At 48.8% G+C, this 237,807-nt stretch overlaps 1 protein-coding gene across 8 annotated transcripts; it reads right to left on the bottom strand.

Moving 5' to 3' along the window:
• Positions 1–19,912: 19,912 nt before the first annotated feature.
• LOC138064197 (zinc finger and BTB domain-containing protein 7C-like) lies at positions 19,913–213,930 on the bottom strand. Of its 8 annotated transcripts, XM_068925802.1 has the most exons (6): positions 213,804–213,930; positions 213,162–213,317; positions 126,818–126,916; positions 106,233–106,293; positions 32,159–33,355; positions 19,913–25,671 (listed from the first exon to the last, which is right to left on the bottom strand). In XM_068925802.1, exons 5-6 carry the CDS (start codon positions 33,337–33,339, stop codon positions 25,035–25,037), a joined length of 1,818 nt encoding a protein of 605 aa, XP_068781903.1. In that variant the 5' UTR covers positions 33,340–33,355; positions 106,233–106,293; positions 126,818–126,916; positions 213,162–213,317; positions 213,804–213,930; the 3' UTR covers positions 19,913–25,034. The 8 variants fall into 8 exon arrangements, 5 of the variants coding, with proteins under 5 accessions (XP_068781903.1, XP_068781906.1, XP_068781904.1 ...); XM_068925805.1 differs by lacking the exons at positions 213,162–213,317; positions 213,804–213,930 and adding an exon at positions 196,340–196,366; XM_068925803.1 differs by lacking the exons at positions 213,162–213,317; positions 213,804–213,930 and adding an exon at positions 147,057–147,235.
• Positions 213,931–237,807: the final 23,877 nt, after the last annotated feature.

A 237,807-nucleotide genomic window follows, 5' to 3' on the forward strand; every position in this document is an offset into this window, starting at 1 on the left:
CCTACAGCCTTTATTTTGGATTACTTGAAGTTGATTAGGAACACATTTATGCTAACCCCAAATAAGCCATCATTAACATGAAATAGTCATGTTTGCACACAGATTTACACCAGTTTATCTTTATTGTCTTAAATAAACAAGTGTAATTTGTGAGTAGGCCTTGGGGACAAGAGCTTTGTTTCTGAATTAGTAGTAGGCCCTGGTCCAGCAAGGATTTGTGTATGTGTTTAAATCTGTGCGATGAATAGGCCAGTTGAAGGCAGTGGGATCACGCACAAAAACAAAATTCAGCATAAATGTAAACCTTGGGATGATTAATTTCTCTATCAGTCATCCTTATTTCCTTTTTCCACTTTCTTTTTCCAAGAGGCTGAAATTAATTCGTCATTACAGTGAAACCTGCACAATAAAAAAATAGTTTGTGCCTCCATAGGAAGGATCAAAATAAACCAATTTATGCTGTGATCAGTTATTGCAATACAGTCTGTTTCTGTTTTACACTGTGTAAGATGCACTATGCTAATTAAGCATATGTTTGTATAGATTAGTCTCAATGAGATTTACCCCAGTTTTCTACACCATCTGTGCAAGATTGATAGCCGAGTTGGAAATGATCTCCGTATATATTTTCTGTATTAGTTTGTGAAGTATTCGGACTCCTTTGAGGTAAAAGTTTTCTGCATGTTATTATTGGTCTTGCAAAGCTTTAGTTACATATCTTGAATATTCTCTTTGTGCTTTCAAAAACTAGTGATTTCTGACAGTATCTTTTAAACAGTTATTGTCATTCTGATGAGCAGCACAGATCAAGCGAGAATTCAGAGAACCAGAAAATAATCTTCCTTGCTTAGTTTTATTTAGAGATATAAAACATATATTACTGTTATACAGGTGAAGACATCACAAACTAAAAATGTTGCCATAATAAAAAATTAAGCTTTAAAAATATACTGGGACTTTATCATCACAAAACTGTCATGTTGTTTATTTCAGATCTTGACACTTATCATGATGAATAACTGATGCGAAAATCTCTTATCCTTCTAACAACGCTTGAAGCTGATAGCTGCTTCTGTGTAATCCGCGGAGAAGTATGTGTTAGAGCCTCCATCTTTGCCAGCCCGCGTTCCCAGGGAGGCAGGCTGATTTCTTCCACTGAGGTGACAGAAAAATGAGCCCTTTGCTCCGGAGAGCCCCAGCACACTGAAATCTGCCCTCTGTAGAAATAATGTTTTGCCCTGTTGTACTTATGAAGAGCCTTTCTGGCAATCTAGACCAGCTTCTTACTAGCACGTGGTGAGGACATCGTCTTGACGCCATGTTCTGGCTGCAGGAATTAAGGAACTGACAGGTAAAAAATTGAAATTTTAGCAGTCTTCGGATTTATAAGTAAGAGGGACCATTATAGTCATCTACTTTGTGTAATATATTTCAAAAGCCAAATAATTTCCCCCCCAGAATCCTTTTGCAAGCCCATAGCCTCTGTGGCTGTGAGCTACTGCCTATCAAAGAAGGAAAAAGCAACTCAAGTCGGCTTGCAGACTTAAAAGTGGAACAGATCCGCCACCCGCCTAGCAGGTTGTTCCCATGAAAATGAATGCTTTTCTTTTATCTGTAAGGAATCTGTTTAGCTTCAACTTCCTGCCATTGGATCTCATTATACCTTCTTTTTTTTTGGTTGTGTTTTGCTAGACTGATGTCTTTAGTCAGACATGTAAGTATTTGGTGAGTGGGAGCAAGTTGCACCTCAGTGTTTTTCTTAGATAAATGAACTAGATTGAGTTTCTTCGGTCTTTCACCATAAGAAGAGTTCCGAAATTTCAACATTAACCCTGAATCCTCTTTAGCTCTGCAACTTCCTTTCTGAAGTATGGGCACTGAAACCACAGACAGCCCTTTAATGTGTTTACAGTGTTATAATACTTCTCTGCCTTTATTCCGTTGTCTTCTGCTTATACATTCAAAGGCCTCATTTCATCTCTTGGCTACTATGTAAAACTGGGAATATATGTTTACAATGTTTTCTACAGTGACTGGTAAATCCTTTTTAGAGTCACTGCTTTCCAAAACGCAGTCCCTGCTCTTAAAGTTGAGATGTGCTTTCTTGATTCCTTGAGGCAGCTGTCTTAAAAACACCAGTCTGAGTTACCACATTTGCTGCACTGTGCAGATCGTGCTATAAAAGTAATTTGTCAATACCTATGAAGCATGGCAGTAAGAAAAGCCTCCCCGCCTTCAGCCACAGGCAAGGACAGCTTCTGATTTGTCAGACCTTACCACTAACAGGTGAAGAAAGTTCAGACAGTACCAAAATCGTAAGTGCTTTAGGATAGTATTGTCACTGAAAGTGTAAACAGAGAGGTATGTCTTCTGATGTACGTGACCAAACCAAATGTGAAACTATGGTCTATACTAGTTAGCTTCTTCCTGCAAGTTTAACAGAACTGCAGGAAAACATATTACAGATCATATAGTTTTAAGCACTAGAGATAGTGAAGACAGAGCACATATACACTGCAAAAGTCAGATTCAGAACTTAATCAGCCTGTTGATATATCCCACAGCAGGGAATGAGGCAAGAAAGAGCTACAAAAAATATGAGAGTCTTAGAAAACACTGAAGATACCTATCATGCACAAATAGGTAGCTGCACCAACTGAAACAGAAACAATGGTCTGCAAAGAAGAGCAAGGAACGAATGAAAGATGCTAATGTGTTGTATACATTTATTTCAAGAGAAGTCACTTTGCAAACCTGCAGTTTGTAATCCACAGCGATTTGTAATCTACAGCAACTGATGACCAACAAGAACATCGCTCAGGAGCAATGTCTTGCTCCCCATCCACTGGCTTGAAGAATAAAGCAAAAGAAGTGGTTTGCACCTCAAACGCTAGCAAGACATGAAAACTGGCTGAACAGCCAAGCTCAGAGGACTGTGGTAAGTGGCACAAAGTCCAGCTGGAGGCCAGTCACTAGTGGTGTCCCCCGGGGTTGATACGGGGGCCAGCACTGTTCAACATTGTCATTAATGACCTGGACGATGGACAGGGTGCACCCTCCGCATGGTTGCAGATGATACAAAACTGCGAGGAGTGGCTGACACACCAGAGGGCTGTGCTGCCATTCAGAGGGACCTGGACAGGCTGGAGAGAAGGGGCAGACAGGGACCTCGTGAAATTCAACAAAGGCAAATGCGGGGTCCTCTACCTGGGGAGCAATACCCCCATGCACCAGGACAGACTGGGGGCTGACCTGCTGGAAGGTAGCTCTGCAGAGAAGGACCTGGGAGTCCTGGTGGACGAATTGACCCTGAGCCAGCAATGTGCCCTTGTGGCCAAGATGGCCAGTGGTCTCCTGGGGTGCGTTAGGCAGAGTGGTGCCAGCAGGTGGAGGGAGGTGATCCTGCCCCTCTACTCAGCCCTGGGGAGGCCACATGTGTGTCCAGTGCTGGGCTCCCCAGCATGAGAAAGACATGGATTTACTGAGGGAGTAAATGAGAGTCTAGGGAAGTGCCACAAAGATGAGTAAGGGAATGGATCATCTCTCACACGAGGAGGGGCTGAGAGAGCTGGGCCTGTTCAGCCTGGAGAAGAGAAGACTGAGAGATCTGATTGATGTGTATAAGTATCTGAAGGGGGAGTGTCAAGAGAACGGGGCCAGACTCTTCTCAGTGGTGCCTGGCAATAGGACGAGAGGCAACGGGCACAAACTGAAACCCAGGAAGTTCTGTCTGAAGATGAGAGAAAAAATTCTTTACTGTGAGGCTGACTGAGCACTGGCACAGGTTGCCCAGAGAGGTTGTGGGGGGGTCTCCTTCCTTGAGATGTTCAGAATGCAACTGGACATGGTCTTGGGCAACCTGCTGTAGCTGACCCTTCTTGAATAGAGGGCTTGGACCAGATGATTCCTGGAGGTACCTTCCAATCTCAGCTAGCCCATAGCTCCCTGACATGGTATTTGAGATGTTACAAGGACATCGTTTCTGCCTTTACATAATGAATACAAGTCTGTTGCAAAAACATAAAAGCTAAATCTGGTGGAAGGGTTTAAGGTAAGCTTTGCCATTTTTTTTGGGAATCAAAAGATGCAGCTGCCCTCTGTGTGTAGTGTTACCCTGTGTCGAATATAACCATAAATTTCTCCTTAGATAACACGGTTGATAGGTGCTTGTGCCCTTGCAGCACAGAGATTCACACAATTCTGCCTGTGTGAATCCTCAAGTGGTCCTGGTGCATGATATTATCATAATACAAAGCCTTGAAGGACCTTGATTTGGGTGCAATAATTAGTGTTAAATTTTGCCTATGAAGCTCAACTTGCCTCTGACACACAAGAGAAAAAAGCCCCGTTGGAGTTAAAGAAAACAGAAAAATTGTCTGGAAGGTTCTTTCCAGCATATGTCTATAATTTCAATCAGAAGTGCAAACCTCCTGGTTTGAACTCAATAGCCCAGGTTTTGCGAGTGCTGTAACCAGAGTAGCCGCTTACCCAGGTCCCGGGTGGATTTTGCAATCCACCAAACTTGACGTTACAGGTGACTCCCCTGTCTGGGAGTGAGAGAGGCAGGGAACATCAGTCTGAACTCTGTCCACCCTCGAGAAACACAGTGGGCACCTGCCTTGAGCAGGCTTGAGTCCAGGCATCATTCTGCCCAAGAAAATTGTCCACCACAAATCCTAGTCACTGCACTGATAGGACCTGGCAGTTACAATGTTCTAGTTGTAAAACTGCCTTTTCCTGGTAAGGCTCAGAGCAGTGACAACCCGTGTGCTAGCGCTGCTTATCTCTGATTATCAGGTCCTGGCTGCTATCTTCTCATCCTTCAGCTGATGTTCCTGCTATTTCTCTTCCAGTTGATCCAGAGGAAAAAAAAATGTAGTTTCTCACCTACTGTGCATCAGTGTGAGACAGTTGATTGTCAGCCTACCCATGAAACTGTCTAGACGCTGTGATGTGCTGTCAAATGCACAAATTTAACAAAATGATAGGGGAGAATGTTTTCCCTATGAATCCTCTTTCAATCATCATTCTCAGAGGTTATTTGTGTCTGTGGCAGGTACAACATTTTCAGATGAAGACATGATTTGATTAATCAACTCTGCCTCTTTAAGATGTTCTAGGTTTTTTCCGAAGACCACCCATGACATAAGCTGAGGCTTACATAAATTCTCCAAGCCCTACATGCTGTAGTTACAGGTAGTTTGCAGTTATTTAAGTGGTAATGTCAGTAGATAATGGTCTCCTGCTGCTAGATAAAGCCAGAAGAAAAGCCAAGACATTTTACGCCTGGCTTAATTTAAAAGTGAAGGCTAGTTGCTTGGAAAAACAGCTGTTTTGAAAGACACCATCAGTTTTTCTTCTTAGGTTGTTTCTCCCAGCAAAATGGTGAGGAACGAAAAGGAGAAAGAGAACCATCAGAAACGGTCCTAGGATCATTTACAATTCCAAAAAGACAAGATTGTCGGCGTGAAGGAATCTTGCCCTTTCCTTCTCGCCCTCCTGATATTCTGCTCTTTTAGGAGCATGATGACGTAACAGCAGCTGATGTGACTGAAGTCCCTGACATGGCCCAATTAGAGTCTCAGCTGGAAATGTTGGCGAGGGCATCAGGCTGTGCGGGAGAGGCATTTCCTGGAAGCTCTCTGTCCTTGGAGAGATGGGAACTGTGTCGCAGGGCCATCAGCTGGGGCAGAAGAGCTGGGGCATCAGCCTAGAGCAGGGAGAGCAGAGAAACGGGACCAACCTCTCTGGCCATGCCATTGTACTTACAGCCCCAGAAAAGAATATTTGGAACATATTTTTGCTCTGCAAGGTGTCCACATAAAGGCATTTGCATGGTTTGATGGGCTAGATCTCCAGTGTCTTTTGAGGGAGTGCCTTGAGGCTGCCTCCAACACCAGCCCCTTATCCCTGCAGACTGTGGTGGTAGGGTGCACTTCACCAAATATTAGATTTCTGAAAGTTAGATGTCCAAGCGTAAGTTAGTCATCCGAAACTTTCCCTTCAGTCAACAGGGAAAAACAGGCATCTCCAGAGGACGGTATATCTGGCCTATTTTAGAGCTCACTTTAGGACGAGATGAATAACCCTCTGGAGTTCCTATTTCTCTGCATTGACCATACCACTGTTGTTTTCTTCTTCATGCAGTGCCGCGGGCAGATCCCGTAGGTGATTGCATGCCAGCCTCCCAGCGCTCTCACTGCAGCCATACCTGTGCAGAGCAGTGCATGGTATACGCACCACGCCAGCTGGCCGCAGCTGGGGACGCTGGCCAGCTTGGAATGGGCAACGCCCAGAGTACTAGACTTTCAGCTTTCAAAACAGGGCGGGCACATGAAAAATGTTGTTGCAAATGGTCCCTGGCTTGACCTAAATCCCAAACCATGCCCAAGACCTGTCTGGGAGAGTGCAGCTGGTCCTGGGCCAAGCCGTTGATAGGGAGCGTTCCGGCTGAAGAGCACGGACAAGGGAGCTGCGGCGCGTTGGACTGTTCCCTGGGACTTCCTATTGGCGTCTATAGGTACTCTAGGATCAGACTAAGCAGTCCTACAGGCTTTGGCATCCTGTCTTTCTGCTTGCCTTCTGCAAATCCAAGCAAATCTGACATCCTTCTTAGAGCAATTTGAAGTTATCCTTCATCCAACCAAAATGTACGGAAGAGGAGTAGCTTAATGGGCTGGGGCACAAACTGGGAGAGCTAGGGATTTTTGTAGTTATATCTGTGGTGGGCTGTCCACGCCAGGTTTTTTTACAAACTGGGAAGAGAGCTTGCTATTCCAACCATGTTTGGCAAAATCACAAAGTCAAACCTCAGTTCTCCTAAGGCAGACAGGCACTGCATAGTAGACTGAAGAATTAAAATACAGATCTATTGACTACTGGGATGTCGATCTAGCATGTAAACCTCTGGTGTAACAGTGTAGCGCCAAAATGAGCTCGTAAAACTGTATGACGTGCTCAAGGACAGAGTTTGGTGCAGGAGCCGTGGAATTCCCTTCCCCGTTGCTCTTGCACCTCACTGCTTGCCAGTTGTCTGACTTTGCCTCCCATTCTTCATCCAACAAGTTCCAGCTTTTTAAACTATTGTACATTCTCATGACAGGCTGTTCAGGAAAAGAGAGGACTAAGAAACACTGGGGAAATTTCTTCACTTTTTGCTATTTATATTTACCCAGCTTAATATCTGCATGTCAGGTATGCCCCTGTAGGACTGCATAGGGGTCCTGTGAGAGGACTTCTGATTCCTTTCTTCTTATATTCTGCTTCACCTCGTGCAAGACGGAGGAGCCGAACTGAGGTTGCAGCTTGTGTATGCCCCCCTTCACAAAGAGCCAGTAATTGTTAAATAAATTATATGCTCTTGTGTCCGCATGCTAATAACTCTAATCCTACCTCCAACTACCAGGTTTAGAAATGTGATTAGGGAGGATTATGCCTCACCTAATGCCTAGTCGCTTATCTGTTCTTAACTGGCCTTTTATTTCCACACACACAGCATAAAGAATTTAACCAAACATCTTGCACACAGAGAAAATGCCAAGTGAGTTAAAAATCAGTTGAGGGAGAGTAGGTAACAGCTAGAAACCAGACGTGACTGAGCACTGAAACATTAACCAGTGCGGTTATGACTCCTAGCAGCACCCAACCACTCCCTCTGCACCCTGACCACTTAAACAGCTAGAAAGCCAAAAGGGCTGGAGTTGGATCTCCCACTGGACTTTTTTATTTTTATTTTTTGCAAGTGAAGCATATTTTTTCATACAATTCTTGCTTTTATTTTGTGTGGATGCCTTCTCCAGCAATGCTAATGGGCAGGTTGGTAATGGCCACAGTTTAGGAGCTGCCTAAACACCGTCCCCCACAGCCTGGTCTCTGCAGGCAGTGTGTTAACTCCTCGCTCCCTGTCTCAAGGTGATATCCTAGTGCCAGCACGTGGAAATTACTGTGAAGTGAAACCTCACTATCCCAAAATATTTTACAGGTTTAACATGAGCAAGCAGAATCAGGTGATATGACATTTTTCCCTGGATTGTATAAATTGTACTGAACTCACCGGCGACTCCACCTTCTCCAGCGTCCACTTCACATGGCCACCCGGAGATGTAACACCTCTTCCCCTAATGATGGCAAAGAGAGACAGGCAGCCCTTTGGGGAGTTTGCCAAGTACCAAAATGACAAAAATATGTTAGTATGACAATTAGTAGAAACAGGGTCTGGAGACCGTCTTCCAACAGATGAAAGACCATGTCCTTTCCGACTCTAAGTTGGCACAAGTCTACTGGCAGAGCTGCTCCAGTTGACTGGCTGTGGCTTAGCCTGTATTTCTTGGAGCGCCAGGTACACCTGTTCCCTCCTTTCTTTTCCACTTCCATCACACCCAGCAACAGTTCTTGGCCAGGCAGGGCCAAAGGGACGGAGCAATAGGGCACAGGGGTTATATTTCAGTTCCAGTAGCAGCAATCCAAACAAGGAGGTTTGTCAAGTCTGTGTAAAGGTTTCAGTTTAAAAAAAAAGGCACTTTTTCAAATGGTTGTTGTTTTTTATTACAATAACACTAAATCTTTATCATTTGCTTCAGAGCTGGCAGTTACAGCACTGTGTGGGAGTACGATTCCCACGTGACTGGGGAATCTGAGAGGATATGTTGCTGTTGGTTTTTCTACAAAGGTTGCTAGCAGGCAAACAGGTGACCATATTTAGGAGAGAAGGAAGGAAAATACTTTTGCCAGAGAACTGAGATTATGTTCTGCACATGGGCATAGATGCAAATCAAAGCACGATAAGGGAGAAATACCCAAGGGTTTATCAATTCTGGATTAGAAAGAGGATTTCGGTCATGTACTTCAAATCTCTAATCTTGAGTGAGCAAGTAATCTAAATCCACCTAATAATGGTGAATGAAATTATAGTTTAGCTAAGTAATTACTGCCTTTTTTCCTTTATATCATTCAGGATAGGTTTATCTTTTAACGACTTTCATTGGAACATTATTTTAAATTGCAATGCTTTTAGCTGTCTCTTCTCTTGGTTGATCAAAATCACAATTGGCCTCTACTTTTAGTTTTCAGTGCTGAAAAACTCACTGTGCAGCGGGGTGACCCAAATCACTTTCATGCTAGACCTCAATTTGTGAATTTAGCATCTTGGCCACCTCAGAGGGTTTCAGGCGAATGCTAAATATTGAAGCAGCTGGCTCAGATGAACACAGGTTGATTGTGGTAGGGACAGTGGCCAGCTACCTTTGTTATGAGCACCCCTAGACAAGTCTGTTCTAATAACATTTAGTCCAGAGAAATTTTTAAAGCAGTTTTTGTGAGGTAGCGCATAGGAAATCCAGCTATGGACAAATGCAACATAGAGTAAAAGCTAGAAGATGCTACTCTATTGGTTAAGCATAGGGCTAAGCTCAGGCTTTCTCATGCTTAGGCACAAACCTAGACCCAAATTCTGGAGCAACCAGGAGGGAAATCAGAGCATGTCTTAGGAGAGGCCCAAAATTCATATGACCTGGCTGGATTTGGTGAGGATGAGCCTGGCAGCAGATATCCTCAGTTCAGCTTTTTCTAACGACAGCATGGACAAGTTGCCAACATCCATAATGTCAAATAGAACAGGGCCAGGGACCATCTTCTGGCCCTGAGTTCAAGTCGGACAAAACTTGAACTGGCTGGACCAGTTTGGCTGGACCAAAATTATGCTCTTGGCACTGAGTCAACATGAAGCTCTTGTTGCTATAAAACATAATATTTGTGGGGAGTTTCTCAGTGCCTGCAATAACACTGGGGTTTTGTTGCAACCTACCAGACTGAGACTACATGCTGGGGTGAGTTAGGAGGGCAGACAGGAAGCCTCTGAGGGTGCAAAGCATGGTAGGAAAGCACTGGAAGTCTGTAAATAGCAGCAGGACCCAAATTTGGTGCAGCATCATCCATGCCTTTTAGGAATCACCTCTGGAGTGTGCTGTCCCTGAAGCCATGCCTGAATATTGTCTTGGAGGTGCCACAGTCCCCAACTGTGCCAACAGTCCGGCAGTGAGGACAATCATAGGTCCAGTGCTTGGCCTTGCTTCTTGGCCCTCTAGCCAGCAGTGTGGACACGGTTTTTGAGCCTAAGCTACTGCCGAGCCAGCAGCATGGACAGCTTCCAGGTGGGACGCAGAGCGCACCGCATCCCAGCCTCACAGTGTAGGTGCAATGTGCATGCGGCCACCTCATTGGTCATCGGTGGCAGGGACTGCAACCCTCTCTTCGCTCATGCAACACAGATGGGTTTAGTCCTCTCAACCCCTCGCATAACCTGCATTAGCACAAAGGGCCTTGGATGGACATGGGTAAGTGGAAGCATTAGTAGACCTATCCCATGGCTGAGAAGTAGACAAAGGGGAGAAACAGGCCTAGGCTTTGCCAGGGAACACATGAGCCTGAGTCAGCGTATAGCAGAATGAGGCTTGTAAATGATTTTTCAGGCTGGGGGATAATTAAAAAAAAAAATCATAACCCCGAGAAGTGATGACTCAAAGGGTGTGCTGGGGCACGATGCCTCCTATGGCCAATGCCTGCAAGGGAATGTCCTCCCTACACCAAAATCTAACCCCGTGCTCGGTGAGCATACTCGCCTTCCTGCTAGGCTCTGTGTAATCCACAATCTACAGAGACAAGGAGCACTGGAGATTTTTTTCCCTTCTGCCTACATTGATCCATGCCTCTGCGTGCCTTCCTGAACCCTTCCCAGCTCCGGGCAGGATGCAAATGCTGGTGCTCAGCTCCAGCACTAGCCTGAGGCATGCGAGAGCACAGTTGGGTCAGTATACGACCCAGACCATCCTCCAGTTTCCACATCTGCCATCTGGCTCTCGGAAAGTTATGACCTATCATTTTCTAACCAACATAACCCTGTCTTGGCTGCGCTTGTAGCCAGGGAAAGGGTAATTATTGGGCAGGAAGGGTAAAGTAAGAGGGAGTTAGAAATGCTGAAGGAAAACAGGCTGAGAAGAAGAAGAAGAATGGCATGCATGAGGTTAGGAGATTTGAGAGATGCACAGTTAAGAGTTTGCTGTTCAGGTCCTGACACATGTTAAACTCTTGCTTCACAGAGCTGCTTTAACAGGACAGCAAAATATTCTCCTGGTAGAAGCAATGCCCTGATTTTGAAGTCTTCCTATCTACAAAAGATGAAAAAGATGAGTTTCATGGACATGTCAGGAATACAAGAGAAGCCCAGCACTAACACTTCAGCAGCTGACAAATTACCTCTTCTGTCCCAGGAAGTATCCAGGACGAGCTGGGGACCATCTCACCCCCCACTTAGCAGGCTGTCTGATGGCTCTCAGCACAGAGCAAGGTAAAATGATGTCTACTATTTGGCAACTTCTGCCAGTGAAAATTACTTACCCAGCAGCCTCCATCTCTGGGTGTCTGGTCATAAATGAACTGCAGGTCGCTTTTTAGTTATCAGACTTTTTTCCTCCTCTCTGCCTCTGTGACACCTGAAAATTCAACTGCTGGGTGAACACTGACCTGCAAATTGGAGGCAGGGGATGACAAGGGGAGAACAGGCTTGTGCCTTCCTTGCTCCTCCAAGGAAGGAAAGAAAGATCTAAGGATTTTGTACTTAAAAAAAAAAAAATTAAACAGTGAAGAGATTCTTTTTGGCTCCATTCTTTGTGCAGGCTGTATCTTGGATGTGAAGATGGGTTTTGCCTGGTTTTGGTGGGCAATTGGCTGGATGCCTCTGAAATGAGGCACATTAGCTCTCTCAAGTCCCTGTGAGGGTGGGAGGTGGTTCCCACAAGCCTCCTGATGCTGTAGCCTTCCCAGCACAAGGCTCTGTGGGACAGGCATGGAGGGTTGCTGCCAGCTGGTACAGCAGGCCACCCACCTCTGCAGCTGAGATGGCGGGGTTATAGGGAAGGGCCCACAGGCAAGGTCTAATCCACAGTTGGTCTGGAGCAGCACTGGTGGTGGCCAGCCTGCTTTTCACCAGCGGGAAGATTGCTTTGCCCAGGTGAAGCTCACATCCTCTAAGTAGAAGAAGGTGAACCTGCAAAAACATTTTGAAATGGCTACTGCTGAATTTACACCTGGCCTTGCATTGAAAATGCTCCACTCTTGCTTTCTCCATACAAGTGTTTCTTGTGCAGGTCTGGCTGAGGGGTTTTGCACCTCCAGAGGTGGCTGCAACAGAGCTGACAGGCAGAGGCTGCAGGGCCAGAAACCTTTCCCAGAGTGTTTAATGAAAGAGCTCTTAATAGATAACCAAGGGAGTATGGGAGTGCAAAGTTGTCCCCGTCTTGCTGAGCCTGGTTTTGCTGCTGCAGTAACTAGATGATATTGTGCCAGTACTCCAGATGCCTGGGGATTTCCCAGGCCTGACCAAGCAGATTCACTAAGGGCTCAGGAAAAGTTTCTAGCTTTTGAAATAACGTCACGGCAAGGCAGAACGCCTTGCCAAATCACTGCCAAATCAGGCAGCTGAATCCCACTTTAGGTGCCTACATCCAAAATCCAGCCCCTGAAAATCCATGTTCAGCCACAGCTAAACTGGAGGTCATGACATCTGCAAGGCCCTCGCTCTGCGTAAGCGGAGCTCTCGCAAGAGCCAGGTAGCTGTTACTGCTAAGACCCACCTTAATCATGCATGTGGTTGGCAGCTAGCGTCTTCTTCGTGCCCAAGTCCTGCTGGATTTGCTGAACAGAGAGGGCCTTTACCAGTGCTGCTCCTGCAGCCAGGCCCTCTGCATGGTCTAGGAGAGCATGTGCTGGAGTCTGTCTGAACCGCCCAAATCACTGCAGTGGCATCATGTTTTCCCTACCGCCACCACTTGGCATTTGTCAAGCCTGAGTTTCATCTGCCATCCTGTGGCCTGCTCACTCCATGCCGTGAGCCCTCTGCTGCTTTTTGCATTCAGCTATCCTGAAAAATATGTTTCATCTGCAAATGCCTGTCCCCCTATTTTTCCCTTTCTGAAGTGATTTCTGCATACGTTTAATAGCGCAGGATCCCACTGAGATCTGCTAGGAGACTCTGCTGGTCATCTCCTTTGAGACTGGCAGACCTGGGCCATTGCTCTGTGGCTAGGATTTTCAAGGGCACCTTGGGCTTCTGAGAAGGCAGAATTTGGTCACACATTTTTTCATAGTCTGCCTTTTTAACCTCAGTTTGCTACCGTAGTTCTGTCATCTGTAAAATGGAGGTAGTAATGCTGGTGTTACGTGTAAAGGATCTATCCAGCATTGCTCTGTCAGTGTCTCTCCAAGGCAGAAGGATTTATAGACCTATTTCCTCAGTCAAACAAAATAAATGGATTTCTTTTTCTCCCAAGACATAATAGTTTCCACTGAGAATGCCAGTGTCCCCCACAACTGCCCTTCCTTTGATTAGAAGAGCGCTATGATAGAACATTTCTGTTCAGCCTGACCATGTGTTTTACCTTCTCACTAATCGAAAACACTCCTGTTATTCCTCTCTCACGCTGGCACAGTCTCCCATCCCAGCTTTCCTTTGAAGTCACAGTTTCTGACTTTCACTATCTGCTTTTCCCTCTTTGTGAAAGAAGAGATCATCCAAGGGACACGAATATATGCACACTGAAAAGAACTCCAGCTCTGCTCCAGAGCATAAGCAGGCAAGACTGATAAACCAGTATCTGCCCTTCATTTTGGAGGCACAGCCTTACACAACGATCTGCTCACACACGCTTTTCATCACTGCCAGCCTGGGCAGGAGAGTGAGTGCCATGTGTAAAGCAGTTCAGGCTTTCAGGGGCTGAATAGGTCTCTAACAACAGATCCATCCTCTCTTTGTAAAATATTGCAGATATTGGGGATTTCTTGGGACCCAAAACCTTGGGTCTCATCTGAGCACAGGACTAGACGCTGAGTGCTGGAAAGCTAATCTTCATTGGGAGCTACGGCCTGGGGAGAAGTCGCTTTGGGAAAGAAACTGCCATTTTCTCATAATATTTAGGAGGGTTTTAGTCCATATTGTTCAGGGTATCCTTCTAAAACATCTCCTCCAGCTCAACTAGAAGTTATGGGTTTGATGCATGAACCCATCTGGCAGAGCAGAAATTAGCCAGCCGAACCGGTTGCCAAAGCTACCTCCACAGTGAGTGGAAAGGGGCACTTCCAGGGTATGTTTTATTCTGCCTTAGACATTTGCCAAAGGATGTATGAGGAATAGCCGAGGAATAACAATAGGAGTTTTTCCTTGGATGACCTCTCTCAACACTGCATACAGACAGAGCGTACATGCCAAACCTATAGGTGGCTCATGCCAGGTGAATTGCCTCCTCCCAAGGGAAATCCTGTGTTTTATGGTGTGCAAGAGCTGAGTAAAGGATCACAGTGACATGAAAGTCATGAACGCCAGCTACATGCAAGGGTTAATTTCGCTCCCTGGACAGAGAAGGAAGCAAAATCAGTCCTTCAAATTTCAAGGTTCTGGTGAATTTATGATATAAATTATTCATTGCCCTAAACAAAGACATTCCCTTATCTACCTCATCTCTGCTTTCCTGAGCAATAAATATGGCTGCAATTATTTCTGGTGCAGAAGAGCCAATAAAATGAATTATCTCCCATAAACCTTTCCTCCTGTATCCTATTTTAAGGGCAGCAACAAAAACACATTGCCGGAAGCTTGTTTCAGACATTCCCCAATGAATGAAGACGACGCTGGAGGACAATGTGCATACACAGATCCTCTTAAGCTTTGGTCCTGCACCAGCAAAGACAACCACAGATCCGTCTGGCTGTACCGGCTGAATTGAAGGCTTGCACAATTGAATTTTGTCTCTCACACAGGCAGGATGAGCGCTCATGTATTTGCAGTGCTGCAAAAGGGACTTGGCCCCACCCTGTGCCTGCATGTGCAAGGCATAACTGCCCGGATGGGTCCTGTGTCTACAGATCCACCACAGCACGAGGAAGAGGCGACGGCCCGGAGGTGAAGTCAGAGAGGTCCTCTGCTGACGCAGAAGACGGGCGAGGTTGGACAAAGGGACTTTTACTAAGCAGTACTCATTTTGCCACGGCATCAAGATGTGCTGCCTGAAATCTGGGTTAGTTTTGGTTTCTACACAGCACGTAGAATTCATTTCCCTTTACTTTAAACATCTCGGTAATGAGATGCAACACACTTGGGCACATACAGTGAAGTAAGGTGAATTTATGGGTTGGTCTGCACTAACAGTTACGTGTGAGGTCAAACCCATTTCCACGACCGAAACACATCCTTGTCTGCACGTCAGACCCTCTGCCCACACTCGGCAGGGAGACGCCAAAAGGGAGTCTGGGCAGCGTAGCTCATGCTTTCCCGGTAGGTCAGTGATACACGAATCCCTGGCCCATCCACTGCAGATATCCTGCGACTGGCCCTCCCTATGCGCCGTGCGGACGTGCTGGGACCAGTATACAGCCAGTTAACTGTAGCGATGTAGAGGGAGAGCTGGTGGCCGCAGGAGCTCATGCTCGCTCTCCAAGCCCACAGTGCGAGGAATTGGACAGCAAGGGGGACAATTTTCTCTCCATACCACTTCCCTTCTGTCCCCTTATCCCCCAGTATTTTCTCCTTTCCAGGCTCCCACAGCTCCTGCTGTCCCACCTGCCCCCCTTTCAGGTGTTATTACCACCTTACTCACCTCCCTAAATCACAGCATGTGTTCAGACTACAGGTCCTCACTATCAGCTGAGGTACAGGTTTTATACAAATTAACCATTCACACCTGGTTCTCATTTCTTCTTAATTGCCTTTTCCTACAGCTTCTTTGTCTCCTCCTTGTTTCAGCTTTTGCACCTTTCATGCTTTTCGATGCTTGGAGCCATTTCCCATGTCTCATCAGTTCAATATCCTCACTCCCTTTCAAATCTGTTCTCTAAAACCCTTCTTTCCTGCATCCTTTCAGGCTCATCTCCACCTTTATAAAATAAGAGCTTACACAGTAGAGCAACTACAGGGATTAAATGTCCCCAGGACGTTACAGTCTGTTCTTAGGACCACAGTGCTTTTCCCTTTGGAAGCCATTCCTGAATGGCTGAATTTGAAGTCCATTGACCTTAGCCTCCCATCCTGCCATGCTCTGGACACATTAATTACACCATAACTGTATAACGGAAAATTTTTACCTGCCGGAAATGTTCCCCGGGCAGCCAGCATCCTTCAGGGCTAACAGTGGACGTGCACCTGAGAGCGCCGGTGGATCCCCACCGGCTAAGGCATGGCAAGACTTGCCTCACCCACGTGGAGCTGGGCTTCGCAGTGACATTAGCTCCCCCATCCCTCCCTCCCTGTCCCCGTTCACAAATCTCACCGCGTCCTTGGAGCAATTACGGCGCTAGCGGGGAAGCGTCATCCTGATCAATAGGGCTAATACGGGCTCTCACGCCGGGCTCCCTCAGCGGCGCGCAGCGGAGTCTCAGATTAAGCAGTAATCCTCGCCACAGCCCGCAAAGATGGATAAAGTCATCATTTCCATTTTACAAATAGAGCAGCTAAGGCAGAAAGATTAACTGCCATCCCTCAAGGCTGCAAGGAGTTTGAGCCTTATTCCAGAGCTCAGATGTAACGAGTTTCGCCCTGAGCAGGAAGAGGGGGCAGGTTACAGATATGGGTTGGGGTAGGCTCATGGGAGAAGAGACAAGACAATTTATTAAAATATAATCGCAGGCTGCTAAATCTGGCTTAGGTCTCTGCATCATGTGAGGTCAAGACTCTGGTTTATGCATGTAGATTGACAGATTTCTCATGCCGAAAGGGGACTTTGTGGGCATCTTTTGCATGATGCAGGCTGGCATCCTCTGTCACTGGGATCTGGCTGAGCTACCGAGTCTGCAGGGGAATCAGTGTCCACCCCGTGTTAAAGGCTGACAGAGGTGGAGAATTTGCCCCTTCTTGGGCCAAATAATCACAAGTCCTTCTCGAATGGGGAAACTACTGCTGAGTCCCTACTTGGGGACCACCGTATGAATCCAACCCCATCCAATGAAAACTGAAAATTGTGCGACCAAGCAGAGAGTGCCTGGCAGTCAAGGGCTGGTAACCGAAGGGACAACACGTGAGAGGAGACAGTCCACTATACGCTCCTTTCCTAGCCACTGCAAAGAAACAGGCACTTTACAATTGCAATGTATTTGACCTGCTTCAGATGTTCATCTTGGAAGGAATCACATCTATTGGTGTCCCCGTGACCATAAGAGGAGTCGAGATGGCGAGCTCCAGTGTTGGTGTCTCCACTGGTGGCGTCTAACCCCAGGTGAGAAGAGTCCCCCCGCTTTGTGTCTCACCCTTCACTGCCATGCTGACAGGACACACTCCCAAAGCACCAGAGCTTCCAGCATGGCCACTCCAATTTCCTCCATGATGTTTTTCCAAAGCCTGTTGGAAATCCCCTTCCATAAGACAGTTTGCATGTGCAGCTTCCTGCCTCATTGGGTAGGAGAAACGCATTGCAAAGGGTCAGCGTTCCCTTCCATGTTCGCACCAGCTCCCCTTTCGGCTGCCCAACACAATCGGGCCCCGTGCGGAGCCTCCTGCTTCTGCATGGCCGAGGCTTGCCCCTCCTGCTCTGCCTGCCGTGATGACTTTGCCGGGCTCTCGCACCTGCTAAACTCCCTTCCCCGGACCGGCAATGTGTCACACACCTCTCCAGACCCCCACGTCTAAAACTTACCCAATCCCAAGGGCTCAGCTGTTGGTTTTCCTTCCCTTAATGCTGATACGAATGCTCTCTGCGTGACTCCACCAGGGTTTCTGGGCGAGCATATGGCTCGGCATATGGGGAGTTAATACAGCAGCTGGCACGTAGCCTCGTGGGCAAATACACGAGTCTGCTCCAAACGAGAAACTCATGTGCAGGACGTGCATGCGTCCCTCGCTTCAAACATGCCTTCCCAATTAGGTGGGTCACTTCTGCCCCCGGCTGCTGCAGGTTGACTCTGCTGCTGCTCATCGGGACACACGGGCGAAAGGGGTTTTGCTCCTCGTTAGCACTGGGAGTCATCCCCAAGTATTTTCTCCCTTTCTTTCAGTTGCTTGTTTTAACCTCTCCGCCAAGAGATGATCATCTTCAGAGCATCTCGGGGGGAGCTGAACATTGCACCTCTGCTGTTGCTCAGTCTGTTGTTTTGGGAGGGTCGGTCGGGACGTGACACAAAGGAGGCCGGGGCAGGCGCTCCCCTGAGTGTCCTGCAAGCCTTCCTCGAGTGTAGATGACTGGATAAACCTGCCTACTTTCTTGTCCAACTTGCTCCTGTTGGGCCAGGGATGAACTGGGCTCCAGGACCTCTGTCCTCTGAGTCCTCTGGCTTTCTCCTGAAGTCAGCCTGGATGTATTCATGAACCCATTTGTTCTTGTGACAGTGTTGGTCTTTAGCTTACAGAGCCTTTTTATTTTTGTGGGTTTTCCCCCAGTATATTTCTGAAGCACAATCACATCTTCTCTCTGCTCATGGCCTAAATAAGACAAGCTTTTTTCCCCAGGAAAGGCTTCCCCTTCCCTTTCTCTTGCTATTAACCCTGACATGCCCCTGTGCAAGGACCAGGTGGAAAAGGGCAGGCTGGCACGTTTGGGTACGTGCAGTTTATGCGTGAATAAGTCACTGTGCTGCTCTGTGCCTCGGTTTCCCCATCTGTAAAAAGAGGGAAGAATCATGTTGTCTTCTGCTACAAAATATCTGCGCTGTAGCGAGGATAACAGCTAAACCCATATTGTGTGTACACAGCTCTGCACATATATATTTACACATACATTAGGGTTATTGAATCTATTAAAATAGATATGTGCGCTACACAGCTTGGATATTTCTGCTCCAAAGGAAAAAAGATCCATAATGCTTGGAGCCGTTGCCATCATCTGAGCTGATCAAATGCAACAGAGCAGGACACCGGCCAGCTGGGAGTGGAGCACGTCCGCGTGGGGGCTGCCGCGTGGCACGTGCCCATTGCCCTCGGCTCTCCCATCTCCCTGCAGAAAATCATCTCCCGCGTGTCCCACTCTTTTTTTTTTTCCTTTCCCGGATCCTCTCTTCAGATCCCCATGCCCGTTAGCCCCTGCTTTGCTGGAGCTCGCAGCCCTGTCCCGGCAGCGCGTGGTCGGTGTGAATCACGGCTCACGCTCGCTTCACATCTAGCGACCACAAATGAAGCAGGAGCGGGTGTAAAAAACTGGTTACGAAGCACCTTGGGAGATCTTTGTGTTTCCCGCTGCTTTTTCAGTGATTATCAGTCCCCCTTTTGAACCAGTCTGCAATACCAAGGGCTGGAAACATTTCATCAACATTGGTTAAATGAAACCTGAGGTTCTGGAGAACGAAGATGCCTTCAAGGGCTAAGGCTTAAATATTTCACACTATAAAACTCCGGATAAAATTGCAGAAGTCGGCCCCACCGAGAAAGTCCTGCCATCATTTAAACAACATCGTGCATGGCTCGCTTTGCCTGCCAATTGGCTGCCTGAATTTGAGATGACCCCGAAGCACCTCATGACTGTCCCTGGCACCGCTTTGGGGACAGAGCTGCCACTGGGCCACCACAGGAGGGCAGTGCGAGTTTGAGCGAGCCGGGAACCCGGTGGAGAACGGATGAGCTGAAACAGGGCGGGGGGAAAGCCCCAAATCGAGCTTGCGGCGCCTCGTTTTTTTCTGCAGACGGGTCTCGCATGGGGGTGTCCACCATCCATGTCATCCGCTCGCCTAAGAAAACCAAATGTATTTACAGGGGCACAGCAAGCTTTACAAAACTGTACTTGCTCTGCACACTGGGAAATTTTAGCCATTTCTGCATGATTTTCTTTCAATGAAACCAGCCCAAAGGCACCTGCAATCAGCAGCAGATCCCAGGAAAGCCGGTGCTGGGGGGGCTGGAGGGACCATCTCGCCCTGCGGCACCGTTAAGGACGTACGAACCACTCGCTGCTTCGGGTAATAGTTTATTTTCTCCAGGGGTGGCAAATGTGCAACAGGTACGTTTATAGGACTGCCATTTCGTTAGCCAAGGGGAGTCGCGACCCAACAACAGACCGAAACAAAGAAATCGAATAGTCTACCGCCCTACAGCAATTAGTGCAAGTCAGGGAAAACATCAGTTCGACACAGGAAAACAATGAAAAAGGTGTTTCCAAGCCACAGGTATTTTCTGCGGGGCCACGAGGTGGTTACGCCGCTCGGGGAAGCGAGGGGGACCTGCTGGTGACCGAGGGACGGCGAAATGGCAAAAGCTATTCCTTTCCTTTTTCAGTATTTCGTTTCTCCCGAGCCACTGCAAGAAGATGCTGGTGCACAGATCTCTGAAGGGTGGTGAGCGACGACGGGCAGGGAGTCGCCTTTGCAGCTGAACGCCCGGCCCGCTGTGTGCAGCAGATATCCCTTTTTGCAGCACCACCCGGTGAAAGCAAACACGGCCCGAGCAGCGTTTCCCCCGCACCGTTTTCCCCACCGTGGTCTGGATTATGCAGCAGATAAGAGCAGCTGGTTAGGAGGGAGAGTGTAGCCATATGTTGCTGCTAACAAGCATTTACTGAAGCTGGTTTCTTTCTGCGATTCCCATGTGCCTGATTAGCGCACAGCTCCTCTGAGCAATTTTCAGATTTCACCCCCACCTCGGATCTTTTTTTTTTTTTTTCTTTTTTGGTATTAAAAAAATTAGAGCAGCCAGCATGCGAGCATAAGACTGGGTTAAAAACCACAAGATTAAAAAAAAACACTTCAGAAACATATTAAATTTAAATGGCTAAAATGTTAAGTCACTTCACTTTTTTCCTGCGATTTTTTTTTTTTGCTCAAAAAATACCCTGCTTGTTTGGAACATGCTAGTGAGAAGCTAGCAAGGCTCGCAAAGCCCGGGCTGCAGACGCCCTCCCACCGCTGTGCTTTCCCGGCCAGGGGCTCCCAGCCACTCTCGGGGGGCCACTGCCTCCTCCAGCCATGGGATGATTTTACATATGTGGTTTTTTACAATTTCTGTTTTTGTGGAGGTGGTTTTTTTTTGTTTTTTGGTTTTTTTGGGGGGTGAGAAACACCCTGCCTCTGCAGGGCTGTGCCTGCCCAAAAGCCCCTCGCCATGGGCTGGCCGAGGCTGAGCAGGTCCCCACCGGGGGGATGTGGGGCCCTGGAGAGCGCCGACTCGGTGCCCACTGCGTGGCACATCCAGGCTCTCAGTGCCGCTCGGGGACGGAGAGGGCAGGGAAACGAGCAGCAGCCCGGGGTGCTGTGCTGGGGCTGCGGTGGGGCGTGCGAGCTGCGGGCTGTGCCCAGGCTCGGGAGGGCAGACTGGCCCTTCGCGTCCCGTGCTGTGCCCAGAGGGGCTGATGTTAGCGCATGGGATATTTAACGTCCTAGGCGTTGCCATGCCGCACCATGGGAACTGTTGGTGTGCATTATGCAGAGCTGGGAACTACTGGTAGATAATGGTCAACATCTACCCTACCAAAGCCCCTGTCTGCCCAGAAGAGGGTAGCTGCATCCAAATGACCTGTTGGGAATGGTCCTGGGGCTGTGCTAATGTCTCATCCAGGCCTGGGAAGGGTTTGGGATGGGGCTAGTTGACCCCATTCCTGCTAGGGTCTGCCCTGATGGCTGCAGCCTATCCGGGACCACAAGCGCAAGTGCCACCACGTCCGCGTATGTGTCTGCTGTTGAGCCACCTCCTCCTGGAGCCCGATATTAACGACTGCCATAACTGAATTTCCTGTGTATTTCCAGAGACGGCTGAAGGATCCCATGGCCAACTGTGGCACTTGGTTTTCATGAAGTAAGTGCGATAGGGCAGGTCTGCCTTAGGTGGTCTGGTGAACATCTGGCTTCTCAAACATCAGTAAAGACAGTAGATGGGGGGGGGAAGGGGGGAGATACACCTTACTTTGCTATAGCTAAAGGAAAGCAAAGCAGTTACTCCAAGCTAGTTTTTCCAAACCACACTAGTAAATAGTGGATAGGCAGGTGCAGTCGAATTCGGGTGATTCATCCCATGCTTGGGAGGTCCAACGTAGGTGGGATGAATCACCTTCCAGCAGTACCTGCCTCCCTCCAGAGCAATGGCAAGTTTAGATGAAGGCTGGAATTCAGCTTGCGGATTAGGACACCCAGACTTCAAGTGTCAACATGTAGATGTCTCAATGTGCACAAGGTGTCTGTTACTTAACTTAGAAACGGCTGAACGAAGTGGGAAGAGGCCCACCATTCATACCTGGCGCATATTTTCCAGGGCTTTGCACCGCTTTCGAAAAGAAGCATTAAAATATCAAGGAAATTCTGCAGCTCCTTAGCTGCAAGAATAATTACAGGCCTTGTGTCAGGGATAGCTGTGTGGCCAAGTACCTGCTGCACCCAGGCCACGGTGAGAAGACGAGCAAGAAGCCACCGTGCCAAGGCTTGGTGCTCCTCACACCTGTGTCAACTGGAGAAATGTCGCTGCAGTAGAGAACTTGCCTGGCGTGGGGAAGGAAGGAGAGCAGAACCTCCAGGGAACGCTCTCCAAACTTGGCTATGCACCCACATTGATACCTGTGGCCTGGAGACACCCACACAACACTGAAACGGGAAGAAATAGGTTTTGCTATAGTCATCCCTCCCTGTCCCCAGCGTGCGCTCAACCAGCTACGTACAACCCAAACCAGCGCAATCCGGGAAAATCAACCTTAACTTATTCATGGTCATCGGAGTCGCCACGCAACTGGCTCCCTTGAGCCAGAAACGATCCTGGCCAGATGCTTAGATAACCTGTCATTGGTTTCTTTTTCAAAAATTACCTTTGGAAATTGCCAAATTTGGATGGTGGGCAAACCTGAGTAAGTAGCCAGGCCACCTCCAAAACGTGCCGCCCCACTCAGCTTCTCGAGCAGCTTGGCCTTCCCAGGTTTGCAAAAGAACCACGTCTTGCTAAGAATTTAAGAGCATCAATTAACACAGTTTAATAAATACCTAAAAGGATCTAGTCTTTCTTTTTTTTCTTTCGGTTTCTACCTTCAATAAAAGTTAAGGATGATTGTCCCGTGAGTAACTAAGGCAAATTTGCTTGCATGTGTTGTCGCTCTCTCTCCTTTTTTGTTTGTTTTTTTTTTCATTGTTTTGTACATAAAGCAATCACATAAAAATAGTTATAAATAGAAAAATTGCAAAGGTTTTCCCCCAATAGACAAATAGGAAAAAAACCAAACCCAAAAACAAACCAACAAACAAATTGAGACAAAAAAACCACCTTGCTTCAAGTTCTTGTAGATTATACAGTACTCAGCATCTTTGGATACTTTACAATGACTCCAAATTGTAGACAAAAAACACCTGAAGTAACCAGTCATCTGCAAAATGTAGTTTGTATAAGAAGTCGATTCAGAATAAAAAAAAAAAAAAGTTTGATGCAGTTTTAAAAAGTTTTCTTTTTTCTTTTTTTTTTTTTCTCTCCACTGATTTGTTGCACACGGAGTCTTTGCAGATGTATTTTTGGGAGGAGAAAGCTAGCATCAGGCAGTTTATTAGGATCATTCATTGATGCATGTTCTCTGAACAGAAAGGACTCGCTCCTGCCCTGGCGGGAGGAAGCAGGGGGAGGCGCGACTTCGAAGCCTGCACTCGTTGCATCCGCCGACACCAAAAAAACGCTCCAGCAGCGAGACCCTCGTTCAGCCGTGGCTTCAGAGCAGCACCAGCAATGGATAAAACCAAAAGTCAGACCAAAAAAAAAAAAAAACCCTACAGTCCTCTTGTTCCCTTTGATTCTGCTGATGTGGAAAGATAACAGTAAATAGAGCAAACAAAAAAAAGCCCTAATTTTTAACATTTACATTTTTTGAGTTCCTGTTTTATGTAAAAGCAGCCAAGCCGTACTCTCTTAACTCACTTTTCTTAAGGTCAAGACGCTCACCCTGTGGCTGCTGGGCTGAGCGAGGCTCGCAGGGCTCTTCCAGCCGCTTCTGGGCCTCGAGGGAAATGGGGGAGAACTATCAGCTCGAGGATGCCCTAGCACTTGGTGACAATGTCGCTTGTGGGGGGGGCACTTTAGGGGAAGCCTTTTTGACAAAGGTCCCCCGAGGCATGAAAATACACACGCAAAGCTTTTTTTCTATTCAGAATTGCAGATTTGGTGACACCCAAGTGTGTTGCAAATTTCTATCACCAAAATACATATAGAATTTTTTTTTTTTTGAGGGAGGGGAAGGAATGAAGGAGAAATATCCAGACTTTTCAAAATGGTCAGCGGGCATGAATCCAAGTGAGCTGTTCTGCCTCTTTGGTTTGAACTGACTTTTTCAGTTCAAAACCCCCACGTGCTTTATTTTTGCAACGCGAGGGTTAAAAAAAAAAAAAAAAAGCTCAGAATCAAAACATTTCCCCTCCTTCCAAAAAAACAAAAAAAACCTTCACATTTGTAAGCGACCGAAGTTAAGACGCTCAGAACGGCATTTGGTTCTCCTTTGGAAATTCTGAAACGGCACCAAAATAACCCAAACTTCCCCCAGCTTCGCTCCTGGATGATATTCAACCTCTTTTGCTTTTAGGGTCCCAACTCGTCCTGGACAGCGGGGCTTTCGCCAACCCCAAAATCCCTCGGAGGTGTGTGACGTGCAGTGGTCGGGACCCTTGCCCTTCCCCACCGGTGTGCCCTGGTGGGTCCCCCTCGCCTTCGCCACGGTCCCTTGTAGAATAAATTTTGTTGCCGGACATGGGAATTAATAAAAGGAAAAAAAAAAAACCCAAAAAGTCCTTTTGACCAAAAGGGCCGAGGAATGTAACGTATCAAAAGACAGTCTGGACGGCTCGTCCGTGCCCAGCTGGCGGGTGGAAAATGGCCACGGTCTCCCCAGAAGAGCTGTCCCGCGGAGATGGCCGTGTCCCCCGGGGCTAAGGCAAGCGACGTTTTTAGGGGTGTCGAAGAGAGCGGCAGCCCCGGCGGGGCCGGGATGGCACCCGGGGGCAGCCCCGTGCCGCGCGCCCGGCGGCGGCTCGACGCGGCGCGGACCCGGCTCGCTTCTCTGGAGCAGGACGCCGCCGGACAGTTGAACCCGAGGGCAGCCCCGGGGCAGGGAGCGGTCCCCCTCGCCCGTTTAGTTGCCCGCCTCGGAGATGGGGGCCACGTGCGCGAGCCCCGCCAGGCCGCTGAAGCCCGTGCTCCAGGGGTCGGGCAGGGGGAAGAAAGGCTGGGCCGAGAGGTTGTCGTTGTGGCCCAGGGCGAAGGCGAAAATGCCCGCGTTCCTCTCCATGTCCAGCTGGGCTCGCCTCAACAGCTTCATCTGGGTTTCTTCGAAGCGGCTCTCCAGCTCTTGCAGGCTAAAAGCGTCCTTGGCCCCGCTCAGGAAGTGCTCGGGGCTGGGGCCGGGAAGGCACATGGGCCCACCGCCCAGGTGGCCGCCCATCTCCTGTAGGCCGGGCGGCACGGCGAAGCCCTTCTCGCCCGGCGGGCCGCCCGGGGCGAAGAGCAGGCTGGCGGCCCGCCACGCCGCCGGCTTGCGGCCGCGCCGGGGACGGGCTATGCGGCAGCTCTGGCGCTTGATGTGGCGGTGGAGGTGGTCGGAGCGCGTGAAGCTCTTGTAGCAGAACTCGCACTGGTAGGGCCGCACGCCCGTGTGGATGCGCATGTGGTTCTTCAGGTCGTAGTTGTGCACGAACTTGGCGTTGCAGTGGATGCAGAGGTAGGGCCGCTCGCCCGTGTGCTTCCGCATGTGGATCTTGAGCTTGTCCTGCCTGCAAAACAAGAGGCCGGTCAGCGAGGTTGCAAGGGGCAAGTATGGTTGACTCCCCCCCCACCACCTCCTTCCACCCAAATCAGGAGAAAGAAAATGGGTTTAAAAAGCTCAAGAAGACAAGAGGCGGTTGCAGGGGGCTGAACCACCCAGAGACACGGTGCGGGGTTGGTCCCCAGCCCTCGGACCAGCTCTTCCATCCCTCAAGGAGGACTCTGGCCCCATGGTGGCGGGGTTTTGGCGTATCGAGCTTCAGGGCTCCTGCAGGGCATGCAAAAAAAGGTCGAGTTTAGGTCGGCTCGTTGGGCTTTTTGACCTTGCTCAGGTTCGCAGCGGGTGGAGGAAAGGCTGGCCTGCCCCCTCGCTGCCCACGCTCTCGTCGCCCCCTGCGAGGGACAGCCCCTGCCCTTTAGGAGTTTGCATCCCATCCCGACGAGCTCGAAACGGCTTAATTGGAAAAGATAAAAAGAAAAAAAGAGAGAGAATAAAGCCTATACGTGGGAATATCCAAAGAAGTGATATATTCCTATATAGATATATTTATGCATGCAAAGGAGGGCATAAGGTGATGTGAGAAAGCCTGGCGTTTTGGGCCGGCACTGCTTAGCCAAGTCTCTCTCCGTGCTGATTTTCCTCTTATGCTTTCACTGACCGCTGGGTGTCTCAGGAGCTTTCCTCTGGAGCCGGGGCCGCTGCCCAGGCGAGAGCGGCGGGCGCGCGGGCACGGGTGGGCGCTTTCCACGGGGTGTTGTTTGGAGGGATGGTCTCCAAGGTCGGCACACACAAAACACTTGCACGTCCAGCCTCCAAGATGCAGGGATAGCGCCCACCCCGACGGCGTTTCTTCACAAAGACAAGCTTTTCGGGGGGGGGGGGGGGAACACCTAAAAGCAGCAAGAACATTTTCCCAGGCTGGCCGTCCCAGTCACTATTTTTTCCAATAAATAAATATTTCCTTCTGCAGTCTACAGAATCACAGCTAAGGCGTACGATTATAAAAAGCAAAGCTGACTGAGCCGAGCCAAGCACGCTGTCTAGATTACACAAGTGGAGTTCAACGCGGAAAGTAAGTAAAGAGCAAAGTGAGAGAATTTACACTGGTTTCTGAAATGCTTTTGGTTTGATCTCCGCGACACGTTAGCCTCTCTCTCCGAGGCTAAGAATATGGGGAATATATAGAGTCGTGCTATTAATACACATAAAATACGTGAGCATGCAAGAAAGCAAAAATATATTTATGCTGGCAGGTCGAGCAAGGTGTTGCTTGTGCACTGATTTCTGCCACCTTGCCCGCGCACAACTTGAAATACTTTTCGGTGCCGTGATCAAATCCTGCTGCTTTACACGAGCCCTGAGGTCGTTCAGCGCCCAGAACGGAGTTCACCCAGTACGCGGGACAGCCACGGGCAGGACTCCCACTGGGTCCGCGCAGCGCCAGACGACTGTTTGCTGCCAGTGTCGCTGTTCTGAAAGCCTCCGGCAAGAAGTAAGGAATCCAAGAAGGAAGCAGAGAAGCGTCCCGAGCACGAGGGGCACTTCTTCACCGGATGATCCTTTTTTTCCCCGGGGGGAAAACCTGCCCCAGCCCAACCCAGCATCTGCAGGATAGCGTAGCTGCCGCGCAGGCGACGGAGATGCTCCCTGCCCGTACGGCAGCTCGAACGAGCTCGCGCCGCCTTTGGTTTTCCACGGCTCGTAACTTGTACCGATTTTTAGGGAGGCAGAGAAAAGCATCCCCTGGGCTCCGCGCCAACGCCAGTGCCAGATCCCAAGTTCCCACTCCAAAGAGCCCGACCCGAACTTCGCAAAGACGCCGCTAGCCCACGATTTTAGCACGGGCACGTTTCCCCTTAGCCTCGCTCTCGGAAAGCGCTGAAATCGGTTCTCGGGAACGGACAAAGCAGCACGGAAAAGTTCAGCCCGAACGCATAACGCTCAGCGAAGATAGAAGCAGGCGAAAACAGCGTCTCGTAACGCGAAGCGTTGGGAAACGTTAATAAAAAGCAGAGCTACCAGCCCCACCTATAATATAATTTAAACCTATATATGTAATGTTTAACCTAGCAGGATCACTTTTCCTAATAAACACGCAGCGTGCCAGGACTGTACAATGTAAATACAGGCAGAGCTTTTCCAGGCTATTACCAGTCGCTGTCAGCAGACCGGGAGAAACTCGATGCTTCGGTGCACACCTCGACCACAGCGGCAGCCCACGGGCTATAGAGTAAGAGAGGTTTTATGGGCTTTATTCTTTTTCTTCCAAAACCACTAACTTTCAGGTCATCCAGAGAGGCACAGGGAGAAGCTCCCAGGTAAGGGGCAGCCCCGGGGCCAGACGCTGGGTACGTGCCGTCGCTCCCGCTGCCACCCTCGCCGGGAGGCTGTGCGGTTTGAGCTCGCTGCCAGGCCCGCGCCGCCTCTGACGGCTGTGGCTTTCTGCCGTGACCCGTCCGCGGGCACGCCGCGGCACCTAAAATCGCGCTGCGTGCGTGTGAATGCCCTTAATGCAATTGCGTCGGGAGAGCGAGTAGGGCTCTGCGAGCTGCCGCAGCACAAATAATATGAACAAATAATGTTAACCTTTTCGGGCTGGAGCAGTTTCTCCTTGAACACTCTGGGGATGCCTCGGTGCAAAAGCGGAAACATGTGCAGTTTTCTTTAGACCTTTAGCAGTGCAAAACAGCAGACCAGAACCTGAGCAGCCTTTGCTTAAGAAAAAATTGATGAGCTCTTAAACAAAGTCCCACTTCCTGCAATTAGATGTCCATCACAGCCAAGACTGATGCAGGGTCCTTGCTGCAGGACGTAGGGAACCCTCTATACTTCTTCCAGTAAATTCGCTCCTATGCAGCGCCAGGAGTGCAGGAATAACGCATGGGAAGGATTAATCCATGAATCGTGGGGGGAGCCTGGGCCCCCTGGCACCCTGCTCCCCTGTGCTCAGGTTTGCACCTCCCTGGGGAGCCGCCGCTCGCTGCAGTGGGTGACAGCCCGACGCTTTCAGGAAGCGGGAGACTCCCCGTGGAGAGGGAAACACGTTAACGCAAGTGGCCGCGCTCAGGAAATCCCGGCAAAAATCTGTTTCGACATCCCAACCGCTCCACTTCGTTTCGATATACTATACCCGCACATTATAGTACTACTGAACAACAAACTAAACCCAAACAGATGTGTGCCGTTCAAAGTGTTTCTAAATGCATTAAAAAAAAAAAAAAAGCAATGTTTTGAAACTTCCACTTGGTTCAGTACGTTAAAGGAGGAGAAAACCCTCCAGCCTTCAGTTCTGCATGGGGTGGTGGGAGCCTTCGCTTGGACCCTGCAAACACGCTGCGTGGGAACGACTTCCTTCCAGCAAGGGGATGGGACGCCCCCCGGGGACTGTGCCTTTCGGACAAGTCCTAATTTCCTTTGTGATCATTTGCTTGGCTTAAAGTCCTCCTACCCTTATGCTTTGTATTTAGAAGCTGCTGAGGATAAGGAAGGCATAAAGGAGTTGTGAAGTTTAAACATAAATTAGGTAATGGCCCATGCTAGACCAAAATGGGGTGTGATGCTGCGCAAGCAAACACCCTTTGCAATGGCATGCGTTTCCCCATTCGAGACCAGGTTTCCTTGCCTGTTTTTCCCAGACCAGGAACAGTAATAGAGAACGCAGCTGTGGTTATGGGACCAGTCATCGGCCCTTTTAAGCTCAGCACCCTGTGGCGCTGGGGCTTGAGTCAAACCATGGGTGGCATCAACCATCTCTAACAGTGCCAGGTGCTGATTCCCACTTTGGGATGTGGCATGAAGAAGTCCAAGGCGCAGGGCTCAGGGGGTCCAGCAAGCTGCAGGAGCAGACCCTCGCTGGCCAAAATGAAATGAGAACTGCCTCGGCAGTTCAAAAACAACTTGAAAACCGCCCTCCGAGGAGGAGCAGCTCAACATGCCGTGGTTTTGTGAGATCCCCCTCAACCGCTGCGAAGACAAACGCATGCAAACGCAAGCTTGGCAGGGGCTGCCACGGCCTCTTGAGCTGCTGCTGTTAGAGATACTTTGAGAGCTGGTTGCAGGTAGCCAGAGACTTGGCAAGGTGGAGGCAGCCTTGGTAGCATCGCTGTACAGAGCTTCCCACCCCCCAGATGCTGGTTTAACCTGACTGTGGTTTATCAAAGCCTGGAGTAAGAGTCAGGATACCCAAATTCTCACTCAAAACCCTCCTACTAGCTTTTGCAGTGACTGTGAGTCAATACTAACATCTCTCCATGCCTCACTTTCCCCTAATAAAGCTAACAACACTGACCTCACTTGTAAAAGACTTTGGGTGCCCTCTGGAAGGACTAAGCTCTACCATTCCCATTAAGGGAAAGGTGTCGCTGACCTGCCAAGTCACACCACTCCCTGCTCTGCAATTATCACTGGCAGCATCGCATCCAGGATCAGCAATGGGGGCTCAGGGGAGACCTGGCCAAGCCCCAGCCATGGCCTGGCCTCCAGTCCAGGATGGAGATATATCCAAAAGGGTGAACCCACACTGCTCCTCCTGTTGCATGTCCCAAAGGAGGAGCACGTGTGTCTGGAGGTGATGACTGCACACTGACACCGGTATGGGACACCGAGAGCCAGAACCAAATACCTACAGTCAGGAGTTAGCACTGGGCACTGGCCTTTGGCCTGCAAATACCAGGGTGAGCCAGATCACTTTGAGTACACCTGGCCAAGGCACGATGCTCCACGCATTATAATATGGTGTCTGCTGCGCTAATGGAGCGGAGCACGGAAATTTATTTTCAGGTCAAATCCTCATCATCTGCATAAATCCCACTTGAATATTATCGCAGGGATGGGAGAAGAAAAGACAGGCTGAATACAGGAGCACCCCAGGTGTCTGGCCATTGCTGGGAGCTCGGCGTTGCCTACTGCGCACATTATTTTCTTCTGGTTCGCTCGCCCCAGCCTAATAGGGCTCTCCGTCGCATATGCAGCCAGAAGCTAAAATACCATGCTCTTGTCAGAAAGCTTTATTATTGTGGTAAAGATTATACTCATTAGATATTAATTATACCCAGCAAGAGCAAGTCCAGGAATCTATTTGTCTCTGCGCACTGATTAAACTTGCCCAGCTTTCTAGGGAAGGGTTGCACGCCTTATGTCTGTGTAGCCCTCTGAGAGCCTACTCCCATTTATTAGCATGGAGGGCTCTGCTGGGCTGCAGAGAGGTGGTGAGACTGGGAATTGGCACAGAAGGTGGATTTGAGCTTGCTGTCTCTGGTCAGGCCTGTCTTGGAGCAACCTACCTGGCTTAAGACTGGTTTGACCTCACTTGAAATACCTAAAAATAAGTTGCTTAATCTAAGTCACACAGGCTGTCTTTGCAGTCAGTGATGGACAGGCACCCCTTATTCATCTACCTTAGTGTTGGCCAAATGCCTCCGAAGGTGCCTTTCTCTTCCCACCGACTACAGAGGGAGCCTGGGTGCCAGACTCTCGGACGGCTGACGTTAGGGGAGCTGAATCCCACCCTTGCAGACAAATGCGTAGCAGTTAGGACCACTCTGGCCTCAGAAAGCACAAATGCTGTCATGCTTAAACATATGTAACTTGGTTGCGGTCTATACTGATGCCAAAACGATGTGCAAAACCAAATTACATCCCACAGCTAAATGTCCCTCCTAACTCAGAGCATCTCCCAGCACAGTAGAGACGAAGCTTCTTTGGCTCTTTCACCAAAAACAGCCATCTGTTTTCCACTGGTCCTAGGCACAAACAGGTCTTTCTGCTCCACCTGTGGTAAACTACAGCGAGGCTGAAAATATTCTATTATTTATTTTAGCTTTTGTCCAGTGAGTGGCTATGAGGCATCATGCACAACCCACCCAAATACATGGGCTTGTTCTCTTTCTTTTTTCTCTCTCTCTTTTCTCTCTTTCTCCTTCCCTCCCTCCTTTTTTTCAAACAGCTAGACCGTGTTCTTTTTGCTACTCTCTTTAGGGCAAAAGAGATATAGTTTAGGTGCCTGTGTCTCCATAGCCCTGCTTTACTGTTGGTATGGAAGTAACTGTGCTAGAACACAGCCAGAGAAAACCCTCGAGAAGTGGACAGTGATTGCAAATGACCCTTGCAGACCCAGCGGAGAAGTCACCGCAACTTCTGATGGGGGTCACTGCTCCCTCATCCAGAAAGAAGTGCCCCTACAATGGAAATTACTGCCTCTGCAGGTGGAAACCTCTGCCCTTCACTGACAATTAACCCTCCAGCTGCAGTTGCCACGTCCGTCAAAGGAGAACAAAAGCGATGCCTTGGGACCACCTGATGCCACCGTAAAGATTTTCTCCTCTGCTACCTGCCATGTGCCCCAGGGGCAGGCTGCTGTCTCCCTTCGTGGCACCCTAGCCAGCCACCTGGTACAGCTACAGGAATCAGCCATGGGTGTGAGACTCTGACCCCTCCAGCCACCCCCGTCATCCCCTGCCACCCCACCAAGCATGGCAGAGATAACCAACACCCACCTGGTAAAGCGGACTTCACAAATATTGCACATATACGGCTTCTCTCCTGTGTGGGTCCTCATGTGCCGGGGTAGCTTTCCGGCCCCCATGATGACTTTGTTACAGATGGGACACTGCTGAGATGCCTTGGGCTTTATCTTCCTCTCTTCCTCCAAGGGCCATGGAGGAAAAACTCCTCCAAACTGGGTTGCACTTAGGAAATTGAGATAAGCACTATAGTCAGTCTCTGCTTTAATATGCCCTAAGGGAGGTGCTGGGGTGTTAGTAAATATGTCCTTGAAGAAGTCATTAGGGAAAGGAGGTGGAGGCAAGTCTTCCTTCTCCTCCTCTTCCTTGATCTTCCTCTTTTTGATCACCAGATCCAAAGGGCCATTGTCCACTTGTGGCTCGTCGAGCTGGGAAAAGGAACTAAAATCACCGTTCCACAGGTGGGGAAAGAAGCTAGGGGTGAAAGGAGAGAGAGCTGGCCTCCTTTCTGGGATGTTTGCCTTAGGGTACAAGTTCTCCCTCAGCAAGGACTCAATGGAGAAGTCTCGTATCACACCCAAGTGTCCAGAGGAGTTATTGGCTGGATAGTGATTTGGAAAGTCTTTAGGTGCTTCTGTGTATGCTTCTTCGGTAAGATCAGACTTAGAAGGGCTTTGGTGACAGCTTACTTCTTGGACATCAGTTAGATTCTCCTGACTGACAAAATCCTCCACTTCTTCCTCCTCCTCCTCCTCCTCCTCATCTTCATCTTCATCTTCATCATCATCTTCATCCTCTTTGTCATCTTCCTCTTCTGCCTCTCTGTCAGGCTCCATGATTTCAAGGCATACGTTGATAATGCACTGAATCTCCAGCATCTTGGCAGCGCTGAGGATGTGCTTGACATTTGAGGTGGTAATGGTGAGGGTTGAGGTGTAGGCAAACTCGAGGATGGCAGAAAGTGCTTCAGGCTTGACAAAGTCAATCTCGTAAACATAGGGCTGGTCTGTTAAAGTGCCGGTAGTGAAGAGTTTTTTGAAGTACTTGCTGCAGGCAGCAAGAACGGACCGATGAGTCCGGTACTCCTGGTCCTGTACAATGAGGATGACATCGCAGAGGAGACCGTCATGTCGCTGCTCATTTAAACCACATAAGACTTCACTGCTGTGGTTCGGGAATGGGATCCCAATAAGATCTTCAATGCCATTGGCCATATTCTCATTTAGTGTCCTAGGACAAAACAGACAGTAGGGCATTAGCAGGGGGGTTCCCGATCGGTAACATCAAAATGACCCTGCCTTCTCCCACAGTATTCTTCTCTCCACTGCACCACTTCCATCTCCATAATCGCTCTCTGTTTCCACTGCCCTAACGCGTTATATCTCCGTGTCACCTTTACCTCCCTTCTGCGTCCTCCGCGATTTAACCTCTGCTTTCCTCTATGACCCTTCAAGTCTCCTTCTTTGTCTCCGCCCTTCTCTCCTCTGTTCTCAGCCTGTCCCTTGTCAGTACCACCAGATACTCCCTCTTCTCTTTCACATCTCACCCCCAGGAATCTTGTGCTACGATCTCCTCCTCATGATGCCTCTTCCACATCCTCCTAGAGCCAACACCATGTAGGTGCATGTAGAACTTGCCATGTTGGGAGCAATCTGGGGAAAGGGTGATGTTGCATTGCTTCACATTGCTTAGTTCCAGCACTTACACCACTTAAGCAAGACTAGCCAGGGAGTGTCCTTTGAGCTACGCAATTGTTTTCATGACTGATACAACTGGACTTCCCAAGCTAGGAGGGACATAGCTATTTGCTGCAGCAGGAGCGTGGCCCTTATGGGCCAGCAGGTGCAGTTCTGCATCCCCTGCTCTACTCATGCCTGGCAGCTACCCCATGTGGACACCCATACAACGACGTCTTGCTGAGGGGTCTGGGAACAGGGGAGGCAAACTGGGCAGACAAAGAGAGAAAGACAACCAAGCACCCAACCGCCGAGCAAGGGCCTGGCCAGAGGCAGATAGGTACATGTCAACTCCACCCATGAGCTGAGCTTGCTCTGGTCCCGATTCTGTTCAGGCATGTTAGCATGTTATCAAATGCCCCATGTGCCTGGTAGAAACCTTCCCAGAGCAGCTCCAGCTTCAAAGCAGAATTCGGAAGCAAAAAGCCCACACCCAAAAGGAAAACCTAATTTTTGCCGTTTTTTAATCTGTAAGATTTTTCCGCTTTCAAACGGCTCCAACAGCCCTTCCAACATGAGAAATCCCAGGAAAGGAGAGTGACTTCCTTCAGCAGGCTAGGAATACATGAATCCTGTCACATGCAGACTATATCAAACAGCTCGAATAACTTTGACTGCACGAACCCTTTGGAAGCCCCCAGGACACAGAGGATGCACTAATGCCGTTTCACCTCCAAGAGCCCCGGCTGCAGCGCTGCTGCAGGTAGCAGCTCAGTTCACAGCTGAGTGGTAATTCTCCAAAAAAGCCAGGCTATGCCTAGGTAAAATTTCAGCCCTGCTCTTAGCCCTTTCTCAGGGCTGAATGCCGTCATGCACCAATGTGCAGCTTGCCATCCCACCCTATATCTGCATCTCTCCTGGGATCCATCCCCCCAGCTGGGGAGCTGCTGGGCACTGGGATCTCCAGCAAGCGTTCCCGTGAGAAGGGGAATGCAATTGCCTTCTCCTGCCTCCACAGGGTCAATAAGCAGCCGATACCTTGCTGGTATCTCCCCCGCACCTAATCACTGCTGCTGAGCGGTTACTGCGTGGGAGCAGGCGGGCGAAGGCCTTGGGAAAACGGCGTGACGGGAGCAGAGCACAGAGCAGCTGCCCGAGGGGCACCTCCAGGCCTGGGAGGCTGCTCGGTGCCAAAGCCCAAATTGCAACGAACAAATCCTCCGGGCTCGCTCAGAGAGTAAGGACAAGGTCCGGTGGGATGAGTACTGGCCAGGTGAGTGCAACGCTGCGGCTAGAGGGCTGAGCGCTCCTCGCTGCTGTCCTTCTCCTAGGGAGACCTCGCTGCCATCAGGGCACTGCAGGAAGCCCCATCTCAGCCTGCGATGCTTTGGGCCAGCCGCAGCCCAAAGAATTGAGGATTTATGGCATGTGACAGGACTAAGCATGGCTCCCATCACACCTGCTCCACACCTGGAGAAGCTAAGGGGAGACAAGGGGAAGGATCCTACAGCGTATTTTCACAGGACAAAACCCAGGCGAGGTATCTTCTGCTTTCCGGAGCTGCTGCAGCTAATCCCAGAGGGGAGAACCCAAGCTGACCTCCTACATCCCACCAGCTCATGCACTGCTGCACAGCTTCTCCCCGAGATACCAGAAAGCTTTAGACAGGGCTTGGCCAACCTCCAGCTGAAGACCACAGTGTGGGTTGATGTGCAGAGACAGAGCGGGACCATTTGTACCGCTGGGTGTGTGCACTTGTGATACTGTTCCCGACTACCTAGCCCAAAAGAGAAAATGCTGCTAACACCCCTCCGAGTCCCTCTTTTAGCTCTCGTCACTGATGCCTGTGTTTTCAGCTCAGGAACAAAGATCCCAGCCCTGCATCCCCTGGTGTGCACATTATCTGCAAAGTAATTACGCCTGTTGTCTGAAACAAATTGATTCATTACAGTGTGCTGTGCTTAACCATGTTAACTAGCTGTGCTTTTCTAACAACCCAACTGGCTCCATAAAAAATCTTCCTTTAATATCACTGATAAATGACAGTAAATCCAATGCATTATCCAAGTAGAGTGGAAGATAATAAACCAGTCCCCAAGCAGGGGAGGAAGAGACAACTTCATTTTTTGGGCTTTGTATCCTAATAATAAGTATATGCAATTAAATTTCCATTGCTGCATTTATTTTTTGCTCTTTTATAATTTTTGTTTTGAAAGAACATTAATGTTCAAGAAACGCTATATTCATAGGAATTTCAACCTGTTTTTGCTGGATCAGCATAAGTGCAAAAGATCAGAAAAGCAGAATATCAGATCGCTCTGAATTCCTCAGGTCTCGTTACAGAGTGTTTCATTATTTCTCCTGGACACTCAGCTCAGGTCTCCCTGATTTGTGGACCGTTCATACAGCAGCCGCAAGAGAGAAAGAAAAATGGAATTAGGAGAGAGGGGGGTATGTGATTATAAACCCCCCAATTTAGCGGGAAACGGAAAGGACAGCTGTTGTGCCTAAAATGATATACAGCTCCCTTCTGTGGAAATGGACTCATTTTCTTTTATCTTCCCATTCTGGTTCTCCTGAGATGTGCTTCTGTTAACCGAAGCACTTAGGGAAGCTGATAACTTTGCAGGATGGTGGCAAAACTGAAGGTGATTCATGTAATTTAAATGTGGTGGGGGGAAAAAAAAAAAAACACAAGAGAGAAACAACCGAGGCAATCCATTTGCATAGGTTTGCAGAAAGGGCATTTTTTACTCGCAGGGCGGTTTGACAGCTCCGACGCTCTGTGCTGCCACATAGGGCACCAAGCCTGAGAAATGACCTTACGATTCCCATGCCCCGGGGAGCCTGGGGAGGGATGGCCACGGGCTGGAAGTGTGCTGAGGCTGACGTTTTCCTTCCTCCACCTCCCCTCCTCTCCCTCCTCCCGCGCTGTCTCCCCCCACCTGCCCCCGCCAACCCCAGGGTGGGGTTCACAAGAATAACCGGCACAAAAAATAGCATCCGCAACCTCAGTCCTTCTGCCAGATGACGAATGTCACCCCCGTGAAGAAAGCAGAGCACGCACGCGCGCAGATGCGAGCACGGTACAACTGCCTGCATGCAGTTAAACAGAAATCCCCCCTTTATAATAGGAAATGACAGCACTATTAAAATAAACAGGCGGGGGGGGGGGAAGGCGGAGGGCACCTAAAATAACCACATTCTGACTCGGCTGCAAATGGCATCTCGAAAGACAGCATTTAGGAAAGTGCTTAATACCCGTCCATTACTTTCTTGCATCAGAAGACCCGCTTCGAAAAGCGGGGCTCCCTCCACAAGAAGAAGGTGCCAAGGCCAAGGAGCACGCAGCATCGCTGCCCGCAGGCCCCGCGGGCCGAGGAGCTGCACGGGGGCATCTCTGAGCTTGGATTTCAGAGGAAGCCCAAGCAGGGGCCAGCTGAGCCACCGCCAAAATTGCTGCCCCGCTACCCCCAAATTGCCTCCTATCGCTTCGAGCCCCAAATTTATTAACTTGCAGTGCCCACAGCCTGGACGATGCAAAGCACATCCCAGAGGCAGCCAGCTCCTGCGCCCTGGTAGCGCCGATGCACAACCCCGGCAGCAAGTCCCCCAGCCCATGCCAGCACGCCAGGGCTGGTGGCAAGGCCAGCTCGTCTCTGAGCTTTCCGCCTGCAGCACCCGAGCCAAGCCTGGCCTGGGAACCCGTCCCACCCACCGCCGAGCAACGACTGTCCAACCGCGGCCAAAGCCAGCCCTCGACTCCAGCAATCCCAGCAGGGCACTCTGCAGCTCTAAAGCTGCTTCTATTTTTAATTCGCTGGCTGCTTTATCCCCACTTCTCCTTTTAACTTCACGTCCTCTTCAGTAAGGCCTCTGAAAACCGATAATGATACCAGCATAAAACAGAAAAAACCAAAGAGAGGGAGAAAAGACATGCTCATTTAGCATTCTGATAAGTAAAAAAATAGAAGTATACAAACTACAACGGATTAAAATACATACAGTCAGCTAATATTGCGTATATCTATATATCACGAGGGGAACCAGAAGATTGCCATAGCTCTAATATTCACCAGCTCCTTTGGCTCTCAGAGGAGCCTGGGAAAGATGTGCCAGTCCCAAAGGTGAGCCAGGGCCCTGCACGTTTCCACCCAGATGGCACCAAATATGGGATCAGCAGACCTGTGACCCGTCTTCTTCCAGGACAGACATCTCCAGCTGAAGGACGCAGGTCCGTTATGGAAGAATAAATCCCCCACTGTTGAACCAGGCTGCTGGGCGCTGCTGCTCTTCGCTACAGAGGGGAGATGACACGTGTGCCCACCCTCACCTTTAAGCTGAAGGAGAAGGGTCCAGACGGTACCTGCTGGCGGGAGGAGAGATGCGGCCACTCCAGCAGCAAGGATGCTGTGACCTGGAGCACCGCTTGCATTTCCCAGCACGGGTCACCTATCCCTAATGCTGTTCCTGTAAATCTGCGGTGCTTAAAACCGCTCACACCCTGACTCTTAGCTGGGAGCTGGCAATTCTGGGCTTTAATTGCATGCTGGCACGCAGTATCCTCATTATAACAGCCAACGTTTTATTTGCATGGGGATTCTCTCAGCATTTCCTCTTCAACGTACGTTGCTTGGCCTCTTTCCTGTAATTTTCCCCTGGGCTGCAAAGGTGCTTGCTTCTAACCTCACTTCTTCTCGAGGGCACTGTCCGTGTGTCCGGCGCGCCTCGGGATCGCCTCCTCCCGCAGAGAGCCGGGCTGCGGCGGCGAAAGAAGGAGCTGGGGAGGGACAAGGCAGCGATGGGCAGGGAGAGCCCGGCTCATTCTGCACGCGGCGCGGCGGGGAAAAAAGAGCCTAAGGCTGCGGCTGATCGCTGTCTGCTGCCGAGTGTCAAAATGACATTTCCAGGCAAAGCAAACGGCGCCTGGGGTTCCTCCCTTCCCCCAGCCACCTCCTTCAGGTGCATCGAAACCCTTCCCAGGCGCAAGGGCTGGTCCCTTCTCCAAGGCGTTAGGCTGGCCCAGGTTTCTCCTAGACCTCTATCCCTCCATGAGACCCGGTTCGGCTGTCCGGAGCTGGGTGAGGGAGTTCACAGGAGGTCTCAACAGCTTTGCCCATCGCAATTGGTTTTATGCTGCCAACTCTTGCCCTGCCCAGGGCATCTGCCACCCGCAGGGACAGGCGCTGGCTCTGCTGTGCTGCTGGCCTGCTCCTCTCTCCCAATCTCCGGCAGGGAGGCAGCAGCCCAGGTGGGGTCCCCCCTCGCCCTCGGCACGTATACAGGCCTTGCGCCAGCGCATATAGCTGCCTGCTACTCCAGTCAGCCTGTAAATGTACTTTTTTTTTCTTTTCCCCAGGTTTATTTGTGCCTCATAGTAATGAGGCAATTAAGATGTGCATGTGAGATTACCCTAATCTGTCAAAGTGTAACAGCTCCTTTCCACGGGATACACTGACCAGTGATTCATAACTCCTGCTCCCGCCGCGTATTACTAGCCGTGCCCCAGACTGCTTGTTATTCCGCGGGAACCAGGATGCTGTGGCTCGGTTCCCGCCTCCGCCGCCGGCTGCTCTGGGACCGCGCGAGAGCCTCGAACCTCCTCCTTGCCGTCTGAAAAACAGGGCTTGCACCATGCCCCTCAAGATATATGTTGCTTATGGGGCTAACGAGAACAAAGCTCGTTCTCCTCCTCCTTGGAGGTGCAAGCGTGACGAAGGCCCGCGTCGTGTTTGCCTGAGGAGGGGCAGGCTGACGGATGCACGTGGCCCTGCGTGGAGCCGCCCACGTTTGCACCTCAGCTGATGCCGGTCCAGAGCTAAAATGACCCAGCTACCTTGCCCCATCGCTTGACTCTGATTTTGAAGAGGCCTCCGGGCTGGCAAAAGGATCCGGGGATCCACAAAAGCCCACTCGGAAAGGTAGGCGGAGGGATTATTTTTCCTTTTTATTAAAAAAAAAAAAAAGCCGCAGAATTAAAAAGCAAAAAGGCAAACATTTCCTTAAGCGCACCTCCCCTCAGAACATCTTGTCTCCAAAAGAACGTGTTATTAAACCACCCACCCTCGTACCTAGCGTTTCTCCCCTCCGGCGGGAAGGTGGGGTGGCGAGCGCTCCTTGCCTTTCAATCACTTCCCTGAGCTGCGACCAAACCGATGAGGAAAACGCCGTGACACAAACCCCTGCCTCCCTCGCAAGGAAATAATCAGATTTTTTTTTTTTTTTTTTCAAAGGAGCTGATCGACCGCAGGCCCAAGGATGCAGTGGGAGGGGACCGACCTGCTAGCAAGAGCACCAGAGTTTTATTAATGGGCTGGGCACCCTCTGGAGGCTCTAATAACCGAGACCAGCCTTCCACTTGGGACTGGTCGTGCTTAGGGAGCCGGAGATTGCGGTGTGAAAGGTGGGGAGGGGGTGTTTATTTGCTAAGTGGCATGTAACAAGCTCATCCACCCAACGACCGCGGCCAACAACAACAACAAAAAATATAAATATATAAAAAAAGAATTCCTGGATTTTGCTCAGATCCGGACAAGGTAGGGAAGGGGAGCGGTTTTCAAAGCGATGCCTGGGTGAGGAAGGATGCCAAGAGAGTCACATTAACCACATCTATCATCCGACTGGCAAGTCGAGCCTATGTGAACGATATATATTTACATAAATTAGACAAAACTGTCTTTTTTGGTTTGGCACTATTATTTTCCAATAGGCAGGCTACCAGAAGGACATGTTCACCTCAAGTCTCACCACTGAATCCAAAAATCAAAGCTGGGGAGCCACCTCCGGAGCAGGATGGACAACTGCTCCACCTTGTCCGATAATCCTCGGTGTCCGGTGGGACGGGAAATTCCCTTCTTCATTTGGAAAGGTGACACAGAGAGGCAGACTCTGGTCGTCCAGCCCGCAAGTCGAGCTGGGCACCAGCACAGAGCCTCTCTCCTTCAGTGCCAGCTCACCCTACGTGCATGTGGTGGGGCTACGCTTTGCATCTCTCACCCACGCAATGACAAAATCACTTTTTCCTCTTAGTGATGGTGATTCCTTCCAGTTTCCAAAATTCATACAAAAATTTTGCCTGCCAAGCGGACCTGAGGCACGTCAGCATCGGAGCTCTGCTATGTATTTTGCTAGCGTGGCATCACCTTGTAGTATCACGAGGACTATTTGTTTAAGAAGACAAACAGCGCTTACGCATGCCACTCATTCACTCGGCGAGGAGTGGAAACGTAAGCGTCTGTGGGGCCCTTTGTGAATTAGTCTCCTGGCATTTTTAAAGGCTAGTTATGAAGTGCAGCAAATATTATGCATCTCTGAACAAACCTATCCCTGCAGGTTAGCTCAGGCTACAGAGAGCCTGCACCAGACACCTTGCTCTAAATAATCTTGTTTTTGTACAGATACAATCTGGAGAAACTGCAAATTAGGAACCAAATCCTCCCACTGAGAGGACCTGGTCTGGCTTGCAGGGCACTGAACGTTCTCAGATCCTGCAGGCTGGAACGGGAATTTGCTGCTGCTCTGGGACTGCTGGGACCCAGGCCCTAGCCCGTGGCGTAATTAAGTAAAGGCCACGCGCTTCTAACAAGCTAGCAGATTTCTTTTTATTTTTATTGGCATCGATCCTTCTACTGGCTCTTTGCTCAAGTCAGCCCCTCCATTGCTACACGATGATTAACAGGTTGAGCTCCCAAAAGGCTTTCGTGTCTCCTCTCCCATCATGCTGGCAGGCAACAGGTACCTGAAGAGCCTCAGCAACCCTGTTGATCTCCACTAAGGTCTCACACCCCGGCGCAGCCCTAACGGGGGTTTATAATGTGGTTCCACACCGCGGTATGAAGTCTGGCAGAAGGACACCCAGGCTCTGGGCAAGCCCTGCAGAAACCCGCCACCCAGCAGCTCTACGTGCTGCGGGATTAACGTAAAGATGCTGTCACACCACCGGCACCAAGCCCCGTGGCTCTCTTAGTCCCTTGAACCCATCTCTCGGGCTTCAGATAACTGCAAACAGGAGCTCTGGCAAGGTCAAAGCCAAGCCCAAAGTCTCCTGTAATTGAAAGGCCATGTTTTCACTTTGGTTCCTTCCTTCTGCCCTCTTTAAACTACCCAGCACGCTTCCTAATTTCAGAGTTTATACAACTCTCCCAAGTCGGTAGCTCTGGGTCACTTCTGGGCGGCAGCCTGGCGAAGTCCAAAGGCCGCGTTACGAGGCACATCCAATGCGCTGAGCAGGTTTTGGCAGGCGGGGACCCCAGTGATAAATGGTCCCGAGCAGGCAAATAACTATAAACAACTAGCGGAGCTACATCGAAGGCACAGCCTGACTCCAGATGGTGTTTCCAGGGCTGCGTTTCCTCGCAAGGCCGGGACAAATTAACTAACCGCGGGCAGGTACTGTAGGCAGGGGCTTGGGGAGGGGGGTCACGTTCAATCCCGGCTTTTCATTATGGCCCTGCAGTCGGTCCCTTAGCCTTGTCCCCGCCACGCACGAACCGAGCAGCTCGCTGGAGGTGATGAGTTTGGGGCTTGACTCACGTGGGGATAAAGAAAGCAAAAGGACAAGAGGGTACTTGTGGGATCAGTCCTGAACGGTGCTGCGGAGTCACTGCTCTGCAGGACCGCTGCCCTCTTGGGTCAAGGCAGTAGGTCCAAAGCACTTCTCCAGCACAAATGCTCAACGGTACCTTTCTACAAGAGGTTTTGTGCTAGCCCTGATGCTCTCCTGGCCTGAATCCAGTGTTTTGGGCACTTTAAAATGTTAGTGACGTGGGAAGTTACCCTGGCGTCTGAGTATTTCCACTTTGTATGCTGACTGTGTGCATATCTACATCTACATATATATATATGTGTGTGTGCGTGTGTGTGTGTAGATATATAAATAAAATACACATACACATTATATGCCTGTGTTTGTGTGTGTATATAAATCCTGAGGGAGGGGGAGCATGGCAAACGCAACGCGACCGAGTTTCCATTCATCCTTTACAACCACTCCATTTTCATGGAAACTCGCTCATACTTCAAGTGACGCACACTCCCTCCCACGCGGCGTTCTGCAAAGAGAAAAAAAAAAAAGAAAAGAAAGGGAAAAAAGGAAGAAAGAAAAAAAAAAAGAGAGCAAGAGGAAAATCCCAAGGCATTTCACCAGAGACACACTCGCATCGGAGCTGACCTCCTTGAGGATCAGCCCTGCCACTGCCGCAGCTGTTTCCTCGAGATCCTCCAGCATCTCCAGCAAGGCCTGGGGGAGGGTTCCCAAGGTATATGGTGCGGTGGGAGGCATTTCTGCATGTGTGTTTGCTCCACACTCGCTCCCAGTCCTTCCACCCAAGAGCCCATGGCCCCCCGGTCCTTGCCATGAAGCTGCTCCCGTTTCTGATGGTGCCACCAGCATCCGGACCACTGAACCCCACCATACGTGGTGGCTGCCGGTGCCGCAGCCGTGCCGAGGAAGGTGGCTGCCAATCCTTGCTAGGGCTTAGCTTCAGTGCCATGGCTGCAGCGAGGACACGGCCCCGCTGACTGTGCTGGGGACTGCTGTCCCCGAATGCCACCTTCACCCTGGCCACTGGCTGTCCAGCTTCTACCACCTCTTTGATTACCCCACAGATGGCTCACCGGGCTGCGTTTGCAGCCCTCGGAGCCCTTCGGTGATGGGTATCCCCTTCCAGCATGGCCTTAAAAACTGCGAAAAGCCGTTTTTTTCACATTTGGAGCTGGCCTGGGCTGTCCAGAGCGCCGGGGGGGGCTCCTGCAAGAAGAGGAAGGCACCTTTGCTCCCTCTCGCTCCACTTCTCCTCGGAGCCAGAAAGAGGAAAAGAAATTAAAAAAAAAAAGGGCTCCTATTGAGCAGCGCGTGCACTGGGTGGGTTTGCTTCCTGACCAAAAAAAAAAAAAAACCACACACAAAAAACAAAAAACGATGGAAAATGTGCCCAGTTTAACCATGGAAAACTGGTTTGGCTCACGTCCCTCCCGAGTGGACAGGATTGTGAGCGACTTGGACGCGGAGCCGGGCAAGCCTGGCACCAGCCGCCGCGAAAACACGGCACCCAAAGACACCGGGTGCCGCGGAAAAGCGGGGACAGGGAGGCGCCGACCCCGACCCTCCCCTCTCGTCTGTGCCCCTCCCCACACCCCCATCTTCCTCCCCTGGAGGGAGAGGGACGCTGAAGGAAGGTCTCTGGGAGCACAAATAAAAGGGTCAGAGCGCTAGCGTGTTAAATGAGCTCCAGATGTGCGTGCGCCGCGGTGCCTGCTCGCGGCCGGCAGCCTGAGTCACTGCGGGCAGGGTGGGGAAAGGGGGGGGTTATCTCTATTTTGGTGCTGGGCGTGGGGCCCGGCAAACAATGCGAGGAGAAGGCGGCGCAGTGTTTGAGCAGGCTTAATATCGGCTCCCGAGCAGGTACAGACAGGCTCCGCAAAAACCCGAGCGTGAGGCTGAGCTCCCGAGCGTGGCGATGTGCAGAGGCCGCGCTCCACCCCCTGTCCGGGCAGGGTTAATCCCGGCAGAGCTTCCTTGCGGCTCTGCATGCGGCATCGCCGCGAGCCCCCACCCCGTCCCCGGCCGCCCTCGGCAGGGCGGTCGGACAGACCTGGCTGCGTTTGGGAAGTGTTTGCTCTTTGCCTCTCCTTCTGCCTCCTTTTCTCCCAGCAATATCCTTCCTAGACATCCATCCAGGAGGAGACCCGATTCCCAGTGCACGCCCTGAGACTTGTCTGCTGCAGCCTCCTCACGTCCCCCGTATTTTATATTTATGCATGTACTCCCGCACCGACTTTCCCAGAATAATAGGAGCCTCGTTCTGTCTCAGGGACTAGTGCGAAAGTGTTGGATTTCAGTCCTAGTGCCCCCGTCTACAAAATCTGGACTGCTTTGGGCCAAGCTCCATAATGCAAGATCAGCATCAGTGTTCATCTCCCACCCTGCCCCGCGTGGCTTATGTAATGCTGTCTTTAGGCTCATGGTCCGATGGATATTTATGTGAGTGGGAGCTCAGCATAACCTCGGGTCAGAGTATTTTCCTCCAGTGTCACCAGAAACCTTGTATGGTTTGGCTCCCTTAAGATCCTCTGCAGCCTCATTTGTTTTTAATTGCCATTTAAGTCCTTGAGCTCTAAGCACCCAAGCTCTCCTGCTACAGCTAGACTAGAATAGCTCCAATGTGGACGTAGTGTTCTCACAAGGTGCTTCTTCAGACCAGCTTATTCTCTGACAGCTATGCGCGGCAAGGCCCCGCCGGCATCACCAGCTGGCTGTCTGCACTGAGCCGTGTTCAGAAGTTCTAGTCCTAGTTGATACCTGAAACACTGCATCTAACATAAGCATTAAGCATGATTTTTTTTTTCCTTGATGTGGTCTTGACTTTTTTGATTTCTATAGGAGCTGTTGAAGGGTGGATGAACAGCCTGGACAAGAACAGAAGCTCTCTCCCCCATCCTGATCTGCCATGGAAAAGACAAAAAGGTGTAGCACCAATGATGTCCATCCCAAATGCTGCAGATGGACCAGAGACCCAAGCTTAGCACCCTGATCTGAATATCCCCAAACCCTGGGAACATTTTATTATAGCACCGGGGTTAGCTAGAGGACTCGTGAGCTGACCTGACAGACTGAGTTACACGTAGGATCCTACCCCTTCCAAGCACTGAGATGTACAAAAACAGGACTTCCCATCACATTTCTTTCTAACCAGTTCAGGCTCCTGAACCCACTGATTAAACTGTGCTATCTCGTTTAATCAACTTTCCAGAAGGAGCTCTGAAGCCAATGAAAAAGCCCAAGGCAGAGAGGAAAGAACAACTATTGGACCAAATCCGGATGGTTTTGACCCATGTGTCTCCTCTCAGTCACATACAGTCCAACTTCATTGCAGTTAGGCATTAATCAGAATGGGCAAATGGCACGTGTCCCCATCCTTCTCCAACCTGAGGAGAAGTAACATTTTTCTGCAAAGCAACACTTCTCTGAATCACATATCCTGACTATGCTAAAACTCCACTGAGGCAAATCATTTTTCTAACCCCTGAACTGGACGTTTCTAGAGGAAATACTGACAGACTTCTGCAGAGGACAGTTGGGGAAAAGGCATGACACTTTCATCTAGACTTTTTGCATGTAAACCAACTGCCTAATGAGCTCTCTGAAGACCACTAGTAATATATGAGCATAACCTGACAGTGTGGCCGAAGCACTGAATATCCAGCGGCAACTCCCTCTCTTCAAGGGATGATTTAATCCACCTCTCAAGGTTACAGAGCAATTTAACCACAGATCACGGGTTAGATTCAGATCTCATTTGTATCTCGACTCCTTCTGTGAGTGGGGCCACTAGTTTCTCTACCAACCTGCTAGAAAGCAGCTAAATGGTCAGATCAGCACCTGCTCTTGCAAAGCTTTACATGCCTTAGCAGTTTGTGACATTCGGTGGGGCCTACCCATGCACAGCTTGGTAAAAAGAGCCAAAGCTGTTGAAGGCGACAGAAAAAACATCTGAACTCTCCCCAAGAATTAACCTGGAAAAAGGAGAAGAAAAATACCTACAGCTCAGATCTTTCAGCCCAAATACATGGAACAAATTGACATTCGATAGCATTAACTTTTCAACTAATGCCCCTGCAAGCAAGTAGGGGGTTTGCAGGACTAGGCCCCAAGGAAGGCAAATCCTACGTCCCAGCTGACTCCGAGTATACACCAACTTACAGTCTGATACGATTTAAAACAGCTGACTTGTAAATGAGGCTTATAATGGAATTGGCAAATGACCCTTAAATATAGCATAGCAAACCAAGAGCATACAAAAACAATCAGGGCTCAAGTCAGGATTCAGGTCTCAGCCACAAGGGAGAGCAGGATCAGAGGTGTTTCACACCGCTGGGTAAGAAGGCAGCATAAGCAAGCCTGGGAGAAAACCTCAGCCTCTCTCCTCTTGGGGCTTTCAAAGGGGGGACCCTTCAAAAAGAAAAAAGTAGAGAAAAAAAGGAGAAAAAGTGGCCTTGCCATGTTAAGAGAGAGAGCCTTGCGTGTTTGTTTTGGCCGATCCTGAACTCCAGGCAGTTTCCAACTGGAACCCAGAAATGCTTATGGTGTTTGGATTCTGTCTAGATCCCTCCCATGACGTGAAGAGCCATTCGGGATGATGGGCTGGGATTTTTTTTTCCCCTAACGACTATATTTACTGCTACATTCTGAACTCACCATGCTGTCATTACAATGTCAGATTAAATTACATGTGTGATAACCATAACATAAATACGTGCGCTAGTTCACAAAGGCTTTACAAGGAAACATTTTCAAAGGAAGTTGGAATTGCTCAAATGTCCAGGTTCAAAGGGGGTGTCCAAAGGAGGCTTTGAATTAAAGGGCACCGACTGTAGCCAGAATCTGGCCTGCTGGAGCTGAACAGACGGAATTTATGCTTTTGTCTGGCTTTACTGGGCAAAGCGTTTTCTTATTTGTCCTGGTGTAACTACAGTGATTTAACCGATGCTACCCTGGATTTACACCAGTGCAGCCGAGGACAAGGAAGTTACAATGGTCTGCAAGGCAGTTCTGCATATTAATCCAAATCCTCTACCTGGCCAGAGGTAACTGGCTCAGCCTTTGAGGCTGTTCTGCTGAATATTCCTGTAACTGCTGGGAAAAAATAGCAGCCAGCTTTCTTCCAACCACTGTGGGCAGCTGGGTAAGCAAACTTGGCTGCTCTGCCTCGAAGGCTGTTCCAGGACACACTTACAGAGGTAGCGACCTCCAGGAGAGAGGTGGGATGGCATCGTCTTCCACTGGCACAGCTGGACGCGTAAGTCAACATCTGTGCAGGCTCTAATTGCATCTACCCACAGGGACAGGTACACCTATAACTAAGCCCGTTTAGTTAAGGTGCTACATCTTCCAGGCAAACCTATTAGATGTTACAGATCAGTCTTGTGGAGCAGTGTGACATATCAATATCTAAACATGCTTTGGCACTCAGCTCCCAAATAGAGGGTGTCTTGCTGAGCAGCTGCTTCACTCTTGCTGTCTTACACAAAAAGAAATGCAGGTGCATAACACAACCCCAGGTATCTGTGTGCGGGAGAAGGATATCACATGTGCATGGAAAGTACATGGCATCCATGGTACTATTTTAAGACATAGTCTTTGCCCTGGGCATGAAAGCCTCAGCATTTTACTCCCTTGTCCCCATCATTTCACTGTCTGTATTTTGTATTTAGCATAGAGATGTCAGTGTCTGCGTTAAATGTATTACGATGAATTCTCTCTAGCCGAGGAAAATTTCTTAGATAAAGGGCTACAATAAAATAAGACATTTGGAAGATCTATCTCTCCGTCCACCCATCTAGCCTCCCATCTCTGGCATTTCTAACACACATTATGCTGCTTTATTTATGCATCACATTAGCAAAATAACCTTTAAAACATTTTAATTTATTCTCCTTGTTTGTTGGGGAAAACACTCACCAAAATCAGCTTAAATGCTGCATCTTGCATTTTATGTGTTTAGACACATATATCCCTTCATTCAATCCTAGGAACAGACAGGAACCCAGCAGCTTGCCAATGCTGCACTTCAAAGCAGTACGCCGGTGCTCGCCACGACCACGGGCTAGGATGAAACGGCAGCACCGCAGCAAGCCGGGACTTTCCTTTTCCATGTCGGCACTTCAAAATGTTTGGAAATACACTTAAGCCCCATTCTGACCACTGCCTCTGTTTGCAAACCCTGCCCTGAGATTCATGTCAGGTCAGCAGGAGTCGCGCTCGCATTGTTCGCATACCTGAGGATAAGGCAGCGGGACTCACTCACTGCACACAGAACAAAGACCTGAGTTATTGCAGTGCTTTGCCCGGTGCCGAGCGCAATTACGGTTAGAGAAAACCCTTGTTTATTGCAGAATCCTTCTAGTCGGGGAAAAAGTGACTTAATTATAAGCTCATTGTGCTCTAGGCGTGTACAGTATGTTTGTGAGTGGTGCGTGTATGTGTGTGTGTGAGGCTAAGAACAGGGCTGTGCTCCTTGCTCAGGTGGACAGACATCTCTGGTGACTCACTGATGAGCTGCAGTTGACGGTAGGGGCAGACAGACCAGCTGCTACAGATGGGGAAATGGGAGATCTGAAGTCTCCTTCCATGACTGTTGAGGACCTGTTGAAGGCCCCAGAGATAGGCTTGCTCAGGTAGGTCATGACCTAGGTTTGGTTTCTACTTCCTCCTCCAGAGGTCCTGCAGGATTGGAGCTCAGTATAGAGTTGCTAGCATTTTACCCGTAGATGCTATAGCCCTTTATACGCCCAAGCGCTCCACTAGGCCATATAACAGCACCTTATATAGGAAAAGGTCCACATACAGTTAACCATGCAGAGATCCTCAGTGCTGTATATGCCAAGGTACATGCTCCTTTACGGCATGCACACGAAGCGTATGCATCAGAGAATACTTTCACAGCACTGTCTTTTCTTCCATTTATTTTAAGGAACAGAATGTGGTTTCCTCTACTGCATTTCTCATATGATGCTTAAAAATAAAATTTGAACCTACATCAAACCAAATAGCTTCTTGCCCAAGGTGGTAAAGAAACTATGGTGAACCCATCAGGAAGGGGAACGTAGCTCCTCTGTGGCTCTGTTCACCGAGCACCATTCAGCCCCTAAGAGCCAGTGCAAAATTTGCAGTGTATCCTTCCTGCTGTCGCATATGAGTTCTCGGAAATGTGTAACACATCGAATAGAGCACAGTCTGATTTACACTTACAGCAGGGCAACTTTAACGGCAGCAGGAGCGCACGTGTAAATCTCTAGGCACAGTAAAAAACCATATAGTCCTGGTCCTTTGAATTTGTTCTGCTCTGAATGCCATTGAATAAAAATGAGGTTCTTCAGTAAAAAAAAGAGGGACATGTCCTTTCTGCAGGAGAGGAGGGATTTCTAAGGGCACAGCACTATAAATAATCATTCAAGCCATTTCCATGTGCCTCAACAACAATCTGTGACAAGCCACAAAATAGACAGTAAAGCGTGTGGGTGTCCTCACAGTCCTAGCGCCATCCAGTTTATTAATTTCTAAGACTCGTTATTGCCAACCACTGCTGTTCAGAGAGCGTCTGTCCTGTCCTCAGAGTAGAAACCCACCGCCAGGATCCCTGCTAAAGTCCTAAATGACCTTGACTTCTCTTCAGCCTTCATCTAGGGCAGGTTAAGCTTCTGCTCTTACGGTGTATTTGAGTTTGAAGGCATTGGACAAGGCCCTGTGAGAGAATAAAGATGAGGCTGCTTGTGAAAATGCAAGCTGAAATGAGAAAATGAAATGAATGGCCACCCCTAAAAGAAAAAACTCCTGCCATAAAGCAGATCTTGAGAAAAAAAAGAAATGGTCGTGCACTGCCCTGCTTTGCTAAACAGGCAGATGGGACCTGTATTTCTCTTCTGAAACTTTAATGGGAAGAATATGATTCTGCTGCAAGCGTATTTTATATGCTTGGCGATTAAAGGGGAAGGGAAGGGTATAATTTATAGAATTGTGAAACACACAGGATAGCTTTCTAGCTACAATGTTTCTTTATTTTCTTGTTATTTCTTTTTTTCTTCCTTTTGCTTCTAGGGCTTGTGAAAGGTGATGGATGGGCAGCAGTGGAGACAGAAATCTTCCTTTTATATTTCTGGGGCAGGTACCTCATCAGCAACAGCAGCGGCTACACGAGCTGCACCTTCTCTGAACACGAACAATCCTGAGAGGAAAAAAAGCTGCTTCAGTGTACCCTCAGGCTTTCTACACTACTTGGCTCCTACAGCCATCTCACCTATCAGTCATTAATGGACTTCATGCTTTCAAAAGGTAAGGTTGAGTCAAGTCTTGCTGTAGCCAGCAGCACGCAACATGTCCAAGCTCATATCCATCTGAGTCTCCAGACCCTGTACCTCCAGGCACAGTCTACCCCTCACCTTGAGTTGTACCAAGATAACTCAGCTACGCTGGCACTTCCCGTCCTTGTCACCTCTGTATGAAGCAAGCAAGCTTCACCTCCTTTTGGCTAGAAAGCAGCCTTGTAGAGAAGGATCTGGGAGTCCTGGCGGACCACAAGGTGCACAGGAGTCAGCAGTGTGCCCCTGCAGTGACAAAGGCCAGACACACACTGAGTTGCTCTGGCAAAAGTGTTGCCAGGAGGTCAAGGGAAGTGATTCTTCCTCTCTCTGTTCAGTGCTTGTGAGATGAGATCTGGAGGACTGTGTCCAATTGGGGCTCTCCAGTACAGGACAAACATTATCATCCTGGAGGTACAGCAAGACGGTTAGGAGGCTGGAGCACACAACGTAAGAGGAGAGGTTTGTTTAGACCACAAAAGAGAAGGTGAACGGGGAAACCTAATTGTTTTATTCAACTAACTACTTAATAAGTAGCTATAGAGAAGATGGAGTTCTCAGAGGACAAGATGCTATGGACACAAGTTACAGCAGAGGTCCTTTTGATCATATGTAAGAAAAACAATTTTTACTATAAGGCTGGTCAAACATTGGACTATGGACCCAGAGAGGCTTTTTCCATCCGTGGAGATACTCAAAACTCACTGATACAAAGGCATGAGCCAGACCTAGCGCTAGCCCTGCTTTGCGTGGAAGATTGAACAAGAGGCCTCCAAAAGTCCTCACCATCCAAAACCAGTCTCTGACTCCATGCTCTGGTTTTGTAGATAGGGGAGCAAGGCACCAAGGAGATGAAATGATACAGCCACAGGCTCACAGTGGGTCTGCACCTGAGGCTACATCTTCTGAGGGTGCTCTAGAGCCCCCTAGGCTCTAGGAAGCTACTGTAGAATCGCTGCTGTAGAATTGACTGCTTCTGGGTATATCAGACGTGGCACCATGGCTGTACAAGTGCTGGCCTTTCCAGGGTCATCTGCTCTTCTTTCTTCCCTGGTAGAAGGAAGCTCTTCTCCAGCTGAAAAAAATTCTTCTTTTTTTTTTTTTTGGGGGGGGGAGGGTTGTTGTTGTTGGTTTTTTTCATCCTCAGGGCCAATTCAACAACTCATCTTTCTGCTAAGACTGTCAGCAAAAGTGTCAATTGTACTGCTGGTTTCTGTGATGTGGAATCATGCCCACCAAGACTTGGACCAAGACTGTGCAGCCCATTTCACATAAGCCACCAATCAGCCCACACTTGGCAAAAAACTGAAGACTGTATCAACCATGCCTGCATGACTTATGGCTCTGGGCCATTTTTCTCCAGCCCTCTGAGCAGCCACAATATAAATCTTGCCCTTCCTTCACTAGTCTTTGCCATGACAACACAATCACTTGGCTCCCCATGCCACATGGTCGTTGGGTGTTTGTCAGAGATGTGTCAGTGGAAAAACAAACTCTATACCCTGGCGAGATCAGCTGAAAGGAGAGCAGTTCTTCATAAAACCAATCACTGCTGCCCTTTTTCAACTCACTTGTTGGCTGCAGGAGGAATTCAAGCCCTTGTCAAATCACTATGGACATTTACCTGCACTGGGAGCAAATCCATATTCCTCCCTCCTGTGGGAATGAACAAGCAGAATTTTCCTTGGCCAGAAAAATACAGAGCCAGAGTTGTGCTTTCCCTCCAGTGCCAGCACTTCTCGTGCCTAAGTACCTTCATGAAATGGCGTGGCGTGCATGTGCATGTTTACACATCCTTTGTTCAGACCTAAATTTACCCCCCCTACAGAAGCCTACTTGTCCCCTTGAAGTCAGTTCAGTCCTTCCACCTACCTCAGTGAGGCTACGATTCCTGATAAACTGCACAGTGGTTATTGGTATAGTCACAGAGAAAGCCATTTCCTTGACCGGTAAAACTGAAGCTCTGCAGCAATTTTATATACTATCCAAACGACCCTTCTCCCTGGCTTAAAGCCCTTTACTGAAATATCCCTGGCTCTGATTGTTACTGTACTGCTGGAGCCTGCTGATGGGGTGCTGGGACCCTACCGCGGGCTAGACGGTATTTACAAATATGCACACACAGTGACCACCCCTGCGGAGAGCAGCGATGGAGATGACAGTGGGGTTTGATAGCAAAGGGCAAAGCAGTCTCAAACCACTCTTGAGCCCTAGCATTATATTCAGTTCAGGAAGGTCACACAGTTATTAATTATTAAGTATTAGTACTGGAGGGGTGGAGTCTTACTTCTGGGGAGTAGACTGGGGAGGGAAGATACCCATTCCCTGCTGAAAGCTGTGGGTGAACGTACTGCATGTGGCCAGTGAGAGGATTAAGGCACATTCCCTAATTTAAGATTTCCCAATATGAGGAAGGGCAAAAAGTTACAGGGGAACGGCCCAGGAGAAATGACAGCTGGTGAGAGCAAGGTAGGTAAGGGTTGTAGCAGAGAGGAGCGCGGAGGAAGGATTGCAGGGGGAGGCAGCTGCCTGCCGCATGAGCCACCGAGCGCTTCAAACACGGGGCGCAGATAAATGGAGTCACGGAGCAGGGTGGGAGGAGATGAAGGAAGCAGGCAGGAGAGAAGATTACAGGAGTGTAAGGAACAACAAAGAGGAGGAGAGAGGAGAGGAAAAATTATGCAGGGCCTCGAAGGTCAAAAGAGTCAACTTCAAAAGGATTCCTTAAAAGACATAAAGCCAATGCCTTCATATTCAATTATTTAGTTTTCACACAAATCTAAGTAATATATGGTTTTTTTGCACCTCCCAACACTCAATTTGGCACAAAGCGAAGACGAAGTGGAGAAACGACGAGAGAAGTCTGAGACTCTTTACTTCCTTAATGCACTTAGATGGGGCTGGATTCTGCGCTACCAGCTTGCAGAGAGAGCTGAGCAGAGAGGAGGCTTTTCTGCTTCATGTGACCGGGAGGGTGTAAGTGGGACCAAAATCAGGGTTTCTTGTTTGTGGACTGCAAAATGGTGAAAAATAACTTCAAGTTAGATTAAATGACTTGCTTGCCCCGAAATTAAATGTTTTGTATAAATTCTGGGCATCTGTCATAGCTCGTATTTAATTAAAAACAAAGGCAATGTTGAAGCAAACAAATCACACTGCATATGAAACTCAGACTTTCACTCCGAGAACGTTGAAATGAAATGTTGTCCTTCTCCACAATTTTTGTATTAGTACGACAAAACTGACCCAAATTCATGGAAGTGTTTATGTCGTCAAATCTTCACTTTCTACTAAAACATATTTGGCTGAATTATCTCTCCCAACTGTACTTACCGAAGCTAAAGCTAAGTATAAAGCTAAAAGAGTCTGCTCCTGTATCCCGGGGCGTTCAACCCATCAGCACTGTTAAAATCACTGACAAGCTATGGCAAGTTAATGTCAGTAAAATGGTACCCAACAGGAGGTTTGAAGCCTGAATAGTGAGCTCTACAATAAGTTCCAGTCCATTAAACACCAGGCTTAAGTAAAATATTACAGTGGGTCACATTTTAAAGCGGGCAGAATTGGTTAGGGAATCACTGAGGACCCAAGAGGATGTTTCCGGAGGAGAATGGAAATTCTGCCATTCCCTTTTTCTAAAAGAGCCACCTTGCTTTAAATTTCAGCTACCTCCTCCCTGCTCAGATTTTCCTCCCGACTGCAAGGGCTTCTTTCCATACAATCCAAACTTTTCCCCTTGCCTTTAATGGAAGGACTGGCAGATCCTCAGTCACGCTGAGAAGTATTTGGGTTTCTCAGACTACATGGGTAAGAGTAGAAGCACATTCAGAAACAGAAAAAGGTAAAAATGGTTAAACGTTATTTGTTGTTTAACGTTTACAAGAGAAAAGGTCCACCTGAAAATACAAGGGTGAAGACGGCTTGCCTCCTCCCCTTTTCCGGCTAAAGTTAGCATCTCCTTGAGTCTATTTTAATCCCTTGAATTGCAATGGTTACACACTGCTCGCTATCAGCGCGGCAAAGCCTGTAATAATTCACCCGGAACAAGACTATTCCTGGGATCGCTTTGTACATGGAGCAAAATGAGACATCCGCGCTAGACCCTCCCGGGGGCGCGAGCTGGCCAAGGCGGATGTGCACCCGGAGCGCCCCGCGGCTCTTGTTTCGGCTGATGCAATCCCCGGCTCCCACCCAGGTGCAGCTTTGAAACCCTTCGCCCAGAACGGCCGCCTGCCCAGGACACCGTGCCCGGGACGTCTCACTCCAGCGCGAAATCGCAGCAATGATTAACATCGGAGAGGCGAGCGTGCTGCCCCATTGTGTTAACCATGGCGCATCTACAGAACTGGCCCCGGGGTGTTTATAACCCAGTGCGGAAAGAAAGCAGAAACAAAGTGACTTGGCTAAGGCCATCTAACAGGTCAGTAGCAGAGCAAAGAGAGAAACCATGTCCTCTGTCCCCTCCGACAGCTCACCTGGGTCCCAAGCATTTAGTACTTTACTCTGTTCAGCTTTGACCTTACGAGTTCTCTTCACCTTCTCCTGGCAGCTTCCTAATGGGCAAATAAATCTCAGGAGAGTATCTTAAATTCTTTTTTATCACAGACTGTATCAGTGCGATAATAAGATCAGCCTTCAGACTCCCCATTAAGTCACAGAAGGTGTGGTCATCCGTCATGCTTTTCTCAGCCTTAATTGCCAGACAGACACTTTAAGTGGAAAGTCCACCTAATGAGACCAATCATTAAAACATCCCTGGTTCCCATTTGAGATAGAAAATTATATTACTCTAATAAGGGGGTTGCATCTTTGCCCCCCTATTCAATCATGTGGCACAGGGAAGGTGAGGCTTCTCTGCGAGTTTGCCTTGGATGTGTTTCCTTTAAATATAGCCCCCTACTTCAGGCAAGAAAAAGCAATAAAATGCTCGGCAGAGTGAGAACCTGGTGGTCAGAGAAGGGATTTCTGGCCTCAAGGTGATGGAAGAGGGGTGCTGGCACTGTGGACATGCCTGTGCCTGTTGGCTGGATGGAGGTGGTGGAAGAGCCACCACGGTCTTGTCATGGTGAAAAAGATGTGAAATCTGGTGTACTTATGGAAAAGGCCAAATGGGACATGTAAGTGGGCTCTTTGGGTGCCGTTTGCACATTACTTACCCTGCCTCGGTTTCCCAGCTCTCTGCAAAACGAGGCTCGTAATAACTACCCAATGGCTTCTTCATGAGCCTGCACCACATGGAAGAAGCCATTGGGTAGTTATTGCCAGCCTCGTTTTGCAGAGAGCTGGGAAACCGAAGCAGGGTAGGTAATGTGCAGAAGAGTACCTAAATCGGGTGGCAAAGCTACAGCAACCTGGCCGAGTGCAAAAAGCCAGCCAAAAGCCCTCACACAGGGCAGGTCCAGCTGAAGTTCATAAATGGCTCACCCTACAAGTGCTCGGCAAAAGGGCGATCTTTCTTCTCCGGTCACGTTTAGTCACGTTACGTGCTGCCTCCCAATAGAAACACTCACTCTAGCAAGACGTGAGGATGATCTGCAAAGCCAGGTTTCCCCCCGCCGGGTGCTTTCCATCTCTCCATCTCACACCACTACTCATCACCGAAATATCTGAGCTCCTTCCACATAAAATGAGCAGAAGTCCCTGGTGGTCTCCAAATGTGCCATATGCCTTTGGCAAAGTGCCAAAGCACCCTCACTCCTCCCTTGGAGGAGGCTCTCACACTGATTTGATCCCATCACAAAGTATTAGCAGCCAGCTGCTCCAGAAGGATTTCCACACAGAAAGCCGAGATAGGCCGGAGTTATTAGCTCCAGCGGCAGATTTGCCAGGTGCTCAGAGGGCTGGTGCAGAGCGATCCCTAATAAAAACAATGAAGCACGGAAGGGTGTGTTGCTTTTGGGTAATAATACATCTTAAAACTGCACGGTGAGGCAAAGACGATGCCGCACCCTAAGCCAGCCGAAGGGTGTGGGCATTATACAATGATTCGCCCACACCCAGAATCTCCACTGACAATTAACATCCAGCCCCGTGTAAGAATCGGTAAATACCGTCTATGAAACCAGGAAACGCTGACATTTTCCATGCATTAGAAAAAGCCCCGAAGATGTGTCTTGACATGAACGCTGCTTTGGGCAGATCTATGCCATCACAGTCAACAGTGGTTACTTTCTGCCTCTGAAAGAATCCATGGTGCAGCCAAGAGTAGTGATTTTTTGTTAAGGTGCAAAGGGGTGCTCCAGCATGGATTTCTGAGTTTTCATCACTTCCCTCTTAAAAAAAGCAAAAAGAGAAGATGGAAAAATCTAAATTATTAATTACATTTTTATAACTATTAAGTCATGCAAGATTCTTTATCGGTATTAAAATGACAAGACCTCATCACGCCCAAGTTTATTTTGATAGCCGTAAACCTACTGCTGTTAAAGTCAACTGGAAAAGATTTTACTATTGAGTAATAACGGAAACAAAATGCCACTTATTACGAGGAAATAGGAACAAGAACTCACTTGATGTTGAAAGGCAACAGAGCAAATCTGTTTGTTATTAAGAGATAGCAAAAGAAGTCTTTATTGCTGTTCTGAGATACCGGCAGCAAGATCCATTGGCTGTGAACAAAGATCCCAGGCTTTCCCTAAACCACAGTGCAATTGCAGTGATGCTCATGAAAACTGTAATTAAAGATGCAGCTCCAGGGTTGAACCTCCAGCCATCAGCATATCTTAGAAGGAGAAGAAAAGAATGAACCCAAACATGAGACTATTTCCAGATCTATTCTTAAGCATTTCTGGGGTCAGGAAAGTCAAGCTGCTTTCCCAACATAAACTCACCTGTTCATTAAAAAATGGCAAGGAGCGATGAAGATTATGGCAAATCTGCCTTGAGGTATCCCCTAGAAAAAGGCAGAGCTGATACTCTTTGGGTCTGTGTAAAGGAAGGGGTTAGCAGAGTTGCATATGGGCAATGTAGGCATATGGGCAATACCGCAGAGGGCTGCTGAACTGCAGTCAAATGTGCTCAAGGCCGACAGTACTGAAATGGGAGGCCTGCTGGACTCGGGGAACAACTTCTGGCCAGGAACACGGAGACTCAAAGGCTTCCAGAAGGACAGGCAGCGTTCCTGCGGAGGATTGCTTGCTGCAATATTAGCAAGGGAGGAGATGGGACCTACAAGGAGAAATGAAATACATCTTTCTGGCTGACACAGCAGGGACGTTGTGGATAGTTCAGAACAACGGGGTTATGCACGGGAGCTGCGGACGTTGCTATCTGCCTTCAGGGCAGTCAACGTGAGCAGATCGGGAAATATATGTACAGACAAGAAAGTCCAGCTCGAATCTCAGAATCCTGCTTGCAGGAGAAGGATCTGAATTCTCCAGCTATAGATCAGAATAGAAGGAGCAAGACATAGCCATAACAACGTAAAGGTAGCATAATAAAAATATCCACTGCTACCGCTGTTTGGACTATGATTTTTTTTTGAAGCATCTTCAGATGAGATTAGGTTTTTACTGTGCAAGGTGCAGGGTTTATTATTATTTTTATTGTTATTACTACTACTAACTGCAATAACCATTTATACTGCATCAGTGTCTAAGAGCTACAAGCAGGATGCTCACCCTGTAAAGGCACTGCATAAACAAGGCAGGAGAAGGAGCAATCAGTCCCTAAAAGCTCAGGCTCAAAATAAACAGTGGGAGAAAAAAAGAGATTACCTCGTTTGTACAGATGAAGAACAGAGATACTTGGTGATTTGCTTAAAGCCACGTAGGAAGCCCACAGCAGAGCCAAAATTTCAAGTTAGATCTTCCAAAACGCAATTCGCCACCTTATCTAGATGATCAGCCCGAGCTGGCTCTCTGCCTAGGACTAAGTTTTATCCTACAAATAGAGGCACCATGAAACTTGCAGGGGCCCAGGCAGGGGCCAACACGTTGGGTCCCACTTGCGGGCACCACCACGTGCCCAGCCTCGTGGCCCTTGCCCGTAGGTCCGACGCCTGGGTGGCTCATCCCTAAACCCAGCTTGGCTGAGGAGCAATAGGAGGCTGCTCAAAGAGCGCTGGCCCAATTCGTAGAGCGTGTTGCTACCAAGTTTTGGTACCCAGTCTGATGTTTGTTACCAAAACCAGGAGAGAATAAACAGCCCAAAGGAGCAGGGATGGCAGGACTCGGCCCCACGACAGCCTCGGGGGTTTTGCTCCCACTTCCCACCTCGTGGCAGGCTCAGAACTTTTCCCTGAACGAAAGAAAAAAGGTTTTTTTGGCACCAAGGGAAAGTGGATTTCCCAGGCTTGCGGAGGCCTAGCCAAGATAGAGAGAGCTCCCAAGGAAAAACAGAAACAGGGAAAGTCAGCAAAGCCAGGAACTGCAGCTCCTTGCCTCGGGCACCCAACCTGCTGGGGCGGCGGGGAGCGGGACGGGAAGGCTCTGCGGGCGCAGAGGAACGCTCACCACGATGGTAACGCCAGCAACAAACTGGGGCATTTCAAAACATAAACAGTTTGGGAAGAAGGGAGATGGTGAGTGAGCTAAAAATAAGCAGCAGCCAGTGAAAAGGATTAAAGGACCCCAAAAGAAATAGTGAGCAGCAAATTGCAGGGAATTGTTCAGCAAACAATAAAGGCTCCTTGCCATCTCCCTGCAACAGGCGGGTGGCACGGAGAGAAAGCAGCACACTGCAAATGATAGCTGCGGAGGGGAGACGGTGAAATTCAGACACAGCAGATTTGTTAAGTGGTTATTTTCCTCCTGTCTTTGCAGAAGACAAAGAGAAGGTAAAGCTCCCAGAGACAGGGATTGTATTTCACTCCACTGGCGAGAAGGCTTTCGAGCATCTGCAGATAGCTACAAGAAATGGCCCTAAAAAGATTAGGGCTCTTAAGGTAGGGCAAAACACTATATCCAGACAACATACTCGAGTTTTAATGACAGTGGGGATGGAATTGAGTGAAGCATTGTCTGCTGCCTTTAGGAAACCGAAAACTTAATTTGAAACAGCACAGACTAGATCTAGGCTCTTTGCACAAGCGAGGCTTTATTCCTGTCCTTTAAGTATCACTTTTTATCCTTGACATATATTTTCCATTCACCGCTTTTCCACAACACCATCCATCACAATGAAAGGTGAGAAAGCCAGCGGCTGAAGCTCACCATGCACTGGTCCAGCACTGCTTTCCCATATGAAACCACACCCTGGATTTGCCCTGCCGCTTCTTGGAGGAGGCCCCGCTTTGACCAAACGCTCGTGCACATGCTTAGCTTTAAGCCTGTGAAGAGGCGTGCTGGAGCGCACTAAAGCAAGGACTCAGCAGAGCTCCTCATGGATTTAAAATTAAGTGCCTGCCTACAAGTAATTTGTTGTAGTCATTCAGTTCAACAGCCCTTGGAAAGGGGGAAAAAACCCATCCAAGGCCCGCATTTTCTCAGCCTGCTGATTTTATCCACACCTCTTTAACTTGAGGCCAATAAACCAGTACAGAAAATTAAACCAAACACGCTTGCATCGGGAAGGAAAGGGGAATTCTACACTCTGAGTGTTGCAAGGGTGGGGGTGGGGGGGCAGAAATAGCATTTTGAGCTGCAACTGGCCTTTAAAAGAGAGATGAGCCCATGATCAGTGTTGCTCCAGTCTTAAATTCACCGGGGGTCTTGGCTGGATTGGGGATTTCCTGGCCTGATCAGTGAGTCTGATCGCCTGCGAACGCTGCAACAGTCGCTGTGGCCCACGGGAGTCACTAGGACCTCCCAGCACCATTTGGCACTTGGGACAATAAAATGGGGCACCACTTTGCTTTGGATTATGTGCAAGTTGATGGGATAAAAGGCATCGTCTCAGGATTTGGTCCCCTCAGCTAAGCAACTGTCACCACTGAAAAAAAAAAAAGAGAGAAGAGGAGGCTGATTTTAAAGAAAGCGATGGAGGTAGAGCCTAGTCCAGACAAACTGGTGGGAGATGGAGGGTGACGCTGGAGGCACAGCGCTGCACAGTGTTGGCGCTAGGGCTGTGCTGCCCAAAAACACGCTTGGGGGGGTCCAGCAAGCTCCTCCTGCTCATGAGCTCTTTGTGCATCACCAGCGAGATGCAGACACTTGGTCCAAGGTGAAATCCAGATTGATGCATTTGGAGGAAAAACCACATTTCCTTTGGAATAAAACACAGCCTTCTCCTGTGTGTGGGCAGGGCAGAGGGCACCTTTGCCCTCGCGCTCCCTCGGTTAGTGCTGGGAGGCTCTGCGTCATTTCCACCCACAGCTAGAGTGAAACAGCCTCGGCATCTCATATAAAAACTACTTGTTCAGGAGACATGTAAGTCCAGGCTGCGTTACCCCCCTGAGTGCAAGGAGCTTTCCAATAAAACCATGATGGGGCCAAAATCAATCTAGGTGCAAGCAGGCCCAACTGCAGAACCTCTATTTTCAGCCACGGCTGAATAAAACCTATCTGTTTTCCCTTCTCGAAGTTTTGAATGAGACATAAGTCAGTCAAGCGAGCTTCCCTCCGCCAGGCATGTCTGTCCAAAACATGAGGGCAGGAGGGATTTGAAGCAAACAGCAGTCTGTTAAAAAGACGCTAAGCCAAAGATCAAACAAATCACACAGGCTGCCTCAGAGAAAGTCATATAGATGCTGACTCTGTACAGGCATCTTGACTTCTCCAAGTTGAGAGGTAGGGTCAGCTCCGGATGAAAGGGTCTCCAGAGGTCCAAGATCCAGAAGTTTTGCTCCTGTTCATGTCCAGCTTGGGTGAGGCCCAGGATGGAGGGTCAGTGGGGTCCTTTGAGGGGGCTGTGCACAGGCAGAAGAGAGCAGTTTAAAGGTGTCCAACCAGTCTGTTGGATCTACGTCTCTCCCGGTCTTTGCTCTCCCAATCAGGCAGGTAGGAGAAGAGAGCCCTTAGCTGCCTTGAGGAGGACTTGGTGCAATGTGCTGGCTGGCGGGTTGATGTGTGCAGTGCGTGGAGATGCCACGTTCTCCCTCTGGCCACCCCTTGACTACAGAGAGGTCTAGGGCTGGGTAGCATGAGACAAGCATTAGCTAGGGGAAAGCAGGGATTGGAAACCGGGTATCCAGGAAAACGGAGCCAATGCTAAGCCATTACTCATGCAGTAAATCCGTCATCAGCCTGGGCGAATCTCTCACATTTTGCCCATGCTGGGTCCTCTGGCCCATGCCGTTTCAATGCGCGTAGAGGCAGCTGCTGGCATCGCAACTCCTCCATCTCACAGGCCTGGGACTTTTGGCCGAAGGGTAGCCCCTGACCTTGCCTTGTGCTCTATCGCTAAGAATAAAACTCATGTGGCTCTGCCACAACTGCGTGTGCGGTGAGATAATTGCAGGGAAACGGCGGCTGTAGCCCAGCGACCACTGTAATTGCTTGTGCGCCATCTTGTAGCCAGGTTCCCCGTGCTATTATCCCCTTATTAATAGAAACCGAATCCACCTTTGCAGAGACGGCGCTGCGAGCCTTGAAATTATGCGGTCTCCCGGAGGCTCACCTCAGCCAAGAAGCCACAATTTTGCATCGTGGGGCTCGGGGAAAACATCTGCACTGTATTTGCAAAAAGCCTCGGCTCGTCGCCACCCGAGGGCCGGATTCTGGCCGGGACCGCAGGATGCTCCCACCCAAGTTGCAGCGAAACCTCTGCAGCCTCAGTAGGAAGCAGGATCGAGTCTGAGGGGTGTTTGGGCCCTGCCACGGTGTATTTTGCAAGGCTGAGCTTTCCAGAGGCGACAAAGGGAAATAGCCTGACACCCGCTGTGATCCCCTGGGCGTCTTTAAGGCTCCTTTCAAAATCCCACCATGATCCAAAATCCACTGCGGTCAGTGAAAAGGCCACAGATTGCGTCCTTCACTCCCGTAGAGCGAAAAGTTCCCTCTCCCCACCTGCTGTTCTGCCATGAGGGAGAGAAGGGCACGGAAATATTTTTATTTTGCAGGATGTAGCTTAAAAGGTTGGATAAGCAATCCCAGCCTCAGGCCCACATCCCTCTCCTCCACCCAGGAGCACAGAATAAGGGACCCAGGGCTCACGCAAGTGGCCAGATCCTCTATTTACATCAGTGCACACAGGGAGCATAAATCTTGGCTTTGCACCGCTTTCAAACCTGTGTAAATGAGATTAGACTCAGCCACGCTGCAATTTCCCTCACTGAGGCAGGCAAGTGAGATTTGGTCTATTAACTAATTCATCCTAGCAGTGTCACTGCAAGGTATGGCAGGAAGTATTAACTTCATCTCAGAAGGGGGAAAATTGAAGGTCAAAAGGCCTGATCCTCCCCGCACTTGCGTGGCTGGGGTCCAGCGGGGTCCAGCCATGGGAGCAGGGACCAGGAGCCGAGCAGCTGCGGGCTAAGGACTAGGAAATGTGCGGACGCTCCCGCTAGCACCCTGCCAGATGTTAAATACAAAAGATGAAGGCAAAAGTGGCAGTGTGGCAGGGGGGAACATTTTGGAAAGACCCAGCCTACAACCCTGGGGCTCTCCTTGCTGGAAGGGGTGACGGGAATGCCGACACCAGACAGATGCAAGGAAAGAAAGAAACGCGCCACAGGTTGAGGGACCCACAAACTTCCCTGCTGACAGACTGCGTTCCCACTTAAACCTTCTCCACCGCCGTGTGTGAGACTCAATATTGAACCACAACCATGACAACTACATCCGGTTAGGGTAATCAATGTGGGATGACGTGGGGCGCGTGGAGAAGCCCATGGCATCTGGCTCAGACCAGGCTTTGGCCTTAAATGTGCTACGTGGTCCATATAACGCCATCTAGGCCATTAGGATGACTCAGGACTGGCAGCACAGGACCCAGCAGAGGGTCCAGGACTGTTGGTTCAGCCTCTAAAAACCATCTTATTAGCAGAACTGGACTTCCAAGCCAAAACGGTTATGTGGCTTTCCATGATCAGCACTAGTTCAGTACTTCTTCCTGTCTCTGTCTTGTTCCAGGCTGACTTCCCCTCTGAAGCTTAGATGCGAAAAAAATACTGGATAAAAAGTGTCGCTGGCCAGGACTTTTTCATTGGATAAGCAAAGATGCATGCACAAGGCATGAGGCAACATTAAAGCTGGAAGGTAAATTACGTTCCTCCAACTGAGATGCAGTTACTAATACAAAGAATGAAATATGTTTCGGTACATTTATTTTTTAATGCATGTAACATTCAGGTTTATGAAGGTCTTCAGGATCATCTGAATCTTGTATAAAATTTGGAATTTCATAAAAATGGATGTTCCTTTGAGGTGAGTTGTAGAGGCAGGGGAGCAGCAACAGCATGCCGGCACTAGAGATGTGGAAAGTTCAGTTCTTCAAAGGCAGAGTGGATGGGAAGGTTATCTGAAACTTCTCGCTGTCCCTGTGGAGGTCAGAGTTTGCTCTGAGTTGTGCTGACAAAACTGTTCTGCCCCAGAGTCTCCTTTTTCTGCGAGGGAGTTCTTGGGAGTTGGATGGCACTGGGAGAAATTTCAAAGCGCAGGTTACAGCAGAGCTTGCCCACTGTCTGGGTGTCAGGTAAGAGATGAGGTCCCCTTGGCTGCCAATTAACATCGATTTGCTAATCATGAATTCCTGCGCAAAATGCTGTGGAAAAGGATGAATGGACCATTTCCATCTGCAGTCCACAGCAGCTCTGGCCCCTGTACCTGCCGTAGTAGTTCCCAGGATCTGAAAAGGCTGTTACAAATCAGGAGTAGAATCAAGATCTCACAAGGCAGCAGCCACTCGCCCCTGCGCCACCCTCTCCTTCACTCTCTTCTCTTCACAATCCTGTCCTTGCTCTGAAATCTCCCCAGCAGTATTGGCCTCCATTTCACCTCCCGATTCATGGTAAGCAAAACCGAGGAACTGGCTTCCTGTAGTGACCATTTTAACTGTTATAACTGTTAATACTCTCAAAGCACACCTGAGTGAGGGAAAGAATTACCAGTCTGTGATATTTCCAAGCTTCCTTTTTTCTTCACCTCTTCTTCCCCCTGCTGTTACACTTCCCATTTCGATGGCGAATATTACCAGCATTTCGGAGGATGAACCCTAGAGGCTTGCAATCAAGCCCTTGCAGAGCCAAGTCAGCCAGCACAGATGTGCTGGAGAACAAGGCAGATGGTTCTCCTTCCCCTGAAACTCAAGACTTAGCTTCTGCTTGACACTGCAGTGTTCTGCAAGCTAGGGATGTCAGGAGTACATCCCTCCCCGTATGGCAAGTGAGAAGCCATCCTGGGAAGACTAAAGCAGATGGAGAAGACCCTGCGTGATCCTTTCGCCATCACTTCATGAAAACCTGGCACTGTTAAGCAACCATGCAAGAGATGAAAAGCAGCAGGAAAACAAATAATACATAAATGCCAAAATATGTTGCCAAGGCCACCTCCAGGATGGACCTCTACCCTCATATACTCTCCTCCAAGTGGCCGCCTGCTCTCCTGCCCCAGCATGAATGTCACTTTGAGTGAAATGGAGATCCTGGACAACATGTTGTTTCAGAGTGATGCATCAGAGAGCCTTGCAGGTGACAGAAACTGTAATTGCCGTGATTAAACTTCACTGGCCCATTTCACCCCCATGAAACCCTTGCCTGTTTCACTGCTGATTCCAGCAGAGGCAGGATCGATGCTCATAACAGGGAACAGATTGGGAGTGCCAGGGAGACCACCCAAAGCATGAGTAAAACCCCACTGATTGAGCAGAAGACGCCGATACAAGACATGGTGCTGCTAAAAAAGCATGAGGCTGACCAAAGCTGGCTCTAGCTCGCTGCAGGAGGAAGTGGTGATGGGATAGCAGCGTATTAATAAGGTGAAGTCATCGGGGCAGGAAAATAGAGGGTGTGAGAAGAAAAGATTGCCAGAGTTGCACTCTGGGTCATCAGGTATAAGCCATAGCATTGTGGGCATCTGATGATCCAAAACACCCCCACCCACCTCTGCAGAAGTCACAGAGCAGAACCCTTCCTGATCAAAAAATACTTTCCCTGATGGATGCAGAGCCCCTAGGCACGCGTGGTCAGGGGAAGCCACCTTTGGAGCACCTCCGGAAAATCAACCAAATTCAGAGAGTGAAGACCTTTGGCACCTCAGCCTCAGCACAGTGCCCCTGGGGCCTTGTGGATGCTCTGGCTCCTGCTAGGACCCCAGAAGGTCCCCAGCTGCCCCAGCCCTCAGGAGCAGAGGTGGAAACGAGCTGACCCAGCTCCACTGTGCAATGTTCCCCGTTGTCCTAAAAAACTGTTCAAACCAGGCACAAAGAGCCAGCAGCCTGACAAAAAGGGATCTCTGACCCAGTGCATTTTGGTTATTTCAATACATGGTAAGAGTGTAAAACAAAAGGAGTCTAGGGGTATGGATGCAGCCACAACCACGATGGGAGCTGCCTGGTCTTCTCTGCGGCTTGCGGCAGGAAAAGCAGCCTCAAGGACATGGGGAATCCTGGGATGTAGGGAGGTGACAGGCAGGAGCGTGGTCCACGGGACAGAGCGCTCACCCAGCTCTCCGCTGGCTGCTTTCTAGCCCTGACGCACAAGTCACCCTCCCAGCCTCATTGCCCTTGTCTGGAAAATGGCTAAAACAGTGCTTACGCCTCGGCAAAGCACTTTGCGACCCTCTAACCCCCTCTTCCTCGCCGGCGCCTGCCGTGGATCGGGGAGGCTGGAAAGGCTCAGGAGACGCAGCAGAGGGCCGTGCACGCGGGGACGGTGCCCTGACTCACCTCCACGCGTATGTGCCAGCTGGCCGACTCCTAAAATGAGATGCACCCAGCTAGCCTAACGCCTCAGCGGGAGCCCCTGAGTCTGTTTCAATCTGAACTGGCTACGCAGGTCGATGCTGCTGCTTGAGAAACATCCCTTGTATCCGTGCATATGCATCTGAATTACTGGTTTTATCTAGTGGGAAATTATAAAGTGGCTGGGAAAAGAGAGGGAAAATGCACTCCTTGTTTGGCACAAAAATATAGGTAACAATTATTAAGCAATAATTGATTCATCTGATACTTTATTAACTGGAGTTGGGTTTGAAAGTGACAGGCTCCGTAGCAAGCCTTTCATGTGACATGTTATTAAAGGCTCTTTTTCTGGCTCTGAAAGGCAGTGGCTGGCAGATCAAAGGTCAGACATTTCAAGGAGTAAATTGGTTTAATGCGGCTGCAGATAGCCTCACAAAACCTAATAAATATGCAGCGAAATGTAAGGAGAGAAAATTGTGGACAAGAGAGACAATTACTTTGAAACCAGGATAAGAGCAGCACGGGCTCAAATTAATCAGCAGAAGGGCTCCTTCCCTCACTCTCGTCCACAGCGGGTTTAGCATTCAGAGCGGGGTCCCGGCTGCTGGCCTGCTGGGTGGGACGCACTGGGGGCTGCCGGGAAAGCCAACATTTCCTTCCTCTGCGGTGAAGGGGGAAGGCCTGGCCTGACGGTGCAAACCACCACGGCTTTCCGGTTCCACGGGGCAGCCGTTCCCGAGCTGCAGCGCAGCAGGTTCACGAGCAACGGGGGATTTTGCGGTGGCAGGCAAAGAGATTATTGCTTCTCGGCTTAATCCGATGGGGAGCCCTTAACTACTGACAGAGCCAGCTCGCGCTGCAACTGCCATGGCTGGGAGACGATTACCTGCTGCCTAAAGCTCAGTCTTCAGGTTCCCTCCGCACAGCAGGGAAACAGACCTTGCGCCCGTCTTCCCATGCTCAAAAATCAAAAGCCTTCCTGGAAGGCTTTATAGGCAACAGGAGAGCCAGCAGGATTTGCATCTCGCTGGAGTTAAGCAACTGAAACCCCCACAGCCATGACCAGAAGTGATTCCTATCTAAACTGGTTTAAAGTCAGTCTTGCCAGCTCTCACAGTGTTCAGAGATCCTGGTGGCCCTAGCTATTTCTATCTAAGCTCCAGCTGCTGGATTCACACTATTTGCTGAGAATTTCTGGTCTTATTACAAAATAATGCCATTGGCTTCCACATACGAACGCAAAATACACCAGCACTTCAAAGCAAATAAAAAAGAAGAATGCAAAATAGTTGAATTGTAAGAATGGATGTTTTTTAACTCCTTTCATTGTTTTTAACCTAATCTTGTGACATTTTAGAAGCATACCTCCCTATTTTTAAACTCCAACTGGGCAGCACAGTCGAAATACAAAATGCAAGCAAATTGCTTGCATCTTGTTGAAAGGCATTAACTCAAATGACCGCCAAATGGTTGGAAGGAAGGATCTCTTTGCTAAAAAGTCACAGCTTTGCTCCTCTTAATTAAAGGTGAGAAAACACCCACTCCAGTTCTCTAATCTTGCAAGAGACTTCCTGCCTGAATGGAGAAAACAATGCTTGATATTCCTTGTACGTCTGGAAAACGGAGCGGAGGAAACAAATCTTTGAAATAAAACTCTCGGTCCCCCCTCAAAGAAGCAGATAAGGGCACAAACTCTTTGTATTCCCGTTGTGGGTCACCTTTAACAGATGAGTCACAGTACTCGGGCGCTCCTTATCACAGACCCACCAGAGAGCCCGATAAGCACGAAGCACAGCACTATCTGCGAGCCAGCTAAGCCCTGCGCAAAACCTTGCCGGTGGCTCCTCACGGAGCCCATCTTCAGGCAGGGAAACGCTGGTTCCCGAGGACTCTATTGAACCAAGGAAATTTACTTCGAATAAAAGGAAAGGGAAGATTTGGAAAGAATGACGGTGTATCGCCCCATCCCGCTCCAGCCCTTTTGCTTTGAGAGAGAAGCCATGGGGAGGCACTTCTATAGCAGAACTTCCCGGCCACGGCCTGAGGGTGGCCCGTTGCCTGCAGTGTCCATGCACCCGGGCAGAGATCTGCACCAGAGGCAGCACCTTCACCTCCCTGGGGAACCCGTGCTCAGGGGAAACCTTGCAAAAAGCCTCGAGAGCAAAGGAGAGGGGAAAATGCCACACCGTCCGTGCTCCGCTTGCTGTAGGATGGTTCACAACGTAGGCGAGACGTTCTCCATCCTTACAGAATCGCCCATGAGGAGAAGCAATGGGGCACGGACGTTTGCACCTGTAACCCATGCCGGCAGCCAGTGAGCTCTTGCCCTGAGTTATTTGTGTGTATATGGCTCTCCCATAAATCAGGAGCCCTGACAGTGTAATTTGTATCTGGGGAACCTGGAGCAATTACAAAATCAACCCAAACACTATTTGTTTCACAAGATTTCGCCCTTAGTTAGCACTGTCGTTCAGCTTTAATTACACTATAATTAATTGCAACAAAATTGTTTGGAAAGTGCGTGTGCACAGTGGAAAGGCTCAAATATTGCAACCCTCCTGCTCCTCTGCAACCGCAACTATAAAACAACAGTCTGTAGGAAATTTATAACCCCATTTTGATATAACACTTGGCATTCACTTTATCACCTTCCACCCACAGGATCTCCAAGTCCCTTCAAAAACAGACCGAGACCCATGAGACATGACTACTGAGGTCAGGGAAATTAAGGTACAGAAGATCTAATCTCTTTAATTTATCTCCAGACAGAAGTTGCCAAGATCCCCCTTTTCTACCAGTGAGGGGAAGCAACCAGCTGATCTCTCCTGGTTCTCATGCTTTTCTTGGCAGTGATGGACACACGGGCCAAGGCAGCTGCTCTCGCAGGCTCAGTGGGGCACTGGCAAGGCATTTGGGCAGCCCTGGGAAGCCTCTCTGGAGGACTCCCGAAATGACTTCACTCAGTAAGGTAAATCACAACCTTTCTCTCCAACCTGTGATGTTCAGACTTCCCACACCTGTTCCCTTGCAACCTTCAAAGCCCTGTTGTGTCTTAAGGGGCCATGAGCTTTTTTCACTCAATAGCTGAGTCCATGGATAAGGTTTTCTCATTTTAGTTCACACCAGTAAAAGAGACATTAAGCACCATCTCTCTAAAGAGAGAATGCAGCCCAGGCTTGTTCATCGCATGGGAGAACTGATGATAAAGGAAAGCAAAGCCAACCTATTTCTTTTGTAATCTGTCCCTTTCTAATATTTCTCACATCTAACTATGGCAGTAAGGTATTAATCCTTGTGGAGGTGGACTTTCAGAATTCCCTTTTTGCTGCTGTTCTTCAGTCTTTCCGCGGCAGGCTATACAAACAGCCACAATAATTGTTGGGCAGTCACTAGGAAACGAGAAGCGCCAAATTCATCTGAGGCTGCCTCAAGTTTCATCACCTGGCCTGGCTCCGGTTTGAAGGCAGAAATGTATCCAGTCCCACCCCCTGCCTTGGCTTTCACATACACCGATTATTTCTGTGCACAAAATGCAGCTGCACCGGGAATCTACCGCTGCGCCCTGCAAGGCTGGGGAGAAAGTCTGGAAGGGCCGAGGCAGTCAGGAGACGGGGATTAACAGAGGTGACTCATCTGCCTCTCGCACGCCATGAATGAGGCCGAGGGAATGGCTGAGGGTAACAAGTTGCCAGTAGGGTAGGAGGGGAAATTTCCCATTTAGAAATTGCTCAACAACAACAATAGAATGATCCTTTCCCCCCTTCCCCGCCCAGCTAAATACCTCTTAGAAAAAATACTCTTCTCTTCTCTTCTCTTCTCTTCTCTTCTCTTCTCTTCTCTTCTCTTCTCTTCTCTTCTCTTCTCTTCTCTTCTCTTCTCTTCTCTTCTCTTCTCTTCTCTTCTCTTCTCTTCTCTTCTCTTCTCTTCTCTTCTCTCCTCTCCTCTCCTCTCCTCTCCTCTTCTCTCTTCTCTTCTCTTCTCTTCTCTCTTCTCTTCTCTTCTCTTCTCTCTCCTCTCTCCTCTCCTCTCCTCTCCTCTCCTCTCCTCTCCTCTCCTCTCCTCTCCTCTCCTCTCCTCTCCTCTCCTCTCCTCTCCTCTCCTCTCCTCTCCTCTCCTCTCCTCTCCTCTCCTCTCCTCTCCTCTCTCCTCTTCTCTTCTCTCTTCCTTCATTAACAATGCACACAGAGAGGAAAAACGCAACCAAACTCAGGGGTGAGAAGCAACCGGGAACAAATGCAGACAGAGAAACTGTCTGGCTTTGGCAACAACTCATCCACAAGCCCCAATGCAGCTCCCATGGGCCCCTGCTGACCACCTATCTGAGCACCATGCACTCCTCATCCAGCATTTCCCAACCTCCCCCAGCAGGCTGGTGAGGAAGAGAGGCCGAGTGAGGATGCGAGACGGGGCTCTCGGCACCTGGGCTGGCCCCGGCCCCAGGATACGTCAGCACGGAGCAGTGCAGCCACATGTAAGGCCACCGCAGCCAGCTCTGCTGGGGCAGTGATGCATCTTGGCCCCTTTGGTTACCCTCTGTGAGCTTTGAGAAAGATGTCTCAGGGCATACGTCCCAAAGGGACTTGCCAGGTCCATGCTGGTGACTCTCCAGGCCAGAAACACCTCTCCCACCTTCACTGTTGAAGGCTCCAGCCAGTGGACAACATCCTTACCCAAACTTGCTTGGTGGCACAGATGGAAGCTGTTAACACATGCGATAGACCATGAGCTATCTCAGGGGCTTGGACCCCTGGACGAGTGAGCACAAACCTCAGACGTTCCTGGAGGTGCTGCTCTGCTGCCTGACCGGTCCTCAGCCCGTCAGACAAGTGCCACAAGGACGAAGGGGAGAAGCACCCAAATTTTGCACTCATGGCTGTGAGGCTGGCTTCCTGCTACTAAACAGCACATACATGGCGCCTGTCTGGCACCTCCAACACCGCACGCGCAGGATGCAGGGAATACCCTAAACCCTCAGGAGAGGCAAGACATCATTTATTATTATCTGTACCAGGAGAGCCAGGAGCAACCCTGAAAGCTGCAGTGGGTGAGGACTGGTAGCAACCGCAAACAAGAGGATGTGCCTGTTTGGAGGAGTTCATGAGCTAAGTGCCAAACAAGAGACAACAGGGGGATTTGGAGGCAGGGAGCCCAAAGCGAGCAGCAAAACAATTAGGATTATCATATTAAGCAGCCATGAACATCCATGAACAGCTTGGGAACATCCAGCCAATCTAAAGGACCTCCCAGACACATCCCTGGAGAACCCAGGGGTTGGCAGAGGATCTGCTCCATCAGCTTCAGCTCACCTTGGCAAAGGGTGCCCAGATACCATGGCGACGGGCTCAGCAGGGATAAACACCGAGCCTGGGTGTGGGCTGTTTGCATAGTTAGGAAGCTGGCTACTCTCCATCCCTCCACCCTGCCTCCTCCCACTAGTGCCAGGATCTCTCTCTCAAGTGGTCTCCTACCTCCTCCCGGTAGGAGAGGTAGGAGACGCTTCATGGTGTGAGATGTCCCATCCTAGTCCTTGGCAGCTGCTGAACGTGCTGAGCCCCAGAACAGCCCATAACCTGCGGGCCTGACCCTGCCTCCATGCGGCGCCCAGGGGCTGGAAGTGAACGTGGTGGTGGCCCTTGAGAAATGTGAATGGGTGCCCTGCACTTATTTCTTAAGCGCGGGAAGCATCTTTTTGAGCAATGAGGAACAAAACAATCAAACAACAAGAAAAGTACACACTTATATTTATATATTAAGGAAAGCTGCTCACTTGAGTGATACCTGAAGATCACGCAGACATGTAAGCAACATTGGTATCAGGCCACTGTTCCTCTCAGGCACACACTTCCGGTAAGGAATAAAAAGCTCTGACTAATAAAAAGATGCCTCCAAATCATTCTTGGCAGAACTATCCCAGGCCCAGCTCCCCTCCCTCTATTCATTTCCAAAGCGCTCAGCCAAAAGAAAGAAAAGAAACCATGCAGCGATCTCACTGACCCAACCTGTAGCGTGGCGTAGCTGGGTGAGAGCTATTCTTTAACAAAAAATACGAATAAAAAGGATTTTCAACCAAAAAAAAATCAATCAAACCCCAAAACAGGGCTGGGACTGGTGAAACTGTAATGGAGGAGACTTCAGGGCACAAATCTTTGCCCTGTTTGCTGGGATACACCGTATACACTCTGAGTAACACTAAGCTTTGGTCTGGTTTGAGATCCTTTGCCTTTCTAGGTACTTCCAAGTTTGGAAAACCATCCCATCGGTGAAATTTAATGGGAATACGACAAGCGGAAAGAGATGTCAGTGCTCCAAAAATATTTTAATAGCTCGCTATTTAATTAAAAGCAATAGCTCTGAAATTATGTCAGTGAAACTTGCCACATATATTAATTAGAGGAAGAATTTCAAAGGAGGCTGAGGGAGCTCGGCGCTGGACAGCCCCAGGCTGGCTGGAAAATCCCAGGTTCATAGGGCTAACGCTTGTTCAGTGCACAAACATGCAACGTCTGATCCTTCACTGCCTGGCACCCGAAGCAAACAGCACGGAAAGTGGGTGTCCAACGCTGCCTAATCAGGAAGGTAGCTTTTAAACGTCCTTTAGCAGCGGTATAAATGATTAAACACAGCGTCAGAAGTTGAGAGAAAAAGGACACCGAGCAAGAGGCAAGAGATGGAGCCGGGAAACGCAGCCCCTGCCGCAAAAGAGGAAATGCATCTTAATGAAATGGTCGGCAGATCTGCAGATGACTCACGCGAGGAAGCCTGCTCAGAGTCAGGCCTTGAGCATCGGAGGTTAGTGCACCGCGAAAGGCGCCGGTGCCAGCGGGCAGCATGTAAGGAGATCGTCTGTTTTTAATGAAGCCAACAGCACCCGCTTTGGGTGTCAGGGTGCAGCTGAGGTCTAGACCGCCATGCCTTACTGGCCTGTCCAGTTTGCGCGGCTTGATCAAATGTGCAAATACGCTCTTGTGCCCCTGCATCGACCTGCAGAGACGAGACCAGCTGCTCTGCAGCCCCCGGGAAAAAGCCTTGCACCGTCTCTGGGTATGCCCAGCACAGGCTTACAGCAAATCACTGCAGCGCTGGTGCGGGTCCTCCGGGCCAAACTTGAGTTTTTCCAAACCTTGCCAGCCTGCGGTGTCTCATCGACCTTTCCCAGTGCAGATGGGAGGTATTTGCTCGGGCCATCGTGGGGCAGCACGAGAGGCCAGCAGATGCCTTGCTCTGCGCAGCTGGCAACTCTGAACCAGCAAAGCCTCCCCTCCCAGCACCAAACCTGTGCGGCTGGCCATGCTCACGGCCCCCACATCTCTGGTGGCCCACCGTCCCTTGGCGCTGCCAGCCTCCCAAAGCCACCAGCAGCCACCCCAAGAGGAGAAAGCCCAGCCCCAGCTGTCTGGGGCAGCATTTCTGTAACCCCCAATCACATTTTCATCCTTTCGCTACCCAACTGAAAAGTCACCTTGCCTTGCACGCCCCTCAGATACCGTAAGCAGACGGGCTGCGACATCGCTGCCCCGTCCCTTTGCAAGAGCACAACCAGGCACAGCCCCGCGGCTACCGCCGCTGCCGCCGGACGCAGCACACACCAAGGAAAGCAATGCCGAGACCTCCTGGTTCCTCCTCCAGCGAGCACATTCCTCCCCTAATGTCTTTATTCAGCCAAACCTCAAACAAAACTACGGCTCTACGCTGTTTTGATCTGCAGCACCGCACTGGGAATTACCTCCACGGGGTTGGCTCCACGGGGTTAGCTATTCCAGCTACCAGCATCCGGGAGGAATTTTGCACTGTTGAAACAGCACTTGGAGTTACTCTCACGAAGAAGCTGTTAAAAATATTAAAACCTAACTAGGTGACGCACTGCATCCCGGAGCGTCGCCTTCACTAGAAAAGAAGCAAAAACTTGCAGAGAGAGAGAGAGAGGCAGAGATTTCAACCTGAACTCCAGATAGGGATGGCTGGACCTTTCCAGATAAAGTACTTCTTGTTTCCTCCGCACAATTACTGCTTTCTGCCCAGGCAACGGAGAGCCGATCACTTTGAATTGCACTAAAAAAGGACGAACCAGTGGTATCAGCAGAATTACACTTCTAAGTGAGCGTTTCATCGCAATTATTCTACATGCATTAAATCTACTAAGACTTTTTTTTAACTATTCAGGAGGATTTTTTTTTCTCTCTCCACTGGAAGTTTTCTATAAAGAAACACTGAAACAAAAATCACTTTAAAGAAAAATATTAAGCATCTGCCTTCCTCAGAGCCCTCCTGCCTACCCAGCAGGAGATATTAGCGGATGTGTTTTCACACTGATATTTCCTATCTAAAACAAACAAACAAACAAATAACTGAGCCGGACTTGCAAAAAAAAAAAAAAACCCACAGACTGAGACGCTGCATTGTATAGAGGTTGATACACAGCCAAAAGCTCTGGGCTTGGTAAAGATTCAAGATACCAAACAAGTAAATCAGAAAGAGAATCACAGGTTGGAGTTTAAACAGCAATTAAAAATTCATGTAAACGGCGATAGATTATTACGGAGGAGAGCTCCAAAGCGCCAAACACGCCGGGGAGATTTTCAAAATGAGCAAGATTAGCGTCCGAGCATGAAATTCAGGCTGCTTCCCCCTCACTTAAATAAACCGCAGAAGCCCAGAAAGGGAAAAAAAAAAAATCTTTTGGAAAGCAGGCACAATGTGGAAAAGTACAGCATCCGACCCACCTTTCTGCTCCGCGGATCGACCCCTTTTTTTTTCCCCCCTCGCCGTGCCGTGTCTATCATAAAACTTGCTGCTTTGTTTTACTAGTGATCTGGCAGCGCTGCTCCTCGGGTGTCTGCAGCGGAGTGGAGATTGTCATTGATTTGTGTGAGCAAAGTTAAGCCTTTCTAGGAGCGGTTATGAGAATTCACTCCCACCACTCCCTCTAAACCAAAAGTATTTGGCACCGAGCCCTTCTCGTCCACCTGTACTATTAAGGTCTGAACAGCACATGGGACAGAGACCAATTTTACTGGGATCTTTTCATGTTTCCTTTTTAAACAAGCACAGAAAGTTCTTCAGAAAGAATTTTTTTTTCTTTTAAATACCGTTTTTTCTCCAAGCAGATTTATCACATCCTTTGTGTTCTACGCTCGGTGCACCAGGCCCTTCCCTGGTGTAAAGGGGTTTTGGGGCAACCCCTAGCAATATGCTGATTTACCCCAGCAAAGGATCTGGCTCTGTGGCTAAAGTCATGGAAGATTTTTCCACCCTTCTATCCTTCTTCCTCTATAAACCGTATTCCCGTTTGTGTGAAATGAGGTGAACCTGGCGAGACGAAATCCTTTTGTTTTGTTTAAAAGGCCGGGATATCATTTAACTAAAACTCACGGCTTGTGCACGAATGTGCTAAGCGAGAAAGAAAATGAAGGCAGGGTACACTCAAAGGCAGGTTTGCTTGCACAAGTCCCCCATCGCGGGGCTGCCTGGGCGACCAGAGCACAAACTGGGCATTTGGTGCAAGGAAGCGAGCGACTTTGAAAACTGAGAAACACAAAACCTCTTTCCCAAGTACATGGCGTGGAGCTTCTCCATTTCTATGGGGAGAGAAAAGAGTGCGTGTGTGTACGTGTGTGCATGTGCGCGTGTGTGCATGCATGCGGTGCGGTTGCAAAAAGCCATGGCCGCACTGATGGGCCATGAGAAAGCCCTCCTGGTGCCCCAGGCTGCAAAGCCACCCCCTGACCACCTGAGCTCAGCTGAGGGCTGGCAACAAGTCAGCAAATACTTCTTCCCACTTCTATATCCCAGCACTGGGTCCCCTCTGCTGTCTACCTGAAAGCTGGTCAGAGAGGAGTCATCCCCATGGGTCCTGCTCAGCAGAGCGCGCCACCTCTGACCACCGCCACGCTGGCTGGCTCACTGGAACAAAGGTTTTGCAGAGCTTCCCCTCCTCCTCATGGTTGTCGCACCTTTGGGTTCCCAGCAGGAGTTCGTAGAGGGAGACCTAAGGAGTGGGCCATCAAGTTCAGAGATAAACACCAGGATTTGGTTCAGATGCCTCCTCTTCTCCTTAGGCTCTAGGGCTGCGTGTTGGGTGGGGAGCTGCTAACCAGAGCTGAGACTCACGCCAAGTCCTCCAGGCCAGCATCCTACAGGCGTGACCTGACAGCGAGGACTGGGAAGCACCCAGAGGTGGGACAAGCTGCTTCAAAACCCAGCTGGACTGATCTCCCAGGCACTCACCCACTCACGTGGTCTGGTGAGCTTGGAAGAAACGGTGCAGCCGCTGGTGCCCCAGTGATCGGCTCGTTCGAGAGATCCTGCCCCAAATGCAAAGGCCCTGTCTAGCACGTGGGAGCCGCCGTCTCAGAGCCGCACCAAGTTAAACACTACATTTAACAAAATACTAGTTCCTTCCTGGCAAAGCTGTTGTGACGAGAGGGAAACGCACATTTTTGTTAATACAACAAATCTGAAGAGTGCAGCTGGACACCAAGATATACATTATATGCCTCTCTGCTGGTTTTACTTTACAGAAGTGCATTAAAAAACCCAAATCGCAACCCAAGTCGAATCAAAATTGTTTATACAAAGGCAATCTTTCTAGAGCACAAGGCAAATCCAAGTGTGAGATAGCCCTGGACAGCCCAGCACTCCCAGCCTGGCTTGGAAGAGGTCCGCGCTCACAGCACGGTTACTTCTGAAACTCCTATTACACGCTCTCTCGGGTTTGGAGGAAAAAAAAATATGCTGCTTCCATCCCCACACCCAAACCACTATCTGCAACTCCTCTGACTACTGGGTTTCTAAGGAGTGTCTGGGTAAATCAGTAAATGAGGTCGGTGCAAACAATATGTCTGGCCCCAGATAAGGGCAAAGCAAAACTTGGGCAACGTCCAGCGAACGCCAAAGCCAATGCGGCACTGCGGAGAGCAACACAAATTGCCACCCACTGCTTTTCCTGCTACTCCCGCGGCCCAGCAGCCTCCATGCCCGGCTATTTCGAGCGGGGCTGCGGGTAGCGCAGAGGGCAGGGTCACCGCAGCCGGCCAAGCATCTGCTGGCCCAGCTCCAGCCGAGCTCCCCAACGCAGCCTGAACGGCCTTTGCAAGAACGATGAGCTTGGCCAAGCGGCAAAAAACAGCACAGAGAAGTGGCTCATTCTCCGCTGTCCCTTGGGGGGCTTGAGGAGATGTGGGGTTGAGAGGGTGTTTGCTGCAAGAAATCAAGTGGCAGCCACGTCAGAGAGGAGCCTCGGTGAAGGAAACCTCCCTAGGCCACAGCAGGGATGCTCTGAATTAGAGCCAAGCAACCCTTCTTTTCCCACATAACCTGCTTTTTTTCTATCAAAATGGCTTGCCCCATCACTCCACAGCAGCCGATCTGTTGAAGAAACAATTGCTTCCAGCCCAGGCTACTGGAGTGCATTGTTTGCTGTGAAACTTTCCAGGATGGTTTTTTAATGAGAGCGTGCATGGAAATGTCCCCAACTCATTTATTACAAACGTCCCCAAATTTCTGTGAGCCAAAACCAACATTTTCATACCAAAAAGTACTTGGAGGGACAGTGACAAATGCAAAATCTCTGAACAGACCGAGAGTACAAAAACGCTGCAGACCACTCTGTGGAAAATGGGTCCCTACTGAACCCGGGAAATAATCTGACCATTTTCCATGTGAAATTGCTTCCCAGTTTTTGATCACCACTAACAGAGGGGTGAACAACTCGCTCCTAGTCCATAAAGGAGGAGAGAATAAAATACTTCTAACAGGGTGTGAAATAAGAATTGCAGAAGAAAGAAGAGAAGAAAAAGGTTGTGCCAGATCCCACCTCGGCTAGGCAGCTCGCAAGCATAACGCAAAACACCTAGTAAAAAAAATAATAGAAAAGGTTGTAAAGATTGCTTATCCCAGTACGGTCCTAAAGGCACAGAGTAAAAAAGCTTTAATTCTACGTATATTAAATTGAAAGATTTCCAGGAGAAGGAATATTTAAAGGACTTTTATCTGACCAGAAAAACAAGGTATTATCAAATTTAAACTAGACTAAATTAGTTTCGACACCGTTTTGCTTTCCTACAGCTTTCTTTTTTTCTTTAAGTGAACCTGCACAAATGTTTTCTGAGTTTTTGTCATTTTTTTCCTTTGCAAACTGTGAATTTTTCAGACTGGTTTTAAAGTTTTGCTAGTTGGAACCCAATAATCAGTTTTATTCTGAAAGCCAGTAGGCTATTTTCTGCAACAAAATTTTTTTTCCCCCTCCAACATCTTTATTTTATGGCCAAAACATGTGGGTAAAAAAGATGCTTTCTTTTTACAGGTTATTTTTGCTAAGAAGTAAAAAACAGCAACATATTTTCCCTCCAAATCTTGGAGAAACTGTTTGCAAAATGGAAACTTTGCAAAGCCCGGTGAGGTTTCTCTCCAAGGTGTCTATCCCACACATTCGCACATGTTTCCGTTTGCTGCGGTGTGTATCCCCATTAACTTCGACACAGCTATCCAGGCAATAAAGTTAAGCCCTGCATAAGTGCTTCCAAATGTCAGCCTTATTTTAAGGGTGATAAACCAAGTGGAGGGAAGAGATCTGAGCCCCCAGACTCACATCTCTTGACATAACTCTCTGACTGCCGAGCTACTGCCAGGCCAGGAGAAACGGGAGGAAGGCTACGGGGAGAGGAGGGACAAGACGACCCATCTGGTCCAAGACAGTCTGTGCACTCATGACGCAGTTAAAAGCTGCTGGGCTTCATCCTTAAAATACATGTATAATTGTGGACACTGGGGAAAGGATGAATCATAAAACGGATTTCCTTGCTAATAGCCATAAGCTCTGTAGAAATAGGAGCTGTTTGCAGCAAGAGGCAGAATTACATGTTACTCCATGGATCAGACAGATTCGCTGGTTGGAGCTATATTTACGCACAAAGTCTGATCAAAACAACTCTTACCTGCTGTCAAAATATTCCCAGCTGAAAAAATAAGCTCTAAAACAAATCGGTGAAAATCAACGTCAATTAAGTGCTTAGCTAAAATAACCTAGCTGGAGTCCCGGTGATTTTACAGTGTGCCTTATTTGAAATCGTAATGGTCATAATCCAGATTGCTCCTAAGGGACCTCTAGTGCTTTACCTAACGCCAGACAATGTAACTCAATGAGGCTCCAGTGTCTTCAACAGAAATAGGTTCATTTATGCTACCCACCAGTTTCCTTGTGAAATGAATACACCGTTTGATATTTATACAGGCAACAGGGCTGGATGTAGCCACAATGGCACTGGAAGGGGAGTGTGTAGGGCACTACACCCTGTACATGTAGCTCCACAATGAGATTTTGCTACATCACACGGCTTCATTGAGAAGGTCTGAGTGGAAGAGTCACCTCCCGACCACCCCGCTTCCCTCAGTGCATCTGCTCCAGGGGGGACCTGCACCATCTCTGTGAATGCAGCCACCTCGGGGTGAAGCCCAGGGCTGTGCGCAGCACTACGCGTAAAGCAGCATGCTGGCCACGTAGGATGGCGCAGCGAAGAACCAACCAAACCCAACCAAATCTGAGTGGGGCATGTGGTGGAGCTCAGTGCCGGCATATGCGCTGGGATCCCAGGGTTAACGCTGTGGAGGGTTTAGGGGTTATTCAGCCATGGCAAGCACAGTTAGGAGTATACAAACGACTACAAGATGTTGCCCATACTAAGCTGGCCCCAAATCTTCCTGGGGGGATCTTCCCCTGTTCCCCTGCTGCGTCATGATGCCCAATAATGAGAATGTGGCAAAACTTCTGCAGAAACTCTGAATTAAACCCACGTTTTGCTTGGAAAACATTCACCTTTCCCCGTTGGGTCTTACTCTCATCTAATGGAAGAAGATGAAGCATGACACAGCCATTGCCTGGGCAATCTCTTGCTCGGCAGGAGAGCAAGAACAGCTCTGTGGACAACAGCCCACAGTTCCCTCTCTGCAGCACCGAGCCAATTGCTCTTCTCTCCTTCAGGGAGGTGCTGGAAGGCTAAACACATTAAATCGTTCTCCATGCTCGGAAACAAGCACGTACCCAGCAGATCTGAGATAATGGCCATTCCCCACTTTGAAGATCCCAGGCCGTGTCACTCTAGTCATAGCAGCATCTGGCCCTAAACGGTGCACGAGCCACGCGCGAGGAGGGAATGATATCAGCTCCCGCTCCCTGAGGCGCCTGCTGTAAATCAAACGCGCACGCATCTACCTCCTTGAACAAATGCCTATATAAATACTTGATGCATTGCTCGACTACTTGGTTAGATGATACATGCCTTGAAGGCAGTAGCCAGGTCACTTTACTTGGTTTTCATGCTTCAAGCCTCTCTTGCTCTTTACGGGGAAAGATTTTCAAGTCCACTTGAGTCTGTGTTTGTGCAGTGCTGGGACTAGATGGGGGCTACTAAAAAAAAAAAGATCATCGGAGGAATCCTAAACACAAGCGAGTGTTAGTAGCATTATCCAGAATCCTCTTGGTTTGCACAGTGGTGTGCACACACAGACGATAAAAGGCGCTGCGTGGCCTGAAGAGCCGTCATATAGAGAGGGGGCTTGACAGAGGGGCAGAGAGTTCAAGTGTTACGCCCAGGGTCAGGCAGGAAGTCTGTGGCAATGCAGGGAACTGCACTCCAAGTGCTAGTGCTGGCTGTGGATTTGTTAAAAAATTTCTCCAAAAAAATCCGTCCAGCCCACCCCTGTGCACAATTTGAGACCCCACTAAAATGTGATGGGCCGCTTTCAAAATGTCTTCCCTGCATCACAATTTCCCTACTAGCAGAAAATTGTCATTTTTCCCTTGTTCTCACACAAAATCAGTCACGAGTCCTTGCTGGGTCCTGTTCCCACCCCATCCATGCAAGCTCTGAGGACAATCAAGCACTGAGTGATGCCAGTCTCAGGACTCAAATCGCCACGCGGCTCTCCTGGGCGTCTCTCCTCTCTCCCAGGCCACTAGCTTTTTTGTTTTGAAATCCAGAAATTCATCTGTATCCAGGAATGAGACCCTTAGCAGAAGCTCCCTGGTGTAGATGGAAACAATCTTATTTGCTTTCAAAAGCTGTGGATCAGGCCACAGATCCTTGCAGGATATTGCATTAATAGTCAGAGGCAAATGAACCATTTTACTTCTCCTGGCTGAAAAAAATGTGCCTGACCTGATTTACCTTCCTGATAACATATTTAAAAAGTGCTCCCAGGCTGAGGACTTCACCAGCTGAGATTTCATATGAAATGAAACTGTTTATGTCCTGACCGCAGCCTTCTGAAAAATGCCCCTTTATATGGAAAAGCTCACAAGAATCTTAGGTATAATGATCTCAGCTATATCAATAACCACATTTCGGCAGATTCATTATCTGCTTGCTGGCCTGCCTAGCTGCACAGCAAACTGCTGCAGCGGGATGGAGTGAGAAAGGAAAACACCAAATTCATCCATTCTTTCCGCAGAAAATTGACATTGCGGGTCATTCTTTTTCTTAGAAAAAAATCCACGCTTTTATTTCCTCTCCTTTCACACCACACTATGGATGGAAGGAAGACCTGAACTATACACAATATTGAACATAACTGATCGATCTCCCTTTAGTGGGCGCAAGAGTGTTCTTCTTCACAACTTTTACCTCTTTGCTCCCGAAGCACTCTATTCCTGCATTTTCAAATTTTATATGAGAACATTGTTCCTCCTTTGTCTGTTCCTCTTAATATCACTCCTTGGTACTCAGGATTTTAACGTGAGCGCTAACTCTATGCGGGGATCTAAGATCACAGTTCACAGGAAATCCACGCTACAAACCAAAAGGTGTATTTTATACAGATATTTTCAGGCAAAAGGGACTGTTGTGATCCTGTAGGATGCCCTCTAGCATCACACAGGACAAAATACTTCACCCCGTAATTTCTGCACCAAGGCCCTCACTCCTGCCTGCCCTCCAGAACCCATGTTTAGAAGCAAAGGCAACATTGATGGAAAGATTTCAAACGGGAGCAGGCTTTGTCCTGATTATAAGCAAGTGGTTCTAGCAGTTTATCACCTCCAATATAAAAGATTTGCATTTTTTTTCTTTTTGCCTGAACATGTCTAGCTTCAGTTTGTGACCATCTGATCTCACCATGCCTTTTTCCATCAGACTTAAAAAAACCCAGTTCTGCTTTCAGAAGTCTCTTCCCAATGTGGGGACTTGAAGGCTGTAAGTCACCTCTCAACCTCCGTTTCGACAACACAAATAGAGATGTTTCAGCTTCCCCCTGTTCACCCACCTCTTCAGACCTGCACGTCAGCGTAGCATGTTATGGAGAGTGTCTAGGAGTCACTGTGGCTCTTCGCCTTCCCCCCAGTGTGGCTCGACAAGGATGGACAGAGGCAGAGGTTGCTCAGGAAAAAAGCCATGGATAGGGCGCATCGAGGCTTGCACACAAAAAAAGCTCCACCCTGCTCTCTCCACACGCTGCTGGGTCCCCTCGGCCCCGAGCCTCCACTCTCCCCACTGCAGGGAAGGTCTACGGGGAAAGAGCAGCCAGGAGACCTGCTGGGAAAGCGGCGAGCAGTGCCAAGGAGGAAGCTGGCACAGCCCCGTCTTAGCCTCAGGCCTTGCTGCTAATCTGCGTGAGGAGGAGAAGCAGAGCAGGGATCCCTGCTGCCAAGAGGCCGAGCAGGAACTCAACGGATCGTGGGAAGAGCCTGTCTTCGCCTGCCAGAGATGGGCTGAAACCCACCACGAGGATGGCGTGGGGGAACAAAACATGGCTGCGCTCCTTATGGACCCACCAGTACACCCAGACCACACTGCCAGGCCATGCCTTCCTGCATTCAGCCAAGAAAAAAGCAAAATACTCCAAACCTGGGGGGGGGGGGGGAAGGGGGGGAAGGCAAATAAAACAAGACTGTCCTATCTACTAGCTCAAAGCCAGGATGTATAAGTGGCTTCCCCTTTCATGAGCATGACAGGTTTGACTCATAGTAGAAGAAAAGGTATTTATACGATAACTTCTTCATTATGAATTAAGTGTGTCGCACGCACTAAGCTAGAATTTAGGGCAGCGGTACGAACAGGAACAGGGCAAGAGGAAAATCCTACCAGCCAAAAATATTCAGAAACCCAAGACAAGTGTTCCTGCTCCGTGGATGGGCAGTCACATCAGACAGACGTTCTCCAGCTCTGCCCCCAGAGCACACGCATGGCGCGGAGTGAAAGTAATTGCAGGTTACAGCCCCCTTGTTGCCTCCTACCTTGCTGAATCAGCAGCAGTTAAGGACATAAGAGCAGTGCTGAGGAAAAACCATGATTTCTTTGCCTCAGTCTCCAACACTGAGAACGTGAGGGAGATCTTAAGCCCGAGCTATCCTTCCTCAGTACCTGTGATGAGAGACAGAGCTGACAACGAACTGACGCTCAAACAAATTGATATTTAAAAGGGCAAAAGTCCCAATGGAGTTCAAGTCCGAAGCAGCTGAGCTGCTAACAAGGATGGATAACCTCCAGTTATAATTAGCCAGGAAGACTAAAAAGCAGAGTTTGTGCCCCCATATTTAAAACAAGATTCCTCAGGTGATCCAGGGAATTACAGACCTGGAACCTCACACCCCCACCTGGCAGACAGGTTGAACCAATAAATACACAGAGAATGGCAAAATCTCTAAAGATCACAGTCAGGAAGGGCTCAGCCAGCAGAATTTGTGCTCGGGAAAATCACGTCATCCTAATCTCTCAGAGATGCTCGAAGATGCGAGGAAAGTAGCAAAAGGAGGAGAATCAGCTACCAGCAGTTGCTATAAAAGGAAGAAATTAGGAAGTCAGAGGGTGAGCAACAAAGAATTGCCCCAAATCGCTGATGGATTCCAGTGCGATGCTTGACAGTAAAAGATCACGGTGGGGACCCACCTCGCTTGTGGATGGCATCACGTTTAATGTGTTCACCGCTCTCCTGGGGCAGGGTGGCTAGGGAAATATGCAAATAATGCAGATGCCCCTCTCCTAAATTAGCATGCTGTCATGGGGAGGGGGCGGTTAGAAGATAAGCTAAGACGTAGAATTTAATGACTTAAAAAAAAGTCTGAAGCTAGTGTGGGCAGATCTCATCCTCTGTGTGAGGGAAGGGGGTCTCATGGTTTTGGAGCTCCGGGAGCTAGCCAAACTGCTAGCAATGCCTGAGCAACAGCACAGCAAATGAAAAATGCCTTGTTAATAAATGCAAAGCAATGCATGACAGAGAAAGAAATCTCTGCTCCTTGGGTACCTTACAGGGTCCTAAATCGACTGTGTTAAAGCAAGGAAGGGACCTCATAGCAATGGAGACAGCACAACGAAGACCTCTGCTCTGGGCACAGCTGCAGCCAGATGCATATGGAAGGGGATGGAGAATAATCCTGGAAATACTATAATGCCTTTGTATAAATCAGTAGCGCAGCCTCAGATGGGGAGAAAAGTAATGATGCAGAAAAGGCAGAAGTGTTCAATCAATATTTCTGCTCTGCGTTTGGAAAGAAGCAGGATGATATGCTTGTATCACATGAGGAGGATGAAGTACTTTCCAGTCCATTAGTAACCAAGGAGGTTGTTAAACAGCATCTACTAGCGATAAACAATTTTAAATCAGCAGGCCTGGATAACTTGCTCCCAAGAGCCCTCCAACAGCTGGCTGAGAAGCTCTCTGGCCTGCTGATGTTAATTTTTAATAAATCTTGGAATACTGGGGAAGATTGAGACAGCTGGAAGAATGCAAATGTTGCACTGATCTCCAAAATGGGCAGGCAGGATGGCCTGACTAACAGGTTGGTTTGTCAGACATCAATCATGGGGTAAAATAATGGGAACACTCCTGAGAGAGTCAACCAGAAGCAGGATGAAAGGATGGGAATATAGTTAATGCTAGTCAGAGATGTTCTGCAGAAAATACATCACGTCAAGCAAAGCTGATTTTATTCTTTGAGGAGATTACAAGTTTGGTTAATAAAGATAATTGCCTAGAGATAATACACACAGGGTTTTGTAAGGCACTTGATTTACTATGACATGGCATGCTGATTAAAAAGTGAGCACTACATTGTAACAATAAAGTACATGTGCACAGCATTCAGAACCGGTGGATCTTCACAAACAGGCGTCACACTGAAATCGGATTGTTTCCAGAGGATTTCACAAGGATCCGTACCAGCCCCAATATTCAGCGTTTTCTGATCTGAAAGCAAACATAACATTGCTGCTGATAAATCAGCTATGTGCTACACAAACAGCAGAGGCCAAGTGGATAATGATGAGACCAAGGCAATCCGAACAGAGCGGAACTCATGGCAGCCAAGCAACCGCCCGGAGTCATCACTCCTGTGCTTCGTGATCCTTGGACACGCAAACAGGCTTTTGCGAGAAACGACGTGCTTTTTACCTCTGTGAACAGCGCTGGGTAGTCCACTCCCGGGAAACTGCACTCAGCATCAGGGCTGAAATCTTATAATGGCTTTCCAAAAATTGAATGGGATGCAGAAAAGAGCTAAGAAAGACCTCTCGGGGTAGGGCTGCTAATCTCAGCTAATCAGAAGGAGGTCAAGAGGTTATGCTGATGACAGAACAGAAGTAACTTTAAAAGAAGAAAATGATAGATATGAAGGGACTCTTTAATCTAGCTAAGCTAGGCACAATAATGACCATGGGCAGGAGGCTGAAGCCAGGGACTTAGAATACAGTGCACAAATTTTAGTGAAAGTGATTAAATCACTGTGTAAAAACATGGATGATTACCCAACTGTTTGGGTCTTCAAAACAAAGGTCAGGTCCTTCCTGGAAACTGAGCTTTGGGTCAGAGATGTTACTGGGCCCACTATGGGTGTGGAAGTAATGGCTGGTGTGTGCAGGTCAACGGAGAAGATCTTTGCAGCACGTCTGTCCCACCTCCTGGCATTTGCGATCGCTGCCCAGCCAGATCGGATGCCACTGAGCTGGAGGAATTCATGGATGAGCCAAGGGACTGACATCAGAGGCTTCAAAATGCATGTTAAAAGAGAAATGGAGAAGAATGAAGCTCTTTGCCTGGGAAAGGAGATAAATCAGAGGGGTACATGAGGCAAGGACACGAATAATGAATGGCATAGAAAGGTAAGTGGTGAGCACCTGTTCTCCATCTCAGAGCACCAGGACGAGGGGAAGGCAGTGAGAAACAGCAGTGGGACATTCAGAACGGTGCAGAAGGGGTGACACTCGCAGCAGGCAGTGGTGGGGAACATGTCACCACAGTCACTGGAGGGCTGAGGGCCAACTTGACATGCACCCCAGCACCTGGAGTTTTCATCATCAGGAAAAATCCTTTGGTTGGATATGAGGTCGACATATCAAGAGGTAAATTAGCTTCTGTCAGAGCCAGAGATTAGAGGCATTGCAATGATGGATTATTCCATACACTTGCTGCACAATTTTGTAGCACCTGGTTTTTGCCATTGTCTAGGACTGGAAATTAGTCTACATGTGTGATCCACACCAGCACTCCTATGCTCCTAGTGGGGCTTAATTCTGGCTCTGACCTTTGGGATCTTGAAGAAATCAACTAAAGCTTGATCCAGCTTCTTTTTTTTTTTTTCTAATAGGAATACTTCAAACTGGCCTTTCATCCCTCTGAGCCTTAGGTGCCCACTGGGAAAACATAACACTTTTAATACTGGGGTAAACACCTTAATGACACATAGAAAGCAAGGGCACTGATTCCAGGCATGGAACTGAGCATCCCTGTGGGCAACACTGCAGATCCTTGACTTTGAAATCTAGTCCTTGTCCATTGCTCCAAAACTAGAAATACAGTGGGTGAAAAAGAGGGTTTCTTTTAGAAACCTCTGAGCAAGAGAAAATAGAAATGCTTAAGCTACCCTACATGAAGCAGCTTCTCCGCATTCCAGTTACATGAATAGCGCTTATACTATCCCTAGCATCCTATTAGCATCATCATTTCTTTTTAACCTGAACAGGTAGTTTCTTTTTTCTCAGGCACCATCCAGCTCCCCCTGAAGTCAGCACTGCAGCACCAGGTCTTTCATTTTATTGAGTTTTTTTTTAACTCTCCTATTCTAGAAAAACGAGGTATTTCAGCCCTATTAGACAAGCAGAAAAGACTAAAGGCAGAGCTGCCCAAAAACCAGGCAGCCAATGTGATGCTGAGAAGGAAAGTTGAGTGACTGGCAGCTGGCGCACAGTTGCCCGTGCCAAGCGCACGGCAGGGCAATGCAAGTCAGAGCCCCAGTGAGCACAGGAGGAGCTAGGAGGAATCACACCGGAGAGGTGTCAGGCCACCATCTGCTCGCACTGGGACAACCCGCAGGGACGCACATAGCGAGCCGGCAGCAGGATCCCTGCAAAGGGCAGCAGGCCCATGGCGTGTCTGTCGCAGGAAGACCTGCTCCTATGGCCAGAGAGTGGCCATGCCATGCTTGGGCCTGTGGAGGATTGCTCCGGGAGATGAGAGATGGGGCTCAGCTAATTCATGGGAGACTGCTTTTCTCCACATTCGGAGCTGAAGAGAGTCCATGCTTATTAGAAACCACGTCAAGCCCTGCAGGGGAGGGAAGGGCCCATGTCCAATGGCCAGTGTGCGGCCCCTCACTCTCAAATCCCACAGGTAGGGCCATGTCTCTGGTTTTTGAGGGTCCAGCACAGGCCAGGAACGGACCCCTAGGGAATTCAGATGCACTGAGCTGAGTCATAGCAACAGGGTCCTTCCTGCCCTACCTTCATTTGTGTCCCCTCTAGGGTCTGGGAGGGCACTTTAGCATCTGCCCCTCTTCCTGGTCCTTCTTCCATGGTAGCCTTAGAAGGAACCAGGCCTGCTCAGCCAAGTGATAGCTAAGGAAATCTCTCTATCTCAAGAGGTAGGTACCACCAGAGGCTTCCTTGGCAACCTCATGGGACCTCGTGGAGATCCCCTCCCCCCGCTCTCTCAGGTGGGGAGCCTGGGAAGAGGGGGACATCTGTGTGCGTCCAAGGGAGCTGCCTAGCTTCCAGCCCTGTTCCCGCTGCCTTAATTGTAGGAGGAGAGTGCAGGCCCCTGGGGGCAGCAAGAGAAGTGGAGGAGGATACAGTGGTCTTATGCAGGACTGGTTTTGTGGCATCTCCTGGGGAGGATTCCTGTCTGATCCCTGGGCAGTGACCTGGGAGGTTTGTTCCACAACCCTGCCCCAAGCCAAACCCTGCAGGGTTACTCAGCTCCAGCTGCGCCAACCTAGTCGAGGTAAATAATGGTCCCTGGAGAAAGTCTTACAGAAAAGCATGCATTATTTTTTTCCCATGTCTTTTTGTCCTCCTGAAACTGATTCAGGGAAGAATTTAGCCTCCAACATATTTTTCCATCTGTCAGTATCTGCAGAGGGCTGTTTACCACTGCACGTGTCCTAAACCTTTATAGTTCACCCAGGCTTTCTGCAACTTTCTGATGCTCTGGAGATGAACTCTGGCTAATAGCATCACACTCCCTGTCCTCACATTTACATTCGACTTTGCCACTAAATAGTGACGGAGAACTCTCACTTCACAATGTTTCTCAAGGGCTCCTTTGACTGTTCTTGCTTCAGGGACAAAAAGGGGTCAACAATTCAAATCCCAGATGTTTAACCCAAACAGGCCCCATCCATCAACACCTGAGCAGAGGATTAGAATACATTGTTATTGCTGAAGGTGAATCCAAGAGATAAGGCATTAAATCAAAGTCTTAACTAATGGTAGACATAAAATGTTTCCAACATGGACAAAAAAGGCCAGCTTGGCTTAAAATTACTGAGTCCCACCACACACGATTTTGGTCAGCCAATCCATACTGACGGTGGAGCCTTCTTCATGGAAGTCTTAGCCATCTTATTGGGCTGTCCAGAAGGAAGGTAAAAATTTGGTGGTGCTCATCCAAAAAAGACAACTCAAGGTCTCAGCTGCTGGCACTACCGGGAAGATACTGTGGCTACGAATCACACAGTCCGTAAACCTTGGATCATCTTCCTTGCACTGCCACTGCCCTTTGCTGTGAGCAGCTCTCAGAAGACCAAGTTTTCAACAAGAGCTGCCAATATTGGTTGCCTCTGCTGTTTTGCCTCCTCCTACCTTGAATGCCTCTTATCAAAAGGGATGCACCAAAACCAGCAGCACCCAACTAAATGTCTTGAAAATTTTGTTCCCATGCCCTGCTCCCTTTACCTCACCCCTAAAAACAAGGCGATAACCCCTCAGAGCATGCTGGCTCTGCCCAACCTCACCCACCCCTCACCTACCCACAAGTTGCCTCATGGATGCCAGCCCCAGAAGTTACAAAGGCTGGTGAGTTCGAAGTGACGAAGGCTGGATTGGTTGAGCCTCTTGGGCGGGAACCAATCTCCCCATTTTGAGAAACACTTTGCTCTCCCTGCACCAAGCTGACAAAGAAATTAATTTAAAAATCCAGCTTACTGAATGCTATTCACGATTCCCAGCCTGGAACAGGAAAACAACCTGGAAGCTGCTTTCCGTGGGGTGTACTTTCAGAGGCGCCTTTGAACTGTGCTCCGGGCGCTGGAGCTTGCTTTTGCCAAGCGCGGACGCCCGGCCGAAGCCAGCCTGAGAGCGTCCCTTTAAATATCCGTGCTTTGCACAAAGTCCTTGGCGGGCGCCCCGTGCCAGGGCTCCCGGGCGAAGCCATGCCAGGGAACGCCTCTCGCTGCCAGCCGGCTCGGGCTGCCTCACCCCACCTCCTCTTCCTCTACCAGCCCCCGGAGCCGAAGTCAGGAGGAGACAGAATTAGGAAAGTAATGTAACCACAAACACTCTGTCTCTCCAAAAAAGATATTACCTCAACTCCCGTCTTCCTCCCAGCCCTCCGCCCCCACCCCGAGTGCCCTGCTCGGCCGGTGTGTTTTTCTTAGCCTCTCCTACACATTTTCACACAGCGAACGCCTCGGCCTCCTCACCCACCCAGGTTACGGGGAGCGACTTTCCTCGGCTGTGATTAACGCTTGAAGAGCCAGAACATCCCCCTGCTCCAGACAAGCCTTAGGCTGCCCGGCCAGAGCAAATTATTTCTTAAGAGCAAAAAAATAACCACAGCGGACAAAGGCTTCTTGTCTTGAAGTCCTTACTCAGGCAAAACTCCCCATAGCTGGAGAACTGGGCGCAGAGAGCGCTGGTTTATGCTGCAATCAGGTGCCGCTGCGTAAGCGTGCGGTTTGTCAGGCTTGGTTTGAAATGATCATTCAACCTTTTGGCTGACCCTCTGCAGAGCCCTCTTAAATTCGTTAATGTGAATACCTACATATTTACCTCTGTGCCCAATTTTAAGCACAGGAGTGGGGGGCAGAGATTTCCCATGGAAATCTAGGGACCTTTGTAAGAACCTTGCTCCCCTGCAGAGTAAGTTCATCTGCCCTGGAGTTGGGTTTCGCCCACTGCCAGGAGAGGCAGAATTTGGCCTTCCAAGGTTACAGCTCACTACGGTTGCGTCCCAGATTCAAAGTCCAAATCTCAGGGGTAGCACAGCAGCACTTCCATATGGCCATGCTAGAGCGCTGTCTCAGGAGCCGCGGCCAATCGGAGAGGGCCAGCAAGACTGCACCTCCGTAGAGCTTCAAGCTGCCCGGCTTTCTAGTCCGCCCGAGATGCTCCCTGAAGATTTTACCCTGATTGCTCCAGCAGGACCTGATTTTTCAACAGGCTGAAAAGCACCAAGGCAGTAATTGCTTATTTTTTCCCCCCACATTAAAAAAAAAAGGAAGGAGAAAGAGAAGTAAGATGGGCTCATTTATCATGTGCAGCCAAACTCTAGCCTGGGCTCAGTGAAATGAAAATGAGTCAGAGATACTTCGCATAATGGCATTCCAGTGTGTTCTCTTAAATAATTTGTATTTTAATGAGTTCATTTTACTCCAGCACTAGTTTGTAGCCCCAACACTTTCTCAAGTCCTCCTCTGCTTTAATTTGATTTTTAAAAGTTCTCAGTGTTGCCTTTTTGTTAAAAGAAAAAGAAAAAGAAAAAGAAAAAGAAAAAGAAAAAGAAAAAGAAAAAGAAAAAGAAAAAGAAAAAGAAAAAGAAAAAGAAAAAGAAAAAGAAAAAGAAAAAGAAAAAGAAAAAGAAAAAGAAAAAGAAAAGCAAGCTCACTTCTCTTCTGGCTTAGATGGGAGCAGGTAATGAATTTCTGTGTACAGGAGATGATTCTTATCATCATGGCCTTGCTGTTCCAAACCAACTTATTTAAAACCTCCCCCATCATGAGATAATGGGAACAGTGAAATTCAGCAAAGAAACAAAAGGACCATCAGGAGCTTTACAGAAGCAGGTGAGCACCATGATTTCCATCTGATTTTCCCCTGCTGGGACCGGTCTTCAGGTCAAGATACTGCAAATGTAAAGAAGTCGCTTTCAGGAGTGTAATCACAAGAGACATATTTTACATTTAGAAACTACTTTTCAGCACCTGGACCTGATAAGGGCTTCTTCACATTTGGCCATGATTTCACGCCTAGCTTGCCACGGGAGAGACTGCAGCACAGCCTTTGCAACTGCTGCATTAGCAGTGTTGTCCTCTGATAATCCAGCTGATTTCCAGGGGATTAATTCTTCCATGCTTTGAGGCTCATGAGAGTCGCACAAACCTTCTCGGAGATGCAGGGAGGTTTTGTAGTTAAGGTGAGCAGGAAATGAGGACATGCAGGTGGTACCACACAAATCCTGCTAGAAAGCTTTAGATAAATCATGTAAGTCAGCACACCTCAGTTATCCTGCTCAAGTGGGAAAATACCTATCTCCCATGTGTTGATGACACAGAATGGTCTAGCAGTTACTGCAGGACCCTACTGAACCCTGTTGCTCTTGTGTGTTACCTGACTGTATTCCCATCTCTGCGTCTCAGTGGACCAGCAGTGAGTGTGGGACTTCAGAAACCCAATTTACCTCCTTGCTTCCTCCTTGCTCCTCTTTTTTGAGCTTGGGTAGTTCATTGGTTAATGCTGCTCAGTTGGGTTAGCTCGCATTTATACCTTGCACCAAAATGTCAGCACTCTGCTACACACTAATGTGGATGTCCTCCCTAAGGTGGCACCTTGGAAGCGCAGCAGAGCTCTGATCCTGCAACTGAGCTGTTCACACCATATGGATGTGAAGTCCAGGACTGTGACGCACTAGCTACAACTGTAGCTGGGTGTGTGGGTGCTTCTGATCCGTTTCAACACAAAGTCAAACCTATTCAAACTCCTTCCAAAGGTTGCTTGAGCTAGAAAGTCTGTGTGTGTGGTGAAAACCAGCAAGAAAGCTCGGCAGAGAAGTGAGAACTGAACGCTGAAGCAGTATTTTAGCTTGCCTCCCTCCCAACACTGGCAGGTAGCAATGCAAGTGTATATTCGAGGGCCACAGAAGAGAGCACACACTCCTCTGCGCAGTGTGGCCAGCACTGCGGCCAGTTGGGTGGCATTGCTGATGCTCTTCTACTTCAAGGCTGGAGCCATCAACGTCTTCAACCAATTCCTCAGGGCCCAAAGCCCGGGGGCTCCACTGAGCTGCGTGGTTACAAAGTGGCACACAAAGCTGGGTGCCGATGTGATCGTTATTAATATTCAGCACATCATATGGCTTCAGGGAGCTGGGCAGAAAAAGTCACCCAGCAGAGAGGATGGTCTGATGGCACTGCATCTCCCTATGTCAGTTCCTCATTCAGCCTGTGGGACCAGACCTTGCCCCATTTAAGGAAGGAACGATAATGGCTGAAAGAGTCTGGATGAGGGAAGGAGAGAAGTCACAAAAAGAAGCAAGATACTGAGGAAAGGGGAAGAACAGGAGGGGCTTTCACTGCAGCCTCCAAAGACTGGAAGGGTGAAATCAGCATTGGGCAAATATCAAACAAGGAAGCAGAAACATTGCTTCATTTGAAGGCTCGTGTCTTGTCACCCGCTGTAACTGAGTAGCAAGCCAGCACAGCCTGTTTTAGACCTCCACAACAACCAGATTATTCTGCCCCACTAGCAAACCAAGGCAATCCAAACCCACAGCTGCCACGGAAGTCGATGGCTCTCTCCCTCTACGCGCTGCGCTACGCATCAGCATTGTCATTTTTGTGCAGACAGTGGGTGACGGCTGTTTCCAAAGGATGAGGAGGTGCCAGCTCCTCATCAGGGTGTCAGTCTGCCTGCTGTGTGCTTCCCAAGGTTTTAGACCTAGGGTCACAAGGAGCCTAACGCTTCCCGGGGACTGCGCATATTCAGCGTGCAGGCTTTGGATCGAGATGACACCGGCTGGTTAAACCACAGTTATTGGAAGCCAGCACGCTGGTTCTCCCCACATGTTCACTCCCCCGCATTAGCCTAAGGAGCCTCATTAACAGGAATAACTTTATTCTGCCAGCACTCCGTAACCTCTACAGCTGCACAATGGATGCAGGTCGGGGGAGAGGATTCCTAACCCCTGTCAGGAAAAGAAGAGCTTGTGAAGCGCCCAGGGAGGAGGACAGGCTCTTTGGAGCACTTGTAGCCTAATCCAGACCAGGGATAGGGTGACATTTATGAACTGGAGATAGCTGGGAGAAAATGATCCCATCAGGCCATCTCTGCTCTGCTATCTAATCCTTTCAGACACACTCTACCTCCCCAGCACTCCAGGACTATGGGAGAAAAGAGGCACCAAGGGACTAAATGAGCAGTCAGAAAAGCAGATCCTACTCCAGTATCTCCGGTTTAAGGCCACCTTTCATTTCAGTGGGAGACATTATAAAAAAGTAGAGTTTAAAAGCAGTGGTATTCAAAGAGAAGGCTGTCCTCAGGCTTAAAAAAATGCAAAAACTCAGCAAACTGTGCTAACATCAGCCTAAACAGGCGCAAAAGCAGACCTCACCTTCAGACTGGGGAAAAAATTGTCATAGGTTTATACTCCAATTTATTTCTATACATTTAACAAATCAACATTTCCCTCCCATCTTTCTTCCCTGAAGTAGCAGTCACTTTGGCTCGGTTAGCTTTATTCCCAGCTCCCAAAGCCTTGGAGTTATGCTTGACCTTCACCATTGTACTATTTTAGTTTCCAACATCCCTTTGCTTATCCTCCCCCATGGAGCTCTGCCAGATTTTCTCCCTCCCTTGAGACCATCCTTGCTGCTACTTTACTTGAGTTTTAATCACCTTCTACTCTGATTATTGCACTTCCCTCTCTTACAGCCTCCCTCTGCGCTGTTTCGTCTCACCAGCCTTTTTGGGAGTACCAAGTGGTCCAGCCAGATTACTCTCACGCTGTAGGAAATATCTGCTCTCTTTTCTTGGTTTCTTCCCTAGCCTGGAAACGACTTCAAAGCCGCTCTCCCTGCTGGCAGAATTCCCTGGAGCAAAGCTCCTTGGACAAGGCGAGCACTCTGAAGAGCACAAGGAACCTGGCATTACAGCTGAAGGTCAGATCCAGGGTCCACCATTTGCCTTAAACAGCCCAACACCACAAGCCGACGCACGAAACTCCAGCTGTGCCTCCAGGAAGATGCTTTCCCAATCTCAACTAGTTCAAGATTGTTTTAAACCCTGAAGAAGGAGGTTGAATTCCCCTTCCAAATCGCTGTCTTTCTGCTAATTTATAGTTCCTGCTTTCTTTGCCACTCATATAAAATATCCAAGCCTTATTTGGTCCTTACTAGGCTGCTGGCTTTGAAGGCATCATGCAGCAGTGAGTTCCACAGACTCACCGCCTGGAAGAGCATATTCACAAACTTGGCTCTTTCCTTAGAAGGACCCTGTTCAGGAGAGCCTGAGGTACTTTCTCTGGCTGCTCATTAGATTAGAGATGTTATTGTCCCCTTTTCTCTGCCTCTTCTTGGCTTCACGCCCTCCCCCAGCTTTTTTCAGCCTCTCTCTCCTTCTCTGCTCTTTTTTCCTCTGGCTGGTAATTGTTCTCATTGCCCTTCGCTCACAGATGGTCCTTGGAGAGCCGACTGTTGACATGGTGCCAGCTCTCCCCATTCCCAGCTGCTAAACTACATTAGGAGACAGCTAAAATACATTAGATGCCGCTTCTCCATGCAGGCGAGGCCGGGACCAGGCTGCGGGCATTACATGACCATGTGTGGGAAGGGAAGGGCCCCCACGACATCCTGCCCACTGGCACACGGGTCCTTGCTGGAGAAGGGTTTGCTAACAGAGCCCTTCCCAGCTAGCCGGCTCCCTCCAGCCACCCTTCGTCTGGTTTTACCCCACTCCGCCCTCCTGCCGAGCTACTGAGTCACTTCCCCCTCTCTAAACCTCTTCTTAAAACCTTCCTGTTCGCCTCAGCTTGTATGAGCCCTTCTCAGGAACGCTGGGTGATATTCCCCATCAAGTGGGGTGCTTCACTCCCCGGGGCAACCCAGCGGGGATGGGGTCCAGCCCTTCTGGCCTCCGAGGGGGCAAACTGAATTGCACAGGATTCATGTGAAAGAAAAAGTAGTGGTGGGGGAAAAGCAAGGCACACCAGACAGGAGGCAACTGCAGCTCTTATTTTTTCACTGGACCAAGTTGTTTTTGGAGGTGCAGACACTGGGTTCATTCATGAAGCAGCTAAGTGCTGGGTTTTTGACGGAAACAATGAATGCGCGAGGATGGGCATCGGCAGGATAAATGAGCCTTTTCCTGCTTCCCAAAGCGTCTTGCTTCTTTCCTAACCTGGCGGCCAAGCAGTCTCCAAGCTCAGCCCTAGCTCACGGCACGGCCATCGAGGGATGTGGCCCTGCTTGCAATCCCTGGGGAGCCTCCGGTAACCCCAACGGCATGCTTGGGAAAGCGCTTCTCCCTGGAAAAGGCTCCCTGCTAAAGCCAAGGTGCCCGGACTCAAACCAAACCCTGTCTCCTTGGATGGGATGGTCCAGTGCCTCAGCATGAACCCATCTTCCTTCTCCCTTGGCGAGCACTGCTGTGCGGGGGCTCTCACAGCAACGCAACAGGCCAATCTCCGTCACCAACACACCGGCACCCAGTATCGCATGGCCGCAGTTTTTTGACAGCCCAAAAATTTCAGCTCCCAGAGCCATGGACCCAGTGCCTTTTGCAAGCATGCAATTTGCTTCGGAGAGATACAAAGAAAGCAGTTTGACTTTCGAGTTCTGCTATCTTAAAATCTATCAGAGGGATATGCTACCTTACACTACCATAATGGATTAAAGCAGAAGATAAAATGCCATTCCATTATCTATTTATTAAAAGCACCACTTGAACTGCTTTTATTCAGCATACATCTCATACCAAAGAGGCACTCCTTGACTGTGTAAATCAGCGAGCAATTGTATTTTAACAGCCTTTAGAATGGCATTTCCTCACAGTTTTAGATGGACTATCAGACAGAAAACCTCTTCCAAAACTCACTTATCATAACAGGCACTAGCACTGAGCTCTTTACTGCTCCTGTACCACCAAGACAAACACAAAATGGGCTTGTAAAACTCACAAAGCATACATCATTCCCACCTTTCACCCTGATGCACGGCTATCTTTAATGACAGGTCAAAATAAATAATTTTGTTAGCAGAGGGGATCTATTCTGCTCACAGTGAGAGGCAGGACTTCTGGTATGCAGCGAAATGCACACTGTGGCCCCCAACCAGCTGAGTCTACCTATTCTGCAATAAGCAACTCTCACAAAACCGGAAAGGGTGAAGCCACTTAAATGTACCCGGTACTTAGGTGAACATTTTTACCTAAGTGGAAGAAATGATGCCAAATTTTCAATAACGGACTTCAGGTGTGAATAACAACACCTGTGAATGACAAAATGAAAGCTGTTGTATTGCCTCTGCTTTACCAGAACTGGAAAATACAGAAATAAATAGGATGTTTGTTTCTTTGTGTGTTTGTTTGTTTGTTTTTTCCACCTCAAGAAACATTCCCCCCCTTTTTTGCCAGGCTCCGCTGCTTTTGGTAGAAAGCTATTCTTTTTTTTTTAAATGTTTTGATGAAGAAACTTGGAGCAACATTACTGATGAGCTGGTTACGATTTAACTAAAACACTGCTGGGAGACATGCACTGCAAGCTTGATCCTGCACTGTGGAAGTCAATGGAGGCTTTGCCATTTCCATGAGCAAAGCTCACATCTGTTGACAACAGGCGAGAGAGATGTACCTACATGCATGTGGAAGACTACCTCGTGCCCCAGCTATTGACTGGAAACCATCTGGGATAGAGAGAGAAAGAGATAGGAAGGAAGGAACGCACGAATGAAGGAACAAACAAAGGAAAGAAGGACAGATGGACAGAAAAGGGAGAGGATGGAGCTGCGATGCTCTAATGTGCTGACACCACTGGGAAAGCAGACACCACAGTCACAGCTGAGGTCCTGCCCAGCTCACAAGGCAGCCCACCAAAGAAGGCCCCCCATTTCCAAGCAGTAGCAGATTCTCCTTTTGCTAAGAAACATGGGGGTCCTTGCCCCGTCCCTCTGCCATAGCCACAGTGATCTGGGCACACGCAGTGACAACTGGAGCAAACTCGACCTGGGGCTCCCTTCTTTCCCTGTGGCCTCCCACTGAGACCTTGCTGGGCTTGGGCGGCAGGTTGCTGCCTCGTGCTCCTCCAGCATCATTTGCAGTGCAGCAGCACAGACCCTTTTGCACCCCCAGGAGACACTTGCTGGCTGCAGATGAACTGCAGCACTGCCGTGCTGCACAGGGGCTGTGGTCTACTGTCACTACCTTGTCTGCAAGGATACCCAACCAGCTGCGTCACACAACCCAACATGCCCAGGGCTCCTGGCTCCCCTTACGGGATTAGACACCAGGAGACGCAGGCGGTGGGATCCCAATAAGCGGAGAAGCTAGACACAAGGGTCACTGCAAGACTAATCAAACTTATCTTCGTCTTTCTGGAGACAAACTGAGGGGGGAAACAGACTGCAGTGCTCTTTGCGTCCCCACTTCCACATTCAAGACAAGCCAAAGCGGTTCCCGGACCTGTAACTACATGGACCTCCTGCATCAGGTCTAATCCGGTGACTACTGCTTTCTTGGCCTTGATACTGACTAGAATGGCTTTTGGTAGAGTTAAACTCTATCAGGGTTGGATCATTTCAAACCGCAATTGCTTCAAATCTCAGCCTCCTCCAGCCTATGACCTTCTCGGCGGGATCTCCCTTCAGAGCGGCAGCCCCAAACAGGAGCTGACAGTGTTTAGAAACCTTTTGAACTACCACTGAGCTCCCATGGGTACTTCAGGGAGGATTTCTCTTAATGGCATGCAAAGTCCCCGGCTCTGACAGCCATGCTGTTGGCCTGCCTTGGAGGGAAATGGTGCCCCATCCCCTCCTATCGGCGGTGTGAAAGGTCACCAGGGAAGGTGCACTTGTCACCAGGAATAAACTGCTACATGTGTCACATCTTCTTTCTCTGGGATGGGGCCAGAGCCAGCTGAAGTCTGTGAAAAAGCTCTCCCGATGCTGGTGGAGTTTGCATCTGTCTCTAAACACTAGGGAGAAATGCAGCGTAGAAAGTACTCCTAAATAACAAGGCTTGTATCTCTGGGTGCCTCTGGAGACACTCAAGGTACATGCCCATTTACATGGACATGCAAATCAGTCCTCTCCAAATGTTTCATTAACATCAGTCACCCTACAACCATACAGTTTGGAAAACGTCAGATTCCCAGTCAAGCTGCCTAAATAACTCCCTTTCCTTTATTTGCTTTTACAGAACATCTTATTTTAGAGCTACTCTGAAACAAGAAGCATCAGCAACCCTGTGGGGATTTGGCTTTAGGGTTGTAGCTCAGTAGAGGGTGGACAATTCCCTGACTGCTTTCGGGATGTTGAATTTTCCAAGAGGAACATCATAGGTTTTCCCTATTTTACTGTTTTTGCATAATAGGGTGGCAGTAGAGGAGATCTGGCCTCTCTCCACAACAGATAGCTAAGCAGGAACAGATAGCTACAGCAAAGGTGACATGCCCAAAGAGCAGCCAGCGTTGTCTGCTCTTCTGGGATGAAGAAATTCGAGTCAGCCAGTGGTAATCCCTACTTGCTTACGTGGGTTAGTGATGTCCTAGGCACCCAGGCATGGACCAGGGATCCCCCTGCAAGCCCAGCTCTCAGCACCTGGCAGCCGGCAGATGAAAGCAGCCAGCGCCAAAGCTGACGTGGGCAGAGGCAGCCCTGTACAATGAGCCGGAGAGCCCGTGTCCGGTTCCTCTCTGCCTCTCTCTCTGAAATGTAGGTCAAGTCACAAAGTGACAGTTAGCGCTAGCAGAGCTGCTTCTGTTCACCAAGGTGCTTCCAGCACTGTATCAAAAATTAAAGTGAAGCAATAAAAATTAAAAGAGAAGTAATATGGAACATAAAACCCAAGCACGAGACTAAAAAGCCCCCGGATGCCGCAGTATCGTTAAGGCAGGGCATGAACCTCCCCTTGCAGCGCTACCAAATCCCTTTTCCACAGGAAATTATCCTCATTTCTGATTGCCATCATCAAGTGGTGCCAAAGACGGGCCAGGCATTCGTAGCCCGGCTCATCAGCAGGTAGCAGAGGAGGGCAAACATCATTTCCTTACAAGCTCGCCTGCCCCAGCCTTGCAGCATCTGATGAGTTCATAACTCCATGGCATCTGCCCCATCCCAAATCTCTGCCATCCTCCCACCCCAGCTCCCACGGCCGCCTCCACGGCCAGCAGGCCCTACAGAAACAGCAGCCCCAGCGCTAGCATTTGAATGGGACACAGGGGCGGAAAGCCGGTTCCGATTCATTCAGACGCAAAGCCGAACTCGCTGAGATTTTAATCCCCCCCGGGGCTGGCGTGAGGCCCGGAGGTCCAATCCCTCACCAAGTGTCACTGCCCACCTGCGCCAGCCGCTCGGCCGCTGGCTCGACCCAAGCGGCCCATTAACATTCCCTTCGTCTTGTAAATATTGCCTGAGCGGCTCTGCCAGCCTCCTGGCCTCAATTAATTGTGGCCTGGGGGAGAAGCAGATAAGAGAGCACTAAAATTTAACGACGTCTCCACAGATGGTAAAAATAAAGTTTGATGTGACAAGCAAGGGCAGCAGGGCCTGGCGCAGGCGCTCGCGGCGAGGAGGAGCGGGGGCAAGGAGGCAGGTGAGCCGGCCCTCCCGCAGCTTCCTCTGCATCTCCAGCTCAGGCCACCGAGTTTTGCTGGAGCCTGTTTGGCTGATGGTGAGATAATTATCTCTGCAGCCCTGCCTGGTGTCTCAGCTTCTCTTTCCTTCACACCCTTCACAATTCATTCCCCGAACGGCGACCCGAATCCCCACCACCACCACCCGGCCCCTCTCCCACGCTGGATCAGTGCTGAGGCTTGCGCTTTCCATCCAAACATCCTCGTGGAAAGCTCGGCCTGCGGGAGGGGAGACTCAATTGCCCTCACCTCCCGTCGCTTGAGGGGATTTGCAGAAATCTGGCATTTCACAGGATTTGACTCTTTGGGGAACAGCCTGCTCTGGAACAGGTTATGTTGATGAGCAGAAGCTCCCCTCTTCCTCCTCTCTCAGCCCTCCTTTCTACAGTATCGCTGCCCAAAGTCCCGGAGACATCCCAGCCTGGGCTCTTCAGGTCAGTTCAGTCCCATTGGTCTCAATGGGATGGACCTCCCCTCAGTCAGACTAAGACCAGGCTCTACGTCTCTTGACACAAGATGAAATTTGGGCTTACACACACTCTGCATCCCTCAAGCCCCACTGAAGCTTTACTGGTTGTACAGACCACTGCATGAGACACCACTACACTTCCAGGCATGACCCCTTCTCTAATAAACCAAGTGATTGCAGGAAGAGTTTCATGCTCCAAACAGCATCTTCAGCATCAGCGGTGACACCGGAGATGTAACTGGTGCCTTCAGCATTGTGCCAGACTCCCGACTCCTGCCGCAAAGAGCAGTGGGTTATCAGCAGTGTGGTCCGGGGTCTGTGCAAAAGAAACAACAGCGATTTTGCTGGAACAAAAGCAACAGCCACACGGATATATGTATTTTTTTCCTGAGATACGACTAAATTCCACGAGCATGTAGTGCCTCAGCCCCTTGTCCTGACAGATGCCTCAGCATCCCACGAACAAACTATTACAGTGCATCGCCAGCGATGCTTTGAACATGGAGGAACAAAAGGCTGCGGTGGGGAGGGGAATGGTGGGAAACCTTACGGGCTCTCGAGCTTCATTTGAGACCTGGTGTTTGCAGCACGCTCTGCATTTCATCTTTTCATAAGTAACTCTTACCAGGAAACATGACAAAAAGGGGGCATTTCAAGGCAGAAAAGTTGGTCTCCAAATGCAATTTTTTTTTTTTTTAAATCTTTTGTTAGCAGCTCTTCTGGGGAGCGAATCCAGCAGAGGCAATACAGTGCAATGTGCACTCCTAAATTAGTTTCCAGGCACTTGGGATGCTTTATTATTCATTTCCTCCAAATATTAGGCAATGCCTTTCGCCCCTTTCAAAGTCTATACGAGGGGTCTTTGATGCATTGTGCTACTTGAAAGTTGCAGGCCTAAAGAAGCGTTTCTTTTAAGTCCTCTCTTTTATCAAGCATATTCTGTTCTGTTCACTATAATGCACACAATGGCATAAGAGTCTTGACCTGCTTCATGTCTGATGGACTGAAATCTCAGATGCATAGGATAAAACAGCCATTCCCAGCGATACAGCTTAAACACTTATGGCTCTATTCAGGCAAATATTACCCAGGGGTCTGCCACGCCACTGAAAGCTGCTGAAATTGGCTCCATAGACGGCTGACCAATTCAGCAGTGAGAAACGACCCCGCTACATTAGCTCCCCTTTTCATTTCACCCCGGGCAAGCGGGGGTCCCGAGGTAAGCGCAGCAGGAGGCGAGAGCCAGCTGAAGCCAGATTCGTTTGGTTTTTAAAAAGAATTTTGCGTGTGTGACCATGAATGTCATTATGTGGATCTGCAAAATAGGCAAGGTACTGACGTTAAGGCACAACTGCAGAAATCAGTCTTTCGTCTTATCATGGGAGCTGTCTCGCATCCTCCCTCTCTCAGGAGCCCCAGCTAAACTTCTAGTGTCTAAGACACTGCACACGGCTCAGATAAGCTGATAAGCCTCTGCTACAGGTTTACAACTACGGCCTTTGGTAAGTCACTTCATGCCTTCTTGCAGCAGTTTTCCCCATGCATGAACTGGAAGCAGTATTTCTTGTTCTACAGTATTGCTCCTTTTTTTCTGTTTACACTATGAATTTACTAGTTTAGAGCTTGCCTCTGTCCAACAATGTGCAGGACCCGGGACAAGGATGCTAAGTGCAATTCAACAGCACATACTTTTCAGTACAAAATTAAATAGTTTTTTTTTTTCCTTTTAGGCAATTGCACTGACATGTTTTTGCAGAAGTACCTGGCTGATGTTTTCAGGTATTAGTCTGCTTCTATCTGTGCAAATATCATCTTGCCAGATTAGGACTAGAAGTGATGTTTTAGAAGGCAATCTTGAAACACAGGGGCAAAATTCAACACAAGGCCTGCAGGGCTCCTAAATGGGATCGCAGCCTTGTGCGTTCTTGGCTGCTTGAATTTGCCTTACATGTCTTATGCCCCAGAAGCAAAAGATTTCTCTAGGAGGACTGAGAAAAGGAACGTGCAGACTACACAGGGAGATGTTCACAACAGAGATAGGTCCTTCTTTATTATACCTTTCACCCTGGTACCCCTGGTATCTCCCTGCCTGCAATCTCATCCGCTCAGCCTAAAACAAACACGAGACTCTTGATAACAGTTCCCACTACGGCATTACCCCAAGAAGACCATTTCTCAGTGCGTGTGTAAAAGGGAAGCAGCTGGTTTTGCACGAGCCCTTCCTTGACACCTATGTTCACACACCCCTCTCACAGGACAATGGCAAAACATATAGTAAGAGGTCCTGACCCCGCCAGAGCAGGACCCGTGTGCCTGCAGCCCCTGGCTCTACTGTACGTGACCTCAGCAGGACCAGCCCTGAGAGAGCAAATCTGATGGAAAGGGACATGGTCTCCAGCCCTGCCTGGCTCTTCCAGGATGCTGCACTACTAGGGAGGCAAGCGGAGCCTGGTTTCCCAAGGGGCTGAGCATCTCTCGACCTCCGCTCGTTGCTGATACGGTGGTGGGGCCTCAGTATGGCTGGGAGCCAGACTGCAGGCACAAAGGTCCAAATTGGCCTGCTCAAAAAGAGAAGGCAGTCTGGAAAACTTTGACAAAAGACCTTTACAGGATCACACCCTGAGGTCAGCCAGACCTGAGCTTCAGTCACCTGCAGCAAATGGGAAAAATAAAGAAGATTGTCCTGCAGAAACTCCGGCCAGCTGATTACTTTCCAGTTAGCAGCTCCTCGACCTGCAAGATACACAGCTGCTTCAAACTGCAGAAGGGTTCAGCCTCGACTGCAAATGCTGTAGCCTAAAGGAACTGAAAATAACAAGGGGTTATGAGAAAGTCTCAGCTCTCACATTACCCATCTGGTTAGGAGGCTTTTCAGAAGCCATCTTAAGTATCCTTATTAAAATACAATCAAGACAGCCCGGGGTTTTGTCCTACGTGTGACTGGTGCCGTGCTACGGAGCTGGCCGGCTGGAGGCAAGTTGACAGGTCATTATTTTGTGTCCTACAAATTCTATGAGCTGATAAGGAAACTCCAACAATTTGATGGTTTATCAGTTTGTAGGTTGGAAAAGGAAATTATTTCAATTGAGATAACGATTCTATTCCTTGCTGGCAAATTAGAATTTTTGTTTCTCACGGGGGCTCTGGCAGAAGCAGTTCTGGGACAGGGATGGGGCCAATCGCACTCTAGTCAGCAGAAAGATGTTGTCACAGCCAGCTCGAACGTCTGCACAAATTGTGGGGAGACCAAAACTTCTCCTTTGAGAGCGAGAAAGAAAAGAGAACAAGATTGCAGGAGAAACAAAATCTATTTGTAAACCCCAGGCAAAGTCAACACAAGGAAGCCCGAGCAGGAGTGCAGAGATGATAATAGAGCCTGATGGATAGTTCACAGAATTATCAGATATCATCCAAGTCAAATATGCCGAGGAGCCAATTATTTAATGCTAAGTGCAGTGCAAACGGATGTTTAATAAGCTGAATCACTTCAGGATTTTAAAAGCTCTGCATCTTCCAGCAAAAGGGACAAAACCCCAGCTGATGTAAATGAGGAAAGTCACCTCCCTTGCCAGCATTATCAAATATCCTTAAAATTATGTACCAGACCCTCGGATACTCGCTGGCCGCACATCCCCTGAGTCACTGGCAGGCATGACCGTCTTTGCCAGACAGCAGGGGCTGAGGTGCACGGAGATGAAATGCAGCCACCTTTTGGGAGCTGCTGAGCTCCTTGGGAGACACAGTTCAACACCTCCCGGCTCGCCGCCGCGCACAGCGCTGGGGAAGCTGAGCCGCGCGGCTGTGCCACCACGCACCGGCACTGCGGATGGCCTTCCAGGTTGCTTTGTTTACAGACGAGTAAGTTTTTGGTCTCGGGAAGGAGTGCTGAGTTATTTTCTAGCTGATTGCAGAGAGGCAACAAGGAGAGAGTGGGAGGTATGGGAGCAGCAGAGGAGTTTGGGCTCTGCCTCAGCCCCTGATTACAGTCTGTTTTGGAGTCAGCGTTGCTCCCTGGGAACGAAGCATTGCTTCTCAGGCGTTTCTGCAGGGAGGGCTGCCAGGAAGACCCGGGGCTCTCCCCACGGCGGCTTTGCAGCGCTGGCCGTACCGGGGGACGTAGCCGTTGCCCACCCTCCCCGTCCACCTGTGCCGGGATGTGACCCCACAGGCACTCAGTCCTCTCCCCAAATGCAACCAACGACAGCTGAGATGCTGAAGCCCAGTGTTATCTGCACTCCTCATACAGCCAGAGGAGAAAAACGGGCTTCTACCTCATCCCAGGGTTGATGTCTAAACTAGATCAGATGTAACATGAGTTGTTACCTCCACTCACTATAAAGCACATCTAAGGTAGTCATCTACATTGTTAAACATTAAACATCTAAAAAAAGAGTCCTTTCTGCAGCCCTTTCTCATCTCTGCCTGTGACACCTCTTCCTCCTGTAAGCTCACACCTGTACACCACGTAGCTGATGTAAGTCTTAAAATCCACATCTCCTCATATTCTGCTCACCACTGCCAATGCTCCTGCACATTCGCATAGTCCAGGATATCGTATTGCCGAAAGAATAACGCAGAGCTAAGGTGCCCCACAGCATCTGTAACGTGCACATGTGGAAGACACGAGAAGTTGGTCCATGAAGGGGAACTGCAGGTACTCGAAGCACAGGTCTGCTATGGACTTGACCAGCGCAAACAAGGCAGTCACCCACTTGAGGTTTGTGTAAAAGTCTCCCATCTAGTGCGAAACAAGATAACTCGGTGCAGCACAACCGACTCAGGACCTGGCTCTGGCATGTTTGAACCAGCTTACCAGATAAAAAAGGAGGCGCCTTTCTTCCTATTCAAGACCACTAGGCAGACACCCAAGCCACAGCCTCCTGTGTGACAGCTGTAGAAAACAGGTCTGGAGAGGACCTTGAAATGTCACCCAGATCACATCCCCAGGAGTGAATCTGCACCGGGGCCAAGCACAACAAAAGCCAAAAGCACTCAAAGCATTAACAAATACTGCTGCTCATCATACTCCTGTGCAGCTGCTAAAATATCTGCTGCCTTCTCTTTCCAGTACTGCAGCATAAAGAATACACAAATTTCTATCTCCTACAGGTTTACAAAAGGAACAATTAGCAGTTCTGTCATTCATAACAGAAGAGAATCATATTTTTGTTAAATCCGATCAGCACTGCAAACTGCCCAGATCTCAGCTCCTGCAGAAGTCCCCAGTGCCTGAAGAACAGACTGCAAGATGTCAGAAAGGCGTCACGACAGCAATTCCTCAGCATGTCCTGCCTCCTGAGAGCAACCAACTCTCCCCACAAAGCCACGAGCCCCGCACGCAGGAACACACACTCACCGTTACCCTTGTCTTCGTTTCAAATCTCAGGTGATGCTCCCTTGGCGCCTTTGACCATTTCCTGAGAAACAACAGAGAGAAAAAAGTTTCATGAGATCCAGAACTGAGCTGCTTCATCTGTCTCGAGGGCCTGCTCTGGAGAAGCCTTCTGTCGTCTTCCGCACTAGTTAACCCATGAGAAACCACAGAAGTAGCCCTGCTCCTGCTCTTCCACCAGGTCCACCACGGCCACTGCCTTTGGCTGCTGCGGAGGTCCTTGCTCCAGTCATGCCTGTGCAGCAACCCATATCAGTGTGGGCCAGAGCTCTCTGGGCCATAGTGGAGTTACTCCTCATTTACACTGCTGCATGAACCAAGGCCAGGCCCTGAAACTCTCCTGCTCTTCATCCCAACCTCACATCCCTGCTCCAAAGGGCACCAGCCTGCTTCACACCAGATTCCCACAGGCAGTTCAGTGGATTCTCGGCTCCCCCATGTCCCACACCTAAACCGGCAGGCCTGTATCACAAAACCCCTTAGCAACATCGTATCATGGATGTAGTGGTGCAAACCCAACCTGCCCTTACACTGTAACACATCTTCTCCTACAGCAGCTGGGAGATGAACAGTCTGGAAACAGATCCTCTCCAAGCAGTGCTGGCAGGTTCACCCATCCCACCCCCCCGTCAGCTAAACGTTACCGCGTTGTCCCTGTGGGATTATCAAGTTTCCGTGCTTTCCTAAACGCACAGTGCAGTTCTCCAGTGGTGTCAGCAACAAACCCACCTTCTGCATACATCAGACCCAGAGGAGGAAGGTGTATGGGAGGCCCCACCCCAATTCCTGCCTTCATCTGTCTTAACCTAGGCCTTTTATTTGGAAAAACTAAAAACCCAGGTTAGGCAAATATGACTATAACCAACGTCTACTAGATTAGGTAACGAAATATGGCCAATAACACAGACTACGGGGTGATTCAGGAGGGCTAAAGTGGACAGTAGGTGGTCTGGAAGAGGGCAGGCATCAGGTGGCAGATGAAGGAGTAGCATAGCAGTGGCTTAGGGGTCTCAACTCCATTTAATCACAATGTTGGGGTGTGAGATTGCTGCCAACAGGCAGCTGTCATATTCACCCGGCCGAGAACCCCCTTAGGTACACCTGCCTGTTGGTAACCCCCAATGTCCTAGATAAGGGGAGAGAGAACTGGTGTGGCAGCCACAAACGTGGACTGGCTTGTGCCGTGGCTAGAGGGTCGCGTGTAGCCAGTCACACATGGCAAATGGTACATAATTGGAAATTGCTGCTATAATTCAACTGTCAGATGTTATCTGCATGCAATAGAAGCGATGAGCTCACTACCTATTGCATTGTCCCCAAACTGGCACCATCAGCTCACACCTACGACTGTTTCCTGCTCACACCTGCTCTTAAACCTGGATTTGAACCTGAATTCGTGCTGGGATCAATGAGTTCTTAACAATTAATGAAACCTACAAGAAAAAAAAAAAGGGATTTCTCTGCCAAGACTTCATGGAGTGCAGTCAACTGGGAGTCATTCAATGAGCGAAAGCAGTCATTTATTGTGTGCAGTCTCCGAATTTGCCATGTTTGACACAGGCAGAGCAAATGTAGTTCATTCCCATTTGGTAAATTTTACATGAGAAGATTGAAACAAATGCTAGGAGACACGTGTTATCGTAGGCCAGCTGGAGCTGGAGAGGCAGGCTCCTCTTTCCAAGGTCTCCGAGCGCTTTGTGATTGACTCACTCACCCAAGCAGTTCATCATTTCCTTCTCCACACAGCCCTTGGCATGGCTTTCCGAGGGGAGGCTCCATAAGCATGAACCCCCACTGCCGTGCGTGTGACATGGGCAAGCGGTTGGGAACCTTCTCCCACCACTCCTTCATTTTAGACTCAGGCTGTACCCACCTCGATCTTGGGTCAACCTTTAGGGGACTCTCTCTCATAGGAAGGTGCAAACAACGTTTTTCAAGTCAGGTCTATACCTGGATTATTGGGCCAGAGCAGAGCGACCAATGGGCCCTGACCTTTTCAACCATTTTATTAAACTGGTCAGATAATTGTGGTGTGCGCACACTCAAGGAGTGGAGAAAAAACACAGCCAGTAATCTTTGTGACGGCCTATAGTTTCCCTTTTCATGCAGCTAAGACCATCAATACAAGGATATTTAGGCAGCAAACACGGCACAGAGTACAGGTGACTTTTATAGCACACACTACCTTGCACAGCAGCCTGGTGACGACGGAAACCCAGGCTGGCCAGGCTGCCGGGGCTGTAATCGGCCCCGAGAATGGGACTTCTCTGTGGTTAATGAGTCCACCTGCGTTCGAGGGCATCCAGCTGCTCTGACCTTGTGCACTTAAGCCTGACCTCCTTCCTTAGCCCCATCCCCAGTTCACATCATTAGCTGATGAGTAACCACCGCTGCGGAGGACTAATGGCTCGTTTGCTGCTAAACAGCCAAAAGTGATCAGCTAGGGTACAAAGAGCTTAATGCAGGCCACTGTCAACATGCCCACGTGGGTGAGCACCGTTCTCATTATTTTGGGCAAAATTCTCAGTGAAGGCTGCAAATACCTGCAAAGCCCTGGCTTCACGCCTGAGATCAGCGAAGGCTTGGCCCTGTGGAGGTCAGTGCAAAACCTCCTCCTGGTGTCAGGGCAGGATCTGGCACCACACTTTTCTCTAGCGATGCTGGGCTTCAACTTTAACTTCTACTGAAAGTAGCTGGCTCTTCTCTCAAGAGACAGACGCCTGCATTGCAGCTTTTAACTGCGGTAAGGAGAACTCAGGGACACGACAGCTTGCAACATGACATCTAAAATCACTGTTTGAGGCTCAGGAGAATCTTCATGGGAGGAGGCTACAAATGGGAGTTACTGGGATAAACAAAGGCCGGGACTGAATTACAGTTGCATTAACTAATTGCCATGAAGAGGTGCCTCAAGAACAGAGCCTGAGAATAACTGCACTCATGACACAGCAAAGATAGAGATGGAGAAAATGCCTTGATAGCGTTTTCCAAATAGGATGGTGCATCGCAGTGAGCGGCCCAGGCCTTGTTCTTGCATTCCCAGAACGCGTACGAGATGAAAAGTTACAAAACAAACAGGCTTGCATGTGGCTTTTCTCTCAGCCACAAGCTCCCTTTTAGTTTCTTGGGTCGGTTTCTAGAGGAATCCAACACACCCTGCTGGATACGACCTAAGGTTTCTAATTACCCTCCTTGAATGCATCACTAAGATGCCACATCAGCTCACTCATGAGTCTGCTCATTGCCTTGCCCTCAGCAGCCAGGCTATAGGTGCACACCCCGTGGGGGACAGCCTGATAAATCTGCACCAGTCCCTGACACAGAGGGTGGGATTCAGCTCTCACACACAAGAGATGTGGGTGCCCACATGTAAGCACTGGATTTAGTTGCCTAAAAACGCGTTCCCATCGCCATGTTAGACTCCCTAGGCGATTCAAGGCCCCCGCATGGGACTGCCAGATCCGATGCTGGACCTGCACCCTGCTAGATTGACAGCTGGAGCCGCGTAGGATGCCTTAGGGTAAAACTAGACACTTACACCTAGCAACTGAATAATGAGCTGCATGTCTACATGTGTGCTGGCTAGGTGGCTGTCTAAGCTCTTACTGTAGACAATGCAGTCAGCGGTGCCTGCAGAGCCATTCAGTTACTCAAATACCACTATCTGCTTCAGGGTGAAACACCCTCCAGACTCCACTGACTGTGCTGGGCAAACATCCACTGACTATAGCAGGAGATCAGCATCTAGTTCACACCTTAATCCTCTACTGCAGTCCACCTTGAGCTCCTGGTCTGAGCTTCAACAGCTCCAGAATTAAATTAATTTGTATTAGAAGAGGATGCCCTTCAGCTCTGCATTCTCAGGACCGTGCTACAACATAGTGGAGTGCCATTCGGCCAGGCACATAAACACTTGCAGAATGTTTACAGTGTTGTGTATCTCTCATACAGTATCATTAAAAAGAAGAAATTTGACAAAGAAAGGAGAAGGAACAACTGATACCCAAACCTATGAATCATTCATCAAATGGAATTTGCTGTCTAGTTTTTAAATAAACTTATAAGTTGTTTCCAAAATGCTGTTTGCAAACACCCTCTGTTAATCTGGAAAGCAGAGGCTGCTAAAGGCTTTATTACAGCATCTTCATTAAATCTCCATCAGATATTACTTTAAACCACCCAGGACTTTTGCGATCAATTTTCTCATCTTCTTGACATCACCTGAAAGCTAAACATTGTGAAACGCCTTTCCTGCAATTCAGCTTTAACTAATAAGCTAGATCTGGGGATCAGAGTTCATCTCAGAGCCCCCCTCCTGCCTAGGGGACCCCAGGCTCTTTCCAGAGGACTCTGCCCATTTTCTTGATATTCTCTCAAGAGTCTTTGACCTTACCTTCACATCCACGTGCGCTCAGGAGAGCCTACCCTAGAGCATTAGTAAGGTGCCACAGCTATTTTCTAGCAGGCTTTATAACTGTGAGTGAGGTTGGGAGCTACAGGCAAACCTTGCCATGCTGTCAGACAGAAATGAGGGTGAACCCCGGCTTCAGCGAAGGCACAGAGAAAACTGCCATTTTTGGAATAATCCCCTTTCCAGCCATTCGGCTTATGTCAAGATATTGAAATGCTTGGTGGAAAGGAGACACCTGGGGTCATACTCTCCTCCCCTAGCATTAGCTATCTGCAGAAAAATGCCCACATCCAGGCTACTTAGCTGGACTCCCTTCATAGGCAAAGGAGAGGAGCTACAGCAAGATCCAGCTGACCTGTGCTAGCCATCTATCTAAGGAAAAGAGGAAATTCCCCATTTGAAACTGCACTCACTTCTCTCCATCAACTCTCAAGGGAATCTGGACCACTAGTGCAGAGGTGGCCACAATCCAGACATCTAAATGTGGACAGACAAATTCTATCCAGCCAGAAAAATTTCTGCTCAGCTGAAAACCCAATTTCTCTCGACTAACAGAGCAATGCCAGAGCCTGAGCCTCACTAAAAGTCTGTGTCGCCCCTAATGACAGCGTCCTCGAGAAGTCCACTGGCATCAAGGTAACCAACTCACCAAAGCACCTTCAGAAAATCCCACCTGCCAAGCCTATTTTGCAAAGTGCATTTCTGTCATGCACTGCCACACGTGAATGTTTCATTGCCTAGGGGAGGAAACTCCTTTTTGTACATGGTTTATGAGCTCGGGATGGTAGCCATGGGGGTGGGGGTGGGGGGACAGGGTCCACAGCAGCTGCAGGGGCACCACGCAGGCACAGTGCTCTCCCTTGCAGGATCGGGAGCAGGACTTGCAGGAGATGGCTCAGCTCTCCCAAACCAGGAAGAGGTGAGTGACTGAATGCAATCGGAGATACTGAGGAGGAGGAGTGTCCCGGATGTGTCTTTGGGCTCACATCCTTTCCCATTTCTAGCCCGCAACTTTCCCCTCCCTGCGTAAAAACGGAAATAATGATCTCAGCTGCTTTTGGAAAGTGCTTTGAATCTACTGATGAAAAGTGCTAGATAAGATCTCATTGCATTGTTATAATAATGGAGGGAGAGGGAAAGCCACTAGGAGAAGCTGAAGGGGGAAAAACCCCATGTAATAAATAATAGTCTATAAATTATATATATCGAATGCATTAAAAAACCAATCCTCTGAGCAGCAGCTGCTTCATTCTTTATTGTTGATAGCATCAATATAACAGGGGAAATTACCACCTTGTGTTCTGCAACACATCACACTGACTTTCCTTTAAAAACTCTAATGTACCCTGATTGCAAAGTCAATTTAAAATTTACCATAAAACACAGAATCTCGTAAACTTTACAACCCCAATCACACTCAGTGCTTTTGCTCAGCTCAAATGCACAGGCACCTGCTTCGCTCTCCAAAGCAGATATACAGTGACATGCTGCAGACAGCAGATGGGCGAGCAGACCAGGCCATTACAACGGAGATCTGCCTGCTGCCAATTCCAGCCACTCCAGTGGAAAAAACAGAAAATCAGTTTGGAAAACGAGCTGGCAAATGGGGATGCTGGAAGTACCCTTAGAGCTCCAGGAGACAGCTCATCCCACATATCAGCTCTCATTTCAAGCACAACGAAAAGTAGCTGAGGCAGAACCAAATTTGATGAGACCTTGCGTGCAGTTGGGGAATTCTGGTGCCTTGAAAGCGCTGCACCGTGGCAGGACAAGGACCCCGCGATGCTGAGCCAACCTCTCTTCCTGCATTAGGATATGCCATTTGAGTCCCTTTGCAGGCTCTAATGAAAAACTCTTAAGTCACCTCCTTGGGCCCAGGTTTGCTCTAGAAATTTAAGCCCATGCAGGCCCCAACGTGAACCTGGCGTGAAGGCAGGGAGCACGCAGCTATGGCAGCGCCGAGACGCCTTCGTTTGCTCTTGCAGACATGGGTTCCGCTCATGTGGCTGATGAGGGAAAATTAACTAGGCTTCTAATTCGGCTTCCTATACAAAACCAACTCCTTTTGCTTCTGATTAAAGTGTTGTCACTGACACAAAGCCCATCTCTGTGAAGGGGAACAAAGGATTTCGGCTGAAGCAACGGAAGAAGCTGCACGTTTCAGGAGGCACCTCCCCAGCAGCCTTAAAATGCTGCTCCCTGCATGCCTGTGTTATGCTTGCATTCCCTACGTTCCGGCCTAAAGTTCTCCCCAGATTTGCTTTCAGCTCAAAAGTGCTGTATACATTTAGGGAGGAGCTACGGAAACCTGCTACATGTCATTTTTGCAATCAGCCCCTTGTATTTGTGCCTGATGAAATTATAAGGAGCCAGATGCTTGAAGAAGGAGCTTGAGGTGCAAGGGTTAAACCCAGACGAGGAGAGGAAAGACTCAGGGATGAAGCAGTTGATCAAAGGGTAGCTTAAAAGTTATTTAAAAATAAACCAGAAAGTAAAACTTCCAGGCGGTTGCCGCCGTAATTACAATGCAGACAACAGAGCCATGGTGCTGTTAAGGTTACTGAATTTTCCTAGCAGCTGTGTTTAATTTACTTAAAACATGAAAAGCCATCAGGTCACATCCCATTAGCAGAATCACTCTGGAGGAGCACAAGAGCCCAGCCAGCCCAGCGCTGCAGAAAGGCAGAGGGTACAACGCAAATGTAAAATGCCTCTGAACAAGTAAGAGAGATTCCTGTCATGGCCAACAAGAACATACATCTCCTTCGGCCTCAGCCTGCAGCGGACATGGCTGGTCACTTGGGCTTGCTGTTCGGCTGGCCCCATCCCCCTCACCCACACAGAGCTCATCTACTGATGTGGACTCCTAATGTCAGAGCAGGAAAGCTGACGCTAAGACAACCACAGCCAGAAATCAATGCAGATGTCTCTACTGGCTGCAGCGGAGAAGGTGCTTCAGAAACCTGGAATCAGGCATTTAGGAAAGTCCTTGGATTGTGCTTGTCCTGCAGCCTGGGGCAGCGGGTTTTCTATATGTGCTACAACCTCCTTATGACCATACGCAACGTCTCCTCTGGACCCCTCTACTCCCAAAGCATCCTCCTGACTTTCATGCTGCATTAGAGAGGAAACCCTCTTGTCCCAAACCATGCTCAAAATCTTCCTTGCACATGGGAGTTTTGCGGTTTTGTGGGGTCAGGCTTTCAGCTCTGGAGCGTTGTTCACACGTACCGAATTGAGGTCACGTTTCATAAGGAGCCTTTTCAAAACACAGGACTGAAAACTAAAACTTCCTTGTCAGAAAAAACATTCTAGAGATCTTTTTCTCTTTGGGATTTCTTTCTTTCTTTTCTTTTTTTTTTCATTCATTTAACAGTGGCTCAACGCTCTTTCCACTGAAAGGAATAGTAAGGTTTCATTCTCTGTTCATGGTTCCTACCAGTTTGCTTCTATTTCTAAAACTGGCAACCTGAGTTACTTAATTGCTAGGACAAAAGGTGTTAGATCATGTTGCAGTCCCCGCACACCATTGTACATGTTTCTGCAGCCACCTACAACCATCTCAGTCAAGCAGGGACTGAAACACAGATGCAGCCTGTTTCACCGAGCCCTAAACAGCAGACTGAAACTGTGCAGCTTTAACCAGCGCTGATACAAAAAGCAGCAGACCTGAAGACATGGATAGAGCAATATATGCAGTGGGCTCCCTACTGCACGCAACCCAAAGGCAGAGTTATTCCAATAGAGAATGAGGCAAATAATAAAATGAAATGAAATGAAATGAAATGAAATGAAATGAAATGAAATGAAATAAATAAAGTTGAGATGCCATAGGAAAGAAGCCACAGCTTCCTGACCCCAAAAGCCAGCACTGGGTGGACTGGATTTGTTTACAGGAACTCTGAAAACCTCAAGCCAAATTGCTTTACACTTGTTGACGATCACTGGTGCTTCTACATTACCAGGAGCCCTTCTGAAATCAGCCGCTGATATTGCGTGTAGAGAACCCCGACCTGACCCTGGAGATGCTAGAGCTTAGGATCGCTCTTTCAAAATGGACTCACCCTTCATGGCTTCGAAAGGTGTGAGACCTGTTCACATAATAAATGACAGGGCAAAGATACAGATTTCTGACAGATTTCCCCCCCCCCTCGCCTTCTGTTTGAAAGAAATCTATTTATTCTGAGTGAATTGGCTCTTCTCCAGATAAATGTTGTTTGTAGCCAGTTTAGCTCTGCGAGATACGCATTCTTTTGCATGCCCGTAATGAATTTTCACAGCCAGAGTCCTAATCCAGTCTAGTCATGGAGGGTTTATCAGGACCTCTTATTTTATTTCTACCGGTAAATGGGAATTGCTTTCCTTATCGTTATCTAGAAGCACCTGAGTGATTTTTGCTTCATATTTCCTATCCTACTGGAATTCAGGATGTGCTGTTATCTGATACCGTGCAATTGTCACTCATGTCAGTTGTCTTTTTATTTTAATTTGTTGGATTTGTTGCTTGTTTTTTTAGTTAAGAGATTTCGCTTTACCATTTGAGCCCCTCCTTGCCCACTGCCATTCTGATCGCGTTTTTGCAGTGGATTTTCTGGAAGATTGGGTCAAGGCTTGTCTCGCCTTCATCTACCTGATGCATCTGTATTTTGGATCTGGGACTAGTCTCTCTGAAGCAGTGATGTGCTTTTGCCCATTCCTTTCCAGTCAGCCCAGAGCAGTTCTACCAGGACAGAACTGGGAAGCCTTAAAGACAAAAAAGCCAACAAAAAAACCACAACAAACCATGCAGCTCCAGCCAGGAGCTTTATACCCTGAACGGGCCATAGTGCCATGCCCTTGGCCGTTTCTAAAGCCCAGAACAAGACACCCCTCCACAGCCTTTCCTTGCAACAGGGGTCTAAATCCTGGGCTTGACCCAAACAAGGTTTCACGTATACCCCAGAGGTCTGGCTATCGCCTGTCCTTTTACATGGAAAACTCTAGGACTGTTTGTAGCTGCCTCCTTGGGCGCTGGTATCAAAAATCAGCAAAAGCCCAGGTTTCCCATATATCCACAGTCCGGAGAGAAGTGAGAAGGAGCGTGTTGAGGTGCTGCTATGGGGACCAGCTACAGAGGCACTTCGGTGGCTCACTCAGTTACCACTTCCTGGGCAGTACACAGTCCCCTGAGGAAGTACAAAAGTGCAAAACAAGGGGCTATTACTCCTAACGCTTGGCTTTAAAAGCAAATAAAACTAAGAGAGCAGGGGACTCGCTGACAGTGACCGCTGTGGTTGCCTTAACCAGAGAGCAGGTACATAGATCTTAGCTCCGGAAAAGTGAAACCACTGTTGCTGGAAAGGCACAAGATGACATATAAATCCTATAGATAACACAGCGATGGATCAGTAGTGGCAAGGCATTAACCTTCACTCTTGAGGAGACACCCAAATGATAACACCTGTAGCCATGCCACTCCAGAGTTATCTGTCTTGTCACTTGTGAAGATAAATCTATCTGACCTAAACCATCGTTCTGCGCCCCTTCCAGCTTGCTCGCTCCAAATCCTGACAGATACAGCCGGAGATTGGGAAAATCGTACTTAATAATCAATTGAGTGTGTGTACTAAGGCTCACATGGAAACCATTTCCTTACAGTATGTTAAAATAATTCCGGAGAGCAGGGAAAAACACAGTAGGCTTCAAGTCCAGTCTGCAGGGAAAGTGCTGCATGTCAGTGACAACTGTGGAAGGACAGAAAACAGCTACCAAAACCTTAAGGAGCTGTCACGCACAGGAAAATCTAAGTTAATTAAAGTCACTTAAACAAATACATCTGGGATAGGGAGGTGGGACGCAGGGAGAGGGAATGAAGTGATACTAAAAGCTCTGACACTTGGAGAATCCCAGTTAGGAGGCAATGAAACTCATCCTGCAAAATCCTGAGCCTAGAGCAGTGACAGCGAGGGCAGCGAGAGCCTCTGCCACCCCAGGGCTGTGCCTCACTTGGGGGCACCAATCCCCCTACCATGACCGAGGGGAAGCCCAGTCCCAGCAGGCCAGCTCCTCAGCTGGAAAACATCTGCAGGGCTGCACCGACGCTCTTGTAGACCGAGCTGTGCTAGCTTGGGATTATAAATCCATCTCTTGCTTTCCTAAACACATCTTCCCTCCTGTGCCTATCACACCATTCTGCTGAATATGTCCCTGAACTGCCCCATCCATAGTCAAGCTTTTGCTGGTTGCTTTCAGCAATGCTTTGGAGTTTCTGGAATACTTTACAAATGCCCCTAGCAAAGTGAACAATTAGGATGCACTTCAGTTCCCTAAATATCCAGTGTTACTTGAGATGTCCCAAGGTGCCCTAGAGCTCTGCACAGGCCTGGCAAATAAGACACAGAACCAGCACCTCCACTGTTGCTGCTCCCTTTCACATGGACTGACTGAAGCTCTGGTTACCCGGGGGTCTCCTGGTGGTGGGACGGGAAGCCCAGTTCCTCCTGTGGACTGTAGTGGGAGGTGGGGGACACAGAAGTAGTGTCAAGGATGCAGCCAGACTGCTTCACAAGAGGCAAGAGCAAAGCATCCATCTGGCTACGAGCGTAAGGGACAAAAATGCATTTCAAACAAACACTGCCAGGACCAATATCCCCTTCAACTTCAGCTCTAGTCCTCCTCCAAGTGCAGTCCCTAGGCTTCCTGCAGCAGCACAGGAACCTCTCTCCCACCCTGAGCTGCCAGAGCAGGCTTGTCTGCTGCTGTGCTCAAACGATGAGTACAGGCTACTCACACTAGCCATTCCTGATATAAAGGCAAAAGGAGAGAGATTTAGATAGGCCCTGCCTGATACATGCACAGTAGCTTTGGATTTAGATGCATGAAGCTCACCAAGGTAGTCTGAAAGTCAATTTCAGTTGTTTGAGGCATAACCCAGCTACTGCGCTTTAACCTTATGGCTTCATCACGTGTGAGTTTATTTTTGTTAAAAGCAGCTCCTAAACAAACTTAAAATGTTGGCCCCTTCTATTTTCCTTTGAGTATCAATTCACAAGTGGTATCAGAATACCCACACAAGCTTTAAGGTTGTGGAGAACCTGCATTTGCTACTGCTGCCACTCCAATCAGCAGTATAAGACACCTCTGTTTGGAAACACTCCCAGCCAGCCTAAATGCAAGGCAGACAGGAAGGGAAACAGCAAAGTTGTCTGCACACCATCAAAACCCTGCCGCGAGATGACAGCACCCGAGACAGCACTGCCTCTGAGAGGAAGCCCTGCCATGACATCAGCCCCAACCCAGTTTGAAGACAGGCGGCACGGAAACAAGGAGCTCTAGCAACAAGGAAAATTCAGCCTTCAAAGATGTCTCAGTCAGGTTCTCATTCTCCCTCTCTCTGCAGGGAAGCTGGGGACACAGGGAGCCCAATGCCAACCCAACAGTGCTGTCCTCTAGCGAGACCGGGAGGTTACTGAAATGTGGTGGTTATCTTGGTTATCAGGGAGCTGTCTATAATGAAGGAGTCCGATCACAAGGGAAAACATCAGCAGTCTCTTTTCTCACCCTGGAGCTCATTTGCAGCCTAATCTTTGAGTAGGTCAAGGGACCCTCTTTGTCCTCCACCTCTCAAATCTTTACAAGAGATATGGCGGCCCAGCCATGGCCATACCAGGATGGAGGGGACCCCGTGTAAAGGCTGCAACAGGGAAATGAAAAATCAAGCTTTGCCGCAGATCTTAATCAGGCGTCTTATTCCAACCCCTTGGAGGGATTAACTCATCCTACGTGTCTATACAGGGTCTATAGAGAACATTTTAGCCTGGACTCCAAATATAGACCCATATGGCATCTTCCCCTCTGTGCAGCACCAGCCCTGCGGGCAAGCAGCCAAGGCAACCCCACCCATGCCCCCAACCCCTTCCCTTCCAAGGGCTACTTCCTTACTAAAGTCCAGCTGGCCACCCCCACCCACCAGGACTGACAGATTTGTGCAGTCCCTGTAGGGTGGGGTAGGAACATTTATTTCCTCTTTTCCAAAAGAAAAGGAAAAAAAAAAAAAGGCAATTAACCTTCTCCTCCCCTTGCAAGGGGCAAGAAACATCCTGGCCACAGAAGTAGCTCCAGGACTAAGACTAAGAGATCCTCTCACACAGCCGTGCCAATGCTCTTCTGGCTTAACCACCTAGCATCATGTGTGGGCCTTCAAGAAACCATCACTGGAGACCACATGATCAGAGGGACCAGATTGTGACCTGACAGGCTGAAGGTCTATTCCCAGCTACAGCAAGAGATTCTCATGTGAGTCAATATATGCTTCGCCACCTCCGTTTCCCCAAAGATAAAAGAAGGGCAGGGAAACTAAGCCCTTCCAGAGCGGAGAACTAGGACCAGATATTGATATTGCTGCTCTTCTGGGAGGCTAAGGCGGTTCAGTTGCTTGTGTTTTGGAGGACAGAGCATGGAGTGGCCTTCCCAGTCCTTCGGGCTGAACTGTCCAGCCCTCTAAGAGACGCAAAGAGGAGCAGATCCACAGGTGAATCTAGCAACTTCTGTGAACTTACACGAGAGAAAGAATAATCCCATCTCTCCATCTCACGGTCTATCCTGAGGTGCCTCAGGCCCCTCTGTCCTTTCTAGAACAACTCCTATTTACCCTATCTATTCACAGAGACTTCCTGTTTACCCTATCTATTCACAGAGACCTGGTAATTCATAGCTTCAGCATGCCCAGCCCACCATGCTCACCATACTGGGAGCATTGCTGAACAGATGCTCAGCAAGCAGATGCTCAGCTACGGACATGGAAGCATCAGGACGAGGGAGGAATTATAGCCAGGTCTTGTGTGACCACCTCTGGTGCCTGTCCAAATGCAAGCTAGAGATCTAATGGTATTTAAAAAAGAAAAGTACAGGATAACCCCAGCATCCTGGCCAACATCCCCTCTCTCACGCAATGAAACAGGTTCTCCTCTGTAGGCCTGTGAGAGAGCTATTGTTAAGCACATAATGACTGCTCCATTTGGCTACACAGTCAGCATTCAGCTCATTACTTTGCAAAGCGCTTTGAAATGCACTGAATATGAAAGGTGCTCTATCAGACCAAATTCGGCTCCATTTGATATTACAATACAGTGTATTTTGTCATGCATCTTTTGTCTGTGTCTTTTGATGGCATCTGATTGTTCCCATAATTCAGTATTTCGGAGTCATTAGTTTGAATTAGTAAAGTCCTGCTGCCGGACTTTTTAAAGGCTCTGTTCTAAGGCTACAAAGAGTCGATCCAAGTTGTCCTGCTTTCACTGAGCTAAAACCACTGCAGAGAGCATTTCGGGGGGGGGGGGGGGGGGGGTGCAGGCAGTCTGCTCGAACTCTACTCTCCTGCTGCAGGCACTGGGAAATGCACGTACCGCCAAACTGCGGTGTGTGGTCTCAGGGGACTCCTACTTTATGGCCAGAAGAGAACCTATATGTCCTTTCATCTGATACCTCAGATGGGACCAGATGAAGGGCTTCTTCCAGTCACTTCTGTATTTATACAGCACATCCCACCCACAGAGTTCAAGTTTGACTTCCAGAAATGCCCCACTCGTGGCCTCAAAACACCAAGTGCTGAAGAATTATTCACCTTTTCCTGGGTTACGGGGCCCTTCACTTGGCCAATTCTGTGGTAAAAATGGCTGAATGCACCTGGCTTTATCCTCCAACCTTGTGTTCTTGTTACGCCTCTCCAACTACATCAAAGAAGCTCTTAGTATCAGGTCTCTCTTGCCCTGGAAGTATTTCCACATTGAAATCAAGCGTGCTGATTCCTCGCTGCCCTATATCCTCCTGGACCTCTGCTGAGATGCTCACTCGGACTGTCCCTCACCCCGAAGGGGAATTTGGTGGAAGGACACTTTCACTGGAGGATCTTAGGCCTTCCAAACTTGTGTTCCTGCCTTGACCGGACATGCTGGAGGGTGCCGACTCACAAGGGGGCAAGGCTCACTGACTTTCCCAGGCTTCCCCTCGGAGGGTGGTTTGTGAGCTTGCGGCCAGGTGACGCTTGCATGGGGAGAAGCTACCAACCCCAAACTACCAACTAGCCACCTGGTACAGGTTTCCAATAAGAAACGTGTTGCCTGAGCCCCAGGGAGGAAGGCGCACGCGCTTGTGAGCCACGAGTAAACAAAGAATTAACGGCCACAGCAGGCAGTTAGGCAGTAGGGCCAGGCTAAACAAAAGCCCACTCTCTGCTGATGTACAAATTCCCCTGGTGTCCCTCTCACAGACTTCCAGGCCTGCAGCCATGCCGGAAATGAGCCCTCGTTTCAAAACCTCTTCTGCTCTTAGGAGCTTCTCAGACAAACGCGCTGGCAAGAACAACTGCTTGCGCTCCATGACCTCTCTCCTAACCCGCTTTCTCCTTGCTTCCCCCCGCCGCCCCCCCCCGAATTGCAGGCTAAAGCAGATCCCACCAATGGCCCTGCCTCCCATTTGGAGCCCAAGTCCGGATTTGGTCTTCAATATTCAATTCAATGTTTCACTGTACCCTTGACAAGTCCCCTAGGTATTTGTCAACATGTGGCTAGGGCTGATGCCCAGAGACCTCCTAGATGAGGGCTGTCCCCTACAGCAATTCCCTGCTCATGGTAAGCCCACACTATAATATCAGGGAATATCATGCTCTGTGATAACCAGCTGGCCTGGTTTGGAGATGTCTGATCTACAGGTATTTGTGTGCTTTTAGCACAAGAAGCCAACAAAAGTGAGACCGCACCACCATAAATCATGTTTAACACCAGAGCAGCTGCACTGTGTCAGTCCAAAGGGCCCTCCAGCCCAAAATCCCATCTCTGAGAGTGGCTACAGGGCATGCGGACCGGGGCAGCACAGCCTACTTCGCCGGGTGTATCCTCCTGACTGCTGACAATACGCATCTAATATACTTCCAGCGTCAGTGGTTGTATCTGCAGCCCTGCACTTAATAGCCCTTGATGGACCTTTTGTCCACAAATTTCTCTAATTGTTTTTTGCAACCATTTATATCTTTGGCATCCGCAACATCCTGTGGCAACAAGTTCCACAGTTTAATTACATGTTTCATAAAAAAGTACTTCCTTTTGTTTAAGGCCTCTGCCCAATTGCTTCATATGATTCTTCTCTAGCTCTCGTGTGGCGAGACACAACAAGGAACTGTTCCCTATCCACCTCCATGCCACACAGGGTTTTTATAACTCTTTTAACCTCCTCAGCTCCTTCTCCTCCACACTCAAGGGCCTAGTCTATTTGGCCTCTCTTCATATAGAAGCTGTCCCATGATGCTCTTCCTCCTCGTTGTCTTCTCTGTGCTGTCTCTCATTCTGCAGAGTATCCACCCCAGTAATGCCGCGCGCCCTCATACACCAAACGCAACACACTCTTTCGGCTTCTTCTTTCTCACCAGGACCCACCAACCCATTTGCTGTGCTGTGACAAATCCTTGGCAACCTGCTGCCATGAGGAAGAGCTCCCAGCACCTGCCCATCAAAAGAAGCAAATCCCCAGCTGTGGCCTCTCCCTGATACACGAAACAAGGTGCCCCAGCCATGTCCCCATCCTGTAATACAACACTCACTGCTTCAGCAGCAGAAGCCAAGGATATCTGGGAGAATTGATCTCCGAGAGGAACCAGTCGTCAGTGAAGAAAATAAATAGCGTCCTTTCCAAAATAGCCCTCCACTGTATTCCATCTTCTGTATGTCTACCTTCTGGTATTCAGGGTTCTGACGTAACAGAAACACTTAAACACGTTCTTAACTGTGCACAAGGGAGCAGTCCTGCCAAAATCAATGAGTGATGCGTCTGCTCACTGAATTATGAGATCAATACCATGTTGCCTCTGCTCCAAAGACTGGTTCTTATTGATGAGACCTGGCCACACGGATCAGCCACTATCACACACCAGCAGAGGGCCCTTTGCAAGCTCCAACAGCCTGGCGCACACATGCAGTTGTGAAGCTAGCACCCAAAGGTGTCGATAGCCGTGACCAGGAACAGCTGGTCTCTGGAAGTGGTTGGTAGAGATCTGGATTTCATGCAACAAGAGCAAGACTATGCTTTAACCCAGGAGCTGGCAGGCAACAATTTTAGTCTCTGCGCTATGCCATGTGGCAACATTTTCAAGGAAGCTCAGTCACAGTTCCCAGCATCCCTCCCTGCCTCTCCTCCCCACCTAGCAGTAGCAATGCAGAATATAACCAGACCACTCCCCAGAATATAAATAGCAAGGAGTACACATGATGTACCGGCACTGGGAGCACTGACACTCTGAAAAGATCTTGAGATGCTTTCTGCCTTACAGCCTCAAAGGCCTGCACCTTTTTCTGGTGTGCTCTGCAGCACAGATCCACTCAGAGTCAAACTCATAGCGTTTCTCCTTTCATTTTAAGAGATTTACTTCCCCCCCTAAATTAAGAGCTCCTCCAGCATGAGCTAGGACAGCAGGTGGTCTTGGAAAACTTCTTCCCACCTATCTGCACAACCGGACAATCGGCCTAATTGGCACGGGTGTAAATCAAAGGCAGCCATCCCACCACAGGTCTCTCTCTAGACTGGATGCAGTGTGGACATTTTGGCACCACAGCCATGAAATAAAACAAGGAGCAAACCAACCTTATAGGCCATCCGCATCCACGGGGAACATGAGGAAGAACCCAGCACTGAACCCAGTGTCTCTAGTAGGTTGTCATTTTTCATGCCCACATGTACAGTCTCTTCCATTCCCTGAGGATTTCCCTGAAAATTATCTCATAGCTCATTCCACCAAATATTAGCAAAAATAGCAGCTTCTATTGCAGCACAACCAAATGCAGACAATTTACACCTCTCGTAATGCATTTTCTTAAGTAACACTGTACAATAAAACAGTCTGCCCAGATTCCAGTGTAATCTAAAAACAACTTTATGGCTTCTAATTTTAGCACTAATCTTCCTTTGCTATGGTTGTGTGATTTCTAATTATTTTATCCCCAAGCCTTGCTTTGATGGATAGTTGTACCTTTTCCAATACAGAGTGACTTGTAAAGTGCCTTTAAAAAATAAGCTGATCATCTCATGTTAATTTCCAGTTCCTACACAAATAATATTCTCATATATGGTTTCACTGGGGAAATATTATTACTATTAAAATAATAATAATAATAATAATAATAATAATAATAATAATAATAATAGCAATAAAACGTTTTAAGACGATCCCACTCTGATCCTGCAAACCCTATATTTTTCTTAAAAGATGTTAAAGGGCATAAATCCGTTATCCAGATACAGATCTCTTAATAATATAGTGCCTTTGGCTTGGCATTGTTCCCAGAACATTTTGCCTTTATCTGTCTTTATTTTCAGGTTACAACAAATTGAAGAATAATCAGCTATGTTGAAATCTTGGAGAGACTTTGTGAGGAACTGTGAGAAGCGGTGCTGGAGACGCAGCTGCCTTGATGCTCTCTGTGAGCGCGTGTGGGTGGGTGTGCGTGTGTATTTGCGGGGACGAGGACAGGAGAGGCTGGAACAACATTTTCTACTCAGTTTTGACTCATCCAGCATTTCTGAATGGATTTTTGCCTCTCCTTATTGCCTGCCTGATTAAAAGCCCTGGAGGTGTACGAATCAGGGGGCAGCCCGGACCCCCAGGAGGCTGTAGAAAATGTAAGCGCTTTGATATTGCCACACTTTTGCTTTTGCAAATAAATCAGGACAGGTTCGGCTTGGCATATGTGTAATTGCCAGGGGGAGGGCACTATTCACACCGATGAATGCAGCACCCAAGACCTACATAGGTACCTAGATTCAAAAGATCATAGCACAGCGCTGGCCCAGGGCTGCCAGACCTGTGCTCCTTGCACAGCCACCAGAGAGAAGCGGTGGTGTATTCTCATTCTGAACCGAACCCTGATCTTGAATCTGATACCGTCAAATTTGCGCAGAAATTTGGTGAGGAGAGGATGCTGCTTGCAGGAAGTTTCCGGATGCTGAGGCAGTTAAGCCAGCCTCCAAGACGCACATCGGTCAAGCCTTAGAGCAGCCTCCGCTGCCAACGCGCGGACCTGCGAGGCTGCCAGCGGGACCTGCAGTCAACTGGCAACGTGGGGATGTAGAGGAAGGGATGGTGGATGTTTGGATTTACACTGCACTCCTAATAGACCAGGCGATTGGAAAACATCCATTTGACCCGTGACATTTTTGTTTTAGTTACTCTCAAAGCTTTGACAGCAGCAGTTTAAACACAGAGCATGTGAGCGCAGGCACTGAAAAAATGTTCTGTCCCCACAGATCCGAAGAGGATGTGAAAAAATATCATGCCGCAGCCTTGACGGCGAACACATTTCTCCTTTTGCGTTCTTTGTTTTCCTGTCTTTCACTTTCTGAGTCTGTTTCAACCTTCATGTCGTCTCCCTCCCCATAGGAAACTTGAACTTAGCTCCCCACCACCCACTATAATTTTCAAGAGAGAAGGATACGGGTTGGTTTTTTTTGTTCTCTGCACAATGCTGTGTATAGATTATTTGAAATGGAGACTGTCAAAACAGGAAACAACCCAGTCAAAGTCCTCAGGCCTGGGTCCTGAAAATGTCACTGTACAGAGCTACAACTGCATGAGAATAGGCCTCTGTTGCAGTAAGGACGGAGGGCGTCCTGGCAGGGCAAAGCCAATGAAATGAGATCTACTATCACGCCACTGTAATACTGTTCTTCCTTCCTCCTGAAATAAAAGCTGATCTCGAGAGCTGGGGTTTAACCTCTGCTGAAATCAGTGGGAGGCTGCTTTTTATTAACCATCTTTTTTTTGGAAAAATCTTATAGATGGTTAAAAAATACAACCTTCTACTGGCTGATACTTTCACCAGCATACGGAATTTAATAAAGAATATACTCTTGCTCAGAAATCCAACCTGACAAGAAAATCATTCATTCTTGGTGTTTCAGAGTAACATCCGTAACGCTGGGCTGGCTTCATTCTTACTCAGTTCTCTTAAAACTCATTCATAAGCTCCATCCATGGACCACGGATCCATGCTTTTCAAGCTCAGGCCCTGAATACCAGCTGACATTGTTGGGCTGGAAGAACAAATCTTGGACCAAACCCTGCCCATGCCCCCCTGCACTGACACCAATGGAGCTCCATGAGGATGCAGAGCAGGGCACAACTGGGTTTCCAAATAGACTCTTGGGTTTCCATCTATCCACCTTGGAGCAAATATTTAGAAATCCTGAGGAAGATTGTCAAATGGATAACACTGAGGCCAGATTTGGAAGAGAGAATGCAGCTACTGTGTACACAGGTAAATAAAGATAAGACTTTCACCATCTATTTTTTCTGCAGAAAACAGCTGCTAGATTTATTTTGAAAAGCAGGCTCACGCCGTCGTACGTTTTGAACACTTCTTAAAACTCTAGTCTGAACAAGGGTCCTCCTCTCCAAGAAGCATTTGATATTTTGAGCCTTTGATTAATTTTGATGGGAGTAAAAACTTTTTTATTTTTAGTGGTTTTACAGCTTTTTCCAAGTTAAGTTCAGGAGAGCTTCCCAAACAGAACAGATGTTAACCACTGCCAGAATGGTGATCAAGAAATTCCCTCTCTGGAAGTAAAGGAGATGATTGTTTTATTTCGGGGGGAGGTGGTGTGGTCGTGATTTCTTTGGAACATGGGTTATTATTGTAGTGTCAAGCCACTGATCTACAGAGTGACAACATTCAGGAAAAAATAAAAAAGAAAGTCATTTAGCCAGGAAAGTTCTGTTTGTCTGCTGCATCTGGCTTTCAGCAACAGCCTCTGCTCCACCAATTTCCAGGCGAATTAGCCTGGAGGATATGTTGTGGTAGGCGCACAAATCCAACAGGAACCTGGTGCTTTTGTCCAGCCCTTGGAGTCTACCAATTCTCATGTGGCACCGCAGCCATCTTAAGAGCCCTGGAAAAATGAAATTCTGGTGCACTTGGGTCAATATGTCCAAAGGAATTGAATTCAGTGCTGACTGAGGCATTCATTTGTCACAGAGCTACACACAGCTACAGAACCCAAATAGAACAGCTTAATAGGTTTGTAGACTGGACAACTAGGAATATCAATACAGACTTTCTGCATAATGCAGAACATCAAATCTCACCCATAATCCGTGCAGACACTTAGAATAAATTACCTAGGACTGTATCCTGAAGGGTGCTGAACGCAGTCAAGTGGTCTCAGTTCCCATGGAGTTGGGTATCTCAGGGGGTCTCAACAGGATCAGCCTTTAAGCCTAGGCAAAACAAGATAGAGCGGTATTAGCACAGTCTTTTATAAAAAGCCCATACAACCAATAATAACAAAATCCCATGCCAGCTCCACGTGCCAGCTCTGTATTCCTACAAGGAGAGTGAGCATGAGACCTTGGCGATGGTCGGTGCTCCCCAGTCTAGAGGTGCTAGAGAGCCCAGGGATGGATGCCTGTGGCACACGGGAGAGAAACTGCACCAGGATGGATGTGCCCACAGAGCTTCAGTTCATGACCAGAACCATCCAAATTATGTTTTTCAGGAGCACTGCATCACACATACCATCACACGTGAATACACACACTGCAAACACAGGCCCTGAGCAAATACACCTCCCTAACAGAACTGAAACTCCACGGCTGTCTTGCCAAGACTACTGGCACTGATAAACTGGTGATAAGCAGAACGGGTTTCCAGAAAGGAAGTGTAGAAACACCTCGCTGCATTCCCAGCAGGCTGGCAGCGATGCAAATCGGCCCTGAGCGGTCACTGCCACGCCAAACACAGATTAAATGGAGGGAAGAGTATGACAGGGACGGGATGAAGGCACTTCTGTCTGTATGGCTCTTTGTTTTTGCAGGCCCCGAGATGCCTGGCTCAGGGTGGCCAAGTCCTCCTCCTTCTTTCCCTATAAGGGGAACGGATGAGGGGAGGAAAACAATGCTCTCTCCTCGCTGCCCTAATAGAAGAACAACAGCGCAGTGATCCCATCCAAAAACGTCTTTTGAGGAACAGATGATTGAGCCCAAAGGCCCAGTATTTCTATTTATTTATTTCTGGATGAATTCCAGCCTGGCAGTGTCTCTCTGTTCTTCCTCTAGGCTCTCAGAGGACTCGTTCAAAACAGCAGGGATCATGCAACGTTGCTACATGGACCTTGGACGGACACCACACCTCACCCAGGAAATAACGGGCGACTGCAGAGGTACCCATCAACAGACAGTGAGCCAGAGGGCTCAGCGTCCCACTGCTCCCTCCCGCGCCCGGGCGTGAAGAAACCAGCTCACCCGCTCATGACATCGGGTGTCTGTCGGAGGTGACGAAACCTGAGGGGAGGTTTCCCCACCGCCCCCTGCACCACCACACACCTTGCCCTGCAGCGAGGTTCCACTGCAAGCTGGGACAGGCGCCGAGGGCACCCACGGCCCCAGCGGCGAGCGTGCCCGCTGCCAGGGCTCCTGGCATCACTGCCTGCACCCTCGCTGTCAAGCCCCAGCCTGCCGCACCAAAGCGAAGGTGGAGATGGCTGGGGCCAGGGCGGATTTCCCCAGGGGAAGCAGGAAACACAGAGCCCTTTTCATCGCCTCCTCGACAGCACAGCAAGCACTGCCTGAGCCTTTTCACAGAAGGGTGGAGGCAGGAAGGCAGCGACGCTGCCAACACTGAGAGAGGAGGAGGGGGGTGAGGTACCGGGGCAGGGGGTGGGGAGCCGGGCAGCCCCCAGGGAAGGTGGCAGGTGGGATGTCGTTCAGTGGCTTGGAAAGGACCAGGGGACACAGGGTAGGGTGGTGAGTTAGTCGCAGTGGGCAACCCAGCGCCCAGGCTGCCAGGGCTGGTAGGGGTGAAGGCAAGAGCCGGGAAAGGGCAACCCAGCGCAGGAGACTTACCGTGGGGCAGGGACGTGCGTGAGAGCACCCAGGATCACACGGACGCTGTGATTCACAGCCCTGGTCTGGCAGGGCGCGTTTGGCAGGAAGGTCCCCAAGGTACTGAAAGGTCCTCGGAGATGATGGCAGTGCCTGAGCCCGCGGCAGGGCACAGTGGTCCCCGCTCTCATGCCCCTGCCCGACAGCACGGACCCCCCAAAAGCCATCTCCCCAAGCGGGTATCATTACCACCAGGGTTTTCCAGGCCAAAGCCTGTCCCCAGCCCCCTTTCCAGCTTGGTTCACTGGGATGAAACTCACTGAAGCCAAAACCAGGATCAGACCTCTTCCTTTTCAGTGGTGGTGGCTGCTACACAGCAAAAGGGGATTTCTGCCTTGCTGATTGCTCATGGAAAGTCCCTGACCGGCCCACAGCCACAGAAAAATGGAAAATATAACTTTAATACCAACTTGGTGGCATGCTCTCTATTTTTCTCTCCTGTGACTAGTTACCATGGATAGATTTCTGAGGTCGACAGTGCAATTGTTCACTGCACTGCTCCTATTAAACAGAAGATGAGCAAATCATCCCGCTCGCACTGTACTTTAATTTCCAGAAATTCTTTGTTCGTTTGTTTGCTTAAATTATTTCTCTAATTTAAAGAAACAATGCTGTCTTACAAAGTGATGGCCCAAATCTCTCGAGTAACCCTGCTGTGGTTCATTATTTTTACGCTAGTTAACAAGGAAGGTAATTTCCCTAAGGTTTAATAGAAAATCTTCTTTCCATAACACAGAGAGGCAGGACATTTTAACAAACTCACTACTTAGTGCATTCCAATTATGTCGCCGGTGAGGGATATCCTAGGCAAGGCACAAGTCCTCCTCTGGGGTCCAGTACAAAATCAGGTACCCTAAATTGAGTTTCTTCACTCAAAGTGGAGATTCAGTTCAGCTGAGATCTCTCAGCTGGAATAGGGGATCTGAACACCCCAAAATGTGGTGACAAACGCAAAAATCAGGTACTCGAGTTGACGCTTGCTCATCAGCCACCCCTGTCTTCCGCTGAGCATGGCCTCTCTCACAACAGCTTCAGCTCCCCTTGGGAACGAGCTTCTGAAGCATCTGTTCTCATCCCAAAATGTGGAATGGCTTATCCCAGTACCCTGGGACAAAACCTGTGATACTGGAGGGGCACATCCACACACAGAGCAGATGTCTCGCTGCAGTGGGTGTGCTGAAAGAGACAGGCGTTATGGCTGTGACCGCCAAGACCTCCAGCCCTCACACTGGGTCTGCCACCAGTGTCTCTCAAGAGCTCTGTCTCCACGTCCAGGACGGCAGCTATACCTCGACAGAGCTCTACGCCCTCCGGCTGCAGAGAGGCATCCTTCAGCAGGAGCTCGGTAATGGCACTGCAGTGAATTAGTGCCACGTTATGGACCATCCTTGCACTTCTGTTTTGCTAAGAAGGACATGGATCGCAAAGCAAGCAGGACACATGCTCATTGCCTGACCAGAAAGTGCCTTTCTCAACAGCTTTGCAAATCTCTTTGCATGACAAAACAGAACATGTCATAAAGAAGTCTTAATCTGATGGTGATGACCTCTACTGTCACGTGGGTCTCGTGAACATCTCACAGGAAGGATGATCACGAGTGTGAGGAGGCAGACCCTGCTCTTTGCACAGCATAAACAGGTGCAATCTGGCCAGCAGTATCCAAGTGGTTAATCAAACACAGATCAAAGATAAAACAGATCAGAAACACACTGAAAAACAAGCAAACACCTCAAACGTGCAAGAGCCCAGCAAACCTCTGTTGAGACACACATGCAGGTGAACTGCGTCAAGGAGTTCATGAACCATTGCCGCAATTCCTCTTACCGTGCAACAGCCTCAAACTCCAGTCACGCCATAGCACCACTTTAGCAAGTAGCTCTTGGGACATCATACCAATGCCTTGGCACATAATTTTTTTTCCCTCCATGCCTGTGCTGGGTGAGAAGCACTGCTGGCTAAACTGCCTTTACTTATAAGGGCATTTGCCCTACAAGTGCTTCTGCAGCCCTGCTGAACAGCTCCTTTTAATATTATTTATACAATAGGATTTGTCAAGCAACCGCTACAGCTGTTTGCACACCGAGTCTTCTCCCTTATCCAGACGGGGAACCGCGATAATACTGAGTGCCTCGGACAGCCAAACAAATCACGCCGTATAAATAATAAATAACAGCCTGGTTAATCACAAACAGTCGGTGAACAATCTAGAGATTCCCACAGACTCCCTGCTGCAAGAAAGGAAATAAGAAAATGTCCTGACCTAAGCAGAGGTGAGTCCCATATACACACACACACACAGATCACAGGGAGATCACAGGAGCTGTTTGCAGATCACTTACTGAACATGAATAATTCAAGCCGAAGCAGCTTGAAGTATGCGAACAGATAGTAGATGCAAGCTTGCCACTGGTGCTTTTGCAGGTTTTATTAAGCAGGCCAAAGAAACCACAAACCAAAAGAAAAGTTCTCAGCCTAGTGCTGCCGGTCTCTTGACTTAACTGCAAATCTCATGCTATACAGGGTTTTACCTGATCCACAGCTGCCAGCTTATTATAAGCATCCTTTCCCTTTCTTTTCAAGGCAGTTTTGTGATTTGAGGTGGGGAGAGGGGAGAACGCATATTTTTCAGACCTTCAGGAGCTACCAACAGAGGTAACATTGCCTAATTCCAAGAAGCAACAGGTCATACCTCCGGAAAAAAAAGGAGTTTCCTTCAAGCGATCACAGCAGCTATCAACTTCCAGGCCTCCTCCCACTCCCACCGACTTCTCTGGGAACACAAACAGCACTAAAAAGGAGAAATGAAAAAATCCTAGAGTTTCTTCATTTTTCCTAAGCAGGAAATAAAGCAGGTACTGAAACAGGCAAAGAGCAACCCTGATGGGCTTGTGGATGCTGGATGCCTGCCATCCAGGGGAGCGAATGTCTCGGTGGGAGGGCACGGACAGAGAGGCCTCTTGATTCCTTGGGGCACGGGTAATTAGAGATTGGAAAGTCTTTCCTCTCTTTTATCCCCTCGTTTCAGCTGTTAGAAAACACCAGTCTCCCTCGCGGGATTTACTCTGCCAGGGAATGGCAGCGAGTGCCAGTGCCACACATCCTGAAACGCTGCCACCGCCAGCTGTGTCTCCAATTTACAGTGGCGTGACAGGAGTTAGCAATAACCATGCTGGGACCTGAAGAGCCCTGAGGGTCAGAGCGGGAGCCGGGGACTCTCGGAGACCAGTTTAAAGCCTTCAGACCCTTCTGTCCCAGAAGAGTTAATGCTTTAGTGGGGTTCAGCTCTGCAGGAGAACAGATGGGGAAAAAAGATGCCAGGGAGGAGGATGGAAAAGAGAAAAAAACAAACAAATAAAAAAACCCAAAAAAACAACAAAAAAAAGGAAGGTAGAAGGGATGTTTTCTCCTCCTTATTCTGCAAGAACAAGAGAGCTCAGGTCAGAAGCAATGAGAGCCCCATCAGTTTAATGAGGCTTCTGGACACGTCTGGGCCAAGCACGAGGGTCCTCTGGACGAGCGCACTAGCCAACACATCCAAGTGTTGTCACCACCTGTGTTGTTGCATTGCCCAGATTCTTGGTCACCAGCTCCGCTGTGCTAGGTACTGTACAAAACAGTCTTACCCAGGAAAGCTTTCTACTCCCACAAAAATGAGAGGAAGCAAATGATGCATAAAGATAGATGGCAACGGGTGAAGAAACAAGTCACTGCTGAGCACCTGGACAGGCTCTGAGCTTAGCACAGCAGCCACACGGTCATCAGGTTCCTCACAGGCATCAAGGTGAAGGATCTAATCACAGTAATCCCACCAGCCGTTTACTCTGAAGGGATGGTTACTTCCCACACGTTATCTCCTGATGCCTAGAAATCTCTGCTACTGCCAAAGCAAAGCTGTGTGGCCTGGCCACACCGCTGAGATGACATCCTTCTCCTCCAGAGTTTAGGTCAATGTATTCCCCATTTAGAGGGAATGTCTTCCTTCTAAACTGTTTTCTTTCTTCCTGTTTGTCTTTGGTTGACTGGAGCCATTCTCCACTCTAGCCATCCCGTGAATAAGACTCAAGTGTCAGTCTGACAGTGCTATCACAGGAGATAACCCTATCACAGAAACCCTATTAAGAAGGTGGGATCAGGGAGCACTACAATCATTGTGAAGAAGCCAGGACCACAGGACCATCTACAACGGAACAAGAAAAATTCCATGTTTTCAGCATGAAATTTGCTTGTTTTCAGCATGGAACATGCTGAAAATTACCCAGCAGCTCTGGCTCCCTCCATGACCTGCTCTTCACCAGTCACACGAGTGTCCTGGGTCACTGAGATGCAGTTTTCATTTCATATGTGCCTCACTACTGAAAAACTGAAGGGAGCCAGCGCAACTCCCCAGTACGGAGGCAGAAAATGAGGACCTAGCCCAGGACACACATCTCGGCTGTGGGAATGGATCCACGCAGTAGGGGTCTCTTGGCAATGAGCCCCAAGGATATGGCCTGGTGACTGCCAAGGGAGCCTAGCGATTCCTCATCCCAAGGGAAGTTGAGGTGTCATGGCTGGATTTGACAGCCTCAGCAGAGTTTTCAAAGCTCCCTGAGGGAGACATGCTCCAACTCTGCTGTCATTCTCTGGGATTTGGGAACCCCTTGGATTATTCAGCCTGACATCCACATGTAAAGTGTCCTGCTTCAATTCACTCTGATATAGTCAGATGTGCACTCACGCCAGGCCTGGATTTGGCCCAAAAAGTGCACACTAAGCTCTTCTCCAGATGAATCTGAAGAAAACTGCTGTGCATATCGAAAACACACCTGCTCGTATTCCCCTCACATTAAACATACATGCACGTGTTTCTCCCATATTGTGGAAATGTATCCAACTCAAAAATTACAGTGATAGTAAAAGATGTTCATCCAAGATTGCAACAAAAAGTCCCAATAAACTTGGTTCTTAGAGTAAAATATTTAGAAGAGAACCATTCAGCCATGCTGCCCAAGCTAACTGCAGTCTCGTTGGAAGCTACACCACCAAACAAGTCTATGCTTTCAAATTGTCCTGGAACATAAAACTATGGACTGTATCCACACTTTCTCCCAGTCTTATTAAGCTACTGCTTAATCTTCTGAATTAAGAACTATCCTTCAGCATGATTGCCTATAGCATCCTTGATCTAGAAAGCTCAGGGTCTGGAAGTGATTTCTCGCCAGCGTCTATGACAAAGGCTCTATCACCCACATTAAGAAAACCTCACTTCCATGTTTAGCATAAGCTGTATATCACCGGTAGGAAACTTGTTTCTTACTGAGAGTCAGGGAGGCCTTTACAGACCTAATGCAGGCCACAAATTATGCATCGTCGCGTTACCCCAAAATAATTATTTGGCCATGCACCACCTCTGATCCTCAGGGCTGTGGGTTCCCCACCCTTGTTTTTTCATTCCGCGCAGAGAAATTAGCTAACTAATAGATAGATGTCTGACAGATGTTCTTTGAAAGAGATATCAAGCCTTCACAACATAAGATGATGAAAGAAGTAATCGAGTAGATTAGACTGACCAGAAAAGCAAGGATTGTAGCACGGCAGTGGAAAGCTCAGCTTTAAATCCTTCTCTGATATTTATGATGCTTTTATTTGCTTATCAAACTACTTGCCAATTAACTGTATATAAATCCTTGATGAAATTATACAGTGGAGCTCTCCAAAGTTAAGAAATGCCAGGGCTGGGCTACATAATTACCCTTAACTCTGTCCCTCCAGGTATTCCCATTCTAGATCATCCTGAATGATCATATACGATTTCTCAACAATACAACAGAACAATGTGCATCTTTTGCAATCTCAAAGACATATATGCAACATTTCCATATCCTATAAGCTATCCTATGTGTGCTGGGACCTCTGCTTCTACTGTGGCCAATTTGGTATCATTATTTTTTCATTCTCCTCCAGCTAGTTACCTCTGAATGCTGCCTCTTGTCTCAGACGGCAATCTCTTTAGTGCAGAATTTGACTCTGCGGGGATCCTGCTTGAAGTGTGGGCCCTCTAAGTGACTCAAGAATGCAAACAATAATAAAGACACATGCTCACATTTTGCATGTCAAGAGAAGTGTTGGGAAGCATCACTTTGGCATTGCAACAGTATGCCATCTGCCTGAAGTGTGCACAGGAACATGTATGCACATGTATTCAAACTGCTTCACTCGGTGAGGTCTTTGTGGTATGCTGGATACCTACAAAAGACAGAGCGCAGAGCCAGAGCCTATGGCCTCATCTACACTCAGACCCAGCACTGCTTAAAGTCAGCAGGGAAAAGTGGTCCAGCCGCCCTGCCCTGTGCAGGCTGGAAAAGCTCCTGGGGAAAACTGGTCCCAGAGGGGCAGGCTGATGCTCACCATGGCTTTACCCAGACGAGGAGCACTGATGTAAAATAAATCCCCTCTGTGGTTGCAACTTGGCTAAATCCTTGTCTAAATAAAATAGGCAACTGTGGGACCCCAGTCCACCTTCACGTCTAGCTTCAGTAGTTCCGCCTTCTTTCAGTACTTGGAATTGAAAAGGGGGCTTCGTTTAGCTTGTTATGTTTAGCCATTGCTGCCAACTGGCCAGTCGAATGGGTTCGGGTCCATTGTGCACTGGGCTGCTGCTCAACAGGCTTTGCAAAGCCTGTTATGTCCCACTTCCTTCCTTGGCCTCCTTTGCCAATCTGACTCTTTTACTCTTGGATAGTCATATTACGTCCCACGGCATTTTATGTGTACAGATCACTGGTTGGGAGCTAGTTCCCAAAACCAACACCTCTGCTCCCTCCCAGTTCCCCTCTACTGGGATGCCTGGAAGAGTCTGGTTCTCACAGCCTGACAATGAAAGAACTGGGCAAAGAGTAACAGTGCTGTCTTACGGCTATCACCAGTCTCCCTTCATCCACCTAGGGCCATCGAATCAAGTCAGCAGGAGGTTCAAAACAAGTGCAAGGAGGTGGTTTTTCTTGCAGCAGCCAGTGGATCTGCAGAACCCCTTGCCAAAGGAATCGCGGGAGCAAGCGTGCACAGGCTTAAGAAGACACCGGGAGAAAGGTCCCCTGGGGTTAACAAGCAGAAAAACCACTACAGGATCAGGAAATCCCCTTTGCTGAAAACAGGCATTCCTATGATCAGTTAGACCAAGGGAAAGAGTCTCATACCATGGATTTCTTGCCACTCCCGCACTGAGCATTTGGTTTGCAGGTGACTTATGGCTCCAAGCAAGGGCAGTGTCACTGCACATTAGGCACTGAACAGAGACACAGCAAAAGAGTCCGCATCTCTAATGGGTTATACAGAGACATCACGGGAGGCATTTTACCTGTGGGGAAGTGTCACCCAGACACTGTGTGAGACATGTGAACAGTTGCACAGAAAAGCAGTGAGCAAGGTGGGAATTAAACCCAGATCTCCTGAGTCCCCTTCCTGTTTTTAATGACAACCTTGTCCTTTGTCATCGCCAGACTTTGGTCCTGACTGCCTCCACTATCACCCATGTATCGATGTATCTCAAGGAACATCTCTCTTCACATGGAAATCTTGGCCAGGCAGAAAGTAAAAACTTTGGACATCAAAGGAAGAGCAGTAGCTCTCTGTGGGATATCCAGAAATGCCAGGTGTGTTCAACTCCACCCCATGAGTACAGTGAATTTGATGTGGGGGCAGGTATCAGTCATATCATAACAGCGCAAACCGTCAGCACACTCAAATAACGAACAAGATGGGTTTCGTTCATCTCCTTACGCTCTGTCTAGCCAGTTCTTACAGGCTCCCAATTGCACTTCCCAGGCAACCCAGGCCAGTCTTTCTCCATTCTCATGATTCGACTGCGTTCTGTAGTCACTGATCTGACTTTTCTGTGCTGAGATTAAATCCCACGATTTCTTGTGAAGGACACAGAGAGCACAGTCCTTCCTTCCTCCTCACAGCAGTATCTTACGAATTTGAAGATAGTTATCCCTCAGTTCTCTTTGCAACACTAGCAATCCTCATCCTCTGCTCCTTCCCTAACAGTCATGTTACAGTCAAGTTGCGGATGCGCAACTGCTCATGTGTGTCTGCTCTGTTCTCCTCCACTTGCCCAGCATCTTTCTTAAAATGTGACACCCCAAAAATGAGTTGGTTCTCTGGGTAAGGCTTTGCCAGTACTGAGTAAAGAGGGGAAGCAACAGTCCTGCTTATACACCCCCAAAACTATTTGCTTTCTTCATAGTCTCATGGTATCACTGACTCACCTTTGGTTTGGGATCCATATTAACCGCTCAGAGCTTTCTCTGCAGAACTGCTCACCAGTTATTTTATGCACATCTTTTCCCAGAAAAATCCCAGAGGAAAAAAAGACATCCCTAAAGAAGAAGGTAACTTTAATACAAACAGTATTAAGTAATAAGCAGTAATATCATGAGGAATGGTAAATGTGCCCACAGATGCCCCTGTGCCTACATCTTTGCCCATGCATATGTGGAGGGGAGCAAGTTTGACTAATTCAAGCGATTAGGCACATTTTCAGGCATATAATATTAATATGAGCACAAATCAAAGGGAGCTTGGCTGACTGGGCTCCCGCTTTGAATTCATTATATAGATATAAAAAAAAGGAAGAAAAAAAGGGTTTTATCCTTTCAAGTATATATGAAAAGGTATAAATTCCTGCCTGACTGCAGCACTTGGCCTTAGTGAGCTTGTAATTGGAACCAGCGTGCTCGGCTTTGCAGGCGTCCCATTCACAAGCACGACAAGGAAGCGTTCAATTTTTCAAAAGGAAATTTCATCGCTGGAAAACAATCCACCTTCCTTGCCTCCAAAGAAAAGCCAGAGCGTGAGTTCGCTCCTCGCACCAGTTTCAGCTTACTGCCAGTCCCGGTCAGAGCTGCCAGAGGGGCAGGAGGAAGGGCTGCAGCACTGGCTCCTCGAACCGTCCCAAACCCATGAGATCACCCCAAACATCGCAAGGCTGGCGTCTTTTTTGTAAACACATTGGGTTCTTTCCTCTTTACTTGGAAACAGTCAGAGGGCTAGTCTGCAACTTTTGTTTCCATAACCACATGGATAAAACAAGCTCACATTTTTTCGTGATAATTTTCTCAACTTTCTACCCAATTCCAGGACTTGGGACTTCATGGAAAAACAGCTAGGCGTAGTAACAGGTCCGATCACGCTCACATGCAAAGGGATGTTTTGCACAGGGATCTCCCCAGAGACCAAGAACCCTTTGAGCAGAGTTTCCATGAGCTTGGGACATTCCTAGCCCTATGGGACAGAGTCGCAGCTTCTCTGTCAGCTGGTGCCATCCCAGCCTATGCCACGTGGGCATCGGAGCTCAAGGCAACTAGCTGCACGTCTTGTGAAATCACAAAGACACCACAACGGTCACAGCACTGCACTACACACATGTGAGACATATGTCCAGTTGTGCGGAGAGCACGAACAGGGAGCGGGTGCCAGTCTCACACATGGCACCTTTTGTCTAACAGACGCAGGCTTGATGTCACCTGCTCCAACATTTTGAGCAAGGACTCATTGAGTACTGAGAGGTAATGGGACACTCAGAAAAGCCTCCTTACACCAACAGCTCTTTTTTTTAATAGCATTTTCTTTTAACATCCTTGTTCTTTCCTAAAGCAAAGTTGATGCCTAGCAGAGAGTTTAATAAGGCTTCAAGGCTGCAAAAACCCACGAGAAACTCCAGCAGCACTCAAGAAAGCAAAGCAAGTGGGCAACGCGATGGCAGATGAAACACAGCACTGCGCAACGGAAAACAACTCCCAGTGGGAGTTCAGTAACTCGAACTCCTACAAACTACTGGCTTCAGGTATCAGCTACTCAGAAGAAAGAGGTGGCTTTTCAGCATAAGCAATTTGCAGAAATATCGCAATACACATATCTTTGTAGAAATAGCGCTGGAGCAATGTGGGCTTCAGTAATGCCTGGAACAGGGCACCCACTTCCAGCCATCCTTTCCCAGAAACAAATGCCAGATTTCAGAGAATAGACTCTGAACTTGGGGCTTTCTCTCCCATGGCCTATTTCACCATCAGGGAACCCACAAATTCTCATGGGACCATGTCAGCAAGAACATTTCTTCATCAACTCATAAATTCAATGCCTCTCGGCATGCTGCTCGGATTAAAGAATAAAGGTAACATCTAGCACAACCAAATGGTAGCATATTTAAATCTGGTACAGGGACATTTTCTTCTTCAAAAATTACAGTGAGTAATTAATTTTATCACTTGAAGATTGCATAATTAACCAGCGTCATTCAGAGGCATCAGATATTGAAGCTAAGCGCTTAATAGGATTCAGAAAAGGGAAGGGTATACCTGTTGAATGAAAGGACTCCTTGTGGTATGAGACACGAAAAGTATAAGGCTTGCAGACTTCGAACATAACCAACCAGTAAAGGAAACAACTTCTGTCTGTTACTAGATTTCTTACACGTTTCTTTGAAGTTTTTGATACCAGTTGCTGTAAGGATCAAGCTTCAGGATTAAACAGACTCACAGTCTGATCTACAGTGACCAGTCCTGTGCTTCCACATGAACAGTGCAAATTCAAAATCAAAATTATTTCTATTTTTAAAATGTATTTAACAAGTTATTTTCCTCCTTGCTATTTATGTTTGAGCATTAACCAGCAGCTCCCATGGGAATGGCTCATTTCTTTATGTGTTTATAACAAACCTTCATTCTGTAGCCTCTTTGCAATAATACTGCCATTATCCATGGTTTTCTGCAAAGCGCAATAGGCTCTGTGGAGACAGCTGGTTTTTTTGCTTAGAACTGAAACAGTGCTAGACATGAAGCAAAGTGCACAAGGACTCATTTGCTCACAAAACTGAAGGAGAAGAAGGAATCGCTCCCACTGGTGCAGCTTTCTAGTTCCTACCCATGAGGCCACACGCACCAGTTGTTGCCTCTGCGCGACAGCCACTGCGTCCCCCACATGCCTCCCTCATCCCAGATGGGGTTTGGCCACAAGGGCCACCTCAGCTGCTCCTCAACTGACCATGCCTCTCAATAACCCTCATACGCTTGGGCTGACCTCCCAGGACAGCTTCTTCTCCTGCTTCCTGAGCCACCCTAGGGACAGTGCTGGGGTAGGAAGGACTCTCTCCTTCACGCAGTCTTGGTCTCTTGTTGCCTTCCTCTATCACATTGGATCTGGGACAGAGGGCTGAAATGGAGGCCAGCCTCCTGCTATCACAGGCAATTGCGTGGAGGTGTTCTTCAGAAGCACATCAAACTCCATCTCGATAGCAGTAACATCGTTTTCCTCTAGTACCTCTAGAAAAGGGTTGTTCCAGAGCCTTGCTTAACTGACAGAAACTGTCTTCTAATATCCAATGCAGCATCATTGGGTAGCGCAGCCTGCTTCCAGCTACCCTCAGCTGACTGGCAAAGGAAATTTTCCAAGTAGATTGGTGTAGTAGATTGGTGGGAGAGCAGACCTGAGACATGTGACTGATGGCACGAGGTCTGTCCCACACAGCCTCAGCCATGTTTCCTGCACGGTCAGGGGATGGGAAGACAGGCGAAGCAGAAGGCAGGGCTGGAGCAGAACAAGGAAAGGTCAGTGATTTCTCAGTGGAGACGAGGTATAGAGGGTGACACTACATTTGGGTCCTGGGCATTGGGTATTTCAGGCAACAGGGGCACTTGCTGTTCCTCCACTCCAGTAGAAGACAGTGGTACTCTTGAGAAACAGGGCAGAGTTAGACACCAGCTGCCTCACACAGCCACAAAGACAGACATAAAAACTACAGCATCGTAGTTCTGAAGGAATTCGCAAGAAGTCTTCTGGTTCACCCCTGGCCCATGGATTCACGAGAGATGCCTGCCTACTCAGACTGCCAGGGATGGAGCATCTGTGGCCCCATAGGTTCCTGGTGTTTCACCAGCCTCTTCCTTAAAAGTACTTTACTGTCCCAAGATTTGCTCTCACTTGGAAGACCTGTCCTTGGACCCTACTCCCTAACTCCTCATCAAACCAAGAATGTCAGGCCACATCTTCTCTATGTGGGCCTTCGCCCTGGCCTTGATATGCAGACCTACGATCCCTCCTGTTGGACTCAGACTCCAAACCCTAATCTAGACCTGAACACCAGAGCTTATTGTTCTCCTGAGAGCACCATGGATCACACCAAACTCCAGCAGATTTTGGAGCAAAAAACGCTCAGACGTCTACTTTTGCCAGCCAGGATCACCTTTGTTGTGCTGTCACTGCTGAGCGGCCACCAAAGCTTTTCCTAGAACTCATTAACTGTGATGGTCAAAACACGATTCTACCTCATTCTTTTTCTGCCACTTCAAGGCCAGGATGGGAGCACTTGAGCCTGCAGCAGTGCTGATTGTCCTATTGTTCTACAAAGTGGCTGCTCTACAGCAAATTGAACAGTGAGAGCTGTCAAGAGAGCTCCGTACAATGGAACCAGTGCATGTTTCTAGGATTATTAGAGGGAAACAGAAAGAAGCCTCTTGAAGAGTCTTCACGGCACTTAACATGACAGCTAAAAATAACGGACAGGACAAAACACAGCAAAGATTATTTAAATTATGCAACTCCCTGAAAGTGGTGTTCACTTAAGGCTCCAAAGGAAGAACTGCCATTTCTTAGAAATGCTAACACTCACGTCCGTGTGCATTCCCCCTCCCCAGCACACACATGTGCGTACAAATACACACACACACACACACACACACACACACACACACACACACAACCCTTTTAGAGCATTTGTTCAATTTCCAGGGAACACTGCGTCCTTCTCCCTGAGCGATTGAAAAGGTGTAAATTAGCAACATCAGCTGCAGCTAATCAGTCCTTAAGCAAAAACATCCTTAAATCTGTATCTGCTGCCAAAAGTTCAGGGACATGTTGGTAAAGATTTATATATACGTGTTTCAGCATCAGTTAGACAGTTCCTCCAAAGTCATCTAGAGAAGAGGTGCCTCACTCCTACCCACAGAAGAGAAAATGGGTTCGACCCTGACAGAACGACAAAGAGAGGTCAATGCCATCTCCTGTTAGTCACAGTCATTTGGGTTCAATGGGGGGCTCATTTTCAGTAACAGGCATCTCCCATCTACACACCTCACCTTTCTGCTGCCCTGGGCAACCCACCTCCTGTGCTCAGCAGGACCCTTCGGGGTTCTTTCCTCTTTCAGTGCTGTATCTTCTGCCAGTGCTGGACTGAAGTGAAGTCAGTTTAAGCTCTTGGACAGCAGGAGTCAGAGGAGCCCCTGGCATCCCCTGTGGGCTGCCTATGCACACAAACTTCCCAGCCCAAGCAAGACTTCCCAGTGGCCCTGGCCATTGGAGGTGGCAGGCTGGAATCTCTCCTCCATGCTCTCATTTCTGGGAAAACTAGCTACCCTGAGCAACACCATTGCCAAACCAAAGCGTGGCCATGAGAGCACCTTCCCTTTGCTGTGGCTGCCCTACCAAAGCAGCTCATAAGTAGCCTTAGTGGTGGGTCCTGTATGTTTGCTGCCGTCTCCTTAGTTACTGAATAAAGCATCGCTGTTTGCTGCTCAGAAACAGAGCCAGGACCCCCAAAAATGTGCACTGACCACAGTGGCTTACTGTGCTTCAGTGCAGCGTGAATGGTCTGTTTTGAGGAGATGCTGCCAGGTACCAGCAGCAGCTGCAAACACGCTGATGTTCCCTCCTCTGCTGCCTGTGTGCCAGGAACCTGGGGTCTGGGACCTGAACCAGTCTGTCTCTCTTCCTCTTCCTTTCTGTCCTCCCTGCCTTTGTTCTCCACCTCATACATGCTGTCTGATGGGACTGCTGTGCCCACCATATCTCTGCAGCTTGGCTTTCGCTCTCTTCAGCCTGCCTGATGAGCCTGCCAGGAGGACAGCACCCATTTTTATCACCCATCTGCAAAGCTGAATAGTGAGGACCCAGGAACGGAGCTCCTGTGGTGAGGGAGAAAAATGTGGGGAGTGGCGCGGACCAAGCATTGAATGTGGGACCCTGTCTCTGGCTCCTAACCAAGCTTTCAGACGTCAGACCGGGCCTTGCAGAGGGGTACGTGACAGGGAATGTAACTGCTAAAGTTGGAAGGCATAAAGATGGGGAATTAACAAACCAGAAATGCAGGACGGAGCACAGTAAGAAATGTGTAAAATAGAGGTTTAGTGCTAAAAAGTCTAAGCCAGAGGCATCTGAAACTGCTCCCAAGGGCCGTTTTGGATGCCCCTCCTGAAGGAAGAATCTCCATTTGACAACATGACAACACTGAGGCACTTGCTGGGCCCCCTTCCCTACGTGTCTGCATGTCCCACAGGATGTTTAAATCCACATTACACTGGATAGGCAGCTCTTGGGCTCCAGGCGCTGTGCCACGGTGCTGAGCACCCCAGAGAATGAAACAAACCTATCTTCCAGAGTCTTAAAGCTAAAGCCTTAATCATCGACCCAGACTATTTCCAGGAGTCCTTCATAAGCACTGGGACACACAAAGGAGCTGTCACTGTCATGCTAGTCTTTCTTGCATTACTTGAAAGAAAACAGGAACTGGGAGCCTGACGGGGAACTCTCCTGGAGTGCTGTGTGATTGCTGCTGCTCTGTTTGGTTTCCTAGCAAGGCAATTTCTTTCTGCTTCTCCTTGAGAAGGCAGCAGTGCCCATGCCGTTCTCAGCCGGGCAGGAGTGGGATGGAGAGAGGTGAAGTGGCAAGCCATCTATTTTAGATAGATTTGCGCACAATGTGGTGGCAATCTGTCTTTCAAGTCAAAGTGCTTTGGTTTTACGACCTGAAACAGCATGCAAAGCAGCTACCACGCATCTGAGGATGCAGCCAAGCCGATCCTGCACGCGTTACTGTGGTGTATAAAAGCCTGTTTAAAATGGCTCCCCTCACAAGGAGCACTCAGCAAGCACCTCAGGAGAGAGAGGTGCTCTGTACCTTCCTTGCACCCTTGAGTGCATATCCCAGCAGATACAAGGGCTACCATCCTGCTTGGCCCCCAAAAGCCCCAAGACACCATAGCAGTAGTGATGAGTAGGACTCATCCTGGCAATAAATACTTGAAAGAGGAAGGCAGAGTGACCTTGGCAACAACTCTGCTGCACCCAGGAGTCCGCTCCGCAGACAGGATTCCTCATGACAGACCTGCCAACTTCAGGGCAGCTTTGCAGACTGTGTAAGAGACATCACCAAAAAAAAAAAAAAAATGCAGCCACAGCTCCTCAGCCCCAACCCTCCTGCTTGCAAATGAGACCCCATGGTGTCTCCTGTCCTCACGCTGGAGGCTGTTTGCAGTAGGACAGGCAGACAGCTCTGGCGTTGGACAACGCTCTAACGCGGCCCTGAACGCAGTGGCTGTGGTATTCAGAGCAGGGAGAGTTATCCTGGATTTGTACAGCAACTGGACACTGGTATCTGACCTAGCTGTCCCCTGCGTCCTGCTGCAGTACAAATGTGCAGTAAAGGCTGTGATGGAGGTGAACAAATGAAACGGAGGGGGCTGTTAAAGCACTTATCACCTGAGTGGTCCCCAGGACCCCTGTGAAGTGCAGTGCTCACGGCTGTACCCGTGATTTTTAAACCATTTCTATAAGCCCCTGAAGAATTAAAGCTGTAAGAAGCCTGCTAAACTGCAGGAGGCAGAGAGATACGCAGAGGCCACAGCGGCAGCTCCAAAGCACAGCTTCAATCACTGCAATTTGGGGCTTAGGGGTAATATATGAAGACCATGGCCAGGAACCCTCTGAGTGCATGAGTTTCAAGTCGGAAAGGGCCATGTGAAATAATGCCTTATCAGTGAGGTCCAGCAATCAAAGGAAAACAGGAGAAGGAGAAGAAGGAAACCTCTGAATTCAGCATTAATACATTTAATAAAAGCAGAGCAATATCTGGATCCATTCAGAACGGGTCAAGGCCACAGTGCTATTTTCCCTCCAGTCAGGAGAGCAGCACAGACAACAGCCGAACAGGAGGTCAGCAGGGACAAGGCCAGGGAGAGGCGAAGAATCAGCCTGCTACGGGGCAGAGGTGCTGGAGAAATGCCAAGCAGACACCCCACCACAGCAACGTGCTGGAGAGGGTGAAAGGCAACGCCCTGGCTTAGCAAGCAGGTTGGCTTAGCAAGCAAACCTGCCTCCCCAGCGTGCTGCATGCCTGTCGCCATGGATGTGCCTTTCTCTTTCTTTCCCTCCTTCAATCCTGCTTGTGAAAAAGGTGGCTCAGAGGAAAGCTGGAATGGAAACTACGGGCGGTGTGAAAGTGGAACAAGGCGACATCTGTTCTGGAGCCTCATCGCCAGTAGGCTCCCAACCTCCCCTGGCTACGGCTGCAAGCGACACCCTCTTCTTTCATCCAGAGAGCGCCTATGCGACAGGAGAAAGCTGCCTGCTGGGCTTGCTCCCCTCGGATTCATGGCGCACGTGCACACAGACACACGCTATAGCCAAGCTGGCTGTAGTTAGAGGTGCAGCGGCCTTTTCAGCATGCATTTGCCCCACCAGCATGAATTGGTAATGGGCTCCACGCTGAAGGACTGTGACTCTGTTACATTAAAGCGGCAACCAGAGATTTTGGCCGAGGTAACTGTTCTCCTGAAGCACAGGGTCAGGAGAGTGTTTGCACCAAACAGCTTACAGTCTGACCAGGCGAGACAGTGGAGAAATGGGGGAAAGTAGAGCAACCGAGAGGGGATGTGCCATGCTCCCGGCCACCCCAAGGCCAGGCCAGGAGCCAGCTCTCCTGATCCTCCAGCCAGCGCCCAAGCTGCTGAGACCGTGCCACTCATTGGGGCTCTAGCTCACAGGTCAGCTGAGTAGCTGCTGCAGGTGCAAATTCAATACATGCCTCCATGAGCCTAAAGCTACCTATATGAATAATGTCCTTAACCGATGGTTTTTCTGAAGAGGGTTCCTGAGACCTCTATGTAGATGTTCCCTCATGATGTTCCTCTGCTCCTTAATCAAAGTGCATACAGAAAACTGCTATTTGAACTGCTCAATACAGAGCAGCTTGAAAAGCAGTTCACAGTGTCAACACAATAAACCTGCCTTGCCACTATAAATAAGTGTGTGCATCTGCGTGTACGAGAGAGGAAGGAATACACACAGGTGTATTTTGGGTTCTTCCTGAAGCATGAAAGGAGATGGAGCGCAAATTACTACTTTCTATTACAGCTGACAAAAGAGTTTGTAAAGTATCAGATGCTGAATATACTCATAATATTGTAGGTGGGGAAATTCTTACAAGTAATCTAATCTAATCAGATCTTAACATATTTACAGTACCCACTTTCCTCATCAATGTTTCAGAGTGGCATTTCTGAGCTGACGCTCATGAGGCTAACATTAAAAAGTGAGTAAATCCTCAGTTTAACCTGCTCGTCATCGGACAGATAGAAAGACAGGGAAAAAAAAAGACAGGAAAAAGACAGAAAGAAAGAAAGAAAAAAGGAAAAGACACAATAGCAAAAAGAAGAAGAAACAAAAAAGAAAGAAAAGGGAGAGAGAGACAGAAAAAGAAAGAATAAAAGAGAAAGAATAAGCAAGAAAGAGAAAAAGAAAGCAAGAGAAAGCACAAAAAAAAAGCAAGAAACTAACCACGCAAGTAAGCAAACAAGAAAGAAAATCTAGGGAATTAATAGTTTCTAGATATCTGAGGAACAAACTCAAGTCGTTTTTTAAAAAGTCTAAGTCCTTCCTAATAAGATGCCTAACAGTGTGTGAATTATTCAGCCATAAAACTTACACTTACATGTGACATTTGCTGGTAGGAATAAATCAGATCTCAGAAAAGAGGAGACACTTCGGATTTCAATGGATATTATCATAACTTTAAATGTATTAGTGGTGATGTGAAAGTAGGACATTGTTATACAGACAGACGCATTATGTTCTTAACCAATGGTAATTTGTAGAACGCATAATTTGCTACTACCAAAATAGCACAGCATGTGGTTTTTTTGCCCTTTTTTGTATATAGTCTTGTAGTTTCTTTTGGCTTGTTGAAAGAAATCTACTCTGCACAAACAGACCTTCAGCAGCTTATAAAAAACAGGTGGACATGCATCAGAAAAATTCAGTTTTTAAAAAAATCTAATAAAATAAACAGATGATTATGGAAAATGAAGATGAAACCACCTTCTCTTTCAAAAACAAAGTTTGAGACTAAACTAAGATCTGATTGACTAAACCACTCAGCATGCTGATTGAAAATACAACCTGATACCACCTCTTTGAGCTCTACCAACACACAAGTCCTCACTTAAAACATCTTTAGGAAGAAAAGAACCATTCGCTCAGACCTGTTCATCCACAAGCTCATGGGTGGCTAAAAAGATGAGCTGTTTGTGCCTTTACCTGCTGTTGGCACAAAAATAACCAGGCTGGGGTCTCATAAAAGAGAGCTTACGATAGCAACTTACTCTCCTAAGCCCTTCACCATGATCCCTCCTATCATCTCCCCATCAGAGAAGAGCCCATGGTTACTTACAGGAAAGGTGAAATTTGGATCCTGTTAGGTAACTTTCCATGGGGAAAAATGACATGTTAATAGGTATCTCTCCTTCATGCTCCAAGGCCGCTCTGTTAAACCTTTGGTTATTTCATGGCTGAGATTCAACAAAAAAGCAGAAGAGAAAAAAAAGAAGACAAAACCCACCCGAGAAAATAAATGCCTGTATCCCTACCAGAGCGGCAGGGTGGAGCCAGTACACCCTTATATTTAGCTGCAGACAAATCCTTAAAGTTGTAGCACATTTATTTTCAATGAATCATGTCAAAGCTACAAGATCAAAAAAAAAACAAAAATCAAAAAAAACTAACTCTTGCTACTTGCCCAGTTCTGTCTTTCAGTGGGAGCACAGGGATTGCTGTTATCACTATTTTATTTTTACCCACAGACCTCAGAAGGTTTGAGAGAGGTCAAGAGATTCCAACAAGCTCAACTGAGGTTACCTCAAAGTTAAAATAAATACAGTCTTCCCCAGCTCTGAGTTCCCAATTTCAAGGATCTGGTTGTTTTTTAAAGGGGAAAAAATAGTCATCGCATTTAAATCAGGCCTCATAACGCTTAGAAAACGCTTAAGGACTGACTGCCATTCTCGAAGCCTCTAAATTCCTCCTATGGATGCCTGCCCCTGCAGAGCAAGCCTGGGCAGCAGCCGAGACCGGAGCCCAGCTGCACGGGGCACAACCTGCCGGGATCTCCAGTCCAAACAGACACGGAGCAGCAGGGAAAGCAGGAGCTATAGAGAGGCCACGCAACCTGCCTCAAGCCACCGTGGCCTCCTGAGCCCTCATCCAGTCCTAAGTGCAAGGCCCCCGTCCTGGCCGCGCAGCTCACTCTTGCTTTAATACAACGCCAAATGCCCGGATGCTGCGGCAGCTGCAGCGCGTTGAATATGCAGCGTGTTTTGCCAAAGTGCAGGGGCAGCAGAAGGCTGGGCCAGCCCATAAAAATTAGCATCTGCACTCTGCCACTCGCACAGCTGCCCGGTGACAGCAGGGTTTGAAGTCGGGGTTATGCGAGTATCTCTCGGGATATCTTGGGGAAAAGGGCTTAATGCCACAGTAGAAGTAGCCACCAAACTACCAGAGATGCTGTTTGCACGTGAACTCATACAAGCTTTGTGGAAAAATCTTATAGGATTCAATGGGAAATTACAACTTTCCCAGTCTTTTTCCTTTACTCTTCCAGTTAAATTTAATGCAAAAGACAGTGTCTGAAACCCAGAAAAGAGTGGAAATCAATAACTTGTCTATTCTTTTAGCATTTAGAGCAGTACCTGCAGAACCTCATGGTTTTGTTATTCACCCATTCATTTTCTCTTTATTAAATTAAAACAGTCATTCCCTCAGCAGTAAAAATACCTGAGAGGGGCAGCATCCAACTACTCAGTGTGAGTTTCATACCAAAACCTTCCTTTTGGCAAAGAGGAGCAAGGCACACTCTGGAAAAGCTGAGCCTGGGAGTGGGAAGTGAGAGGGGACCCAGGTGTCCCAGAGTTCCCAGGGGAATAAAACCAGCCTCAGCACCCTGGCTGATCACCCAGAATCCCAGCACAAGCGTTACCTGGCCCATGCGGCAATCACTGCCGGCTCTAACATCACAGCTTGCACAACCCTGCCTTAGAAAATGAAAAATGAAACCATTAGTAGCATCAAACAAGCCTCCTACTCTCTCGTGAAAGCCAATCTCTGCTTCTTGCAGAGAGGTCCACTCTCTTGCACTGACGCTTCAATGAACACTGAGCCCCAAAGTCTAATGTTTTGGATGCGCTTCAAGAAACACGGAAAATATTTCTTCTTCCTGTCATCCCCTAACGACTGCCTTTCCGGGGAAGTCAACTGCAGCTCTGCGACTACCACCTTTCACCAGGTGATGGGATGGTCCCTCGCTGAAAGGCAAAATGCTGCTGTGGCTTCCCCTGCTGACTGCGTCAGCATCCTTTTCTGCATCGAGTCGGTATATATGAGTGAAAAGCAATTTTCCCTCTCCACCCTGCAATTTCAATCTAAGCTCTGAGAGGTGATGTGGGATCTCCTCTTCTTCTGGACAAGGCCCTATAATAGACAGTCTAGCGCTCTCAACATTCACCCAAAGGTAAAGAAGGAGCACCGTCATGGGGCTCACCAGCCGTCAGGAGCACTGTGCTTTGCCTCCACATCGGTGCCTGGTCATTCTTAAATTGCCCACCCAGCTCCAGGAAGAGCCAAGCTCTAGGAGCCTCAGCCCAGAGAACACCAGGGAGGTCTAGCACCCATGCCCTTCCCCTCCAAAGTGCTCCAGAGCTGTTTGCGAGAGGTTCTTAGCACAAGGCTGGAGGATGAGCAAGTTTGGCTTTAGAGCAAGTTAGACCATGCTGCAGGGACAGTGAAGACGTGGTATGTTAGATAGCTACACAGGACCTAATTAGAAGTTAGAGATCAACGGCAGAGCAACAGCAAAGTGGCTCATCTTGTTACACAGGCCAACCCTGGAGGGATATCATGAGAAAAAAAAACGTATTGTGTCAATGTACAGGCATTTGGAGACGACCCAGAAGCAGATCTTTTGACTGAAAGAGATATTCTGTTTGTTTGTTTTGAACTGTTGCTTGCCAGTGCAGGACCTCACTTTGGGCATTTGTCCTAGCATACAATTTGCATGCCAGATGCTCTGTCTTACTGCTAATTGTTGAAACAAAGTAGATACTGAACGAGGTCCATTGAGGCTGGCAGGAGCTTCAAATACGGCCAGCGTTGAGCTAATTCTGCTTCCAGTGAACGGAATGGTAAATTCACATTGGCATAATGCTACTTGCTGCTTTTTTTTGTTTGTTTGTTTATAACACAAAAATGAAAGCATTAGAACAATGGCCAATACCCTCAGAAATACCTTCCTCTGTTAAGGCCAAACCCCTTGCTGGCCTCCAGCTTGCAGAAAGACAAGGCCATTTAGCACTGAGTACCAGAGACCAGCAAATAGGATTGCAGCACAAAGTGGTGTTTTTATTCACGGCTCAGACGGCCACATGTTGGCCAGTCCTTCCTTCTCCTAGTGCACGTGTGCTACGCTTTTCAGCAGAAGAAATAAGAGGAGCTGAGTAGCAAAGCTCTTACCAATGGGTAGGTCAAAAAGCTGGACAGAAGACTGGAAATAGCTATACGTGATGTAAGCACGGCTCAGAGCTGGCCTCCTAAGCCTCTGAAGGAATCCACAAGTCTGGCTTGGGGAGCAGTGTACTGCCATATGCAGAGTTCAGTATCTGCTTTTGATTTCAAATTCCCACCTGGCGAGATGAATTACAAGGGAGGCATCCTCCAGGGCTACTGACTACAGGCCGCAGAGCACAGCCTTAGCAATAACTGCAAAGGTTACAGAAACATGGGACTGCAAGGGACCACCTGAAGGAACGAGCCCAACTGCAGGAAATCGTGTCAAAGATGGGCAATCCAGGTGGGACTATAAGATTTAGCTTAGGTCTGCGCCATGAGAAGATACACATACAAAAAGGGACCATCTAGCTCCACATCTTGTTTTTAACAGCGGCTGAGATTAGACATGCAGGAGAAGCGTATAGAAAGGCACAAGCGTACAGAGATGCTCCCCTCCCATTTAACCTCCCAGCTTCTGACAATCTGCATGTGAGAGATTCCCAAACCAGCAGTTCTCTGTGAGCCTTGAATTTGTCTAATTGCTTTTTGAACCCTTTTATAGCTTTGGCCTCCAAAACATTCTGTGCCAATGAGTGCCCCAATTTAATTATGCACTATGCGAAAAACTATTTCCTTTTGTTTGCTTTAAACCTGCTGCCAAATAATTTCATTTCATGGCCATTCATTTTTGTGTTATAAAAGAGACAGTGAATAACCATTCCCTATTCTCCTTCGCCACACCATTCATGATTTTATATTTCTGTCTACACAAACGCTTTTCAGACAAGCTTTTTCCAGCCCTGAGGGGCCTCATCCGTTTAACCTCTCTCCCTACAGAAGTTGTTCCATTCTCCTCTCTACCTCTGTCACGCCTTCTGAGTTTGGGTGCATGCTGCTCCAGATGTTGCTGCACCAGGAAGCTTGACAATGTGTCTAATGTTCTTTCTTTTCTTCTCAGCCTTTTTCCTAAGAATTCTTAACTTTCCATTCGCCTTCCCGACAGCGGCTGAGATTTGTTCCTACGTTTCAAAGAGCTATCTGTAGTGATTCTGCGATTTCATTGCCAAGCGGTACCAGCTAGTTGCAAGCCTGTCACAGTGCGTGAGCCGTCAGGGATTATCTCCTCAAGTACATTGCTTTGTTGTAATCAACAGACTTGAACTTCACGTACCATTTCGTCACTCAGTCATGCAGTATCACGAGATCTTTCTGTACCTCTTTGTAGTTCTGACTATCCGAAATAATTCTGTAAAGTCAGCAAATGTTGCCACCTCCCCGTTCACCAGTTTCTAGATCATTTAGGAAGTTGTCGAATAGCTCGGGCACTAGCAAGCATCCCTGTGGGATGCCATGGGAAGCCATGGTGAAAAATGAACGTTTCTTGCTTCCCTTTGTTTTCTATCTTTTAAGATATTATTAGTCCACAAGAAAATCTTAGTCTATGGCAGTTTAACTCCTTCAAGAATCTTTGGCAAGGGACACTACGAAAATTTTTTGGATATTTACGGACACTATATTGACCAGGTCATGTTTATCCATATTCCTGTCTTCTTTAAAGAAATCTAATACATTAATAAAGAATGACTTCACTCTGGGAAGTCAACCCAGGTTGACTCTTCCTCAGTATATCATATTTATTCATCTGTCCATGAATTCTAACTCTTGGGTTTCAACAAAGTTTTCTGGTATAAAAGTAAAATTAACACCTCCAGATCCCACTAACAGTCCTTTCTAAAAATCAGGATCACATTTGCCACTTTTCACTCCTGTTCCCGTGCCTGTTTATGTAGCAAAGTAGTCGCTGGAAAAATTTACATTTGCATTTCTTTAAAGCTCTGTATAAATTCTGTCTCATCCTTGTTGTCTGTTACTCTTCCTTACACTGATTCATTTTAGGACATCGTCTGCTAAAATTTATATTTAAGATACTTTGTTTTGCTTGCTCTCCACAAAGGCAGGCCCAGGTGGTAGACGTTTCCGAAGCTACAGTGCAATGAAATGTCGGAAATAATACACTTCTGCAAAAGCCTTGTCTTTCTTCAGTACTCCTTTTCCACCTGCCATCTACAGATTTCGTGGCAGGCTTCCTGCTTCTGATATGTTTGAAAACATTTTCTTAGTGGCTTTTACACCTTTAGCAAACCATCCCTCAAAATTTTTTGGTGATATTAAGGTTTTACATTTAACTTGCCATTTTTATATATCATGGTTGTATTTTTCCTGTTTTTCCTCAATTGGATAGCACTTCCATTGTGGAAGGATGCCTTTTACTGCTGATTATTTCCTTTGATTTACTGTTTAATTATGTCAGCTTTTTGGGAGGAAAATGAGATTTTAGATGTAGAATATGCTTATCTGGAGCTTTTAATAGCAAGCCTTTAAACAGCCTCCACTTCACTTGCATTTTACCCTTCTGGTTGCTCCTTTTAATTTTGTTTTAAGAAGCTTCCTTCATTTTATAGTCTGCCTCACAGATGTTGCACATGATGATAGCAGATTTTTTTGCAGGGGGGTTGCTCCTATAGGGTTTATGAAGGTGAACACCTGATGGCCAAAGCAACTGAATACAAGTTGAATATGGAAGCAAAGCCACCACAATCTAGCTCTAGGAAATCCTAGCTTAGTATTTCTACTTGGCTCCAGTTAGCAGCTAAGAGCTGGAGCGGCGCCGTGCGTTCAGCCACTGGTACACGGGCTACTGCTTTGCCAGAAGACTCAACGGAGACCAGATGAAAGATTTCAGATGGACCTTTCTGGATCTTCCACTAACAATAAAGTTTGAAGAGTCAGTGAATAAACATGGACAGGGAATAACAGTGCCCAGATTTCCCCTGCAACAAAAAGACTCTGAGAACTTGGACGAGTTGGGATTCAAAGCGCATTGAGAAGAGGGATTCAGCTACGCAAATCTCAACAGCTTCTCCTCCTACAGGGTCTTTGCTCAGCCTGGCTTCTGCCCACACAGCCTAGCGCATACTGGTGCATATCGCCTTCTTCCCAAGCCTAACTCTGAGCCTTGAATTTGATGGAAGCCAAAAACTCAAAGCAAAGCTCAAGCCAGAACACTTAATTCCCCCTGGGATGGTATCTAAGCTCTACATTTACAAGGAAATCCTAACACAGGCCCAGACTGGGACGGCATCTCTCACCACTTGGATCAGGATCACACATCATTCAACACAAATGGTCCAAATGCAAAGACAGCCCCAGGCAGTCAGCGTGCTCCTCAGACATTGTGCACATTTCCAGTTCTGAGCCTCGGCTTCCTGGGAGGGGAGCTCCCAGGACTCATTGTTTCCCTGAATCAGAAATTCAAGGCAGAAACCCAAACCCTTGATCCAAACATCCCTAAGCTTTGGGGCTCTGGACATCTGGCTCTGAATTTTGCGGCTTACACCCATGATCTCTCACATGCTCGAGTGAAAAAATAGTCTGCCTTCTCCAAGCCCAAGCCACAGCAAAGCCATAGTACCACTGCATTTGCAGCAGCTCCCAAAATAGAGCAGGCTCTGGGTTTGGTCATGTGGGTGGGAGAAAAAGACACGGAGGGATAAACAGCTGCCTTGGGCGTCGGAGGAAGCAAAGGGACAGTGCTCCAGGCAGCATGAGGACTAGGAGGGAGCCAAGAAGAGGGAACAGCAAGAACAGCCAGATGAGAGCCTGAAATAGGCCAAAAGGTAGGCAAAAGGCAGTTCAGGAGATGAGCAGGCAGAGAAATTAGGGTTTCAGACCATGGAAGGCATGTGCCCTGATGCCAAGAAGCAGAACACACCACCAGCACAACTGTGCGAGGCAAAGCAAATGCACCGTGGCAGAGCAGCTGCCCCCTTTTCACCACATGGATTTCCCCTGATCCCCACTGTGCATCCCCTTTGGGTGACTGAGGGTGGTCCCAAGTTTCACTGAAGCGATGTGAAAGTGCATCCCTTCCCTCTCCCGGGTGCCAACTGACCTTTCTGAGGGTGACCGCCCTCTTGCCAGACAACGGACAGATTTCGCTGCAATGAGGGTGTGCGCGCACGCACGCAGACGTTTGCTCTCCTAACTAGGCCACTGCAATCTTAAATTGCAATGCTTGGCATGGCACAGGGCAGGGCAATGTCTCCAGCTTTCTCTTTTTTTTAAATGTTACACTCATCCAGATTCGTCTTTGCTGACTGTGCTGGCTTGCCCTCCCTCTGCCCTCTCTAGAATTTCATTAATGCTGCTTTGCTGATTAGGGGACAAAACAGTCTTTTATTTTTATTTTATTCCTCCCTTCTCCCCCTCAGCTTTAAAAACACTTTGAAGGATCCCTGCTTGTTATTTATATGTCACTTCCTCCAGCATGATCAAGAGTGATACAACACTCTGGGGTTAAATTCTGCTGCTAGCAAATCTTAAGCTCTGATATCCAAACAGTAGTGTCACAGCACCCCGAACCATGAGGGACCTGTTTGCTGAAGAGCATGAAGCCCCAGAGCCAGCTGCCTCCTGCCCCCCAGTTACCTCTGTGATTAGTATGATTAGTCTGAAAGCCAGGAGTTTTCAAAACGGGTCTCAGAAAGAATAACACACCCAGCTCTCCTTTACCTGGGTGGGAGTTACGCACTTCAGACCATTAGACCTCTTAGAAATTCCAGCTTTGCTGCTGCAGTGAAAAGGAAATATTTTGCTACTCAGGGGTTATAGGATGTTGCTGCGGCAGCATGCGTGGGTGTGCAGCTAGATATTATCTAAAGGCCCAAATCTGCAAAGCTGCACATAAATCACTTACTCCCATGAAAACAGCAAGAACAGTCATAGAAATGCTCTGAGCGCCCAGATCAGACCTCTCCAGAAAACAGTGATGTGTACTTTAGGTGTAAAAGACGGAGAAAGGAAGAGAGATGATGCATAAAATTTGTATTTCATCTCACGGTCAGTTTGCTTCTGCATCCAGTACATCTTTCTGTGTCAATATAGCACTTATTAAACTCAATACTTAACTCCTTGCTTGCGATATGGAAAGTATTACACAGACTCTAACTCAGGATTTTCACTCTCTTTCCCTCGCCATTCCCTCTTATCTTGATAAATAAGCAGGGATCTGCGTAGTCACACTGGAAATCACTGCCCATTTCTGATCTTTTTCCCTTCTCTGTCTCTTTCCCAAGTAGGTAAGAAAACAGTGAAGCAGATAAACATCATCCGCTGATGTGATCTGGGCTACCGGCCTAAACACCTAAATGAGGCCAGTTGCAGTGACCAGGGGTTAAAAGAGAGGAAGGCAGGGAGGTAAAATGTGCACGATCGCTGTGTTACCATGCAACCAGATCAAGTGGTTATGGAGGAGGATGCGGAAAGGAGGCAACACCCTTTCTGAGGCTTTGTTGTGCGACCGGCAGGCTGCCCACCCTCGAATCCCACCCTAGGTTTGGCCCTGAGCACAACCCCGACGTGCTGTGAACGCGGAAGAGAGAAAGTGGGCGCAGCCCTTGGGCAAACAGCAAGTGCAGCATGAAAATGGCGCTGCCCCTAATGTTTATTTTGCTTGGCATCACTTGAGAAGGTGATGAGAAATCATTTCTGGGAAGGGGTCATGCAGGCCAAACGTGGAGGCGCTCTGCAATACTGCCTGACTTGCGCTTTAGCACCTGGAGACATCCAGCTTGGCCGGTACTCACATCAGCACAACTGAATGGATTTGCAGTTGGTTTCGGAGCCCCAGCGCAGAGACGCGTGGATGCTACTTGCGCCCGCTCCATTTTTAGATGCGTCTCCTGCCAGCTGTGGGAGGACAGATGAGCCCTGACTGGCATGGAGTGAGAGTACTGTGAACTGACAGTATCTCATCTGGCTTAAAACCTACTAATATAAAGTAAAGCTATAAAAAAATCTTGGAATACATTTGAATCCAAAGCAGGGGCTCTACCAGGTCAGCCCTCCGCTGTGGCTGTTCTGGTATTGAGAGCCCTAACGTGAGACCGGGCATATCCTCAAAGCCAAAGCTTGTGAGTTTTATTTTTATCCCCTTCTCTCTTGGGCAAAGTGACACTGGCCTATCTAGTCCCTTAAACCCTATAAGCACACAAGTAACACCTCACACACATCACCTCTGATTACCTCCACAGCCCCTCCGTGTGCTCGTTATGCAGGAACAAGTATGCTTTACTCAACTTTTCCATTAACCCAAACAGCCCTTAATCATGTCTAATGAACTAACAACTTTGTTTTATCTGATCCAAGACTCACGTCTGCCTGGATCAGACGCAGGCAAAAGGTTGAATCCCTTATTGCCTTGCAATGAAACATCAGACCGGCTGCTTTGTGTCCCCGCTCTGCAGAATCTGAATGACTGTATGAGATGCCAGACAGCTCTGAATTAGGCCCAGGATTTATCCCAGAAGTGTCTGGCTGTACAGACACCGCAGGCACCCCGTAGGACTAATTTGTTAAAAATATCCACCCATCGAAGGAGCCTCTGCAGGCGGGCAGCAGCCAAGGGGCAAGCTTTCAGCGTGCTGAACACCTACAGCTCTCTGCACTGTCTCCACCAGCTCCAAGCGGTGTCTCCATTGCTGAACTGGGAGCACTGCACGCTTTTTGCTGTCCCATAAGGCTCACACTCTGGCGAATGGTTCTCCCACATGCTAGGGCTCATCTAATGGCTCGCCGCTATGTAGATTCACGGGTGTCTAATAACACTGCAGGTGTTTCCTTGGTGAAGTCATTAATAGGATCTCTCTACCAAGACACTTATTTTCAAGAAACGTAGGAACTTCAGATCCTTGAGACTGCTACTCCTCTGCCAGGTTTGACTCTTGGCGGCTGCACTGTTCAAGAATTAATTGCTAGAGAGAGAGAATACGGACAGTGGAAAACACAACTATCAGACTTGTTTCCTTGGAAGCCAGGCTAAAAATGGTACGATCCAATGCAAACAGGGAAATGCATGATACTGACAGGCTTTTGGAGACTTAACTTCCAACCCACTCCAGCTGCCATGCCAGTCACTAAAACAATCAACAGCAAAAAGAAAAAAAAAAATTAGTCTTGGCAACCAAGGGAAATTCACAGAGCTGAACTCCCCTAGAAGTTCGCTAAACGGCAGGAGAGTTCCCACTTTCTTTTACTATCTCAGGCTGCCTGCAGACTCAGGAGGATGCTGCTACGCTCAGATCCGTAAGGATAATTTTGCGGTCCCAGTCGTTAGGGACTTATTTTGAGTTTGACTTCCTAAGGAAACAAGGTTTACAAAATACACCTAAGTCTGCGCATCTGTATCTTTCAGTATGTCACCTGCCCGGGCCATCATTTCCGCTCTAGTTTCAAGGGCAGGTGTGGTGATAGCAAGTTATGAGGTTGTAAAGTCCTCATGAAAACGGGCGGTCTCATTGACAAGAGAGAGCCAGTAAGTGAAACCACTGAAAGGAAGGCTGCAACGTGAGCCTGACACCAAACTATTCCCAGCAGAGATTTCGCCTACGTGCTGCTACAGTCCCTGAGCCAGCGATACACCAACACGCTACTGGTAAGCCCTGCACGGTATGAGCTACAGCGGGCAGACCAGATTTTCAAAGGATTTGCTCCTTTGAGCTTTGAACCTGAGGCCGGTGATGCTGCTTCGCAGCACTGCGTAGCAGGCACTGGAGATCACCTGAAGCAGGATCACTCGGCGAGCAGAATCCAGCCCTTCACTACAGATTTGGGTCTATACAGGAAACGAGGCGGCATAAAATGGACAAACGCAAGAGGAGACGACCAACAAAGCGCTAGCGGTTGACGCACCGCACAGCCCGACCGATCTCGGCATCCCGAGAGAACAGTCTGAAATTCAGCTCGCGTTTTCACTTCCTCCATTTTGCCCCTTCCCTCTGCCTTACTCTGTCTCTCTCCAGGCGACAGCGTACGAGGACTGTAATTACGGTCTGCCTTGCTGTCGCGTAGCCACAGTACCTCCAGGTACTTAAGTCCTTTTAATCTTGCTTCATGTTTCAGTCCCTGCAGCCCGCTCATAACGTCTCTTACTCTTCTTCCATCACCCTGAAATTCATCAATAGCCATGCCAGGCTTTGACCTCAAATCTTCTAACTGCTCGACTAAAGCACTCTGCCACTGGCCCCGTTCCTGCCTTTGTTAAAAGTGAGGGGGGAGCCTCATTTGCTTTCTTATTTGATCATCACTTCACTTCTGCGGTAAGCGCACTGCTTCACTGTCTCGGAAACCCAACCAGAAGCCACCCAGGTTAGCAACTGGCGCTGGGGCTGTGGTCTGCACTACTGTTACTTTTAACGAGAGGAAATTATCGTTAATGCTTTATTTTATTTCCCCCCCTCCTTTAATTTATTTTTTCTAATGGCTTTCCCAGAAAAAGCAGCACCAGCCTCTGGCTTATGCAGGGCGCTGCCACCTGAATGCTAATGAGTGCCAAACGGAGCCAGCGTGTCACTCCGCTCCTGGGAGAGCCACGCTGCCTCCCTGTCAGACATCAAATTGATTTTCAAATTGCTTTGATGACATAAGGTGGTGCACAGTTTGGACCCGTGCGATTACCTGAGTGTTTATCTCTGTAGGCTCTTCCACTCGCCTGCTTTAAAATAACCGGCGCCGCCAGATCGGTCCATCCAAATGGAGGTTGTGCTCCTCTGGGTTCCTGCCAGCCCACGGAGGCCCGTTATGAATTTGGATATCGCTCCTGGCTGAGCACCAGCAAAACGGAGCGCAGAGGCCAATTTACAGCTGAACCTGAACTCCGTCTTTATGCCTTCCCTTTCAGAGCCCTTTCTGCCCTGCCTTTTACAGGGAGGCTCAGAGGAGCACGGGAAAAAACACGGAAGGCTTGGTGCTAAGGATCTTGTTTGTCTGTTTGTTTGACTGCTAAAGAAACTGCAAAATAAATTCCTCTTGGGGAAATTAAGCTGCTGCGTATGGGCCAAGGCAGCATCCGACCCACCGGCTCACGTTCTCTCCTTGGCCAAAAGCTTCCTGTGCGAGGATGAGGAGGGAAGGGCAAGCAGCGAGCTGGTGGCTGTGCGGCGCTGCGGAGTCCTGAGGTCCCCATGGAGAAATATCACTGCTCAGGCACACTCGGCCCGCCTTGCAAAACACTCATCTTATCCGGATGCTGGATGGAAAGGAGGTGCCACTGACAGAAAAGAAACACAATTTAGTGACTGAGAACTCTCCTCTATGAGAAAAAACCTGAGCCAGCCTGCTCGGAGCAGGGCAGGGAGGGGAATTTAGCCCGCTGTTACTACCAAAGGGAAACCGGAGCATCACATCTGGCCAGATGCTGTTTTATAGACGCTTGCTCTGCTTATAGGAAAGGACCGTGAGACTGTGGCAGGACAAAGGATGGCAGAAAACATGACCCAGCTCCGCAGCTCTGCCCTGGCCAGAGGGATATGAGTGAGATGGCCTCCGTATCAGCCAGCTCATTGAGGACTGGCTGAGACCAAGAAAAATAAAGGCATAAGCTGCTGTAGGCTGGACTCGACCTCCAGATCAATGCAAATCAGAGACTAGTTAAAGGGGGAGTGAAGGGAAATATGAAACACTCACGTTAACCTGTGGGTAACATAAGCATTGGCCCCAAAGATAGTATTTCTTCTATTCCCACACGCCACCGTATCTTGGTACGCTCAACAGCTGGAATGTGAAAGGCTGAAGTGCAATTTATGGAGTGCTTTGTGACCTGCAGGGATGAATGGAACTGCAAGATAGTATTTATTGTTACTATTTTACATTAAAAGGAGTATGGCTCATCAGCGGTTTACATTTCTGGAGCACCTTTCATCTCAAAAGATAACAAAAGCCTGCCACAAACAAAGGGTGTGAGCCAAAGCCTTACCCCTGGCTCTACCCAAGGTTTTATCAGGGCCTGTTTACGTTAGGGCACCAGAGAAATTCAAAGCACCTGCTTTGACTGCAGACATTTACAGTAACCGAAAGCATAGCTCGCCACAGACCTCTGAAAACCCTGCCATGCCCACATGAAGAAAGAGTCAACCCTTGGTAGCGTTTCCCTTTCCGCGTTGTACGGTAACACAGGCACTCACCATTTGCACTATATAAAGAAAAATCACAGGCACCCTAAATAGACATTGGCTTGAGTTTTTTTCAGCCAGACAAGCTAGCACTCCTTCAGCGCAAACACTGTACCGCTATGTTTGGAAAGCATAAATAAGACCCAGGTCGCAAGACCTATAGAGCCTTCTGAATATTGTGGGGAAAGCTCTAACCTCTCCTTAGGCACGGATTCAGCAGAGGGCTTTGCATATGTCCAGGCCTATAGGTATGAGCCATGCCCCACTGTGGAGTGCAGCACGTGCGTGAGTGCTCTGCGTGACAACAAGGTCCTGCCCACGGGGGCACTGGAGGAGGTTGTGTGCGACCAGGCTCCATCAGATGGTACTTGAGAGTGTCACATCTCCACCTGCAACCACAAACTCTGAGCTAGCACGCATTTGAGCACATACTGGGGCACAGCGCAAAAAAGCCCAGTCAACCTCAAAGTGACAGTTCAGCGCGTTTGCAGGATTAGGGCCCTGCCAACTAAAGCGAAAGAAGAACTTCTGCGAAGAGCGGGCATATTTTGACCATCAGCTTCCTGGATCACTTCTAGGCTGCATTCAAAGTTTGCTAATGCAAGTGAAAGACTTTTCACTGCCTAGAACGGATTTTGCGTTGGGTCCTGCAGCATGGAGAGCTCCAAGTCGCCTTTTTCAGACAGCTGTCTACTGTAAACCTCTTTTTGAGGATAAGTAACAGAAAGCACGTTTCCCCACATATGGGCAACCATCTGAAAACCCTGCTATGCCAACGTGTAGCCAAACAAACGTTTGGTGATGTTTCCCTACCTCAGCCTCGCTGTTAAATGAGCTTGAAAAAAATCTGCGGTTTGTGCTAGCTGAAAAGACAAACTCAAGCGTCCTGGCTTCACATTTAGATTTGGGTTTGGCCCCATTTGCTTATTTAAGTAGGGGACAGCACGGACGTCCCACTGTGGCTGAGATCACGCAGAGAAGTGCAGGCAGTACCTTTCCAGCACCTGCTCAAAGCCTTGTGGCAAGTGACAAGTTACACTTTCATAACGCTCAGCAGATGGGATGTTCAGAAGCACCCGACAAACGTCTGTCTCTGCTCCCCTGGACGCTGACGCTAAAGCTCTCCTCCCGTTCAGACGGACAGATGAGACAGCAGAGGTAAAGGAGACTAATGCTGTGACCCCAAAGCACAATCCTTGCAGAGCTGTCCCTTAGGTAGCACAGCCCTGTTCTCCCCCGGCTCCCAACCACCGCAGGGCTGTGTCACAAGCAGCAATGTCCAGCTGTTAGCAATTAGAGAAACAAAAGCCATGGGGATGTTGCCATCACCAGGCACACGGCTATTCCCAAGCCTCCGCTTTGGATGACAGCTGCAGACCCACGCTGTGCAAAACGCTCATCTGGAGGTTTCCGACCTCCATCTCGCATGCCGCAGCGTTGACAGCTCCGAGTTGCCGGTGGGCACTGCGATTCTCCAGGGATTCGCTGGGGCTAGCTCACCTCCTGAGATGCCAACCTCCTCTGACTTGCTTTTGGGACACGTTTTGAAGCTTTGTCCGCTAATTAAGGTAAAGGAAGTGAACGTGTCTACCCTTGTGCTCTGATGTCCTCCGCCCCTCCATTTGCTAATGCCCAAGCTGCTGCTAGCCCTGGCAAAAAGCCCTCTAGTATTTCAGCGAGCACAATCTCCTCTCTGCCTTGCAGGAGCGACTGATAACAGGATGGAGAATTGCATCCCTGCCACGGGATGCCAAAGGATGGTTTAAAGAGGGGGAAAAAAAAAAAAAAAAAGAGCGCAAAGGATTTCATGCTCTGGTTTTGAAATTCAGCAGGGTTTTCAGAGTCATTCCTGTACAACTCTCTTAAGATTTTTTTTGGATCTCATCTCTTTCCTTCCTATTGAATATTACACAGTCTCCCAGAGGGGCACCATGGTTTCCAAGAGAATCCAAAATCAAATTAGTAGGGGCTCACTCAGGTGAGAAACTTGTTTTTTTTTTTTTTACTGATTCCTCTAACTGAGGGGAAGAAACCAAAGTTCGGCCAAATAGCAAAGATGAAACGAGAAAACTTTCTAGTCCCTAGTTCACAGGGGAAGGCAAGCCAAGAGAAGCTAGGCCCAACCCATCACTTAGCTGAGGCGTGTGAGACGATGCTGGACAAAAGTGCCAGGAATCGAACTGACGGGAACGAGCTGGGGGCTGATCTTCAAGATCAATTAAGCCTCGCGCCTCTCTTACTTTTACGGTGCCGCTCTCAGGGCTCTCGCAGGCGGCGTGATGAATCCTTTACCCAAAAAACCACTAAGGAACGAGCAAGCATTTTTGCCTGCAAAGAGAGCGCTCGAAAGCGGATGGCTCGACGCCATTCTCAGCGCGAGCAGGGCTGAAGCAAAACGGACTCGCCCCGGTGCCGAAGGGACGCACGCAGCTCTCCCTCTGCGGCGCGGCACGTGCGAAGCGCGAGCAGCAATCGCACCGGAGGGTCAGGGAAGTGAGGCGCCGGGCAGCGGCTTCCGTATTCAGCCGCCGTCTGTCTGTCTGACGCCACGTCCCTTCCAGCCCCTTCCCCTCCACAGCGGGCTGGGAGGAGGAGACGGGAGGGAGGGAAGAGGCATCTCCGCCACCGTTTGGGCTTCAGTGCAGCTCTTGGTATGCGCGAGAGGATCAGCTACATGTTTCATACCTGACCTTGCCCCGCTACTAAGTGGGAGTAGCACATCTCATTAATGTGGGAGCAGGCTTCCCGCGCTGCTCGTCGTTTTTCACCTTGCACTTATTACTCACACGGTCGAGTCTATCATCTGTAACTCACAGAGGTGCCACTCCACGTGCTGGTAGCCCCAATGCCCTGGCACGAAATCGTACTTTTGGGACCTTCGCGTGTTAAAGGGCTGTTCTATATGTTCCCTCTTGGGTTGTAAATCAGCGGTTTTCAGCATTTCCAAACTAGGGTCCCCTAGGAACTGGAATGGGGTGAAGAGTGAGTTTTTTAATTCAGTGGAATTTTTTTATTTGTGCTAAAAAGTAGGAGAAAAATGGCTTGGGTCAATTAGGAACAGATTTGGGGGAAGGGAAAGGGGTCCAGCTAGATGCAAAAATGAAAATTTGCCTTCCCTCAACGTTTTGTTTAAATTAAAATGAAATGTCTTCTTTCAAGTCATTTAATCATCTTGTTTAACCTTTCTTCCTTCTAACTGAAAATGGCCATTTCAAAACAAAAAGTTGAAAAGCTTCATTGAGAAGATGTCAAAAAGAAATGTTTTGGCATTTCCAAAATGACACATTTCATTTTGACATTTCAAATGAAATGCCTGGACATTAAAAATAAATTAATTCCCCCTGGGGGTTTTCAACGTATTTAGTTGCCAAATTCAACTTAAGTTTATGAATAGTCTGGTCTTTCCAAAATTCAACTTCTGAGCGAATCTACCACTCACTGACAAACTTCAGTTCGGCTTCAGTCCCGACTCTGACGTTGAGACCCCACCGCTTCAGTCTTCTCTGCCTTTGTACGTGTTTTGTTTCAGCATTCTTTAAACTTGATCTCCAGCCAACATCTCAAGCCTAGAAATATTTACACCTTGTGAAAATATTATACATGAAGAGAATGGCTTAGCCTATGACCTGACAACAGCCTCTCAAATTATTTTAACATGTGCTTTGCTTTTAATATACTGCTGTCATTCACAGGGATTAATGGCCATTATTAATCACCTGATTTGAAGGCACAGGAGAAAAGCATCTCCCCATGCACAAGACGGAGGGAACATTATTTATTTGCTAGCACTAACATATAATAAAAACAATTTCCCAGTAGATCTCTCCTCGCATACACAGACGACCATGTCAAGCCATGACTGATTTGCAAGGCTTTGGAGGCATGACAAAACCAGCCCAGCAATGACAACCAAGGGTATTGTCTAGCAACCCCTCTTCAGATGAGTAATACTCATGCTGGTAGGCACACGCATCAGCCAAAAGCCTTGGTGAAGGACTTTGAGGACATGACAGTGGTCACACGCAAGCTCGCTTTCCCCTAGCGAGCAGGGGAACTCCATGTGCAACCTAGCAGGGCTCTCGGGGCCAGCTGCAACGCTCACCAAAAACTTGGGCTGTCCAAAGGGGTGGAGCTCCCTGCTACCATGTTTCTAGAAGATCTCACACTCGCTGTCTTCAAGCCAGCTTGGATAGGCAGTAGCTAGAGGGAAAATTGCAGCATCAGGCTTTAAACTGTCACCATTCTGGTGTGACTTCAGTGGGGTGACTGATGGAGTAAAGTTCTTTTGAGTAAGTCAGGTAAGGACAACAGAACGCGTTCCCAAAGAGCCATCAACAAGATATCAAGTCTTTCCAGTGGCAGGAAATCTAAACGCATGGTCCCCTATCACTAGCGATATATTACCCTCGTTTTCCTGTGCCTGCTCTGAGGGTTTGTTTTTCCCTCAGTTTCCCTCAGTTAAAAAGTTTTACTTTTTAACATTGAAATTTGCTCAGACTGAAGGCACTTAGCACCGACAACAAAGCTGGGAAAAACGCACACGACAGACAACAAGCTTCCACTCTCCTGGACTTCTAATGAAGGGTCTAAGACAAAACCAGAATATTCTTGCCTCCTACATCAAGATCCTGAACAGGACTACAGGAGGTCTGAAATACTGACTCTCCTCCAGAGAGGTTTGCATTGAACTGAACACTAAAGAATAACTTACATGTTTATAAGCCTGCTTTCACAGCAAGGCGCTTGTAGGCTGGAGGCTCAGTTCCCTCTTTTGATTCACTCCTTGAGTGAGTCAAACTATTTATTTAACTTGAATCCACATGAAGCACAGAACAGCTCAGCTTTCGGCTCAATGCCAGCTGCACTCCCATTGTCCACCATTTAAAAAAAAAAAAAAAAAAAAAAGGGTACCCCGGCATGGACACAGGAGGTATAAAATACAGAACAAGACTAAGCACCAGGGCTTTTATGACACAGCTGCAGAAAAGAATTAATGCAATAAAAAACGTAGATCTGTATTTCCTTTCCCTCTCCTGTCGTCCTTTCTCTGGATCCCTCTCCCTCTTCGCTTTTTGAGGTTGAGGACAGGAGAAGAACAAGTCTCTGCATTCAGTCTTTTCTCCACTCTCTGTATATTGCTGTGTTTAGTCCATGCCCTTCTGTAGATTTTTAACTTCCAATTTCTGAAGCTCAGCCAACATCCCTTATTAAACGAAAGCTCCGTAGGTAAGCTGACTGCTCACCTGCTGAACTATGAACAGCCGAAAGTAAAAAGCAACCTCAGGGGAAATACACAGTGACTGGGAGCAGAGCCTCATGGCCTTTGACAGTCCTGAGGAAGCTGCTCCTTTTCTCTGGACTCCTAAACTGGGAATGCACCAGTATAAAGTCAAGTCTGGGCTTTTCTTCAACAAGACTCTTCCAACTGAAAACCCAAGGCAGTACAAGAAATGCTGCTCTTGAGCACGCCCGTGTTAGTTAGTACTGAACCAATGCACTAATGCAGTGTCTGCAGGATTTGGTGTGCATGCAGTCCTTTAGGCAAGATGCAAAGAGGAGGTCCCACCCACTCAGGCTACTCAAAGGCTCCCTGGCTCTTTTCTGCAAGAACGAGTACCAGCCGTGTTGATTGGCGCAGCTAGTAATTTTAGTAACTATTTTGCCCACGTAGAAGTGCTTTGTCATTTCAGGTGATTAGACTATTCTCCTCAGCATCCTACAGCGCACAGCGTTTTCTCGCGTAAATACTACGTTGTTTTCGGAAAGATCACACGCGTGAACAGCGACTACCTGCAGAAGTAACTGCCCAAGGAGTCTCCTCCTCAGCCGCTCTGGCACCGTCCCCCGTTGTGACATACGTTTCAAGGCTTTGGGAAGGGGCTCCTGCATACATATACCGCGAGCCGTTTTGAGATTTAAGGTACTACAGAAATGTTTCCTTTTGTAAGCAGAATCTGATGAGATCTGTTAAGGTTTCATCCAAAGAACAACAGTCCACAGAGCATAATGGAGTACAAATGGGCTCTAATAGGGCATTTGGCTGTTGCATTAGTATTAACCCACTCAGCGGCTAAATTGTGGTATTGATGTGAGGCTCGTGAAAACTCTCTCTTTTCCCCAATGTATCAGTGAAAGGTCTGCAGTAATTTGCATCCAAACAAATGCGTTTTTTGAATAATGGGACCTTGCACAGGAGTATAATTTTATTACCTCATTCAGGCAATTTTAGCCAAATTGTGCTTCCTCTCTGAAGAGCTGCCATCAGCAAGGAGAGACTGTTCAGAACTGCACACGCAACAAAAATTTCAACTTCTTTGACCTGGGGTTTTTGTCATTAATTTCCAAAATATCTGCCATCTGTCAGAACAATACTTCTCCTCTGTCAAAGTCCATCACTGTCCCTCAAAATATCCAGTTTATGTCTTACTGGAAAAAAGTTACCAAGCTGTAGATTCTCAGGCATAAATGAGTGCAGACACTTGGTCATGAGTGATTCTGAGTGTATTCAGCTCTGGCATAATGAGGAACATTCCCAAAGCACATGGTATCTCACTGGGGTTCAATGAAAAATGAGGGAAAATACTTACAGGGTAGATATCTGAAGCTTTCCTTTTGAGGAATGGGGGTGGATTAACTGAAAGAAAAACAAATAAGCTCTAAGGTCCCAGCTCACTGCTGGTACGAGTGGGTGCGAATCCCAACACGGACCCCAGATTACATTCCCGTGATCTCTCTGAAGCATTGCTGCTGTGGGAAATACTAAGTGCACAATAGGATGTAGGGAAGAGTATTTCAATCAGCTCACATGACAATGGCCTTTTAAATGGGTAAAATAGTTGCTTAAATTAAGCTGGGACAGTCCACGGGCAGATAGTTTGGTGAACAGGAAAACTAAGAAAGAGACATCCTGGATCCATTGTTCTTTCCCCCTTTCTTCTCTATCTGCATCTTTCTGCCTGCCTCATCTCATGAAGGTGAACTCTTCAGACAGTGATTGCATTTTGCACTTTGTACAGCACCTAACACACTGAATCTGCTTTGGAGTCCCAGTCACTGCCAGAACATAGCTAGCAAAAAAAAAACACAGTTGAAGTCGCTTATGCCATCAAAGAGCTTAGTCTCCTATCTTCTATCTCCCTCCCATCCCAATATTTAATACCAGCTTTTCTCTGCTTCAAGCCGAGCTCCGTATCTAAGTTGTTCAATGCAATGCAATTCCGTTGTCATCACAAGCACTGGCACTACCAAAGTATAAAAAATAAAGAAAGAGACAGAGACAGAGACAGAGAGAGAGAGAGAGAGAGAGAGAGAGAAATCCCCCTCCAGCATCTATCTGAGCAAGCATCGTTTGTACACATCTAGAGCAGCAGTAATGAATGTCAGTTCAAGGCTGGACATACTGAATGGCAGCATGCTGGATTTCAAGGGCAAGAGCTGGGAGGGGAAAAAGACATGGCCATGATACAAGCAACTACTTTGCAACCTATTTAAGCTGGATTAAGGCACAGAGGCAGCTTCTCAGCTGGCCTGTGCCAGCAGTAGCCCAGTAACAGACCTTTAATGAGACATCAGATGCAACTGAGGTTTGACACAGCTTTGAGACTACTGAGACTTCAGCGCAACGTCCCCTGAATGCTCCTGTCCACTCCACCCTGGGACACCTGCTCTTCCCTTTCTGCTGCAGCTTCTCACCTTACCTCTGCCAACGCACCTGACTGCAGGGCTGTTTTGTGAGCTGGATCACATAAGGGATCTGGATTTAAACTAGTCCGTTTTTATCAAACGCTTAAGGCATCCCTGAATGGTGTCAAACTCCAGCCTTAGCGCTCACTTGTCAGTGGCTCTTGTGGCGTTGCCCAACTACAGGCCAAGCCTGAGGTCCTACTGCATTGTTTTGGATGTGATTTTCTTCTTCATCATCTCTCTTTGACTCCAATTCATCCAGGTACTGATGCTCAGGCTTAACTTCAACTTGGGACTGGAGAAGCAGGTGCTGAAGTCAGCAGAAGTCCAAGACACATGCGAGCACATAAGTGCCAGTGCAGATGTGTTGACTTGTGCTCTATTTTGGACAGAGGGATATCTTGTTCCACTCAGCCCTTGGCACATGCCTCATCTTAGTTCCCTGGGAGCTCTGCTGCCACCTGGCTGGATTAGCACTCTGGGAGGCGAGCGTGGACTGACCCACTGGTTAGAAAGGCATTCGCTTCAGCCATCACAGAGCACGCTCCAGCATAGTTTTCCTCCTTCTCTCATTTGGATCAAAGATGAGCCCAGTCCTGCCCCACTGCACGGATGAGCTGGCAGCATGATTTAGAGAAGCTGAGTTTCACCCCCTAATAATGCTTGCCATTCCAGGCACAGTGTAATACAGTCACAGACACCCTTTGGGTCTCTCAGTTACTAAATTTACTAGAAAGACTGAGCAAAGCTGCACTTCCTAGCAATAAAACCCTCCTCCAGTGCCATCGCTGGAGACCCCACTCCCGCATTAATTCATAGGCTGCCCATTACCTATTAATTAGAGGACACTGTTATGCAAATAATGAAAATTAATTAAGCCCTCCCTTATTAATCTAAAAGTCTCTTCCTTGCTGTTCTCAAATACACCCCAGGCAAGCGGCTATAATTTTTTTAATCATAAAAGTGACAACCCATGAGCTGCCAGTTCTTTAAAGGATGTCTTTAATATCAAAATAAAATAAAACAAAACAGCCTTGTCTCCCAAGTGGGCCAACAGTAACGATATGTTAACTCAGTCTCCTCCAGCCTTCTCAGTTTGGCAGGAAGAAGAGATTTGTACAGAAATGATTTCAAGTCGTTCTGGTCTGATATGAGCCTGCGAGCCTCGGGCCCTACTTGTGTCATTCAGACCGGGAACAGCAGTGGGCTGATCCACAGCGCCCCAGGGAAAAGCGCTGCTGCCCTCATTTCACAGGGAGGGCGAGGGACAAGGCTATGTTCAGACTGCCTGCTCCCACTTCGGGAAGGGAGGAGCATCTATGGCCCAAGCCCACTTCCCTGCTGGGAGAAACCTCATCCTTCTCCTCGGAGGCTACTTGGCCGCTGCAGTGGGCGACTTATCAAGGCCCAGAGGGACCACAGTAACACCACCACAAATCCACAGCAACACTGCCCTGCTCAAGAAGTGGAGACCGGGGTGAATCCTGACATGCTGTGGGGTATCAGGATGCACAGAGTCACTTACCCTCGCACGTTCACCAAGCTGAGCCTGTGAGGGATTGACGTATCCCGGCTCTGGAATCAACTCACAGGGGCATTCCTGCCACCAGGAACGACGCCCAGGAGCAGAACCAGGAGTATTTGGGGGCTCGGCTTCATTTCACTGCATGCATTTTTGCTTGTTTGTTTTCCTTTTTAAACCCATTACAACCTCGCAAGTGAACTTGGTTTCAAAATGTTCTGACAGTTTCTCCATTAAAGCTGATTGCTGTTAATCATCACCGCCACCAAGTGCTTCAGCATATTGCTAAGGCTCTTTCCGCCCAGGACTCGCACCTCGTCTAAGCTCCTATCACGCTGGCTGAGCACTAGGGCACTGAAAGTCCAGGCAGACAGTTTGCTGCTTTCAGGCTGCGATGGTGCAACCTGGGTAGGTTTAGGGACCATTTTTTAGCCGACTTCGGACGTGGCAACGTCAGGGAGCTGTCACTTGCATTTGCTGGATGAAAAGATGTAGCTTCCCCTGAGCACGTCACACCCGGCAATCATCTCTTCCAGCCAACAGCTTGAGCACAGCAGACATCCTGATCTGCTGCTCCATCTACCACCCTCCTCTCTTCCCCACTGGCTTAGGCCCGTAAACACAAGATCTCTTTGCAAAGAGGAGATCCTGACAAGGATCTAGTAACGAGTCAGTGACAGGCCTGATAATTAACAGAGGCACTTGCCAGTGAACATGAGAAATACACCTCAGCCAGGGGATGAGAATGGCAGGTCCCCCTTAGCCAGGGCTGAGAGCGTAGCCAGATAGAAAGTTATGTTTCCACATCAAAGGAGCACCTGCCAGGGCCAAATCACCAGGAAGCGAAAAGTCAGAAGGAAAGGAGGGCTTTGAGCACATGCAGGAGCAAAGGCCATGGCAAATACAATAACATTTTTCAAAAAAGTGATCATATTTTAAACTTAAGTCCCTCTTTGCATGCAAGTTCTCTATCCCATTTTTGCTCCAGTCACTCCAAATTTAATGTCAAAATAATAAGTATGCAGTTCAGCGAGGTAAGGCCACCTCAGGATGTTGTGTAATGAGAGGACTTCACAAGAGCTTTCAGATGTCTGAGCTCGTCCCAGACGATTCAGTCTCCAGGCCAGTGTCTAGGGCAAAGCTCAGAGGGAGCCACTGGAAGCCCAGTCTGCCCAGCTTCCAGAAGACAGGCAGAATGGCTCCAGCCCCTGGAGGGGTTTTGGAAGGAGGACACAGGGTCAGTGATCCAGGGAGAGCCAGGATGTCTCAGCTCTGCCAGGGCAGTGAGCCCTCAGGCAAAAGGGCATCTCTCAGCTGACTGGCTGATGAGCTAGTTGAAGGTGCACAGGTTGATTCAGCAAAGTCTGAGGACTGGCATGTCCCACAAGGAAGACAAAGTGGACACTAGAGGGGAAACCAAAAGACCTGCTGTTATAGGGTTCACATCTATCACCCCACTCCCGCATGGTAAAACTTTCCCAAAAGTACCATTGTGTCTGACGATAGCACCCAAAAGCGGGAAGGAAAAAGTCAAGGTGACATCAGTCATTTGCTCATCATGACCTACGTGCCTTGTTGCAATGACAGCACTAGACCACATTAAACTCACTACAGAAAAGCTGAGCAGAAATTTAATATTCTCTTTACTCTCCCCAGCCGAAAAACTAAGATACCGTGTTTCCCATCATACTGGGAATCATCTCCATCTCCATATATTACTTGCACAAATGAATTGTTCTGCATATCGCTAAGAACGGTCTCAGGGTTGGATCAGGTGTCTTATACAGCAGTGAGCTGAGGAAGGCATCGAACCACCATTTGGAAACGTATTAAATATTCCACATTAACCCATCCTGGGGACAGCCCTAGAGCAGTATGCCTGTGACACAGTCTGCTCCAGTCTGTAATCCCACGTTATCTTGGAAGCTATTGCATTTTTACTTCAGACTAGAAGCATCCACAAGGGAAATTAGTGGGCAGTAGCTCACCCAGTGATTAATCCCTGTAGACCAACTTCAGATGAACGTGTGATTCACCACGCCAGATCTCAATCACAGGGACATGCTCTGAACCCGGACCCTTCCCTCCCACCTGCTGAGCAAGTTAAAGGCACCGAATACAGAGTCCCCCTTATCCTCCCCAATGCACAATTCCAGCCAGAAGCAAGGAGAACCTTGATTTTAGTGGCTGACCCCCAAATCATTGAGGTGTCAGTTTAAGGACTGTACCCTTTCCTCTTTCTTCTGGTTTCACTCTTTTCCCAATTGCACAGGTAAAACTTTCAGCAGTCACAGCACACCACAGCACCAAGCCCAAACTACATGGTTCGATATCCTCAGAAGCTACGTACACTCCCGCAGTGCCCCCAGGCCCACACGGGATCAGCCCCAGACCGTGCAGAGAAGGCAAGCTTCAGAGATTGTACAGTTGAGCAACCCTTTCTTCCTCTGTGCACTGATCAGCTTGTGTAGGTGACCGGGTGTGTGGCAGAGACAGCATAATTGCTTCCCTCTTCTTTCTTCTCTGACAGTCATATATCTGCACTTACTGTCCTTAAACAACAACGTGTCTTTACAGGGAGCATACAGTGCCTCCTAAACCACAGCCTACAAGGCAATCTCCCCAGACACAGCATTTCCTCTGACTGGTGGGTTGCTTTCCTTGCTTGTGTGTGTTTTACATTGTGCTGCAGACCTGCAACACAACTCTGAGGCAAGTGGAAGTGACACCTGATGTACATACCGAGACAAATTTTACAGCCACACTTACTGTCACTGCTGCAAATCAGCCTTTGGCTGAGCAAGGTGCACTTTCAGCTCCTGCTTTCTCTTGCATTTCTTTTGCCTACCAGACACTGTACTGTGCACCTCATTTTTCTCAGGCCGTGTGTGCAAAGCCAGGACATGGTACACAGGGCTGGGTGAGGCACGGCAGGGATCGCTCTACATCACCGCTTACCGCCGCAGCGATGTCATCGGCCGCCAATGTGAAGGACGGATGCTAGACGCCTTGTTTTGCAGTTCCTGACGTGACTCAGAATGGTCTGGGAATTACACTCGGAATAAGTGATTAAAAACACTGACTACTCCTCCATTACCGTGCATGGGTGATGCTCCCAGCAATGCTGATCACAGCTGCGCCCTTGTAAATGAGAGCAAAATTAGGACTGCTGCCTGGTGAGGACGGCTTGCACCATGTGAACTGCCAGCAGTACTAAAAGCCACGACTCCACAGACTGCTCCCCTCCGAAGCTGGGACAAACCCTGGGTGCTTGGAGATGGGACTGAGGGCTTGGGGAACCCACTGGTGGGAGGAAAACCACCAAGCCTGCATTTAAAGGATGCTCTGACCTCCAATGCACAGTCGCTTCCTGCTCATAGCTGCGAAAAATCCTCCTCTGAGACATCAACCTCCTCCGGGCAGATATTTGCAGGCAATAGCTGTTTCGAGAAACGTTCACAGGCATTGCAGGCATTTCAAAACGGAGGTGCCTGGACCCTTGCTAATGTTTATTTCTATTGCAAGCATTAAAATATGCAGCTTGGATTTCCTTGACAGGGAGTGAATTCTGGTGGGAAGAAGGAAACAGGATCTTGGTGGAAGAAATGGACAGCAGAGGAAGGAGGTGAAGGGGAAGGGAGGAGGGCTTTCGGATAAAAGCAAAAATAAAAACAAACTTGCTCAGAAGAGCCTGCAATGCCCTCCTGGGGATCCAGCAAGAGCACGGTCCCCTTGAACCCCGACACTCACCGTAAATCAGGTTCAGAGCCCAGAAAGGCCAACAGGCACCCGCGGTGTTGCCTTACCAGAACGGTGGAAAAAGCAGGAATGACTGGAGCACTTACAGGCCATGCTGTCTGCAACAGAAAACCTATCCTGATCTGAGCTGAAATATATGTAAGTGGCTATATGCTATGGTGGTGCAGGAACAAACATGCTTCCCACTCAGCTGCCCCTGCTGTGGAGCAGCTGCCTCTATCTGTAGAGGAGCAAACAGCTGTCAACAGACGGACTTGCACGATACAGCCTTGGAGGTCTGTGATTACCAGTATATGGACATCGGTCATCTACAAATCCCCTCCTCGACTTCCTACGCTCTCTGCATATTTGTTCACGAGACCTGAAGAAAAATCCCACACTGCAGTCACTTTAGGACAGGTCCTGAGCTTCTTTACTGGGTGGATGCTTGTCATTATAGAGGCTGCGAGAGCCAAAATTCACTGTGGAGCAGGTAAATATCTTGTAACTGATTAATGAGCAAAGACACTATCTACAAGGGGTGGATGGCAAATTCCCCTATATTTTTTTCTGAGAGGTCCCAAGCCATCAGAGCAACTCTTACAGGTGCCTCAAACTTCTCCGAGCTTGGGAGAAGAGTATTATTTCCACTTACTCAGTTGGGAAAAAAAGAATATAGGACTTCAATTAGTAGATAAACATGCTTAACCCTAAGCACACGAGCGGTCCAACATGGGACTAACTCATGAGTTTCAGATCTGACAACAAGATCCACAACACTTCCAGCTCTCGCTTAGATACCTATAAAAATCAGGTTGGAAGCTTTGCATATCTTGGTCTAAGTGACTCAGCCAAGGTCCCGTACTGAGTCTGAGCTGAACACACAGCTTGTAAGACTGATGTGGTTGTCCCCTTGGTCACCAAGAAGTGAACCGTGAAGTTCCCCATGAGATTTTAAAAGGGAGAATAAAACCTCTCTCAGAGCTGAATCACTTTGCATTAACCCAAACCCATTTTGCCTAAAACATCAATCCATCTATCAAGCAGCTGGATCTCAATCCTTGCTTTTTTTCCTCATTAACAACAACATAAAATTCAGCTCAAGCCTCATGGTAGACGTGGCTGTGCTGCGTGCTCCTCCCTCACACTGCCCAGTCCATATACTGTGTCCTCACTTTCTGGAGCCGTTCCCGTCTACCACCGGCTGGATGGATCAAACACAATGAATCACCAGGACTTATGTTAGCATATTCTCAAGGAATGGACACTCTTTGGCTATAGTTTGGGTTAACTATTACCAGCAGTCTAAAGCTCCCCACGTCTTTTTCATTGCCAACAAACTCTTTCATTGACCTCTTTCCTTCCAGTTGATTTATCCCACCCAAGAAAATTCGTCACTGCCTTATGTAAATTTTGCAAAGGTCAAAATAACAAACTTCAGGGTCTCTTGTATTCTAGAAGAAAGAGAAATTCTAGGCCATCTGTTATTTTGAACTTTGCATATATTTTGTGCAAGTTTTATAAGGCAACAATATAAGAGTTTGCACAATGCAAATCATGGTCATTTCCCAGCAGACCTTCTAATGTTTCCCTCCTTTAAGAGGTAGAAGTTCTTAAGAGCCACAACATCTTGCATCCTATCAGCTTTGGGCATTGGCTGAACTTCGCCACTGTTACTACAATTCACTCTTCATACTACAGAGAGGTCCAGACACCAGCTTGTGCTAGGCAAGCTATGAACACATTACTTGCAACCTAAAAGACAGTCCCTGCCCCGGAAAAGCAGAGACGATCTGCAAAGCGGAGGAAATACAAAACCTGCAGTGATCTGCTGTGGTCAGGGAAACACCCAGGTGTACCCCATCACCTGGGACAACTTCCAGTCCTGAACGCCAGCTCTTTGCTACCCTGCCTTACCTTTCCTTCACTCCCCAAGCTGACATCTCCATATATACCTGTTCTGTAGCAAGCACCAACTAAACGCGCAGGAATCGGCACGCCAACCAGGACCTCCAGCCACAGACAAAAGCCAACCCTGCTGCCGGGATGAAGGGGTGGGATGACTCCCCAGAGCAGCAGCTTCCCTCTGATGGGGTTTGACCAAGCCCTGCAGAGCTGATGGGGCAGCAAAGGCCAAGGCCAATACCCGCCTGCTCATAAATGGCAAGCGCTCTGCCTGTCCCTGCCTGCTCTGGTTGCCAGCCAGCTGCCATCCCACACACTGCACTCCCCTCACCACCACTTCCTTCTGCCTTCCCTGCTTCCCCTTTTCTTTGCTACTGAAATTCCTCACCCCTGCATTTCTGCCTCCTCCGCAGTTACCCTGGTTTCACCCCCAGACAGAGGTCTAGCTTCAAGTCATCCCTGCAAAGAATTTCTTCATATTTAGGCACCCCGCCTCCCTTCTGCGCTTCTCCCTACATCCCTCGCCATCACTAATTTTCTTGCACATCTGTCCAGCAGCTGGAGGTAGAAGACTAACCTATTTATATTTATAGATATTTCAACTGTCGCCCTTTATGTCCTTACCATCTCTCTGGGTTTCTAAACTCCCTCCCCTCTGGCCAGCTGTGCTGGAGGCAGCTAGTTCAAGATTTATAAACCATCCCCAGCATGCTCTGCTCCCAGCCACACTCGTCCCCTCCCCAGGGCTGGGCTTGGCAGGCAGGTCCTCCTCCCAGCACGCCAGCTCCAGCGCGGGAGTGCCTCCTGGGATGAGCCACCACCACCCAGGAAACTCTCCAAAAATACTGCAACAGGCTACTCAACACAGCATACCACAGCCGCCGGGGACTTTGGTCAAAGCACCTTTAGAGATAGGATTATCCTGCCCTCCCCTCCGGCCTTGTAAACCGGGAGGGAAAAGGGGGCTTCGGAACAGGCTGTAGTGCTTTCTTCAAACCTCCTTAGCTTGTATGCATCCTTAAAAGCCACTCCTTTGCCAGGAGAAAATTTGCAGTCTGCCAAAATCCGCAGGGACTGGGTTGGTTTGGAAGCACGGCTTGTCGGTCGCTCCTGCGCGGAGCCCGCAGGCTCCAGCCAGCTGCCCTCAGCCAGGACAACCTCAACTCCTTCCCAGTGAGGCTGTGGCAAACACGGAGGAGGAGCAGCGGCACACGGCAGCTGCTGCATGCTTATTCACAGGATGAGCCTTGTGCTTTGACCCAGAGCTGGGTCCCCTGGCTGCTTTTCAAAGCAACCATTGCTCAGACAGAGTAGAGTAGAGGAGCGCTCACGAGGGTTAATCATCATCAGGCACCACAGATAGAAATGCAAACAAGCACAGAGCTGCACGACACCCTGTGCAAACCAATCGATGTAAATACTGAGCGTGGAGCAACAGGAATCCTGCTGCCAAGTACAGCTGGTGTTCCTGCGCTGGGGACAGGGCAGGGACAGAGCATCAAAGCGGAGCCCAGCGCCGCTCCGAGCCCACCAGCACCAGCCCCTCTCAAACAGAGAGGGCCCATCCTTGGGCTTGTCCCACAGGAGGGAGCAGGCGGGTAGCCGTAAAGAGGAGATTGCACCAAACTTTTTGTCGCCATTCCCTCACACCCCGAGCTGGTATCAGCAGGCTCCGACACTTGGCAGAGGGCTGCATAACGCCTCTGTTCAGGGGCATTTCTCAGGCCAGCATAGAGTAAAGAACGTGTGTGCGTTCACATGGGAGAGGAGGGAGCTGGGAAGGCAGCTAGCTGTCCTGCTGCAGTTATCTGCACTGTCTGGAGCAGCCTTGTGTCAGATGTCACTGTTTAATCCAGTCTCCAAAGAGCTGCACTGACATTGCTTTGTCTGGACACAGTAGCAGCATCTCCACAGGTTAACACTGACATCACATTATTTCTTCCCCACACTGCAGCAGTCTCTCAGCGGACCTGAACTAACACCATTTTCTTCTCTGTTGTCATGTTGTGGAGCTGTCTCCTCGCAGACTTGCACTGGCATCATCTTGTCTCATACAACATTAAGAAGTAATCTCTGCAGTCCAGCTCGGGTATAAATCCAAGCCAACGCTAACATCTTCATAGGCTCATTCTGTCAGGACCCCACTTGGGCACTACAAAATGGGCAGTATCTTTGAAATTATTACTACAATTACATGGGTCTTAAATGTAACCGAGAAAAACAGTCCTCCTCTTAAGGAGATTACATTCCCAGTCAGACATAATACAACAAATGACCAAAGGGAGGTCTGTTTAGCGGTAACTGTATGTTTTAATGTGCCTGTGACAGAGCTTTTAAGTGCTTGCTGTCCAGTGCCAAAATAGTGCTTCTCTCCAAGCTTGCACTGATATCCAGGCACACACCCTCATCCACTGTACACCAGGAGTCCTGCTCCTATGCATATTTCTGGTTCTCCACTAAAAGGGGGCTATGATTCTTTTTCTCTTCTATTTCTTAAAAAAAATAAATAAGTAAAAAGCAGATAGGCAGCTAGGAATTTCTGAGGTTTGACAGCCCATAGTCAGAGACGAACTCGGCTGAAATAGAAGTCATCTTCGCAGGAGACAAATCCCTCTACTGTTCTCCACTCATTTTTAGCAAGCACACCAAGCGAGCACAGACAAACGCTAGCTACCCTCCTAGTCATGGGAAACAGCACTGGAACGCACACACCTTGCCCAAAGCTTCGGTGAATTTGGAAAAAAAAAAAAAAAAAAAAAAGAAATTCAAGTGATTCAAAGCAAGTCTTGGGGCATGCAAATTCTCTGTGAAATCTGGGCTATGGATAACCAGGAGCTCCAGGGCTGAGGTTAGACTACTGCCAAGCACCTATACTGAGTAACACATAATTGACCGAATTCTGCTCACGGCACCAAAGCCCCACAGACGTCTCCGGTTGCACAGCCTGGCCCAGTAACTGGCAATTTCTCCATAATCAGAACCAACAGGGTGAGAGCTTTAGTGGCCATGCATAACATAGGTCTTCTGGCAATCTTCTGCTCCCCCACTATACACCCAGCTCTCTTCTACTTCCCTCAGACAGCAGCAACGCACGGCTGCTTTCAGAGCTGCCTGTACCAAACGGTTGGCTGGTACCTACGTGCTGGGGAGCCAGCCAACTGCTGCCCTGCAGGATGGACAAGGGCTGAGCTTCCTGCTTTTGCCTTTAAAGGTAATGCTTCGGAAATCGCTACATATCTTCATATCACTCAAATGTCAGCTTTAAGGGAGAGAAAAGCTGGATGCCACTAATGCACTAGAAGATAACGCTGCTTTTCTTAATGAAAAGTAATACATTGGCTGAGACCAACATCAAAGACAGCAGGAGCTGTCTCTGACTGGCTGTTACAGGGCTGGCCCTCCACGGGCACGATCACACCTTCAACCATCTCCTCCATCCTTCCACTTGCACAGGAGTCACGGGCCAAAGGGAAGCACATATGGGGGATCCCTACTCCTTTTCCTGCATTTTACATCAAACAGACGCAAGGCTGGCACCAGAATCAGTTCTCTGAGCTAGGACCAGACTCCTCCCCACCCTCCTGGGTGCACTACCCACCAGGCCACAGGGTCACACTTTGTTCTTGCGCTAAAGCAAAAGCTGCTGCTTCAAAAGTTCCACGTTGTTTAAAATCAAATGTATTTGTTGTAACAGCTGCGACGCAAGAGGCAGCAGTGGAAGCCATCTGCAGGAAAAGGGCAGGGAAGAAGCTAATAAAATTTCCCAGAAATGGGGGCTAGATCCTGCTGCCACCAAATTGTTTGGATTTCCACAGGAGGAGGGACAACTCCTGATGGCTTCCAAAAGCAGTATCCACTCAGCATGGGGAGGGGGCACAGTCACATAAATATCAACCCTAATTGAACTGCACAGGGCATGACATTTACCAACAGGATGTAACCTTTTAATACATCTCCTGCAAGTCATTAGCGCTGAGCACACTCTGTGCCATTTAGCCATCACCACTGAATGATGATCAGATTAAGTCATGACAGAGCTAACGAAAAACGTGTGAACGCAGTGTGTGGAGAGCACCAGACGGTGCTCCCCAGCCCAACTGCAAGTCAAGGGGAGCAGCATGGAGACAAGCAGCCGCAGAAGCAAGGAGAGTATCAGGATCCGAGTTTGCTTAAGCAGAGTGGCCACAGACCACGCGACCAACAGGGAGCGGCTACAGCAAACCCTGTAAAGAAAGGATTCATTCTGCTCTGCAGAACAACCTCCTCCTCTTGTAAGCCTCAACACATCAGGAGGAAGTCCAACTCCATTTTACAGTTGTGGACAGCGAGTCAAAAAGACAAGCACACTCAGCTGGCATGTGTCAACTCTAGGACAAACTCAGATCGATCGGGAAATCTCCGTAAGAACTGGTTTCCTGCAGAAAACTGGATCTCTGACAACAGTCCTCTCTGCACAGAAAACTTGCACCAACCACTGCTTTGAAGAGGAGACTTCTGTTTTCTAAACTCTGTCTAAAAAAGGAGGCTTTCCATTGGAACAAGCAGAGAAGGAGAATAGTGTTTCTCAACCCATGCTAAGAATATATCCAGCTGCTGAAAGGGTGGGAGACCATATCTTTCCCAGGCCACAGAATTAGCAGCACTCTGATTTTCCACTTCTCCGTTCTTAGCCTGTGAAAGAAACCTCAGACATCTCCTCTTCTGCATATCCCAAACCAACTGACACAAGCTGCCATACATGGAGAGCCCTACATATTGACTGAGATGCATAGCACTGGGGTGATCTTCATCAAACCATGGGCGATTTCTTGCGTGGTTTGCGTAAGCGATTGTCATGGGCCCAGTCTGGAGAAGGGGATTTCAGAGATAAAAAGCCAGAGATCAGCCCTCGGCTAGAATAATCTTCATTGGACTGTCCCTGCCACCAGCCAAGGACCTGCCCTGAATCCTTCTCCTAAGCTACAGGGCTATCGCTAGCTCTTCCTTACACACGTGATTTTCACGACACACATTTCTCCAGCTCCTCAGTGAAGATGCAAGCTTTGGGAAGCGCGCTGAACAGCCATGTGTCCAGGACATCCTGGGAATATGCATGTCCTTCCGGTGATTTCATGTGCCAGGGTACTTGAGACCAAATGACTTGTTCCTGGAAAACACTCATCTGGCCACAAGCTCTGATTCCAGCACCCTACTTCTCTTGATAGGGAAACAGACCGGACCAGCTTCCTACAAGCAGAGCCTGCTCAGCTGGCATCCAACGCATGCATAAAATACAGCCAGAAGTCTAGAAATCATACCATTACCTAAATCTTCCACCCATCCCACGTACAAGGGCTCAGCAGACTTTCACAGGCTCCTCTCCAGGGCATTTGTCTCAACATGTTCAGTACCACAATCACACAGGGTTAAATTTTATTGCCTCAAAAATAACATTTAAACGCCCAAGAGGGGGTAGGGGAGAGGGATACAGTGCCTCCCCCAAAGCCACATGCTCCTATATTTGGGGAATCTCATCTTAATTATTGTTTAAAAAAAAAAAAAGTCCCCCCACACACCAAGCCAATTAAAATAAAAAACTACCTCCTGCAATTTGATGATCTTTAGGTTGGACACTGTAAGTCAGTAGTTTCTGTGGAGGGCATGTCAAAGTCAGCAAATGACGACTGACTGACTGTAGCAAAACTATCGTGCCTCAACCTTCTGCTTGCAAATGCTTCAGCTTTTTTTTTTTTTTCCCCCTATAGCTGTTTTACTCAGAGGTCTGGCCAGATTCACAGCTCTCAAACTCATTTAATAAATCATCCCCCTCACCACGCCCAGAAGCAAGAGGAAAATCTGTGTCTCCCAGGCACCTGCTGATTGGATTAACGTGCCTCTTGCTAATTACCCAGTGAGGAAGAGCGTGGCTGGAGCAACGCATTTATGAAGATAAATATTTTAACTTCACAGTTAGCACCGTAAACTCGTCCCAGCCTGAGAGACTCTTCAGTTGATTCAAGGGGAGAATGCCTTAATAATTTTGCCTTTTTTTTTTTTTTTTTTTTAAAGGCCATGAAATATTCATTTCAGTGAAATACGTAGTGTGTATTTCAGGTGCAATTAGTACTTGTTGGTTGGGAAAAAGCTCCTTGCTGAAGCAAAGCAAAGTGATCTGCGTGTTTTCTTCCCTCGGCAGAGAGAAAGCAGAACTCTGCCCTATCTAATCTCACTATAGCAACAGGAAGACCTTGGCAACCCCGATCTTTGCGGTTATTAAGATGGGAGTAGAAAGAGTCAGGAGCACAGTGCCAAGAGATGCACAGTCAAGAACCTGACCTGGTTCCTACTGAGCAAATAAAGTGCCCTGTCTCGCTCAGGAGTAACGACGAGTTTTGGCTTCGCTGCAATTAACCCAGCCTCTTAGGTGGGTGTCAGCCCAAGGCTGGCTCCTCATAACTTCCTCGCTCAGGGGAGCGGGTGCTTTTGGGGACAGAAATGCCAAAGAGGAACGATGTGCCTCAGCTCACTGCAAAATATTAAACCTTGGTGACAGCCCAGCCCTGGGCAACTTCAGTCCTGGGCTCCTAAATGGGGGGCAGGACAGTCCCAGAGGTAACGTCGCTGCCATCAATTCCTGGCCGTTGCTGAGCCTCAGCTGGACAGGTGAGTCGTAGCTATAAGCCTTCTTCCTCATTAAAGAGGGAGTTTATTAACAGCCCTCTTAACAGCACTGCATCACCCTCCACAAGGGGACTCTTTCAGCAACCAAATAAACCAGCTTTTCATCTGCTTCAGGCTGCCACGTTCTCCTGAACTAGGCCCTGCAGCTTACAAGGCAGCACTCAACATCCCCCAGCCGCTCTGCTCCTCCATCCTTTCACCGTGACGGCTGCCCATCAAAATAAGCTACTGACTCAGAGAGGACTGGCTGGGGAACTTGGCCAGGCTAAATTACTGTTACTATTACTATTCAGACTGCTAATAGAATAATAATCCATACTAAACTACCAAGACAGCATGAGTCAGTTGTTTTGATGGCAAAAGATCTGTTTGCCTTCTTGGGACCCATGTTCCTCCTACTGTTCATTCCACTATCACATTTCCACCCAAATGCAGCTGGTTTTTGTTTTTTTTTTTTCCTCCATTCTAGCCATCTGGATTAGCCCAAACAAGTTCCTCCACCAGCTTCTGCAACACTGTCCCGCAGCCCTACACCTACGGCAGGCACACTTCACCTGGTTACAGCTGCCAGGACAGCCCCTGCTGCTCCCCGCTACCCTCGGCTTCTACTGCGGCCATCTCCATCACACAGGTCCTCAGCTGACTCCAGCCACCCTCCTCAAGATCCTAGCTTCAACTCCTCCAGGGTCTTACAGGCATTACATGGCTTTACAGTGTAAAGTAGGCAATTTGGCCAGTTCTAGATAGGATTACGACTGTGTTGATGCAAACGTGTTGCCAGTCGTTTCTTTCTCCATGAGGCAAAGAGGAGAGGAAGCCCCTGCCACTTCAAATAGCGTTCCCAGGTGGATTTTGCCCACTCAAGAGGCCCTGACGCTAGACACTAAGGCAGCCTAGTAGGAACGTAGCTCTGTACTCAGAGCTCTCTCTCATTCTTGCAGTCCTTAGAGACAATTAAAGGATAGCACTGGAAATGTAAATCCTCCAACAGCTGGGAAGAAAACTGCCAAGAAGGGTTTTGGACTGGTAGTTTTGGACCATAGAAAGCACAGGGGCATGCACTGTTTAAATATCATTGTGAATGGAGAAGCAACAAGAGACGAGAATAGATCAGATAAAACAATAGTGATTCTCCTCTGGAAGGGAAATGGTGCAGAAAACCTAAATATATGATTCCCATCCCTGAGCCAGCTATTCAAATGGTGTGTATTGGCCTAACTCCACCGAGTTACACTGATATCCACCAGCTGAGGATGGGATCCAAATTGCTAAGACTCTTCAGAGCGTTTGTTAGCATTTTCACTTGTTTGTATTTTTTTTTACTTTTGACTGATCTGGAAAGTACCTCAATCAAAATGCACCGTGCCCTTCAGTGCACATTAAAAATGAGTGCTATCAGGAACGAATGTCAGAATTTTAATAAGGGGCGAGATCCTCCTCTGGTAGGAAACAGAGCCCTTCCACCACCCCCAGCAACCCTCCATCACTGCCATTGCAGCCGTCCGTATGAGGCTCACATTTGCTGGCAGTCCACCAGCCCCCATGCTGGCTGGCTCAGCGGTGCACGCAGGAACAGCACATGGGGAATTTGGGGCAGCTGTAGGATAAGTGTTTCCCACAAACCCATTTCAGAACTGCATTGAGCACACAAGACTGCAGCAGTAAGCAAATCAAAATAAAACAAGACAAGTGTGTCATCCTTACAGCCCCTTTTAGCCTCCAAAGCCTGCCAGTATTAGATACCAAGAGGCTCTTTATCTTGTCACTGGTGACTAAGAACATCCATGTTATGATGGTACCATGAAAATACAGGTGATGGAAAGTGGCCCTTTTCCAAAGAGGATGGGTCTTTTAATATAGAAGATAAACAAAACATAATAATAAAGAGAATGCCATGAAGCATCCTTTTAGGTTTCTCTCATTCCACTTACATTTTATCTCTGGGGCTGAAGCTTTCCAGGAATTAAATAGCTGCAAGACACAACGTGGGTGAAACGAAATCAAACAGAGTCTGCAACATGAAAGACAAACTAAAAGGATGACAGCACTAGTTATACTGAGGGAGAAATAAGGAGGAAAGTAAATTAAAAGCAATTAAAAGGAATTAATTAAAAGGTATGCTGGAGCTATGAAAGAGGAAAAACAGCTATGCAGAGTTCACTAAACATCCCAAACTTTTAATTGTTGCACTTAGAACTACAAGCCCTAGGGGTTCAAAAACCCTGTGGCAGTTTCATAAAAAGTTCCCGTGACTTAAATTACTTCTTTGCCTCTAAGCCTCGATGGTGGAGAAGTTTCCGACCTTCTCCTCATAACCACAAAAGTAAAAGTGCATCCTGCTCTCCCCTCCTCTCTCCAATTGCAAAAGCTGAGAATCCACACAGCCATCTGACGCCAGGAGCAGGGGCTTTAAATAAAACGTTGCTGCTTTTGTTGTCCCCAGGGTCCGGCTGAATTATTCACACTGTCAAGATAGAGCACTCCCGGTCGGTTTTTGAAGGTCCCTCAGGGTGGTGGGGCCCCAGTCTGCACTGAAAGTCATCAGGCGCTCGAGGATTAGACGAGCACCCAGATTAGTCACAAGGGAGACAGCTCAGCCTGCCATCAGCTGAAGCGTTTTGCCTTTCGTGAAAAAGTCCTGCCTACATTTCCCACAATCTCTACAATCTAACAGTCGTTTTCAGCACGCGATCCCCGGTTAAGAGGGTTTAATGAGGACCTAAATCAAAACGTTACCCTGAAAAGGGCTGTGGATAGCAGGAACCCCTGGTCACTACTCAATGCCCATTCCAGATTTTCACTTTGCCAACTGTGATGGCTTTAACTAGGAAAAGTAAGGAAGTCCCCTACAGATAGCAAAAATGTACTTTATTAAGGGAATAGTGCTGATAGCTGAGAGTAACTATGAGAGGTCATAAAAAAGCAGGCAAAACACTGTTTGTGTTGGCCTATTGGATGCATATTATTTTCCTGGGATGCAAGCTGTGCCCCGACACCCAAGGCAAGAACACATGAAAAGGAGACAGGATGGCATTGCCAACGCAGGGTTTGTTGCGGAAGAAACTCCTCATCCCGCCTTTCTGCGTCCCACCAGGTGCTGAAAGGACGCAGTGCGGCAGTGCCCTCCAAAGGAGCGAAGCCCTCCGCTCGCACGCACCCGAAACTGCTCCCACAACCTCCGCTGCTGCCGTTCGACAGCCCGAGGTGCCAGCATGTTGCTTAGGCAGGAACGGCCAAATCCTGCCCCGGTGTCATTCCAACAACTTCGGCGGCACTACAGCAGCAATGATTTTGGCCCAACAACTCTGCTCCGTGCCACTGCCGAACAAGGACCTGACACAATGCAGCTCCACGGCGGCGAAAGCCATGTAGAGTGAAACCAGAAACAGACCATTTCGTTTTTGATAATCTCAACTCTCTTGATTGCTCATTCCTAATGTTGCCCTAACTTAGCTCTGTGTGTATATGGGGTCTGCACAACCTAAAAATCTGCTTAGGGTGACAGGCAAGGTCTAGAGCTCACTCTCCTTTTTTCACGCTCTCCACACCATATTTATATACTGTGCTCATCTCCACTGTCTACAAGACACGTCAAGTATAGAAAGAAATAGGGACTGCGCAAAAAAACCCTATGTATTCCTACCTGACACCGCACAGTGCCCCAGCAGCGCCCCTACTGCCCTGTCGGCTAAGTTCATCACTTTATTCTGCTTTCTTTACAAATTTAACAAAGGGTCTGATTATGTATTTAACTAAGTGACAGTGGCAGATACCTCATGCTGATTTACACAACAATAACTCTGTTTCCAAACACATTCACTTCAAGCAGTTCACCCCAGTGAAAGAACCACAGTCGCAGTCCCGATGACAGTGAAAACATCGCTAGAAGTTACCTATTACAATTTAGAATTTAGAAAATTATTTTTTTTTTAAGGCACAGCTAATGTGACATGAAAAAACACTCTCTTTTTGACCCAAGCCTAGGGAGGAAAGAATTTTTGCTTGAAAGAAACAAACTCTTTTCATGCCTTGAAGTTAATTATAACTATTTTGCTTTATACATCACTTGCTCAGGAAGTTATGAGCCTTCCAGATCTCACTAGTTTATTTGGTATGGAGAAAGAGGGAGGTCTTAAAGTCACAGCTGTCACAGGCCCAGCTTCCATTAGGAAGATTAATCTTCTTTGAGATGCATCCATGGGAAGGTTTGAATCACGGGGCTGGATCCTGCTGTCGGTTACACAGTGTCAACAGCCTCGCTGGCAGGCAAGGGAAAGCAGAGCTGGACCGGCTGTTTTCAGTAAGCAGAAGAGCAACAGGCCTCTCAGCCAGCGCATGGAAGTAGAGAGGAGCCAAGTGGGGAGAGCGGTCTCTGAAAAGCATCCGAGATGAACTCTCCAAAATTCCCGTTGCCCTGCTTTTCTGGAGAGCAACAGCCCTCGCCCAGCCTGGACCAGAGAGAGCCATCTAGAATACACGGATCATTTTCCCAGCTGGACATTTTGACCGTGTCATCATCCAAATTCCCCTTCCCTATCACAGCAAGTGGCTCCTTTTTATCCTTCCCACTGTCACCCTCCTTTACATCCCTCTAAAATTCTGCTTTGTCGTCATCCCAACAAAAGCCCCAGATGGCCGATGACCACCCGTTACGCTAACCGCTCGCTCTGCTCCCTCCTGTCCCCCCTCCGCCCGCGTCCAGCTGCGTTACAGTTAGACAGCTGGCTCCTTGGGACATTTAGCAGCGTATTTATGCAACACCTAGCAAAGCAGGGCCCGGTGCCAGGGTGGGTCTCCCAGGCACTGTGGCCAGTTAATAACCGACTGCTAATAACGAACGCACTGCGATAGGAAGAGTCACAGAAGCACTCAACATTGGCTGCGTCTACAGGGTAGGATGCAGAAAGCTCCTGCCGGCCGCCCACCCGTGGGGACACAGCTGAGGGTGCAAGGCACTTCGTGCTCTGCTCGTCAAGGAGAAAGAAACCCAAGCCTATGGGCCCAGGAAGAACGCGATCCGCTCCAGAAGACCCACGGACCCATACCGCCGAGGGAGCAGGGCCACAGCACGTGCCACAGCCCTCTCTCACTAAATTAGGGGGAACCTTCCGATTTCTCGGTGCAAAACAAAACTCAGCTAACGAATCCGTGAGGAAACCCAGCCCATCTCAAGGGAAACAGCGCCGACACTGCAGCTGGCAGGGAGGAACTGCCGGGATGAGCGACTTGTGAACAAATCTCTCCGGAGGCTGACAGCAAGACCCTGCAAACAATCTTCAACTCCATTGCCCCCATCCACCCCTCGGAGCAGGAGGAGCAAAATTATTTAGCTTTGCACTGTAATTAGAGAGCAGCGTCTAACACGTACCCACTTTAGAAGTGGGGTCACATCACCCTGCCCAAACACCACGTTTGAGAACATGGACAGCACCTACACTGGCAGCGGCAGGAGAAATATGCTTAAACTGCCACATCATAGACCAAAGCAAAGCAAAGCCTGAAGTGTCACCACATAGTTCTTACATACTCCTACACACAGATACCAAAAGGACAGAAGAAACTGCTTAGCAGGGTAGAAACTGAAACTGCTCTAAATGAATGAGGGACTCCACTCAGTGCCGAGTTCATACCAATAGACGTCAGCGTGCAAAAACTTCTGCCTGACATTCAAAGGCCAAGTTACGTTTGCCTGCAAATTGCAGGCAAACGTAACTGAGAGTAGACTTCCGGAGCAGTTTTTGTGCAGGCGCTGCGCCTGCCACGGGGTTTTCTAGGTGCAAATATACATCACCTCCTGAAGAGAGAGGACTTTCAGTGACAGCCAAGCTGAAAACGGGGACCAAAACACTTATGGTACAACTCTGCTCTAGGCTAATCCAAGAGGAGCGTTGCCACTGCACATACCTCACCAGGGCCTTATCTTGAACCATGCGTAGAAAGAGCTGGAGTTCCTCAGCTAGCTGCAAGCTGTTGCAACAACACCTTGGGGGACATACCTCCTGTTTTGTTTTGCTTTTTCTGCATGCCAAGTTATGCTACTTTGTGAGTTAAGCTGTTTCGCTACAGCGTCCTGAGGTAGGAGTCTGAGAGCAGGGGGGACTCGAGCCAGGTGCAACACTGGCGTCACAACGTGGCAAACTCTGTGGCCAAGTCTGCTGCCTTCAGAAGACACAGAGTGATTCTGGGCTTTAATGTGGGGGACCCACAGCTGATTAATTTCACCCGTTCCTTAGAAAAAGGGCAGAACTCAGCTTGCCTAGCTACAAATTAAAAGGCAGCAGCTGATAAGTGATTAGCATACACTTTCCACTGCATGAGACCATCACTGACAAAATAACTATAAACCTTTTTTAAAGCATCGACTCTGAAGAATTATTCTGCCTCTGGGCTCCACTGAGTTTGCAGTGCCCTGTATTTGTTTCCCAGCTGAGACAATTGCAAGTTAAGTGTTCGCTGTTGTTGCTGCTACAGGGATTGCGCAGCTAAATAATTCAGTAACCAATTACTGTTTAACAATATCACTCCCTACCATTTGAGTGGCGATCCAGAGTTCAGGCGAAGAGATTGCAGCAAAAGGGAGTTTGCAATAAGCCTTCATTTGATGTGAAGACACCAATTTGTGCATTTCTTCTGTGCACAACTTACTGAACGACTGAAAGACAAAGAAGTCGTAACAGCAGTGCTGTATTGACCAGGGAGGACTCAAACAGGTGCCGGGATATGCCGCGTTTTATCACATGCCAAATAAGGACTTCAGTGAATTGCTGCTTGCCTCTAGGTCACCAGCTCAATCACCACCTAACAAAAGCAGTGATGGCAAAAGGTTCTGCCTGCGGGACGGTTCCTCGGTGAAATGAGCTGCTGATCAGTTCAGGTCCCACATCCAAGAAAAAACAGAGAGCAGAACAGCATAACACTGGAGGCAAGGACTCGGGCTCTGTGCCTATATCAGGAAATCTGGATTTCTCCCTCACCCCTGCCAGGGGGTGTGTATGAGAGAGACACTACCATATTTGATGCTTTCATTATCAGCATCAGGAGATAGGCCACAGCACGAAGAGCTAGCTCCTCCAAAAGGGTAGTCAACGCTCTCACGTTCAGATTCATCTCACTTAACCTGAGGCGCTGCACTAGGACCCAGTCCTAGTGCTATAGCCAGCAGAAAGGCAGAGCAGTATGTCAGACAACTGAACCTGGATCAAGACCCACGGTTTAGAAATACAACTGATCTCATTTGTAAAGACTCATTGATACCCTTGATTCATGGCATCCATGATGAGCTGCCCCTTGGCAAGGAAACAGGAGCTTATTTAAGGGCTGCAGCTCCCTCACACTTCAGCTTTGAACCCGCTCTTCTGCGTGCGGGGCATCTCGAGAGCTCACCTGGCTACCCCACGCTGAGCCCCATCCCCAACACAGCAGCTCAGCAGAGAATCAAGCTCACATTTTAAAGATATCCGTCTCGCCTTTGCAGTTCCTGGTTTTTGTGGCTTTAAAGCTTTCTTCTGCACAGCTATAAAAGGGTGTGAGAAAACTTGGAAAGGAAGCCCTGGGTGGTACAGACAACTGGAACAAGGAGCAATCTGTGCCCGGGGCGTGGGGCAGAGGAGGGGGCGGCAGAGCCCACGGTGCCACACTGAATGGCTGCCGGAAAGGAAATGACATACTGCACTATCCTGCTTTTGTTGAGGGGTGAGACCAAAGCGATCCAGAAAAACAAAAACGGATTATTCTGGCTTGTGCCGCTCCCCCCACCCCCATGCAGGCTACAGGCTACTGCCTCCGGTGTCCTCCCTTCTGCAGATCATGGGGTATCTCAGAATAAGCAGCATCTGGTTCATTTGAGTGCTAGGATCTGGGCCCGTATTTTTATGCTCCCTGGGCTTCCGCCTGCTTGCTGCCTTTTAACAAGAAATCACAGCCATGAAGTTGCTGTCACTAGGTTTTTCTGGCTGGCAAAGCAGAGGCACGTTCACCAAGAGGGAACACCTCGCTCCTCTGCTCCTTGCTGTTCCCAGAGCCGGGGAGCTCGAGCAATGACAAAAAATGATGCAGCCGCCATGGGTACACTCGCTCCAAAGCGAATGGGCCGGTAGCGGTACGCTTGCTAGGTAGTGCGATTCTCACTCTCTGATGCAGCCCCACAGGGGGAAAAGGCAAGCAGGCGGCCTCACCCAGCCCTCTTCACGCTGCTCTAGCGCAAGTTGGTGCTTTAGCACATTGGCATCAGTGTCCTTCCTGATGGCTTTCCCCAACCCCCCTGAAACTTCTGAAATGCTGTCATTATGGGAGAACCCCAGCTGTGCTGTCAAAAAGTTTAAAAAGCATTTGACTGTTGTAATTCCAAAGAAGAGGTCAAAAACGTGATTTCTCAAACACACTAGCAAAACGCAGCAGGAGGCACGGAAGCAGCTCCAACCTGGGCTTCCGGATCAGCAGCAAGATTTGCAAGGAGGTCTGAGCAAGGGCCTCAGCACCTCATACACCCCCGGTCACTGCCCAGCTGCCTATGGGTGGTCACTTCTCCTGCCCTTGCGGGCCTGCCAGCCCAGCAATGCAACGCAGCTCCTTGGGGCACACAGAGGCTTCGTGCTTTCAGATTACGTCCCCTCAGCGAGGCCACACCACCACATCCTGCCCCAGAGAAGCCCTCGCCCACCTTGTTCAGGAACAGGGCTGCATGAGATCATCTTTCCTGCTGAGCCTGCCTCTCCCTCCAAACTCCCGGCTCCAAGTGCACCCTCTGCGACTCTGAGATTTCCTCGCTGTCCACGTGCGGCTGCTTGGGCTGAACTCCTTGTGCTTTGCACCTCCCCCTTCATCTTTCAGCTGGTATCTGTCTCTGCTCTACCCACTTTGCCTGTCTTCTCAAGCCTTGCAAGTGCAAACGTCCCTTTGTCCCTCTCCCTCATCTTCCCTTGCCCCCAGGCATTTCAAAACCTACTTGTCTGAACTCTGGTTCCTCTCTTGCTTCTGCTACCAAAATCGTTTTCACCCGCCCCTGGGGCAGGGGGCTCTCCTTGGTGCCTTTGCCTTGAGTGCAGCTGGCCACAAAGTCTGTCACTTCCCTCTCTCTTGCTCCCACACTCCACAGAGGCACATCCTCTCCCGATTCCCACCCCATCTCGGTGACCTCTCCATTGCCTTATCATCCCCATGCTGCTGGGCTTCTCCAGCACCTGTCAGCACGGATGGTTCACTACCTCACCATCTGCCCACAAGTTCACCCACTTCCTCGCTACAGCTAATGGTCTTCCTCCAGCCATGCCTAGGTCAGGTATTTCCCCTGCAGGTGTTGTTCATGTACTCCCAAGTGCTCAACCATTCTTTCAAACTCCTCCCTCAGTACCACACATTCTTTCCATATCTCTTTCCTATTGTTTCTGAATCTCACCCATCACTTCCTCCTCAAAAAAAAAAAAAAAAAAAATCACTCCTTATTCCACAGCTAAAGCTCTCTCCATGTTTGGGCCACCTCTCACTCTCCTCTCTGTAGTCTCCTCCCTTCAGGCGTTATGAAAACAATCTCATAAAGAGAAGCAAAGCACAAATGTCATTTTCTTATAAATTAAGGTAAGAAGCCCACCCTGAAATGAACTGCAACCTCTGTTTCTGCAGGATGGTATGTGTTATTAAAAACAAAAGCCCACAGGAACACAAACTAAACAAGTGTTCATAGACACAAATTCTGAGCATCTTCTGCTGCATCACTAGGGCAATTCAAACAGGCTCAAATAAGATTAAACAAAGATGGATGTGGGATTGCAGAAAGCAGAGCATGGAATATTGTGGGCCAGATCCATTCCAACTTTAAGATGACTTACATAGAAAGGAAACCGTCTCCTCTAGCTGCATTTTTAAGACAGGTATCTTTTGAAAGATCAATATGGAAACTACCACTTGCTCCCCTTAGAAGGTGGGCGTTATGGGCACCGACAGTAGTGCTGATGCACGCGTACAGGACTTTGCTACCAGCATCGCACGGTGGTTCCCCCTGCTTTGGGGGGTTTCCTCCCATTTATATTAAGCAAGAAAGCTGCCTTTTCTGTTTGAGTCAGCATGCTGAAGTTTCAGAAAGTCTAACAAACAAAAAGCTTATCGTCACTGACAATTTAAAGTCAACTTGCTAGCAAATTTTAATACAGCCATATTAGACAGGGAAGCAATCTCAACTAACGTTCTTCAGTACTAACAGACGATTTGGAGGGATAACGAAGATGATTAGCCTGAACAGTGTGAGGAGGTTTTGGCTAAACAAGAGAGCACTCTCGGGTTCTCTACTCATCACACTGGGATTCAAAGTCTCCTGTTTAAATTTAGCTGCCAACACATTCAAGGCTTGGTCCAGCCCCCATCTAGGTACTCCAAGCATATGGTGGAAAAAAGGTGCCAGGCTGCAAAGGGAGCTGCCTGCAAACATCGAGTTTTGCCTGGAGACACAGGGCACATTCAGGATATTTTTGTTGCTACTCCCACAAGTGGGACCTCCTGGAACTGAGCAAAGCTGCCCAGACCTAATATTACTGGAGGACAGCACTGATCTCCATTTCCCTACTTTGCACAAGACTATGCTTTCTTAGATCTCTTTTTCTCATTGGAAACTACACCCTGCACAGGGAAGGGTTAGCACTGGCCTTCATCAAAGCTTCCCTATTACCCAATTCATTACGGCCACAGAAATAAAAACACCTGATCAAGAGGTCCAGGCCTCTGCAGCAATGCAACTTCACTCTGCAGAGATTTCCCTTTAACAGCTTTCCTTGCCCAGAGCTCCCGAGCTGCAGCAGGTGCATCACTAGTTAGACACAGCACCCAGACCTGCAGCGGAAAGCTTTCTAGAGAGCAAACTTTTGAAAACACAAGACCCACTGTGCCTATCTGGTGCACTTCTGAACTCAAATCTGAGATGGCTTTATCAGACCCTTGCTGTGTGAGAATTGCTGTGAGGCACGCTCCTCGGTTCCTACCTGACGGGCGAGGCCAGGGCACTGCTGAGCTCCGGATAGGGAAGCCACTGCATCCCATCCTTAGCTGGCTTCAAACAGTATATGGTGTGCTCTCCCTCTGCCTCTGAGTGGACACTGCTGGCTCCCACCTGCTCAAATAAAGCCCACTTTCAAAGAAGTACAGCCTCTCCCCATTCCTGACCTGGCTGAGGCTCTCAAAGCTAGAAGCTGCAAACAAAATCAAGACATTATCAACCGCAGCTGACACTTCTAAGTAACACTTTTCCTACTTTAGCACATCAGAGCTTTCCCCTCTTTAAGGCATTTATTTCTCAGCACCCTGTGAGGCAGCACAGGACCAATGCACCTCTTCGGTTCTGCTGACTGGCATCACATTCCCACCTTTGGGCAGCGGATCCCCAGGTTTACAACGCACTGATGCTCCCGTTCGTACACCAAAGCTGCCAGGGAACGCACCAGCTCACATCCTGGGAGAAATGCGTTCTGCAGTCCTCTGGAGCTAGGCACCAGCTCGCAAACCCATCCAGGAAACCGGGTAAACGCACGGCTACGCGTGGCTGGCTCACACAGCGGTGGCTCCCTGTTAACAGGGCTCCAGCTAATTTGGCTACATCTGCATGAGCTGTGATAACTACAGTAAAGCTATGCCTGAGTGAGCTGCCCCAGTCATGCAGGAAGCCTGCGGGAGAGCAAGTAACTGAGCCCAGGCTTCTCCAGGCACCTGCTAACACCCCAAGCTCCAACCTTTACCTTTCCAAACAGTAGTTCTTAATTTTCATTATCAAGATGGTGAAAAATAAAGTTACATCTCTACCTGCATTCCGAGTTTAATACCGGCAGCATAAACTGAAAGACTATGGGCTTTGTGCAGAGGTTGGGCCGTGAATTGGACGAGAGAAATGGTGTGTTTTTTTTTTTTTCTTTTGATTGCACCTGTTTTCACAGGGATAATTTGCAATTGCGTCAATGCCCCAATCACCACCAGCTGGAACTGGAACCAGAAGCAAAGGCACTGGGGGACCTAGCAGCACCACCAATTCGGAGGTGGTTCCCCCTCCGTGGGGCCCAATCGTGCCCTTAGCCCGTCCAGCCACCCTCCCTGGCAGCACCCCTCCCTGCTGCTCACCCTCACCATCACCATCGCCATGAGCCTGAACCACACAGCAAAGCCACCTACCATAACCGAGCCACTGGGATCCAAATCCACCCGAGCAAAGCTGCTTCATGCAGATACGCCACTTCCTTTATGTTACTAATGAATTCTTACTGATAACCTATACGTGTAGCTGGCCAGCCAACCCACCGTGCCTGGGGCAGGCAGCAGAGACTCCTACTGCTCAGCCGTTTCTCATGACATAGCAAGGAGGAAGATTTAGCCCTCTGGGTCATCTTAGTCAGCTGGGTCTCCTTAGACATCTGAGTCACCAGACACACATTAATCACCCCGGCCACCCTAGGCACCTCGGTCCCTGGGGGCCTGCACCTCACTCAAGAAGAAAGCGCAGGGAGAACCCTGGGGAAGTATCAAATGGCTGCGTGGAGAGAGCTGCTTCAGAGCGCGTGAAATTTTGCATATTTGGAAACACATAAAACAAGCCTCTCGTGCTAATAAAAATAGCTATCAATGCCTAAAAGCAAAAGATAAAGAGAAGTAAAGCTGACTGCAAATATTTTGGGGGTGCGCACCACACATTTTGCTTTATACCCACCACGGTGGTTGCTGAACGACTACGGAGCATAAAGATGTCTCTGCTCCCAGGAGCTTACGATGGAGCATAAGATAAGGCGTGACACGCAGTGAAAAGAAAAAGGGCCAGCCCGTCAGGCAGCAGCTCTGGTTTCCTCCAAGGCGTTGTGCTACCTGTCGATAAATATGTTCTCCATATGCAGCAGTTGTGTCCAGCAGCGGTCTCCAGTGTATAAGAAAAATCAGTGATTTTGTGCATTTTTCACATCCCACAGACACATCACCTGCACTTTGTCCACCAATTTGTTTCCCTCCAGAGTTATCCAAACACTCACAACTCAGTGAGACACTTCAAAACAATTAGCAGCTTTGTTAAGGAAAATAATAGACCACTAGGGAAGATAAGTCCTTCATCTCTCAAATATGCAATTTGGTCTTGCAAAACTATAGAAGTCTGAAATACAAGAGAGGCAATATTAAGCTTTACGTGACTTATACTTTTAAAGCACAAATTATGGCAACATATGAAGGTAACACGGGTGATTTGTAGCTATGGAAAACTTGGATCACCTCTTATCTAATGGTCTATCTATTTGTGCAGGAATACCAGGCTTCAACAGAGATAACTCTAAAAAATCACACCCACAACTGTAATACATAAAACCCTCCTGCTATTTTTAAAGGAGGTGAAAATGAATCACTTCCCCATTACTTCTGAGGCCCCCATAGATGCACTCTAAAAATACTACTGAGGAACCTGGATTTCCAAGTGGAAGGTAAACCTGTAATATATGTAAAAACAATCTTAAAACACTTCTAAAACAAACTGTAACATATTCCTAATATATGGTGGTGTGATGCAGCTAAAGCTATTTGTTTGAGATGATTACCTACAGAAGACCACACTGATGTTACCAACTGCACAGTACCACGGGCATGCTAGTCAAATGCACGTCAAAACATCTTTGTTGCATACCATCAATACACATATATTCAGTAGACAGATGCAGACAGAGATTAGGAAACATTTTTCAAGATCATTAGGACAGCCCTGCCGCTTGTAAAGGCAAAAGCTTCAGGATGCAATGAACTGAAAGTCAAAACAGAGAATTAAGATTTACATCTGAGATCAAGCTCTGGAGCGTGAAGCAATAACGGTATTCTGGATAGCACAAGAAGCAAGTTGCATACAATGCTACTTCTTCAGACAGGCAAAGCAGGCTAGAATGAAGTAGGCAGAGATCTATGTAGATTCCAGCTCATGACACACTCACCAGAGATTAAAAAGTCTAAGTACTTTCTAAACAACAAAAAAAGCCCCTTTAGTCATTAGTCCACCCTTCATTTTTTGATATAAAGTAGAAAATAAGCAGCACTTCCTAAACAACGAGGAGCAATATGAACAGTTTCAAAGATACCTCTCATGAATATTTGTTCTCCCTCCCAAATCATCAACCATTTAAGCAGTTTTCCAGGGGAAGGAAAGCAGATAGCTGTGAAGATAGTGCAAAAAATGGATCCACTTTCATGGTTGTGCATGTCACACCCTTGACCTTTACTGCCTCTGGGACCACCAGCACGTCCCTACTCATGATATGAAATAGCCTGAGCATTCTGCAGGAAACGCTGTGCATAAGTGCCTGCGTGAAATGAATGTAAAATGATGTACCTAATTTACATGTATAATTACCATGAATTAGTATGCAATTGGACAAGTAGACTCATTTTTTGCAGGCATGCAGTTTCTAAATTCAAGCCTCATCATGGAGCGATCTCATGGTTTGATAAATGGTTCAACTGAAGAACCGCTTCCAAGTTCTGCTGCTAACCTCAGCTCACTCTCCAACTCCTCCATGGACAAATTTCAATCAGTAATAAGGGCTAAAAACATTTGCCGATCCCAGAGAGCTTTTAATAAATTCACAGGATTTTATCTATTAAAGGACCTCCAAGATGATCGAATCTTACCTCAACCCAAAGAAGAGCAGAATACCATTGGCTCCACTAAGCCCACGCGTTTGCAACGGAGCTAAAGAACGTTTCTCAGGAAGACATCCAATCCTGAATTAAACGTGACGGAAATTCATCATGTCCCTAGGTAAGTATTTCAGCAGGCTGGCTAGAGGAAGTTTGGAGTAGTCAGCTGAAAGACACAGTAGAAATGCCTTTATTACTTGATAGCACGCATGCTTTGAGCGCCGAGACAGCCGGCGAAAAGACGAGCCATCCCCTTTGACTCAGAGGCAGCACGCTCTTTCGAGCAGCGTTTTCGCCTCCCGACAGAAAGCAAACTCCACACAGGGAAGAGAGAACAAAGAAAGCCTCCCAAGCATCCTCCTTTGAAGCCCCAGCCGTAGGACCAGGCGTGCTTCAGGGACTCAGGGCGTCAGACCGCGGCGCGCCGTTGGCCGGGGCGAAACTGCCGCGCGGCCTGCGGGCGTGAGGAGCGCGAGCTGCGGTGGGAGCCAGGAGGCGAGGTTCGACTCCACCGTATGCCTTCCCCTTCCCGGGCCCCTTCGCAGGGCCGCGGGACCCAAGGGCAAGAAGCCACTATTCTTCAGAGTTACGCTACTCCCCTGGAAAGCCGCCTGCGAGCCAGCGCTGTGATCCCTGTCCCAGCAGAGCCTATATTTGCTGCAGAGCTCTGGAGTTTATCACGGAGAAAGAAGCCCGGGGAGGCGCTAGCAGCCGGCTCGCCCCGGGAGCGCGGCCCGCTCTCGGGACACCCGCGGGCTGCGAGATGCCGCCGGCTCCCAGAGGGGAAACGCGGCCCGGCCATACCGCGCGGGCGGGCCGCGGCGGCCGAGGGCCGGCGGAGCAGCGGGGCCGGGCAGGGCTGGGGCTGCACCGCGTGGGAGCGGGAGCCTGGCGAGGGCCATTTCTCCTTCTCTGAGGAAGAGCGCGGGGAGGAGGGGGAGGAAGAGTAACGGGGAATGACTAAGTCCCATTAACAGCCCGGGGGTTGCCAAGCAACGGGGAGGCAAAGGCGAGAGACAATAGGGACCGGGGCCAAAATAACAGAGGCGCCAGAGACCCCGCGCGAGGTGGGTGAGAGGAGGCTCGTATCTGGACGGCGATTAACCCCCGCGCGCCCGGGGCCCGCGGCTGGGGAGCCGCGGCCCGCTCCTCCGCCCCAAACGGGCCCGCGGAGGCGACGGAGGGAGGCGGTAACGCCGAGCCGCGCGCCGCCCGGGCCGGCGACGACCTGCGAAGGCGAACGCGCCGCCTCCCCGGCTGCTCGGGGCGCTCGAAGAGGCGGGATGAGCACGAGGACTTCCCCCGGGCTCGGGCCGGCGGGCAGCGCAGGGTTAACGGGAGCGTTAGGTCCCCAAGGGGCCGTCGTCGCCGCCGCGCTCCCCCACCCTGCCGCCCGCACCTCGTCCCCTTTTATCTGGCACCCCCGGGCAGCGCAACGGGCAGCCGCAATGGAAAGTTACAGCCGATTTCCCCTCGAAGGCTGCGCCAAGTCTTGCCAAAAAACGTAAGAGAGGAAACTAGCTCTAGACTGGAAGGTTGTTTTAATTTCCTCCTCTGCCCTTCTTTCTTCCCCCCCCCCCCCCCCCAGCTGATTTATATATTTTTTTAGCCTCTTCTTCTGCCCTTGAGCTCCGACTCCGAGAAGCGGCCCCCGGCGCCCAGCTCCCCGGTGAAGCCCCCAAACCAGCCCACAGTTTGGCTCCGCTCGGCCGCGGCTGCCCATCAGGCAGCGCTCGGGAAGGAAGGCAGGATTAACAGCTGTCACGGTGCCGTCCTCCACGGGGGCCCCCTCGCTACCGTTTTCAAAATCAAAAGTGCCCTCCTTCCTTTCTTCCTCCCCGCAGCCGAGCGATCCCGCGGTTCAGCTCGGACGCAGGAGGAGGGACACAAGTACAAATATTGCATCAGGTTTTTCCTAGCTCTGCAGCAAACACCCAGTGGAAGCAGGCGGGATTAGATAAGTAATGTTATGTTGAGTGCCGGTGGTGCGGCTGGAGGAGCCCAACACCACCAGCTCCGAGATAACACCACCCGCTTCCTCCAAGCGTTGTCCGCAGCCAGGGGTGGCAGCGCTTTGGCCTGGGGCTTTTTAATTCCGTTACTAGCAAAACGTCACACGTATTTTTGTAAAGAAGCAACTGGTTGATGCTGATTCAGTGGATGCCTCCGCCCTGCACCTGCGACACAATTTTTCAGAGCTCAGCTTTCAAATGGACTCAACTTTCAGAGTATGGATTGAGAAAAGAGACTGGTGGCTTTGAGACTCTCCCTGGGTAAAGCGGCTGCAAAAGCTTCAGAAGTTACTGCTCCCAGCCGCCCCCCACCTCTGCGTCGCCGCCACTTCTCTCCTCAAACCTAAAACATCTCCTTGCTAAAATACAAGGCCAGGAGCAGGCACGGCTGCCGGCCAGGCACGCTCTCCTCTGCCGACTCTTTCAGAGACCCCAGGATGGGCCGTAGGCAGGGATAACATGCAGGAGCACCACTGCTGTTTGCCCAGTGAGCACGAGCCAAAGCCCTTAGGTGCACAGCCCATCTGAGACCACAGAGGGGCTGGAGAGCAGCACATACCCTCAGAAGAGCTGCCTCTGAAAGCAAGAGCTGAACACACGTAAATCCAGACCTAAGGCAGGTTGCAGAAAGATTCTCAGCTCCGCAAAGAGACTGCAAGCCTATCTTTGATCCGATGTGCTCCTGGGTCTGCAATTAACTGTTGGTGCAAAGAAGACTACCTATAAACCTAGATCCGTAGCTTCTGTAAATATGCAGGTATTACTGAAGTCACAGGAGCTGCATCTATTTATACCGTTTCGCCCTCTACTTTTGCAGACCTGATTTTACCCCCCATCCTCCGGTAAATGCTGGGTCACAGCACGAGGAAGTAACACGGAGGTCAGTGCAGCGCTCTCTGGGACACAGGGCTCTGCCCACACAGCGCAGACTGCAGAACCAGGCACTTGCAATCGTGCGGTTCCTAATAAAAGAGCCAGAGAAATGAAAAGAGGAAAAAAAAAAAAAAGGAAAGAAAAACAGAGCAGCTGATTCTGCATTCCTTGTTTAAACTCCTACTTCGCTCCCTGCGATTTCTGCCGGCACAGGAACCGCAGCTCCAGACGGAGCACAAGGGTGGCCTGAACCTTCCTTTCAGGTTTCAAAGTTGAGCTCTTCTCCAAGTTAGAAAAAGCTAAACATACCATTCTCCTAGCCTCTGTTTCTCCCAAATTGAATACACATTTAAATATGTTGCAGAGACGTGTGGCTATAGTTTTTCTACCTCTTGCTTTCAGCCAGGATTGTAGGCTCAAGAATTGTCGAGCTAAAAGAACAGGTATTTCACAAGGACCGCTAGGCTTGTCTTTACGAGTCAAGGCCCACTAAAGACAATAGGCTCAAAATAACCCCACAAACACAGCTCTGAAGAAGCTCTAGTCCTGAAATCAATGGACTAGCCAGGCGAATAAAATCACTCACACGCACACTCTAAGCGTTGCAAGCTTAATCCATAATAAAAGACAAAGAACAGGAGAAACTAACTGAAGGCCAGAATGTAATAGAACTACAGAGGGAACGCAATTTCTAAGCGTGTGTAAATGCTAACTTGAGTAAACACAGATTTTCTTCTCTTTTGGAAATCTTATTGTATGCAAAAATCGAGTGAATGCAATCATAAATAGAGAAGAATGGGTATAGATACAGACATTTTGGATTATTCACAGGCAGAAAGGCATAAACCGAGTATACACGCGGTACTGCAGGAATATCTCCATATACATACACACAAAACTGCTTAAAGGAAATCCTCAAGTTGCACAGTTAACGCCACAAAAAACAAAGTTAACATTTGCTTTTCGATATTTTGAAGATGAATCATAAGATACATTATTTGTAAACTGACACTAAATTAGTTCACAAACTCACGTTATTTGGGGGATCCTGTCATTATGATTGGTCACTTTAAATTTACAGCCTGAACCCTGTTTATTCCTGCATCATAATAATGTACATTATCAAAGGATTCATTTATAGTCTTAGAATTTGGAACGGTGATAGTTAATTAACCACTGTTTCTTTCCTGCTTTCAGTTTCACATCTCATCTCTGTACTTTTCAATAGACTGACTAAGAAGTGTTTGTCTTCTTGGGGGGAAAAAAGAAAAGGTCATTAAAAATATCAAAAATGAATTTAAGCAAAAGAAATCTAGGACACCGGCCAAATACCAGGTTATCAGCAAGGCCAGCTCTACTCTAACACCTAGTGTCTTTAGCTTGCAAGAGGAGTCATGATCTCTGCCCCGCTTATCTCGAGTGGCAAAAGCCTCAACTGTCGGCACACTCACCCGGGCCGACGGGTGCTCCGGCTGCCACCGGCGTGTTAGGGTGGGAGAGACAAGTGGCCTGGGAGAAAGCTCTGCTTTGGAGGGACGCCTGCAAGCACGCAGGAGTCTGGCAGAGCCCCAGCAAGGCCGGAGCACCTCGATGAAGAACCTGAGCAAGGAGCCATGGTCCAAGGCTCCCTCCACAGTCAGCGGAGGCAGGTTAACAGAGATTCATACCCGAGATACCTGAGGCACCAGCCCTCCGGGTGAATTGCCCCCTGGAAGCGCCCCAGCTCTGTTAATGATGGCGAGGTCTGCGGCAGCCACGCTCTTCGCTTGGTTTCCACATCCTGGTTTGATGAATCCCGGCCCTGGCACGGCTAACTGGTGCGTTTGTCCCTGCAAAGCTCTCCTTGTGCGGCCCTGACGGAGGTCCATGGCTCGTTCTCACGGGAAAGGTGAGCAGGGTTATCACTCCGGTATTTTTGCCCCTACAACTTCGCAAAAGCAATTGCTTGTTTGGAGGGGCGTCTTTAAACAAAAAAAAAAAAAATCAAAGAGAAGACTGAGGTCTCTAGTACCAAATCCCATCCCAAAAAGAAATTCTGCCATCAAGCTGCAAACATCTGAAAACGGCGATTTATAAAGGAAAGGCTGACAAGTGTAGCACTGCTGGCAGACAGCAATGCAATAATAATGCTGGCTACAAATCCCTGCTGAGCAACTTAAGTGACTATCATCAGTCATGTTTCTCTTCTCCTCTATTTAATTGACCATCAGAATGCTTAAAAGCGACAATGAATACCCAGAATGTTTTCTCTCACATCCTTCTCAGTGTCACAGTGATTGACTTCTGGAAGCCAAGAGAGGAAACTTAATCCTTACACTGCAAATAGCGGCAGACTTTTGTGAATCAGGTACTTCTGGACTTTAACCTCAAGCTCATTCATGATCTATTTGAGGTCATGGTGTTCCTGCCTACCTTTTTTATATTTACTTTGAGTTTTTCATCTTAATCTTGTGTTGATCACAGAGCAAGGCAGTGTAGAAAAAGAAAAATGAAAAGAAAATCCCAAGCATCAAACATCCACATGCCTAACATTTGCTCAGGTTGCCTAACTTGCCTTCTGCCAGCTTACAACAGGCCAGTAACATCTTGGACCCACACTGCGGTTTTCCTTTCCAGTGGGGCAACAAAGCATGCCGTGCATCGTTCATGGACCACGCGATCCCCCAGCATCACTGCAACCATTTCAGGACTGGAACACACTGCCTGGGTTTGACACCACCACCCACCAGGTGTTGCTCGAGTACAGTCACGCAGTTTTCTAAAAGCAGTGAAGATCCAGCCATACAAAGAACCAAAAAATCAAGCAAAGGGGTGAGTATGCAATCCGAGTGTTCTGTGACAGGGATATGGGACAAAGCACATGTCTAGCCCTCCCGCAAAGGGATTTATATTTAACAGTTGCAAATGGCCTCTTGGTTGTGTCCCTGTTGCAAGGAACTCCATGTTCTACAGAAGGGCTTGTCTTTGCTGCACTCAACTGCCAATTAGCTTGAGGTCCATAGATTTGTTAATGATGATTTGGATATTCCCTCAGATTTGATCAAGTATGCAAATGTCAGTGTCTTACCCTAGGCAAAGCCTGGGAAAGGGAGAAGGCCAAAGCCAATAAATAAGTAAGTAAATAAGAAGATCATTTTGGCTTGAACTGAAAAAAATGGAACATCAAACAAATTTTTCTCCTCCTTCCCTCATTCCTCCCGCACTGCATATTCTCAAACCTGATGCAATGGGAAATTTCAAATAGCACTGGAAATGCTCCTTTCATCAGGAACAGAGACCAAGAGGTCCTATAGGACTACGGTAAATATTGCAGACTAAATGCAGGTAAATCTATTCCCCACTGGACCCAAAATCTGCAAGAAGTAGAAAGAGCAGTTTGGGAGACATCACTCTTCTCTGTAAATCAGTACCCAGCAAGGTTACGTAAGCCTTTCTAGTGCCCCATTCACCTCATCACCCAAAACGCCCAGCGTCCCTCTTGGGGGTGCCTGGATGGCCAAGGTAATAGCCTCCAGATAAGCCATAAAACTGCTAGGTTTTGCCCACTGGAAGACAATAAAATCGCCACGCCATGCTCAGAGGGGGTGGATTTTCACAATGGTGTCCTAGCCAGTTTCCAGTAGGAAAATCTGTTGAACTAAACTTTCCCTGCACTTTCAAATGGAAGCAGTTATTCCTTATTCCAGGTCCTGCACTGTTGTGTAGTTTTGTTATCGAACAGTTGCTGCTGCCTTTAAGCCTAAGGAGAGCTACATTTCAGTGCTGGGAGCAGCATTTTATGTGCACATGAAAGTTTATATAACATTTGGGTATCATTTCTGATGAATGGCCCTGCATAAACGTAAGCTCTTCAACCCATTGCTGTAGCAACTACTATTTTTTTTCTTATTTGTGCGTATTGAAGTTATTCATTCAGGTGCCAACCACGGCTGAGGCCATGCTATCAATATGCAGTCTGACAGCAGCAGCAAGAGACAGCACCAGCTCTCCAGACCATACCTTTCTGCTTCTAGGAGAAAAGGAAGAATTACCGTTTGCATTTCACAGGTAGGGAATGGAGGTTCAGTGGAACCAGACGATCTCCCCAAACTCATAGGAAAAATCACAGCGAAGTGAACAGCGAAAGAACCCCGATCCCCAGAGTACCCATCTAAGCGCTCAACCAGAAGATGCTCATGCTACGCACAATTCTCGCAGAGGCCCTCTCTCACGCAGAACAAGGAGTCTCAGACAGACCTATCATCCTGAGATGCTTGTCTCACCAAAACATCTGCAGCGTTGACACAGGCAATAAATAAAAGGGTGTCAGCTCATAGCCTGTGAGCGCCCTGAGGTGGCATGCAAGCCCAGCTGCTGGTAAGCAACCCTGCTGAAACGCAGTCAGGAGCAGGGGGTCGACTTCCAGTACGCCCGGGTCTGGCTTGGCAAGGTGCCGACCCGCGCCGTGCTTATCTGTGACGAAGTGAGCGTCTCGTCCAGAAGGGGGCTGATGCGACCCACCATGAGGACCGGAGCTAAACCCACCCAGGCCCCGGCAAGCCGTGTCCCCTCCCCTCCCCGTGCCTGATGTTTGTCCCCAAAGGGCCGCGCATCCACCACGCACGCGGAGACAACCGCAGCTGTGGGTGACAGCAAGCCGCAGCTGCCCCGAGACACAGCAGCCAAGGTCTCAGCCCGCAGCTCGCACCGGGACGGGCTGCATGGCCCAGCCGTGGGGGTCTTTCGAGAGCAACGACAAAACATTACGGAGTCCAGTCCTGCTCCCTGGGAACGTCACCCCAGCAGAGGCAGAGTGCTGGCTCCGAGCTCTCCTCCCCGCCGTGGGGAACGGGTAGTTTCATCTCGCCTTTTGAAGTCTTTCTTCTGAACCCCGCTCTTTTGTAGCGGCTCCTTTTGCTCCTGGGGATCCACTCGAGAGGAAACCAGCAGCCTGGCAAGCGCCGCGCTTCCCCACCCGCCTGCTACTTCCTCCTCCAAAAAAATGCAAACTCATTTTCTTTCAGACCAACCGGCTTAGGTAAACAAGCCTGTGTATCTCCTTCCTATTATGATAACAGAGAGCAAAGATCTAATTAAATAAATGAGCTGAAATAGATTTATAAGAATGGGGAGGGTTGTTTCTTAAAGCTGGTCACAATGAGATTAAGAGCAAACTAAGACCCGGATGCTTTTTCACAGGAGAGCTGTAAAATGAGTGGCACAGGACCAGCAGAGCTTAAAATACACGGCAGGGCACACCCTTCCCTCTAAACACACCTGCCACTTTCTTCCCCCCTCTCCTCTCTCCCACATCCTCCCTGGAAAGGCTAAACTTCATTCATTACAGAACTGAAATATTTCCTTTTTTATTCTAATATTTCCTGTGCGGAGCCCTCCTTTTTTTATAGCCAACCATCTGGGAGAGGGGAGGGGAAAGGAAACCTCAGAGCTTTCCAGACACAATAAAAAAAAATGTATGGTGTTTGAGTAAAAACAAAAAGCATAAACAAACAAACCACGTACCCAAAATAATGACTTTGGGGAAAGTCGCCAAAAAATTCTATAAGCTTCTGGAGCGTCATCCGTCCCTCATTCACACTTCTGCGAGAAGAGAACAGAAAGTTCTTGCTGCCGAGGAAAGCGTGTCGCTGTGGTTAAATCGCCGGCTGGGACAGCGTCGCGTGGATGGGAGCGCTATTCCTAGCTCTCCCGGGCCTCCCGCAGTTGCTTTGGGCAAGCCAGGGAGGTGAAGGGTTTACAGAACGGGCGCCAAGAGCTGGGCTTCAAAAGCTATACTTAAGCACCTAAGTATAAGGAGCGCGATTTTCGTTAAGTACCGAGTTCTGAGCACTCCCGACTGACGGCAGCTCGGACACCTCAGCCTTCAGCCTTTCCGAAAGATGAAGCCACATATTTTTAGATGCCTAAATACGTATGCAGGCACCTGGTTCTGGAAATTGTAAAGCCCTGGTGCAGGCAAACTGCTGAGCGGCTCACAGCAGCAAGCCCTTTAAATATCGCTGCAATTCAGTTTTCCTCCCTGTAGCACTTTCCCCTGAAAGAAGTGCTACGAGGTTTTGCTAAGGCAGCACTGCCAACGCCGGGCAGTCAGTACTTCCTTAAGAGTACCTTTTAGGTTCTCTTTCTTCACGCTGTTTTTTTAACCTGTGGGAGATAGGAGTTCACGTTTTCAAGCGTTTCTACACGACCAGACTTTCTAACATTTCAGGAGGAAACCCAGTTTCTCACTTATTCACGACTGCAGGATCTGGAACTTCAAAAAACCCATCGACTGTTGCAAAGTTCACACGCAGTCAAATACCCTGGCAACACGGCTAATAGCTGCAGAGCACGCCGAGCTGCTCCGATGGGCAGCCTGCTGGAGCGCAATCCGGGATGCAGCTCCTGCTGGCCCCAAAGCACACGGCTCCCTGCCGTTTCCCGTGGGGTGCGGCACACACATTACCAACTGGCTAGGAAAGGTTTTTGCAGCCTGGTTCCTGACAAAGCAGTCAAAAGCAGCCTGGCTGTTTTATCGATTTTTGCCCTATGCGTGATAGCGTCCCACCGTTCTGCAGCTTTCCAGGTCTTCTCTTGGCAGGGTCTTTCATCTCTTTATTACATAGAAAAGCAACATGAAAATTAACGTTGCCCATTATTTTCCATACAAAAGATAAGGCTTCAAGGGCTGGCCGGGATCTCAGTACCTATGCGAGCTGAGAAAAGTCCTTCCACCGATGCCAGTGGAGGCCAGATCAGGTCCTTAAGGAATTCTGCTTCCTTCCTGGCTGTGCCTTGCAGACCAGTAACACTTCACAGCCTATACACCATCTTATACCCAAGGACTTCAAATATATTATGAATACTCATTAGCTCAGGATCACAAAACACACCTGAGTTACACTAATTAGTAGGTCTCTGCTTGTTTTTCCGTAGGGAGGTATTAATTCTTAGCCTCTGTTTTCCTTACTATTATTATTTATTCCCACTGTAGCAGTATTTTGGAAGATCTAGCACGGCTCAGGCCCCTCCTTCCTCCTAAAAGCACCACACAAACACAAAGCAAAGCACCGTCAGGCTCACTGCTCCTGTGCCCAGCAAAGAGCCGCTCTGCTGAACTTATTCTAGCCGGAAGCTGAAGGACGATGGCAGCAGTGCCAAAACCACGCAGATCCAGCAGCTAAAAGAGATGCGCTCCTGTAGCCCGCTGGAGGTATTTTGCAGGCAGGTACTAGGTCGCTCGGGTTGTGCCCCAACCCCCAGGACACAAGCCAATGCTGAACCAGGAGCCACGCAGATGAGGTTTTCACACGCTGCCCCCAAGGGATTAAGCCCTGGCGAGAGGCAGAATATGGTCACCTGGGATTTGCCCACCCAGGCTTGGCGACAGGCTAACTGGGCACGCCGGTCCAGCCATCTCGGCGCACACGCAAGGAGAGCTTGTGACTGCTTAAAAATACATCCCTTTACCAGCTTCAAATTAATGTCCTCAAGCCATGTTCAAATACTTAATATTAGCAGCCTGATTTCTAAGCTGTGAATACCTGCAGATCTCCCAGGCCCCCAAAGGTATTGGGAGTGTCTCCCTCCGGATGGGAAAGCAAACCTTCAAACCCTCCACTCCTCTGTGAAGTTTGGTACCTCAATCTGTCACCATGCTTCCAGTCTTGGGTTGAAAATGCAACCATTGAGGCTTTTACTTTAGGCGAAAACGGTTTCTCGTGGTTTCCCCTCACAAAACCCCACAATTTCACTTTGATTTCAAAGCTTTCTTTGTTGGCTGCTTCTTTTTTAACAAAAGGAAGCAACAATCTCAAGGTTGATCTATTCTAACCAGCAAACCAAGCTTTGTTTCCAGCAAGGGATGGAAGCACAGGCCGGAAGCAAGGCACCACCAAGGACGTTCTTCCTCTTCCTTACACTAAGGGCCCAACTGAGCCCCCAAATCGCTTTCAAAAACAGTAGGACTTCTGCTTTTGAGTCCCTTAAATGCTTATGAAGCTCTCACCCATAATATATCTATACATCAACAGATCACAATTCAAGGGCAGTGGAGAAAAAACGGCCAAAATGGCCTAGCTCCCATTGTCTCACGCTCACAATTTAAAAAGCCTCCTTTTAAAAACCTCTTTCTTCTGCAGTAGTGATGGGCCTGATCCGAGCAACGCAAATACACCTCCAGTCATTTGAGCTGAGAAGGAATAAAGATGCTCACCTCTTTGCAGAATCAGAGCATGCAGTCGTGGAAACACCAGCATCACAAATGTGAGAGTAAAAACCACACCTCCAGCATGTGCACTTTATTTCCTTCTTGTTTTTAAAAGCACAGTAACCTTATTAGGAGAGTTACCTTCTGTAGAGACATGGGACAATCTCTGATTATGCTCCCATCCCACTTTCCATTAAGTTTCCAGACGAAATGGCTTATACAAGCCCTTTGAGCTGTTCTTGCTTTATGACTCCACAATTTTAAGCAGTAGCGTGCAATATTCTGTAATAATGACAAACTGGAGGCATACAGGGCTCTCAGCACTAAAAGACTGCCAAGCTTTCACAGACACTATGTACGTCTCCATTCTGGAGGGGATTTTTCACTGTGTTCAATCCTGTAAATCTGAGCCTCCCGAAAAATCTCTCTCCAAACGGTCGTGCAGGAAACAGTGGCAAGCCGTGCTTAGAGAGAAGCTAACCCCAAGAGGAAGGTTTGCATGATTAGATCTGCTTTTCCCATCTACCGCTTCTGATCTAAATGCACCGAGAGCCAAATTAGCCCACTGTCAGCAGGTCACAAAGGTGGCATAAAGCCACCGCGAGCCCCCCTCCCCGCCTCCCTCCAGCCTGCGCGGCGCTCAGCGGCTCGGAGGAACCTGCCTTTGTAGCCAGGTACTAACAAGGCGGCAGCGGTAGTTCGGTACGGGCTGCAGACTGCAGCCATAACCCTGGGAAACGGTGCGCACTCCCTGCGCCGCCACCATCGGAGAAAGCCGAGGACGGGACGAGAAACCTCTGAGGAAGGATCAGGCCCCCGGACCGAGCCCAGCCTCCTGGTCGGCTCCGTTCCAAGGGCCGCCCTAGCTAAAAGCTCATTTTTCCTAGCAGCGCTCTTCACCCCTGGAACGGCACCGGGAGGAAGGGCAGTTTCACAGCGGCGGCAGTACTGCCGGTGAGGTCTGAGACCAGGTCTGGGCAAGCGGGAACAGCAAATCCTGCTTGCAGTCAACTTCTCCAGTGGTGTTGAAACACTGGCTGGGGGGGCCTTGGGGGAGGCAGAGCGGGGAGGGGGAGAAGGTGGTGTCTATTACTCCTATTCGAGCAAGGAAGCTTTTCAGGGAGAGGGTTTGCAAAGACTGACGCAGCACTAAACTCCCTGAAAATAGCAGGGTGCAAGAGCCACGCAGAGAATTTGGACAGGAGGAGGACAAGACCGTGCAGCATTGACACGAAGCTGGCAGCAAAAACCGGGAGCACGCTCGGTCAGGCTACAGAGATACGGACGCTGCAGCAGAGAAGAAAAATGACTGGCCCAAGGCCACGCAGCAAGGCAGTGTCAGCTCTACGTGACTTTCAGTTCCCACGCTGGCACAGTGTAACTAAGGGATCCGCATTATGGCAAGCCCCAGACAGCTATATAGCAGAAGCCATGCCTTCCATTTTCTGCCACTTCAAAAAAAAAAAGGTTAATATTGGCTTCACAATAATATGATTTAATTTATGCCCATTCACATATGCACACAAATATATATATATATTTTTTTTCTGAACTCCTATTTCTTGTCTTTCCAGATGCACTCAAGCATACCTTAAAGCCTTTCTGAGTAACCCGAAAAGGTTAAAGCTTCATAGGTGAAAGGAGAGCTGCAGTTCTCAGGCATTCACTTGATTCCAGGAGCTGGGGCTCTGAGTGAAACACTAAACTTCATTACATGCTGTCAGAGCACCAGAGCCAACGCCGCAGGACGCTGTGGATGGTCCCACCTGGAAATCGGCACCTTTACCGATAACTTTACGCTGGGAGATGCTGCAAGTGTTTCCTACAAGCTGTAAACCCACCCAACCCTGTAGAAAGTAAAGGCTGGTGACTGTAACAGGAGCAGGTATAAATAGCAGAAGTCTGTCATTTGGAGCAGTCACACTGGAGGAGACCTATCCAGGTAATCCATCTTTTACTCTGTTATACAATGACACAGTAATGGCCAGCCCTGAGGGACTTCCTTGAGGAAAACTCGACTGTTACTAAAATGGTAAGTTAATACCCACCAAGAACTCAGCCGCTGTTAGACCAAGGGACAGGCACAACAGGGAATAAAGTATTACCGTCACCATTCAAATATTTTTATTTATAAAAGCATAAATAAATAGACCTATCCTCAGGCTGCAAGACAGGAGGCTCAGATTAAAAGAAAAGAAAACCCTGCACACATCGATTCTTTCTTTACCATTTCTCCTAACAAATAGCTCAGCACAGCTGTGCTGACAGGTAGCTGGGGCCATTCAGTGGAGAAGGGCACATTGCCCGGACCTCGCCGAGACACAGAACACAAATCTGAGCTTAGACTCTGCCCTTTTGTGTTGATTAAAAAAAAAAAAAGAAGAAGAAAGAAAGAAAGAAAGAAAAGTTATGTAGCTAATAATGGGCTCTATTGTGCCATCAATTTTTTAAGCTTTAATGATTTCAGGAGGAAGTTCAGCTTAACAATCAATAGTACAATACGGCCAGTAGTACTTGGAGGAAATTCAACGCACACAACCTGCTTCTCAAGACCTGTGATTAGGTCTGGCGTGAAGGGGAACTCAGTGGAAGGAGGTTCCTCTTGCTCGGGGCAGCGGGGTGCTCCCGGCCGCTGCCCGGGCCAGGCTGTCCCCCTGTCCCAGCCAGCTCCCTGTCCTATTTAGCTGGCGCAGTGCGAGCTCCCCCTCCTGTCTCGCCGTGCCACCTGTGCAGCCCGGGGACAGCCGCAGAGGTGTTAGGCCCTCTCCAAACAGCACGGGATGTGGCAAGCCGCCCTCACTGCCTGGGGATGCTGGCCACGGGCTCCCCCGCAGCCGGGCAGAGCATACCCCAGGGCTGTCGGGATGCTCACAGCCAGGCTCCCGCCTCCCCGTGGCAAGCCTGAACAGCCCTCCGTGGTCACCGTGGCAAGGAGAAGCCACTGGGCTGCAAGGGCACGCGGGCATCCCACAAGGGTCCGTGCCCCAAGCAGCCTGCTAAGAGGGCAGGCGGCCCCTCTCCTGCTGGCAGAGCGGTCCACGGTGCCAAACCAGCCCACCAAACCTCCCTGCCCACTCCCAGTTTGCAGCCTCTGCTGAGGACGAGGTGTGAGCTCCCCCGAGACAGCTGTGTCTCCGAGACAAACAGCAGGCATGTGACCGGAGCCTGCACGCGTGCATGCACACAAGAGACGGGGATGCAAGCGAGCAGAGGCACCTTGGGCTCTCTCCTGCGCCCCTATCCCCAGCCTGGCTGGCTGGCACACGTGGCTGAGACGTACGGCATCGCACAGGCTCCGTGCTGCAGCAGGGGAAGCGGGACCTGGGCTTAGCCGGGAGGGATCCCGCACGTGGCGCTGAGCGAGCGTAAATGACTTCACGATGTGGGGCGAAGCTCATCAACATGGACAATGTCTCACCCTAGGTGCCACCCTAAAAGTATACAAGCATGCGCAAGACATGCACAGCAGCGATCCTTGGCCATGCTGGACACAAACAGGGGAGGAGACACAAGCTAGTAAATCTCATCCTGGACCCTGTAGTTTCAGATGCCACAACTGCCTCCGCTCACAGGTCTGCACAGGCGCAGATGGTAACTGGATGAATTAGTGCAAGAAAAATCCATCGAGAACTTTCAAATACTGGGCAGCCCTGAGAGGCAAACTGTTGCAGTCTTTAGAAGAGTATTTTGGGGGAAAACCATACATGCTTACCCCATTCCTAAACTCCTTCCTCAGCATCCATCGACGGCCCCAATCAAAGGTGCTGGGCTGGCCAGATGCAGGCTCAGATTCAAGATGTCCCTATGTGCGCACCCCTCGCAGTCCCAGTTTAGCTTCCAGCAGGCTCCCAGTGCAAAGGACTTATTCCTCCTCCCGGTCCCTCATCGCACACGGAGGTCTGAAGACAAGCCTTTGCCAAAGGCAGGCAGGATTCACTGGCTCCATAATGATTTCAGGGAGACCACAGTAAGCAGAGCTTTCTGCAGGGAGATACCAGTGCCCAGGACTACTCACCTCTGCCCAGGAGAGATCAGTGGGTTCTGCTCAGCCTCCGGGTTTGGAGGGAAGAGGGGGCTGCAGCGGGGCTGAGCAGCCCCTTCCCTTCCCCATCCAACCCCTCACCTCCCTGCGCTGCAGAAAAGCTCCTCCTCACCCCACGGGGGCAAATTTGCCGCAGACAGAGACCTGCTTTCTCAAGCACCAGAAGCACATCTCCTCCAGCACCGGCTGGGACCCCCCATTCCCGGTCCAAACCTTGGGTTCAGCCCTCCTCACCCCACCCCCAGAGCGTGGAGCAGGATCTGGCCCGCATCCACACCAAAGCGCTGCCTCTCCCCAAAAGCCAAACTGGCCTCGCACACACCGTTCCCTGCCGGAGGCATGGGGAGTCGGGCAGTGCTTCAGCAGGTACCGAACAGGACCCCTGAGAGGGTGAAAAAAGATGAGAAAAAGAAATGGGCTCATTCCTGGTGGCAATCTGCTGCAACAGACACCTCCTCATAAACATAAAATGGGAGGACATAAAGCAGGCAGGCTGTCATCTACAAGTAGTAAAAGACTATATCGTAAGTTAGAGGTTGCACTGTGGCAGGCTATATTAACTACACTGTTCTCGTTCGGCATTACATTCACTTTAGAATAAGCAATCACATGAAGTCACACTGCCAGAAACTTCAGCGAAAGTTCTGTCTCAATAAAAAAAAAAAAAACAATAATTATCATATAAAAAGAATTGAGCCATAAAGGTGACAAATAACAGACCTGAAAGCCAGAAGTGATCGCTACAGCCATCCAGCCTGCCTCTGCATAACACGGCCACGGACTTGCTCCCGCCTCGAGCCCCGTAACTCCCACCCAGGGAGAGCAGGGCTCTTTAGAAAGCCATCCAGTGACAGCTGGGAATGATGGAAAAGCAGCTGGATCCAGGGATATCTTGTGCTGCCAAGGTCAGCACCCCTCACTGTCAGAAATCTGCACCTTCTCTCTCGTTTGTCTGAGCCTAGCCCCTGGTTTCCTCGCTTGCCGCTTAATCTCAGGGAGAAGGCATTTGCCAACAGCGGAGGGTGTAACCATTTTTTCCACTAGCCAGGAGATGGACAGGATGACCTAGCACTCCTCTGCTACCTCGGTTATCTGTGATCCAGGGCACTGCAACACCTAGCTTTTTTTGGGCAGCAGCGGAGAAGCTTCACGTGAGAAATTTCCTGCTCTGCGCTCTGAGCCTTCAGCTTGTAATTCTTCCGTCTTTCTTTTTCATACCGCCACTTACACGAAACCACAAAAATCAGCCTAGCCTCAAAGGAAAAGAGATTATTTTCATTTTTTTCTTTGATTTCCAAATTTCTCAGCTTCTGCAGGAAGAGTCCGGAGTGTGCTCCAAAGGCTCAAGTTCAACCTCTCCGCCAATAATAAACAAACCCACGAGGCTGACGCGTTCCTCGGGCTCCGCGGGACCGCGAGCCCGCTTCCCGCAGGCTGCTCGCCCGCGGGGCACGGTCCGCGCCTCCTGTCCCGTCCCTGCCTCCGCGCGGCGCGAACGCCTCCGGTCCGCGAGCTGTCGGGACGCTGCCGGGGAGGTGACGGTCCGTTCCCTCGCCGCGCCGGACCGGACGGCGGTACGGCTATATAAAAACGGCGAGTCCTGCGGGGAGGACCGCCGTTTGATGCCAGCTCTTCGCTAGCCGCCCCTTCCCACCCCTCCGCCAGCGCAGAAAGGGAGGGCACCTCGCTCATACTCACTCTTTTAGACGGTTTTAACCCGTTTCCACGCACGGAGCGAGGGGGTGGGGGGGTGGGCAGAGGGACGCGACCCACGGGCAGGCAGAGCGAGCGAAGATCTCCAGTCCTCGGCGGGGCCGTCCCGGCGACGCCGTCCTCACCGGCACCAGCACAAGCCTGGCAGATTTTATGGTTTTTATTTGCCCTCCCCTGCCCGTCTATGCGCGCTGCAAACAGGTGAAGCGAAAGCACTGCTTGCAGTCGGGGCAAATCTCAGCACGCCGGCTGGGGAATGGGGAGGGGAGGGGGGGCACGGCGTGTTGGGGGGGGGGGACGGGTGTTTTTGGATAGGGAGAGAAAAGGGGGGGGGGGGAAGAAAGGAATAACTTACCGTCAAAAAATGACAAATAGTAAGAGGGGGGCACAAACGCTGTGCTCGGCCACGCGGAGGAAGGGAGCAGGCAAAGCGCTGCCGCGAGGGGAAGCATCGCCCTCGCCGACGGGACGGGACGGGGGGTATCGGGGGGCGGCGGCGGGGGGGGGGTCGGGGCAGCGGCAGCGCCGCGCACGTCGGGGCGGGCGGCGGCCGCAGCCACCTGCGCGCCGGGAGCCGCCGCCTCACGGCAGCCCGTGGCGCGGCGCGGAGCCCGCGGCGGCACTGACCTGCGGAGCGGCGCGCGGCTCCCGGCGGCTCCCCGGCGGCTCGGGGCGGTGGGACGGCGGCGTGCGAAGGGCCCGGATGTCGGTAGCCCGCTCCCTCCCCTCCCCTCCGCGCGGCGTGGCGCGGCTGCCCCCCCCCCCCAACCTTACCCCTCACTACCACCACCACCCGCAACCCGGGGCGGCCCCACCCCCGCGGGGCGGCCCCTCCCTGCCGCTGCCGCCGCGCCGGGGCAGCCCCGTCACGGACCGCCGCGGGGAGGGGAGGAGAAGGGTTGGAGGTGGGGGGGGGGGGAGCCGCCGTCGCCGCCCGCCCCGTCGGGGCGCCGCGCGGTGCCACGTGGGACCTGGCCGTTGGGGCGGGGAGGGGGGGGGGAACACCGCCCCTCCCCCCCCCACCACCCACCCACCCACCCACCCCGCGCGGCAGCGGCGGCGGCAGCTTGACAGGTCCACGCGACCAAACAAACCGCGGCGGACGGGCGTGCGGCGGAGCCAATGGGCGCGGCGGGCCGCCTCCAGGGGGCGGGGCGCTGCCGGCGGCGGGGCGGGGCCCGGCGGCCGCCTCAGGCAGGGGCGCGCGGGGCGGCCGGCCGTTACAGCGGCGTCTAACGGCCGCTTTGCCCCCTGCCCAGGGAGGGGGGGGGGGGGGGAAGCGGGCAGTGAGGAACCGCCAGCGCCGGGGGCGGCGTCGCGCCGCGGCCAAGCGCCCGGCGGAGGGACACGGCTTTGAAGAGCCGGCCGGCTCTCCCCTGCGTCCGGGCACGGTGCCGCGAGCAGCTGCCTAGCGCGGAGATACTGCTCCGCCGGAGAAAATCGGGAGAGCCGGCAGGTCCTAGACCGTTAGACAGTGCCAGCCAAATAAACCCTTAAACGGGGAAAAAAAAAAACCCAACAGAGGGAGCCCCCGCTGCCCGGGTTACCCTCGTGGGGGTCGAGCGGCTCTGGATCCTCTCGGGGCCCCCGCGCTTCTGCCCCCTGCGTGATACCTGCTTTCTCCGTTTGAAGTTTTTCTTGGGAGAAAAAACTTCCTGAAAGGATCAGTTCCCATTTCACATGGATCACATGTTTAAGGTGGTACCGGCCCTGGGTTTTCTTAGGTTTGACTGCTGTCATCCCTGAAGCCAGCCGGACAAAAGCGGCTCCTCAGCCTCTCCAGGGCTCAGCTGTGGCAGAAGGAAACCTGACTTTCGCAGAAGATAGGCAAAGAACACGTATAAACCCGAGTTACTGCGGGCAATTAGAATAGTAATAACCCTCCTTTATGTGTTCGATCACGCTGGTCCCAATATTTGCATGTTTCTGTTCCAAAGGAAGAGCTGTAGAGGTCCTGACAGGACCCGTCTGATGGTTTTATTTTGGGGGCTGTTGCTCTTGTGGGGAAGGGGGAGGGTTTTTTTAACATCAAACCTGGCCAAAATCACAATCTGGTTTAATTTCATCTGATAGCCTACCCTGTCATCAGTTTCCTCCCTCCCCATCCTTTCCCACCGGGTCCCAGCGTGCATGTGGAGTCATGGAAGAACATACTCAGCTTAAACTCTAAGCTTTGGAGACAATCTTCACCCTCAATACCAGTTACTTCGGCAGTGGGGAGGGGTGTCCTTCACATGTACATTTAGGACATTTCCAGGATATTTACATGCTATTTTCCAGCATTTCTGTTTCACGGCATAAACCTTCATCAAGAAAACACAAATCCAGGCTATTGCTTTGGGGTATATAGTTCTGAAATCCATCTGTCTCAGGTACAGTGATGCTCTGATCCAATCTGGATGCTGCTCTAAGGCTGATTATGGCCACTGTTAACTGCTGATCCAACTGGAATTTGACCCTGAATGCATTATTTAATCAAAACTCCCATTGTTTTCCATGGAAATCCTCCATTGCTCGTGCATTCTTGGATCTGAAAGGAAGGTCTAAATTAGAAAGAATAGGAGCAGCTGCTGCGACTTTTCTCCACTGATGCAGGAATGTGTGTTCCTGACAGAAAAGCGGGGCAGAATTTTGGGGTGCCAGCCAAAGAACTGCAAAAGGCCGTCACACAATAAACTATGCTCCAAGTCCTCTAGGCCACGTGGTTTTGGAGAGGAGAGGTGCAGGGGGTTCACAGCTGTGAAGGACCAACAGCCCTTTTCCTTGCAGAGATCAGCCCAGCTGCAGAAGCTGTGTTAGCCCTCAGGCTGAAGTACGGGTTGTGGCAGTGAGGCTCCGCAGCCTGCCAGCAGAGAATCCCCTCTGGCCCCTACAGGAAAAAAAAAAAAAAAACTTCATCCTGTTGTCTAGATCCAGGTTTAGCACCTGATTATTTTTAAAATAACAAGCTTGTGTAAAACATACTTGACAGGAACAACGTGATGCTACCTCCTGATCTCCCTGGTACATGTCCTGCCTTCAAAATGCGGTAAGATCACACTGGCTTCCCAAGCATTCAAACTCACCGCAGCAAAAGCATCTTCAAGAGAGTGTGTGACACGGGACAGACATGTGCTAACAACTCCTGCACGCCTTCGTCTAGTGAACACTCACCAGCATGGCGGACAAGATGCTACGAGGGATGGCAACTGTAGACGAGACATGTCACGAGGCAGAAAGTGCTACCGCAAAGAGAAATGCTGGGGGTGCTGGGCAGAGACTGGTACCAACAGAGAAGGGAGTGAGTAGGGAAGGACTCTCTTCACCTTCCTGGATCATTCCCCAGGGAATCTTTATCTTCCTCCATTATGGCAAGATAAAGCCAAGAAATACATGTCCCTCCTGCTGCCTCTGGGGCTGGGAGAGCTCTGTCGGGTGTTTAGGAGCAGTTGTATCCACTTGTGATTGTTTTCTTCTGATTCTTTTCTTCTTCTTTCTGTCTGGCACAGACAAACTCAAGATGGGACTGAACCAGAGAAGATTTTGGCTTGAGATTAAACACAGAGACACAGCTCTTCCTGCTCTACTTTCTCTGCATCTAGTTGTGTCAGGACTCTGAGGACACTCGTTGGCCTTAATTGCCCTGACCAACTTCACCTCCACCCACCCATCCTCTGCTCATTGGTCTAGGGTCTCCACTTTATATCAAGCCTGGGCACCCAGGCTTCGCCTGAGCTGTTTTCTAGGGGTGTCTATGTTCAGTCCTGCTTGTTGTGCTGCATCTTGAAAGGATCTCAGACCTACATTGTAGCCTTGTTTCCAGTCCTGTCTCTGGCCCAGTCTCCTGCTGCTTCTGCCCAAACTTCCTGGGTGGACCCCTGGACCTGACTCATCCCCTCACCTTGCCTGGGACTGCTGAAAGGTCCAGTAACCAGCCCTTGGTCCTGCTGACCCTCCTCAGATCCTGTGGGACTGCATGCTGGTCAGTGAGGGCACTGCCTGTGCTGTGGTCACTCCTTGGCAGGAGGGAGCACCAAACTTGACAGCACCATCGCACCAGGGAGCCTCTTTGCATGAGCACCCTGGTCTTACTGAGTATGCCTTGCTTCTGGACCACCCTCCCTACGTCACTCGCCAAGGTATGTCATGCACCTCTTGCAGCTGTTGGCTATGTGAAGACTTTGGCGTGTGGCTTACAGGATCTGGAAGACCTGGTCGTCCCTGCTTTACTGCCGTATCTGTTCCTCTTCCTACTTCTGCAGAGGTTTGGCCAACTTGGATATGCTGAGAGCCTTTCCCAGAAGGCTCTGCCATGCCAGGTTTAGCCCTCCTGAGCAGATGGGGAAAGAGAACAGTAACTCAGCTTCATTACAGAGGGCTAAACTCTGACTGGCTTTTGCCCATAATGTGATTGAGAGCATGGGAATTGGCAGAAGAGGCAGGGAGCTACCTCATCTTCATACACATAATCAATAGCAAATAATTACTTAAAGTGAAGTGGTTGATGGTGTTTTTGTAGGGCAAGACATGCCCTGCATTTTCAGTCTTTCATTCATACTGTTTAACATGCCATGAGGTGGAGCTCAGTGAGTGACTCACATTGTAAAAGCTCTCTGGTAGCTCCTAGCGCTACCTCTCAGCAAGTGTGTCATGGTTGCTTCAGCAAGTCCCAATCCGTTCTCCATCCTGGCTCTGTAAGCCTTTACAGCCCTGGTGGGGGAATCCCTGAGCCCAGACCTTGCAGGGATGGCATCAAAGCATGTGTGCTGCTTTTCTCTGGGTCCAGACATTTGCACAGTCTGGATGGATCCAGCCTGTGTGAGGCAGAGTGTAAGACAGTTCAGTCCACCTGCAGAGATCCCATGTGGATGCCAGAGCCAAACAAACATCCAGCAGCATGGACAGGAACCCTACAGCTCATGGAGCTCAAGGTTTTTAGGCCCTCTTTACAACCCACTCTGTCTGCCAAGGGAGATGAACCTAATTTCTTTGGTCATATTTATGCGAGGGTCTGGCTTTTCCTGTTTGAAGGCAGTGGCACACAGAGAGTATCTCCTCTAAATTTACCCTGCAACATCCATCACAGATACACATCAGTGCTTCTGAAGTGTTGGCCTTTTTAAATGCAGTATGCTGCCTGTTTGAGTGCTCCTGCTGAAGTGAAGGATTCTGCCAAGAAATCTAATGGTCCTTCTCTTATCGTTGTAACATTATTTGCTTTACTCCAATAACTTCGTAATTGATTTTGGTTTGGAGCTGCCTGTTCAACAAGTGACAAAGCTGAATATGATTTTTTTTTCTTTGTCCTTTATTTATATATATATTAAGGATGCAGGAAGAGCTCCTTCATGGATAGCTCCTGTTTTCCCCGTGCAGTGGTCTGACAGCAGTCTAACTCTGCTCACCTCTCTGGAGCAATCCCAGATTTCCTGCCAGTTTTGGGTTGGGGCGGGTGTCAGAGCAAGGCCTTGGAGAAGAGGTGAGAACTGAGGGTCACTGGTACCAGCCTGCTTTAGCTGAGAGAGGAGAGGAACATGGAGGAAGGACAGGAACTGGCTTGGGGCCCGTGTGCTCTAGAGTAAGCAGTGGTCTAAACTACTCCGAGTTTGCACTGAGAAGGATTTGGAAGCACTCACAAGTTGACCCACATCCTGGACTGCTTCTCCGTGGTTAATTACTGGCCCCCAGCACAGACCCCTTGGCTCTTCTAGCTAAGTCTCCCATCTCAAGCCCTCCCCGTCCACAGGCAGCCTCAAACACTCAGTCTCACAACTATGGCTCTGGTCCCCTCACTATACCACGATACTTAACGCCTAGCAGACCTCAGCCCGGTATGCGGAAGTAAAACTTGGTTGGGGCTAAGATGTGTTCAGTGCCATACTATGCCCTCCATCTGGCATAGCCTTAGCCCTGGCTCCCAGAACTGGAATATGTCTCACACAGTGAGTGGTAGAGCTGGGATAGTCAAGCTGGTGGACAGACTACAGTACAAGTCCCATAAAGATATACAAGCTCAAGCCTGAAGCAGTCTGGCTTTGCCTGGGCAAGCTACCCTAATGATGATTATCCCAAGGTAATATCAAGACTGCATCATGGCCAGCTGACTAAATGTCTCTGCATCCATCTGCAGTAAGAGACCCCCCGTGTTGTATCAGGTCTCCTTTCCCTTTTCCTCATCTCTCAAATGAAGTAGCAATTTTTGCCTCCAACAATGTTTAGCCCAACAATCCTGCGTTTTCAGTGTGCTATTCAAAGGCTGCGTTAGTATTGATGATAATAAAGTGTCCTTGGAGAGGCAGGAAGGCAGCCATGGGTGTAACATTGGCTTCACTGAAGCCAGTGACAAATCGGATTTCAGATCCGTGCACCAACTGTTCTGATGTATCACTGAAATGTCACAGGGCAGTGAGGGATCTATCCTGATACGTGCAGGGGGAGAACCTAAGCAGGAGAAGCCATGCGATCCCACTTGTGAAACTGCCTGGAAGTGGGGGGGAACCTTGCGTCCATCCTTGCTAAAAGTGGCTTCAGTGACAAAATGCCAGTTGAGCTCAACAGGAGTGTGAAGGGTTATGGACACATGTGCCGTGACAGGCGGTCCTGGGCACGGCTGAGCTCGTTGCTGCGGAGGCCAGCCAACAGTGCTGACCTGATGTAACTGGGAGCAGAATCTGTCACTGGATGCTTAACTTAAAATGGCCCAGGGACTGAACAGATGGCTTCTCTTTATTTGCATGCTACTTGGATTTGTGAGTCAAGCAGAAGAATAACTTAATTTTTGACATTTTGCTTCTCCTCAGAGCCCAGCACAATTTATGTTATACTGGCATTTGTGTGAGGCATGTTGCTTTAGGCACAAAACCCGTCCTGGCTTTAACCCTAAAAGGAGCCAAATAGGCAGGAACCGTATTTCTCTCTAGCTCTTTTGTAGGCTCTGCCAAGGGATATCACACTTACACAATTACCAAAGAATCAGGAGAAAACAGTCATTTGGGGCTTGTGGAAGGAAGGGGCAGGCTTGGAGTTAAACTAGGCTGGAAAATATGCCGTTTGTAGGCCTGAAATGAGAGACTGTTTGTGGACAAGGTTTACCTATGATTAAAAATACCCTCCAAGGCCTGCGTAGTTAGTCTTGAGCAGAGGAGATAAATTTAGTAGAGCCCTGTTCCTGCTGACATAAACGTAAGTGAAAATAATACATGGCTGGGGCGCAACTTCTGCAAGCCAATTAAAAGCCTGGCTGATAGCACCCAAGGTGACAGTTGCCATGACTAGTATGTCCGTGTGCCACCCCTTCCAGGGAGGAAAACCCCAGATCCTGCTTAGCTGTACATCGTAATTCCTATACCTGCAACAGCTAAGGGTGATTCTCTGAGTGTCTGAGCCATAGGAGTTTGTCCTCCTGGCTGTATTAGCTGTGCCTGCTGTCCCCAGGACATGGGGATATGACCCATATGTCACAGGACAGGAGAATAAAGTGCATCTTATGGCCCAACTGTAACCTGTGGGAGTTAACCTGAGCAAGGACTTCACACTTTGGCCAGTGTAGACATCAGTATTTTCCGAAGGCTGTATTTGAAATACTTGCTGCAAAGACTTGCTCCTAGTTTCCCAGTGGTCAAAGTGCGGTTCTCCTTCGCTCATAATTTTAAGTCGAGTATCAGGCACACTTAGGGAAACTAGTTTGTGAATGGAATTTAAAGCAGGCGGAGCCGGGAAATCTGTGCTCCTGACAGTAGGAGGAAGCTGTGGCTCCGATCTGTTTTCCAGGTAGTTTTCCATGTCGCTTGCGTTCACTGTGATCCCCCTCTTGTGGCTAGTCCAACTCGTGCAAATTCCCCTGCCTGGGTCTGCCAAGGCTCCGTTGCGTTAGGTTCTTTCCTCAGTGCAGCTGGAATAATGGTGACTTTATATGTAACTACCCTTCAGCTGAGCTGCTGTGAGGGTCCCAGGGTGTAAGACAACCAAAATAATGAGATAAAGTGCATTGGCTTAAACCTCTCGTACTGACTGTTACCTCGGCATCACAAGTTACCACCTGTTTTGTAGATGTGACCTTGTGTAAACTCTTAACATGCTCCAGCTGTGAAGTAAAACATGTGGTTTAAACCACCTTCGTGGCAAGTTAAGCTGACACGTTTTCCTTCACCACATGGGCAGGCTAAGAGCACAAACACGAACAATTTAGCAGCCCAGATTACGGGCCATAATGTGTTACGTTACAATAACTTGGTCTCATCTGATCTATCTTATGTTTGAGCCCTTGAGATTTGGACCAAGCCGTGAGTGAATAAAACAGGCCTAGAGCACATAGCGATTGCCGTATTGCTTGGGTGTGGACAGGTTTTTAGCTGCCCCCTACCTGACCCTCTCTACGTTCCCTGTGGAGTAAAAAGTGCATTGCAATTCTGGTTGCACTAAGCTTATCATTTTGAAAATGAGACTGAGTGTTCACATAAAGGTCCTTAGGTTGGGAACCGCGGCACCTGGAATCTGATTCTGTTGGGCTAGCCCATCGCTTTACCAGTGTCTTCAGGGAGGCCTGGATTTTTGCAGATTGAATCCTACAGCTGGCTGTCAAATGGCCATTCAGGGACAGGTCCTGCTATTCATTCTCCTTCCACCTCTGTTTTTTTTTTTTTATTATTTTTTTTGGTACTGCAAGGAGAAGGGACGGACAGGCTGTGATCCCTGTCCTCTTTAGGAGCCATACATGTGTTCAGAATCAGGCTCTTGGTATCCAGCACTGAGACCTCCTTGAATCTCCTTGTAACTTTTCACCTACTGTTTTTGTTTTCCGAAACAAAACGACTGATGTTGAAATAGCCTGGCATACGGGAACGCCATTTGTTAGACACGACACAAGCATACCATGGCGCTTAATTGTTTTCTTTATAATTCTCACTGGGTGAGACTCGCCACAGCACAGGGCCTGCACAAGAGCCCATCCACAGCTGAAACCCTGTGTGTAGCCCAAGGGCTGGTGTGGTTAGCAGCAGCGGGACTGCGCTTCACAGCGAGAGTAAAGAAGATGCACTCCCCCTCGTGGCTATGCTCTCCCTCCCGATTCCTGGAGCAGATGACCAGGGTCCCTAAAGCTCCATCATGTTTACAGGGCAAATCCATGGCTGGTGCAAGTCCCCTGCACACCCAGAGTTATCAGCACAGCAGAGTCCATCACTTAAGGCTCTGGTAATTCTGCTTACAGTTTTGCCAGACTTTAATTGTTTGGGCTCAAATTTTTCCATGCCAGATGTCTGCCTCAGGCTAAAGTTCTCTGGAAAGTTTCGGCCAAACTATTTTCCTCATTTCCAAGAATGAGGAGAAAGCACAGTATTTTGCCCAGATTTTGAAATGAAATAATTCCGTGAAACTATTGTGAGAGAAAAGCCTCCGGTTATTGAAGCAACAGCATGAAAACTGGCCCTGCAGTCAAAAAGTGCCATTTGCCACTTCCAGGAAAGTTTGTTTAACTTTGTATTAGTTAGAAGCTCTGCAAATCATGGTTTGCATGTGCTCAACAGATCTGGTCACAGATTAGCAACTGTGCTCTCTGAAGACTATTTGCAACAGGCACACTCTAGCTCAGGCCTGCAAAGGAAGGCCAGAGCATGAAATGGCTCCTTCCAACCCTGGAAACAAGAGCTGGGGACGTGAGGCAAGCTGGGGGCAGCAGAGAGGTTCAGAGGTGAGTGTGGGGGGTGCTGAGCCGGGGGCAGAAACGGGTAGGTGCTGTCAGGGATCTGTGAATGGGAAAGCACAACAAGTTAAGAGAAGCTCCTGTGAGAGGTGCCAGACCAGGCGTCCTCTCCCTGCTCCTGCAGAAACACTTCCCCTTGCTGGCAGAGGCAAGAAGGGCAGATGGCCTCAGCGCTGCCTCTCGGATCTCCTCTGGAGCTAGGGAACCTTCCTATGCAGGAGGAGTCTCTCCTTGTAGCTGCTGTTTGGAGGCTTTACCAAAAAGCAACCCCACTTTCCCAGCAACCCTGCCCTTTTACCTGCCTTACAGGGTGGTAGTAAGAGGTTGAAAGTTTGGCTGCTTTGCCGTCATCGCAGGGGCAATTACTGAGGGAAAGCGGGGGTGCTCCAGAAGCCTGTGTGGGTGACTTCCAGCTGGCATGACTTGATGTGGCTGCAGCAGAGATGAGCTGACTGATCCTGGGCCTTGCTGCGTCCCCGGGAACGTTTGCCGTTTGGCAGCCAGCAGTGCAGCATTATATGCAGAGATGCAGGCAGGTTGGCTGCTGTGGTGCTCCATGCTGCTCCTCCTGGCACCCCCGCCTCCAACATGTAAAGTTTGCACTGGATGTCGGGACACTGCCCCACAGCGTGCCCTGTGGACTGGCACGCAGATAGCATCAGACTCTCTCTTGTCCTGGCAAGAAGATTGTCTTCCTTTATAATGCTGAAAAGCGGATGCCAAAAATGCACTTTTGCCATCCAGTGGAGGCAAGGTGGTTAAGAGTGGAGGTGTTGACATGAACTGCCTTTGGGGGTAATGGCACAGAGAAGCATCCCCGGTTCAAGAGGCTGTCTGAGTTTAGCAATAGTCTCCTGTTCCCAGGCTCGGGGCCAGGGTAGATTGGCTGCAATGTTCTTTGGGAATGAAGATTTTTGCCTCCAGGAGAAAAAGAGCTTAGCACAACTCTGCCGAGAGTCTCTCTTAAGCTCATCCACTGGCACCAGTTCCTCAGATGGGCTTGTTACTGGCCTTCCTGGGATATAGCAAAAGCTGCTGTTAGCAGGTGCAGTCAAGAAATACCAATGTGGGGACACAAAGGGGTGGAGAGGTCAGAGGAATTCATGGATCTAGATTTGCCTGTGCAGAGAAAGTAGCTTGAGATAACTGAAGTATCATCTGTCTGATGATAGGGAGGGGAGGAAGGCAGAGAATAGGATGACTACTCTCTTCACGCTCCGTGTTTTGCAAATGCAAGCCCAGGTTCCCCCCACACGCCAAGTATTTTAATGCACAGCATGGTACCTGGGAACAGAGTACAAAGAGCCTCAGCCCCACACCCTGCCCAGCCCTTGCTGCCCTGGACACATCCCAGCCCCTAGGTCTGGGTGGTGGATGGGGCTGGAGCCAGGTGAGGTGTGTGCTAGCTGGCAGATCCTGGGGGATTCTTTGCTGGCTCCATCCAGCTGCTTTGTCCAGGAGTCTTTCTTCAGGTTCCACACCCGTGTTTGCTCTGCGAGGTGAAGAGTAAACTGGAACAGGCACGGCCACTGGAGTCTCATGCCCCACATGGATGCCATCCTCACAGGCTCACGGGCCTCTGTTCAGTCACCTAAAGCAGGGGCTCTAGTGTTAGCTGAGATGTTTGAGGACATTTCTAGTCTTGCTTCCTGCTGCCACTGCAGGAGGGCACAGCTCTCCTCTGATGCCTGTGTCATGCCCCCCAGGCTCAGTCTCAGTACCTAGAGCATGTCAGGTGCCATTGGAGACTTATGTTTAGACAACTGAGTTGAGCCCTTGGTGTTCACACTGCATGCAGGCTGTCCTGAGACATGCTGTTCCTGCTGCTTGGTTGTGCTGTAACTTGCTTGGGTTCTCCCGGGCTCTGCTCAGGCAGACTGTCCAGATGAGTGCACCAGTCTGTGGGAAGGGGGTGGGTGAGTTCAGCTGCCCCATCCCAGGGAGCTCCAGAGCTTTGCCAGGGCGGACCCTGGCCTTGTGATCCGGTTCAGTGAGTTGCCTAGCCCGTATCTCCTCTCCTGACCTCAACCCCTCTTGAGCGCAGATCAGACATTCCCATATCCAACTTGAGATGCAGTGAGCCAGCAGGATGGGCACCAAAAAAAGTTCATTTTTAATAGTTTTTACGTAAAGCAGTTTCTTTTATGTTTAAATTACATACACTTTTAAAAATTAAGGATGACAGTATCTTGCAAGTCCTAGGCTTACAGTCTATTAAATTTCTTTAAATGAATTACCAAATGTGTAAATGTTGCCAGACCAGTGGAGTTGTTGCAGTCAGTGGCTAAGCTCATGGGGCCCTGGTTTGCTGAGGCACTAATGCAGCTTTTGACAGAAGCTCACTTTTCTGCAGATGCAGGGAGAATATTTACTTCATTTCCATTTACTTGACTAGCTCAGCTCAGTGACTTCTCCATCCAGAACTATGAAGAGAATTAGCAATTGAAAAGAGCAACAAAGTGTGTTTTAATCCTCCAGGAGTAAAAATGAGGCGTGACAAACCACTAATTTTAAAATCTTGTTTCTGGTCACTATGTCCACCAGTCAAGTCAGATCACTAACAACAAAGAGGACTTTCTTTGTTTAAATTGGCTTTAAACAAACTGACGTTTCCCTTTCTATTTATCCAGCCCATTTAAGCTACAACACTGAGAGCTCTGGCAGAGAGCAACGCATGTCCACGCTATTAAACTTGCTCATCTTTCAAACAGGATGGCCTTCCCCAAACTGCTTACTGGGGTGCTGGCAGCTCTCGGACTGAGCCAGATGTTTGGTACAGTACTGCTTGGCCATGGTCAACACGGTGCCGTTCTAACAAGTTTCAGCTAGATCAAGTTGCCGTCTTCCTTGGCATTATTTACTAGCATATGCATATCCTTAAAGTAGTTTAATTAAACTCATTAATAACTGATTTGCTTCTCTACCTTTTAGTAAAATTCCACTAAATTCCAGTAAATTCTATGACTTGGTGCAAGCAATGAGTAAATAAGCGTGCAACATCCATTGTTCTTTAATGTAAAACAGCTACGCATTATGAATCTGAAAAATGAGTATTTTTATACTCGTGACTATCCATACTATGTGTATACTGTATGGCCATCTATTTCTGTTCTAGAGTCAAAGCAAATTAGAGTTTGGAGGGTCCTCAAGGGTTTAGCTCATCCATTCCCTACGTCCAAGGCAAGGTTAGCAGTGATTTCCAGACCATTTTTTATCTTGCATGGTGCTACTGATCTCCAGGGATAGATATTCCACTATTTGCATTTTGCTGGATTATCCTCCTATTAGCAAAAGTTTAGCAAAGTGCTATATTTGGTTGGAAGTCAACATATTTTTATAGTTACTAGTAATTGTTCTAAGGAAAAAAAAAAAAAAGAACTCCGCAAAACAAGATTAAAAATAATGATTTCAGACTTGACTACATTTGAAGATTTAGGTAATCTGATTTAAACTGTTCTTGGCGCCAGACTTGATGTTATTCCACATCCTATTTTCTTAGCCACAATCCCACTTTAAGGACTTCCAGGATGTGTCCCCACGCGCTCGTGTTGGAATAACTGTGCTGTGCGGTAACCAGATCAGTAAACAGATCCAAGATAAAAACTGCCCCCTCCAAAAACCCTCACTATTTATTTTTAACTTCGATTAGTTCGCTGATCTGGCTTAGTGCCAGCACAACTGAAGAGCACATGGTGATGGAGTGAGCAGTCAGAGGATGGAGAGAGCAGAAATTCTTTGAGCTGGCATTGCTGCAGGGGAGAGTCCTTGCGAACCCTCCTGCTGCTGGCTCAATGTGGTGGCTTCGCTCAGCTTCCCCACTGAACACAGCAGGTTACCTGGCTTAACCAGTGAGCTGAAGTGGGTACAAACTGCCAGGGACGAGCCTGGGGTCTCCTGTCGTAAAATCATAATGAAGCATGTTGCTTTTCAAACACTTGTCTAATCCAATGGGAATAATTTGCGAAGGAATACTGACGGTACTTGCAGTTCAGTTCATTATCTTTATGATCCCGTCCCTAAAAACACTTAATGGCTAATAAACCTTAAGGAAATACAATCTCACAGGCAAATGTTTTGGCTGAGCACCTGCTTCAGTCCTGGAAAGAACTAGTCTTTTGTCTCTTTAATTGCCTTTTTGACCTTTTCAGAATACAATCTTTTACATTAGCCATAGGACAGCTGCACAGAGTCTTGTGAGGCTGAACCCCTGGCCACACATCCCGTACAGATGATCATGCTGCACAGCTATCTTGATGCTAACCTTTCTGCAGATTCTGTTATTCATCTCAGAAGGGCTCTTTAAAAACCCCAAGGAAGAGCTCTGGCATTTCCAAAATGTCCACAGGGAAGCCCAGTGGCAATTTGGAAGAAATCCTACTTTTGTGATGCTGCTCTTCAGCCTGTGTCAATATGACTGCAGAGCCTCATTTATATACATGAAAATGTTTTAAAATAGCATCCTGGCATCTCAGGGCAAGAGCTCCGCGTTTGTAGGTGACCCCAGTCTTGAGTGAGGCAGCCTGCGGGAGGCAAGCCGGGCTGCGTCTACACGATGAGGGAAGAGCTTCAGAGATCAGCGTAAGGTTGCCTCAGTCTGAGCTTGAGAGCTTGCAGCAAAGAGAGCAGGCAACTAAAATCTTGTGACCAGGTCTGGATGTTTGCCTAGTTGGTTATGTAGTCATGACGTGAGTGGATGCTCAGGTGAGTTACCTCAGCTGGCTGGGAGAAGATGATTAGAGCAGGGGCAACAAGTGACTAACAGGCTACATAGAGGTGCAGTCTTCCTTCCGGGGAGTCTATGCTAAGCTGTCTCTTGGAGATTAACATACAAGCTAGTCCTTTCTTACAAAATACTGCCACAGGGAAGTTATGTCTTCACTCAATAGCCCATGGATTAGAGCACCTATCTGGAAGTGCTTGAGCAGACCTTGAAGACCCTTTCCCATCTCGGAGGAGACAAACTACATGGCGAGTTATTCTCGAGTGGTGTTTGTTCAGCTTCTTCCTCCTCTGTTTTGTATAAAATAATTAACTGAGAGAGGGAGAGAGACAGAGAGAACATATGAGTTTATAGCTCATTGCTTAGGTTATTTATCTAGAAGAGGAAGACCCGGTCCCTGCTCGTAAGACTGTTTAAGTAAGTTAGACAGAAGTCTGTGCGTAGCTCCAGGGAGCCTGCCCAAGGACCTTCTTTGTGTCCAAAGGAAAGCAGAAAGTTGAACCAAGGCTAATGTGGAGAGATGAGCGTGGGCTTTCCAAGTCAACAGCGAGGTCTTTAATGTCATTGCCCAGGGATCAGTGAAGCCTGGAGACCACATATCCCAAATGCAGATCTAGGACCCTAAGACTTCATGGACTGAATGTCATCAACATGGCCAGGCATTGCTAAAGTACCTGCAACCTCAGTATCTAAATACAGCTGATAAAACTAAAAGGAACATTTTAGTTTCCCTTACTAAGACCCAGCAGAATATCCCCTCGAGACAGAAAAGTGGGGTGGTTTTCCTGGGACAAGACCTCCACACCCACATGGGCTCTAGCAGAAAGAAGCATCACCGCTGGTGGCTCTCTTTACCTGCCACTCCATGGCTATGCTGTCTGCTGCAGAAGCCAAGCTGGCGTTGTCTCTGTCCTCGTGAACAGCAACTTGAGATTCAGAGCAAAATCCAATGGTAGCTGGTAGAAAGAATCCCAGGGATTTCAACTGCCTGTGATCAGGTGAGGAATAAATGCAGCTCTATCCTGCAGGAGCTCTACATTTCTTGTTGTATTTCTGAATGGCCAAGCAAATGGCCAGAGAGTGGAAGGCATGTCACTAGCCCAACTTGGTTGGAACAGTTAATTCATTTTCTTCTAGATTACTAATGTCTGTTGATGGCAGATTCCCTTCTCAGGAATGAAGAGGTACCCTAATTCTTAGCCAGTTCCTGCATTTTTAGCGTGACAGGTCCTGGAGGAAAGGTTTGCCCTTATTATAAATATGATTTAGCTGGAGTTGCCTTCTGGCCTTCTATCAGTGATATGTCATTGCAGTGTGTGCCCTTAGATGATGGTGTGTTTAGAGAGCCTTTGTTCTTGTGTTTGGTGAACTGATCTCGATCTGAGAAAGTATCACTCACTGTCAGAATTAAAAAAACAGCCCGTGAAAAGAAAAGGAGCAGCCTTACTTCAAAGGGCTGTGGTTCTTTTCTTGTGGCCTCTGGTAACCTGCATACAGCTGAAAAACTTGTCTAACCCAATTCAATTTAAGGCCTCCTTCTTTCCCTCTAACAGACAAAGACGTAAAAACAATGAGTGCATTCAGGTGCAGAAGAGGGAGGGAAACCCAGAGACCCAGGCAGAGTTCCTGCCACACACACCCTGTTCCCACAGATAAGCACAAAGCCGGGAGGAGTGACACGTTATCTTGGGCAGAGCCAGCTACGTACTAGGTCTCCTTGAAGTGAATGGTGTGTGTGCAGAGATACTATCTTTTATTAGGCCAACTGGTAGAGTCAGAAAAACTAGACAAGCTTTCAGGCACGCAAGACCATCCTCAGGCCAGTGAAACAGCTGAGCCACCTGATGCCAGGAGGCACAGGAGCTGTCCGAAGAGGGACAGAGTGGGGAAAAAAATGTGGGCAGAGCTACCGGCCCAAGAAAATAGTTTGCTAGGACAACGGTGAATGAAGTGTTTGGCACGTCAGCTTGGCATGAAGGGTGTAGGTGATTCTTTTTTGACCAGCTCAGCTCCCGACTCGTCATGTGAGGTCATCTCTGAATGGCAGAGGGCCAAGGGTGGGACCAGTTTAAGCTGCTATGAAATGGTCCTTCAAGGTCATTGCCGGGCATTAGCAGGTGCCTGGGCTGGCGCCTGTAACCTTGGAGATTCTCCAAGGCGTGATAACATGCTCAGGAGAGTCATTTTTGTAGTAGAGGCACCAAATTATTCCCAAGCAGGGCTGACTGTAAGCAGATTGCCCTTTCTTCCAGCAGGAGCACAGCTTCATGCAGGGAAATTTCTGGTTTTCTTCCATTTCTATTTTTAAATGTACTTCCAGCTAAAACCCTTAGGAGTTTTTCTCTTCAGTGATGCATGTGGCTTCATTTCCTCAAGCTAATATTCATTCATTCTTTTCTCCCTCTCTTTTCTAAAAGTAATGTCTTAACATTTGCAAAATGAAAGTATTGTTTTTGCACTTTAGAAATGTGAACATGTCACTATAGCAATTATCTCTTAAACTTAACAAAACAGGCCTAATGCTGTTAAGCTTAATGGGAACTTTGTCACCTCTGAGCACTTTTCTCTTTATTAATGACTCATTGTAAAGCACATTATCACTGGTGTCACTTTCTCAGTATTGCTTCACTGCAGTTAGATGTAGCATTACTGCACTGCATGCAGATCTCAGCTGGGGATCTGCCTGGTGCTGTACAAACAGGTCTGGACATTTTCTGTTGTACACGGATAAAAAGATACAATCAGGAGACCAACAAAACCAGCCAGTGGACAGCAGCAACTAGATGAGCGTTGGGAATTTTCTGGATGATTGTACCAATTGCCACATGCTTGAGAGGGTTAGGTGCCTGGTTCAAACCTAGCCAGGCACAGACTGATGTATGTCCTAAGTGGTTTGGGTCTGGAGATAATACAGTTGGTGTTCACGGAGAAAAAGGCTGAGGGGCAACACTGACATGGAAACTGAACTTCTCCCTAGAGTTTTAAGGTGGCTCTTCAAATCTGATTGCTTGGATGCCGTGCAAAAGTCTGCACTGCCCCTGAATACCTGTCCTTTGCGACCTAGTGTGTATGCACTAGGGAGGCACTCCACACTGTTATCAGCGCAAACACACAGCATGAGTAAATACACTGAGTGAGAAAACATATAGTCTGGACCAAGCCGGTACTTTTCATCACCCATAAATCACCGTGTACAAAAAGCCCCACAAATTTGTTTTGTATGGGCTAGAAATTAATTTCTCTCAAGTCATCCCCAGTTACCCAGTTAGGCCTCTTTAACCGACAAATCCACCAAACATGCCAGTAAGTAATTTTATCATCAGTGCTTACAGGCACAGTTTAAGCTTGCAGAAATCCATGAGGCTGTCCAGGGACACAGCCCCTGAGTCATTTTAAGCGAGCACATCTCTGAGAGTCAAAAGGATTGAGAGTCAAGATACACAAGTTCCCATTCACTAGCTGAGCTGTAATTTCCATGTATAAGCTCTACACCTATAGTTCTCCTGTCGGTGGCCACTAGTTAGTAGGCTGAATTCCCTGACGCTTATTGTGGGCTTATTTCATGCATGAGGACAGTTACTGCTGCTCAGGGGGGTAGGGTATCATTGAACCACTCTACTTAGCTATATCTCAGCTCTTGGCTTCCTTATTTTAAATGTAGTTACACTATGTGTCTCTGCATATGATACCTTGCTCACAAACAGAGTGGGCAGGCAGTACTGCCCAGGGCATTGTTTTTCCAGGCTCTGCCCTTCCTTTTGTTCCTGTTTAAATGGTAATTGCAACAGCAGGGATGGGAGCACCTACACCCCCTGACCACCCCAGCTGCACACTGTGCTGTGTCCAGCCCTGTTTGTCACCAGGAAAGACTGGAGAAGTAGGTAAGGGAAGCAATTCTCTTTTCAGATGGCACCCTGAGCAAGAGTGAGGAGGGTGATGCATGGCTTCCTCTGTCTTGGTAAGGGGTGATGACAGTCCTTGTGTCTGTCACCTGAAGGTTTCCACTGAGTCCTGATAGCCTAAAGTGTCACTCATGTAATTAGTATCACGAGGCACTTCCAGAATTGCCAGGGTGGCAAGGCCTCTCCCTGGAAGGTCCCTACTTACTACTCCCAGCTCTCACACTCCTGAAGGATGTGGCTGGTCCCTCAGCAAATCCGCCTGCCAAGATATTGCAGTCTAGTAGCAAAGAGATTTGGAAAGTATGCAGGAGAGGCTTATTCTGGCATTCATCTCAGCAAGGCTTCAAAGACGTGAGCATCAGCATGTACAACTCAGAAGTCTTTGAGCAGATCCCACCAGCAGAGCACATTAGAGTCTCTCAAACCCAGCATGCACATCCTGGGCCAGCGTGTAGGACAGGCAGTATATCATTTGTTTCTCACTGAGCCTTTACCCAAGGTCCAAAGATGACTCTTGGATCCTTTTGCCCAGTTCAATTCCACGCCTGCTGCTCTACTGTAGCCTTGTGATTCCTAAGCTATATATCACAGCACATTTATTCTGACACCCTGTGAGCGTGCAGGTTAGTGCTGGCCTGCCAGGCTCAGCAAAGGCTTCTAAATATATTAGTGAAGGAGAAAGATCTGGGATGGGTTCCAATTTTAACCAAGGTCACATTGGCAAGTGCTGGTGTGCAGTGCAATGCAAAGATATTGTACAGAGCATCATTCATGGGAGCCGTATTCCAGGTGCATACAACATTTCTGTAGTGCAACAGAAAGAAGTAGAAAAGGAAGATGGAAAAAAGAAGCCTGGGAGGTCTAAAGTTTTGCTGTAGATATGCTGTGTGGCTAAGGATCTCTGTAGCTCAGTTTATTTTTCTGCAAAAAAGTGTGGCTTACCTGCCTACTATACTCAGACATAACGATTGTCAAAGCACTCAGACCTTTGGGCCTTTGGACTCATCCTAGCAGACAGTTTTCCCATTAGGAGGCAGCCAAATGCTCCAGGGAAACACACACTGCTGGAAACAGCAACTGCATTCCAGATTTACCAAGGCCGTTTGATGATACATCCTAAGAACAACTCTGCTAGCCACAAGAAAGGATTTGGAAAATGTAGACAAGGCCAAGGACTCAAGGTAAGACACATCACAGGCGAAGATTTAAAATCCCCCTCTGGCAGAATACATATGTGACTATCTCCATGGGAAACGGAAGAGACCTGGGCTTTTTATCGCTGCTCTGGGCTGGAGAAGGAGGCTCAGCAGCGGTTGGCTGTGGAGGCCCAGCCGTAGCAAAAGGAGAGAGGAATGAAGAGGAGATGCATGCATCTGAGACAGGAAAGAAAAGAGGCAAGCTGCTCCAGCAGAGGACAAGGTTCAGCTGTGAGATCCCAGCTGAGGACCCCAGCAAAAGGCAGAGGCAAATCCATGGAGATTTTACTCCTGTCAGCTTTCAGCAGGGTATAGAGGCCCCTTTGCCTGTGGCATCTTCCCATTTCTGCAGCAACGCAGTGGAGATCCCTGCTGTTCCCTAGAGAACAGGCAAAGGGCAAAGTCTGTGGGAAAAAGGAGTGGATTGCTGTAAATTATCTCTCCGTCTCACTAGGCTCAGCGGCTGAGAGCTGTGCTGGGGTCTTCCAGGGAGGAGAGTAGCTTCAGCCTGATAAATGGGATGCTGGAAAGGAAGCTGGTGCTCTGCGGTGGTCTCCTGTGCTGCGTTGCCATGATTATTCATTTATAGTGAGGCGGAGGGGTTAAGTTTGTTTTCTTAAAGAAACTACATCTTCTGCCCGTCTTCCCCTCTAAAGCTGTAGGGTGTGTTTCAATCTGGCAAAGGGCTTAGAAGTCCCAAAGACGTGCTTATGCCTCATGTGGAAATGAGGAGCTGGGAAGAAGAGGAACAGCTTTGTGGTGCCCCAGAGAGGGAAAAGCTGTCAGGTGAGGTTCCCCCAAAATATCGATAAGGGCAGAACAGTGTTAGGGAAGTCCTGGACCGCAGGGAGAGCATCAGGCAAGTTTTGTGCCTTGGAAAGCTGCAGAGAATCTATCTGTGCGACACAAACCTGTTGCTCGCCAATTAGGTGTGCGCAGGGTGGGAGGAGTAAGTAGTCAGGAGGCTAAAGAGGAGTCTGCAAGCAGAGCAAAAATCACTTTGCAGCATGAAACAGTTGCAGTCACGTGGAGCACAGCACTGCTCATGAGGGGCTTTTCCAGCTCTGAGGAGCACCTGGGCAAGCTCAAGCTGATGTCTCGTCAACAGTGTGACGTGCAGATGTTGTCTGATTCCCGCCTTGTCTATCAGCATCTACCTTTCTGGCCCAGTGCTTCATCTCGCATTCATCTCTTCCTTGTCCTTTCCTGTCGGTTGGCTGATAGGCAGGAGAGCTGCAGATTTGCTAAGGCGCCTGCCTCTTGCATTATCAGAGAGGGGCAATCACGCAGTTTGATGGGAGGCTAGTTCTCCATCTCCCACAAGGGATGGAAATAGGTGCCGTGTTACAGCATCTTCACCACTCCCGGTTCCCCTAGCAGCTGCACTGGAGCACCCGGGGAAGTGCTGGCCAGTGCCCCAGACCTGCTGTTGGCCCACAGTGACGGCTGCTGAGCCAGAGAGGCAACGCAGCGCCTCTGTAAAGGCATGCGTGCTAAATGGGCACTGTGCCATCCTGCCCTGTGCCTGCAGTGCTGTCGCTGGAAGTCTGAACTTTGGTGGGGGGAAGCCCTCTCTCCCCAGCGTGCACTGGTGACTGCTCATGTATCTGGCCTTTTTGTGAAGCTTCTTCCAGCCTGGTTCTGTAAGGCTGCCCTTAGCTAATAACGTGCTTCGTCAGTAGACCAGGCAATGTTTTGTCTCCTTGCCTTTATTTTGCTGTCTCGCATCAGTAAAGCACACCTCCCGGTCCAGGCAGGAGGAGCCTGGCTCTCCCTGCTCTTGCCACTGTAAAAAACCCACCGGCTTTCCTCTGAAATCCCAACAAGTTGGTGATTTATATGCCACAAGTGCTGGGGGACAGGAACACGCTGTGGATTTGTCCCCAGGTCAGACTGTGGTTGAAATGACTGCGTGGCTTCTGGAGCTGCTGGGGTGCTAGAAAACTGGCTGTTCAGAGGGGGTGCCAAAACCGGACTCCAGCATATTGCTTGTCCGCAGAGAACTCAGGCAATGGCAGGGACGTCCCTCTAGTGGACAGTTGTCATCAAATGCAGCGCTCTGGCAAGAGCAATCACTACAAACCTGTGCTTTTCAGACCTCCTGAGTTTGCAGGGCCTCTAAAATTTTCTGGTTGAGGTGTCTGTGAAGCGAATTGAAACCTGCAGCTGACTAGCTTGCTTAGCTGTTATCCTGCAGAGATTCCTTCGACTTGGTCCCTGAATAGAGGTTGAAAATCAACGTCACAAGCTACAGTCAAAGCAGGGCTGAGCCGACTTTCCAAACTGAAGCATAGTTTTGGTCTAGAAATCATCTAACAGTGTCTTGCAAAACTTCCAGGATTTCATGGGCTGGACTCAAACAGAAATGCCACAGGCAGCATTGCCAATCCCAAGCATTCAAAAACCATGAGTCAGCCCTCCCCACCCCCCCAACTCTTCTAAGTTTCCTTTCCTTTCTGGGTTTTTCTGAGCTGTGAGGTTAAATGAGGTTCATATTTTCCAGGTTTCTCCCTACCTCCCCCCCCACCCCCGCCCCTTGTAGAAACTTAGCTGTTGTTCGGAGAAGGGGGATATTTCCAAGAGGAAAAAGGAGATGCGATGCTCTAAATCCTTGGCACAGGGTTCTAAGCAACATTGTTATGCGACTTATGATAGGTTTGTGAAATTTGGCCGTGCTTCAGGCTGGCTCCTTATTTAATTGCCTGCAGGTCTTGCCTTGTCAGTAACATGAGAGGTCAAGGTGCTGGCAGTAGTTTTGTGATTTGTGGACGCGTATTTAGCTTATAAAAACAGCCCTGTCTTTGCCTTCAAGCAAGCCCTCCTTATTCATCCAGCTGTTACAGCTGTTCTCCCATATTGGGCTGCGTCTGCTCTTCCTTTCTTTTCAGAGGTGCCTTATGCAATGCCTCTGCTCAAACACACATTTGGACATCTACAAGATCAGTGCAATCGCAACTGGGCATCTTTAATTCTCCTTAAAATTGTATGTTTTAATAAATGCAGTCCAGGAAATGTATTCTTCCTCTGAAACTTTCAGGCCAAATGAAGAAGAGAGAAAGACAAGTCAGCATGAGCAGAGCCCAAGAACTTGCTTGGCTTCAGCAAGTTCTTCAAGGAGTTAACTCAAAGAAGTTGCATCTACCAAAATGCAGCACACATGTATAACAAGCAGAACATGTAGCTTACTGATTCCCACAGAGCTTCTCAGGTGCATGAAGTCCAGCATGCTTGCAGCTGTGGGATCTCCAGGCTACATTTGCCACACACGCTTTAAAACCAGCTTCATCCCAGGCATTGGTTTACCCTTTTTTGGGGGGGGCCTGATGAAGACGTTTTTGACTCTTCTCAGAAGACCAAAAAAAAAAGTTCTTTTCTTCCCCAGGCGTCCCTGAAGATCAGGGTTTGTGGCTGCAGATTTCTTGAGACCCACTGGCTGTTATATACAACCTTCTCAAGCTGAGTCTCTTTACCTGCAAATATTTACTACTCGCTGATAGCAGAATAGGGAAACACTACCCCAAATGGACAGAATTGAGGCAAACAGCCTGCAGGACTGTTGTTTCTCTTTTTTTTTACCCGGATTACTGAAGCTGATTTGCAGCTACCTTTCGCTGTTCCAGGGACTGAGTCCTGGTAGTCCCCCATGCCCTTGCTCTGGCCTGCAAACAGTTGGCGAGCCTGTCGCAGCAAACCGCAGCACGTTACATTGCAAACAGCGTTGCACCCTTGGTTTTCACGCGCTGCAGGGCCAGAAGGTTTTGCAGAGTCCGGGATACTCCCTGCTGCCAGATCGTGTTCTTGAAAGGATAGTTTGTTAGGATGCTCCGGTAGGAAAGTGCTGTTTGCTCTGGGTTTGGCACCTGGTAGCAGAGGGATGGCTTCAGGCTCCGAAGCCCTGCTGCAGCCTGCATCAGTCTCTGGCACCCCTTTGTGGCCAGCTGCACAATCACAGCCAGCCCAGGGAGAGCCCAGAGATTTCCCTCTGGGAGCAGCTGGTCAGCGAGCGAGGAAGAGGAGGGCAGCGTTTCCGAAGGGAGTAGGTGCCCAAGTAAAGGGGAGGTTAAATCCTGCCCTGTAGAGCTGGGAGGTGCCTGTAAAGGATGGGAGCCCTCTTGTCTGTATGCTCTGCGCCTCCGTGCAGTCCCGGGAGGTCCTTGCTGACGTAGGTGTCTGGAGCAAAACGTGAAGGAAGGGACCAGACCTTTGGGTTTCAGTGCTTGGATGCAGCCAGGGTGCAACCCTGTCTGCTCTCTTCCTACAGCTGGGACAGGAGAGCAAGAAAAGGAGCCTTTCTTATGCTGATTTACTGCTATTAGCAGAGATATAAACTGTCTATGCGGAGAACTTATCATGATGGCTGTCATCTGACTTAAATAGCAGAAAACTATGGTCAGCACAACAGCTATGCTGTTAGCAGGGTTTTAACCCTCTCACACCCTGACTTGGAAGTGGTCGTTTAATTACTTCCTTGCTAAAATGGCTGGTAAGTCAAAAATACAAGTCCAGTGCTGAGAGCCACCTGCCCACGGCTGTACCGGCATCGGGGAGCGCAGCCAGGAAGAGCCGCGTGGCAGAAGGCCAGTGGCCCCGATCCTGTCAAAGGAGGGGTCCCTGGGGCAGGTAGTACCACATGGACAGACACCCCTTTCAGTCCTGTGCTCCTCCTGGCCCTGGACCCCAAGACCCTTTTCCCAACTATTATCAGCAGGTGAGTGAAAGCTGGCTCCCGTGGTGCCTCAGGGAGCTCATTGGCCCAGCACCCCTGCGAGACGACGTTCATTCCTACCTACATTCATTTGGCCTCTGGCTTCAATATTCACCCGGTCTAATATTTAGCCCTGTTCTTCCCTCAGGCTTTCTCATAGTGTACCCAGAGCTATCCCAGCCCCTCTCATTACTTCTGTTTCTAAAGCTACTCTCTTGCAATCTAATTTCCTTTCCAGGGGAGCTCAAGAAGACAGTTTCCTCTAACCCTGTTTTTTCCCCCACTTCATGTCTCTTGAGCAGGTGGACATTTCCTCTGAGGTCTCTCCCCGCGTAACCAGCTTTTGCATAGTGCTTTCCCACTGGTACATCTCAGGGGGTTCAGCAAAAGCATGCACACGGGCAGAGAAACTGAGGCACAGAAACCCAG

Source organism: Struthio camelus, chromosome W (genome assembly GCF_040807025.1).
Source record: "Struthio camelus isolate bStrCam1 chromosome W, bStrCam1.hap1, whole genome shotgun sequence".
Lineage (NCBI taxonomy): Eukaryota > Metazoa > Chordata > Aves > Struthioniformes > Struthionidae > Struthio > Struthio camelus.

What these genes read in the sequence shown, in the direction of transcription:
- LOC138064197 (XM_068925802.1), bottom strand. Translation starts at nt 33,339, where the DNA reads ATGGCCAATGGCATTGAAGATCTTATTGGGATCCCATTCCCGAACCAC. An exon ending in TGTGAAGTCCGCTTTACCAG is followed by an intron (nt 25,672 to 32,158) that starts GTGGGTGTTGGT and finishes CTTGTTTTGCAG; the next exon opens with GCAGGACAAGCTCAAGATCC.